General features: G+C 39.9%; 1 protein-coding gene across 1 annotated transcript; it reads left to right on the top strand.

Moving 5' to 3' along the window:
* The first annotated feature begins 42266 nt into the window (after positions 1-42266).
* LOC149197131 (uncharacterized) lies at positions 42267-237270 on the top strand. The gene is made up of 5 exons (XM_089405740.1): positions 42267-42425; positions 108718-108770; positions 159518-159757; positions 236373-236480; positions 236670-237270. Exons 1-5 carry the CDS (start codon positions 42357-42359, stop codon positions 236815-236817), a joined length of 618 nt encoding a protein of 205 aa, XP_089261866.1. The 5' UTR covers positions 42267-42356; the 3' UTR covers positions 236818-237270.
* The last annotated feature ends 32877 nt before the right edge of the window (positions 237271-270147 follow it).

Below are 270147 nucleotides of genomic sequence, written 5' to 3'. Positions count from 1 at the left end.
TTCCTCATTCACAATCAACTGTTGCTATTATAATCAGTAGCAATACAAAAACAACTTCCTCAAATGCTCATTCTCCATCAGCCTCCACATCTTTTGAAACTTCCTCTGCTCCTAGTACTCCTAGGATGGCCCAAATACCATGGAACAATCTAGGAGTAGTACAGATGACTCCACCATTACACCCTCTTCCCAAACATCCAGAGAGATGGCTTCCTAAGTTTAATCCTGATGATGGCCTCCCTACAGAGGAACATCTTCACAATTTCATGTTAGCCATCAATATGAATGGAGTCACAAAAGAAGATTGTGTTGTCAGACCTTTTCCTTACGCATTTGAAGCATCTACGAGATCTCGATATTTCTCTCTTCCTTAAGGGTCAATAATAAATTGGGATATGTTCGAGGAAATTTTTTTGTTAAAATTTGGTGATGACCAAACAACTATCACTTTGATTAATGATTTGTCAAATCTTAGGGCCAACCCAAATGAAAAAATTAAAGATTTAATAAATTGTTGAATAAAATCCCAGACACTTCCAAACCTGGAACTGGTGTACAAGTTGAATGTTATATCTCTGCTCTTTCTTTTAATATTTTCATGTTCATAGATAGAGCTAATAAAACAATATTTCTTGATAACAAGAAGGAATCTCTATTTATGGAAAAAAATAATTATTGCGCTTGAATATAAAATTGCCCTTGAGGAAAGAAAACATACCAAGAAAGTCTCTTTTAAATATGAGACCAAGAAAAAAGCCCCCAAAGATCCTTTTGATTTGGAGGGGTTACAAAAGGTTCTGGAAACAATGTCTAATCAAATGGTAGATATTAAGAAAAAAGTTGTTGAGTCTTAAAAGAAGTTCTTTAGGCCTTTTAAAAGGAATCAACCATCATAGTCGCAACCTCCTCCCATTATATCAAATGTAGAATCCTATAAGGATTACGAAGAAGAAGAAATAGCCTTATCTTTTGAAAAATCACAAGAAGAATAATTAGTGGAAGCCCATGGTTTATGGAATTTCATTCTAACTAATTCATAAAATGAAGAAGAAGAGGAAGCCTTACCAGTGAATACTAAAAGTAAGGGACCTGCTGATACATATGCATCAAATAAAAAACAGAAGTCCCCTTCTACTCCTACTAAAGACAAGGGTATAGTTAAAAATACTTCCACTCCTTCTTCAGATTATGTTCCAACTACTTCTAAATATCCTTCTTCATCTAATACCTTGATAGTCTATGATACCATTGAGTATAACATTGTGGAAGACATGAAAAAGGTCAAAGCCAACATTTCCCTGTATGAGGTCAGCAAGTTAAAACAACAACAAACGTTTTTACTCAAGGAGTTAAATGCAGTCCATGCATCTCCATTACCTATTATTGTCACTGAAAAAGCCTCAAAAGGGAAAGGAAAACCTCCTAATGTCTCTTTAGATAATATTGACCCTTCTGATGCTATTCTAATTGGAGATAAATCAAATTCCCACACTCCTCCCTTTTTATTGACTTTTGAATTTTTTAACAAGAATTTTCACAATTGTTTAGTGGATTTTGGTGCATCATCCAATGTCATGCCTTATGCAGTTTGTCTCAAATTGAATATTTCACCTAAGAAATTTGTTGTTCATATTTTTCAATTAGATCGCACAAAAGTCAAAGTGTTGGGAGAAATGAATTTTGTTTTAATCATACTATCTTCCAATTAGAAAGTTTGTCAAATAATAGATATATTAGTTGTAGACATTCTCGAATTCTATGGTCTCATTTTAAGCAGAGACTGGTCTAAAAAACTACATGGTTATTTTGCAACTAATTAGTCACACATGTGGCTTCCCTACAATGGAAAACCCAACCAACTTCGTTTTGATAGGAAGAAACATATGAAATATTTAGTGACTGCTTTTGATGAGGAAAATGAATCAGCAGTATTTACAAACAACATTCTTGGAAGTTATTCTTTTGAATCTTTCTTTGGCAGTTTTCCAGCACAGAAATCTTCGTTTTCAGTTGATTTTGTTTCATCTCAAATTGAATTTGTTTCTCAAATATATTCATCTAAATATATCAATATTGTATAAAATCTTGTAAATAAGCGTGATAATTTATTTTGGACTCTTTACTTTGATAGATCGAGATCTAATGATGGTGTAGGAGCTGGTTGCATCCTAGTAAAACCTGGTGGAGAAAAACTATTTGCATGCAGATTGGAATTTGATTGTACCAACAATATTGTTGAATATGAAGCATTGGTACAAGGCTTACGAAAATCCATTAGTCTTGATGTCAAATACCTTAAAGTTTTTGGTGACTCAAAGATTGTAATCAAACAAGTTAGAAACAACATTCATTGTGTTTCTATTCACCTCAAACATTACCAATCTTTGATCCAAGGCCAAACTTCACATTTAACTGCATTCAATATAGCTATGCTCCCAAGATTACAGAATGTTAGTGCTGATCTCCTAGCCAGTGTTTCTTCCAAGCTCATTCCACTTGAAGATTTCAGTCCTGATAGATTTTCGATTGAGTTAATTTGTCGCACATCCATTCTAGACAACATAACTAACTGGCATGTGTTTAATGATGACAATGACATCCTGAGCTTTCTGACATCAGAATGTTCTTACTCTGACTAGATTATTGATGAAGATGAGCATGATAAGCAGCTAAATAAATCTTCTAAATAAATTTCTTTGCCTAAACATGTAGTAAAATTTGAAGATAAATATGATCTGAAAGATAGATTTAAAAGGGTAACTTATTGCAAGCTTCAAAACTCTACTATGAGATTTGAATTCGTTAACTTAGGATCTTATCATAAACCTTAGAGCATCAACTTAGGCCTTGGACTCACAGCAGATGAGAGATATGCTTTCATTCTTCTGTTGAAAAGATACAAGGATGTATTTGCTTGGAAGTATGATGATCTTAAAACTTATGAAACATCTACCATTCAACATACCATACCTATGCTGCCAAATATAAAGCCCATTCAATAAAAGATTAGTAAGATTCATCCTGACTTGGAAGCCCAGATTAAGACCAAATTAAAAAATATTCTCAAAGCTAAAATTATATTCCGAGTTAGACATTCCAAGTGGGTTTCAAATCTTGGACCAGTTAGAAAGAAGGATGGAGATATTCATATTTGTATAGATTTTAGAAACTTGAATAAAGCATTTGAAAAGGATAACTTTCCTTTTCCTCCAATGGAACAAATTTTACAATCTATTGCTGGTTCTCAGCTAATGTCTTTCTTAGATAATTTTTCAAGTTACAATCAAATCCTTATACATCCAAAAGATAGACTAAAAACTACATTCATAACCAAGTGGGGAACGTATGCTTATCACAAAATGCCTTTTGGACTGATTAATGTTGGAGAAACTTTCCAAAGAGCCATGGAGATTGATTCAGAGGTTTGATTAATAGACAGTTGTAGCGTAGTTAGATGACATTATGATTTATTCGAAAAAGAGAAGTAATCAACGCCATGATTTGAAACACATCTTTGAAAGATGTAAAAAAATTGGAATCTCCCTGAATCCCAAAAAGTCATTTTTTGCCCCTAATGAAGGTCAGCTTCTAAGTTTTATTGTGTCTAAAAAAGGAATCTATATAGATCCAGAGAGAATTAAGGAAATTTCTAAAATCCCCTTGCCACACAACAAATAATCCATGCAATCCTTTCTTGGACAAATTAATTTTGTCAAATGGTTTGTCCCAGGTTTTTCACAAATTGTCTTACCCTTACAGAATATGATCAAGAATAAATCATTTTTAAAATGGGAATAGATCAAAATAAAAGCATTTGAATCAATAAACCAAGCAATCGTAGATGCTTCTTCATTATCAACTCCTAATTTTTCTAAAGAATTTGTTCTTTACACTTTTTCTTCTCAACAATCCTATGCAACAGTATTGACACAACCCAATGAACAACAAGTTGAGGCTCCTATTTCCTTCTTTAGTTCCAATTTCCAAGGAGCCGAGCTAAACTACTCATAGGATGATAAACAAGCCTTTGCAATTTTTAAGTCCATAAAACATTTTAGGCCTTTCCTCCTAAATGCACATACAAAAGTAATTGTTCCTTTCCCCACGGTCCAACAATTTCTTATCTAGAAGGAATTAGGATAGAAGAGGGAAAATTGGGATATTGTCTTGGAAGAATATGACCTAGAGATAAAACAAGCTAAAATACTAAGGGGTCAAGGTTTTTGCAGATTAATTACTGGAGCTTATGACACTTTGGATCATGAAGATTCAGGTAATAATGTTCAAATTACAGACGTATGCCTTGTTAACACTAAATCTCAATATGTTGATTTAATATTTTATTTAAAAAATGGTTATCATCCACTGGAACTCAATTACTAAATAAAAACATCTCTAAGACTTAAAGCTAATCAATACCAACTTGTTAATGATGTTGTTTTATTAAGATGTCTAGAAAAATCTAAAGCAGAAAAAGTTTTGCAGGAGTTACACGATGGACCAGTTGGAAGACACTATAGTGGGGACACTACTACTCATAAGATCCTGCATGTTGGACACTATTGGATGACTCTATTCAAAGATACCCATGCTTATGTCAGAAAATGCAAAGTTTGCCAAATTGTTTCAGGAAGACAAAAGAAACCAACCTTACCCTTAGCTCTAGATAACATTGAGAAATCCTTTGAGCAATGGGGCCTCAACATCATAGGCGATATTGTTCCTAACTCTTTAAGTAGCATAAATACATCTTGACTACTACAGATTACTTCACCAAATGGATGGAAGCAATACCTCTGAAGGTGGCCAATTCTAAAAAGGCTTGGCCTACATTATGCACTTATGTTTGATAATGCATCTTATTTTTCGGGAAATTCCATAATTGAATTTTCTCTCAAAAGAGGTTTCAAACTCAAATATTCTACAAACTAGTATCCTCAAGGAAATGGTTTAGCATCATCTACTAATAAAACCTCATCAGAATCATCAAGCGAATATTTGACCAAAATCAAAGAAATTGGCATAAAGCTTTAGCTTTTGCTCTATGGGCTAATATAATCACTCAGAAGGTATCTATAAGAACTTCTCCTTTTCAATTAGTGTACGGAAAATAAATTATTCTAACTCCCAATCTAGCTCTTCCATCACTAGCCCTAGTGCAATCTATTGAAGAAAAACCTTCTTATACTTTACACTTTAGGATGTCCCAAATTCTTAAGTTAGAAGAATAAAGAGATAAAGCCAAACAAGTTCATGCCCACCACCATCAATGGGTCAAGTCCTCGTTTGATGCGGGTTCAGTTAATAACAAAAAATTTCATATCGATGACTTAGTTCTAAAATGGGATAAAGCCCATGAAGAGAAAGGAAAACACATAAAATTCCAAAAATTGTGGCTAGGCCCATTTTAGATCATTGAAGAACTAGGCCCATCAACTTTCATCCTTCAATATTTACATAGAAAAGAGGGATGGTATTCCCGTTAATGGGTTAGTTTTGAAAAAATATTTCTCTTAGAAGATACCTTGTCCTGTTGTAAATATGTAAATAATCATATGTACATATCGGTGTCTTTAGCTATAGTAATGTTAGGTAATACTTTTTTGAATTCATATTGGGTTCTCTCATCATTTATATGAAGTTTGACTCATTAAAGGAGAAACCTTAGAAGAAAATTATAAAAATGAAGTTTAGTATTGCATCTATTACAATCTATGAAATATTTATATCCATTATCTTGTAAATATTTCATAACTTGAAACTTTAAAAGATCTTGTTATCACATGATTGGTCATGAAAATTTTTCTTTAAAAAGTGAAGATTGTTTTGAAGTTTTAGCACCTTTTGACTTCAATTGTCATCCATAACTCTTGAGGAATAAATTTACCTCCCCATCCACCAATTTTACATTTTCTAGAGTGTAATTCATAAATATATAGAACTTGAAAGATAAGAGGTCTCATCACGAGTTAGCTTACCATGATCATGGAAAACTAATTATGTTTATATTATCATGACTCGTCACCAAACTGGGATAATGCCTTATGGCTATATAACTATAAGACAAGATCTCTCATCACGAGTCAACTTGTTCAATATCATTATTACTTATGAATGGAAATGTCCTTGTCTGGCCACCAAACCAGGACATTGGCTTTCAAGTAGCTTCAAAAGAAAAATTAAAAGGGAAATTAATACCTCTAAAAGTGTTACTACAAGTTGATGGGAATATGGTACATTTTGGTTAAATGGTAACCTTGTCGAGGCTATGGATGCTTGCTGGAAACAGTGGCTCTACTAGTGACAAATATGTCTACCTAAAACATTGAACTTCTATAGCTCTTAACTTTATCTTTACAACTGACTAAATGACCAACAAAGATAATGAAGATTTTCATCGGTAACAAGTTGTGAGATAATTTACAAAACAATGAGTTCTTTTATTGAGAGGAATCTTTATCAATCTAAACTTCAAATTTTTTTACCTTTCTAATTTTTTTAGAAGTTAAAAATTCATTTATTTTTATAGAGATAATTGTTTCACCCAATATGTCGACAATTGTTGTAGTCTTCAATAACCCCCCCATTTAGTTTTATTTTTAGCTATTTTTATTTTTTGTAAATAAAATACCCCTCACATGAAAGTTTCTATTATCAAGACTTACATATCGGAGATTCAACCTTACAAGTGTTATGACTCATGAAAAGCCAAGAGGCCTTATGTTATTTAAAATAATTTATTATCGGAAGAGTTATATTGGATAACTTTAATATCGTAACATTCCTTATAGGAAAGTTATGATAAAAACATTCCCCGGTCAAGCTTTCCTGATATATAACATAAATTAAATGGGCCTTTTCTTTTTATTGAATACTTTAAAGAAACGTCGGCCCCACAATACTACCACTTGGCATATTGGAACTCACGAATATCATAACGTTTAGCAAGCTCAATCTCAAAGCGCCTGATATCTTATGTCCCTAAATACTTAACACTTCCACTATCTTAAAAACTCTCGATATCATAATGTTTCGATGCCTAACACTCCCGATATTCGATATCTCTGATGCTCCTCCCCTCCGATATCTCAATCCTCTGATATTCCAATCTCTTCCCATATCAGGACTTTTCATATCAGATGACACTTTTTTAAATCCCATATATTCCAAAGCGTCGATATAAAACCTCTGGTATATCTGCCCGCCTACACTTATAGTTGTTATATTTTTAAACAACATATATCAGAAGCCTCACATATCGTAATTTTTAGGATGCAACCATGGGATTTCTCCGATAAAATTCCTATGATATGTTGATGTGTGTGTAGCCCACGTGAATTCATGTTTTTTATTTAATATCCTAGGAGTGGTGAATTTATGGTTTTTGAAGTTATAAACAACTTTATTCATTGCGATTTGATATTTCATGATTTACCCTTTAAGACAAAAATCGTTATGAAAAATTTTATTTGCGTTAAGGACCTTCCGGCGAAAGAATTATCCCTTAGTCTTGTGTTTTCCGTTGCAGGTCAGTCCCAATAAGTGAAATTCTAGAGAGACATCTAGGGTAACTAAAGTAAAGAAGAAACCAATCATTCAACATCAGTCACTAGCCCCACAAGCTGAAAATCTTGATCTACCAGGGTTATTTTCGGATACAATCTGCTCTTTAGACTTCGGGAGTGCTTCCTATAAATCTATCTATCAGCTATTCGAAGATGAAGGACCAAGGGTCACACAAAGAACAATTACAACCGAGGATTTTGCTCCAGTGTCTAACACTACACACAGTGATGTTGCAAAATCATTTTTACATAGAATTGCAACTCGACCCAAGCTCCTTCCCTATACAGATATGAATCGATGGGTCATAGAGCACTTGAACATTGCAGACAAGAAATTCATAATAGAGAATGACACAGTAATGGACTCTTTCACCCACAGTGATTTCAGTGAAATGTACCATTTGTCACCACCTTATTGTAAATATGACAAATAGTTCGTGGATAAATTCATGAGAAGTATTGATCATGAATCGGAACCTATCAAGGAATGGAGGAGGGACCCTAATAAGCATAAGCATGAGGAAAAGGGCATATACTTAGTAAACTCTCTCGTAGCTCCTTATTGCAAAATTGCTACCATGGTATGTAGACTATTTGTTTACCTTAATACTCAGAAATTCCCAGATCAATGGACTTCATTGATTGATGTTGCTTCGGAAGGATATATATTAAAATGGGAAAATATTTTGTCTCATAATTTAGCTACTCACATTTTGAAATATAGGAAAAAGCATATAGTCTCAAAAAATATAATTCCTTCTTTTTATATGAGTGCCTATGTTATGGACGCCCGGTGCTACAATATCGATTTTGCTTCCATGGGATGGAAATGGACCCTAGCAAACCCAAATCTGATTCATATATACCATAATATCCTTTGGGACTCCAAATTCCAACCCCATTTCTATAAAATCTGTCAGGGTGTCATGTTGCCTATTCATTAAATTATTTTTAATAAGAAAGCCCTTAGGATTTCCCCAAGAGTAGAGGCAAAATTGCTCAGGGTTGGGAATTGGTTTGGTGAAGAGTTGTTTACCTACATTCGGGTCTTTGGTAGTCTGGCTAATCCACATGTTTTGCCCCTGTATGTCCCTGATAAATTGTTGGTTCGTGAGATAGCCTACCAAACTGTGGGTAATGGAATTTATAAAATATTGAAAGAATCCAATAAGAAAGTATGGCCTACCTTTCCTTTCCATTGTGGTATGTATACATTAGATAATTTCAAACATGCAGCTATTGAGGTGAACTCTATTTTAGAGTTGAAATTTCCTACTATCCCTAACAGGCAATACGATCCTCGTGGAACTGCTAAAAAGGTTATCGCTCAATCAAGTGTAAGGCAATTCTCTCATGAACCTAATCAGTTTGATGATGTCTTTGAAAAAGATGCCACCTATTCAATAGTTTCCAAACATATTTCAGAGCGAATAACTCCACAGGAAATCAATCAATTTTTGCAATACAGGGAAACGAGGTTATCTCGTTTACCCTTGGATTCATTAAAACTTTCATAGGAAAACACAACTCAAGAGAAGGTTACAGAGATTTCTTCTACAAAGGTTATTGATATCCCTGATCCAAAAGATACATGGGATTCTTCTTCCACTCAAACTAAGGGACAGTTGCCAAGTTCTAAACTTGAAGAGATATTGGAACAATGTAGCCAAGCTTTCAAAGGAAATAAACCTAAGGTTTTAAAGACTACATCACAAGAAAAATCCTTAGACACTTATGAAGATTTTGAGAAGACTCTTATTACAACAAGGACTACTAATCATTTTAAGGGTCAAGGAGATTCCTCCCCTTGACATATTCTATAGTCCTCAGCATAAGGTTATAGTAAAAAGACAAATGAAGATTGACCAATCCTAGGCATTAGTTCTTGGAAATTCCTCTTTTAAAGTACTATGGAAAGGATCACAGTCCACTCCTGTAGAGGAACCTGGAAGACTTAGTTCACTGGAGCTTATGCTTCTGCGACTATGGACAAAGCCACTGAGATACAATAACTTTTGAAAGAAAAGGAGGACAATATTATGCAGTTTGAACAAGGTCTTGAAAATGAAAAGAAAAAATTGCTAATCAATGGTAAGAACAACTTGTTGAGGTTTAGAAAAGTTTTGACACCCTTAAACTTCAACATGACTTTGACTTTAGAAACAGGGATGTTGAAATTCAGGAATTACAACACAAGATTGAATAGCTGAAATTAATCCTGAATCTAAATGTTGTTTGTTGCTTTGCTATATTTGTATTTCATTGAAAACTATAAACCCCCTTCATTTGAATGGAGAAGGGGTTATGAAATTTGGAGAGAAAGATTTTGTTTGCACTACTGTAACTTAAGTTATCTTAATAGAAAGATGAACCACTACTATTTTCTCATGAGCAGAGTTAGTATATCTTAGGTACTGTTAGTGTCAGTCTTTCCAGCCTTCCCCCAGTGATCAAATATGCTCTTAAAAAGTGGTCTCAGAGTTTCCAGGTTCTTGGTATCTCCAAGGAGCTACCATCCCCATTGGAGCCAATGTTAGAGTCGGTCTAGTAGCCCTCCATCAACGATCAAAGCTCTTTGCATTTGCATAAATAGGTGTCTCATCAGTGTCATTCTTTGCATTCCGTTAGGCATGCCATAACCATGATGGAGGAGCTGGTGTCTTTGTCCCCCTCTTGGCACCGTTGGATCAAGTTGTTTCAGTCATTAAATTGTTCAAGGTTACTTGTCTTTGTATTTAGGTCAAAAATTTTAGGTCTAGGGTTGAGGTCAAATTTGTCTTCAAGGTCATGTCTCTGAAGGTCAATAAGTGCCCAGCAAGCCAGAGGGATGATTTTCAAAGTGTTTCTTCGAAAAATTCCATCTTGTACAGTTAATTTTCACCTTGGATTTAAAAACCCTGTTTTTAAAGCCAAGGTCATTTCTCAAAATTTTGTAAAAATTGTAAAAATTAAAAATGATTCAAAGGACAGCATGTAACCCTGGCTCCCTTGTCAAGATCCCTCAGATGCTATCCCTACAAAAATTATCAAAGAAAAGCATCAAATCAATCAATTTTAGGACAAAAGGAAACCAAAAAAGTCAAGTTTATAAAGTGTCATGAAAAAACATTATAAAGTGGGTTATGACATGAAATTAATTCAAACAAGGCTATAAAAGCCCTAATCTCCCTCCATCAAGCCTCATTGTGCATTCAAGTGATAGAGCAATTGTTTCCAAGAGAGTTTGAGCGAATTGTGTGAGTTGGGAAGGCGCGCGACCCGTTGAACCAGGCGCGCGACCCGTTGGAGGCGCGCGACCCGTCAGGCGCCCTGTGCCAGTGTTAAGTTATAACGCGCGCGACCCGTTGAAGGCGCGCGACCCGTTGGGTGAGGCGCGCGACCCATCAGCACTCTCTCTGCCAAAACCGCCAGCAAACTTGCCAAGGAACCACAAATTGCCAAATTTTGCAAGGTAGGCCCTCCATCATAAAAAATTATTGCTTGCTACAGTTCAAGAAGGTCATGATTGTATTTGCAAAAGTCTCCATTAGCAAGTGAAAGTCTCCATTGTGCTTTTGGTTTGAAGTTGTCAAATTGCTAGGGTTTTATATGCTGTTTTGAGGTATCCCATTGTTCTCATTTTTTTTATCTCCCATTTCATATTCCTTATCATTCTATGTAAATTTCCCTTCCAAATATGTGAAGAGCCCTAAACCCTACCCCTCTTCCCAAGAAATCAAAAAATTACACCCTAACCCTACCTCTCATAATATCCTTGTAATTCAAATTGTATAATGATGTATATGCAATAATTCTTCCCCTAAACTCCCTGTTTTATTATTATTCCCGTTTTCCCTTTAAAGTATCCCTCTCCTAACATTTCCCTCGTGCTCCTTGTCCCCTTGAAACAACATTCTAATCAGCAGTTTACAAAGCAGAAACAACAGTATATTTCAGCCACTTTGCTCCTAAAACAATGTCAGAAACCGAAACCAATTATGCGCAAAGTGATGACCATGCGTCAGCTTCAGAGTTTGAGGTACAGAGGAGGCCTCACAAGGGTGGAAAGGGCGGTCATCATAGGAGAGAGGAGCCCACCTCTTTGACAGATTTGCAGGCTTGTCCAATGGCAGTATCATGCTTCCGTTATATGTCTTGCTATGAGTTTTGCGAGAGGATCTCTCGGATTCAGCATCACAGGGAGTTGGCTTGCTTATTTGTTTTGCATTTGCATGATGGACATGTGAACCTTGCCGGGGTGGATTTTACATTGACACCCGAGATGATTGCTCAAGCCACAGGGATACCTAATGTCGGAGAGGTGTGGAATAAGCGCAAGATTTTGGACAATGTTCAGTATGAGCCTTTCATTAGACCCGCATTCATGAGACACTTGACGGGTGTATTTCCCTTCAGATTTCTGAGGAGTGAGTATGCCCCCATGATGAGGCTTATCATGCTCTATTTCACCTGTGAGGGTAGATTTTCACAGGTATATTCGTACCATATTCGCCTGTTGATGCATTTCACATGGGTACGGATGATGAACATCCCTGTTTTCTTGTGCCGGAACATTGAGAGGATGGTGCCCTTGATGCAGAGGAAGAGCCCAGCACAGCAGTATAGGAGCCTCTATCATTATGGTTTGATTCAGCTTGTGGTCATACATCAGTTGGCTCAGCAGGGCATCCCATGGGAGGAGTTTATCTCTCGTGAGCTTTTCACAGCACCACCACCACCACATCCTGAGGTTGTTCACGAGGAGGGAGGACCATCACAGCAGTATGACACCCCCGTGACTAGATATGTCAGCTCTTCTCCATTGGTCACTTATCAGAGAGACCAAAGGGCTTTATTTGCAGTAGCTTGGCGAGTATTTTCTCCACAGCAGGTGGAAGGGGTCTCGCCTTCTTCATCAGCTCAGCGAGTGCTATCTCCACATCAGGTGGAAGGGACCTCGCCTTCTTCAGCAGCACAGGCAGCACAGAGGGGCAAGCAGCCCATGATCGAGGAGGGAATGATCGGTGATCCCGACATTGATATCATTGATCTTGATACCCACTCTCCTACTACAGAGCTTCATGAGGTCATTCAGCAAAAGGAGGCCGAGAACCGCTTGTTGCAGCAGAAGTTAGAGATGGCACAGTGGAGGATCACCTATTTAGAGCAGCGCAACAAGCAGTTGGAGGATGAGCAAACTCTTGATGAGTTATGGAGGATTCGTAGTGACCGCAACTTGAATCGAAGAAGACCCGGTGATTTAGTACCCGTTGAGCGAGAGTCTATGCTTATCCGGCTCAATGCTCATTTGGAGAGGTTGTTGGCCAAGTCCAACCAAGATAAGAAATTGCTTAGAAACATGAAGAATCATTATTGGGCACGGATGCACGTGTGCAAGGCGAAGATGAAAGTGCTCCAAAGGCGGTTGGCCAAAGCACAAAAACGAAGAAAAATGTCCGACCCCCTCCACATCTTGGTCGAGGCTTCCTTGAAGGAGCATGGCACTAAATAGCTCAGCCCCAGCACAAATTCCAAGAAATTTTGAGCATTTTGGGTCATTTTTGGTTTTTTCAGGCAAAAAACAGGTTTTGTCCCCTCAACGGGTCTCACCCCCATCGCGACCCTTTCATTTGGCTACTCCGTTCCGGGAAAACTCAGCATTTCTGGATTTTTCATGAAAATTTACACATGCTCACTCATTTCCAAGAGATTTTATGAAGTTTTGGGCCTCCAGAAAGTCAAAAAAAAAAAAGCAAAAAATGACTTTCTGCCACATTTTTGACACACAGAAAGCAGTCTTGGGAGATTGCAATTTTGGAGGGGTAAATGACCACCACATTCAGAAATTCCACTTGGGTTGGAAAGTAGACATCCAGACCTTTCCAACAAGCCTACTCTTGCCCCATTTGGACACCTAGAAGTACCCCAAAAGTTCTCTCAAAGGCGCACGACCCATCAGGCAAATTGCTCAGGATTTCAGCCTACAGCTCAGCAAAACGCAGTTTTGACTATGTTTGACTTTTTGGAGTTGATTTTTATCCTCCTTGTTATAAATGATGTAATTTTATGACACTTTTACACTTATGTATCTCTTCTAGAAGATTCATTCATGAGATAGGTGAAAATTAAATGAATGAATTGGTTTCCTAGCTTATAGAGGCAAGTTGTTTTGACTGCCTAGTTTTCAGGGCTTAGTTTAGAATTGGTTGAAACAGCTCCTAGGATAGTGAGCTCGACCCCTAGAGACAGGGAAAGATGTTAGATGATCTATATTATGTACTCTCTTGCTCATTTTCATGGTTGGACTCTTGAGGGAGAAGCTCTTATTGTATTATTCAATTTATCTCTGCAATTTTTGGCAAAGGAAGACCAGGGTTTTGCAGTCCTTTTTGGGATTCTTGTGGTCACATGTATTGATGGTGTGTTTCTCTTTGTACTTGTAAGTGTGTTATGTGAATCATTTCCTTACTTATCTTTCTGCAAATTAGGCAAATGAAGTGTTAAAGTATAATTCATGACTGTCATGCTCTGCTTTTAAGTTTGCTTAATATCAATGTTTTCAACTGTTTAAGGGGAATTCAAGGTTATTTCTTGCTCTCCTTAACTCCTCACCAGTCATTCTCATCCATCCATCTCTATCAAAGGCATCAATACTGTTTCCTACCTCGCCCCAAAGAACTCCCTGCGAAAACTATGTCCAATCCCCGCACCCAAAATTGCCATTCCCCAATTTTCCACCAAAACTTTAAAAATCCCAAATTTAAACCTCTTGATCAGTTTACTAGCCTAAAATCAGTGTTTTCCTATTGGTCATCTCTCCCATTGAAGATCTTTACTGAGATAGACCGGAGAGAGCCCTCTCCTGCCTCGTAGGGCTAGCTACGAGGCTAAGTGGTTTGATGTTGCCTTCAAGTTTACCTTTCTCAGCCTGAGGTGAAATTTCAAGCGCTAACAGGTACTACTATATGTTTGTTTTTCTTTGCTTAAGAGTTAAATGGTTATTTGATTGCATTTATCATATATGTGTTGCACGCAGTGATACACCTTTCATTATTGATATGTGTGTTTGGAATAATATATTATATGCATAAACAACGAAATCTTATATGTGTAACGAACTCATAAACTAATTTAATTAAATTAGTTATCATTATTTGCCTTAACCTCATATTGGCTTGATAATCTATATTGTCATGTTATATGTGAGATTATTTTAGATCACATATATAGATAAGCTTTCTTGAGATAGATATATATATATATATATATATATATATATATATATAGATATAGTTAGTTTAAATACTCTTTATTCTCAGTTTAATTACATCATAAGCCTCACATCTATATGAATCATCCATTTTCTTATTTTATATCAAGGGAAATTGGTCCCATAATTTCCAGTTGGACCCACCATCCCAAATGGATAAGGATTTGCTCTAAGGTCTCGACTGGGTGGTTTTCCTCGATGTCGAGGTAGACATTTCGAGCCTTCAACATTTTTGGCACTCGAAGGAAGGCCTTCAGACTATGAATGACAACAAGGTTAAATCACAAATTAAAAGGTTATTCTAAGATTCAGTCTCCCTCAAAATCACCACTAACTTCAAGATCACATTCCAAATCTCCTAATCCTAGATCTGAAGTTTTTCAAACAACCACCAAATCTCCTAGCACACTTCCAAAGTCAGTTCGCCAAACTTCTTCACAAGTACCTACAGAGTCCTTGAAGTCCAGAATTTGATTCAGAGATTACAAGGAATTTCCATTTCTAGAGAAAAATCTGTTGAAACTAATATATCTGAAGGAAGTGCTACATCATCTTTACAATCTTATGGTGTATTAACTAGATCCCAGAGTGAAAAAACTTGGAGTCAAACCTTTTGAGTTTCCATTACCACTCACCGGAAAAAGAAAAGTACTCCAAAAAATATCTCTTCTACTAGTGAGGTTACATCATCCTCTCCACCTAATAACCCTTATGCTCATCCCACTTCTTCCTATGCAATGCTTAAATGGCAAAAATAACACAACCATTGTGTCCAAAACACCCAAAAACCCTTGTGTAGGCTCTTTTGGGCTCAAAAAGGTTGAAAAATGGCCAAGTTAGGCCTCCTTCTTCATTTGTCTGCTAATTATTCTACAAATTTGTTCCTCTTCAAAACTAGCAACGAATTTTATCTTTGGCGGATATGCAGGGTGACAAATTCGCGTGGGTTCGGCGACAATTCCACCAATAAAGGTGCAAGTTGTTGAATAGCTAAGCATGCCAACAGGGTTGCACCCCTATTCATCTAACCCTTGGTCATATGACAATTAATGTGACTAGGGGATGGGCGTGGGCGAGGTGCTACATGCTCGCCCCCTCCGAATCTCCCGCCAATGATTATATGGTTACAATGGTACCCTGGTCTAGGGCCACGTACCCCACCCCTCACGCCTTTGTCAATGGTTACGATAATAACATAGGACCTTGAGCAAGGGCATGGGCCAGGTGCTTTGCACCCTACCTGTTGGGTGTGGAGCCTGATTATCTTCTATATTCAAAGGTATTGCCACATAGGACCGTAAAATATTTGCTGCAAGGGGGGTCCAGGGGGGGGCGGCTGTGACCTTTGGGAGCCCCCCCCCCCCCCCCCGGCGGGGGGTTGGGCAGCGCCCCCGAAGCTAAAAACAGCTGTAAAATTGCCTTGTAAAAGTATAGTAATTTCTAGTCAATCTGGGCCGTTCATTAGGCGGATGATCTGACGTAGAACTTATGTTTAGTTTAGGGTTTTTTGCCCTAGAAGGCAACCCCTCTCTTTGTATGAGGGTATTGTATTTGAGGCTGTGTGATAGATGTGTATTCTGTGAGCGAGAAACAGAGAGGTGAGACTGTGAGAGAAAACAGAGGATATTACAGCGGATTTGTTGTAGGTTGTGTCTCTTCATTTTGCTGGATAATAGAAAGGAAGGACTGGCTGTTCGGGGTGGACGTAGCCCAAACTGGGTGAACCACGTATATCTGTGTCTCTCTTGTATTGTGCGTTTTTTGTGTTTATATTTCTGCAATATTTTATGTGTTCCATTGCTCCATAATATATAATTTTCTAACACTACCCTCTCCGCTTAACACTTGGTCAAGCGATAATCAATGTGACTCAGGGTTGGGCCAGTCGGGTAAGCTAGCCAGCCTAACCCTATCCCCCCAATGCACCAACTGAACATCTATAAATAAAAACATGCCATAATGTATTAATAAGAATTGTTATGGTGTGATAGTAGGGTGGTCGATTGTGTTTCTAGAGGTCAAAGTAATGAACCACGGGGAGGCCAATCTATTGGTCCATAACAAAAAATTTAACCAACAAACAAGAGCCATGTGGCAGCCTCCCATAAGGCCAGGTGGCAGCCTTTCAGTGGGCCATGTGGTGGCCTGTGGTTGACCCAACCACAATCACCACAAAAAATAGAAACTCTCTAGTTTTCATATTTTGATTGACTCATATGATGACCATACCACCTAGTCATCTTGTTGACATTAGCACAACATCATCATACAATCTGCCCAATCAACCCTGCAAGTTGACTTTTTAATTGTTTGCCAAAAAATTTAGAACGTGATAACTTTCTCATACGGTGTGGGATTAAGGAAATTCAAGCATCGTTGGAATCAGAATGATGAGAACTATGATTTGGAATTGGTTTTGGGATAATTTAAGCACTTTGATTTTTTAGCATATTTTTGATCTCCTGGATTATTCCTCCCCATTTGAAGCTTTTGGACCACTAAACGTCTATTTTACTCAACAAGTAAGTGAGCATACAACTCCCTCACTTTCTTGATCTCAATCCACCTTGATTTGCTTTGATTGGTATCTTTGAACCCCACTAGAAGATACTCCACATTGCCTCTTCATGAAGTCCTGATCCTCTTGTCAAGAATTGAGTCTTCCTGCAACTCATTTCAATATTCAGGAGAATTTTTTTTTTAGATGGACTTTAAACATTATCTTCATGATCATCAATCATTGGAGGCTCATACTATCTCAAGTTTTCCGCACTCACAACAAAATAAATTTTCATATAAGGTGGCAAATCTAATTGGAAAGCATTGTTACTAATCTTCCCCAAGATTTTGAAAGGACCATATATGATTAGATTGAGATGTTTACCTTCACCTTTAAGTCTTTCCTTTCTTATATACAACCAAACTTGATCTCCCACTAGCTGAATTTGTTCATAAAAAAGTTTGGCTTTGCCCACATCAGCATGTCCATCTACTGCAATATCTTTACAAAGATGAAATCCAAAGGAGACTTTGTCAAATAACCCAAGCAAGCTTCAAATGGAGATTTTTGTGTAGATGAATGCTTGGCATGATTGCAGGCATGTTGGATGTAATGTATATGTTCATCCCAAAGTTTAGAATGCTTACCATAATATCCTCGAAGGAGATGCACTATTGTTTTGTTCACTACTTATCGATTTGTGGATGAAATGTGGTGCTCTTCTTCAACTTGGTGTCGATGAGTTCCCATAAACTTGACCAAAACTTCCCGAAAAATCGAGAATATCAATCAAGAACAATAGAAGTGGGTAACCCAAAGTGAACCCATACATTTTGGAAGAACATATTTTTGGTCTGTTCAGTTGTAACCTGTTTCTTACATGGCATCAACACACACATTTTACTGAAATGATCATTAACAATATATAGACAATCATGAACTTTCCTAGACAATGGTAGCCCCCCTACAAAGTCCATAGAAATAATTTCCAAAAGATGAGAAGGAATAGGAAGTGGAGTATACAAACCCAATTTCCTATTGCTTGGCTTGCTAGTAGCACAAATGGAAAATCCTTTTACATATCTTGAAATAGTTTCATTCATGCAAGGCCAATAACAATACCTCTGAATTTGGACAATTGTTTTGCCTACACCAAAGTGACCAGCAATAAGAGAAGTGTGGGCCTACCTTATGACATTGACTCTTTCACCCTCTGGAATACACAACTTGCCAAGATGATACAACAACTTGCTATGAACATGATAATCCAACTCTTCAACATGATTTCCTTGACTCAAAGTTGCATAAACATCTTTAACATATTCATCTTGAGCATATTGTTCAATATAGCTTTCGGGCATGATTGATTTACGCTTAATAATGACATATGCATTAACAATAGGCCTTGATAACATATATGCAACATTGTTGTATATACCTTTTCGTTGACAATGCTGGACCCGCAAACATGTCAAGGGGATCTCCTTGGTAAGAAGTCCCAATTAGACCTCAGACCATTTGGTGTAGGAGTTCCAACAGTGAGTCGTAAAGCAATGCCTTGACCGCGATGTCGCACAGAGGCAAATAAGATAACTCTGTTAGTAGCAAGGGTGCGACCACTACAGTGAGTCAAGGAAGGTGAGGTTCTAACACATGGGGGTTGAGATGAGTGTGCCCCTTGGCAACCTGTAACAATACTCAACTGGGAAAGTAACACACGATCGAAGATGCATCACAAGCTGGAAAGCAGGTCAGCCGGCAATCCAAAGTGATGCTTAAACCAACAACACATCTGCAACAAGATTCATATAATTGAATACAAATCAGTTCATACACAACTACGTAAGTTAAACAACATGCATTGCTAAGCAATCAGAACATTCCAACTACAATAACAACATATGCATGAAAATGTGTTGTCTCTAATTATATAAAGAAGTGTAAGTCCCAATCATACAATACATCCACGTAAACCTGCTAGCCCCAACAATGGAACGTTACAGCCACATCCGCCTGCTCCTCTAAAGAGATGAACTAGCTCCATGCATTGGAGAAGGCAAGGCACGTTACAATACTATCCAAGCTTTCTCCAAGATAGTCATATCATAAGCTTGGCTGAACAAAAGCCTATACAATGAGTTATGAGGGACTATTTATAGCAAAGGGTGGGGTGGCCCTTGACATTCCCCTTTGTGACTGTTCAACTACCCTCGTGACTCTTCACCTACTCTATGGCTGTTACATCCACTATTGTCACTTGACTTACACTTGACATGACTCAACATTACAATGTATATGTACCCATGTGAACACAATGGCTTAAGCAAGCCAAGCTAGACATCACTCTGACTTAAACAACTATATAAGTCTAACTGCTCGACATCCTCATGCTGATCAACAGTAACATATTGATGCCAAGCTTGGTAGTCTCTGATAGCGTCCATGTGTTCCGTGGTGGCATCCGTCTGAAACTTTCCCTTTGCCTCCACAGCATCCGGGTACACTGCTCGAGCTCCTCTATCCAACTCATCTGAAAGCATGTGCATCATTGTCTTCAATGTGGCCAGACAAACAACATACTTGTGCATGATGTCTACACTGATAGGAAAGTCTGGGCTGGTGGTGATGCGTATCAACTCGTCGAAGTATGAGTCAAGCTCTGGTCAGACCTACTTCTTTGTCTTCACCTGGGTAAGAGTCCCGATTAATGAGATCACATGCATGTGCACCACAACATCCATACTCTTGAATACTTGTGCATGGGAGGCCTGTATGCTAGTGATGAACTGTGGAATCTCTTCATAATTCTGGATCTGACTCTAAATACATGCCTACAACTCTACCGCATTGACCCTCATCATCTTAGGAAAGTGAAGTGGGGCTCCCTTGTACTTCATCGTCCATGTTTTCATGTCATCAACAACAACATGCACGTTCGTCAAGATGTGTGCTCTTCTAGCACATTGTTGCTGCCATCCATTGAGATGGATGAATGCCTTGTGCACGATACTAAACTTGGAGTACAATGCTCGCATAATTGTATCAAGGGACAATACTTCATCTAGTATTTCCTTCGTCAGTTCAACTCAGGCGGACATTGTCACCAAGTCTCCTCCTTGCTTGGCCGTTTGTAGTTCCTTTGCCATTCGCTCATTCTCAGCTATTAGGAAGCGAACACTTGAGCTAGTGGATTCGGCATACACTCTGGTTGCATCGCCTGCTGCCATCCATTGAGATGGATGAATGCCTTGTGCACGATACGAAACTTGGAGTACAATGCTCGCATAACTGTATCAAGGGGCAATACTTCATCTAGTATTTCCTTCGTCAGTTCAACTCAGGCGGACATTGTCACCAAGTCTCCTCCTTGCTTGGCCGTTTGTAGTTCCTTTGCCATTCGCTCATTCTCAGCTATTAGGAAGCGAACACTTGAGCTAGTGCCTTCGGCATACACTCTGGTTGCATCGCCCAAGGTAGCTGGATGTTTGTGCACATCAGTCACGATCACTTGTTCTTCAACTTGTGCAGGAGATGTTGTATCCTCCGGAGTTGACACTCTGCGAGATTACACAACTCTATGTTGGGATTCATCAAACGAGATGTTGTGCATCTATTCTTCTGGCTGATCACCAAGGATCTCAGTGCCTCCTTGGTCATCTGAGACTTGCTCCTCTTCTGGATGCATTGAAGCGGGTGAGTCGACCTCTTTGTGGTGAGGCATGAGGTCGGTGTCCTATTGCAACTCCTGTTGTGCCATGTCTTCATCCGGTTATTGAAGTGCCTGTTCTATCTCATGAGAAAAGTCTTTCCCCTGCGATGGTTCACCTTGTTCGCCTGATGCCATATGTTTAGATGAATCAACTACTTGTACGGGCGTTGCTTCATCTGTTTGCACATGTTGCGCCCTCTTCTGTATTTGTTGTTGCTACACTTCCCTCTCTTGTTTACGCATATCTTGTTCCTTTCGGAGTTTCTCTCTCAGCTCATGCAACTGCTTCTCTACTTTTTCCATTCTCTTCTTATCCTTCTGCCTTCGCATGATTCCCATGTCGCGTTGCTACCTCTTTGCCTCTATAGATATAGCTACTTTCTCTACAAGTGGATCTGCTCGAAACTTGCAACTTTGCTCCTCCTCCATGCAATCGACAATCTTCCTCTTCCCTTTGTCGCACACTTGTATGCTTGGCTCTGCTGCCACTACTGCTACTACTGGTGCTCTTCGTGATGCTGCTTCGCTAACCACTCCACATTGAAGCCAACCGGTTCATTGGTCTGGAGAAACTATAGCAATATCTCCATGTGTCCTCCTCTGCCCAGTGGAAAGCCCCGTAGATCCAGCTGAATTGAACTCTCGTGCAGTGATTCTTCACAATGCAATGTGGGTCATACAGATTGTAGCTTCAGAGGTTGAATGGGTACTTCTTCATCAATTTTGCTTCAACATTTGCTTGCTTGATACTCTGAATCTCATATAACCCAATCCACAACGGAAGAGTGGGCCAAGGTGCCTTCTTCTTTCGATGCAGTCTAGCTGTCAATCCTGCCGAGATGTGATAGGCTACTTCCTGCATGACAAGTACGTCCAAGGAAAACTTTGGCAGAACATGCAGAGGCTTCTCCACACTGAACATTCGGATGAAAGTGTCGGACAGTGAGGCATACCAATCTGCAATGCCTATCAATGCCTCCATTACTTCCTTTGACATGCAAGGTGGATCCTGTTCGAATATCATCTTGTACATAGGGGCAACAAAATGATCGAACAACCGTGTGATTACTCCTTTGAAGCTGCATTCAGACAACAACTTGAAATATATGTTCACAACAGTCTCCGCTGATGACTGGTGGCCTGGGTGTAGGCAATATGGATAATCTTGCAAATCTGGTTTGAAGTTCTTCAATTTCTAGTTGAATCTCCCTTTCTTCACCTCTGCTTATCGGTGTATCAGTCATTTACAATGAAATTAACATCCTCATGGTTTTCCTTCAGAGTAGGAATTCTTTATATTGTTTACAACAATTAATAAACAAAGCCTCCACTCCTTTCTGAGATTGTAATTCCAGAAGAAAAGAAAAAAAACTGTCGTGGGCTTTTTGGATGGAACAAAAGTAATTAACTATCAGAAGTATAAATATTTCGCTTTCCTTTTACTAAACCCCTGGGAACACTAAATATTTAAATACACATAATACGGGAATTACAAAGAAAACCCCGTCGGAATCCTTGGTCGGATCTCAAATACACTAGCCGCCTTTATAACTATTGCAGATCGCAATCGCGACCCCTCAGTCCTCAAAGGTCCTCCGCTCCACTTGATACTTTGCGATGCGATAAGGTGTTATTGCAAATCACAATTGCAACTCCGAGAGATCACACAATAACCTCCTCCCGCTCCAACTTTGCGATGCGAGAATCTTCGCGGACCCGATAGTCCTTTCTATCCTGTTCTATAGTGATTCAGGGACGAGCTTATCGACGTTTCGGACTTGCGGTTCCAAGGGCTTTCCACTCCACTTGTGATATGGGTTCAGACCCGATATGGGTATGAGCCAAACCAAACAAACTTTCAAGTCCGAAACTATGTTCTGCTCAATGAAATATCACAATTACTTTGGATAAATAGGACTTTGCCGCGGAAACTCTGTTAAGAAAATAAAGAAGCCAAACTCACCAATATGAAGGGAAATAGGTTAAAGGCTTCAAGTGTTGCGTTAATTGGAAATTTTAGGCCAAATTACTGATATAAAACTCAGAAGGAAAAGAATCGAACTGATATACGCATGAAAATAACAGTTTAATAAAGAACCATCCACAGATACATAGAGAGAGGTTTTTTTTCCGATGATAACGCTTTCGGGCTCCACTAACTTCTAAGAGTCTCATTGTTTCTTATTTATAAATAATAGATAAGCCTTCTCAGCCTTATCTTGTACAAAAGCATGGCTTTTACATAAGTGATTCAAAGCAATAAAGCTAGTACAACTTATCACAAGCGACTTATTGCAACTTGATCTCTATTCTTAATTCTATCATTATCCTACGCTAGAAAAGCATGGAAATTACTGGCTAAAGGACCCCACTCCCTTGCCTATAGGTTTTTTTGGATTTTTGGAATAAGTTGGAAGATTTTCCCTCCAAGTCTCATGGTCCTGCATCAGACTCCTGAGGACAAAATTCTTCATGGGCTCCTGTCCACAAGTTCATCTACAGAACTGCCCAGTTTCTATAGCATGTCTTCTGTGACCCAAGTAGCTTCGACAGTCAGCTGATCCTTCCACTTTACCAAATACTTAAAGTACTCTCATCCCCTTGTCTTCTTAAACACCTTCTTGTCCAAAATTCTTTCTGGCTGCAAATTCTTTGTTGTGGGTAACTGTTTTACCCAGTCAATCTCTTGTGTCTCTTGATCTTGTATTGTATCATCTACAGGTTCATCTTCATATTTGTACAGGTTTGCAACATTAAAAATTGGTGATATTCCAATATTAGGGGGTAATTCAATCTCATAGGCATTTTCAGAAAACTTCCTCAACACTCTGCATGGTCCAATTTTTTCGAACTTCAGTTTATTATACTCCCTCTTTGGAAACCTCTCTTTTCTGAGATGTGTTAAAACCATATCTCCAACTTCAAAGTTCAGTTCTCTTCTTCTCATGTCTGCTATGGTCTTGTACTTGATGTTGCTATCCTACAACTGTTGTTTCACTTGTTCATGTATTGCTTGCATTTCTGAAGCAAAATCTTCACCCTCTGCACTTCTCATCTCTTCTTTTCCCAAGTTTCTTAACTCAACTACTCCTCTTGGATGCATTCCATAAACAATATGGAATGGACTCTGTCCTGTACTCCTATTAGGTGAGTCATTATATGCATATTCAGCTTGTGCTAACACTTGATCCCATTGCTTTGGATGTTCTGCAGTAAGACTTCTTAAAAGATTGCCTAAACTCTTGTTCACCACTTCAGTCTGTCCATCAGTTTGTGGATGATAGGCAGAACTGAAACTTAATTTAGTTCCCAGCTTTCTCCATAATGTCCTCCAGAAATGTCCAACAAATTTGGAATCTCTGTTTGATACAATACTTTTGGGCAACCCATGCAATCTTACCACCTCCTTAAAAAACAAATTAGCAATGTGAGAAGCATCACTAGTCTTATAACATGGAATAAAGTGTGCCATTTTTTAAAATCTGTCCACTACAACAAAAATTGAACCATTACCTCTTTGAGTCTTTGGTAAGCCCAAAACAAAATCCATACTTACCATATCCCAGGGCCTATCTGGAATTGGTAATGGAATACACAAACCTGTGTTTTGGCTCCTTTCCCTTTGCATATTAACAAATTTTGCAAGTTTTCACATACTTCTCCACATCATATTTCATCTTCAACCATAAATAAAATCTGTTTAGCTGTTCACAAGCCTTATCTATGCCAAAATTTCCTGCAAGTCCTCCACTATGTTTTTCTTTGATTAAATTATCCCTCATTGAACAATTTGGTATGCACAACTGATTTTTCTTAAACAACAGTCCATCTTGTAAGAGGTAATCCATCCATTTTCTCCTATCCATCAAAATAGGATTTTTACAAGCCTCAAATGCCTCTTTAAAATCTGGATCTATTTCATACATTTCCTTAAGAAAATCAAAACCCAACACTTGGATTTGACTCTCTTGAAGCAATACATTTCTCCTACTTAAGGCATCTTCAACTTTGTTTGATTGGACATTTATATGCTTCAAAACAAAATGGAAACCTTGGAGATACTCTACCCATTTAGCATGTTTTTAGCTAAGCTTTGGCTGCTGCATTATAAACTGTAGTGCATGGTTATCTGAATAAAGGATGAACTCCTATGACATTAGATAATGCCTCCATTTCTTCAATGACTGCACAACTGCATATAACTCCTTGTCATAAGAAATATACTTCTTTCTTGAATCATCCAATTTTTCACTAAAATAAGCTATTGGTCTATCTTCCTGGCTTAAAACACCTCCAATTGCTTCTTCGCTAGCATCACACTTTACTTGAAAAGGCTTACTAAAATCAGGTAAAACCAAAATAGGCTTTTCAGTGATTTTTTTCTTTAACAGCTGAAAATTCTTCTCTGCATAGAACTCCTTGTCATAAGAAATATACTTCTTTCTTGAATCATTCAATTTTTCACTAAAATAAGCTATTGGTCTATCTTCCTGGCTTAAAACACCTCCAATTGCTTCTCCGCTAGCATCACACTTTACTTGAAAAGGCTTACTAAAATCAGGTAAAACCAAAATAGGCTTTTCAGTGATTTTTTTCTTTAACAGCTGAAAATTTTTCTCTGCTTCAACAATCCATCTAAATGGTTGTTTTTCCTTCTTTATGGTCTCAATAATAGGTGCATTGATCTTACTAAAATTCTTCATGAATTTTTTACAAAAGCTAGCAAGACCATGAAAACTTCTTACCTCAAAAACACTCTTGGGTGAAGGCCACTCCATAATTGCCTTGATCTTCTCTGGATCCATCTTCAGCCCTTCAGCAGAAATAACAAAACCCAAGTACACTAGCTCTTCTTTCATGAATGAACACTTCTTCAAATTCAGCAATAATTTCTCTTGCTGCAGCCTTTGTAAGAAATAATTCAAGTGTCTCACGTGTTCCTCCTTAGACTTGTTGCAAACTAATATATTGTCCAGATATACTATTACAAACTTGCCAATGAACTCTTTAAGAACTCCATTCACGAGTCTCATAAATGTACTTGGTGCATTTGACAATCCAAAAGACATTACTCTCCACTCATACAATCCCTCATTTGTCTTAAAAGCGGTTTTCCATTCATCTCCTTCTCTTATCCTTATTTGATGATACCCACTTTTAAGATCTAGTTTTGAAAAATACTTAGCTCCACTCAAGCAATCCATTAAATCTTCAATTCTAGGTAATGGAATCTGTACCTGAATGTGATTTTATTGATGGCTCTTGAGTCTGTACACATTCTCCAGCCTCCATCTTTCGTTGGACTTAGCACTGTCAGCACTGCACAAGGACTCAAACTTTCTCTGATCAGCCCTTTGTCAAGCAACTCTTGCACCTGCTTCCTAACCTCTTCATTTTCTGTAGGAGTCATTCTATAAACTGCTTTGTTAGGTAGACTTGCTCCCAGAATCAAATCTATATGATGACTGATTCTTCTAATGGGTGGTAATTCATTAGGTATCATCAACAATAATATCACAATATTTCTCCAATATTTCTTGAATTTCAATGGGTAAATCAAAAACTTTAGTAGAAGTCACTATTACCTGCGCTTGCAAATTACAACAAAATTTACCTCATTTTCTTCAATCTGCTTCAAGTATTCCTTTCCTCCTAGTAACAAAGCTTTTGGATCAGTCTTCTTTCCTAGTACATCTTCTTCTTGCAGAGGCAACAATGTATGATTGACACCATCCTTTCCAAACTTGTAGGTGTTTCTTTTCCCATCATGCATGGCTCCTCTGTCATATTGCCAAGATCTTCCAAGCAATATGTGACGCACATCCATTGGCATCACATCACATACAATTTTATCTTTATACTTGCCCACCTGAAATTCCACTTCACACTGTTCATTCACTAATAGTTGATGTCCCTTTTTCAACCATGACACCTTGTAAGGTGTTGGATGCTTCATTGTCTTCAGCTTCAATTTCTCCACAACTTCTATAGAGACCAAATTATCAGTGCTACCACTATCAATGATCATCTGGCAACATTTCCCTTGGACTTTACACATTGTCCTGAATAAAGTCTTTCTTTGTGATGGTTCAACCACTTCCTTTGCTGGCTTGAGCAAAACTTTATTAATTACCAAATATTCTCCTCTCTCTGGTATATTTTCTTCTTCTACTACTATTGCTACTGGAACTTCTCCCTCAACTAGAGCAACAATTGCATTCCTCTGGCTTGTTCCTGCATTCTCTAGGCATTCAACAGCTCTGTGTCCCATCTTGTTACATCTGTAACATCTTATTTCTCTGCCTCTTCCTCTAGAAAAACTCCCTCTGCCTCTTGTATCACCTCCTGTGGGTGCATGCTGGGTTGAGCTACTGCTAGCTCCATCTTTAGGTGCTGTAGATCTTCCTCTACCACCTTGACTTCCCCTTCCTCGGAAAGTACCTCTCCCTCTGGCAGACTACTTCCTCATGAGTTTTTCTTTAGCTTTCAATGCTATCTAATAAGCTTCCTCTGTTGTTTTAGGAGACAATAGACTTATCTCATCTTGAATGTCCATTCTAAGACCATTCATATATCTAGCCACCTTCTCATTTGTATCTTGGGCTTCTCCAGCTCTTATGCTTACCTTATAGAATTCCTCTTTGTATTCTTTCATAGTCAAAGATCTCTGTCTAAGATTCTGCATTTGTCTAAACAAGGTTTGTTAATAATTACTTGGTAAAAACTTACCTCTTAGCTTTGCTACCATCTTGCTCCAATTCTTTATTGGTTGCTTGCCAAGTCTCTTCCTTTCTGCCTGCACACCATCCTACCAAAGTGTTGCATGGCCTTTTAGCTTGGTGAAAACAAACTTCACTTCCTTCTCATCTTCTGTTTCTTCATAATCAAAGAATTTCTCCATGCTAATCTAGTCTATCAGTTCTTCTGGATTCAGTCCTCCTTCATATATTGGAACCTCGGTCTTTGGCCTAGCTGTGGATCTCAACACTGACTAAAAGAACCTCATCTCAGGAGTAACTGCTATAGCTTCAATCTCAAGTTCACTAACATCTCCATCATCTATGTTCCTGTCTGTTGTTAATTCATCCAATCTAGCTTGCATCTATTGCACAGTTTCCATTAGTTCAGCATTTGCAACGGGCCATCCTCTACCACGTCCTCGTCCTCTTCTAAATCTGAAAGCCATAGTAACTTTCCTTCTCCTACTTCTGAGATTCAATTCAATGTCAGATGGCTGCTTTGATACCACTAATGGTGGCCTGGGTGCAGGAGATATGGATAATCCTGCAAATCTGGTTTGAAGTTCTTCAATTTCTGGTTGAATCTCCCTTTCTTCACCTTTGCTTATCAGCGTATCAGTCATTTACAATGAAACTAACATCCTCATGGTGTCCCTTCAGAGTAGAAATTATTTATATTGTTTACAACAATTAATAAATAGAGCCTCTACTCCTTTCTGAGACCTTAATTCCAAACAAAAAAGAACCATTGCGGTCTTTTTGGATGGAACGGAAGTAATTAACTATCTGAAGTATAAATCTTCCGCTTTCCTTTTACTTAACCCCTGGGAACACTAAATATTGAAATACACAGAATACGGGAATGACAAAGAAAACACCGCCAGAATCCTTGGCTGGATCTCAAATACACTAGCCACCTTTATAACTATCGTAGATCGCAATTGCGACCCCTCGATCCTCAAAGGTCCTTCGCTCCACTTGATACTTTGCGATGCGATAAGGTTTTATCACAAATCACAATTGCAACTCCAAGAGATCACACAATAACCTCCTCCCACTCCAACTTTGCAATGTGAGAATCTTCACGGACCCAATAGTCCTTTCTATCTTGTTCTATAGTGATTCAGGTCTGGGCTTATCGGGGTTTCGGACTTGCGGTTCCAAGGGCTTTCCACTCCACTTGCGATATTGTGATATGGGTTTGGACCCGATATGGTTATGAGCCAAATCAAACAAACTTTCAAGTCTGGAACTATGTTCCGCTTAATGAAATATCGCAATTACTCTGTATAAACAGGACTTTGCCGCGGAAACTCTGTTAAGCAAATAAAGAAGCCAAACTCACCAATACGAAGGGAAACAGGTTAAAGGCTTCAACTGCTGCGTTAATTGGAAATTTTAGGCCAAATTACTGATATAAAACTCATAAGGAAAAGAATTGAACTAATATACGCATGAAAATAACAGTTTAACAGAGAACCATCCACAGATACACAGAGAGAGGTTTTTTCCAATGATAATGCTTCCGGGCTCCACTAACTTCTGAGAGTCCCATTGTTTCTTATTTATAAATAATAGATAAGCCTTCTCGGCCTTATCTTGTACAAAAGCATGGCTTTTACTTAAGTGATTTAAAGCAATAAAGCTATTACAACTTATCACAAGTGACTTATTACAACTTGATCTTTATTCTTAATTCTATCATTATCCTAAGCTAGAAAAGCATGGAAATTGCTGGCTAAAGGACCCCACTCCCTTGCCTGTAGATTTTTTTGGATTTTTGGAATAAGTTGGAAGAATTTCCCTCCAAGTCTCATGCTCCTGCATCAATGACCATGGCCACTCCAAGCCCGGGAACTCCTGTCAGGCATAGACTGCATCTAAGATGTAGGCAGACATGCAAATCTTTGCATGAATACCTCCGGGTGACTGTCAAGCCTTTTTTATTTGCTCCTTCAGCTGATGAGCCAGTATGTCGGACTAGTTACATGGTTTTCCTTCTCTAGCAAATTGGTCCAGTGCAACTACCCAACTATGTGGGAAGGTTTTCGTGCTTGTTTGGTCGTACAGTAGACAAGCAAATATGATCAAGTATTAGTACGCCTTCCTCAGTATCTTTGTCTTGTAGACCTGGTTGGGTGTCAACCTAAATCAAGTTGGCTCCTTTACCCAATTCTTTAGAATGTCTTTGGAGTTAGCACTGTTATTGGGTAAGCTGAATGGAGTCTCCATGATAGTCACGGGATCTGACATCTGATACATCTCATCATAATCTCGTTCCCAGAAGGTTGCAAGCTTCATCCCACTGACACTGCTCAAGGTCATCGTCTTAGCATCAGTGTGAGAGATGATCCAATGTATCATGTCTGCACATGGGAACACGGGATATCTGCATTCAATCCAGTATAAGCCGGACTTGTGAATGTTGACGTACACCTAACAATCTTCAAGGTGTTCCCCAAAGTGCCTGCAATTGTTTCATTGACCTCTTGCCACTTCAGTTTGATGTCCTTGTCTAGATACAACATTTTATCTTCGTACATCGACAAACTAGAGGAAACTTGCTCAACTGCTGCTCATGTCTCTTAGAAGCCATTGAGACAAATGAACACCTGAAAGATCTGGAGATAAGCAACATGCATGCAAAGAAATATGTCAGTGAAAACAAAGCAACTTTGGGGAATGACACAACACATACCTAGGGAACTGATGGGCATGATTGTGCAATTTCTTCTAGGAGGCTAGGTGACTCATTGCCAAAACTGCACAAAATGCAGTCTGGGTTGTCTGGGATGCAGGACTGGCTACTGGATCTGCCCAATCCAGACTGTCTACTGGTTGCTGGGATTGCGCAATTCCATCTGGGAGTGATTGTAGACTTAGGGACTACATTGCACAATTTTCTGGGCCAGTAGTCACTACCCCACAAAAATGCGCAAAATAGTCCTGGAGGGCACTGCTAGGAAGAAATGCACATTTCTGGAGAGGAAGGCAGAGCCTTTCTTCTCCAGATTGCGCAATGCAGTCTGAGTGAAGGTAGAGTCTGGGCCAAGGTTGGCTCGACTCGCCAACGGAAAACTGAAAGCAAATAAGACAGTGAATGCATGGTGACACTAAGTGAAAGTAGAAGTGATTGACAATGCACGCAAAACATGAATGAAAGATTCAACAAACATATCAACATGCATGTGGGTGAAGTGGTTCGCTGGTTTGTCGAACGTTCTTGTAAAACAGTTTCATGCATGCGACAACAGTGAGATAGCAACGAAAATTGAAACAGAGTGAGGAAAATCTAGAATACATGTAAACGACAGCAAGCGCTCAAAGAAATCAAGCAAACAACTTTCACACAAGTGAATACACAAAAAGCGACAAAAATGTCGAAAAAGACATGTTGGGACCACTTACTAGTGAATAGCTGAGCCGGATGTGTCGAAGAGTCCTAGATGTGTTGTGGGATGTCAGAGCTACAAGATTGATGTGAAAGAATGAGCTCTGGTGCATTGAATAAATAAGTTTGGGCTCATGACGTGCATGCCACAAATATAGGAAAAAGTGACACTTGGAGGGAAGTTTCTAAAACAACTTTGCATGTAACCCCTGACTGCTAAAAATAGCTCCCTGAATCATGGGATGCCTTTTGCATGTCTCCTTTTGCTATTCCAGGAAAAACAAGTCATGCATGCATGCAAGTCAAGTTTTCTTGGTCCTGGGTGGAACTGGTCAACCGGACTACTCATGCATACAACTGCTCAACTACTTGAGAAAAATGCACATTTTTGGATGGGAGCTGGGCTAACTTCCCAGGAGGTTTGCACAATTTCTGGGCAGAGCAGCTGATTGCTGCCCATATTTGTGAAAATTCTGGGTTGAGCAGTCCTGCTGGGGAAATTTACGCAATTTCTGCTCGGTGTGTTGGCTAGCAAAATTGCACAATTATGGAGCCCAATAGGTTGCCAGGTAGAATTGCGCAATTTTTGGAGGGAAGGCTGGTTGCCCTCTAGAAATGCACAATTTTCTTAGGGAAGTTACTCAGCCTGCAACTGGACCAAGTCCGGGTGATTAACTTGTGAAGGGAATGCATCAAGTTGTGCTTGACAAGCTGACTTTGTGCATGAAAAACATTGAAGCTTGTGTACTTGACAAAGCAAGACAAGTTGTTGTGAAAGGTTGGTAGGGAGGCTCCAAAACGGGCTAAGGCAAAATTTTGGAGGGTGGTTGTTGCCACTACAACACTTTCTTATACCTGATTACCAAATGAAATTGTTATAGGAATCCCATCCACCTGAAATGTTTAGCTTGTTGTAGCTTGGTTTGTGATTGTAAATATTGCAAAGGTTGATTTCCAGTATGAATAATCTTTTCTTTACCCATCAAATAATGCTTCCATTTCTTCACGCTTTGTACTAAAGCATACAACTCTTTATCATAAGTTGGATAATTAATTACTACATTGGTAAAGGTTTCAGAATGATAATTGGCTTACCATGTTGCATCAAAACTACTCCCATAGCATAATCACTTGCATCGTTTTGAATCTCAAATGGCTACTTAAGATCTGGAAGTGCTATAACTAGTGTTGTATTGATTTTCTCTTTCAATTCTTCTTTTCTCCCCATTGAAATACCTATTTCACACTATCAAAGCATGTAATGGTGTTGCAATGAGTGAGAAGTTAGCGATAAATTTTCTCCAATATTAGGTTGCTCCCCAAAAGCTCCTAACTGTTGTTACATTGTTGGGTTTAGGCCAATTCACAATAACATCAACTTTTGAGGGATAAATATTTAATTCACCCCCTCCTACAATATGACCCAAATAAACCAAAGAGGTTTTCCCAAATTCACACTTAGACATCTTCAAATACAATTTTTCCTTTTTCAAGACATCTAAAACTTGTTTTACATGCTTGACATGCTCTTCATGAGTCTTACTGAAAATCATGATATCATGTAAGTAGACAAAATCATTAAGGAATGGTCTTAACACGTCATTCATAACTCTCATGAATGTTGCAGGTGCATTGCAAAGCCCAAGCGACATAACTAACCATTCAAATAAACATTGTTTTGTCTTGAATGTAGTTTTCCAAATATCATCTTCAACAATCCTTATATGATGATAACCACTTCTCAAATCTAGCTTAGTCAAGTAAACAACTTCCTTTAACTAATCTAGCAAATCATCAACACGAGGAAGAGGATATTGATTCTTTACTATGATCTTATTGAAAGCTTAAAAATCCACACACATGTGGCATGTAGCATCTTTGGAACCAAGAAAATAGGAGACCCACAAGGAGATGTGCAAGGCCTGATGAACCCTTTGTCAAGCAACTCTTGAATTTTCTTCTTGATCTGTGCATTCTCCAAAAATAACATTATATACATGCCAATATTTGGAAGTGGTGCATCCTGCTACAAATGAATCTCATGTTGGATTCATATTTTAGGAGGCGACCCTTTAGGTTCTTGAAACGTCTTGTCATAAGTATTAACAACTTCAACCAATTCATGATTGAGTTTTGAATCACATCCTATGAAAGCTTTAGATTCAACAATATTTTTAGCTTTAATCATCAACAACACAAAATTCTTACTAGCATTTACAAGCCTTTTCATCTGACCAACACTTACAAGAGATGAGTTCATCTTCTTGGGATGTGCTCTAACAAGATACTCAACCCCATATTTAAAAATATGATATTTGTTCTCATGATGATAGAATATGGCTTTTGTTTCATACGAGTATGGAATCCCTAAATCAATCCCACACATATCAAGTGGTACAACATCAAGATCTACCTTATCTATAAAGTTAGCAGTGATGGCGAATTTGAGTTTACGTTTTTGTGTCACTTCTAATTTTTCATCATCACATACCCAACCCAAAGGGTAAGATTTAATATGAGGTGTAGTTTCTAGATTAAGTTTCTTGACAATTGCTTCCATGATAAGATTGACTTGGGATCCATTATCAAACAATGTATCAAATTTGGTATGTTTTGTAATGACCCTGATATGAAAAATCTCACTTCTTTCTTTATCATTTTGAGATTCTATAGGCTTGCTAGAAGAACTAGTACTTGCATTAGAAGTTATACCTTACATTCCCATGGTTGTGATTTTGGTTTCATCACCTAAATCAGATCCTAGATCTTGTCGAGTTGTAGCGACAATCTTTGTTTCCCCTTGTTATTGAACTTCTTTGGACTCATTTATTGATGTAATTTCCAACATTGGTCTTCATCATGGCCTTCTTTTGAACAATGTTTAGAGGTAAGTTTCTCTCTCTCTTTCTTGACAATAACATTCTTTTTGCCTTTGCCTTTAAACTTCCCCTTTCATTTGTCTCCATATTTGGACATTTTCTTGCTAGTCTCTTGATGAACATTCTTGCTTCTTGATTCCAAATAACTTACCTGAACACATACTGCATCTTGATTGGTGGGATTAAACATAAGTATAATATGTCTCAAATAACTATGTAATCCACCTATGTATTTAAGGAGAGTATCTTGTGAAGACAAATCAACACCTAAGATTAAAGCTCTTCTTCTAAATTCTTGTGTAACTTTGGACACTCAAACCTTTAGCTTGTCTAAAATTTTGCCAATCCATAATAGTTTTTTGCATGTAAGATAATGGATAAAACTGTATTATTAATTCAACTATAAAATCATTCCAATAAGAGATAATTATACCTCTTTTATTCAAATCTTCTTGAGTTATGGCCTCCCACCAGAAGAGGGTTTCACTTTCCAAATGAAGAGAAGCAAGCTGGATATTTGTAACATAATCATCAATCTTTTGAATCCTACAATATAATTAGATTTGACGAACCCAACTTTTTAGCATTTACTTCCCCATTGTATATAAGCATTTCAAACTTAACATCGAGCTTAATCAAAGGAGACTTAACATGTCCTTTTGGAGATGGAGGAGGAGTAGGTCTATGAGATGAAGGAGGTGAAGAAGGAGGTGAGGATGGAGGTGTAGATGAAGGTGAAGGAGCAGGTGGAGGTGGATGCTTGCTCCCATCACCACCATTACCTTTTGGATGGTTAGAACTTTCTCCTTGCAGCCTTATTGTCCTCTCATTATACAACACTATCACCATCTCGGACATATCATAGAAAGCCTTTCTAAAATCTTTCTCATCCTCAAACATCAACTCTTATCCTTCTTCATGTGCCATGAGTGGTGGAGTTTGTGACCTCCTTGAGTGAATTTGAGGGTTTGGTTCTTTAAGCACTCCTTCTCCTCTTCTCAACTTAGACCTTGTTATCATTCAAGAAAACACTTGAAAAAACTATCAAACCTTCAAAACAACCATGCTATGATACCAAACTGATTTGAAATTAAAATTGAAGGTTTATTGTAAAATTTTGCAAGCTAGTTTATGTCTTATGGGCAATGGATCAAATTTTGAAAAACACATAAACTTAGTTAAGTTTTGCATATTTAAGCAGTGAAAAATAGACAATATGTAGCATCACAAAACAACGATTTGATGATGAAGTTCACCCTTCATGGGCTACGTCTCTGGGTCCAACATCCAATGTTGGCCCTTTATATTATATGCTCAAATTTGGAATTACATCAATATATAATGCTCAAATTGCAAAAATAACACTGCCATTGTGTCCAAAACACCCAAAAACCCTTATGTAGGCTCTTCTTGGGCTCAAAAAGGCTGAAAAATGACCAAGTTAGGCTTCCTTCTTCATTTCTCTACTAATTGTTATGCAAATTCGTCCCTCTGTCAAAACTGGCAAGAAATTCTGTCTTTGGCGGATATGCAACGTGACAAATTCGCGAGGGTCCAACGACAATTCCATTGATAATGGTGCAACTTGTTAGAGGGTTAAGCGCGCCAATAGGGCCGGACCCCTATACCTCAGTCCCCATGTCATATGAAAATTAATGTGACTGGGGGTTGGGCGAGGGCATGTGCCACGCGGCTGACCCTCCCTCCAACAATTATATGGTTGCGATGGGACCCCAGGCTAGGGCCACGTGCCCCACCCCTCACGCCTTTATTGGTGGTTATATCAATAACGTATGACCTTGCCCTAGGTGCCTTGTGCCCCCGCCCTCTCCGCTTAACATTTGGTCATGCAATAATCAATGTGAATTGGGGCTGGGACAGTCAGGAAAGCTCACCAGCCCGACCCACCCACCCCAAATGCGCCATCAAACCACAATAAATGCAAATATGCCACAATGTATTAATAAGAACTCTTGTGGCACGATGGTAGGGCGTTGAATTGTGTTGCCAGAGGTCACGGGGTTGAACCTAGGGGAGGTGAGTCAGTCGGTCCATAACAAAAAAATTAACCAACATAATAGAACCACGTGGAGACCTTCCATAGGGCCACGTGGAAGCCTTTCGGTGGGCCATGTGGTGGGTTGTGGTTGGACCAACCACAATCACCAAAACAAATAGAAACTCGCCACTTGTCCTATTATGATTGGTTAGTCTAATGACTGTATCGCCCAGTCAACTTGCTGACGTCAACACCATGTCATCGTACGGTCTGCCCAGTCAACCCTATAAGTTGAGTTTTTATTTGTTTGCCAAAAAATTCAAAACACGATAAATTTCTCATACTGTATCATATTGAGGTGATTCAAGCGTCGTTGGAATTAGAACGACAAGATCTACAATTTGGTGTTAGTTTCAGGAGAATTTGAGGACTTATTTTTTAGCATACTTTTTTATCCTCCGGATCATTTTGTTTAGCACAACTCTTCAAAATACCTTCAATCTCATCTAGGGAAACCTATTGACCAACAAAATACGCCTCTTCTTCAGAGAAAAAATGAGGGAACAAATTAATTACCTATAATTGCTCCATTAAGTTATTGACAGGGAAGTTGCTTAAAAAGAGAGGAGAAATGAGAGACCACAACTTTCTTTAAATAATATTTATTAGAAATATTCAATCCATCAGGCCCCTTTAATTCCCAAATAGAGTTATTACTTTTCTATAAGAAGCATACTTATGAAAGAATTTAGTGTTACCGTCGCCCTTGGATATCCAGTTGGCCCCTCCTTTAATTCTCCATTCTTCTTCGATTAGCTTTAAAATCTATAGTTTTTTCAATAGAAGGTTGCACATGTGTGCTTTGATTTATGAAGGGAACATATCATTGTAAAAAGAGTGTTTGAAAATATCTATTTACTGCTCATTCGATCCAAGCTCAACATTTAGCTCTCTCTTCTTATTCTTCTCCCATATGACAACCAATTTCTTCAACAAGCTTAACTTGAAAGAGAAAGAATCCATGTCTGAAGCAAGAAAGACACCGCTAGAGAAGGCTAACAATCCCTAACAAGCTTATTAAAAGACTGATCTTCGAACCAAACATGATTAAATTTAAATGGAGGGGGAGAGAAAGATTTCTAAACCTCAATGTCTATAAAAATAGACATTGATCCGAGATATCGTTTGAGACAATCCAAGATCTATATTTACTAAAGCAAGGAATAATATTTTTCGCCAATAGAAAGTGATCCAATCTTTTCACGATCCCATCACTATCCACTTTTCCATTTTTCCAAGTGGGATCCATCAAAGATGAACATATATCAATAAGCCCTGCATTATGGAACAAAGAAATAAAATACAGAGCAAGAGGATCATTCTTGGCTTTACTACCCCAGATCTCATTGGCAGACAAATTTAGACTTATATCACAAGTGAGAATCATCTTATTGCATCCAAGAAGGCCACTACTCTAAAAATCATCCCAAAAATCCATCCTTTCATTATAAGGCCCGTAGCAATTGACAATAGTCACCGACCTAGAAAAACCTCTTAAATTACCTTCAAGAATTAATCCCACTTTAGATTGGAAAATAGAGAAAGAGGCCAGAGCAAGGTCCCAAACAACAACTAGGCCACTAGACTGACCATCTGCATCCAATGCATAGTCACACCAACAAGGGCATATTTTAGAGAAGAACTCCAAAGCTTTGGTCCCTGATACCATAGTTTCCTGAAATAACATAACAAAAGGGTGATGAGACTCAATCAACCTCCTAAGGGAGAGGAATTTGGAGTTTCCCCCAATTCCCCTAATGTTCAACGATAAGATTATCATTCCTGACTTCCTTCAACGGGAAGCGACGCTCTAAATGGGGAGGAGGCGTTACAGACATAGGAACTAAAGGAGGGAAAGAAAATAAATCTAGAGAGCTCGAGGAATTAGGTTGACCCCCAAAATGAGAGTTATGAACAAAATTGACAGATTTAGAACAAGGGGACACAACTTGAAGAGGAGGGCCTGCCAACAAAAGGGGGCAGCAGAGGGGGGAAGGGAGGGTTGAAGGGGGCAAGGGACCACGACATTTGGCAAACAATTCAGAAGCATTAATTAGAGAGCCACTGTTAACAGGATTGAGACCAAGAACAATAAGGAAATTCTTAAGCAAGCTTACCTCTGAATTAGGATTGATACAATTATTAACAAAGTTGTTTATATTCATCCAACATGAATAAATCTTCAAGAGAAAGGACAAAAATTAAGGAGTCTTACATAAGAGCTACCTGGGATGAGAATGCATCCGGAGACAACGGTTCCTGCAAAGGATGACTTGTAATGAAATTCACATCTGACAACAACTCCGTGGAATTATAATGGAGGGAATTAGACACCAGATGCCTCGAACTGAAGCCACAAGACTTAGAATTGTTCACAACAACATGACCTGAGGTAGTAGACTCAAAAGGCATGAGAGGGGCCTCAACGTTATTGAGCGAGCCCGAAAGCCCTTTTTGGGTAGGGAGAAACTCCACCATATCTTGAAAAGACCTATGTTACTGAGCAGAAACCATCCCACGATGAGGCCAATGACAATCCTTAAGCAGATGACTAGTTTGGTGAAGTCGAGACACCTTAATGGAATTTTCCAACAGTTCAAAGTTTGCACATATTGTCTGTCACCATTTGATATAATCAGTTTCTCAGGAAGGTTAACCTATGAATCCAACTCCACTAATACCCAGGCAACCTGCTTTTCAAACTCCACCAAATATTTGTTATATAAGTAAATAAACTTCCCCAACACATTAACCACACCGATGAAAACATTTCTCATCCAAAGCTCAAGAGGAAACCCAACAATTTGACCCACAAATACTTGAGGCGTAGTTTCTCAATAGCAAGATTGAAACTCACATGCCACCTTTGAGTCCAGAGAAATCCCTTACCAAAAACCCAAGGTTTGGACGAGACCCTAATTAAGTCTTCCTCCTGTAGGAAATGAAAGGCAAGCTAGTCATTAGCCAAACGGTTAATCTTAAGGGTATATCCAAGAAGGGTCTCCAAGCATTCTAAACCCACGATTGAATACTTTCTCGGGAGAAAGAGACGTAAAACATTTTTCCATCCAACACCCTCTCAACTAAACTTGAAACCTTATTCAAATTAACATCAAAACCAAGCGCTAGAGAGGGCTTTGACTCATTGAATTTCAAAGCTTTCTACCGCTGACGATCCCTAGCGGCCTTGCCGCGCAACCCCAGACAAACAATATTCTTTCTTTGCTTGCAGCTTTGGTGGGTTGTCTTGGGCCAGCCCGCCTTGGCTTTGTCCTTTGTTATGTGGTTTGGGGGCACCTTTCCCTTGCTTCGGATTCGCAGATCCAAAGTCTCGCTTCTTCTGTTTAAACTTTTGCTCGATCTTGACGGCATATCGGTATGTCGTGCCAAGTGAGGAGATGTTCAAGAATTCTGTTTCTTCTTATATGTACATGTGCAGGCAACCACGATATTTGAGTACCAAATGCTGCTCCGAATCCTTGACACCCAACTTTGTGCGAAGGGTATGGAAAATATTGGTAAACTCCAGCACGTCTTAGTCCCTTCCCTGCCGCAGCGTGGTCCACTTTATGTATTGATCCTCATAGCTTCCAACAGGGTAGTACTGTTCCTTGACGACAGTCTGGAATGAATTCCAAGTTGGTGCGGCTGAAAACAGTGAGGCCATACTTTCATCCTTTTGCTCGCAGTAGGTTTTCCACCAGTCCTTAACGTGGGGGTCGGCTTTGAGAAGAGTGAAAGTAATCTTTTCCTGGCCGGAAAAATCATGAACAAAAAAATACCCTTCTAGTAGATTTAACCATTTATCTACGACGTTTGCATCTATCTGACCCCCAAATATGGGAATGTCAAAGTTAGCTTGTACTTTAAAGGGTGTGGCGCTTTCAAAGTAGCTGCTGGAAGTAGATGTGTTGCCCATGGGTAGCCGCTAAAGGATCTGGGTAAAGTTGTCCATCATCGCGTTCCTTTATTGCTCGAGGGCCTCTTCGAGCAAGATTTTGATAGGATCTCCTGCCCATCATCTTTCTTTTCATTTGCCATGGGAGGTCGTCGGGATTTGCGAGGCTGGTCTTGCAAAGGTTCGACTAGTTCAAGCCCTAACTCCTTATACCTGACCTCATTGGGGACATGCATAGAAAGACAGAGAAAGAGCAGACCGCTCTGATACCACTGATCCAGATTTAAACAGGAACGCAACAAATTACAGATAGAACCATACATATAGAGATGTAACATAAATAATACTTCATTTAATTACTGTAAAATACTGAAATATGCTTACAAACATAAATGGAAATAAACTAGCTAGGGCAATGGTAGCTTATCTTTGAGAAGGGATGTGGCGGCTACATGCCTCTGAACTGTGTTACAATGAGGCTCGAAGGCCTATTTATTGTTGAGAAACAATGGAAAACCCTAAACATCCAAAAACCTAACCCTAGAAGATGAAACGCCAAAATGTGGGCCCCGTTTGGGTAAATTTGTACATCAACTTCCCGAGGTTGTAACTTTGGCATACGATCTCCATTTGACGCGCACAATATCTCGTTAGAAAGATCTATCCAAGAACTACAACTTTGGGAAGAGCAACATCGATCCATGGATGTATGTTGCTCCTAGTTTTCCCAAAAAACATTGTTTAGGGCCTCAAAACAGCTCCTGAAGTTCAGGACCTGAAAAACTGCTAAAAATAGTAAATTGTGCTACAAATAAGGCAACTGAAAAGCTGAAAGAAACAATGGTGGGGATCCAAGTGGACTTGGCGGGTGGCCACCAATATCCACTTGGATCACTCAAACGAGAAGGAGAAGCCACTTGCAACTGCGCCAGACTTGAAGCCTCCGGGGAAACCACTAAGGGGGGATCTATCTCCAAAGAAGAAGGGTGCAAGTCTCAAAACCTAGGGACGTCGTTGAATTTTTCAATCCCTCGAGAGCTGGTTCCTCCGAAAAAATCCCCCCCACCTCAAAAGAGCACCTCTAAATACCAATGAAGACGGTAATATTAATGTTGCTATCCATAATCCCCGCAGAAACACAGGGTGGCAAATCCTCATAAATCAGAGGAGCGGGATGAGAGAAGGGAGAACCGGATGGCCCAAGAGGAAAGGATGACTGAGAGGTCGGGGAAGGAACATAGACAATAAGAGGGAGGGTTTAGAATGATGTTCGATGGAGGAGCAAAATATAGGGGGGCATCATCAAGCTCCCCCCAAACTCTAAAATCAACGACGTCAAGAGTGCCTGACATCACTACCCACACAAAGGACAGACCGATAAACGGACAAACCCCATACCACCACCAGGAAGAAACAAGTTCTTCAGCAAGACCAAACTGCAACAAAAACCACCAACACAACAACAAGCACCGGAAAATGGAATAAAGAAAAAACCCACTAACAATTATACATAAGAGACCTCGTCACCATGAAAACGACCCACCAAAGAATACATACACCACGGGGAGTAGGCAAAAGATGACATACTCGACAACTACCACAAGAATCGGGGAAACCCGCAAACCAATGACCATGAGAAAACATATACCTACCTTCAAGGAGAAACCAACGACACTGAAAAGGAACCACTAGAAAACTGTAACTGCATTGAAAAAGATCCACCATTACTATAGAATAACCTTTGCCACAAAATCACCACTACTAAGGTTTCCTCAAATAAATACACTTACGGTGGTGGTGACACCACCCATTCTATTAGTAACATTGTCACCACCAATAGTAAATAATAACAACACGATACTCAACAAGTTGTTGTCATATATTTATAGAAAATATTTATCTTTAAAAAAACATAAACATATATGATTATAATTATAATTATTTTAATAATTTTTTTCATTTAATATTAAGTTTAGGTTGAGACTATGCTATATCCAACAATGATGTATCTAATTGTGAGAAAATCACTTAAATCTAGAGGCCTCTTGAAAGTCAGTGGGCGACTCCTCTCATTCCCCTCTTCATAAGATTTAAGCTTAAAACTTTTTAAAAACTAAACGATATACAAACTAACCAAAATTTAATAAAATAAATGTACCAATGAAAATATGGGAAATTTTAATTTCAATTAAAAAAAACCAAAATCAACATTATTCATTATCAATATTCCAAAATTCAAAATTTAGATGGAAATAAATATTTAATAATAAACCCTTCCCAGAGCAACCTGCAAACTATAAACGTCGCAAACATAATCTCGTGTCTAGCTTAAAGCTGGTTCTTGGGTCGAGATCAAAGATACCTGCATGCTATCAGCGAAAACATTAACAATGGAGGAAGATATGGATGCACCGGAGGAAGTAACCCTGTCTAAGGTATATTTTAACCTCTTTTTCTCTTTTTAAATCTCTAATATAATAGTTCGGTCCACAAGATTAACCCCCTGAAGCCTTAGTGGTTTCCAAAAACATATTTCCCGCAGTTCTTGTAGGCAGTTGCAGCGAACTTTTCACTCGTTCACGGCTCCAAAACGAAAAACAAAATTAAGAGATCCTATACTAACCTCAAAACTGTATACGAGCCCTATAAAGCAGAACCCGTTTGCAATGGGTGTAAGAAAAAAAATACTTTTTTGAACTTTCGATTATTCAAAACAGAGTAGCGGACCAGCAAAACAAAGAACAATTGTTCCCGTTTTTGAAAACTGTTTTCCAGTTTTACCCATTTAGTGCGGTTTCCTATGGAGACTACCCCAAAGTTTTTGATACTTTTGGACCCTTGCTTTACCCGTCTCGGAAAACGTATTTCTGTCGTTTCTGTTTTCCATTTCCGATACTTGGGGATATACGGCTTTTATTGAGGAAATTTACAGCCAATCAATGGGTGTTTTTTAATTTGAAAATAGGTGCATATACGCTCATCAAACGGGGTTACATCAAATGAAATGGTGAGGAATTATGAGTTTTTCAGCATTGAGCAAGGTTCAATTACTATAAGGGCTTCTCAAGAGGAATTATGAGTTTTTCAGCATTGACCAAGGTTCTTGGTCAATTACCATTCAAGAGGAATTATGAGTTTTTCAGCATTGACCAAGGTTCTTGGTCAATTACCATAAGGGATTTTCAAGAGGAATTACGAGTTTTTCAGCATTGACCAAGGTTATTGGTCAATTACCATAAGGGCTTTTCAGCATTGACCAAGGTTCAATTAACATAAAGGTTGTTCCAGGTTGGTCAATTAACATAAAGGTTGTTCCAGTCTCTAAGATTGCTATGAGGCACCTTGAAGCAGTGGTCAAGTATTGCAATACCCATGCACACATACATAGATGCAAGGCTGCTCTCGAGTCCTCCTCAAGGTCAGCTATTGTTGGCTCTTTGTTGTAGTAATATAGCTGCAATCTTGTGGCTACCTAGCTGCCCTTGATGTAAATTTTAAAAGCGTGCTCACATATAACGATAACTTCTGCTCAATAATAAACGTAGAGGAGAGCGCTTTTCAGCATTGACCAAGGTTCAATTAACATAAAGGTTGTTCCAGGTTGGTCAATTAACATAAAGGTTGTTCCAGTCTCTAAGATTGCTATGAGGCACCTTGAGGCAGTGGTCAAGTGTTGCAATACCCAAGCACACATACATAGATGCAAGGCTGCTCTTGAGTCCTCTTCAAGGTCAGCTATTGTTGGCTCTTTGTTGTAGTAATGTAGCTGCAATCTGGTGGTTGCTGAGTTGCCCTTGATGTAAATTTTAAAAGCGTGCTCACATATAACGACAACTTCTGCTTAGTAATAAACGTAGAGGAGAGTTTTCATCGCTTCCAGACATATATAGTTGAACCTTTTTATTAATCAGAAAGGTTGTAAACTAGATATAAGATGTGCTTTACCATCATGCAATCGTTTGCCAAGAGATGTGATGGAGGGGTATATATTCTGTCAAAGTCACATAAGACTTGCACCTAGCCTCATCTTCTTAGGAAACTATGTTAGCACAAGCAGCAAACTCAACAGGTTTTCAACTTTGGCCATTATCATTGCAAGCACTTTAACTCACTACTACACCACAACTTGATGAACAAACAATGTGTTATTGTTGGGAATGGGTGATTTTTCTTTTTCTGCCTTTCTCATTCATTTCGATTTTACCTTTCAAGGCTGCTTCCTATAAGGTTCCTGATCTGTTCTTCAAGGTGTTGGAATTTCCTAAACTGTGGTCTTCTGACTTTGCATTAAAAGAATTCCTAAACTAATAGATAGCTGAAACCTGAAAGCAACTCAAAGTTAGTGTTCTAATACTGCTAAAGTCTATAAACACATTTTGCAGAAAGCTTATGATGGAAACTCACATGACTGTCTTAAATCACATAACTGTTATTAAGCTGGAAAAACAGCAGAATTACAGCTTACCTGCTAATCACTGTTAAGTAAACAAACAGAAACTCAGTTTATGGACTGTCAAAACCTGTCACTGCTTGCTCATTAATTCTGAAATGAAATTTGCTACAGGGAAACAACATCAAGGTAATTCACTGTTTGCTGTTAGAAAACTGAATGGATAAACCTATATTCCTGCCTTGGCTTTTATAGACTTAGACAAACTTTTATTGACTTTTATCTTGGCATTTTCTCTATAACTTCTTTTTTAGGAATCTTCAAACAATGAAATTTTGTGGAGATTGTAGAACAATATCAAAGTACCTATGTTAAAAGTTGCAAGTTTGTATTCACTATACTTTTGGAGATATACCCAATGGAAATTAGGGTTTGTGACTGTTTTTGAATTCAGTTTCAAAAGAGTCATTTTGGATTTTTTACTGGAATATTTTTTCTATAAAGATTTAAATTTTAAACAGCGAAATATTGAGGCACCTGAAGAGAAACATCAAAGTATCTGTGGTAAAAAATTTAATTTTTTGTTTGCTATAATTTCAGAGATATATACCCTATGGATGTTAGGGTTTGTCACTATTCCTGAATTTAGTTTCAAAGAAGTCATCTTGGAATTTTCGTTATTACTTTGTTGCTATGAAGTAACAAGTTACATGTGTTCAAAATTTCAGATTTTGGTTTGCTAAAATTTTGGATATATGCCCTTAATTCAAGGTTTTATTTTAAATAATTTCAGAGATACCCTATGGAAGTTAGGGTTTGTGACTGTTCCTGAATTTAGTTTCAAACAGGTCATCTTGGAAGTTCAGTGTTTCACTATAAGTTTGTTTATGTGATTCAAAATTTTAGATTTTGGTTTGCTAAAATTTTGGAGATATATCCTGTGGGAGTTAGGGTTTGTGACTAGTTTTGATTCTTGAAATCCACTTCTAAACCAATCATCTTGGTAAGTTTGTTGTAACTTTGTTCCAGAGTAGTTTCAAACTGAAATTTTCAAGGATCTGAGAAGGCACAACGAAGTACCTCAGTTAGAAATTTTAGAATCATATTTGACAAATTGGATACTTGATATGCTGTACAAGTTCACTCTTGGGAAGGGGTGAAAAAATCATGTTATTATAACTTTCATTTGACATATTAAATTTTAACTAGACTTGTAGAATTGTAGAGAAGACATACCAAATTACTACAGGCTGGAAGTTTAGATTCAGAAGGGCTGAAATTATAGAGAATACATTAAAATAAAGGTCCGTTAGAAGGACATACTCTAGAGCAGGGTTTTAAAAGATGCGCGGACTTCAAACTATCATAACTTCTGATTGGAATGTTTGATTGGGGTGATTCAAAAGTTGTTGGAAAGAGAAAACATAGGATAATATATTGGAAAAATAATCATTACTATTTGAGACTATTATTTATAAATATATTAGGTCGAGGGTTTGGGTTAGACCTCAATTAAGAAATAATGGAGATACCTAAATTTAGTGGAGATGAAGATAAAGATAAAATCAATCCTAAAGAATGGTTGATGATGGCAAAGGAATCTTGTATGAGTCCCTTTGTGGCAAGTTTGTATTTTTCTTATAGAGCTTCCAAGTGGTGTAAAGGCGTTGATCGAGATATTAGAGTATACTTGCATGAGAAAAATTGAAGAATTGTTCTCAAAGAAATGGATCAAGGACTAAAAAATGGAGGTCCTGCATAACCTTGAAGATGATTTAAAACGGGCTATAAAGGAGATCAATAAGAAGGGTGATAAGCTATCTAAACTACAAAACCTTAATGTAGCACTCATTAAGGAGATTGAACAATTAAAACATGGAAAGGGTAGTAAGGGGATTGGAAAAGGGATGATTCAAGGGAAGAATTGAAAAAACAAAGATGAAGAATTGTGTAGATTATGAAACCATAATAGAAAACTGTTACCCACCACTTGTTGGTAGTATGCATAGGAGAATTTGTTTCTCCTAGATGGTCCTTAGCCGGCAGCTAGCTGCCCCTTGCAGCCACTAGATAGCTTGATGTGCCATTATTTTCACCACCTGAGCCGACCATGTGTTCCCTTGCCCATTTGTTATGATAGTATGTTTGAAGGTGGGCCTCCTAACCCAGAAGGTATGACTTTTCATTGGTATAATTAAGTAATTTTCCTTACTTATCATGGACACTTTTGGGCATGGATTGGTGGGAGGATTCGACGAAAATAGTGGGCTAGGTTTGTGCTCTTGTTTCCTCTGCTCAATTTGGTGGTTAGCCTTGTATCCTAGTCCCATGGGATCTCCGTAATTGGCCATTAGCTCTAGGAATGGCACTAGATGGGAAATCTCGATTTTGGTTGTGTGGTCCCGCTTCTCGACACCATATACATCACTCCCCTCCACTCATTTTAGCCCCATTCATGTCTTTTCCCATCCGGGTCCACATGTGTCCAATGGGTCCACATAGGGTTAGCCTCCCCCTCCCCTTGTTCGCACCTTGGGTTGAGCTTGGAACTATGCCCCAGAGGTTGATGCAACTAAAAAGAAAAAGAAAAACATAATTTGGCCACTTTCAACAAGAAATGCATCACAAAATGCAAAGGATGGTCGAGACATACAAATTTAGCACGTGGGCAAAAGTCAAACATGAGCTCTATACCCCTTATTTGTGGCCTTCACCCTGGTTCCCATGGGCCCTAGATGAGCCCCCTCCACATTAAGGAACCCATGATTGTCCCAACCCCTGGTACGCAATGAAAGGGGGTATCCACTGCTATATCCTATTCATCATGCTCTCATCCCCTGGAGCTCTGAGTAGTTATGAAGAAAAATCAATCAAAGGCAAAAGGCATATGAAGATTCAAGAAGGGTCGAAAAACAAATGCCAAGGGTAATTCATGTACCACGATTTGCTCTCTCCTACACTAATATACCCAAATTTGGGCTTCCCTCATCATAGTTACCCTTGTACCATGACATGTGGCCTAGAGCATTTCCCTGATCCCTACTTCGTTCCATCACTATATCACATGCGACCTACCACTTGATGGATGTACCATGGACATGTCATCCCCTTTAAAGGCTGAAACCACTTAATAGGGCCCTTGGTTAACCCCCTTAATGAGCTTGGAGACACTTGTACATGCCAAAGCCCACTATGGAAGGGCATGCTACCATGAAGTGCCCCATTGATTCTGCGATTTGTAAGCTCTTTTACTTGATTATTCTAATGATTTGTTGTATTGGAGGGCAAGGGGACACATTAGATCTTATGCAAGATTGCAGGTGGGTCTCCATTTGGGGTTTGGTCTCCCTATACGGGGTCCAAGCACTCTAGAGGGCCATCTTGGCACTTATAGGGTGAGTGTTGAGAGCCATAGACCTCTATAATAGCAGAAAGTACTTTATGGATCGCCAACACCACTCAATGATTGCTCGTGTTCCACCTTTTGGATGAGGATGATGCACCTGGTTCACCATGTCCAACCGGCTCCACACTTGCACCATACACTTGGCAGATGTTCTAGAGTCCTGATGAGGATATGTCTCACTATAGGAGACAAAGGGAGGGCTTATGTCATCATCTTAGCCTTTACAGATGGTTCACATGCATTATCGATCCACTTGGAGACCCATAAGGATGTCCTTGTGCCCCCACACCCACTTGAAAGCACCACATGTGACTTACTTGGGAAACAAGGGGCCAATCCCTCATCCACTATGTTTGAAGTCCATTCTCTCACCATGGATTTGAACTTCATTAGGCCTTCTCAATGGACCAACAACTCATTATATTGATTATTCTGCCCTCTTGAGAGGCTTATTTTTATGTTATTGAGCTATCTTGGTGGGCTTGTCACCAAGGGATGTTATTATTGCACATTATTTTATTATTTGGGGTTTAATTAGGCCTAATTAGGCAAATCGAACTCTTTAGAGATCATATAAATTGATGAGAGGTGATTCATTTCTCTCATCATCACTTGGATTTGGAATTAGTAGCTACTTGGAGAATTTTGCATTCCCTTTTGGAGGACGAGTTTGGTTTCATGGATGAATTTTGATGTTTGGATACTATTCTCTTGGTCTTGGAGCTTCATTCTTGTCATGATTTGATGATTGGATATACTCATTGTACATGTAAGTGATTTCTTTTTCATGTTTATTCTTGTATTTATCATATCACATGAATGTTGCTGGGATTTTTGCTATCTAGGTCTGAAATTTACTGCTACTCTATGCGAAATGGTGGAATTTTTGATCTATTGAAGCGTTGCATACATTGCATGTGTCATGTATGAATGGGTGAATGTTCCTAGAGGTTATTTTTATTGAATATACCTTGATAAGTCATCAAACATTGCACATCGAAGTATAAAGTCCTTGGGTAGTTGCTCTCATGCCCTAATTTCCATGTGAAGTTGCCTAGAGGCCTCCTTGATTGGGTTAATTCTCTCCAAATCACAAATTCACCTTGACTCCATCTCTCCCAAAGGCAAGGCACTATTGATCCATCCACTAGTGGTTCCTTATACGATTATTTTTCTTGTCTTTTCCTTCTCTTTCTAGGTCTACCCCTAATAGGTCACCTAGGGCATCAATCAAATTCCTTTCTAGCCTTCCAATCACCTTGATTTTTGGTCCACTATTGCATTGCTTTTTGTTTAGAGGTCCTCCAAGTTTTAAGCAAATTTGATGGTAGAATCCCGAGATAGAGCAAGACTTAGCCACAAGACCAATTCTTGCCCTAGATTGATTTGGGTTATTGTCGTCATTAGGATCATTGCATTCGAATCTCAAAGAAAATTAGTCCTTTGACCCTATTCCCTACCATAATTAGGTCAAGCCCCTCATTGGTTGATCAACTCCATACCCTTGACTTAGTTTTGGGTCCACTTGGCTTTGTGTGGTCCCACAACATTGTAACTCCAATTCCACAAGGATTACATAGAAGCCTCTTATCCATAAGGATCATTAGGTCTAGGAAGCCCCTTTTTCATAGCACAACCTCCAAACCTAGGCTCAAGAATCCTCTTAGCCCGTCCTAGAGAGCCCATTACACTACTTTTGAAGCAAGCAAGCTATCTAAATGAGCCTCTCTTGTGAATAGGCCTTAGGAATCACTCTCTATCCATTCATAGATCCATCCTTCCTAGTGATTCCCCCTATACCGGGTCTCCTCCCATCGGTGAAAGTCTGTAAAGAGTAGGGAGCCTTAGCTGAGGTGATAGTGGGCTATCACTCCATTGTTGCCCCTTCACCTAGTAGTTGCTCCATAGGATCCCCACTTAGGACCCATGCTAGTTTGAGCGGTAAGAAAAACTACTAGATGATATCAAGATATTAAAAGAAGAAAAGAAGCATTGTTAAAGTCAAGAAGAAACAAGGATCTTAAAGGAAGATACTATAAAAAAATTTGAAGAGGAAATTTGCAAGAAGATTGAAGAAGTTCTAGACATGGATGAGAGATAAAATCAGAAATGTATTCTAGAATTGAAGAAGGACGTCAAAATTTGATAGATGGGGTCACATTGCAGCTTTCAAAGGAGAATGAAGACAAGATTCAAGAAGGTCACTAGAATATACTTGAAGAAGTTGAACTCCATCTAGAGGATGTGCATGTCAAATATGATGGTATTATCTCTAAGGTTAGAGTAATCAAAGACCAAGTAGAGAGAATAGAGGGGGCTATTGCCTCTAAAAAGAAGACAAATGAAATAAGTATGGAAAGCGAAGGAAACCCATCAAATGTGAAACCACATTGACATGCTCATTACCAAGAGAGTTTTGATGGAAGACAAGAAGATCAGTGTCAACATTATCAAGGAAGAAGTTGGAATATTCATCAATATTCATGGAACAAGGCATCACAAAATTATTATTCAACAGAATTTTATCAAAGACCAACAACTACTACAAATTGGAGAAGTCACAACAACACTACATGGAATCAAAGGAAAAAAAATTATGCAATAACCAACCATGAAGGATTAATATCGAAAAGAATTGAGTTTGGATGGATAGATAATCATCAACGACAAGAAGAATGTTGGAATTTAATGAAGGGACTAGATGTGCAATGTGTGAATAGGTATATATAGGGATCATGTATTCATTATTGAACACGTGATTTGGATATATGAATGTATTGGGTATTTAGAGGAGTTTCTCCTATTATTTAAGGAGTTATTGTGTAACTTATCTCTCTTATCTATGATGGAGTTGTGCTTCATGGTCACATTATTGTACATGGTGTGTACTTCTGGTTTTTTTTTTATGTATTTGGATCATAAAAATGCAACACTTAACAATGCCCTTATGAAAATCAATTCTATTTAGAATGGTTGAATCACTTCAATGAAAAATATTGAGGCATGGTTGTATAAATACCCCACTCAAAGGTAGGGTGTTGTTCTTAATGGGATTTGAGCCTACATGTACTAGGCTGGCGGTAACCGTCCTGACAAATATAGTAATTATATAATGTAGGGATCACCATGGCCGAAAGTGAAGATTACACTTCCATTTTCAACATTTTCTCCTTAATCTAAACAAGGGGCCATGAAAAGGACCCTCCCCCCCTCCCCTTGTTGATAAATCTAGGGCATCAATAAGTTAGGAGATTTCTCTTCTTGATAATTGCTTGTGATATACTTTTACTTCCTAGATTATGATATTCCCTTCATTATGTTATTATTGTGTTCTTGTCTTCAAGACAATTACCAAATAAACAATATACGACAAGAGACACAGTATGTAGGCTTGTCAGCCAGGGCCAAAACCTCTCATTCTTTGAGAGGAAAACCCAATCAGAAATTCTTCTTATAGATCTTCAATTGACGAATACCAAGACCATGACATAGACCATCTCTAGAGTCCTCGCAAGACCTAGTCACTAGCCTTTTCTTTGCTACTGCACCTCATCTTCTTGTTCTCGTCTTCCTTGCTCTTCTATCCCTCGGCTTCTTCCCTTCTTGATCTCGGCTTTCTGGTCCTTGACTTCTTCCTTCTTGATCTCATCTTCCTTGATTCTTGGTCTCCTCTTGTAGGCTTATAGCCCTACCACAGAAACCCTAGAATAGTCTCCTCGACTCCTTCTAGTGAGGCTTTATACCCACACAATAGTCACCTCAGAGTGATAGCAGCTACTTCGACTTCTTCTGGATACCTTCAGTTTTGCTTCCTTCGCATGTGGGAGGACAAACTAACCCAAAACAAGACTTGAATATCTTCGTTCTTCTTCCTATTTGCTTCACTGATATGGAGGCTTCATGTGGAGGCTATCTCGCACTTCTTACTCGATTTGCTGCACTGAAATCGTTGTATCCAAATGAGGCTGAGTATGGCTATATATACAAGTTTGTTCATGACCTCTAGGTCGACATGATCTCTTGTAGGGAAGCCGACTTCATCTTCTAGATATATCTCTTTGTTGTAGGTCAACATGATGAGGGCTAGTGACAAGGTCTTGGAGGATGACTTTACATAGACAAGTATGACTCTTTACAAGGTGTAACATGTCTTCATTACATGACAATGACTCTTTTATACTTTTATGAATAGAGGACAAAATTCCTAAAGGCTCTCAATGGGAGCTTTGATAAAAAATAAAATCTCTTGCTCATGAAACCCATGATGCAAGTATTACAATAGTTTTATTTTTCTTCTTTACATCTCTTACATAAAAATCACAATTACATGTCATTATGAAGACCGAATCTAGTTACAATTTACAACACTCCCCCTTAATTAGGGAGGTATTCATAATGGTACTTGGTCATTCTCAATCTGAAGAATTTCTCATAAGAAGAATCAAATTGGTAACCCATTTGTTTAGCATCATATCAACCAACATTGTCACATAGTAAGGCCTTGACTAACAACTCTATCTCTCCACAAGATCCGAGCTCAATGCTGGTGAGACCAATGATTTATAGACACTCCCATCATTGTCTCTCTCGGAGCATACCCCACCCAGGTTCTTAGGGTGTGTTCCATTAGGAATATTTTTATCTTGGATTCCCAATCCTCATAGAATATCGATCCTCCACGACTTCTCTTATCTTGGATGCCCTATCTCATCCTCGAAGAGTATCAGATGCCAAATGATTAGCCAATCCTCTAATTTTGTCTCCCAAGTGAAGACTAGAATGATGTGTCTATCTCTCCCTCTCAAGTGGGGAGGACATATCTATTCCAATAAAGGAATTTACTCATTCCTACACAAGGAATGTACCTAATCTCCCTCTTAGCTTAGTAATTTTCAAGTTTCTTCCAAGTAAGAAACTTCTTTCCAGGCTCCCTCTTAAATAGGGACCTACAGTAGCTCCTCAGGTGGAGATGAGGGGACAACTAGCTGCTTGAAGAACTCCTTCCTTCGATGTCATTAATTTTCTTTGTTGCAGAGTCTTCATCTTGTGGGACTTCTTCATAGGGCTCAGACCATCCATCACTTTCATCCATGAGTCAGTCATGTCATCATTTTTATTTGAAGGCGATCCATCAGTCTTCATTTGGCATTGCTTCATGTTATGCTACCTTCATCATGCTTTCTTCTTCGGAAGGTTCTTGCATCCTTCTTCATGGTTTTGTTATGGAAGACATCCATAGTTCTTCCCTTTTGTAGCCTTGCATAAGCCCATCCAGATAGTTCATAAATAATGAACACTTAAATTATAATTACCTTGGTGATGGTATTTCATCATAACATCTTCCTGTAGGCATTAGCATCCTGCATACATGTTGACACATCTCCTAAAGATATGTATTGTCAAGGGTCTCCATCTTTCTTCGGACTTCCATCAGAGCCTTCATATCTTTTGGGGAGATATCATAGTCAAATCTTGTTGGTCTTTCGTATGTTGACTGCCCTTTACCATTTTTGCATGTTTCACGATCTCTTTCTTCTTTTCTTCACACATTTCATTCCCAGGAGTTTCAGAGTTCCTCGGTTGAAGTTAACCACCTCATATTCCATATAAGGACATGTTATGTTCGTTTCATCTAATATATATGTGACTCATGCATTCTTGCATTCCTTTGAGGGAGGAGATTCTTCCTTTGATCATGCCTCTTAAGATAGAGCAGTGATCCCTGTTGTCTGCAACCATATGACATGACTTCCATGATATCAAGTGTGAGCATACATACCTCATTTTCTTCCTTTTGAGTCATCTAGACTTCCTGCAACAACTTTCGATGAGTGAAGGGATTTCACCCTCTTGATCTGCTTCACTGTTATGTTATCAAAGTTTCAAACCATCATCCTATGAATTCCACAAGATTGGAATTTCTTGAAGAAACACTTGCTTTTCCTCTTGATTGGTGAATCTTACTGTGAAGATTCCATCAGAGAATCTTGAGGATCTTGCATCTCCTATCCTGCAGATGTTTCCTTTTGACAGATCCATGATAACCCTTTTCCTAGATGACTTATTCCTTTTTCATAAGTATTACTTGAGCTTTCAATGATGTTTCCAAGAGCTACATCCTACATAGTTGACTTCCATAGGTTTTATTCCAGACATCCATCATATTATATATGTCACGAGCTCTTTTACTTCTAATGCTTCTACCATGATGCCATTCTCTAATATGATGCATCCTATCTTATTACCAATGCTTCCTATCTATAATTTACACAACAGAAGAGTACCTTTCAGTGAATGAGATTCTCTTAGTCATAGTAGAGATCTTTCAATTTCTCCTTAGGCTTTTTTGTCTCAGGTTCTTCCACTTCTTTGGTAATATGGGCTTCTTCCTTATTCCTTTTGTTGTTGTCCTTTTCAAGCTTAGGTCAATCTCTTCTATAGTGCCCATATTCTTGACATCCATAACACTATACCTTAGCCATGTTCTTCTTCTTCTTTTGAGGACCAATTTTTCCAAACTTTCCTTTTCTTCTTGTCATAGCAGCATATGCTTGATTCTGCTCATTTGATCCTACATCAGTCTTTGCTTTCAGTCTAGTTTCTTCGATCTTACATAGAGACCATAGATCTTGGAATGGAGTAGCTTCTTTCTTCCCATAAATACTTGAAGTAAAGTTACCCCATTCTTCTAGTAGTGCATTTAATACCATTGTTGTCATTTCTCTATTAGACATGACTTCTCCCACATCTTGTAGTTGATCCTGAATTTTAGATATCCTCATAAAGTATGAGGCTATTCCATTTTCTCTTGACATCTTTAACTTGTAGAGTTATTTCCTTAATGAGATTACTTCCCCTACAGTGCTTACGGAAAACAACTCTACCGATTTGTCATATATAGTTTTTGCAGTGTCTAATTTTGATACATATGGGATAAGAGAGTCTTTGATGGATTCTATGAGAATCCTCTGGGGCCCTCACTTCTCCCTTCATGAATCTAACATGTGGTTGAGTATCTTCTTTGGGAGGTTGGGTTATTGACCCCTTGATGTGATCTATGACGTTATTCTCAATGAGATTTAGGTTTGCTCTTTTCTTCCATGCAAGGAAATTTGTAGCTCCAACCAATTTTGTTGCTCTCCTTGCAAAAAGACATTTGATAGTATCAGATGAAGTCATAAACTTACTTGAGTAGTTGCTGCTTGCTTCCTCCTTAATCTTGATGTTGATAGAAGATTAATCCTTGAAAGATTAATGAGAGAGTGCTTGCTTCACGATCCTTCTTGAATGTTCTAGTCTTAGTCCTAGAAGAGCTTCTTCAAATGATGATCTCAGAAATGTTTCTAGGGTTTTGGCCTTTCTTCTCGCTTCCTCTCGAAGATGGTTCCAAGACTTTTGCGAGATTAGATTTCTTCAATCTAGGTATAATGAAGATCTTGATCTTTTGCTTGGTAACCTTTGTCTTGCTTTGATCCTTCTTTGAAACTCGATCCTTTTGTGTCTTCTTGATTGTATGCCCCTTATTGACTTCAACACCTAAGCTTTGATACCATGTTGGTAAATCTAGGGCATCAATAAGTTAGGAGATTTCTCTTCTTGATAATTGCTTGTGATATAATTTTACTTCTTGGATTATGATCTTCTCTTCGTTATGTTATTATTATGTTCTTTTCATGAAGACAATTACCAAATAAACAATAGACGACAAGAGACACAGTATGTAGGCTTGTCAGCCAGGGCCAAAACCTCTCACTCTTTGGGAGGAAAACCCAGTCATAAATTCTTCTTATAGATCTTCAATTGATGAATACCAAGACCATGACATAGATCCTTTCTAGAGTCCTCCCACGACCGAGTCACTAGCCTCTTCTTTGCTGCTACACTTCCTCTTCTTGTTCTCGGCTTCCTTCCTCTTCTATCCCTTGACTTCTTCCCTTCTTGATCTCGATTTCTTCCTTCTTGATATCGGCTTCCTTGATTCTTGTTCTCCTCTTGTAGGCTTATAGCCCTACCACAGAAACCCTAGAATAGTCTCCTCAACTCCTTCTAGCGAGGCTCTATACCCACACAATCGTCACCTTAGAGTGATAGCAACTACTTCGACTTCTTCTGGATACCTTCGGTTCCGCTTCCTTAGCATGTGGGAGGACAAACTAACCCAAAACAAGATTTGAATATCTTCGTTCTTCTTCCTCTTTGCTTCGCTGATATGGAAGCTTCTTCTGGAGGTTATCTCGCACTTCTTTCTCAACTTGCTGCACAGAAATCGTTGTATCCAAATGAGGCTGTATATATACAAGTTTGTTCATGACCTCTAGGCCGACGTGATCTCTTGTAGGGAAGCTGCTAATTTTAGGCAACAATGGTATGTTCTCTGCTTTAGAGCAATTTTACTTCAATTTCTTTATTAGCACATTATCGATATTCAGAATAGCAATCACATCAACATGATAGTAAAATGCAGATAGAACATAAACATAAACAATAGAAGACAAACCAAGACAAGAGGACACAAGATGTGGCACCAGCCAGGGACAAACCCCAATTTGGGGAAACCCTTGATCAAATCTTCTTTTAGTCCTCTATAGTTCAGCAGAGAGAGATAGTTCAATTTACAAATCTCATAATTTATAACAGCAGCAAAAGAGCCATAACCATAAAAGTCAATGCTTGTCAACAGGGCAGATTTGACCCTCAACAAATCGGTCAACTCTAGTCAACTTCAGCCTCCAAGCAACAAGACAAAACAACCCTCAAAACAATCAAATTCAACCTAGTCAAAGTCTGGTAAAAAAACCCACCTGTGGTCAACCCTAACTGCAGTCAACGCTGGTCAACAGTCAATGTTTAGCCTTGATTTCTGTGCCTAGAAATGCGGCCTGCCCAAACAGAGATAGCCCTCACAAAAACGTAGTCAAAGGAGGTCAATGCTTGTTTAAACTGTCCAGAAATTCGGTCCCCTGAAATTTCGGCCTCCTTAAATTTCGCTCTCCTGAAATTTCGGCCTCTTGAAATTTCGCTTTTCTGAAATTTCGGACCTGTGGAGAGAGGGAGGCCCAGAAATCCGTACCTAATCAATGAGGAGAGAGGCCCAGAAATCTGTACCTAATCAATGAGGAGAGAGAGAGAAGTGTGAAGATGAGTGTGTCCAAATGAGGCTAAGTCACCTTCTCTTTATATGCAACGTTGAAGATGAATATACGTGAATGTTGGGCTTCTAAGCCTACATAAGTTTGCTCGCTGACCTTGACAATTCAACCATAATCAAAATAAATTCATAACTCCATTTGTACATGTCAGAATTAGATGATCTTTAGATCAATCCTACACCTCTCGAAGAGAGGAATCCAAGAAAAATATCAGCTGTCATAAATAAGATGACCCATGTGGAGTTTGGCCCTAGTTGCTAATTTTAACACTCCCTCTCAACTAGGGAAAACTCCCTCTCAATTAGGGAGAACTCCATCTGCCAATCTGTACTATCTCTACCATCAATGCATTGCTCTGCTGAACTATGAAGAAGAAGAAGTGATCGAGAATGTATCATACCATGCTCTATTGACCCGAATTCCGTCCTAATCAAAGGAGAGTGTGTCATACCACTCTTACTGACCCGTGTTGAAGGAAATTTAACTAGGTTTGGTCATCATAAATGTACTTTTGATATTTGTATTTATTCAGGAAAAGAAATATTATTTATCAAAGTGCTATAGTTGAGTCAAAGAGTCAAAATAATTACGCTGAAGACCTTAAGGGTATGTACATCATGCATACTTATTTATAAAAGTAAAAGAAAACTGTTAGGATATTCCGACACATAGGATATAGTTAAGTTCAACTTGGTCTAGCATAGAGTTAGGTTAGAGTTAGGTAAAGTGTGTTTCTTTACCGTTGTACATTTTGTAACTTACAATCCGACGGTCACGATATGTAGTGATCCGACGGTTCACTCTCACCTCGGTATTACCGACACTTGATCCGTGGCTTGACACCCGATTGGTCCATGAGTTCTATTTAAAGCGCATGGAGGGTCATTGTTCCGGTAATCCGTGCATGAGAGAAGCTTATGTAAATTTTCATTCTTTGATTAATAAATTGCCTGTAGTACCCACGTTGGGACAGGCCGTGGACTGTTTCCCTCCTTGCACTCTGAGGGTTTTAACCACGTCAAAAATACTGGTGTATTGATTTGAGATCTGGTTGTGAGCGGTGTCCTTTTGGTATTCTTTCTGTGGAACTTACCCTGTAAATTCCTACATGGTATCAGAGCTATTTGAGGGCCGCGTCCGTTGGTGATCCAAATCTGAAGCCGGTAGAACTGCATGCGGCTGTCGTTTCCTAGATCTGTTGTTTCTGACTGCTTTCGGGCCGAGAGGACTGCTCTGTTGCGTTCGGAGCATCTGTTCCAGTGAGGAACCCCTTTCGTTTCATGCGAAAAGGTTTCCGGTAGCCCTAGCTGCGTCATTTTTCAGATCGGGAGGTATACAGTTTTTTTTTGCAGTTTACTGTTATTTTCTCTCTGCTTATTTCGGTCTCAGTTTATTTAGCCTTTTTTTTTAACCGGATCTATACCTTTCATTTCTGCGTATGCTCTTTGCCCTGCGACTCTGTGCGATCTGGGCAAATCAGAAACAGAAAGGAAGGATTTTTCTCATGCGTATGCTCTTTTCCCTGCACCTTAGTGTGATCTCGGAAAATCAGAAACATTGAGAAAAATATTTAGTTTTTCGGCTAAAGCTAACTTTGAGATTTTTTTTTAAAATTTCTAGTTTTTTGGCTAAAGCTAACTTCGAGCCGCAAGGTTCGTTTTTCTTTGCATATTCGTGTTGGGTTTTGTGTTTTGTGTTTTGTAGGGAAAAAGAGCTTTCTCAAGGCAAGCACGCAAACCGAGGCCCCCCCCCCTCTCTCTCTCTCTCTCTCAAATTTTTTGTATAGATCAATTGGTTCAAAGCTATTTTTAGAGAGTAGAGGTCTTGGGTTCAAGTCTCCATTTTGTGGGGGCGGATTTTTTCATTCCCGCACATTCGCGCACTTTGCCGGCAACGTCAACAATTTTTTTTTCAAAAAGCCATAACTTCTTCATCCGGAAGCCTTTTTCAGAGCCGTTTTTTTTAAAACCGCCTATTTTTTCGAGATCTATCCATTGGAACACTTACTTTCAGCATCTTCAGCTTCAGTTTTAAAAAAAAAATGGAAAGTCATTCTTGACAGCACTAACTACTTCCAATGGGTAGAATACATGGAAGATTTACTTAGAAGTAAAGGTCTCTTCAGAATAGCCACAAACCAAGAGAAGAAACCAAAAGATGAAGACAAGGCGGCAAAATGGGAAAATAGACAAGATCAAGCACGTGGTTTGATAGGGATGTCTATTTCTCCTGATCTTAGATTCCACATTGCAGAACTTGAGACTCCTCATGAAGCATTAGAAAAACTTGCTAAAGTTTTTGGGATTAAAAATGAAATTAGAGCCCATCAACTTGAAAATGAGCTGCTTACTTTGGATCCTAATAATTTTTCTTGCATTGAAGATTTCTTGTCCAAATTCAAGACCCTTAGATATCTCTTGGAAGGTGTTAAAGTTAAGAAAGATGATGGTAACCTTATTTATTCCATCCTTACTAAGTTGGGACCAGCCTACTCTGTATTTGTTTCCACTTTCCATTCTACAAGGGAAGCTTTCATTTGTCAAGGACAAGACTACAAGGCCCCTTCCTTTGACTCCTTTTGTGATTCCTTAATAAGAGAACAAGAAAAACTCTTACACCTTGGTCTTCTTAATCTTGGAAACTCTTCCACGAAAGCGTTAGCCGCCCAGCAGCAACCAAATTCAAAGAATCCTAAGAAGTCATATCCTCAAAAGAATGGTCCTAAACCATCTCAGCCTCAAAATGAAAGATCATTTCAGCAAAATGATAAGACCAATAAAAACAAATGGAAGAAGACTGATAGACATTGTAACTTTTGTAATCGAGATGGCCACTTAGAATCTAAATGCTTTAAGAAGATGGAAGCCTTGGAAGCCGCAATGAAGAAACATAACATCCATGTGGAGCCTACTTCAACTTCAACTTCCGGAACGGCACTTTCTGCATGTCATCGTCAATCATCTCAGTCTGGTTATGCATTAAATGTATCTTCTTCTTCTTCTCATTCTCATGAGTGGCTCATTGATTCTGGAGCCTCTTGTCACATGGCCAAAAACCAAGCCATGTTTTCTTCTTTAAATGATTGTAACACCAAAAATATATATATTGGTGATGATAGATCTCTTAATGTTGTAGGGACTGGAACTGTTCATCTAGACAATGGTCAGTTCAATGATGTATTATGTGTTCCAAACTTATCCTGCAACCTTCTATCTGTCTATCAGATAACTCATTCAGGTGAAGGTAAAATTGTTGAATTTTCACCTCATGATGTTGTAATCAAGGATCTAAAAGATCCTAAACAGATTCTAGCTACTGGTCTTGCTGATGATTCCAAAAGGTTGTATAAGTTTCACAACTTTGGGTCATCCCATCTTCCCTCAGTATTTGTTGCTCATAATGATGAAGTGAGCAAACTTTGGCATGAGCGGTTTGGTCACTTAAACTATCGCTCCCTTCAGCATCTATGTAAAGAAAATATGGTGACAGGTCTTCCTATGGTATCTTGCAGAGATGGTGTTTGTTCCGGATGTGTACTCGGAAAACATCATCGGGACAGTTTTGACAAACGTGCCTCTTGGCACGCCTCAGCCCCTTTACAGCTTGTGCACAGTGATTTATGTGGTCCTCTTCCTGTTGCTTCATTCTCTGGCTGCAAGTACTTCTTAACTTTCATTGATGATTTCTCCAGACGCACTTGGGTATACTTCTTAAAACTCAAGAGCGAAGTATTTACCACTTTTTTGGCCTTCAAAGCATTTGTTGAAAAACAATCTGGACATCAAATTCTTAAGCTAAGAACTGATAATGGTGGAGAATATGTTAAAAACACATTCATCAACTTTTGCACCGAAAATGGAATTCAAATGCAACATACTGTTCCATACACTCCACAACAAAATGGTGTAGCTGAAAGGAAAAATCGCACCTTAAAGGAAATGGCTAATTGTATGCTGCAATCTAAAGGACTCAGTCTTAGTTTTTGGGCCGAAGCAATTAATTGTGCAAATTATATAATCAATCGCACTCCTACTAAGGTTCTAGAGAATATCACTCCAGAAGAAGCTTGGAGTTCCATTAAACCAGATGTAAGTCACTTTCGTGTGTTTGGAAGTGAAGCATGGGCCCATATTCCAGATGAAAAGCATAAAGCTTTAGAACCTAAGAGTGAGAAATGTACTTTTGTTGGATATTCTGAAGATGTAAAAGGTTATAGACTTATTCCATTTAAGTCCAAAAATGTTATCATTAGAAGAGATGTAAAATTTGATGAAAATAAATCGGCCTGCGAGCCTAGTCCGGCGGATGTGCCACCTCTTCCTATCTCTTCTATCTTTGAAAACATTTCTTCTTCTGATGATGAAAGCGAGGATGATAATCCTCCCCCACCTTCTCAGGATCCTCAACTTCCAAGATGGGTCCGTGCTACTCGGGATGCAGCAGGTGATCTTGCCGGTGATCCTACAGATCAGCGACGTACACGTTCTCAGTTTGAAAGAGCCTCTTCTTTACTGGCTCAAGCTCCAGTAAATCATGATCCTGACACTTTTGCAGAAGCTTCAGGCCATCCACATTGGGAAGCAGCTATGAATGAAGAATATCATTCATTGATGACAAATGATACATGGGATCTTGTTCCTCTACCAAAGGGACGCAAACTTGTTAGATGCAAATGGGTTTACAGAACCAAGTATGGACCAGATGGGAAAGTTGATAAACATAAAGCTCGTCTAGTTGCTAAGGGCTTTTCACAGGTTGAAGGCATTGACTACACTGAAACCTTCTCTCCAGTTGCCAAAATGAACTCTATCCGCCTTGTTCTTTCCCTTGCTGCCTCTTTAAAATGGGAAGTCCATCAAATGGATGTTAAATCTGCCTTCTTGCATGGGGACTTGCAGGAAGAAATCTATATGGAACAACCCATTGGCTTCATACAAACAGACTCCAGCCTCGTTTGTCGACTTAAGAAATCCCTTTATGGCCTCAAGCAAGCTCCTCGGGCTTGGTATGCCAAAATGGATAGCTTTCTTTTAGAATCTGGCTTTTCTAGGTGTCATTCTGACAATACTGTCTACACCAAGAAAGTGGGCAACTCTCTTATCATCCTTGTTCTTTATGTTGATGATCTTATTCTTACTGGTAGTGATCCCAACCTTATAAACCATGTGAAGTCCAGCCTTAAAAAGAAATTTGAAATGACAGACTTAGGACACTTACACTATTTTCTCGGTCTTCAAGTCTTGCAATCCCAAGAGGGTATTTTCCTTTCCCAGTCCAAGTATGCTTGTGATATTCTTCGTCATTTTCACATGGAAGACTGTAAGCCAGCCCCTTCTCCCTTTCAGTCTGGAGTCAAACTTTCAGTCTCTTGTACTTCTCCTGAAGTTGATGCTACCTTATACCGTCAACTTGTCGGAAAACTCTTGTATTTAACCCATACTCGTCCTGATCTTTCCTTTGCTGTTGGCCTTGTTGCTCGTTTTATGCAAAACCCCCGTGAAAGTCATTGGAAAGCAGCTAAAAGAATACTTCGTTATGTTCGAGGTACAGTACAGTTTGGGATTCATTACAGTGCCAAAGCAGCTCCTCTGTTAGTTGGTTTCACTGATTCTGATTGGGCTGGTGACCTTGATGATCGGAAGTCTACTGCCGGTTATGTCTTCACTCTTGGTTCAGGACCTATTACATGGGCTTGTAAGAAACAGGCTGCCATTTCTCTTTCGTCAGCAGAAGCAGAGTATCGTGGTGCCGTGGAAGCTAGTAAGGAAGCCTTGTGGCTTCGTCAGATCCTATCAGAGTTTGGCTTTGAGCAGCAGCATCCAACCACACTTTGGTGTGATAATCAAAGTGCCATTCAGCTATGCAAAGATCCAGTCCAGCATCAGCGCAGCAAACACATTGAACTACACATGCACTTCATCAGAAAGCTCATTCATGACCATGTTCTTGAAGTGCAATATTGTCCAACAGATGATCAGGTTGCAGACATCTTCACAAAGGCTCTCACAGAGGCGAAGTTCACTAAACTTCGATATATGCTTGGAGTTCAGGAAGTTGTCACTAAGGGGGGATAGGCTCTAGTGCCTCCTTCCTTCTCCTATTGTGTCATATTTGTAAATCCTTCAATCCTATCCCAAGTTGTTCTTAAGGGGGGATGTTAGGATATTCCGACACATAGGATATAGTTAAGTTCAACTTGGTCTAGCATAGAGTTAGGTTAGAGTTAGGTAAAGTGTGTTTCTTTACCGTTGTACATTTTGTAACTTACAATCCGACGGTCACGATATGTAGTGATCCGACGGTTCACTCTCACCTCGGTATTACCGACACTTGATCCGTGGCTTGACACCCGATTGGTCCATGAGTTCTATTTAAAGCGCATGGAGGGTCATTGTTCGGGTAATCCGTGCATGAGAGAAGCTTATGTAAATTTTCATTCTTTGATTAATAAATTGCCTGTAGTACCCACGTTGGGACAGGCCGTGGACTGTTTCCCTCCTTGCACTCTGAGGGTTTTAACCACGTCAAAAATACTGGTGTATTGATTTGAGATCTGGTTGTGAGCGGTGTCCTTTTGGTATTCTTTCTGTGGAACTTACCCTGTAAATTCCTACAAAAACACCTCTAAGCAAAGTCAAGTATCCTCCAAGCAAAGGCACCATCAAAAGAAGCAATGGCACCATTAAAAGAACCTATTGCAGCAAAGAAAATCAAGTCGGCCTCAAAGCTACAAGTCGGCCTACAAGTCGGGTCAAACCTCTATATATAGAGGCTGTTCGCTCCCTCAAAAGACGACGTATTCCTCTCTGAAATTTGCGAAGGTACAAGGCAAGGAAAAGGGTAACAAGAGAACAAGAAGAGGGTCTCTAGGCAGCGAAGAAAGGAAGAAGAATACTAAGGTGTTAAAGGGCCAGTTACAACCACACATGCGCAGAAGGAGAGGGTCTCTTTGAAGTCATAGCAACCCTCTATCACAATCACACAAACTGCATTGTTTGGGTTAAGATCATGGGCCTAAACAACCTCCCACTCAAGCGAGGAAGAATTGCGAAGTAAATAGGGCTGATATGAAGCTTATTACAGTCACACGTGCGAGTAAAGGAGGGCTAACTGCGGTCATTACAACAACACTATCACAGTCACATATCTCTCATTGTTTGGGCTATCAAAATAGGCCTATAAGGCCACTCTTTCAAGCGAGAAAGAAAGGGAGAGTCTATCATAAGAATCTTGAAGGAATCCTCCCACACGTACGAGAAACTAGGGCTGCACTACAGTCATAACAAGTCTGCAACTACACATCAAGAAGGAGCTCGGTTGGACAAGAGAAGGAAGGTATCCTTATAGATGAAAGACTTCACTAAGTATCAAAGATATGTATCTCTTCTAGAGCTAGCATAACAAGGACTATCACCAGTTGCCGGAAGAATGAAGTGCCGAAAGAAGGAGGACGAAGTGCCAGAAGAAGGAAGGACTTGACTTGTGCTTGGAGGATATTCTTGTCAAGGGTCTAGGGTTTGGCATTGATCAATAGAAGCTTCAATAAGAGAAATTCACGAAAGGGTTTTCCTCTCAAGAGAAGAGAGGTTTTGGCCTTGGCAAAGAGCCAACATCTTGTGTTCTTGTTCTTATGTTTTGGTAGTAGTTTGATGAAGTACACACACATGCATTAATAATAATAAGAAGAAGATTAAGCTAACAAGAAAAAGTAAAAAGACTCCACAAATTGTTATCAAGTAACGAAGAATCACACTACACCTAATTTGCCCTAGATTCTTCAACATGGTATCAGAGCTAAGGTGACACATCAAGGAAAGGGAAACTCAAGAACACACACTCATCAAGGAGAAGCGTCTACAAGGTTGAAGCATCAAGCCTAGAAGTCTCAATCACTTCAAGGACAAGAAGGTCCACAATCTATCATTCATCAAGAAAGTCTACATGGCAAGAAGAAGAGCCTTACATAAAAGCACCTAAAAAGAAGAACAGATCAAAGTAGGACTGTAGGAATTTACAGGGTAAGTTCCTCAGACAGAACACCAAAGGACACCGCTCACAAACAGATCACAGATCAATACACTAGTATTCTTGACGTGGTTAAAACTGTCAAAGAGGCAAATAGTCCATGGCCTGAGCCAACGCGACCACTTCATGCAAATTTTTAATAAAAGAATGAAAATTTACATAAGCTTCTCTCATGAACGGTTACCCTACAAATGACCCTCCATGCTCTTTAAATAGATATCATGGACCAATCGGGTGTTAAGCCACAGATCAAGTGTTGGTAATACCGATGAGAGAATGAATCGTCGGATCACTACATATCGTGACCGTTGGATTGTAAATTACAAAAGTACATAGTAAAGAAACATACTTTACCTAAATCTACACTAGACCAAGTTATACTTAACTATTTCCTATGTGTCGGAATACCCTAACACCCCCCCTTAAGAACAACTTGGGATAGGATTGAAGGATGTACAAATATGACACAATAGGAGAAGGAAGCAGGCATTAAAGCCTATCCCCCCTTAGTGACAACTTCCTGAACTCCAACCATAAATCGAAGTTTAGTAAACTTTGCCTCTGTGAGAGCCTTTGTAAAGATGTCTGCAACTTAATCATCTGTTGAACAATATTGCACTTCAAGAATATGGCAATGAATGAACTTTCTAATGAAGTGCATGTGCAGTTCAATGTGTTTGCTGCGCTGATGTTGGATTGGATCTTTGCATAGTTGAATGGCGCTTTGATTATCACACCAAAGTGTAGTCGGATGTTGTTGCTGAAAGCCAAACTCTGACAGGATCTGACGAAGCCATAGGGCTTCCTTACTAGCTTCTACGACACCACGATACTCTGCTTCTGCTGAAGAAAGAGAAATGGCACTTTGTTTTTTGCAAGCCCATGTAATAGGTCCTAAACCAAGAGTGAACACATAACTTGCAGTAGACTTCCGATCATCAGGGTCACCAGCCCAATCGGAATCAGTGAAACCAACCAATAGAGGAGATGCTTCTGCACTGTAATGAATCCCAAATTGAACTGTACCTCAAACATAACAAAGTATTCTTTTAGCTGCTTTCCAATGACTTTCATCTGGGTTTTGCATAAACCAAGCAATAAGGCCAATAACAAAGGAAAGGTCATGACGAGTATCGGTCAGATACAAAAGTTTTCCTACAAGTTGACGATATAAGGTAGCATCAACTTCAGGGGAAGTACAAGTGACTGAAAGTTTTTCTCCAGACTGAAAGGGAGAAGGGGTTGGCTTACAGTCTTCCATGTGAAAATGGCGTAGAAGATCACATGCATACTTGGACTGGGAAAGGGAAATACCTTCCTTAGATTGCAAGACTTGAAGACCAAGAAAATAATGTAAGTGTCCTAAGTCTATCATTTTAAACTTCTTTTTAAGGCTAGACTTCACATGGTTTGTAAGGTTGGGATTACTACTAGTAAGGATAAGATCATCAACATAAAGAACAAGAATGATAAGAGACTTGCCCGCTTTCTTGGTGTAGATAGTATTGTCAGAATGACACCTATAAAAGCCAGTTTCTAAAAGAAAGCTATCCATTTTGGCATACCAAGCCCTAGGGGCTTGCTTGAGACCATAAAGGGATTTCTTAAGCCGACATACAAGGTTGGAGTCTGTTTGTATAAAGCCAGTAGGTTGTTCCATATAGATTTCTTCATGCAAGTCCCCATGCAAGAAGGCAGATTTAACATCCATCTGATGGACTTCCCATTTGAAAGAGGTAGCAAGGGAAAGAACAAGGTAGATAGAGTTCATTTTGGCAACAAGGGAGAAGGTTTCAGTATAGTCAATGCCTCCAACCTGTGAAAAACCCTTAGCAACAAGACGAGCTTTATGTTTATCAACTTTTCCATCTGGTCCATACTTGGTTTTGTAAACCCATTTGCATCTAACAAGTTTTTGTCCCTTTGGAAGAGGAACAAGATCCCATGTATCATTTGCCAATAATGAATAATATTCTTCATTAATAGCTGCGTCCCAATCTGGATGGCCTGAAGCTTCTGCAAAGGTGTCAGGATCATAATTCGTTGAAGCTTGAGGCAGTAAAGAAGAGGCTTTATCGAACTGAGTATGTGTACGTCGTTGATCTGTAGGATCACCAGCAAGAGCACCTGTTGCATCCCGAGTAGTACGAACCCATTTTGGAAGCTGGGGAGTTGAAGGAGGATCCTGAGAAGGTGGGGGAGGATTGTCATCCTCGTTGTCATCATCTTAAGAAGAAATATTTTCAGAAGTAGAAGGGATGGTGAGAGGTGGCGCATCCGCCAAACTAGGCTTGTAGGTCGATATATTTTCAGCAAACCTTACATTTCTTCTAATGATAACATTTTTGGACTTAAGTGGAATAAGTCTATATCCTTTGACATCTTTAGAATATCCAACAAAAATACATTTTTCACTCTTAGGTTCTAAAGCTTTATGTTTCTCATCTGGAATATGGGCCCATGCTTCACTTCCAAAAACACGAAAGTGACTTATATCTGGTTTAATTGAGCTCCATGCTTCTTCTGGAGTGATATTATTTAACACCTTAGTAGTAGTGTGTTTTACTATGTAATTTGCACAGTTAATTGCTTCTGCCCAAAAATTAAGACTAAGTCCTTTAGATTAAAGCATACAATTAGGCATTTCCTTTAATGTGCGATTCTTCCTTTCAGCTACACCATTTTGTTGTGGAGTATATGGAACAATATGTTGCATTTGAATTCCATTCTTAGTGCAAAAGTTGATGAATTTGTTGTTAACATATTCTCCGCCATTATCAGATCTTAGCTTAAGAATTTGATGTCTAGATTGTTTTTCAACAAAGGCCTTAAAGGCCAAGAACATGTTAAATACTTCACTCTTGAGTTTTAAGAAGTATACCCAAGTGCGTCTGGAGAAATCATCAATGAAAGTTAAGAAATACTTGTAGCCAGAGAATGAAACAACTAGAAGTGGATCACATAAATCACTATGCACAAGCTGTAAAGGGGCTGAGGTGTGCCAAGAGGCACGTTTTCAAAACTATTCCGATTATGTTTTCCGAGTATACATTCAAAACAAACACCATCTCTGCAAGATACCATTGGAAGACCTGTCACCATATTTTCTTTACATAGATTCTGAAGGGAGCGATAGTTTAAGTGACCAAATCGCTCATGCCAAAGTTTGCTCACTTCATCATTATGAACAACAAATACCGAGGGAATATTTGATGACCCAAAGTTGTTAAACTTATACAACCTTATAGAATCATCAGCAATGCCAGTAGCTAAAATCTGTATGGGATCTCTTAGGTCCTTAATTACAACTTCGTGAGGTGAAAACTCAACGATTTTACCTTCACCTGAATGAGTTATCTGATATACAGATAGAAGGTTGCAGGATAAGGTTGGAACACATAATACACCATTAAATTGACCATTGTCTAGATGAACAGTTCCAGTGCCTACAACACTAAGAGATCTGTCATCACCAACATATATATTTTTGGTGTTACAATCATTTAAAGAAGAAAACATGGCTTTGTTTTTGGCCATGTGATAAGAAGCTCCAGAATCAATGAGCCACTCATGAGGATGAGAAGAAGAAGATACATTTAGTGCATAACCAGACCGAGATGCTTGACAACCACACACAGAAAGTGTTGTTCCTTAAGATGAAGTGAAGTTGAAGAGTGCTCCAAATGGATGTTATGCTTCTTCATTGCTGCTTCCAAGGCTTCCATCTTTTTAAAGCATTTGGATTTTAAGTGCCCATCTCAATTACAAAAGTGGCAATGTCTATCAGTCTTCTTCCCTTTGTTTTTATTTGCCTTATCATTTTGTTGAAATGTTTTTTCATTTTGAGACTGAAATTGCTTAGCACCCTTGTTTGGTTTAGGACCATTCTTTTTAGGATATTGCTTCTTAGGATTCTTTGAATTTGGTTGCTGCTGAGCGGCTAAGGCTTTCTTAGAAGAGTTTCCAAGATTAAGAAGACCAAGATATAAGAGCTTTTCTTGTTCTTTTATTAAAGGATCACAAAAGGCATCAAAAGAGGGGGACTTGTAGTCTTGTCCTTGAGAAATAAAGGCTTCTCTAGTAGAATGGAAGGTGGAAACAAACACAGAGTAGGCTGGTCCCAACTTAGTAAGAATGGAATAGATAAGGCTACCATATTCTTTCTTAACTTTAACAGCTTCCAAGAGAAGTCTTAGGGTCTTGAACTTGGACAAAAAATCTTCAATGGAAGAAAAATTATTGGGGTCCAATGTAAGCAACTCATTTTCGAGTTGATAGGCTCTAATTTCATTTTTAATTCCAAAAACTTTAGTGAGCTGTTTCATTGCCTAATTAGGAGTATCAAGTTCTGCGATATGGAATCTAAGGTCTGGAGAAATAGACATCCTTATCAACCCACGTGCTTGATTTTGCCTAGTTTTCCATTTGGCTAGCTTATCTTCATCTTGAGGTTTGGTTTCTTGGCCTGAGGCTATTCTGTAAATACTTTTACTTATAAGTAAATCCACAATGTAGGACCACCATTGGAAGTAGTTGGTGCTGTCAAGAATAACTTGGCATGGACCTTCCATTTTAACAGAAACTGACGCTGTAGATGCTGAAACTAAGTGTTCTAATGGAAAGATCTCAAAAAATTACGCTGATTAAAAGAAACGGCTCTGAAAACGGCTTCCAGATGAAGAAGTTATGGCTTTTTGAAAAAAAGTTGTTGAAGATGCCGACGAAGTGCGTGAATGTGCGAAAATGAATGATAATATTATATTTAAAAAAAATCCCCCCCCCCCCTTCCAAACTTAATCTAATTCGCTCACTTTAAAAAAAGATTTTATGTGACTCACTTCTATAAATAAGTGAAAGTCGCTTTTACAATGGTACTTTATGAGCTACTCACTAAATTGTAACTAAAATAAAAGATAAAGTGACTTTAGAATTATAAGTGGCTCACTTTTAATAATGGGTGAGAACACTTTTACATAAAGTAAATTTAAAACATAAGTTACATGTGCTTTTTGAAAAAGTAACTCAACAAAAGAAAGACTTGAACTCAAGATCTCTATTCTCATAAAATAACTTTGGACCAAGTGAGCTAGTTTAAAAGGTTAGTAATTTTTGGAAAAGAGGAAGGGTTTTTTTTTAGTCACTGAAGCTTTGGGGTGAGTGCTTACGTGAAAAAGCTTTTTTCTGCCTACAAAACAAAAACCACAAAACCCAACATGGACATACAAAAGTAACTTTAAAACATAAGTTACATGTGCTTTTTGAAAAAGTAACTCAACAAAAAAAAAGACTTGAACTCAAGATCTCTATTCTCATAAAGTAACTTTGGACCAAATGAGCTAGTTTAAAAGGTTAGTAATTCTTGGAAAAGAGGAAAGGTTTTTTTTTTTAGTCACTGAAGCTTTGGGGTGCGTGTTTACCTGAAAAAGTTTTTTTTTGGCTACAAAACAAAAACCACAAAACCCAACACAGATGATTCAAGACTTCGATGTCATTGATTTCTTTACATGTAGGGTCAGCCATCCATTATTTTCCTCTGTCATGCCATTCCTTCTTTTTTGGAAAGTATCCTCCTTGGCTTCATATCTGGGGTTTCCTTCATAAGCTCATCCGTCTTCACTCTTCTTCAACATTGATTGCTCTGGATCACAAGGTACATAGTTGTGACATCCTTCACAACTCTTCTTTCCTTGATCCTGCACACATACCCTGTTAAAATTGGCAACTAGGGCCAAACTCCATGTGGGTCATCTTATTCATGGCTGATAATATTTTTATTAGATTCCTCTCATTGAGTTTATGGAGATATGAATTTATTTTGATTATGGAATTATTATCAAGCCGACCAGCAGCTCATGTAGGCTCAGAAGCCCAACAGTCGCATCTATTCATCATCTACATTTGTATATAAATACAGGAGGTCTTTTCCTCATTTTCACTCATGCATCTCATCACATCTCTCTCTCTCTCTCCTGTGCGGAAAAGAGGTTCTTCTCCTACTGTGCAAAAAGAGACTCTCAACCCTTGGAGGATTACCATCCGAATGGTATGTGTTTAGGACTACTCTTCTCAACAATAACGTAATTCCTGGTTTCGAGGAATTAATGGCAAGATGCATTCAAGAAGAAACAAGGGTAGAAGAGCAAGAAATGCCCATGCCTAAAGGTCCTCCTGCTGCCTTTTCTTCTCATGCTAAGAAAATAAATAATTCTGGGACTAAATCAAAAAGAAAGGCTGGACCTAAGGGTGGAAGAAAAGGACGATGTTACATTTGCGATAAAACAGGTCACTATGCAAGGGAATGCCCTGATAGAAGGAACTCTCATCAGGACGACGATCAAAATCACTCTCATGGCAATCAAAGGAATGGCAAATCTAATAGCAAAGGTAAAAGGAGTGTTGGGAATCAAGGAAGAGGACAACCATTCAAGAAGGCAAGAAATTCCAGGTATGAATCTAACATTGTTGACAATAAGCAGGATGAATATTATCTACCAGCTGCTCTATCTACCTCTACTCCTCTGGACCCGTTGGGAAATTGGCTTATTGATAGTGGTGCCTCAAGGTACTTCACTGGTTACAAAGAAGTTCTCCATAATCTGATAGAGAAAGAAACAAACCTGGAAATTGTCCTTGGAGATAATATGAAATATCCCATGAAAGGTGTAGGCAATGTCTCTCTTATATGTACCTGATCTCAAAAAGAACGTGGTGTCCATTTCGGCTATGGAAGACAAAGGCTACAAGGTGGCTTTCAGCGATGGCAAGGTACGTGCATGGAAAAACAATGTTAAAGATGCTTTCACTCTTGGGTATGAGTTGATTCATTATATCAGGTCGGAGGAAGTCTGCTAGGTGTCATGTCTTGTGACACATCTCTTTAGTGTGAACTATGGCATCGGAGGTTTGCTCACCTTCACTATAAAGCTCTACCTGATGTAAGAAAAATGGTGACTGGGATGCCGAGTTCAGATTAGAGCAAGAAGGTGTATGTCTCGGATGTGCTGAAGGAAAGCTGAAAAGGGGACCATTCCCCTCAAGCCAAAGCAAGACCTCCGATATATTGCAGTTAGTTCACTCAGACATATCTGGTATGATGCCTGTGAACTCCTTGGGAGGATATTTATATTACCTCACTTTTACAGATGATTATTCTTGCAAGACTTGGATATACTTCTTGAAGAAGAAGGATGAAGTGTTCTCTTGGTTTTGACACTTCAAAGCCTTGATCGAGAATCAAACTGAAAAGAAGATCAAGATCTTAAGGACTGATAATGGGACTGAATATGAATCTAATGATTTCATGATTTTTGTAAAGAGGCTGGCATTAAGAGGGAAACTACTACACCATACACTCTTGAGCAGAATGGTGTGGCGAAAAGGAAGAATCGTACGATCGTGGAAACTGTTCGTGCTATGCTTCAAGATCAAAGACTTCTGAAGTTTTTATGGGCCGAAGCTGCTAACACTGCCGTAGATGAAACAATGTCTGATGTGGAAGAACCCATGGATACGATTGATCCTCCTCCACATGAGCCTTCCTCTTCTAGGAAGAGGCCTTCATGGCTTAGGGGGACACTTGATGATGTTGAAGGACATGCTGCACCCCGAGGAACCTTCCGTGAAAGTGAGAAACCTAACAGGTATCAGGGATACCTGACCATCATGAGCACGATCATACAAAATGAGCCTTCATCATTCTCAGATGCCGTCAAGCATCAAATATGGAAGGAGGCTATGACCAAAGAATATTAGTCTATTATGAAGAATGATGTCTGGGAAGTAGTTCCCAGACCCCAGGACAAGACAGTTGTGACTTCTAAATGGCTTTACAAGATAAAGCATGCAGCAGATGGAAGTACGAAAAAGTATAAGGCTCGTTTTGTTGCTCATGGTTTCACCTAGAAGGAAGGTATAGACTATGACGAGATATTTGCACCTGTTGCTAGATATACCACCATCCGCTCGATCATAGCCCTTGCGGCTTCACAAGGATGGAACCTACATCAGATGGATGTCAAGACCATGTTCTTGCATGGTTCGATCAAAGAAGAGGTATATGTGGAGCAACCCGAAGGATTTGAGATTTATGATCGAAAATCTCATGTATGCAGGTTGAAGAAAGCTCTCTATGGACTGAAGCAAGCACCCCGAGCATGGCATGAGAGGATCGATAGCTACTTGATGAAGCTGGGATTCACTAGGAATGAAGCTGATCCTAACCTTTACTTTAAGGTTGAAGATGACAAACCTCTCATACTGGTGTTGTATGTGGATGACCTCTTCCTAACAGGTGCAGACCCTCTCATTCACAGATGTAAGAGGGAGTTGGCTTCCGAATTTGAAATGAAGGACCTAGGACTGATGCACTATTTCCTAGGACTTGAAGTTTGGTAGAAGCCAGGGGAAATTTTCCTATCTCAAGGAAAATATGTGGTGAAGATTCTGGAAAGATTTGGTATGGTGGACTGCAAGCCCATAACTACCCCGATGGAGCTTGACTTCAAAAAGTTAAGCGGTAGTGCTGCTGAACCTATTTTGCGAAATGCCATCGAGTATCGGCGACTCGTCAGAGCATTAATGTTCTTAGTGAATTCCCGTCGAGACATATGCTTTGCAGTCAACACATTGAGTCAACATATGGTTGAACCTCACCACATACATTGGATTGGTGCCAAGAATCCGTTGAGATATCTTCGTGGTACAATCACTTATGGGTTAAGATACGCTACCGAAGATGTGAGACTACTTGGATATACTGATGCTGATTGGGCAGGCAGTGTGGTGGACCATAATGTTGGAAATAATACTGAGAGGGGGGGGGTGAATCAGTATTATCAAATCAATAAAACTTTTTCATTTCCATACTTAGATACATATACGCTACTTCAATTAAGGGAACACACGTGTATACGCACCTGTGTCTAATGCAACTAGCGTATATCCAGAATACTTATGATTCAGTTAATCCATTAAATGTTGATCTTAGTTAGTGCATCATAACTTCATTAACCATATGTGCAGTAAGCAGGTGCAGTAAAACAGAACATATCATCACACACAAGAAGCACACATGAACGCCATGATATAAGGTGGAAACCCAATGTGGGTGAAAACCACCTGCTGCAAGTCGTCTCTATCTTCTTTTAATAAGAGAAACTTCATTTTACAATAGTTCTGTACTGGTGCAGTCTTATACCAGTACGCAGGCTTCTACCTGCAGAGGGCTACAACCCTCTCACGTTTTCCAGACTCTCCTGGATGGGAGCTACAACCCCCTTAGCTCTTGTACTAGCTGATCCATTTACTAGTACGTAGGTGCCTGCCTACTGAATGCTCCAATCTTCACTCGTTCTCTAGCTGCTACTGGAAGGGAGCTACCACCCCCTTTGCTCTTGTACTAGCTGATGTACTAGTATGTAGGCACCGACCTACAATCTCCTTTCATCCTCCAGGGACCACATTTCATACATTTTCAGACTGGATACTCCTGAAGCACAACATTATAATCTGAAGGCCACGTTTCATCCAATTTTCATACTGGACCCATCAATATCATTGAAGCACAAAAACAATCAATACTAGCATCATCAATTTCTGAATCACTGAAACACTGAAACCCTATCAACAACACAGTCACCAGAACACAGAGCAGACAACAGAACTCTGCAATAACAATCAGACCCAACTGCAACTTCAAATATCATACTTCATAATGTATACGCTACTACGATGAACCAAACCCGCGTACATACGCGCTTTCACCAAAGCCAACCCGCGTACAGATCTATAAATATTCAATCATGACTTGCAACTATTTCAAACTTAAGTTATACCCAGGTCAGAACATTACAAGCGTCAGTATACAGATCTAGAATAAGCATAATCAACCATATAGAGATAGTTCATTTCAAACCATTTGATCCCGATCTATCCTTAGATCTTGTTCTCCATCAACCGGTGAGATTCCTCCTTAGCTCAGATCAAGCAATGCATCATGAACCCATAACCTGCATACTGAATCTCATCCTTCATCAGATATTCAAGACTTTCTGAATGCCTTTGCCTAATGATCTTCTTCTCCTTTTATAGTCTTAGGCCTTACTCAATACCATGGTCCAAAACCATTGAGAACCAATACTAGGGACCCAATACCTGGGTTCAACACTTCGGATGCAATACTAAGGACCAAAACCATAGGTCTAAATACCACGGACCCAAAAATAAGCTTTCCCACATGTACGCGCTTTTCCGTGCATGAAAGTGCGTGCATACGCATACGCGACTTTTGATCGGCAATCCCGCGTGTATACGCGCCTTTGTATTAGTGAAGCTGTGTGTATAACCTGCATGTATACCCTACTTGGTATATAGCGAACCTGCGTATATACGCGACTTGGTACATAGTGAACCTGCGTATAACCTGCTTGTATACCCTACTTGGTATATAGTGAACCTGCGTATGTACTCTGAACCTGCATATATACTCTTCTTTCATCATTCTTTGTAGTCTGATCATCAAATCTTTGCTACTGATCTGCTGCAATATGATCTGTCATCTGTGTGATTTGCCATCAAGGACAACACTTGTCTCATAATGCCAACACATAAGAGCACTTCTGGGTGTTGTTTCACCTTGGGATCTGCTTCGATATCTTGGATGAGCAGGAAGCAGAAGTCGGTGGCTTTGAGCACCGCCGAAGCAGAGTATATTGCTGCTAGCATGGCCTCCTGTGAGGCAGTCTGGTTGCGAAAGCTCTTCAGTGAGCTGTTTGGATTTACATTGGATACCACCGTGATCCTATGTGACAACCAGAGTGGGATTCATTTGTCAGAGAATCCCGTATTTCATGATCGCTCCAAGCATATCGATATCAGGTACCACTATATTCGAGATATGGTGCAACGGGGAGCAATAAGGCTCCAACATATCGGTACAGATGAACAGGTCGCCGACATTATGACAAAGCCCCTAGGGAAAGTCAAATTCCTAACTTTTCGAGAACAACTTGGTGTTGTTTAAAGACCCTCTGATAAGGGTCCTGTATGATGTATTGAGCTTTGGGAGCTCCGTGGGGGTCGGGGTACTTCTTGGAGCGACATATGACCACAGGGTGATTCACTATCCCATGGTGGTGTACATGTACACCCCGTGGCGACTATGTAGCAGGATGATTAGTTCTCCTGTGAGGTCTGGATGATATATTCTCCATGATGATTATGTAGCAGGATGATTACTTCTCCTGTGAGGTCTGGATGACTTGGAGCGACATATGACCACAAGGTGATTCACTATCCCCTGGTGGTGTACATGTACACCCCGTGGCGACTATGTAGCAGGATGATTAGTTCTCCTGTGAGGTCTGGATGATGTGTTCTCCATGACGATTATGTAGCAGGATGATTAGTTCTTCTGTGAGGTCTGGATGATGTGTTCTCCATGACGATTATGTAGCAGGATGATTAGTTCTCCTGTGAGGTCTGGGTGATGTGTTCTCCATGACGATTATGTAATAGGATGATTAGTTCTCCTGTGAGGTTTGGATGATGTGTTCTCCATGATGATTATGTAGTAGTATGATTAGTTCTCATGTGAGGCCTGGATGATGTGTTCTCCATGACGATTGTGTAGCAGGATGATTAGTTCTCCTGTGAGGACAGGATTGATTAAGTTCTCCTGTCGAGGCATCCTACCCGTGCAGTCTGGGACTCGTGGGAAGTACCTCTCATCTGATCAATGAGCAAGGAAATGAGGATAGGGACCATGGTAGTACTGATGGATGCATTGTTGTATCTATCGTTACTCCCTATGCTAGGATGACCTTCATTGATCTGGGATCAATGATACTGGTTTGGGACTAGTGGTAGGAGTTGTATCCACTATGACACTGACTTCGGGTTAGTTTTGTCTTGTTCTAGGACCAGTGGTACACACTCTAAGACTGACTTTGAGTCAGTGGAGGATGGTATGATACATCCTGGTGACCTTCATTGATCTGGGATCAATGATATTGGTCTGGGACCAGTGGTAGGAGTTGTACCCACTATGACACTGACTTCGGGTCGGTTGAGGATTGGTCTGGGACCAGTGGTACACACTCTGAGACTGACTTTGAGTCAGTGGAGGATGGTATGATACATCCTCGATCATTTCTTCTTCTTCATAATTTGGACAAAGCAGAGCAAAGCAGATCAGAACAGGGTAGAACAAAACAGAGCAGGGCAGGCAGAATAGAGTAGGGGTCAAGCTGTACAGGGCAGTGCATTTGATGGATGAATAGTAGTGATCGACAGATGAATTACAGATGGAGTTCTCCCTAGTTGAGAGGGAGTGTTAAAATTGGCAACTAGGGCCAAACTCCATGTGGGTCTTCTTATTCATGGCTGATAATATTTTTATTAGATTCCTCTCGTCGAGAGGTGTAGGATTGATCTTAAGATCATCCGACTCCGATAAGTATTTATGGAGATATGAATTTATTTTGATTATGGAATTATTATCAAGCTGACCAACAACTCATGTAGGCTCAGAAGCCCAACAGTCGCATCTACTCATCATCTACATTTGTAAATAAATACAGGAGGTTTTTTTCCTCATTTTCACTCACTTATCTCATCACATCTCTCTCTCTCTCTTGCGCAGAAAAGAGGCTCTTCTCCTACTGCGCAGAAAGAGACTCTTCTCTCACACGTGGAAGGAAGGACGCAGAATTAGGGCTGCAACTGCAGATCGGAAGTTTGACCAGCGTTGATCATCAGTCTCCCTCTCAGACCTACACTGTAGGTGAACCTGACTCTCTGTGGAAGGCCGCATTTTTTTGGTGAAGGAATCAAGCCGCTGTCGGTTTGCAAGTTATTGTTTGCCCTATTTGAGGGCTGATCTAGGGTTTGCTGCTTCTGATGTAAATCAGATTTATGTACTATTTCTCTTTGCTGAATTATTGAAGATAAAAGAAGATTTGATCAAAGGGTTTCCCCATATTGGGGCTTGTCCCTGGCTAGCCGCCACATCTTGTGTCTCTTGTCTTGGCTTGTTTTTTGTTGATCGTTTAATGTTCTATCTGCACTTTACTTTATGTACATGTGATTGTTAATCTGTGGATAATAATAAGAAAGATAAGTAAACTGCTCTAAGCATAGAACATACCATAACTTAACATACCCATATATATATATATATATTTTTTTTTTTTTCCAAGAGGTCAGACACCAAAAACAAATCACATATTACCTTTTGGTGATGGCCTTCTTCCAGTGACATCTTCTTGTAGGTATCAATCATCCTGCATTCATGTTGACACATCTCCCAATGATATTTGTTGTCAAGGGTCCTCATCTTTTCAGACTTCCATCAAAGTCTTCACATCATTCTGGGAGGTTTCCTGGTCAAGTCTTCTTGATCCTTTGGATGTTGACTACCTTCGTCATGGTTGCATGTTTCACGATCTCTTTCATCCTCATGTCTTTCATTCCCAGGAGCTCTCAGAGTTCTTCAATTGTAGTCAACTATCTCATACTTCATATGAGGACATATTATGTTGATTTCATCTAGTTAAACTTATGTCTTTCCGCATCCTTTTAGATGAGGAGATCTATTCCCTTTTGATCGTGCTTGATCTATTTCACTTGCAACCATACATCACGACCTTACAATATTAAATATAAACATAAGCATACACCTTGTTTTACCTTTGCTGCTTCCAACAACTTCCTTGATTGAAAAGATCTTCAATCCCTTGGTCTGCGTCATTTCTCATGTCATTGGACCATTGTCTCATGAATTCCAAAGGTTGGATTTCCTGATGAAACACTTGCTGCCTTTCTTGACTCGGGGATCCTCCACTGAGGTTTTCATTAGAGAATCTTCAAGATCTTGTAGATCCTCATTTGGCAAATGTTTCCTTTGACTTATTGTCCTTTCCTTTAATGTCCAATGAGATTCCCAAGAGCTATGTCCTTCATGATTATGAGCTCTTGTTTTCATGATGCCATGATGCATCTTATCATCATGAACATATTTGCAGGAGATTTGGAGCTTGTGATAAGACCTTTTTGTAAGGGACACCATCTCACTTATAGTAGAGGTCTATTACTTCCTCTTTCCTTGGCCCTTTTCTGCAACTTCCTTCATCCTTTCGATGATATGAGCTCCTTTCCATAATCTTCCCATAGCATTGAAAACTGTCTGGTTTGAGGACCAAACTTCCTTCTCATGCTTGTCTTTTAACCTTCCAACACTTTTTGTCCACAACTTATCCATCTTTCTCAGATCTCCCAATTGAGATCTCGTGAAGATGACCTTCTTTACTGCATTCAGAGAGTACGTTTTCTAGCATTTCAATCAGGTCACCGTTGCACCATGACTGCAATCATCCTTGTTGCTCCTTCACCCAGATCATCATTGCTGTACCTTTATTGCACCGAGATCTTTACTGCTGCTTCTTCATTATGTCAACGAGGTCTGTTGATATTTTCACTGTGACAATCATCATGATGACTGATTCATCATGTTTCCATAAGCACTAGGATCATCACTGTACCTTAAGATCGTATGCCAAGAGAATATGTCGAGACTGTAAGCATAACTGAGAGATCACTGTGATCCTCCTTATGCTGAGACAGTGAGTCTTTTATCATCATATAAATACATCCATTGAGACAGTGATAATGTTCTAGATCCTTACCCTTTTATTGATGTCGAGACAGTAATGGATACTGTGCATCGAGACTATTGTGATTAGGACTGAGTCTTTGTTTTTCACCGATACTGTAACCAAGTATAACGTTGCACTGGGATCTACTGAGGGTATGCACAGATACACTTATGAATATGCCGAGACTATTAGCCCAAACTTCATGCCAATACTGTGTCCTCATTCGCAGTCCTCTCTGCTTCATCCATCCGAGATTTACTAGGTATGCCGAGAATGAGATCTCTACTCCATCCATTCGAGATCTGCACCTTTAGATCATGGATATGCCGAGAATCACCGAGATTCATTTTATGGTAATGCCGAGAGTATATTTCTAGACTGTGAGATCTCATTCCGAGATAGTGAGACTATATAAATACAGTGAGGGTTCCGAGCCCTTCTTCATCATAGGTATACATTGACTGTTATGAAACAAGTCCACCGAGATTGAGATACTTACCTTCCAGTGAGACTATAGTAGTTATTGTTGCTTCTAATACTGTTATAATTCTAAGATTGATCATCTTTGTCACTAGTTGTTTCTATGTCTTTTCATCAAGATTGAGATTATATTCAATGATACAGTGATCATCAAGTATGCGACAGAGATATCATATGCTGCGTTTCTTATGAATGATCAACCGAGGTGCTAGAAACGAGTCTTCCCACTGTGGTATACTTCGAAGTCTTTACTTGTCATAATCATGTCGAGTTAGCACTGCTGTAGGATCTCATAGATCCTCTTTGCCACAGGAATACACTGACTCTGACCCCTTTCACGGAAATGAGTACCACCGAGGAGGAGAGAATTATCACTGTGATAATTACCGCATTTGTTAAGGCCTTCTGAGATTTGTGTCCAACCGAGATCTTCCTTCTGCCTTTTTGCGCTGACCCATACTTGCTAATTGCTGCATGAGGGAGTTGATCTTCTTTACGCCCTTTGTTGAACCTTCCCTCTGATACCATGTTGAGAAATTAAGGGCAATACAATTGTTCTATTTCTCTTTACTATGATAACTGCTTGATATATTATTTTCTTCAGATTTGATTGATATTATTAACATGTAGTGTTATCATCAACCAACTATCAAAACAAGAAAATCAATCATGCACAAGTACACAAGATATTGGCACCATGCCAGGGCAAAAACCTCTCCAAAACTTGAGAGGAAAAACCCTTGAACTCTTTCTTATAGAATCTTTATTGAGAAGTTACATGACCCAAACTTGACTCCGAAATGCCTTCAACATCAAATGACAATACCTCAAAATGTGTACCCAATCACACTGTTCAGTTCTGCAGTTGAATGATTATGACAGTTTGCACCAAAACAGTTCGGATAGGCTCTCCTAGCCTCGATCTATCCTCGCTCCACATGTAGATGTCTTATAAGTTGTCACAGTTATGAATAGAGTTGGTTTACAAAGCTTCCACAAGGTAATAAGGTTGACTGTCACCACAGCGAAGGGAGAAGCCCTAGATTTCAGAGCGTATGCATATATGTGGATGGAGTTAGGGCTCTTCTAGCCCTACGATACCCTCGCACTATCCAACCGCAGTCTTCTCCTTTCGTTTGAGGTCAAGACTGCCCTTCAAACCCTTCACGCAATCATGAAATGCAATACCCTAACCTTGATCCGGATGCCGAGATGAAGAGCAGGCTCAATGGTAACTTGCATGAGGGGACAAACTTCCTCATGTGCTGCGACTATCTTCTTTCTTCGACCTTAACGTTACTTCACTTCTTCATGAGAGACATGAATCAAATTGCTATTTGGAGGAGCCACACGTAGCCTATATATAGGCTTTCCCTCTCATCCATTGGGCCGACGTGAACTTAGATTAGGCCGACATAACCTTTGATCAATTAGCTGAGCCGACGTGGTTTCATAGCCTTCCTTTGAGCGGTTTCTTGAGTAAAACTGTGGGTACACATTTGAGTATTTCTTTGATGATCTAGAAGGACTTACATTCATTACATTTACATAAATAATACATGACTGTCTTCATTTTTACATGACTTGTCTTGAGCTCTTAATTAGAGCAAAAATAATTCTTTTTAATACAAAAATACATTGATGCAAAATATTGACATAATGAAGACCAAACCTAGTTACACTATTTTCAACAGGGCTACTAGGTCGAAGCATGTAAACAAGTAAGTACAACGAAACATCCATGAGAAGAGTATTTCGAAGCATGGACAAGATGACAAAGGAGTAGCTAGATGACAAGAAAACCTGATGTATGACAAGAAAGCCACTTTCCACGAAGGAAGCAATGACATGACAAATCAGGAAGGAAAGTGATTGATGGATGGTGCCCTACCTAGAAGAAGTTCGAACAAACATTTCATGACATCAAAGAAAGGAAGGAGATCAAGCAGCTGAAGGACCCATGAAGAAGAAGTTGATGATGAATGAAAGAGTCCCTAGTTAAGAGGGAGCTCTGACAAGTCCTTGATCAAGAGGGAGTTTTGGATCACCCCTGATTACAAAGGAGTGACAATTGTGTTTTTCCATTTCATGGGTCATGCATTAGACCAGTACTAACAACCGTAAGTCTAGATGAAAGCCATGAATGGAAATGTAGACACAAGATAGGCACAACATTTTTGTCTTCACTTGGGAAGAAAGAATGGGAGGATTAGGTAATCATCTGGCATCTGATACTCTTTGAGGATGTGTAGGGCATCGAAGACAAGAATAGGCAAGAGGAACGATATTCTTTGAGGGCTGGGAACCCAAGACAAGAATAGTCCTAGAAGGTCATACTCAGTGAACACCCGGGTGGGTATGTACCTTGAGAGACAATGATGAAGGTGTCTAGAAATCTTTGGTCTTCCCAGCATTGTAGCTCATGATCTCATGAAGAGATGGAGTTGTTAGTCAAGGCCTTGCACTATGACAATGCTGATGGATATGATGCTATAATAGATGGATTGCAAATCTGGTTTCTCTTATGTGAATTCTTCAAGATTGAAACAATAGCCAAACACCTTGTAATGTTGTATGAATACCTCCCTAGTTAAGAGGGAGTGTTGAAGGAAATGTAACTAGGTTTGGTCTTCATAAATGTACTTTTGATATTTGTATTTATTCAAGAAAAGAAATATTATTTTTATAATATATGTCAATGAGTTTCTTGCTCATTGAAGTAGGTCTAGCACATGTCAAAGTGCTATAGGTGAGTCAAAGAGTCAAAAGAATTATGTTGAAGACCTTAAGGGTATGTTACATTATGTATATTCATGTATAAAAGTCAAAGAAGACACCTCCAAGCAAAGTCAAGTATCCTCCAAGCAAAGACACCATCAAAAGAAGCAATGGCACCATTAAAAGCACCTATTGCAGCAAGAAAATCAAGTCGGCCTCAAAGCTACAAGTCGGCCTAAAAGGAGGGACAAACCTCTATATATAGAGGCTGTCCACTCCCTCAAAATACAACGCATTCCTCTCTAAAATCTGCAAAGGTACAAGGCAAGAAAAAGGATAACAAGAGGACAAGAAGAGGGTCTCCAAGGCCGCGAAGAAAGGAAGAAGAAAACTGAAGTGTAAAAGGGCCAGTTACAACCACATGTGCGAAGAAGGAGAGGGTCTTTCTGCTGTCATAGCAACCCTTTATCACAGTCACACAAACTACATTGTTTGAGTTAAGATCATAGGCCTAAACAACCTCCCACTCAAGTGAGGAAGCGAGGAAGAATAACAAAGTAAATAGGGCTGATCTGAAGCTTATTACAGTCACATGTGCGAGTAAAGGAGGGCTAACTGCGGTCATTACAACAACACTATCACAGTCACATATCTCTCATTGTTTGGGCTATCAAAGTAGGCCTATAAGGCCACTCTCTCAAGCGAAGAAGAGGCTCACTGAAGCGAGAAAGAAAGGAAGACTCTATCATAAGAATCTTGAAGGAATCCTACCACACGTGCGAGAAACTAAGGCTGCACCATAGTCATAACAAGTCTACAACTACACATTAAGAAGGAGCTTGGTTGGACAAGAGAAGGAGGGTCTCCTTATAGGTAAAAGACTTCACTAAGTATCAAAGATATGTATCTCTTCTAGAGCTAGCATAACAAGGACTATCACTAGTTGCCGGAAGAAAGAAGTGCCGAAAGGAGAACGAAGTGCTGGGGAACGAAGTGCCGGAAGAAAGAAGGACTTGACTTGTGCTTGGAGGATGTTCTTGTCAAGGGTCTAGGGTTTGGCATTGATCAATAGAAGCTTCAATAAGAGAAATTCATGAAAGGGTTTTCCTTTCAAGAGAAGAGAGGTTTTGGCCATGGCAGAGAGCCAACATCTTGTGTTCTTGTTCTTATGTTTTGGTAGCAGTTTGATGAAGTACACACACACACGCATTAATAAGAAGAATAGGAAGAAGATTAAGCTAATAAGAAAAAGTAAAAACTCCACAAATTGTTATCAAGTAACGAAGAATCACACTACACCTGATTTGCCCTAGATTCTTCAACGACCCGAAGTCAGTTCCAATAACAAGAGAGTGTCTCGTACCACTCTTACAGGCCCGAATTCAGTTCCAATTGATCCCAGATCAATATCAGTCATCCTAGCATAGGGAGTACGGTAGTACGCGATGCGTCCATCCGTAGTACTATGGTCCCTATCCTCATTTACCTACTCATTGGCCAGATGAGAGGTACTTCCCATGAGTCCCAGACTACATGGGTAGGATGTCTCAGCAGGAGAAGGATGAACCACTCATCTTGCCTACATGTCAACAAGGGGTATCGTAGGGGAAGGCTGAACCACTCACCTTGTACATAGGAAACCACTAGGGGAAGGCTGAACCACTCACCTGTGGTTGCTCATCGCTCCAAGTAGTACTTGAAGCCCCCCGGAGCTCTGAGAGCTCAATGTCCATCACATGCAGGACCCTCATAAGAGGGTCTCTCCACGACTCTAAGGCGTTCTCGGAAGGCCAAGAACTTGACCTTCCCCAGGGGATTTGTCAGAATATCGACGACCTGCTCATCAGTCCCAATGTGATGGAGCCTTATTGCTCCTTGTTGTACCATATCCCGGATAAAGTGGTACTTGATATCTATATGCTTGGAGCGATCATGAAACACAAGATTCTCTGATATTTGGATCCCACTCTGTTTGTCGCAGAGGATCACGGTGATATCCAACACATGTCCAAACAACTCACTAAAGAGCTTCCTCAACTAGACAACTTCATAGGAGGCCATACTAGCATCTATATGTTCGGCCTCGGCGGTGCTCAAGGCAACTAATTTTTGCTTCCTACTCATCTACGATATTGAAGCAGAACCCAAAGAAAAACAACATCCAGAAGTGCTCTTGCGATCCACCACACTGCCAGCCCATTTAGCATCAGAATAACCATGCAACCTCACATCTTTGGCGGCGTATCTCAGCCCATGAGTGATTGTGCCCCAAAGATATCTCAAAAGATTCTTGGCACCAATCCAATGTATATGATGAGGCTCAACCATATATTGGCTCAATGTGTTAATTGCAAAACATATGTTCGGACTAGAGTTCACCAAGAACATCAATGCTCTTATGAGTTGACGATACTCAGAAGCATTTCCCAATTCATATCCAACAACACTACCACATAAGTTCTTAAAGTTAAGTTCCATCAAAGTAGTCACAGGCTTGCAGTCCACCATCCCAAATCTTTCCAATATCTTCACAACATATTTTCCTTGAGAGGAAAATTTCACCTGGCTTTTGCTAGACCTCCAACCCTTGCAAATAGTGCCTTGTTCCTAGGTCCTTCATCTCAAATTCAGAAGCCAACTCCCTCTTACATTTCTGAATGAGAGGGTTTGCACCTGTCAGAAAGAGGTCGTCCACATAAAGTACCAGAATGAGAGGTTTATTATTTTCAACCTTAAAGTAAAGGTTTGGATCGACTTCACTTCTAGTGAATCCCAACTTCATCAGATAGCTATCGATCCTCTCATACCAAGCCCGAGGTGCTTGTTTCAATCCATAGAAAACTTTCTTCAACCTGCATACATGAGGTTCCCGATCATGAACCTCAAACCCCTTGGGTTGTTCCACATAGACTTCCTCTTTGTTTGAACCATGCAAGAAAGCAGTCTTAACATCCATCTGATGTAGGTTCCATCCTTGCGAGGTAGCAAGGGCTATGATTGAGTGGATAGTGGTGTATCGGGCAACAGGTGCAAATATCTCATCGTAATCTATGCCTTCCTTTTGAGAGAAGCCTTGAGCAACAAAGCGAGCCTTGAACTTTTTTGCACCCTTCCATACTTGATGCTTCACGACTTCTTCGAATGATGAAGGCTCATTTTGAATGATAGTGCTCATGGCGGTCAAATATCCTTGATACCTATTCGGCTTCTTGCTTACCCGGAAAGTCCCCCTTGGTGCAGTGTGTCTCTCGGCATCTTCGAGAGTCTCCCTAAGCCATGAGGGTCTCCTTTTGGAGGAGGAGGGTTCATGAGGAGGAGGATCAATAGGATCCATAGGTTCATCAACATCAGGGATCGTTTCGTCTTTTTTTGCAACCTGATTTCCGGTGTCAGCTTCTTTGTCCTTCCTTAGGATAGGAAGGTTGTTGATCTTCCTGAGGGCCATATCTTCATCGAAGGTGACATCATGACTTATCTCAACTTCCTTTTGACCAACCACATAAATTCTATATCCCTTAGAATTTTCACTATAGCCCACAAAGATTCCTTTCTTCCCAGATGCACCCAATTTGCTTCTTTCCTCTTTTGGCTCATGAAAATATATGAGACTTCCAAAAATTCTAAAACGAGAGACATTAGAGTTCTTACCAGTGAACATTTTTTTGGGAGTCTTGGAGTCCAATGCTTGATGAGGGCATCAGTTTTGAATATATAAGACGGTATATGCAGCTTCAACCCATAGAAACTTCAGAAGCGTTTGACCATGAAGCATGGCACAAACTGCTTCTACAATAGAGTGATTCTTCCTTTCAACCACACCATTATGCTCAGGAGTGTATGGTGTTGTAGTCTCCTTCTTAATGCCAACTTCTCTGCAATAATCTTGGAATTCATTGGATTCATACTCAGTCGCATTATCAATCCTCAATATCTTGATTTTCTTCTCGGATTGGTTTTCCATCAAGGCTTTGAAGTGTTGGAACCAAGTGAACACTTCATCCTTCTTCTTCAAGTAGTAGATCTAGGTCTTGCGAGAATAATCATTCGTAGAGGTGAGATAATATAAGTATCCTCCCAAAGAGTTTACGAGCATCATACCAGATATGTCGGAGTGGATCAATTGCAATATATCTGTGGTCTTGTTATTACTTGAGGGGAATGGTTCCCTTGTAAGTTTTCCTTTGGCACATCCCAAACATACACCTTCATGCTCTACTTTGAACTCAGGCATACCTGTCACCATTTGTCTCACATCGGGTAGGTCCTTATAATGAAGATGGGCAAACCTCCGGTGCCATAGTTTAGATTGTGGAGATGTGTCGCAAGACATGGCTCCCAATGGACTTCCTTGTAGATGCATGTTATATAAAAAATTAGTTAGTTATAGTTTATTAGGCAAAGGGCATGATCAAAGATCATGCGTGTTCACCAAGAGGCACCCAAGGCAGTATATAGCTGGGGCCTCTCACAAAATGTAAGCATCATCTATTCAATTATTAATAAAATATTTATCAATGGCTTTCAATTATTAAGTTCGTGTGTTTCATCTGGTATCAGAGGCGTTTCAATCCTCGGCATCGACATTCACAGTATTACTGCCCGTCGTCCGTTTTCCCTGCGTTGTCCACTGTCTCGGCATTGTGCTTCTGCCCCTTTCATCTGTCCGCAGTCGCACCCGTTCGCCGTCCTCTGCTCACCTCGTTTCCCTGTTCGCCATTCCGTTGTCCACCATCCGCTGTCTTCTTTTCCGCCCAAGCCACACCACCCCAAACGCTCCGCATGAACCTGTCTTTTTTCCACGGCATATTAATTTAAATAACCCATAGAGGTTAATAAATAATAACATATATATATATATATATATATATATATATTATAGTTTAAAAACTATATGTTATATAATTAAGAAAAAAAACTATATGTTATATAATTAAATTAAATTAATTTAATTATTAAAAAAAATCAAATTAAAAGCTGGCAGACAAATATACACCCCCACAAACTCGTTCAATGTCATCGATGTCAATGGCCGATTTCAACAAAAAATTGATTGACTTAAGAGAATAGGATTGCTAGCCACTCCGATGATTTCAACAAAAAATTAATCGATCTCGAGAGTAAGCTTATCGGGCATTCCGACGATATCAAGAAGCTTTATGATACGACAAATCGGATAGAAATACAGCTTGGGCAGAACCAGATCCAATCAGAAATGAATCATAATCAGACATTAGCATTTCTGAACACCTTGTGTGGAAGGCTGAAGGCTACACCCAACAACTACTCCAAGATGATGGAGGTAATCAACCGCACAATTCATCAGATTCAACAAATTCATCATATTCTCACGAAAAAGCGGAATCTCCAAAAAAATCAGCCACGCCCCATCAAGGAAGTAACAACTTTTTCAAATAAGCAACTCTGGGATACATTCACCAATCAACACCCTCTTTTCGCTCCACCGTTAGCAACATATCAACAAAAGGCAAAAATCGAGATGCCCAATTTCGATGGGAACGAAAAATGTAGCGTTGCGTGGTTGAATAAAGCAGAAGAATACTTTGAGATTTACGACATCGACAATGATGACGAAAAGATTAGGCACACTTCCATGAAATTGGAAGGAGAAGCATATCACTGGTATATGTGGTGGAAGAAGACGACAATCGCTATCAGTTGGAGAAAATATAAGGACGCATCCTTTAAAAGATTCCAAGGTGTAAAGGAAGAAGAGTTCTTTTCAACACTCATCAGATTACGACAAAAAGGAAGTGTGGATGAGTACACTCGAGAATGGGAGACCTTAGCAACACGAGTACCTGGGTTATCAGAATCTCGTCTAATTCAATCATACATCTCCGGACTTAAAACTCATCTACAAGTAGAACTTGAGCTTCATGATATCACGTCGATAGAAGTAGCAAGACAAAAAGCAAAAACTATTGAAAAGAAATTTGAACAGATACTGTGGTCAAAACCGAAAAAAGTATATTCGAGACGAAGAATGCCCCAGTTTGTGGATACGAATAATACAAGATATGTTCCACCACATCGTCGTGAAGGCGAAAAATCTAACGTGGAAATACAAAGGATAAAAGAAGGCAAATGCAAACGCTGTGGCGAGAAGTGGGACCCTAAACATAGGTGTGCTAAAGGAAAAGAATCAAAGAACCTATATAACTGTGAAGCAACTAATGATTCAAACAGTGATGATTCCGACATAGAAGAAACAAAAGATGCCCCAGAATTCTCTCTAGAATTAGATGACAAAAGTATTCCGCAAGTGTCACTATCAGCTATGACAGGTATATCACAACCTCAGACTCTAAAATTGAAAGGACATATAAAGAAGAACAATGTAGTGGTTCTCATTGACTCTGGTAGCACCCACAATTTTTTAGATGCAACCGTGGCAAAGAGACTCAACATTTTCTCATTTCCCTTGTCGAACATGAAGGTGATGGTAGCTTACTATAAGAAGATTGAAAAGGTAGGGAAATGCCATAAGGTTAAATTGCAGATACAAGACTTTAATATAGAATTCTTGTTCTTCACTATACCATTAGGAGGAGTAGATGTGGTCTTAGGGATCCAATGGCTCAAAACTCTAGGCACTTACGCTGCCAACCATCAAGTATAGTTCATAAGATTTAATTGGGGAGGGCAGAGGTACAAATTATACAGATTCCAAGCACCAGAGAATCAAATCGTATCGTCATCTCAGATGATGAAGATGATTCGAAAAGGAGCACCAACTTATGTAGTAAAATGTCACCAATTAGATATGTTATCTACAAATATGATCATCGAAGATTCACCAAAAGTACAAGATCTAATTAAGAAGCATGAAAAGGTATTTCAAGACCTGGCTATGAAAATGCCTCCTAACAGAGAAATTGAGCATACAATAGAAGTCAAAGCAGGGTCAGACCCTGTCAACTTCAAGCTGTATCGATATCCACATCACCAAAAGACAGAAATTGACTATTGGTAAGGAAGAAGGATGGTTCATTCAAGCTATGCATTGACTATAGAGGATTAACCAAAATAACAATTAAAAACAAATTCCCAATCCCCTTTATCGATGAAATGTTGGATGAGCTACATGGTGCAAAATACTTCTCAAAATTGGACTTAAGGTCAAGCTATTACCAAATCAGAATCAGGTTGGAAGACATACCAAAAACGACATTCTAAACACGCGATGGTCACTATGAATTTAAAGTAATGCCATTTGGGTTAACCAATGCGCCAACAACGTTCCAAGCCACTATGAACGAATTATTTCGTCCATATCTTAGGAAGTTTGTATTAGTATTCTTTGACGATATTTTAATTTACAGTAAAACTTGGAAGGAGTACTTACAACATCTGGATAAAGTTCTTACACTACTGAAAGAGCATCAGTTCTATGCAAAAAAATCCAAATGCACCTTTGGAAAGGAAGAAGTAGAATACCTCAGACACATTATATCCCATGAAGGCGTAAAAGTGGACCCTAATAAAATCAAAGCTATAAATGAATGGACCAAACAGGTTAATGTATCCAAGCTTAGAGGGTTCTTAGGATTGACTGGATATTACCGAAGATTTATGAAAAACTATGCACATATAAATGCACCTCTGACCAACCTTTTAAAGAAGAATTCATTTCAATGGGATGAGGAAGCAGGAAGGTGTTTTGAAGAACTGAAGGAAGTTATGTCTAATGCCCAGTATTGGCAACTCCAGATTTCTCTAAACCATTTATCATTGGGTGTGATGCTTCTGGATTTGGTATAGCCGCAGTATTAATGCAAGAAGGGCATCCAATAGCTTTTGAAAGCAAGAAGCTCAATAAAAGAGAACGTCACAAGTCCACTTACAACAAGGAAATGCTCGCTATTATGCATGCACTGGCTAAGTGGAGACAATATCTTTTAGGAAGTAAGTTCTCCATTCGAAAACCATAACAGTCTCCAGCACCTCCTTCAACAAAAAACACTTTCCGAAGAACAACAAAAATGGATTGAAAAAATTGCCGCCTTTGACATGGAGATACTACATAAAAGGGGAAAAGACAATGTAGTAGCAGATGCCTTGTCTAGGAAAGACGAAGAACCAACACTACTTGCAGTCTTGGTTGTTGTTCCTGAATGGCTTAATGAGATTCGAAGTGAGTATGCCAAGGATCCAAAAATAACTGCGATAATCAATAACCTTCCAGACAACTCAAAATTTGAATGGAAGAATGATATTCTATGGTACAAAGGAAGAATCTATTTGAATGCAAACTCCAAGTTTAAATCCAAGATACTCAAGGAGTCACATGATTCACTGTCAATCGAACATGTAGGATTCTTTAAAACTTACTACAATGCACGTCAATCATTCTTTTGGAAGGGGATGAGTCGCGATATTCAAAAGTATGTAGCAGAATGTGACACATGTCAAAGAAATAAAAGTGAAAATATTATGACACTTGGATTACTTCACCATTTAAAAATTCCGAATCAGAAATGGGAAGAAATATCAATGGACTTTATTGAGAGATTACCCGTATCTAAAGGCAAGGACAAGATTTTCGTAGTGGTAGACAGACTCACCAAATATGCTCACTTTATGGCAATAAAGAAATCAGACTCAGCTAAACAAATCACTGAAATATTTTGCAAAAATATATATAGTTTACACGGTTTTCCGAAAGTCATTGTGAGTGATAGAGATGCCAAATTCAAGGGTAATTTCTGGAAGGAATTGTTCACCACATAGGAACCTACCTGAATATGAGTTCCACTTATCACCCTCAAAAAGATGGACAAACATGGAGATCAATGATTGAGATTATTTCTAAGTCACTTAAATAATTAAATTATTTATCCTTAGAAAATAACTCAATAGTCCACAATAATTAATTTACTTTAATTATTGTACTTTTCCCAAGTTAGACTTAGGAAAGAAGACATAAATCACTAGAAGAGGCGAATATTGTCTTCCACATGCTAAGACGCCAAACCGACGTAGAAGACCTTTTGAAACTACTCATATCAACACTCCCTCATAGTAAGGAAGGGATTCTCAGCTACCCCCAACTTATCTAGGTACTTCACAAACTTTCCCTTCACTAGAGGCTTTGTGAGAACATCTGCCACCTGCTCCTTTGTAGAAATGTACTGCAATCTCACAACACCCCTCTGGACCCTGTCTCTGATGAAGTGATATATGATCTTGATATGCTTGGACTGATCATGAAACACAAGATTCTCAGAGAGCTTAATGTAACTCTGATTATCACAATGTATCACTATTGGCCCCATTTGTAGATCAAATAATTCCGCAAGCATCTTGTGAAGCCAGATTGCCTCACAACTCGCCATACTCGCTGCAATGTACTCTGCCTCTATTGAATTAAGTGCCACTGGTTACTGCTTCTTGGTGAACCATGAGACCATAGTTGATCCCAAGATGAAACAACATCCAAATGTGGACTTTCTGTCCACCACACTCCCTGCCTAATCAAAATCTATGTATCCCTGTAGCTCCACTACATCTATGACATATCTCAGTCCAAAAGTTTACTGTCTTACGCAGGTATCTCAGCACATGCTTCGTTGCCACCAAATGGACCTGTCTTAGCTCCAGCATGAACTGGCTGAGTATGTTCACAACAAAACATATATTCAGCCTAGAGAACCTATCAGCTATCTATGCAGTATGGGATCCACTAATTCACCTTTAGAAGCACTCAACTTCTTTAGGTTAGTGATCATAGGTGTAGACATAGACCTACAATCCTCCATCATAAATTTCCTCAAGATCTCCATTGCATACTTGCCCTGCCCAAGGAAAATCTCTCTTGGGTGTTGCCACATGTCAATCCCAAAAAGTAATGCATCAAGGCAACGTCCTTCATGTCAAATTCCAAAGCAAGATCCTTGCACATCCCTATGAGCTTCTCTGATCCTATCAAAGAGAGATCATCCACATATAATACCAAGATGAGTGGTTCTCCTTCAATGAGTACAAATTATAAGTTATGATCCGCCTCACTCTTGGTGAAGCACGAACCAAGACGATATCCATCAATCCTGGTATACCATGCGCGCGGAGCCTTCTTCAGCCCATAAAGGGCCTTCTTCAACTTGCATACATGGGAATTTCTCCCATGTACCTAAAAACCCTGAGGCTGCTCAATATTAGTGCCGGTGTGTGTACTTCATCAAACTGCTACCAAAACATAAGAACAAGAACACAAGATGTTGGCTCTTTGCCAGGGCCAAAATCTCTCTTTTCTTGAGAGGAAAACCCTTTCGTAAATTTCTCTTATTGAAGCTTCTATTGATCAATGTCAAACCCTAGACCCTTGATAAGAGTGTCCTCCAAGAAAAAGTTAAGTCGTCTCCTCTTTCCTGCACTTTGTTCCCCGACATGTAGGCTTCCTCCTTCCAGCACTTTTCTCCAGCCCTTTGTCTTCCTTCCTTGTTTCTTGTCTAGAGATAGACCTTCCTTGAGTGAGCCTTCTAGATGAGGTGTTCCTCTTCTATCCCTTGCTCAAGTAGACTTATTCTTTGACCAAATGAGATCCTTCTTGAGATATGAATGCATGATTGTATTGCTATTTTGCTGCCTTAGTTTCTCGCACGTGTGGGAGGTTCACTTGATGTTGTATGCCCTTCTCTCCTTTGTTTGAGTATATTTCTTCTATGCTTGAGTAGGAGGCCTTGTAGGCCTAGATTTAGCCCCAAACAAAGATAGATGGATAACTGTGAATTGTTGTTGTCCTAGCCGTAGGGACAATCCTTTGTTTCCTCGCACATGTGGCTGTAGTAGGCTTCAGAACAACCCTAGTAACTTCGCTATGGAGGCCCTTTCGGCCTATGTTCTTAGCCCAATTAATGAAGTTTGTGGGACTGTGGTAGAGGGTTGCTATGACAGTAGGGAGACCCTCTCCTTCTTCGCATGTGTGACTTTCTTTTAGCCCTAGAACAAACCTTCAAAGCTTTGGTATTTCTTCCTCCTCCTTCGCTACACTTGGAGACCTCTTCCCTTGACTTTTCTGTACCCTTTACTCGTCCTCTTTCTCACTGATTTCAGAGATGATGTTGTTGTTCTTTGAGGAGGTCGAATGGCTCCTTATATAGAAGTCTGTCTTCTTCTTTTAGGCCGACTAGAAGCCGACATGAAGACTTGAGGCCGACTTGCTTGACATAATTCAGATTGCTTCTTTTGATGGTGCCATTGCTTGGAGGAGGCTTATGACTTTGCTTGGAGGTCTTCTTATGACCCTAATACATATTATTGCATGGTGTAACAAGCCCTTAAGGTCTTCAATCTTTTATTTTGACTATTTGACTCACATATAGCACTTTAACTAGTGCTAGACCTATTTCAATGAGCAAGAAACTCATTGACATATATTATAAAAATAATATTTCTTTTTTTGAATAAGTACAAATATCAAAAGTACATTTATGAAGACCGAACCTAGTTATATTTCCTTCAAGATATTGGAGGTATACTCGCCCCTATTATCTAATCTCAGTACCTTAATCTTCCTCCCTGTTTGGTTCTCCACAAAAGCTTTGAACTCCTGAAACCGATCGATGACCTCATTCTTGGTCTTCGGGAATTAGGTGCACGTCTTCTTGGAATAATCGTTTATGAACGTCGCAAAATATAAAGACCCCGTGATCGATGTCACATGCATAGGACCACAAATATCAAAATGCACCAAGTCTAACACACCTTTTGACCTCGTCTCACTGTGAGGATACACAATCTTGGCTTGCTTGCTAACCACACACCCTTTGCACACTCCGTCTTGCTCCACCCAGATCTTTGGAAAACTAGTAACCATCCTCTGCACCATCAAAAGAGCTCTATAGTGTAGGTGCCCCATCCTCTTATGCCAAATCTTGCTCTGTCTGTCACTCTATTGAATGAGAGCCTTCACTAGTTTCCCTCGCAACAGATAGAGATCCCTTTTCCTCTTACTGATCACTCGCTTCTTATTGAAATCGGTCCCCTTCGACCCGATAACCACTTCGCCACCCGTAATGCTGATCTCCAATCATCTGTCTTCCATGGCCAAAACTGAAAGAAGATTCTTCTCCAATCCTTGTACATATAATACCTTGTTCACCTCCATGATGCCACTTGAGTCCATCTGGAACTCGATACTCCCGTTGCCCTCGATTGCATACTTGGCCTTTTCACCAAGCTTCACATTTACATCTTTGGCCCCCTTGGTCATGCTGGTGAAGAAATCTCGAGATCCTTCATATGACAAGATGCTCCACTGTCCACAAATGAAACACCTCTCGTGACGGTTCCAGAAAGGCAAGATACTACAAGAATGTTTTTCTCAAACTTCTTGGCCATCTACTGCATCTGTGCAGTAGCTGCTATAACAATATTGCCCTTGCCCTTATTTTTGTTAGGACATTGACTGACATAATGCCCGGACTTATGACAAGCAAAACGTTTAACTTTGCTCATGTCCTTTTCCTTCTTGCTTGTGAAGATGCTCCTCCACCCTGGTTCTTCTTCCACCCTGACTTGCTCCCGCTCCTTATGAACTTGTTCCTAGAAGCCTCTTGCTGTTGAACATCCTGCAAGGTCATCTCATACCTTCTTGATATATTAAAAGGAATTTGCTAAATGCTTCTCCCCACTTGAACCTAGAGGTTGAGACCCTCTGAATTGCTCAACCTTTGGAGCTACCTGCTCCATGTTCTTTGTCATTTCTCTGCTTCGTGCCTTTGCTTGAATAGGTTGGCCCTTTATCCTATACATGTTGCTCTCTTTATCTCCCAAGACATGTCCCTCATTAGAGCTAATCAGCTGGGTTTGATCAGTACTTTCCCATCTTGGGAAGCTACACAGGACCTCTTCTTCTTAATCATTGAGATTGAGAGCAAACTCCACTTGAGTTTCGACACCCACAACATGCCTTTCACTTCCATCTTTCTTACTGAATCAAGTTGGAATATTACTGTTCCAATCCCCTTAACTGCATGTTTGGCATTAACACCAAACTCCACATGCACTTTTGATTCCCATTTCATCCAACTGTTGAATTGATTTAGTGCTCATGTCATATGCCTTCTGGCTCCGCTATCTAGCAACCGCACACTTGAAGTAAGGTAGGAAACAAGTTCGAATTCCATCTCGAAATCTTGGCAAACTCCTCTCAAGCTTTTGCAGCGTTGTTGACGCAATTATAGCCGGTTGTGTGGCCTTTCCCCCTTTCTTCCTCTCTGGACATTGTGAAGCATAGTGTCATGTCTTATGACAAGAGAAACACTTGACCTTAGTCAAGTCCTTCTTCTTCGACTATGAGGTTGACTCCTCTCTCCAGCTTGATCTCTTTCCTTTACCTTTTGCAATTAGAGCCATGTTCTCATCATCTACATGCTTGTTGACCCTGTTCTTTCACTGTAACCTAATTTCTTGTTTGTAGTCATCCCTTAGCCTATCAAAAGTGGGTAGTGTATCTCGAGCACAAATTTTGTTGATTAACAAATTGCATGCCTCTATAATCTGCTCAATACTAAATTTACTAGTTCTTTGTCTTCCACATGTTCTCCTACTACTGCAAGCTGATCACAAATTTGCACAACCTTCAACACATAACTCACTACTGAGTCAGACTTGGTCATTTTGTGTGGTTTGGAGCATATCCTTCAATATTGTCTTCTTGTTTATTGTTTTGCTCTGGTATAATCCTACCGAGGCATCGAACGTCGCCTTGGCTGTCTTCTTCTCGAACAAGTGAGGAATCAAATGATCCTTTACAGTGTCCAAGAGTACCCAGAGGATTTGACGGCCCCAAGATTTCTGTCTCAACAATCTCTTAAAGATCGCTTTCTTTGAGAACCAAAGTAATCCTAACGTTACAAATTTGTCTTTGTACCAAAGACTCATTGCAACTGTTTTGAACCAAATCTCGTCGAAGAATTTTTGCCTAGTCCTTGAGGCATCCTTGTGTCTTGTCTTAGCAACAGTTCCTTGATCGTGCAACTATTGTAGCATGTACGCCTATACTTGCCATGTTCTAGATTATGCACATACTACTCGACCTTTGCAAGTGTGCTCTCGACTGGTCGGTGTAGTCCCCGTGGACTATTTAGTGGCCACTAGTTGTGCCTGCGGCTCTACTTATCGCCGATGACTAATTTTCCTTAGTACGAGTCCCTTCCTCACATGGCCATCCTTGCTTCGTGTTGCTCGTTTGGTTGGCAGATGGACCTTTGATGGCTATTGTTGGCTGTTGCCTTGCATTGTGGCCCCGCTTCTCTCTGCCTTACCTTCCTGCACCTATTCTCATTCCCCCTGACATCTAACACCTTGAATGACAACCAATCAACTGTGGTGGCTTGTTTGCCCTGTCACCTGCACTCGTTGGTGGCCACCACTTGTTGTGTTGGCTGACACCGTTCTGTCAATGTTGGACATTGGATAAACCAACGCTCCCCGTATGTTTCGTGACATGAACCAACCACCTCTCATGGATCTTTATCTCTGGTGATCGATCATTGACAAACACCTGCGGGTTTTGTTCTAACGACAATTGTGATTCCCAACAAGTGGTATCAGAGCATAGGTCACGAGTTCGATACACATCCGGCTCACGTTGGGGGGAGATTGTTGGACATTGGATACACCAACGCTCCCCGTGTGTTTCACGACATGGACTAACCGCCTCTCGTGGATCCTTATCTCTGGTGATGCGATTTTTGACTAACACTTGCGGGTTTTGGTCTAACGACAATCGTGATTCCCAACATACTCAAGCCAGAACTATGCCAGAGAAAAAAGTTACACAAGTATGGAGAAAGAACCAGATTCAATCCGAACATCTCTTGAACTCTCTAGCCAACAACACATGTTGTTGAATTGAGCCTTGATAATCTAAGTATTTGATGGGGAGACTCTGTCAGAAAGAAGACCATGCATGCAGTTAGGGGGAGCTTATGATGATTAAGCATTCTTGCAGAAGCTAGTCATGGATGGATCCTATGAGAACCTTGATGAGTCACACTTGAACAATCATCCGTTGATAGATCATCTCTCGGGAATAGCTCCATTGAAGAACATGATCTCTTATCTATCTGATGGATTGTTGTTAAGATGTCTTCCACTTGATCACTAAGCAGGTAATCTTTCATGAGCTAAAGGAGGTCGTGTAGACAAGGGGAGTTAGTTCATCACATGAAGAAATACATCTATCATGGACCATATTGCCAAAAATAAAGAGCACCATGACAGGGGGAGTTCTTGGACACCCCGTTTGCCATTGATGTCAAAGGGGGAGAGAATGGTTGAAAGGACAAGAATATTGCCATCAATGACAAAGGGGGAGATTGTTAATCTAGGTTGTCATTGATGTCAATATGGCATTGACTGGGATGGCAAGTATTCTTGAGATGCTAATGAAGAAGTGCCAAGTGCCATTCATTTATCTTGATGATCTAGGAGCTCTTGATGACCTATGTGATGAATGTCCTTACCTTTGATGGTTTGATGATCTTATGAAGCCATAACCTTAGATGTCCTTACCTTCAATGATCTTGATAATGGAAGACTATAGATATACGATAATGATGAAAGACTACATGCTGCATATGCTTGATGACACATCACTATCTTGGGGACATAGATTTTACTATATTTTTTCCATGCATGTAAACGTAAATCAAGCATAAAAGCAGAGAAGCCTTGATGAAGAAACCAAACAAAATAAAGCTCATCCACGAGAAGCCCATCCATGAAAAAAAATGTTGTTGTCCTACATTTTTGCACTAATAAATAATTAGTCACATTAAAAAATATTTTTGCTACCTTAGAGGCAGAATTCTTCCACGAGACCTACACCATCTTTTATAGCATAATTTTGCCTTTGCAATGAGCTATTACACAGCCCGAAACTCCAAGCGGTTTGAAAGTTATGAATTTTTGAAGTTAATTTATTAATTCTGGATAGTAAGCCGACCTATACATGCCTACTCATGTCGGCCAACATCAGAGACATGTCCCTTCATGTTTAGTAAAAAATCACTATAAATATAAGTCTAAACCTTCATTTTTCACTATAAATTCGGTGAAGAATTCAGAAAGAAGAGAACAGAAGGTAAGGAGGGTAGGAGAAGTTAAAGACTTAACTGTATGGTCAAAATTTGTGTTTGGAATATTTTAAAGACCTCAGACTTGTTGCTTTAAAGACCTGTGCTACAAAATTCGGTGCTGTGATTTATTTTCATGACTTGAACATCCTTGACAGTTGGTTGTATGAAAATGTGGAGACTTAATCCCTACAACAGGACCGACTTAATCCCTACAACAGGACCAAAAATTCTTCACTAGATCGGACTATATATATAAACTGTGGACTCAGAGGTGTAAACAAGACAGTGCTATAGGCTTGGACCTTTGCGACTGTAATCAGATTAGTAGACAGTGGCTCAGACAGAGGTGTGCACAGGCTCAGATAGTCGGACAAACAGTGGTTCGGATGAAGGGTTAGACAGTGACTCAAACAAGAAGACTATGGTGGCTAGCACAGTGGCATAGGCACCTCGACTATGTTGAAGCAGCGATAATTCTTTGGATGATGCGGCAGTGACCTATTTTTGATGGCTCAGTAATTAAACTCTGTGCTAAATACCTTTCACCTCAGGCTTCATAACAGTGACAGAACCTTGAACCAGCTGTGGAAGAATAGTGCTTTTGGTACCTCGGACAAAGGACTGTTGTGGCATCAGGCCATCCTTTATCTCGGTTGTGCTACCGGACTGTGATTCTGATTACACTCTTGATAGTGGCTCGAAGTTGGTAATCTCCCTGTATACCATTGCCAAACTATGGTGTCATGTTAGCTGTGAACCAAAGTATAATCTGAAGACTGAGTTACTTTGGGGCAGATTGAAAAAGAACACTCAAGTAACTACGTTACTCAATGTTATTAAAGAAGACCTTGTGGAGTGGCTTGTTGAAGTGAAATTGAAGACTCTTGAAGATGTTATTTGAAGATCTTTGGTTGGGTACCATGAAGACACTTTGAAGAATTTGTGGAGACCTTGTTTGAAGTCTTTGTGGAGTGGTCTTGAAGAAGATCCCAGATTGGAGCCCTCTTGATGAGTAGCCTTGACTGACCTTGGAGACACTGTTGAATACAGTTTGGTGGGATATCTTGAAGATAACATTGAAGACCATGATGCATCGCTGATGTCATCATGAGGTAACTTGGAGAAATTGCTTGGGTATGATGAAGAGCAGTGGTGAGACCTTCTAAGAGATCAAGGTTGTCATTGATGATATTGCGTGGAGACTACAGTGAAGCTGAAGATTGACAGGGCTCGTTGAAGAAGACCTTGGGAGCCGTGAAGAACAACCTAACATATTTTGACAAAGAAAAGCTAAAGGGTTGGCATCCTTGGAGTTGGTGCTCCTAAACTCAAGGTTGGTGCCTTGGATAAGATAGGGTTGAAGCCCTAGAGGTCGGAGCCTCACAAAAGTCCAAGTAGGTGCTTGGCACATCCTAGTTTGGAGTCTGGGTGTCTTCATCAAGGGTTGGAGCACAAAGGATCGATGCAGTGGATCAGTGTAATATTGCTAGAGCACATTCCTCACTAAGAGGGGCTAGAACACGAGATCTCCAAGACCCAGAAATCGTTTGGAGAAATTCCACCCGGATCATGAGTTATTAAAATAACTAATATTTTTAATGGGGTTCCTAAGTCTAAACTTGGGAAAATAAAAATATTAATGGGTATTAATAAAAATATGGGTGAAAAGCTTCTAAGTGACGAGGATCAAGATTGTTTTTATCTTAGCCGTTGATTAGGGACTTAATCTCGGTCGTTGATTCATCAACAGGAAAAGTATAAGAGGAGGGTTGAGGGTCAGTTGGAGATACACCATATTGATAAGTCAATTCGATTTTTCTGGGGCGAGGTTTGTTGAGAAAGTCGAACAGGTGATCTGAGTTGCAGCGAAGGGGCAGGGATAGTTGGGGTGGAGGATCTTCTTCGGAATCCCGAATACTCAGCAGAGAGAGGCAGAGATACACTAGAGGGGGCAATGCAGACCAAGGAGGACTAACTCTGGGCTAGGAGGGCCCACGCAGTGCTTGACGCAAAGGATCAACTGACCTCCTGCAGAAGTCCAAATTCAGTCGGGGAGTAGCAAGATCAGCCGGGAAGGTTGATGTCAGAGCTCCAGGAGGCAGTGAGACTAGCGCAGAGCCTCAAAAAGCTCCACGCAGGCCCACACAGCTACTGCGAAGGGGCAGCGCAGTTGTAGCCGGGATAGTCAGTTCAGTTACCGGATCGGAGGGATTTGTCGGGTGAAGTGAGGTAATCTCACTTAGCTTTCTGCCAGTGTATTTTTCTTTGTAACTGGATTGCCAAGAGGGCATCCAGAGTTGTATTCAGAACTACTGCTTAATAATAGAAAATCCTTAGAGCTGTTGCACCGGTTTTAGTGCATTGGGTTTTTCCGGGGACGTGTTGTCCAAAAATAACAGTGTCCCTTGTGTGTTTGTCTCATATCTATTTAAGTTTATGGTTTGTATGTTAGTGTAGTCTGCAGTAGTGTTTTTCATCGTTGTTTAAATAATTAAATAACTTGTTGAATGTAAAAACAAGTAGGAGATGATAAACCAATATCAGAGCATTGTAGGTCACAGGACACTGAAGCCATCAGCCGAGAGATCTAGCGAATTTGCTGCAGAGAAGCAGCTATCCCAAGTGACATCGTTGTTTCAAAGCCAGAGGAGCAACTGAAGTAGTGACGCAGAGCCAAAGGAGTACCACAGAGGCTCACGCAGTTCATGCGTCGGCATTCCGAGCCAGTGGAGGCTGACGCAGTACTCGAGAGGAGCTCACACAGTGATTGCGTCAACTCTCTGGGCCAGCGCAAAGCTTGAGGGGCTTAGATCAGTTAGTTGTCGGGGCAGGAGAAGCAGTGCAGATTCGATCTGTGGTGCTGGTGGGACACTGTTGTTATTGGTGTAGAATAGTGTCTGAGGAGACAAAGCCAAGGTAGAGGGAGTCACTACCTTAGCAGATTTCTTACCAAAGAAATCTAGATCCGAGTTACTGAGCAGCAACAAAGGAGGATTGGAGGGGCGATTCAACATTTGGCGAGAGGATTTCCGTGAAGGAAATTAGGACTAAGAGGGAGTCTAGGAGGAGCTTGTTCCTTAGAGGATTTCTAGCGTCAAAGAAATCTAGATCCAAGTCTTGCTAGGAAGCAGCAGGAGAGGGAGAAGAGAACCAATCCTATATTTATTTGAGCAGAGATGGCAGTCAATGGACTGAGGGATTAGGACAGATTGGATGGAGCCATCCAATTTTGTCATCTGGAAGGCCAGGATCCTGACAGTCCTGGACAAAAATCGCATCAAGGACTATGCCTTGAAGACAGTTGCTGTTCCGGTTGATGTTGATTTGCTGAAAAAGTACAAGGAAGCCCAGGCGAAGGCTAAGTGCATGATTATAGACTGGGTCAAAGATCATGTGGTTCCACACATTGCTGAAAAGGAAACAACAAGGGAGATGTGGGAGGTTTTGACCACCTTGTACGAGGGGACTTCCGTGCAATAGAAGATGCTATTAGAGAATTAGCTGAGATAGTACCAGATGCAGAAGGGCGAAGAAATCGATCCCTTCCTCCTCAGGTTGCAAGGGATTCGAGATTAATTGACTTCTGTGGGGTCTACACCAAATCCTGAGTTCATGGTCAGGCCTGCCCTGAATGCAGTCATTGACGACTGGGAGACCTTTGTCTAGAGTATCTTGGGCAGGGCTTCTCTCTCCAGTTGGGAGGAGATGTGGGCAACTTGTCGACAATAAGAGATTAGGAGGTTGACCAAGACAGGAAGTAGTGACAGAGGAGCCCGAGTCAAGGAGGAGGAGGAGGAGGAGGAGGATGGAGCTCATGCATCATCGGGACAACAATGGCAACAGAAAAGGAAGAAAGAGGATATATCCAAGGTTAGATGCTTCAGGTGTGGGGAACTGGGACATGTCGCCACTCAGTGCCCTCAGAAGAAGGGCAAAGAAGAGGCTTTTGACTTGAAGGTTGCTCCAGCAAAAGCTAATAGGGAAGGCGAGGATGACGATAAGAGGTGGGGCGACATGGAGTTGTAGTCGAGAGGACTACATAAGGGGAAGGATCATTGAGGTGCCCAAACTCTTGGATCACATACGGCTATGAGAGTCCTTAATGACAGTAGTAGAATGACAGGTGTCATTTGGTGCGAGGGATGATGGAGCAACAGTGGCAGAGCTAGAGTGTTAAAGTCTAAAGCAGCGCAGTGGAATGTTGTAGCAGTGCGGGAGGCACAGAGCAGATTGCAGTAGCAGAGTGTTAGCACAGATTAGCAACAGAGGTAGCTTCAACATCACGAGGCATCTAGACTGACCAACATGTCAATTTTTGGGTGAGGCAACATATTGAGAGGGAGCTGTAGTACAGATGCAACAGTTAGCAGTGGTAGTGCTATGGGCAACATGATGCAACATATTGAGAGGGAGCTGTAGTACAGATGCAACAGTGGCAGTGGCAGTGTCATGGGCAACAATACAGGTTGTAGCAGTGTAGTGGATGAAGGGCAGTAGGCCTAACATCAACAACACAGAGGACCGATGCAGTGGATCAGTGTAATGCTTATGTTGGGAAGTATTGCTAGAGCACATTCCTCGTTAAGGGGGGGTGTTGATTTTGGTAGCATCAGATGTGCTCTAGTTTCGAAATTTTGTGGAGGGGCTAGAACACATGAGATCTCCAAGACCCAGAAATCGTTTGGAGAAATTCCACTCGGATAATGAGTTATTAAAATAATCTATATCTTTAATGGGGTCCCTAAGTCTAAACTTGGGAAAATAAAAATATTAATGGGTATTAATAAAAATATGGCTGAGAAGTTGTTAAGTGACGAGGATCAAGTCTATTTTAATCTTAGCCGTTGATTAGGCCCTTAATCTCGACAGTTGATTCATCAACATGAAAGGTATACGAGGAGGCTTGAGGGTCAGTTGGAGATACAGCATATTGATCAGTCAATTCGATTTTTCTAGGGCAAAGTTTGCTGAGAAAATCAAACAGGTGATCTGAGTTGCAGCAGAGGGGCATGGATAGTTGGGGTGGAGGATCTTCTTTGGAACCCCGAATACTCAATAGAGAGAGGCAGAGATACACTAGAGGAGGCAATGCAGACCAAGGATAGTTGGGGTGGAGGATCTTCTTCGGAACACCGAATACTCAACAGAGAGAGGCAGAGATACACTAGAGGAGGCAACGCAGACCAAGGAGGGCTGACGCTGGGCCAGGAGGGCCCACGCAGTGCTTGACACAGTGCCAACGCAGAGGATCAACTGACCTCTTGCAGAAGTCTGAATTCAACGGGGGAGCAGCAAGATCAGCCGGGAAGGTTGACGTCAGAGCTCCAGGAGGCAGTGAGACCAGCACAAAGCTAACGCAGAGCCTCATAAAGCTCCACATAGGCCCACATAGCTACTGCGAAGGGGCAAGACAATTGTAGCCGGTGATAGTTAGTTCAGTTGCCGTATTAGAGGGATTTTTCCGGGTGAAGTGAGATAATCTCACTTAGGTTTCTGCCAATGTATTTTTCTCTGTAACTGGATTGCTGAGAGGGCATCCAGAGTTGTATTCAAAACTACTGCTTAATAATAGAAAACCCTCAGAGCTGTTGCACCGGTTTTCTCGCATTAGGTTTTTCTTGGGACGTGTTGTCCAAAAATAACGATGTCCCTTGTGTGTTTGTCTCATATCTATTTCAGTTTATGATTTGTATGTCAGTGGAGTCTTCAATAGTGTTTTTCATCATTGTTTAAATAATTAAATATCTTGTTGAATGTAAAAACAAGTAGGAGATGATAAACTAGTGATTGCAGTAGGATTTCTGATGTGTAGATTCAGAAATTTTCACACTACCTATGTGTTGCAGTTAGCATTGCATCTGTTTGTACTGATCTACTCAAAACCTGAAGATCAAGCATTAATAGGGAGGCTCCCTCTGAAGCTAGACTCTCTATGTGTCTCAAACTCTCTCTAATCTACTGCGTCACTGTAACTGTTTCTGCACCTGTCTTGAGTCTCTGACTGCAACTAGCTCTGTACTGAGTACCGAGCACCTGACTACGCCCAACTAGCTCTACAACTACCTCTCGAGTATCTAACTAAAACTAGCTTTGCATTATCCCTCAAAAATCTGACTGCGCATTACTGACACTTCGATCCTCCCGCTACTCTAATACTTTGGGCCCCTGTAGCAAAGGTGTTGATCCATGTGAACAGTAACTGGATTTGATCTAGACTTCCTGTTGCTCCTCATGGATCCTACCCATACTGGTAATCTGAAGCATCATGTTCCTCCTCCATCTAGAGGTATCATTGCTATCAATGTGAATTCGTCTAATCTAGAATTTAACTCATTGATCTTCGCTGAAGCTGTTGTTTGCTGCCCCTTCTTATACTTCTTCCTCTTTGGACACTAGGTGACATAGTGACCAAACTCACTACATTCGAAGCACTTGACCTTCAACAGGTCTTTCTTCTTCTTCTCTCCTCCTTTTCAGTCATGTCCCTGACTGGGACCGTTGTTCACCTTTCCCTTTCCTGCAAGGGCTACGATTTATTCTTCCTTCTCCACCTTCGGTCCCTTGCCACTACTTCTGGTAGCACCATTTGCGAGACTAAGCGTTAGCTCTTCTTGAGTGAAATCACTCCACACGCATTTCCAATCTGGTAGCTTATCTCGTCTAGTGATCCCTTGAACAAAAGTTTGCTATTCCTTTGGTAAACCCGTTTGGAGTTGTCTGCACCAGTTCGATATTTGCTAGCATATCTCCTGCAATTGCAAGTTCATCTCAGACTCTTGAATTTTGGTGAGGTAGGAAGTTACGCTCTCACCCTTATGCATCTTTGTTGTCCTCAAATTTTCCTTGAGAATCATTTTTCGATTATCAGATGGATCCTAGTATAACTTTGCAACGACCTCCCACATTTCCCTTACTATATTCTTATCTGCAATATGCCGAACAATTTGATCTCAAACCTCGTCTGGGACCATCCTCTTTGCTTTGGTCATATCCTTCTTGTAATCAAGATATTGGATAGGATCTATCAGTTCAACAACTAACGTTGTCATGAACTCGTTTAGAGTCTTAGACTGTGCTCATCTAGTAGGAATTACATCATAGCCTTCCAAACGCCAAAGGTTGAGGCTTTGTCAAGTCTGTCCTGTTCTCTGAGTCTTGCTGTGGCCATCTCTGGGAAACTCAAATCAATTGGAGAATTATACGTTGGAAATCTCCTTCTCCTTCTGACAACTCGACCTTCTCTCTACTACACGCACTCCCCCTTGAATGCACAAATGTACTTCTGCACTTGCCTCCGGTGTCCTTGGAATTTGCACTCCCTGCCGCTCCTTTTAGGTAACTCGCTCTACCTCCTGGAAGTCCTTCGAAATTTGGCACATGTACTGCTAACCTTGAAACTCGTACTAGTTACACCCTATTGCTGCGGGAAATCATAGTCTCCTTTCCTACAACTGGAAACCTTCGGAGAAATAAACTAGAAATTCCCTCTATGTGCTTTTCTCTTCCTACGATGCACTGATCTGCAACTGCAAAACCCTTGCTGCAAATCTATTGTGCTAGATATGCTCTGTGACTCTACTGATCAGCTCATTGGAAAGCCTCTTTGGCAAGTCCATTGCCTGTTGCTATAGATTTGAGGCAATTCGAGCTTTTCCTTCACCCTGAATTGGAAATCGATTTCTGCCTCTCTGCTACTTGCACTGCTTGGCTGCCCTGCGTTGATCTGGAGGTAGTGCTTTAGATCTCCCTATGAAAGTACACGATCTCTCTTCCTTTCACTTTTGAGCCTATGATCTGATCTTCAATGCTTTGATTCCATGTGAAATTTCCATGAATGCACCAACTAGAGTTTAATCTTGTAACTATTAGTAGTTTATTTGTTTACGACAAATAACTATTTAATGACTGATGCATTCTTCACAACAAAAATGCCGTGGAATTATAAAATAGGAACTAAGAAACAGATGCGCACAACCAATAAAAATGACACCATTATTTTTGGACAATTGTCCCAAGAAAAACCCTGAAGGGAAAACCGATGGAACAGATGAGGGTTTTATTATTATTATGCAACAATTTGAGAATTATTACAACTGAATACCCAATTGGCTATCCTCCGAAATCAACTGGCAAAATATCTGGAGATAAATTATCTCCCTTTGCAATCAACTCAACGTCTCTCCAACCACTCGCATTTCCCAACAATTCGCACCACTGGACTGGAAATGCGCACGACCTGGCTGGAGAAAATTGTACAACCTCAGAACTAACTCTGGACGAGTTGTACTACCTCGGGAAGTGACTTGCTCTGCCTCCTGCATGCTGATCTAGCCTTTGGCAATTGAATCAACCCTCTTCACGCAACTCACACTAGGGTTTCTGGCTATTCGCACTAGCTGTAGTGACCCTCTGTCTAGGTAATTCGGCCTTCGTTCTCCTATCTCTCTAGCATTGGAAAATCACTGGGAAACTCTCCTGAATTTTGCTCTTCCCAAATCTCTGTTGCCTCCTCTCTTTGATGCTCTTTCCCTAGCTCTAACTATGCCCTCACTGAAAACTGTGATCTGGGTAGCTTGATCTGCCTTCTCACAGTGATCACACTGATGCTATCCCCAAGTCCTTCGACCTTCTCTTACATTTTTTGCTAGAGTCTCAACAAACATGATTTAATTTGCATCGATGGCTAAGATCAATTAGACTTCATCAATAGATGCCTCTAGAGCAATCTCAAATATTCTTAATTAATTAAGTTTAATTTACCATTTTTCCTAAGTTAGACTTATGAAATATCTTAATTACGGCAAATTGATTTAATTCCCAAGCTCATCTTATGAAACCTTTTATGGGTTTTGGAGATTAGTGTTCCTTAGCCTCTTAGCGTCATCTGAGACTATAACACTTATCCGATGCTACCGTATCCATCAAAAACTAACATGTACAGATAAATCCATATGGATTTGTACACTCGTATAGATAGGTCGGCACAAGTTCTCCCATAGGTTGCACAACAAGTTTTTGCTATTTTTGGTTTTCTTAGTAAGCCAGACAAGCTTAGTTTAGGGTGTTTTTGGTAACAATGTAATGCTATTTTTTGGGCAACGTGTAGAGGTTTCCTTGTGTTTTTTCAAAGGAACGAAAAGCTGATTTGAATGAATAATTCCTGTTCATATGAAAATATAATTTTTATGCTTCCACGGTTTAATTTCTTGCTATTGTGTGATTAATGCAATGGTTTGAAATTTAATTTCAGCATTAATTAAATTCAACAATCTACATGTTTGACTGAGATAATAAGGATATTAGTCACTTAAGGCTTGAAATTCTCACATGGTATCAGAGCTTGATCTTTGATTGAGATTGCCAAGGATTTGCTACAATAAATCTATTGCAGGGAAGAAGTACTAGTAGTAAGGGAATTTTGAAGTTTTATTTTCTGATTTGGTAGTTTGGGTAATAGATATAACTATAAGAGATGGTAGTAGCAGGCCTTCAGTTTGAGAATAGATTGGATTATGCCTGGCACTTTGTAGCAATGGCTATGACTATGCAGATTGAAAGTTAATATATTCTTATTTGATGCAAGAATAATTGTTGTATATCTAATTCACATAATATTATAAAGAGAATATAAAAAATATACTTGTAAATATGTCTTGTAATAGGGTAGTAGGGAGTCCCTTGTTGGACATTTTATGTTATTTTTGTGGTTTGGATAAGATTTTAATATTTATAATGTGTGATGAAAATGTTCAAAATGTTTGTTTTTAGATGTTGTGTATGACTGTTTGCCTTGATGTTGCAGGGTAAACAAGAGGTACACAAGTTGAGAAAGACTGAAAGAGAGAATAAAAAAAGGTATTTTCAAATTCCCAGTTCATTGTGAAAAATCCCTCAATGTTTTTGGATCATTCTCTCATTATTGCAAAAGTCAACTAAAGCAATTATTCATGAAATGAAATTTCTTGGAATCAATTTGATACAAATATGTTGGCATAGAGACTTTATCAAGCCTACATTTCTAATTGCAATCGAATGGCAATAAAAAAGCAGTAGTTTGTGTTTGTGATTGACACAATTCAGCCCTATAAAAGAGTCTTAGACTTCAACCACAAGGCTTGTATATTGGCTTTGCAATGGCCATTGCAATTGATGCATATGCTTTGAGCAAGAAGCTCATTAGGTTTTGCATCGGAGCAATATCATTTAGGTTTGAGATGAATTGCTAGAGCTTCCTTTACATTTAAATTTGTAATCTTTGCCTTAGTTGGAAGGTTCTATTTGCAAGGTTGGCAATGCTTCCTACCCATAAGAAGGGTTGGAAATTGAGAGTGCTTGAGTTTCAATAAAAAGGATTAATACATAATTTCATTGGCTAGAAAATAATGGTTACTAGGCAATTTTTGTTGTATAGAGAAAACTAGTGCTCTACAGGGATGTGTCCCCCAGGGTGGGTTGCGGCACCCCACACTTCCCACGCAGTTGCGATGGGGGAACGCCTAGGGAAACATTTGCCCATTGACCCCTTTTGGGAAGACACAAGGGAAACAATTCCCTTGTGTGGGGGACGCGTTTCCCCAAAACGGGGGCTTTTGGGCATCCCCTCAAAAGGGGGACGCCTAGAAGCACCACTTTTGAGGGGGGACGCCTAGAAGCATTCCTTTTGATGGGTATGCCTAGAAGCACCTTTTTTGAGTTTGAATTATATCAATTTACTATTCTAATCTTCAAACTTCAATATCTACTATAGTCTGTTTTTCTTAGTACGAATTAGATTATAGAATGATGAATGATGAATTTAAATTTTACATCAATTTGCATTCTAGAATGAGGAATGACAAATTTAATTTTTAAATCAATGTAGATTCTAGAATGATGAATATGGATCAATGTATTTCATTATTGAATTTGATTACTGAATCTTGTGGTGTATGGATAAATGATTGTTGAGAAATCTAGGGCAGCTACGTTAGGGAAATTCAATTTGATTTCTCTTAACTTTGATAGTTTCTTGTGACATTATTTTAGTTTCCTTTTCTCGTTATTATTATGTTATTTTATCATCAAACAACTACCAAAAAATGAAGATCATCAATGACAAATGGACACCAGATGTAGGCACTCAGCCAAGGCAAAACCCCTATGAAGGGGAAAACTCATTCAAACTCTTTCCTTAGTAGAATCAGATCAAGTTGAGACAATCCTAGACACTCGACCTAGACCTCTCTCCATCCATCATGTCGACCTTTCACAAGATAAAAACATCTCTTGGTTCATTTCTTTGACCTCATAAAGACTTCAATCCTGTAATAAGCTTCTATCTTGCAGTTATACAAGATTTCGGTCCCTGCAATTATACTTTGGTTCCTGCAATCATATTAGACTTTGGTCTCTGCAATTATTCTAGACCTAGATCCCTGCAATCCATCTAGACTTTGGTCCTTGCAATTATTCTAGACTTCGGTCCCTGCAGTCATTCTAGATTTCAGTTCCTGCATCCCTACTGCAACTCTACCAGATTTCGTCCTCTTCATTAACTGCTCCTATTACAAACTTTGATGACCTTCTTTCTCTGTGTAATTACAGATTCGAATTTATCATGCCATGCCCCAAACTAAGTCAAGTTTACTTGCTATAAATAGTTGTTGGAACCTCCACTAATAAGCTGACATGAACAGTTGAAGAGGCTGACTTCATATAAGGCTAGGCTGACTTGGTGGATGAGAAGCAAGGCCTAATTTTAACATAAAAATATTTTCTTTCTTTGACACAATGAGCCCAAGAAGGGCCTCTTACATAATGACTATGACTTTGACTTAATATAAACAAATCTAGAGCACAAAATGGGTGCAATGACCTATGGACCAATGACCCAAGCATGAAGCCCATGCTTTAATAGGTCACATTTCTTTTACAATAAAAAATTTCTTTTTCTTTCTTAAATACAATTATGAAGACCGACACTAGTTACATTATTCAACAATGATGAGTATGAATGATGTATGTATCAATATGAATAATGAATATGGATCAATGTATATTATTATTTAATCCAATTATTAAATAATAATATACATTGGTGGAACATAGGAAAATGTTGGAAACACTGAGAAGGGGGGTGAATCAATATTTCACTCAATTTAGTTAAATTTTAATATTCAGAGCAATAAATAACATTAGCATCAGATCAATCATAAATCAACATTGCAACACCATTCAAAATGCACAACATCAAAGACAAATACAATACACAAGAGATTTTAAGGTGGAAACCCTTTTGAGAGAAAAACCACCGAATGTTTCATAATATAGGTCTGTAAAGATTACATTAATAGGAAGCTTCAACTTCGAAGATTCTCCAGCTACAATTGGAAGCAGGCTCCAACCCTCTGATTTATCAGCTCCAACTCAAAAGATGCTCCAACACCCTGGTTATCAATTCCAACTGGAAGGGTGCTCCAACGCCTTGATTTACCAGCTCCAACTGGAAGTACACTCCAACGCTCTGGTTTATCAGCTCCGACTGAAAGGATTTTCCAACACCCTGCACCGGCGCACCCTGCCACCCTCAAGTATTTTCAGGCCCCAAGCTTCAATTCACCACAGCGGACCACAGTTTCATCTCATTTTCAAACTGGATCTGCCAGTGCTTAATATCAATAAAATAAAATCAAAACAATCTGCTGGCTTGCTGATTTGCTATACTGGTACAAGGTCGTCAGCAGCAATAACAACTCTCTCTGCTTAATGTTCCAACTGCACACTGCAAGCCCTAATGTTGATATGCTCTTAAGGCACATATACTGACATAACAGACTTCATCAAACCATACATGCAAATCCTTGCAGCTCTGCTCAACAAATGTCACTGCCCAACCCCTGTCATCTGCAAGACATTGTCCTCAACTCACATAGCCATACACTTACCATCCTTAGCAGTAACAATGCAATACACTCAGACATCAGTAAACTCTGTTATCAAGAACCTATCTGCTGATCTGATCTCTGAACCAGCAAGCAATTCAAGCTCTAGCAATCAAGTCAAAAACTTTTATACCATCAATGAACCAACATATAATACTGATAATGACCTGTAGCACTAGATTCCAGATACTGGTTATCAGCAGCAGTGATCTTTCTGTCAAATGCTTGCCCAGCAAGGTTACAACTTCCCTGGCATGCTTGTCTCAGTCATCATATAAACTCTCTGTCAAATGCTTGCCCAGCAAGGTTACAACTTCCCTGGCATGCTTGTCTCAGTCATCATATAAACAAGAGTACTCAATCATGCCATTTCACATAGGTAGCTCCAGATCTGAACTCTGAATCTTTATCAATAACAACACATTCGTATCACTGATCATAAAAACATTCATTAGCACATCCTTGCCATCGGTATTAGCTATGGTAAAGGACCAATAACATATTTCAGCTAAAAGGACAGATTTGCAGGAAGAACTAATAATCAGCATTTAGGACACACACACACTTCAATGTTCTGGGCATCATAATGTTTTCAACTCTGTCACATCGCTGTTACATACTGCAATGTGTTCTTAACAATGGTAAGCAGAATATGAATAAAAACCTAACAGCTGATGTAAGCTTCAGATGATTAATAAGCCAAAGTATGTCAAGTCAGGTCTGCTGATGTAGGATGTGCCACTGAAGATGTCCTGAGGTGTCTCTGATCTTAATGTCTGAAAATGTGACAAGTGCTTTCAACCAACTACACCGCAACCTCTATCCTTGTGGAAACATCTTGAAATAGTGTTACATAAAGGGGCCTTGATCAACTACAGGAAGATCCAGAAACAGACCTTTGATGCCAACTCGAACAAGCTTCAAATATGATCTAACAATTTATCTTTCTAAGCAATAGTCTTGGATCTAGCACGGTACAAAATTGGTCATAAAGAGTTTGATCGACTCAGAATAGCTTCACGAATAATGCAGAAGGCCTGTCACTGAAAAAACCATTAAACCAGCATTTGACTCAGCCACAGAACTGATCCACTCAGCCACCACAGATTGCTCCAGATCTCTGTCTCAAAAAAAGTGCCAGATTAGGTCTTCAATGCTGATCTCTGATCTGCCTCTGTTCAGTGAAGGAAAACACCATATCAACCAAACTTTAATGCTCAGATCTGCCCTTGAATAGCCACAGAGGAAATGCCGAGATGCGACCTCTGATTTGCCCTGGAGAGAGTGAAATTTATCATCAAAACTACCTGAACCAGTGCTTTAGAGACCACAGATTCGAGGCACACAGAAATATAAGTCTGAAATGATGAAACACCTCAGAAAAGATAAGGCACAAAACTGATCTGCAATGCCCACAGGTTCATTAATTTAGGCTCAGACTTCCCTTACCACAGAGGGCCAAAAACTTCAGATTTTACTTCTGACATAGGGCCAAAAATGTGCCACAGGACGTGCACCTTTATCTTAGAAACATGCCTTCAAATAAGATTCAGATTAGGGCTCAATGAAATCTCAGAGCTTGCTTCAGATAAGGTCGGGTTAGGCCTCGGAAAGACAAGCCAAGTTGCCTTATATAGATGCCTCAGCTTGCCACTGTGTTGCTTCTGTTCTAGGGCCAAAATTTAGGCCTCAGGACCTACATCTAATTCAGAGAAATATACCATCAGAGGGGGCTGAAAATCAGCCTCTGAGGTGGCCAAAAAACCACAGAAAAACCTCAGATGTGTGACCCTGTGAAAGAGTGAAAAAACTTAAGGAAAGAGGGCCAAGACTTTGCCCAGAATTCGCTCTAAGGATGCTCAATGTGCCTCAGAAATCCGAGTTGTGGGGGGCAATTTAAACCTCAGATATTTTGCAACAGAGGTCAAAAAAATGCCAAAGGGTGTGCAAAACTCTGTTCATAATCCCAGTGAAAAAGCCTTGCTCAGACCCAGTGAAAACCATCCATCAAAAGAATAAAATTTAACCCCAAACCCTTTCTAGAATTCGGCCTGCTTCTTCAGATGAGCTTGACTCCACAAGGCCACAGACGATGGCAGAGATGTATCAGATTGAGTGCGCAGGAGATGATCCAAATGCAGGGGAAATGAGCCCTATTTATATAGGTCTAAGGGACACCAAGAGGGGGGAGGCTGAGCTTATCAGGAGGGAGTTGACCCTCCAAAATTCAAATTTGAAATTCAAATTTTGGAGCCAAAACAATCTACTTCTGGATGCCGACTTAATTTCCGAAAAATTAATTAATTTCCCTTTGTCAAGGTACTATTTTGCGAGTGAATTTAACTAGGATAGGCCCATCAAAAAAATAATTTAGTTTTCTTGAAAATAAACCCCCCCTAATAAACCAAATAATAAGCAGCTTGTAGCATTTCCTTTGGGGCTTTTGATCACAAAATTGTTGAAGTTTCTAAGTCTACCAGTTAGAAACCCTCCATGCACTTTACTGATTTATTCCTACCTACTTGTTCCATTACTTAACAAGTTATTTACAATGTAAATACTGAAAATAAACACTAGTGCATGCTCAACATATTACAAATCATCAACTGAAGGAAACAGAAACAAGCACACAAAATGACACCGTTATTTTTGGACCAATGTCCCCGGAAAAACCCAATGCGGGAAAACTGGTGCAGCTATCTGAGGGTTTTCTTATTAAGCAATTTCAGAGTACAATCTGGTTGCCAAATCTTGCTAATGCAACAGAGAATTTCCTTGGTAGTAGTACCTCTCAGTGTGAGACAAATGTCCTCGCTGAAACCCCGGATAAACCTTCCGGCAACTCCTCAGCTCCAATCTGCCCAGAAACCCCAGCGTCTGCCTTTCTAGACCGCGTCAGCCTCTCTCTGCTCAACATTGGTCCTGTGTTAGCCTCATGAGGCCCTGTGTCAGCAATGCTGGTCTCTCTGAAGCATTGCACAGCTCCTGGCTGCCTCTGCGTGGCCCTGGTTGCTATTGCATCACTCTCTCTGGCTCATGTGCTGATCTCCCAACACTATTTCTGCTTCTCTGTCTCTCTGTACTCAATGCCCCTCAGCTGCAACTCCGATCACTGATTCTATCTCTCTTAGCAAACCCCACTGTAGAGAATAGAATGACTGATCATCTGGTGTGCTCTCCAAGTGACCCTCAAGCCTCCTCTTATACTTTTCTCGTTGACATATCAACGACTGTGATTAAGTCCCTAATCAACGGTTAAGATTAGGTCTACCTTGATTCATGTCTTTTGGACCATTCTAACACAATTTTATATATATTAATATTTTAATTTCCCTAAGTTTAGACTTAAGGACTCCATTAAAAATATTAATTATTTTAATATCTCCCTAACTGTTTAGAATCTGCCCAAACCCTTTCTAGGTATTGAAGATCTCATGTGCCCTAACCTCCCCACCAAATTTTGTGGCTAGAGCACATTCGATGCTACCCCAAATCAACAAAAATGGGGCTCCAACTTTGAGGAGGCATATCTCCTCAACCATGAGGAGTTGTGGAGCGTGCCACCTACTGTTGGAATCGGCATGGTGAGAAGAATCAAATTAAGATGGTCTTGCCTGCCAATTTTCTTATCTTCACATCCAAATTCCTCATCAAATGCGGGGCGCATGACCACAGTATAGGAGCTCCTCATCCTTCCAGGGATTCTCGACCAATAGAGCTTCCCATGCAATCCAATCCATATACGAATATTAAGAGCATTCAAAGATGATGTTGGCATTAATGACAACACCATTCAATAGATAAAAGCCAAGTGATTCTTTACCATTCTCAAATTATCAACTTTAAACATTTTGGAATATTTTTTTTAGCCTTTTATCAATTTATAATAAACTTATTTATTTTATAGATAAGTTTGGCTATTTTTCACAATAAAGAATTTTATCCAATAGAAATTTGGGTGAACATTCATTTTGAATGGGTGAATCCATTTTGACAAAAAATGGAAAATATGAGCCCCTAAGATTTGCTTTTCTATTGTAGCACCCTAGTCTATGGGATCTTCTCTCTTGCTCCTAAATTTAGTTCCCTATTTTTGTGGATTGGCTTGAGGATGCACTTTATTGAGTATGCTTGTTATAGTGTTATCACTAACAATTCCATGCCCAACAACGTCTATAGCTTACATTTAAAAGTGGGACATGTAGTGTTCCATAGCGATTTGTCCCCTGGGGGGGGGCATGTGTGACATTCCTTTAAAACCCTAAACTCATTTTTATTTGATTGTAAGTTAGGGCTAAATTATAGTAAAATCTCGTTTTTAAAATTTTTAATGACTTGTTGATGTATGCCATAGGGTTAGATTTTGTTTAAAAGTGCATTAGAGAAGCTAATTCAAAGTTTTTCATACATTTTTCAGCCATTTTATAGGGCTGACGTCATATTTTATTTGTTATTATATGCTTTATTAACCATCAAAATTGTTGAAAATTGACAGCTTAGGGATGAATTTTAAAAATAGAAAGTCTAATGATAGAATTACTGAAGATAGGAAGTCTAAATTCTCAAGTATGACTTTCCAAAAATAGTAAATCACCTTGCATCAATTGGTAATCAAGTATTGTTGATGGAAAATCTCTTTTGATCGTCAATCAATCCTAATAGTTCAATTTTGACTTAATCATCAATATTATTATTATTATTATTATATTATATTATTATTAAAAAGAAATTCAAGTCTGTTATATAAAAAATTAGTTATTTGTAATTACTAGTTTATTAGGTAAAGGGCATGACAAAATTTTTGATCATGCCCATTCACCAAGAGGCACCCAAGGTTGTATTTAAGCCAGGGCCTCTCATTCTGTAAATCATCTTTCAATCATTATATATATATATATATATATATATATATATATATATATATATATATTCTGTTTAATATTGAGTTTCTCTGTTCCATTTGGTATGAGAGCAATCGATCTTCTGCCTACAACCGCTCAGTCACGAACTGCTGTTCTCATCCACCGTCACCTATTGTTGTGTACTCATTCGTTCAAGGCACCATCGCTGTCTTCTCTAGCCGCATATTCCTTCAGCCGTTCACCCCAACCGCTCTGCTAGTCGCATGCCCAAAAGCGCTGCCATCTCCAGTGTTCTCGTCACCGCATTTCTCCGCTGCTTCAGTCCCCCGCGTATCCATGCACCGCCATCAGATTCTTGTATATACCCGCTGTCATTCATCGCTCACCGTTCACATTTGTTTGTTGTTCACCCTGCGTCCGTCCTTCTACAAAATAGTTTGCCGTACGTCACTCGTTCGTCCCTCTCCGTTGTGCCCTCGCCCTTGACGTTTGCCGCTATCATCCTCGTCGTCCATCTGACACCGCTGTCAATCCTTGTCCTTGTCAACGCCGTTGTCCCGGTGGCCACGTCGTGCATCTAGTGTCATTCCATCGCCAATTTCCCTATTGACCATTGTTGCTATTTCCCCATTGTCTCCGCAGCCTCCGTTACCATGCATACCCTTCGCTGACCATTCCGCCTTGTCCACACCTCTGATCCGTCCCTTCTTTATGCCGCTCAACCATAACTCACCATAATCATAAGTCATTTATAATTAATAGTGGTGGTATAAAGGTTTCTATAATTAATTATATAACTTATAATTATTATATAATTATATAACCATAGTTTTATAATCATTTACTTTTTTTTTAAAAGAAAATTAGGTCAATTTAAAAAAAATTAATTAATTAATTACACTGGATAAATATACACCACCTCACACACGCTCAATGGCTTCATCAATGTCGATGGCTGATTTCAATAAAAGGCTAGTAGACCTTGAGACTAAGGTGACTGGACAAGGCGATAAAATCAAAGAGTTGCAGGACACAACAAAGGAAATAAAGAGTCAGCTCGAGGAAAACAAGAATGAATTTAAAAAGGATCAGGCAGACCTTTCAGTTAAGGTGGATCAAGCTATGGTGATGTTGGGTTGTATTTGTACCAGCTTGAAGATTACACCTGATCAAATACCCCAGAATAATGAAGCAGCTCAACATCTCAATTCTCCATATTTGTTAAAATCATCAGACGCACATGAGAAACTCGAGTCTCTGAAGACATCTTCCACGCTTGATCAAGAAAATAGTAACACGAACTTTCAAAATAAGCAACTCTGGAATCCATTCACCAATATGTCGTTTTCAAATCAATACCTCTTTTTCGCTCCACTGTTAGCAACATATCAATGAAGAGCAAAAATCGAGCTACCCAAATTCGACGGTAAGGAAAAATGCAACGTTGCTTGGCTCAATAAAGATTAGGCATGCTTCCATGAAAATGATGACGAAAAGATTAGGCATGCTTCCTTGAAAATGGAAGGCGAAGCATATAATTGGTATATGTGGTGGAAGAAGACTACACTTGCTATTAGTTGGAGAAAATTTAAGGATGCGTTCTTTAAAAGGTTTCAAGGTGTCAAGGAAGAAGAGTTCTTTTCAACACTCACCAGATTGTGACAAAAAGGAGATGTGGATGAATACGCTCAAGAATGGGAGACTTTAGCAACACAAGTACTTGGATTATCAGAAAATTGTCTAATCCAATCGCACACCTCCGAACTTAAAACCCATCTATGAGTAGAACTTGAGCTTCATGACATTATGTCAATAGAAATAGCAAGACAAAAAGCAAAAGCCGCTGAAAAGAAATTTGAAAAGATGTTGTGGTCAAAGGCTGAAAAAGTATATTTGAGACGAAGATTTCCCCAGTTTGCGAATACGGATAACACAAAATATGTTCCACCACATCTTCGTGAAGGAGAAAAATCTAACGTGGAAATGCAAAGGATGAAAGAGGGCAAGTGCAAACGCTGTGGCGAAAAGTGGGACCCTAAACATAGGTGTGCTAAAAGAAAAGAGACCAAGAATCTGTATAACTGTGAAGCAACTAATGATTCAGACAATGATGAATCAAACGTAGAAGAAATCGAAGATGCCCTAGAATTCTCTCCAGAACTAGACGACGAAAGCATTCCGCAAGTGTCACTATCGGCTATGACAGGTATATCACAACCCCAGACATTAAAATTAAAAGGACATATCAAGAAGAACAATGTAATGGTTCTCATCGACACCGGTAGCACCCACAATTTTTTGGACTCAACCATGGCGAAGAGACTCAACATTTTCACATTTCCCATGCCCAACATGAAGGTGATGGTAGTCGATGGTAAGAAGATTGAAAAGGTAGGGAAATGCCATAAAGTCAAATTGTAGATTCAAGACTTTAATTTAGAATCTCCGTTCTACACTGTACCATTAGGAGGAGTAGATGTGGTCTTAGGTATCCAATGGTTACAAACCCTCGGTACTTACTCTGCCAACCATCAAAAGCAGTTTATAAAATTTAAATGGGAAGGGCAGAAATACAAGTTATATGGATTCCAAGCACCTGAGAATCAAATCATATCATCATCCCAAATGATGAAAATGATTCAAAGAGGAGAACCAACTTATGTAGTACAATGTCACCAATTAGAAATGTTAACTTCCAAATTGATCAGCGAAGAAGCACTAGAAGTACAAGAGCTAATTCAGAAGCACGAAAAAGTATTCCAAGACCTGCCCATGAAAATGCCTCCTAATAGAGAAATCAAGCATACAATAGAAGTCAAAGCAGGATCAAACCCCGTCAACATCAAACCGTATCGATATCCACATCATCAAAAAATGGAAATTGAGAGATTAATCCAAGATTTTTTAAAGTGTGGAATCATCTCAAAAAGTAAAAGTCCGTATGCTGCTCCAGTTGTATTGGTGTGGAAGAAAGATGGATCGTTCAGGTTATGCATCGATTATCGAGGACTAAACAAAATAACAATTAAAAACAAGTTCCCAATTCCCTTCATCGATGAAATGATGGATGAACTACATGGTACTAAATACTTCTCAAAATTGGACTTAAGGTCAGAGTATTATCAATGAATAAGGTTGGAAGACATACCAAAAACTGTGTTCCGAACACGTGAAGGTCACTACCAATTTAAAGTAATGTTTTTTGGGTTAACCAATGCACCAACAACATTCCAAGCTACTATGTACAAGTTATTCTGGCCATATCTATGGAAGTTCGTGTTAGTGTTTTTTGATGACATTTTAATTTATAGTAAAACTTGGAAGGAGCACATACAACATTTGGAGAAAGTTCTTACATTATTGGAAGAGCATCAGTCCTATGCCAAGAAGTCCAAATGTACCTTTGGGAAGGAAGAAGTAGAATATCTCCGACATATAATATCCAAGGAAGGACTTAAAGTAGATCCTAACAAGATCAAGGCTATAAGGCTATAAAGGAGTCGTCCAAACTAGCTAATATCTCCAAGCTAAGAGGATTCTTAGGGTTGACCGGATATTATCGAAGATTTATTAAAAACTACGCCCATATAACTGCAACCCTATCAAACATTTCTAAAGAAGAACTCATTTCGATGGAATGATGAAGTAGGAAAGTGTTTTTGTAACGACCCATCTATAAATATAAAGAACGCAAGCATAATAGCAGGTATACGGTACATGCATATGATAGCTACATATGCATGTGTCGTATACACCGCACTAGTATTATATACTAGATTAATTATAAGTGCTAAATACCATGACACTTCTTTGAAAAGAGGTTCTACTCATCCGTCAATATTGCTTAATGTATGGGTAAATATTAAAAGAGGCCTATATAAATTATACATTTCAGATTATTGATAAAAATTATATTAATAAATTAATAAAATAAATTTTAAAATATATATAAGTAATTAATTAAAATGGGATCTAAGTATAAAGTTATGATGTTATATTATATATATATATATATATATATATAATAAAACGATGTTATATATTAAAACATAATGTTTATAACGTAATGAGATATATTAAATTATAATGTGACATATATACGATATAGTGTTACGTTAAAGGAATATTTTAATAAAAGTATAGTATGATTTCAAAAAACATAAATCATGTACATCCTCGACCTTAAAAGAGATAAGGGAGGAATACGTAAGAAAGGGCGTGTCATCAACAGGTTGAGCGGTGGGCTGCAGATGGAAGAGCGACCACCGCCAAACAAGAGAATAAAACCATGGGACATGGATTTGGGAAAAGGGGGACAAAATCCAGAGGGAAGAATTATGAAGGAGAAGGAAATCATCCACAGGAAGAGCTCGAGTGTTCTGAGGTTTTGGGCATGGGGGATCAGTCGGCTTCTGTTAAGAAGCTTACTGGATTGAGCAGCTAGGTCCTGCTCAGTTTGGCTAGGCGGATTCGGTCTTTTGGAAACTGTAGTAGCGTAGCCGGAGGCATCTTGAACCGTAGGGGCACATCATATTGAACCGCAGCGACACAGGTAGGTACCTCAGCAGTGCTGTTTAATTTATTTTGTAAGATCTCAGGAAATATGTTTACAGGTTCATGATATAAATTAGGAAATTGTTTTCGGTCTTTACATCTGGTATCAGAGCCTTTAATCCTTCGACCTCAACTTATTAAAACCCACCTGCTAGATTTGTGATCCTTTCCTCCAACTTTGAAACTGCTTTATCAATATCATCCTGTCCGGTCATAAACAAGATTATGTCACCCGGAGGTTGTCGAGTATGTATATCTATAGCTGTCTGTAATGAAGATTCAAGGTAACTGACAGGTCGATCTGTACTGTATAATATCTCAACAGGGAATAACTTCCCTGGAATATTTAGAACATGACACTTGAAGAAAAAATTTGAAAACTTTTCACCATCCAATGTTGCTGATGTGATCACAATCTTTAAATCTTGAGATTGCCTCATAACCAGTTTTTTTTCAAACCTAACAATATGTCCGTATTCAAACTCCTTTCATGAGCTTCATCCAATATAATAACTGCATATTGTCTTAGCTCTGGATTTTATGTGGGTCCTCCCTGATGGGCGGTCCTCAAAACGGATAGAATAACCAACTTCTTCTCCAATCTTAACACCCAACGCACTGGCTACTCCCCAGGATACTGAAACTGCAGCCACGCGCCTCGACTGAGTGATGCCTACGATCCCAGCCTTCGTGAAGCCTTCCCTGTGAATTATCTGTGGAAGCTGTGTGGTCTTCCCTGAGCCTATTTCTCCAATTGTTACCACCACGGGATTCTTTTTGACAAACTCTACTATTTCATCTTCGTGGCGGTTGATAGGCAGCAACTGGGATTTCTCCATTTTCTTTAAAGCTACTTCTGATGAATGGTCACAGAACCACCCTCAAAGTCGCCGAGCAAGAAAGATTTCGATGAGAACGTCTCTTTGCAGCGAGAGCTCAGGCCAAGAAAGCCGCTTGCGATAGACGGGTCGCCCTTGACCGACGATTCGCAAGGCTTGTTTGAAAATTCATCATATAGAATTTCCTCCCGCTCTTAACACCGCTATTCTTATGTTCCATTAACCACGAAGAAATAACGCATTTCCCGTTTCCAATGCTCCTAGGCCTCGCATTCCAATTCAATTCGGAATATTTGCAAATGAGCTTGAGGGTGGGTTGTTTTCTAAACTGATTCCAATTTGCCTCTGCTGATTTCAAATTGATTCTATCCGAAATTTGATACCATTTATTTGCCTTTGCATTTCCTTGGCTTCAAATGCATTCCTTCTCTCCCAGTCGTTCCTCCAACCTTCCTACTGTTGGTATACCGAGAAAAGAAATCCTATAGCTGTTAACAATTTATACATTTAAATCTGCATTTGAAAATCAGAAATTTGCCAGATCTTCATACATAATAATGCTATAAGACCAGTAAAGATGTTGTGTTCAAAAACAATATCGTACCAAGAAATACATGATAAGGAATGAATAAGTCATCTGCTTTGATGGCGTCAGCGTTTCTGTAAATCCACGACAACTACGACAATATTGTCTTGGCTACCTCGAGCAAATGACAACTTGTCAGCAACGACGTATGGTGCTACCATCGTTTGAAATGTGTAACATGATAAGATGCTACGTGTAGCATCGAAACTGCCACCACACCGTGAAATTCAAACAACTGCTCCTATGCTCCGCACGTTTCACCTACTACGATTGTATTCGGGTATGGGAAATGAATTTAATGTCTTAATAGTCTATGAAATTAGAACCCGACCTCGTTGCGAACTTGTATCACACATAGGCAAGTGGTTTCACTTCCGCGTAGCATCCACCTTAGTCTCACCTCACCACTCCACGTTGGACTCCATGTTGGTAGATTCACACATTTGGAGTTAACCAAAGTAATGGCATGTACACACTCCACTATACTGAAGGAGTAATCGCGCGGTTGGAACTAGTGGTATTATTCCCCACTTATATCGCTTTTGTGAAGGCGTAGCATCCACACTATACGTTGCACTATATTACCTCATGCTCGTAACAATATTTGTGTTATATATTTCTATATATATGTGGGGGTGAATGTATTATGAGCTTGCCAGGTCATGCCGACAAACCCCAATGTCAACCATGCGTTACATACTGAACGATGGGATATATAACAAACTGTAAATTTTTAAAGATTGCTCATATGACTGCATATTTAAGTTGATTGCATCTTGCACGGTCTGTCGTATTCCTCCTTCCGTGCCCCTCGGGCCTTGTACGTCGATGTATTGTAAGTATGGGGCAGTTTAGGAGATTGTTTATTTCAAATATGGTAACGAAAGTGGGTTAAGGCACTTTAGGATTTACTCTTTGAGGTTTACATGCCGAAAATTTAATACATAGAAGTTAAGGCAGCTTAGGGTTTACTCTTTGACGAATATATAATACAAATCTTACGTAATAATGAAAGGAGAATTTTGATTGATATATTCTCCGGGGAATAGGATGTTATATGTTCTGTGAAATTTTTTGATAAGAAGAATAAAATAATATAAATATTATGTTAGATAAATAAATAGGATATTTAATTGTTTAATTGGTATCATTTAAGTTACTTGGTTCTATTAAAGTTTGACCCATATATTTATCTATTTAAAAAAAAAATTGCTATAATTGATATTCCGGTAGTATGCATCTAAGTAACATATTCCACATTTTAACTGTTTGTGTCTCTCTGTGAAGGTAATAATTTGAAGCGTGATGGGTGTGTTGATGATGTTCATTATAACGAGATATTTAATATTTAAATATTTAATTTTGTGAATGTTACTTAGTAATTAATTTTGGATGATCTACCTTAAGCATTAATAACCATACCCTTCTGCATTATTTCATATTAGGATAGAATACCCTGCATTAGGACAAGGAGGTCGCGAGACCACCCTCTTTGACCTCGGTACCAGTAAGATCTGCCTAGCAGATAAAAATAGCAAAAACTATACCCGTTTATAAATTTGAAATTGCAAAAAGAAAACTATATGTTAAATTCAAATGTCTACCTCAAATTTTTATAGAATTTTATTATGTACACAGGAAACATTTCAATGGTAAAGACATATGAGCGACGACGACGTGATTGGGCAGCATCACCGTCATTAATGCCACCACCGTCGCCATCATCATCCCCATCGCCACCACTATCATCCTCGTCTCCACCAAGACCACTATCAACACCAATCGCTTCAGCACCAGAATTGACCGTGATAATGAACTCATTGGAAGCCTTATTGGAGACATTAAAAGAATCAACTAAGGCTAAGACCAAAGAAGAACTTCAACCCTTAGCTACCAGTTCAGCGGAACCAAAGAATTTTGAGCACAAAAGATCAAACGAAGATATTTCTAGGGAGCTTCAGAAAATTAAACTCCCATAATTTTCAGGAGGTCGAGTAGGTGAATGCGCTGAGGCATGGTTAGAAGGAATGAACAGATGCTTTAGATTAAGAGAATATTCTTCTTCGACAAAAACAAAAATTGTTGTATTTCAATTAAAGGAAAGTGCTTTGATTTGATGGGGAAATCTGGAAAAGCAATTGCACCTTACATCGGATAATGTCCCTTAGGAACTATTTGAGGAAAGATTCCGCGCAAAGTATTTACCTCCATACTTTCAACAATAGCAAGCCAGGGCCTTCCATACCTTAGTAGAGGGTAATAAAACAGTGGAAGAGTACGAGATAAGGTTTATGGAGCTTGTAAAATACATTCACTACTTAGATTCTGATGAACATCAAGCTGAACGCTTCACATTTGGGCTAAATCCTCGCATCAAAGCCTTGGTAAGCATGTGGAAACTATCATCAGTAGTTGAGGCGGTTGAATGTGGTTGTTATGCAGAAGAGCACCTTGGAATCAAAAAAGATGTAGGGCCAATAGAACCTTTACAATTAGGATTTCCGGGAAAGACTCCCCGAAATTTCTTCAGAGGAGGTAGCTCAAGGCCACCTTACGGTAATAGATTTACCCCAAGAAATGTAGGAACAAGAGCTTCCATGGTAGTAAACACTATAGCCGCAGAATCATCAAACACCAGTGCATGGACATCTCGAGGAACTGCCAGTAGAGGAAGAAATTCGAGAGGAATCAACATGAGAGGACGGAGCTCTTTATCTAGAAATTCACGTCCTAATTCAAGAGGATCAACGCAACTTAATTGTTGGGGATGTGGAGGGCCGCATTTTCAACGTGATTGTCCAGAAACTTCGTCAAATATATTGCATAGGACTGGAAAGGAACCAATATCAAATAATCAAGGTAATCATAGAATTCATGCAGTAGTTAGCAACGACCAAGCAGCACATCAATCCACTGTAGTGGAATCTTCAGGTATTATTAATGGTATAAAACTCAAAATCTTATTTGATACTGGTGCCACAGATAGTTTCATTTCGTCATATGCATTAAACAAATGTGGGTTGGCAGCTCGTAGACAAAATGATTTCAAACAGGTGGAAATGGCCTCAGGAGAACTCCAATCCGTGGGCTTAAGTGTGGATCAATGCAAAATTGACCTAGGGGTCTGTACGACTAAACTGAAAGTTTATGTCACAGCCTTAGGAACTTATGATCTTATCATAGGTATGGATTGGCTAGAAGCTCATCAAGCTTGGGTAGACTGTTATGGGAAAAGAATTCTAGGTATAAATGATGAAGGAGAAGCAATCCAAATTCAAGGAATCAAGAGAAAAGTATCTTTACGCTACATATCAGTAATGAGAATGAAGCGTTGTTTAAGGAAAGGTTGTCAGACATATGTAATTCAAGAAGTAAGCAAAGAAAAAGGACCATTCTTAGAACAATATATGGGGTTAGCCGAATTTCTGGATGTATTTCCAAAAGAACTACCAGGATTATCCCCTTGAACAATATCTGGGGTTAGCTGAATTTCCGGATGTATTTCCAAAAGAACTACCAGGATTACCCCCTTGTAAGAGAGCTGGATCTCACTATTGAATTGAGACCTGGCACTCAACCAATTTCTAAAATGCCTTATAGAATGACAGCTCCAGAACTTCAAGAATTGCAAATTCAATTGAAGGAACTACTGGATATAGGACATATTTGACCCAGCATATCACCTGGGGCGCTCCGGTAATTTTTGTGAAGAAGAAAGATGGATCTTTAAGATTATGCATAGATTATTGAGACTTGAATCGAGCTACAGTAAAGACTCAATATCCTATGCCTGGAATCAATGATCTTTTCAATCAAATGAAAGGAGATGCTGTCTTTTAAAAAATTGATCTTTGATCAGGCTATCATCAGCTAAGGATTTCTGAAAACGATATTTCTAAGATTGCATTCCGGACACTTTTTGGACATTATGAATTTACTGTGGTACCATTTGGATTAACAAATGCACCAACAGTATTCATGAATTTTATGAACAATGTTTTCTGCGAAGACCTTGATCAATTTGTTCAAGTATTTTTAGATGATATTCTCATCTATTCCAAGAATAAGAAAGAGCATGAAGATCATTTACGGATAATATTGTCCTGCCTTAGAAAACATCAGTTGTATGGAAAATTATCCAAGTGTTCATTCTTTCAGGAAAAGATTCATTACTTAGGTCATATCATATAAGGTGAAGGGATTTCACTAGACCCGGAGAAGGTAAAAGCAATCATGGAATGGCCAATACCGAAAAACGCACATGAAATACGAAGCTTTATGGGTTTAGCCGGTTACTACCGAAGATTTGTGGAGGGATTCTCCAAAATTGCAAAGCCGATTACAACCCTTCAACGTAAAGGTGTTAAGTATGAATGGACTGAGGAATGTAATAAAACACTCTCTGAACTCAAAAGACTACTCACTAGTGCACCAATCCTAAGAGTCCTTGATATGGACAAAGATTTTATGGTATGTACTGATGCATCCAAACAAGGGCTGGGTGCAGTATTGATGCAGGATAGAGGAGTGATAGCATATGCTTCCAGAAAGTTAAAACCTCATGAAGAACTCTATGCTACTCACGATTTAGAATTAGCTGCTGTAGTACTAGCTTTAAAGATCTGGAGACATTATCTAGTGGGGCGAAGTTTTACACTTAAAGGCAACCATCAAAGTCTACAATATTTGTTCACCCAAAGAGACTTAAATGCCAGACAAAGGCGATGGAGTGAATTCCTAAGTGAATATGACTTTGGAATATCATACATTAAGGGAAAAGAAAATGTAGTAGCAGATGCTTTAAGCAGAAGACCTCAGATATTTTCTCTCATACCTATTAAAGTAGACTTAAGACAACGAGTACTGGAATATCTCATAAAAGATAGCTGGTATTTAAAGGTGAGATCTATTCTTGAGGGTAGAAAGCCAAAAGAATCTAAATTTGAAGGATATGAACTAGAAAATGATGGAATCTTACGATTCCATGGAAGGATGTATATTCCTGATAATAAGGATCTTTGAGACACTATCCTTAGGGAAGCCCACAGAGCAGTATATTGTGCACATCCTGGAGTAAAGAAAATGTATTCGGATACTAAGAAACTCTTCTTCTGGTCAGGCATGAAACGTGATATCGCCCAATTTGTTGCAAAATGTTTGGAATGTCAACAAGTAAAAGCAGATCATTGTCATCCAGCAGGTCTCTTGCAACCTCACGACATTCCTATGACCAAATGGGAGATTATTTCTATGGATTTTATCACTGGGCTACCTCTTACTTCTCAAAGACACAATGCCATTCTGGTAGTAGTGGATAAGTTAACGAAAAGCGCCCATTCCATCCCCGTAAGAGATACTTATGATGTTGCTGACGTAGCTCGAGTATTCATAAATGAAATTATCAGATTTCATGGAGTACCTAAGAAGATTATATCCGATAGAGATTCACAATTCACTTCAAGATTCTGGACTTGCATGCAGTCCGCTTTAGGAACTCAACTAAATTTAAGCACTGCTTACCATCCTGAGACTGATGGGCAAATAGAAAGGATAAATCAAGTACTTGAAGATATGTTGAGAATGTATGTTATGGATCAGCAATCACACTCGGAAAAGTACTTACCCTTAGTCGAATTCGCATACAATAACAGTTACCACAGTTCGATTGGAATGCATCCATTTGAAGCTTTATACGACAGACCTTGCAGAACCCTGTTAAGTTGGGACAGGTTAGAAGATCGAGTGATAATAGGACCATAATTAATCCAAGAAATGGAAGAGCAGGTAAGACAAATTAGACAACGATTAAAGGAAGCACAAGATAGACAAAAGAGTTACGCTGATGCTCACAGAACTGATAGGAAGTATGAGGTAGGGCATCAGGTTTTCATCTGCATCAAATTGAATAAAGGTACTATTCGATTCGGAAAAGAGACAAAATTGTCACCCCGATTTATTGAACCATTTAAAGTCATTGAAAGAGTTGGACCTGTCGCCTATTGTCTTGCCCTGCCACCTCACCTGCATAAAATTCATAATGCATTTCTTGTATCTGTATTAAGACCTTAGATAGCTGATCAATCTCATAACCTTCAATGGAAGGAATTGCAGGTATCGGACGAGGGAATCATATTGGTCGAACCATTACGTATACTGGAACGTAGGGTTCGACAGCTCAGGAATCGCTTGGTAGACCAAGTTAAGGTCCAATGGGACAAGTATAGTCCTGGATCAGCTACTTGGGAAGATACAGAGGACATATGTCAAAGATACCCAAATCTGTGTCAATTTTGAAGAACTTTAAACTATGTTTAGTATATATTTACTTCACTGCAAATCAGAGACTCAGAACCATTTTGAATGATTATATATAAACGTGAAATTTTGTGACATAATCTATGTTTAAATTCTGTTGGTACATGGATACCAAAACGAAATATGTTATTGATCTTACTAAATTATAGTTGTCAAAGTAAAGTTTAAGACAATTAAATGATTTTACTTCTAAAAGGAATTAAGATATTATAAATCTGTTTTATTTATACATGTCAATATGATCGATCAAATAGAAATCAAGGAATAATTACATTTTAAATGAAAGTCAATGACATGAATAGCATATGGCAAAATATGTTATACTGTAGTTGACATATGTGAATTATACATAAGTTATTTTGAATATTCTAATGCACATTTTATAAATGCATGGATAAGTGTATGATTGCAGATAATAAACAGTTACCAAAATGACCATGTGATAACAGAACCTTAGAACAGTTAAGGCTCGAAGAGATTATATGATAGGGTATTAACCCTAATTCCACTGGGAGGGGTGGAAGTGTTGCCCACCGGTTATCCTCCAAACCTTGGAGTCATGGGAGGACTGTGCGAATCACGCTTCCCTAGACGTGTGATGATGACTGCCGGATGCCTACTGGGAATTAGGTCTGTATAACTGACGCTGTCACCTTAGAGTTTATGAATGGTTAGGTCAGTAAAATTGACGCCATGACATACTCCAGTAGAGGACGGATAGGATGGGAGCGGAAGAGATTAGGAAGGATAGGATGATTTTAGAATAGCTTGGGAATCTGGATAGGGCAAGACATGACCATTAAAATCATAAACCTAAAAATATTCAAAACACCAATTTTATAGTCTCCTTATATTAAATAAGAATTTTAACCTCGGTTTACAAACCTAAGAAGAATGTACTAATTGTTATCATAAGTAATAAGATAAGATAAAAAACTCTAACTTCGGGACGAAGTTTTCTGAAGGGGGAGTGTATGTAATGACCCATCTATAAATATAAAGAACGCAAGCATAATAGCAGGTATACGGTACATGCATATGATAGCTACATATGCATGTGTCGTATACACTACACTAGTATTATATACTAAATTAATTATAAGTGCTAAGTACCATGACACTTCTTTGAATAGAGGTTCTACTCATCCGTCAATATTGCTTAATGTATGGGTAAATACTAAAAGAGGCCTATATAAATTATACATTCTAGATTATTGATAAAAATTATATTAATAAATTAATAAAATAAATTTTAAAATATATATAAGTAATTAATTAAAAAGGGATCTAAGTATAAAGTTATGATGTTATATTAAAATATATATATATATATATATATATATATATATAAATAATAAAACAATGTTATATATTAAAACATAATGTTTATAATGTAATGAGATATATTAAATTATAATGTGATATATATACGATATAGTGTTATGTTAAAGGAATATTTTAATAAAAGTATAGTATGATTTCAAAAAACATAAATCATGTACATCCTCGACCTTAATAGAGATAAGGGAGGAATACGTAAGAAAGGGTGTGTCATCAATAGGTTGAGCGGTGGGCTGCAGATGGAAGAGTGGCCACTGCCAAACAGGAGAATAAAACCATGGGACATGGATTTGGAGAATAAAACCATGGGACATGGATTTGGGAAAAGGGGCACAAAAACTAGAGGGAAGAATTGTGAAGGAGAAGGAAATCATCCACAGGAAGAGCTTGAGTGTTCTGAGGTTCTGGGCACGGGGGAACAGTTGGCTTCTGTTAAGAAGCTTGCTGGATTGAAGCCAAGTCCTGCTTAGTTTGGCTAGGCGGATTTGGTCTTTTGGAAACTGTAGTAGCGTAGCCGGAGGCATCTTGAACCGTAGGGGCACAACATATTGAACCGCAGCGGCACAGGTAGGTACCTCAGCAGTGCTGTTTAATTCATTTTGTAAGATCTCAGGAAATATGTTTACAGGTTCATGATATAAATCAGGAAATTGTTTTCGGTCTTTACAGTTTTGAAGATTTTAAGGAAGTTATGTCTAATGCCCCTGTATTGGCAACTCCAGACTTTTTAAAACCATTTGTAATTGAATGTGATGCTTCGGGTTTTGGCATAGGAGCAATACTAATGTAGGATGGTCATCCAATCACGTTTGAAAGTAGAAAGCTCAATAAGCACGAACGTCTCAAGTCTACATATAACAAGGAAATGCTTGCTATTATGCACACATTAGCCAAATGGAGACAATATCTCTTGGGAAGTAAGTTCTTAATACGAATAGATCATAATAGTCTTCAGCATCTCCTCCAACAAAGAACGCTATCTATAGAACAACAAAAATGGATAGAAAAAATCACTACCTTTGACATGGATATATTGCACAAGAAAGGGAAAGATAACGTAGTAGCTGATGCCTTGTCGAGGAAAGACGAATAACAATCGTTACTCGCAGTCTCAGTGGTTGTCCCCGAATGGCTTAATGAGATTCGAAGTGAATATGCAAAAGATCTAGAAACAAGTGCTATAATCAATAATCTTCCTTAGAATTCAAAATTTGAATGGAAGAACGATATTCTATGGTACAAGGGATGAATTTATCTGAATGCAAATTCAAAATTTAAAACCAAGGTTCTTAAAGAGTCGCATGATTCACTGTCGGCCGGACATGTAGGATACTTTAAAACCTACTACAATGCATGCCAATCATTCTTTTGGAAGGGAATGAGAAATGATATTCAAAAATATGTCACAGAATGCGATAAATGTCAAAGGATTAAAAGTGAAAATATCATGACATCCGGACTACTTCATCCCTTAAGCATTTCGAATCAGAAATGGGAAGAAATATCAATGGACTTTATTGAAGGTCTACCTATATCTGATGGTAAGGATAAGATTCTTGTAGTAGTCGACAGACTCACCAAGTATGCTCACTTTATTGCAATGAAGAAATCAGACTCGCAAAACAAGTCGCTGAGATATTTTACAAAAATATTTACAAATTACATGGATTTCCAAAGATCATAATGAGCAATAGAGATGCCAAATTTAAGGGTAATTTTTGAAAGGAATTATTCAATCATATAGGAACCTACCTCAACATGAGTTCTGCTTACCATCCTCAAACAGATGGCCAAACAGAGGTTGTCAATAAATGTTTGGAAGCTTATCTATGTTGTTACGCTACAGACAAACAAAATAAGTGGGTTCAGTGGTTACATCTCACTGAATGGTGGTACAATTCTACTTACAACACGTCATAAAAGATGACTCATTTTCAAGCTTTGTACGGGTACGAATATCCAAAATGGAAGGACCTGGCTATCATCCAGACAAAACTACCAGCTGTTAAAAACCAACTAGAAGAAACCCAAAAGGTCATTCAAACTCTAAAAGAAAATTTAAATAATGCAAGAAACCGTATGAAGCAGCAAGTTGACCAAAATAGAACCGAGAGAGAATTTGAAGTTGGAGAATGGGTATTTGTCAAGCTCCAGCCATACAAACAACGGTCCTTAAAACAAAAAGGAAAAAATAAATTGGCACCAAAGTTCGATGGACCATACCAGATCGACAAAAAGATCAGCCAAGTTGCATATAGTTTAAGCCTTCCAGATAAAAATCGTGTCCATAACGTCCTCCATGTATCTTGCCTTAAAAGGGCACTTGGTGACCATCAATCAACACAAACAACACTTCCATCCTTAGATGATGAAGGAAGGGTCATTTTAGAGCTAGAACGTATCATATCAACCAGGGAAAAAAAGCTCTGATCTCGTGTAATCAAGGAATACTTGATCAAGTGGAAGGACTTACCAGAAGAAGAAGCTTCTTGGGAGAATGAAGCATTTCGTCAACAGCATCTGTCGTTACGTATGCTTTGAGGACAAGGCATTTTTTGGGAGGAAGGCAATGTTATATAAAAAATTAGTTATATGTAATTAATAGTTTATTATGCAAAGGGCATGATCAAAGATCATGCCCATCTACCAAGAGGCACCCAAGGCTGTATTTAAGCCAGGGCCTCTCATTCTGTAAATCATCCTTCAATCTTTATTAATAAATACACACACACACACACACATATATATATATATTCTATTTAATACTAAGTTTCTTTGTTCCAAAGTCTCTCAATAATGAGACTTGATTATGTCATATGTAACTCCCTTTAATTAATGCTTATGTTACTCTCTCTATCTTAATGAATTCATTCCCCTCTCTCTTTAATGCTCTTACGCACCTCTTACACGCCTTAATGGCTCATCTTAAAAGAGTCCTCTTACTCCTCTTTGATGCATAAGTTACACTTCTTTCCTAAATGGATAAGTTACACTCCTCTCGTTTTATGGCATAAGCTACGCTCCTATTTTGGCATATGTAACTCCCACTCAAGCCTTAGTAGTTATTCCCTCATGAATTCAACCTCCTTGCTCTTCCTATATATTTGTGCCTTTCATCCTCACTTCATACACTTACTTGTGCTTGTGAAAGGAGAATTCAAACTTGAGAAAGAGAGAGTTGGAGAGTCTAGAGATAGAGAGAGAGAGAGAGATAGAGAGAGAGAGAGAGAAAGAGAGAAAGAGAGAGAGAGAGAGTCTTGAAGAGCAAGAGCAGATCTTGGAGAGCGAAAGTGATTCAGTGTTTGCATCAACTACTGCTATCAGAGATATTTTTTAGATTTGGGCGAACTTCTTAATTCTATCATTGTACTTTGTATCTCTGCTGAACAATTGATTTCTAATAGAAGAAGACTCTGGTTGGGGTTTCCAACTTTCCCCTTGTGGGTTTTGCCTTGGTCATTGACCCAACTTCTCTGTGTCTCATTTAGTTCTTGGTTGTCTTCCATTGTGCATATGGTTTATATAGTTTGTGTTCTATCTACAATTACTTAACTTATTTTGCAACATAAATAAGTTTTGGATTTAAGTGATTGTAACAACATAGAACATCATAAACTTATTTTGCAACATAAATAAGTTTCGGATTTAAGTGATTGTAACAACATAGAACATCATAATTTCAACAAAAAATTGGTGTAATCTTGTCCCTAGTTTACTCTTAAATTTAGCCTTCATCTCATATAAATTTTACAATGATTAAATTTCCTGTTATTATAAACTATTGTTTTGCTGAAATTTGTTGGCTTAAAACCCCAATTTAGAACAACCTTGCGTTTTTCTTGATTTGGTGTGTTTTGGTAAAATTGACCCATAGGTCCTTTAAACCAAAGTCTTGAACTTACTTCATCCATTGCAAACCCTAATTTGTCATACCCTTATCCAATAGACTTTTGTTGTAATATCCTTAGGGGGCATTTATCTAAAGGTCCTCGGTCTACTTGACCCTTAAGCCCTACCAATGAAGCCTCTCTTGTATTGGATTGTGTTCTTCACTAAAGAGTGGAGTAGTTGCTAAGGTAACAGTAGTAACACTCCCATGTGTTGAAGATTGTTTAGGTCACCTAGTGATACTTGCACTAGGTGCTAGATATTTCTATAACAATGCTCACAATCCGTTTTGTATTATGGTGCAATGTTTGGGACAACCTAGAAACATCCGAGTCCCAATTTTTATGTTTTGCACCAATTGTGTTGCACATTGTCTAGGTCACCTAGTGAGACTTTGCACTAGGTGCTAGATCTTTCTATAACAATGCTCACAATCCATTTTGTATTATGGTGCAGTGTTTGGGACAACCAAGAACATCCGAGTCTCAATTTTTATGTTTTGCACCAAATGTCCCATTTCAATCCACTGAAACTCGTCTTGCCTTCATCATGTGACCATGAGAAAGCTTCAAGCAACTTGCCAAAACGGAGATGCCTTCATCTTGTGACCATGAAAAACCTTCAAGCAACTTGCCAAAACTGAGATAGGTAGCTGTAGTGTGACTCTACTGAAATTGGCATTACCATCACAACTACAACAAATAATAATAAAGAATATGACAATAGTGAAACTCTCTCATGACTTGATTTGTTAATGCTTGGATAGGCAAGGTCAACATGAGACAAATTGAGGGCAACTAAGAAGAAGAGCCATGGTCACCTAAGCTCCTATTTCCCACGCTTCAGGACGAACCTAATCACAGCTAGGTGGCTTCCCTACACTTGATTTCTCTGTTTGTACCTCAGTATATTATAAAACAATATTCCATCTTAGATAATGGATGGAAGGTACTCAGTATAAGGTAGCTGTGATGTCCTAAAGTATGTCTTTTCACAAGGGAGCAAGCTCAATTCATAAAAAGGGGACTTTTTAATCAAATTAGTGAATTTGTTTCCAATAATGATTAACAACTTGTTACGTAGCTTATTATCTCAAGAAAACATATATATAATTTTTAGAGATGATAAACAGACATTATAAGATCTAGAATTGTTACACTTATGAAGATATGGATTGTGTAATCAAGGTAAATGGAGAGGATTATCGGTTTCGGAAAATAGATTTGTATGTATTTGTGATATTCCCACTTAGCATTTTGCTAAGTGAAATATCAATTTTGGCCAATTTTGCTATAATGCACGATTGTACTTAGGAAATGTGGGATTAGAGGCCCCACATATGATTTTTGACTTAGAAGCACTCCTAACATTAGAGTTGGGGGAAAGTTGCGGCCTTAGTGGGGCATGGGGGCACCTCATGGGAATTTCGACCTAGATGGAGAATACACATGCTTTGGAGGGAAATTCAGTGGGAGGAAATCGAGGAGGGCCCACATGAGAGTGTTGGAGGCATCTTGACAAAAAGGAACAAAAGGCACTCATTTGGTCATTCATTCTTCAATTCAGAAATTGTGTCTTTGACATAACATGTTTGAGCTGAAGCCAAGTCTGCAGTGCTATATAGCACACGAGTGTCTCCGAGTAGAGATTAATGCTTGCTTCAGTGGACTTCGAGTGCTAGCCCAAGGAGGGAGTTCCATTCTTTTCTAGTTGTTCCAGCAGTGGAGTTCGAGTTTTGCATGGAGGAGACTAAGCCAATAGTGCAGGGATTGCACAATGTTTGTAGGAGGCTCACTTGGGAGCTGAGTTGTGAAGGGAGTTTGGGCTTGAGGTTTGAGGTGGAGCTTGCGAGAGCCTTTGCTAGGAGTCTGCAACCATTTTTGGGAGTATTTGTAGCAGGATAGACAGAGTGCTGAATTTCCCAGCAGAAGAGCCATAGAGACAAAAGAGGGCCGATTTTTCGGGGTCAACCATAGCCCAATTCCTTCGTGGGTTATTCTGGGTATATTGAGGAGAGTCCGAGGTCAATTTCCCAGAATTTTTTGAGCACTACAGGAGGCCCTAGCAACAGATCTTATCACCCAACAATGTATTTCTGGGCAGTTCAATGTAGAGCCAGGAGACAGAGTAACAATGTACTTGAGGGGGATTTCCTATTGTTCATTTGGGCTTAGCTAGCTTGCCTTGAGCAAGCCCAAGTGCATTCTTTCCAGCACCTAATTGTACCCTCTTCAAAATTTAATAAAATGGCTCAGCAACGCAGTTTTGGTGCATTTCTGTGATCTGATTTGTGTGTTTTAATTTTGTGGCTTTGTTTATGTTTGCTTTGCATATTTACTGTAAATTTTCCCTAGGAATATTACAATGATATTAGAGCTCATAGACTGACTCAGCCTATGGGAGCAACACGGTGTATGACACCTGAGGACAAGGAAAACGTAACTTATTGGAGGCAGAGGTATAGCAGCAGAGAAAGGCAGTTGCAGATTACCCTAGATCTTGTGACAATTGAACCAGAGGTTGTGGAAACAAACATGGGGGACAATGAGGGAGACAAAAGGAGCAAGGATGAGGAGTTTGCTCATCTTTTGTTGAAGGCAGTGCAGGACTTGTCCAAGAACATTGAAGAAATGGGCCAGTGGAATAACAACGACAACAAGGGTAAGGGAGTCCAAGGGGATTTCCAATTGGGGGAAGGATCTGGCACTTCGTAGCACCACGCATCCCTTAATCCCAACATGCCTCTTATTCCAAACACACCCCTAGGTCCACCATTCCCATGTTCCTAACATCTAGAGCTGGTGGGCAACAGGAGTAGGAGGATATGCCTTATGGGGACTATTTCTTGGAGTATCAGTCCTATGGACCTGATTTTGGGAAAGCCATCACTTTTAGGGATTCTTTTCCAGTTAAAGGTTACAATAGGCCCAAGGGACAAATTTGCAGCGCACTATGGGGAGGCTGTTTCTCCCAACTTTTGATGGCTCTTCCAAGAGCTCAGCCAAAGCGTGGGTCGAAAAGCTGGATGTCTATTTCTAGCTGAATCAAATGATAGAGGGAGAGGCAATCAAGATTGCCATGTTACATTTGGAGGGGGAAGCTCATGATTGTTGGTTCCATTGGCTGACCACGTTGGGATATGCAGGAGTGACGACTTATGATGATTTCACCAGGAGGGTGTTGGAGCAGTTTGAGGGGAAAGATCCCGAGGAGTACTTTGGGGAGTTGACGAGGCTTAAGCAGACCGGGAGTGCCAAGGCATATATTTCAGAGTTTCTGAGGTTGTCTGTGATGGTGCCAGATTTGTTGGGCTAGGAGGATCTACATGTTTATGGGGGATAGCAGAGCCATTACGAGGATTAGTGAGTGGAAGGTTCAATAGGCCCACTACATTGCGGGATGCAGTAGGGAGACCCGAGACCTACAGGATGCCTTACCTAGGGCTTGAGCATCACTACCCCCAGATAGGGTTTCCAACAGAGGGGAAGAGACACCAGGGCCAACTAGTGGCATGGATAGATGGATGAGGAGACCCGAAGAGACCTTTGAAGGAGGAAGTTGTGTTTCACCTGTTAGGAGCTGTGGGCACCAGGCCATAGGTGTGTAGCAGGCAAGGCCTATTAGATCGAGGTATTTTCTGATAGCGATGCAAAGGATGAGACATATTTTAAGATGGGTGGATATGATAGCGCAACACCTCAAGAGGGAGGGCCACAACACCACTACCACCACTGGCAGGGGGAGTTTCCTTTGCACCTTTTGGAGGGGTCCTTTCATCACTGCGTGGGGTACCCAATTTTTTGACCTTGAGGATCAGAGGCACTTTTCGGGGGCAACATGTATCAATTTTGGTGGACAGTGGGGCTACCCTCAATTTCATTGATGCCCAGTTGGTTCAAAGGAGGGGCATCACAACTGAGAAGTTTGAGGGATTCCCAGTTCTTGTGCTTGGGGACAAGAGTATGCGGTGCACACGCTATGTTCCCGCCTTGACAGTGACCATGGGGAACTGCTCCATGATAGATCACTCCTTGGTGGTGGGCAGAGTCAATACCGATTGGAGGAAGTTGGAGATGGAGTTTGTAGGGTCGGATGGCAAGCCAATATTTCTACGGGGAATGCACTCCTACCCACCACAGACTGTTTTGGTCCACGAGATGAAGGCTGATTTGAGACATGAGGCAATTGAGTGGGTTGTGGAGTTGAGGATTTTAGAGGTTGGGGGTAAGCCCAAGTCACTGCACCTAGATATACAGGCCATTTTGGACAGGTATTCGATAGTGTTTGGAGACATACCGCCGAGTCAACCACCTGACCGAGGGTTTGAGCATACCATTGAGTTGGAGTCGAGGGTATAGGCAGTGATCACGACTCCTTACCGACATCCCAAGGCATATTAGGATGAGATAGAGAGGGCTATTCATGAGTTGTTGGCACTTGGGCACATCAGGCCCAACTCTAGCCCTTTTGCTTCATTAGTTGTTCTGCTGAAGAAGAAGCATGGGTCCCTAAGGATGTGCATTGACTACATGGCCCTTAACAAGAAGACCATGAAGAATCGCTACCTTATCCCACGCATAGATGAGTTGATGGACTAGTTGAGGGGGGCGAAATTCTTCTCCAAGATTGATCTACGCTCAGGGTACCACTAGATCAGGATGAGGGACCAGGATGTCCCTAAGACTGCTTTCAGGTGCCACTATGGGCACTTTGAGTTCCTGGTTATGCCCTTTGGCCTAACCAACGCACTAGCCACCTTCTAGTCTTGCATGAACCATGTGTTTCTTGGGCAACTGCAGAAGTTTGTGTTGGTGTTCTTTGATGACATCTTGATCTACAACCGGACATGGGAGGAGCACTTGCAACACTTAGTGATAGTATTGCGCATACTAGAGGAGCAATAGTTCTATGCGAAGTTGTCAAAGTGCGAGTTTGGCTTGACTAAGATGCTCTACCTAGGGCACATCATTGGGGAGGACGAAGTTAGAGTCCATGAGGAGAAGATTAGGGCCATCTGGGATTGGCTAGAGCCTAGGAATGTGACAGAGTTGAGAGGATTTGTGGGCATCTGCACTTACTATAGGAAGTTCGTAAAGGGCTTCTCTCAGTTGGTAGCACCCCTCACCGATTTGACAAAGAAGGGGGCTTTTGAGTGGACAATTACAACACAAGAGGCTTTTGAGTGGACAACTACAACACAAGAGGCTTTTGATCGCCTCAAACAGGTCATGAGCAGTTGTCCCGTATTGGCACTTCTAGATTTCACCTAGCCCTTCGTGTTGGAGTGTGATGCATCCGGGGAGGGTATTGGCGTAGTTTTGATGCAAGGAGGGCACCCCATAGCTTTCGAGAGTCGGAAGCTATTGCCCCATGAGAGGTTGTACTCTATTTATGACAAGGAGATGCTAGCCATCATGCATGTGCTAGCCAAGTTCAGACAGTACTTGGTGGGGAATCGGTTCCGGGTCAAGATCGACCACAACAACCTTAAGTTTCTCTTGGAGCATAAGCAGTTGCAGGAGAGGCAGCAGAAGTGGGTGAGTAAGCTCCAAGCATACGAATTTGACATCAAGTATGTCAAAGGGAAGAAAAACGTGGTGGCAGTTGCATTCTCTAGGAGACCGATTGCCCTTTTGTTGATGATCATGGCCCTAGATTGGATGACACAGTTCCTGATGGAGCGCTCCAAGGACCGGTTTGCATGTGAGGTCCTTGATGGGGTAGTGATAGATCGCCGGTACAGGGTGATGCACGAAGTGATCTACTACAAAGACTAGATTTATTTGGTGCCTGACTCCCAACTAAGGGAGAAGATTTTACAAGCTACCCATGACTCACCACTAGTCGGGCACCAAGTGTTCATGAAGACATACAGAGCCATTAGGGAGTGTTTTGCATGGAGGGGCCTCAAGGAGGATTTCCTGAGGCATATCAAGGAGCGTGACATGCCAGAGGAACAAGGGTGAGCAGTCATACCCTGCAGGCCTGTTGCAACTGCTTCCTAACCCTAGGGGCAAATGGGAAAGCATATCGATGGACTTCATTACTGGGTTGCCCACAGTACATGGCAAGAATTACATTTACGTGGTGGTGGATCGCCTGGCGAAGTTTGCCCATTTCTTCACCATCTCAGCCCGGTACTCGGCCTCACAGGTGGCCAAATTGTTCTTCAGGGAGGTGTTTCGGCTACATGGTCTCCCAAAGACCATTGTCAGTGACCAGGACAACTAATTCATGGGTGGATTCTGGCAGGAGCTATTTTAGTTGGTGGGCATTGAGCTCACTCTGAGTACTAGTTATCATCCTCAGACATACGGACAGACAAAGATAGTTAACAGATAGACAAAGATAGTTAACAAGTGGCTGGAGGGCTACTTGCATAACTATGTAACAGGTCAACAACGAGCATGGATACGGTGGTTGCACTTGGGTGAATACTGCTACAACACCACATACCACATGTCCATAGGTATGTCTCCATTCCGAGCTTTGTATGGTTACGATGCATTGTCTTTTGCTGATGCTATGTTTGGAGACAGTAAGGCCCCAAGGGCCAAGGATTGGATACAGGAGAGCCAAGATATTTTGTGGGCTCTAGAAAACAAACACACGGATGGCCCAAAACCAACAGAAGCTTTATACAGACAAGGGCAAAGTTGAGAGGCAGTTCGAAGTAGGGGTGTTGGTCTTCTTGAGGCTTCAACCATACCGACAATCCTCGCTCAAGCAGAAGGGGGCCAAGAAGCTCAAACCCTGCTTCTATGGATCGTATCGTGTCACTTGGAAGGTTGGGGAGGTAGCATATGAGCTTGAGCTACCCCAGGGAGTCGGGTGCACAACATCTTTCATGTGTCTTGCCTGAAAAGGCATTGGGGCAGCAGGTGACAACAGCTACAAAACTACCCCTATGGATGATGAGGGGCATTTAGTGCTGGAGCCAGAGGCCATTTTGGATACCTGAGAGAGGCACTTGAGAAACTGGGTCATCAAGGAGTTTTTGATCAGATGGAGGAATCTACCAGATGAGGATGCCACCTGGGAGGGGAAGTAGATACTTCAGCATCCTTTGTTGCAGTTGCTTGAGGACAAGCAACGTTTTGGTGGGGAGGACTGTGATATTCCCACTTAGCATTTTGCTAAGTGAAATATCAATTTTGGCCAATTTTGCTATAATGCACGGTTGTACTTAGGAAATGTGGGATTAGAGGCCCCACATATGATTTTTGACTTAGAAGCACTCCAAACATTAGAGCTAGGGGAAAAATTGCGGCCTTAGTGGAGCGTGGGGGCCACCTCATGGGAATTTCGACCCACATGGAGAATACACATGCCTTGGAGGGAAATTTGGTGGGAGGAAATCGAGGAGGGCCCACATGAGGGCGTTGGAGGCATCTTGACAAAAAGGAAGAGAAGGCACTCATTTGGTCATTCATTCATCTATTTAGAAATTGTGTCTTTGACATAGCACGCTTGAGCTGAAGCCAAGTCTGCAGTGTTGTTTAGCACACGAGTGTCTCCGAGCGGAGATCTCAACCCTTGCTTCAGTGGACTTCGAGTGCCAGCCCAAGGAGGGAGTTCCATCCTTTTCCAGTTGTTCCAGCAGTGGAGTGTGAGTTTTGCGTGGAGGAGACTCAGCCAGCAGCATAGGGACTGTGCAGTGTTTGTAGGAGGCTCACTTGGGAGCTGAGTTGTGAAGGGAGTTTGGGCTTGAGGTTTGAGGTGGAGTCCGGGAGAGCCTTTGCTAGGAGTTTGCAACCATTTTTGGGAGTATTTGCAGCAGGATAGACAGAGGGCCGAATTTCCCAGCAGAAGAGCCATAGAGACAAAAGAGGGTCGAATTTCTGGGGTCAACCATAGCCCAATTCCTTCGTGGGTTATTCTAGGTATATTGAGGAGAGTCCGGGGTTAATTTCCCAGAATTTTCTGAGCACTACAGGAGGCCCTAGCAGCAGATCTTATCACCCAACAGCATATTTCTGGGCAGTTCAATGCAGAGCCAGGAGACAGAGCAGCAGCGTACTTGAGGGGGATTTCCTATTGTTCATTTTTGCCTAGCCAGCTTGCCTTGAGCAAGCCCAGGTGCGCTCTTTCCAACACCTAATTGTACCCTCTTCAGAGTTTAATAAAATGGCTCAGCAGCACAGTTTTGGTGCATTTCTGTGATCTGATTTGTTTGTTTTTAGTTTTGTGGCTTTTTTCTATGTTTGCTTTTCATAGTTACTGTAAAATTTCCCTAAGGAATATTACAGTATTATTCAAAGAAGATTCTTGGCAAAGAGAAATCTGGTCACAAGAGACAACAAAATGTTATTTTCTTTAAATAATCTGTTTGTATAAAATTCATGCAACTTGTACCAAACCATCAACTCTGCTTATATAGGCTTCAATTGTGAGGTTCAGAGCTGCTTTGAAAGGCCTACTTATCTTAAGCCCAATATAGATTCAGATTTTCATTGGCATTTAACAGAGGTAGAGATATGGAAACAACATTAAAATTGATTGTCTGAAAAGCATCAAATGACATAGTTATAATGGACGGCTGAGGTCAATGAAGGGTCTGTTTGATACTCATTCTCAGGCTGGCCCAACATCAGTCCAAATTTTAAACCAGATCTTAATTATATATGTCCTACTTGATATATCTTTTGTTTTAGACACAATTTAATACCTTCCAGCCTACGGTCCTATAAATGTCGTACAATGAGTACAAGTAAGTATTCCTGAGCTTTTATAAAGGAGATTGGTATTGCTATTTCGTCAAATAGTTTGGAGCTATGTTGCACGAAACTTCTAGGAACCCAACGTTTCGGGACGTACCCGTACCTGAAACTCCGAAACTCGACCATCATGTAATCATTTATGAGAGTTAATATATACTTGGTTTTCCTTATAAATTGTCATATATGAGTCTTAATCCCTTTTCTCTTGCAAGATAATGTGTTATTCACTTATATATATACATATAAACATATATGATGTTTTGGATGACATTTCGGATGATGTTTCCATTTTTGGGAGGTGACGTTTCTAAACGTACCTGTTTCGGAAACTCCGAAACATTTCGGTGCTTCGTGCAACCTTGGTTTGGAGCCAAACCTCAAACAAGGTGTCCTATAACACCCTCCAATTGTAACTAAGGCAAATAAATACATCATCAAAGGATTCTGGAAATTTGTCAGAAAATTTGTTCAGTCATTTTGTCAAACAGTTTTCATGCATCATCAAAGAAACTACAGATTTACAAGATCTATAGACCATATTTAGATTTTAAGTCTTGTACCAACAAACTGTATTTTCTTGTCACCAAAAAGGCTTGCTAGCTTTCAATCATCGATCTATATCCAATATGCAAGGAATAGGAAAAAAATGTCATGCTGATTCTAGGAAGGTTAGTCATGTAATTTAATACTGGTCAAATAGTTGGTAAGAAAACTGGCAGTCCAACAGTTATATCCCAGCGCCAAGAACATTGCATCACAAAGAATAAATTGATGAGTTTCATCCTGAAATGCAATTGAGATTACCTAAATAGTTATCTGCATTACTCGGATTTGGCATCAATTGGCTCCCGCAGAACAGAGGTAAGAACTACAGCCAAGGCCATGTGAATGGGGCTGTGAAGAATGCAGTGCTGACTGAAAGGGATCATTAGATTTCAGAGTATATCTTTATGAGTCTATGTTCTACTGCTTAGAAAATTTTCAGATTGAGAATAGAAAGGTGGATGCAAGAAAACTATACCAGTCCCTTGAAGTCCATTAGGACAAGTGGGGTTTTTGGCACCAAGGAGGGAGATTGTTCCAATGAAGGAAGAGAGTGCTCCTGTTGGAACACAAAGAACATGCTATCCTATATTGTAACAAGAAACCCAGAAATATTTTGTCATATATGCTAAATAGACAACTAGAAATGGTTATGCAACTTGAACACAATCAAGGAATAGTTCTACTATCTATCACCATGAGCTGAGATAAGATGAGATAATTTTATTTATGTCCACCAAATGACCACAAAAGTAGGTCAATGGGAGTAGAGGTACATCCATTGAGAGTATAATTTGGGAGTGCAAATGCCACTCCTAGAAAAGCTGAATCTAATACAAAAAATATATATGCTAAATGGAGTAATGAAAAATACAAACTGTAGGACATACTCATGAACATGAACATGTATCAAACAATGAAAATCCCATAGGGAGAGAGATGTGAACATGAGGTCCATGATGTCAAGAAAGCTCGAGTCTGATAATTGACGAGTAGGGGGGCGACTAGGGCACTGTCTCACTGTTCGAGTCCTCTAGAGCTCTGTGGAAATGTGGCTGCACAATCCTAGGGGAAAGGAAGGAGTGAGGGATAGTCCTAGCATCAGAGACTGATGGAAAAGAGCTCTGGATAAGTCTCTGGTTGCTCTGTTGTGGCTGAGAAGGATTCTGTCAGGGGTGCCCTGCATTGGATTCACCTAGAATTGCTCTCTTTGTTGCTCTAAACATACGGTAGGCTGATGTGTTGTTCGACACCTCCGCATCGGTCTCAAGGATATCCATCGACCTCCTCTAGTGGGGGGTTGCGGGGATACTCGATGTCTCACTACTCTACTATCTAAAATACTCTAGGACTCAACTCGCTTCTTCTTGCTTCTATCAGTCAGATCAGCTTGAAAGTATGATGTGATCGTCCGGGACATCCCCATGCAATGTGGCATATGTAGGGCTAGAGATCTGTGTCTTAATATCTCCATGATGAAGAGGGCTAAGCATCTTTGATCTGGATATTGGAAGAAGGTAGAGAGGGAGGCCCCCGAATCTCTATAGAGGCAATGGAAACGTCCTCTGATCTCATAGTATAGGGGTACCTAAAAATGATGTGATGCTCTGTCTTTGTAATATTCCAAGCAGGGTTTTTGACTAAATTTTGCAGAAATCTAACTCAATTAAAATTTCTCCATAAAATAACCATTTCATTAACAGAAGATTGCCATGTAAAATAGAACAAGTAGAGTGCAAGCAATTCAATAACACGACAAGAAGAAATAATCTCAACATTTATTATAATAGAAACTGGGGTTTACAAGCTGATACGATAGAATAACTAAGATGGAAAACTGGCCTCAAGAATTTGCTCCAATGTTGTGCTGGCCCTCCAAAATTGAACTGAAATATCATTGCTGAGCTCTCCTGTGAACTTTGGATGAATCCACGAAGGGGAGATGGGTACTCGCCCAATCTCACTGAATCACTCGAGGGTTTCTGTCCTGGGGCTACTAATGGAGTAGATAACCGGGTTCTCAACGTCTCATACAAGAAGAAATATCAAATCCAAGATGTCCTCTAATGGCCTCCTACTCTTTTTATAGATCCTATGGAACCATCTAGAAGCTCCTAGTTTATTATTATTTTAATCATTGAGCACATTTCCCTTAATTAAAATATTCTTTTTAATGTGGGAAAATGGTAAATTGGCCACCATGCCTCCTCAAGCCTCCGAAAATCACTTCTATCCATCTCATCTTGTAGATCTTCTTGTTCCAGCTCCAATGAGCTATTACACTAAGGTGTTCTTCCAAGTATTCCTCTTGAAATGCCACCTTAAGCATAATTAATTGAGTCAGGCCCATTAATAACTCAGTTTTTTTAAAGTTGTCGGAATGCAATGGAACGAAAGGAAAATTGTGTGGATGGTGGAATATACCAAGCGAATGCCATTAGACCTCATAAAAGCTCCTCAAAACCCCATGAAACACCTCTAGAAGTCCCCAGGCCTGCTGATGAAGTGAACCTATGCCTGTGACCTGTCTGCCCCAGCTCTAAAAGTCCATCCTAACCATGTTATGAGGAACACCAGAAAAAGGAACATTACAGCCTTTGGCTCCTGTAGGTGACACAACTGGCAGATCTTATCGGATCGTGGTATGTGATGGTCAATCCCCACTCAGAGTCGAAGAGAGCCAACTCAGAGCTATCCTAAGGGGATCCTCAGTGAGTGCATCCAATGTCTACATGTGTATGGGGGCAGATTATGATAACATCTTGCAACTCCAAGAAGTGCTCAAGGTAGAAGGACGTCGTTTGGACCAGGGTAGAAGGACATCTTTTGGACCAGGCTCATCAAGGGTGAAGTCCAAGTGACTTGAATGTACACTTTGTAAATATCCTCTCTGATGGATTGATTCAATATTTTTCTAGGCGGTAGGAGATGGCTCAGAGCATTAAGGGAGAATCTAAAAGAGGGGAGGCACTCTGTAGAGATGCTCAGTGATTGGAGACACTGAGATACATCTGAGAACCAACTATGTGCTTGACCTACGGGAGCTGAAGCAAGGGCCTTCGAGGAACAAAGTGCAAGGTACGGGTATGGGTCTCTCTCGACCTTTGAATCACTGAAATATATTACTCTGTGAAGGAAGGAAACCAGGCGAAATATGACCTCGAGACAGAAGGGATGGACATCCAAATCTGCTTGAATAATGGGACGCAGGACTGTACGCTTGCATCAGATGATGCACTTGAGAAGTAAGGTTGGGACTTGCAAAAGATAGAAACCATTCCAATTGATTAAACACCCATAAGATTTAAAACTACGAGGTTGCATTTGTTGTACAACCATTGATGAAAGTTTTCCAAAACACAAGGACAAGAGAAGGGTTGAACTTAGTCTTTAGGGCACATGTAGAGACCATCCATAAGCTTCATATTTAGGAAAAAGAAAAAAGAATGCATAGTTTTTGTATTAGCTCCTCCATCCATCACAACAATAGCAAGGTGAGTTGAATAAATAAGCCCAAGTTCTGTACTCCCCTCCTAACCCAATAGTAAATTTCAAACAACTATATGCATGGAAAATAGGGCCCAACATTTTCTAGAAATTGGATGCATTAGAAAATGTGTACTCTAAGGCTGAAAATATTACATTAAACTCATTTGGTGGGCCCCAATGAAATGAGCGCCCTTTCCTTGGTTGGATAATATAATTTTATTGGACCCATTCCTTATGGGACCCATGAGGTGAAACCCACCTCATCTTGCCAATAATAAAGGGTGCTTAGGTGAATGAGTTTGGTGGGGCTTAGTAGGACAACAACCCCCAACCTTTTATCATATTACATTGAAATAGTTGCTGGTGCCTCCCCCCCAACAAGAAAGTGCACCCCACTCTGAGATAAAAATATTGCATCGCAAATCTTGTGGGTCCTAGGATTTGTACACTCTCTCCTTTGGCTGAAATTCACTTTGCAATGTGCATCATGTAAGGTCTAGAAGGAGTGACCCAATGTTTGACTTAGTGAACTAATCACTCACATGAAGAAATACCCGTGTCAGCTCAATGCAAAGCATGTGGTAACGATGGCTCCAAAATGGGGGTGTGTGCTCTTGAAGAGGACATTAGAACCTCAGGATCTTTGCTAATATCTGTACATGCACACATCTCAACCAAAAAATGATTACATAGCCAACATGGAGTGATATTATCACCATAGAGATCATCATCAAAATAGAATCAAATACTACACAAATAAACTATTCTCAACCAAAAAAGGATTAAATAGCCAACATGGGGTGGTACTGTCACCCTAGAGATCCTAAGAAAAATAGAAAGAAAATACAAGACAAATGAACTAGATAGGATGATTGTGCAGGTATAGGTGTCAGCGAAGATCTTGAGTTCTCATGTCATCTTCTAGAGCACATGTCCCCATGTTGGAGTCACTATTATCACATGCTTGGCATTGGGCCCACACAAGGATTTCAATTTTCCTCATATCAATGATTAGTTCGCTAAGTCAAAGACTGGGTCACTCCTCCTAGACCTTGCATGATGCACATTGTTAAGTGAATTATAGCCGAGGAAAGGACGTAAAAGTCGTGGGACCCACAAGATTTGCAGTGCAATATCTTTGTCTAAGAGTGAGGAGTGCACTTTTGGTAGGCCTCACCAATAATTGTTTCAGTGTAATATGACTAAAGGTTGGGGGTTGCTCTCCTCCTAAACCTCATCAAACTCATTCACTTTACCTTACTACACTTTATTATTGCCAAGAATAGGCGGGTCACACCTGATGGGTCCCACAAAGAATGAGTCCAGTAAAATTATATCAGCGAACCAAGGAAAGGGCGCTCATATCATTGGGTTCCACCAAAATGAATTTAATGTAATGTTTTCAGCCTTAGAGTGCACATTTTCTAGTGAGCCCAGTTTTTAGAAAAAGTTGGGCCCCATTTTCTACGCACAGAGCTGTTAGAAATTGAATGTTGGGGGGCTTGAACTTGGGCTTATTTATTCAGTTCTCCCTGTCATTGTATTGGTGGTTGAAGGAGCTAATACCATAACTATGCATTCTTTCCGCTAATTTTTTGATTACTAAGCTTGTGGACGACCTTTGTGTGCGCCCTAAAGGCTGAGTTTACCCCTTCTCTTATGCTCGTCAGTTTTCGAAACCTTTTATCAGTGGCTATACATCAAATTTTCCTTGGTAACACTGTTTTAAATCTTATGGGTCTTTGATCTCTCAGCTCATGGTGATAGACATTAGAGCTATTCCTTGACTGCGTTCAAGTTGTGTAATCATTTCTCCTTTGTCTATTTTAGCATAGAAATATAATGAAATATTTCTGGGTTTCTTGTTAAAATATAGGATGGGGATGTCCTTTGTCTGTATGTTTCAACTGTTGCACCCTCTTCCTTCATTGGAACAATCCCCCCCTTGGTGCCAAAGACCCCATTTGCCTAATGGACTTCAAGGCACTAGCATAATTTTCTTGTAGCCACCTTTTTGTTCTGAAACTGATAAGTTTGAGTAGCAGAATCTAGAATCATAAAGCTATACTCTGAAATCTACTGCTCCCTTTGAGTCAGCGCTCCATTCTTCACAGCCATATTTTCATGGCGCTAGCTGTAGTTCTTACCTCTGATCTGTGGGTGCCAATTGATGCCAAATCCGTTTAGTGCAGATATCTATTTACGTAATCTCAAGTACATTTTGTGATGAAACTCGTCAATTTATTCTTTGTGATGCATCGTTCATGACGTTGGGAGATAAATGTTAGAGTGCTAGTAAAATACGAGTAAACTTCCTTTTGTCCTGCTCAAAAAAACCGTAATTTCTATTAAAGTAAAATAAATATTACACTTTGTAGACACACAATGTGTGTATGCAGAAGAAGCCACAAGGCAATACAACATCACATTAGAAGAGCATAAATAAATCATCATGCCAGAATAAGCCAACATGGCAAGCCTATGCTGAAAAAGAAAAAGAAAAAGAAAATAAATGATTATGGATGACCACTGGTGCTGATTTTTTTTTCCTTTCCTTCAATGCACCTTTTGCCATACTTCAGGATCTGGATCTATCAAAACTAAATCAAGATCTTGGCCCCCATCTGGACAAGGAGACTCTTCGTCCGAGTCTGATGTTTCTGAAACATGTGCTCGTTTGGTGCCTCCTAGGCCAGCCGAAGGCATCTGGGTTTCTATATCCAGACCCGATGGGGAAAGAGAGATAGAAACATCTTTAGCTGTAGCCTCACCTTCCAATTCTTCCTCAGATTGTTCAGGTTGTGACGCTCAATTTTCCTCCTCCTCATCTTTCGAATGTAGAGAGTCATTAAACTGCTATCCTTTTGGTCTGTTTGACTGCTTCTTTTTCTTTTTTTGGAATTTTCTTCGCTTGAGCGTAAGTGTTCGAAAGATGACCTATTTGAAAGCACACACGACATCTAAAGGTCGTGTTCTCATAATCCAAAATTTGAGTCCACTGAAAGTTGTTATGTTTCAAGATGATGTGGTATGGTAATCCTTTGCTAAGATCCATCTCCACACAAATCCTAGCGAAAGTGAATATTCCTTTTTATATTCTCTCCATGTCCATTTTTTAAATTTTCCAAGTTTATTCCCAATGTCTTCAAGAACTTGGTGGTGCCAGAAAGGAAGGGAAAGATTTGGAAGCCTTACCCATACTAGAATTGAAGAAACCACCATGGTTGTTGCATCAAAACCAGGAAACCATGGTGAAATTGATAACCTGACATTGCCCCAAAACCATGGTCCTTCATTTAGAACGAAATCCAATTCTTTTTGAGGGTCAAATCGAACCACAAAAAAATCCTTTGGAACAAAGGTAAACGTCACAATTTGTTGCCCAAGAAGTAAAAATCCACTGATGGAGTGCTTCAGGTTTTGGCCAGAAGCCATTAAATCTGTAGATGATGGCTTTTGTCTCTAGTGTAGTAAATAACTGGGATACCTGTGAGTTTTTTTTACCTCCAATGAAGGAGCTTGTTCCACTTGGTAAAAAATATATGGACCAAAGGGAAAATATTGGTTTGTTATGTGTGAGATATGTCTTTCCCTTTTGTTGCAATGGACCTCCCTTGTACAACATTCTTGGAAGATATTGAGGGGCCATTTGAGGTCCTGGCATTATTTGCACCCCCACAAAGTATGAGATTCAAGATTATTGATGAATTTTTAACGATACTGTAATCCTTCAGAGGCAGGGGATCTATCAAGACTTTCCCTGCAAATTAAAGACAATAAAGATTTGCAGGTAGACCCCATCTGTCTTAAATCAAAATTTTAAGAGATGAGACAATTTGTTTTTCCCACACCCAAAATACCCGTCTTTCCATTGTTATTTTTTATGTGTTGAAGAAAGTGTAACTAGGTTTGGTCTTCATAATGACATGATCTTTGTATTTGATGTAATAAAAGGAAATAATTTATTTTTGTAATCTTGCTACATGGGTTTCATGAGCAAGAAGTGTCTCTAGATAAAAGACTTCTTCTTGATGTCTTTAGGATTTATGTAAATGTCAAAGAGTCATGTCATGTGTATAGAAACTCTTTATGAGTTCATGTAAATATGTACAAGTCTTCCAAGTTGTGTAATAACCTTCCAAGACCAAGATCAATGCCTCAAAACAAGCCTTCCAAAGTCTGCAAACAAAGTGATAAGGAAATAATCATGTCGACTCCAAACAAATGAATTACATATATAATTGTCATGTCAGCTTGCAACAAATTGTCACGTTGGTTCATGAACATATGTTGGATCAATTATATGTGGCTCATTACTATAAATACCCAGGAGGGGTCAGCGAAAATGACACAACAAATTTCGGATGCCTTTGATGAGCCGCAGTAAGGAAGCCGCAGTCATGAAGAGAGGGGAGCCACATTCATGGGTAAGAGGAGCCACAGTAAGCCGCAGTCAATGAGGTAAGGAAGCTGTAATCAAGGGACAAGTAGCCGTAGTCATGGAGCAGGTGTTTGGGTGGAGAAACCGTAGACAAGGGTTTCTGTTTTAGGGCTTGACTGCTCCTCGATTGGGGATTAGGAGCAGTCAAGCAATACCTCGGATGCATGAAGAACCACACATTAACTTAAGGTCAGTGTTATCTCTTATCTCGATCTCAGATGGACAGGACTGCGTATTGATTACAGTCTTGGTTTTGTGGAAATCACACTTGATCCTAAAGATGTTGGACATTCTCGGCATACCTATGATAAATTGATCTCACATGATGGCATTCGTTGGTACTCCTGTAGAAAACTAGACAACAAACAATAGTGATTTCAGTGATAAATAAGATGAGAGACATATGGTCTCACTAGGTATTACAGTATTCGGATCTAACATAATGTAGTCTTGATGAGCTACAAGGAGCAGCAACAAAGATCATAGTCTAGATCTTGACAGAACTGTAATAATAATAGATATGGATCATGATTTTGTATCTTTGTGGTCTCATGATGTCAAGGTACAACAATGATCTCAGATAAAGTGCAGCAGTAGTAAAACTATGATGCAACAGTGATGAAGATCATGGTGTTGCAGCAGTGATGAAGATCACGATGGTGATGACCTCCGTGGTGCAGCGAAGATAGTGATCTCAGCAGTGACACGAAGAGGATTGATGGCTTGGTCTTGGAGAGGCAGATTGAGTCATGGGTCATGGTCTTGGTATCCGTCAATGAAATTTCTATAAGAAGAATTTACCATGGGTTTTCCTCTCCAAGTGGGAGAGGTTTTGGCCCTAGAAGAGAGCCAAACATTTGTGTTCTTGTCTCTTTTTGTTTTGGTAGCAGTTTGATGAAGTAAACACACATTCTAATAATGAATAGAATACTAAGCTAAGATAAATTGTATAAATGCTTCACAAATTGTTATCATGTCAAAGAAGAATCACCTTAATATGCATGCCCTAAGATTCTTCAACATGGTATCAGAGGGATTGGTTCGACAGTTAAGGAAGGGCAGAAAAAGGGACATGCAAGCATAGCAAACTAAAAAGCTATACCTTGATCAAACCCTAGATCAAAGGGTTAATCTACAACAGCAGTATGGAAAACACAAGGATGGCTGATCAAGGAGAATCCAAGAAGCAGTCCACATCTATAGTCATCCACAACAAGGGTTTTGGAGGTTTGAAGTCAAAGTCTGGTCTATAGCAACAGCCTTGGCATGATCTCAACATTGCAGTGATTGATCTTTTCAAAGAACAATCCAGATTCCCATGCAAAGAAGCAGATCATCTACAACATGACTTGTATGGATAGTGCTCAATAAAGAATGAAGGTGTTCGTTGCCACAACCATAATAGCACCTATTGATGGATCTCTACATCATGGCAATCAACCTCAAATCGATGTTGCAAGGATCAGATATTCAGGACAATCATTTTGAAGGTTTGAAGATAAGCTTCAGCAAGGATCCTATCTGGAGGAAGCATCAATATATTTACACCCAACATGATCAAGTTGAAGATCCTGTCTTCACGTATCAAGTAAGTATCTTTTATTCTATAATCAAGTTTTGGTTTATTGACTTCATCAGTGCAAGAAGATCTATTGGTTAGACAATGTTCTTGCAGTAGGATTGAAGGAGTGAAGTCAGTACCTCAAGGTCTCCTTTGAATTCATGTTCTATGAATGGTTGAGTTACAAGTCCTGGAAGCCTTGGTCGGACAAACGCTCTGGAAGCTCTTGGTGGGTTGAGTTACTAGTCCTGGAAGCCCTGGTTGGGCAAATGCTCTGGAAGCTCGACAACAATTTTGGGTTGCATTACTAGTCCTGGAAGCCCTGGTTTGAACAAACGCTCTGGAGCCCTGGACAACTTGGGTAGAGACCAATTTGGTGATGGTTAGTGATGTCTGACCGTGAGGTGGAATCACTAATTGAGGGTTGAGGTGCTTTATCCTTTGGAAGCCCTGGATGGTTTTGATTGATGTGTTTTATGAGATCCCACATTCATGCTTGGAATATGGCACGGGGGTGACTGGCTGAAAGAGAGATTTGGTTGAGTGTAGTCTATAGTTGGGTGGTTCGTGGAAGTCCCATACTTGGTCGGCCTATGCAATCAACAATAAGAGCTCTATTTCTCCCTGGTATTTTTATGGGTAAATATACTTGTTTATATGTGGCTTATATGGCTGTTATATCCCTAATATTTCTATTGTTTATATGATGGTTATGAATGAGTTTTATGGCAGTGAAAATGTATGGCTTTCATCATGTTTTGGTTAATCACTGAATGTATGGCTTAATAGATGGTAATGTAGCTATTGTGATGGGGCTTCAATGCTTGTTAGTGATTCTCAGATAAGTATGAGACCCCTATGCTCAAATTTGTTGTTTAAACTTGTAGAATGCATATTTGTGACATGTTTGACGAAATGCTTTTCATGGCTAGTAGGGGTCCAATTAAGTCCTTGGCTGTTATATCCGTAATATTTCTGTTGGTTATATGCTGGTTATGAATGAGTTTTATGGCAATGAAAATGTATGGCTCTCATCATTTTTTGGTTAATCACTGAATGTACAATGAATGTATGGCTTAATAGATGGTAATGTAGCTATTGTGATGGGGCTTCAATGCTTGTTAGTGATTCTCAAATAAGTATGAGACCCCTATGCTCAAATCTGTGGTTTAAACTTGTAGAATGCATATTTGTGACATGTTTGACGAAATGCTTGTCATGGCTAGTAGGGGTCCAATTAAGTCCTTGTTCAAGTAATTACATTTGTATCATTATTCCAATGCTATCTTTCATTTCTGGAGGTGTCATGGAGTTCTGGGCAGTGGCATGAGCCTTGAGCTGAAATGTGGCACATAATTCAGAGTCGTAGGCACAAAACTGCTTGGGAAAGTCCCCAGTCGCAGGCATACCCATGCTGTGGGTGCGACTGGAGGGTCCCAGTGGCACTCATGCCCATGTCATGGGAGCATCTGGGGGATTAATGCGTAAAAAGTTAGTTTGTCGTAGGGGCTAGTCACCTGGAAGGTTTGGATGGCTCCTAGGGGTTCTGTAGTGGGTTTGGAAGGTATGTGTTGTTGTGTTCTGTCGGTTCCACTTCCTTAACTGACACATAGGGAGTTGAATCATATCATAGTAACTCTTCGTCACAGGTTTACCCAAGTTGGCCGGTTACTTGGGTTGATGTGGGAGGAGGGTGTCACACACTTTGGTACATAAGCTCAATTTAAAAAAAAAAAATGATTTTTTCCTTGATAAAGGCCTTTAAAATTTTGACTTCTTTTGGACTCATGAAATTTCTTCAACTAAATGGACCCAAAAAGTTTAATTTTGTTGAAAAATAATTCTTTTCTGGCCCGAAAGAATTTCATTTGATTTTTTTCCTTGGAATTGGGTTTGTCAATTTAATTCTTCCTTGGGAATGACCACTTTTTTCCAAATTTGTTTTTCCACTTGGAGAAAATTTTGTTTTCTCTATAATTATTTTTTGACTTAAAATTAATTGTCTATCTTAGGATTTTAATTTAATTTAAACAGAAAATTAATTAATTGACATTAGAGGGGATTAATAATGTTTCCACCCTCAAATATTTCAGCCATGGTGTCTAAATATGACGTACCATGCACCAAAATATTTTTACATGAAGATATTACAATACCATGCACCAAAATATATTTACATGAAGATATTACAATTACTTCAACCCTTGAAAGGGAAGCACCTTTAGACATAGACCCTTAATAATGTACCCAATTCTGCAACGGAATATGATCTAGTATAGACCAAGTGTGTTCGTAGTAAAATAATTTAGCCAAATGTGCTTAAATTATTCCCAAACACACTTTTACAAATGACTCGATATAACACTAGGACTCACCTAAGACCTTGTCAACAAATTCCACCCTAGCTTTGGGGTTCAAGCTAGAAGAAAAACTCTGGCAATTATCTATGTTTAGAAACACGCATAATTCAATGGGGTTAAGAAACTTCCTAGGATGAAATCCTTTGCCAAAATCATAGGCTTACCTAGGTGTTGTTACATAATTAAACGTTCATACTAGCATCATTTACAATAAATTTGTAGGATTTGGGTTTACAATGAAAAATTGATGCTGAATGATGACACTAATCTTCAAAAAAAAATTGTCCATTGACTTGTACTCTGCTTCTTCGACTATTGAAAAAGTGTGGGCAACATTGTGCAACCAACCACTTGCAATAGCCTACAACCTAATTGAAGCACCAACCTTGAAGAGGTGAAACCAACCACTTACAATAGCCTACAACTTGATTGAGGCACCAACCTCGAAAAGTGTGCAAGATTCTACTTGTTGTAGCCTTCAACCTGATTGAGGCACCAACCTCAGTGGAGTCACCCACCTCTTTCTTCAACTTCGTGTGGACCACTTTTTACAATATTTTAGACTGTATCGACATGCTCTTCAAAATAGGTCTTCAAATTGATCATACTGCTACTATCATAATGTTGTTATCAACCTATCATATCTTGTTCATACCCTGTTACATCCCTTTCATTAATTAGGTCACTTAAAACTCTTCTTGGAACCTGCTCTGGCCATATACACAACACTCCCCACATCTTGCTCATAAGCCCCAAAACACATAACATTGATTTTGAACATCAAAAATACATCATAAAGGCTTTTTTCATGCCTTCAAAACTATTCACAATTGAATCCTGATCATTATGCTTCTTCCAGAATCCAATTGGCTTTGAAATGAGCCCAATACCCATCCCCAAAACCATATAAAACCAAAAATTAAAGGTAAGTGTTCAACAAAATAACCCTTTTAGGGTGTGTTCTACAAAATAGCCGCTTCTCAACAATGGTCTACAAAATGTACACCTTTGGTCTATTATCTGTTTGACATAATATAAAATGGTAGGCAAAATAAAAATTAAAAAATTCTGACCTCTTAACTGTCAGGGCTCAATCTATGACCTTGACTACTAAACACAAATCCAATATCATTTGCGCTATTTGATGATGCTTATAGTGCTATGTTTTCGAGCCACATTTTTTGTGCTAGAGCTAACTTCAAAGGGAAGATGATGGGATCTGATCCCTTGGCTAATTATCATCCAATCTATGGAATATACATAGCCATACACGAATCAAACCCCCCAGCTCAACAACTAGTCTGATGTGTCAGGTCACACTTGGCAAAACTTAACCTCCACAGCGTGTGCCAAAGGATCCAATTGAGTGGAACCACGTCATGAATAGAAACGAAACTGTCAAACTGTCATGTCATGGAGAAGATAGAAATAAACTACCAAACTGTCATGTCATGGACAAGATAGAACTAAATTGCAGAAATCTTGGAACCATGTCATATTTGAAAAGTGGGAACAATGCCCTTTGTAGGGGTTTGAAACTAAGACTTCTCTTTAGCGACGAATTGGAAACAATTTAGGCAACTGCCGAATTGAGAACCAAATCGTTACGCTTACCACAGAGTCTTTGTTACTCTTTATCGTTCACACTATTCTTTGAGCCATCGGTCATATATATACTAATTTTTGTGGTCCCGGGGCTCATGATGGGCGACCTGGGGCCATTGCTCACGCCAACACCCCCGAAGTTTTGACTCATATGACCTTTCACTTCGCAACTATGTGATTGTGTCATGACCTGAGGATAATATTCCTTAGGCCTTTCACCACATGACCAAGCCATGTGACTTAGTCCTTACGTGTCCATGGGTATATGTTGACGTCATCATGCCACATGGCAACTTGTGAGAGGTGCCACATGTCACCCATTTTCAGCATTTTCACCAATCAAAATGTGCCAATTGTACCTGCCATGTCGTGCTCCCTGGTGGAGCCATGTCACCTTGTTGACATCATCTTGATGACATGTCATGTCATGTCATTGCGACAACATACTTGCTGCCATGTCATCTCCTCTCACTAATCGAACTTTGCCACATCAACAGGATTACCATGTCACAACTGACTATGCAGGAGAGTCCACATGTCATCCGACTGAATGGTCCATGTGTCCTTGAACCACCACATTATCTTTTCTGCCACGTTTGACCTACCAAACTTCGCCACATGTCAAGACTGCCGTGTCGCCATTGACTGTGTAGGAGAATCCATGTGTCATCCGATAGAGGGGTCCACGTGTTGCTACGAGATTGAGATATAATGAGGGCCAACCTTCATTAAAGCTCGGACAAGTTGATATGTCACATGTCGACCAATTCTCCATTCGGTTGTTGGGTCCGTTGGATATAAGTAGAGATGTTCAACTTTTTATTGTTTTAATCTTTGTGCAAGTTTATGTGATATTCCTTGTAGATTTGACCACTGAATCATAGATCTTCCCAAAAAATGCACTTGTGGGTTTTGCCCCTTAGTTTACGTTGTTTACTAATGCTGATCTTCAAATGACCATAACTTCTCATCTTGGAGAAGTTTCTTAGTGTGTGCTATACCATTGGAAAGGTATCGGAGAGGACTATCCAACCATACCATTCTTAGATTCATTAGGACATCCTAACTTGGTAAAAAACTTAATAAAATTTAAATCTCTGTCTTCACTTGATGAGGGTATGCAAGAGATCAAAACTATCATACTGATTCATGAATGACACTGCTGCTTCCTCAGCCATCCCCTTTGACATCAATGACACTTGTTTTCATCAATGAAAACACTGTGCAACAAATAAGACATCTAGAGATTGTTGTGAGGGGCATTTCATGCCATCTCATGTTTGACCTTGAGTGTGGCTATGTAATCTTTGAATTTTTTCATTTTTTTGAAAGTGTTAATGAAAATAAGAATGGCTTGGTATTTGCCTCATGCTAACAACTATGAACTTGATTTTGGATGGAAGCAAAATATATCACGACAGTTACTCTGTTTTGTTTTTTAACTTGAAAAGAGAAAAGCAAGCGGTCTCACCAAGTGCCCATACACTTGCTGTCAATGTTGTTATATGATGTGCGAAAACTTTGAGGCCATATATGACAGCATAATTCCTAGACATTCAAGTGTCTCAACCAGAAATGAAATTTCATTAGGTAAAGACAACTACGTGTTAAGGAAGATATTGAAGAAAACATTGATGACCATGGGGAAAGTCAAGACGAACCTATTATCAAAAAATGTTGAAGCTAAAGTTGAAGTGCAAACAATTACAGTAAAAGAGGAATCAGATCGAGCCACATACATCAACCAATTTTTGGGCTGTCTTTCAAATCCATGATTGTTCACAAAGTATCAAAGCAACATTTCTTGAATATTTTATATTACCAGCTGAATCCTAGGTTCAAGATGCAAGTTGCATCAGTCACTACTTGTTTCTTGGATCCTCATTGGGTGTATGATATTAGTTTGATTGCTTCAGTGATTCATTCATCACTCTTCATCGGGAATTACAATTTTGTTGTAGCAAACAAAGAGTATGATCTATTCTTGATTTGTGGAAGAAGTTGAATTCCGACATCAGTCCTTGATCACACTTCAAGGATGAAGTGTGTGGAGGAGTTGCATGTAATGAACGCAGGTGACATTGTTGTTATTATAAATTATTATTAGCTAGGTCCCATAAAGGTCGTGTCGATTCATTATGACTCATATTTTCAAACATTATAAAAGAGATCCTGTTGTTTTATTATAATCGTCATTCATTTGTATTTTTTAAATATATAATGACTTAACAGACGAATGACTTTGTCCCTTCTCTAAGGGTTTCTTGTCTAATATCCGATTGGTCCATTACATATTCCCATATATGGCTTCATAGGTAGGTTTTGTTTTTCACCTTGGTGCTCACACTCTTAGGAAGCAGATTCATGCTTAGGTCTTAGTTAATTGCTTTGTAGTTTCTTTCTATGATGAAGTACAGTAGTTGCCTTTCTGAGTTTGGATATGATGAACAAGCATTTAATATTTGTATCAATGTTTATGCAGGGTTTTGGCTGAATAAACTGTTCTCGTTCTTTCATTGTCCATTACTCATTACTTTCAGGATTGCTTTCATATCGTGTTGTTTTTTACTTGGTTCAGGGTAGCTACAGAAGCAAAGCAAAGGCGAAAGCAACAAGCAATGAAGAAAGAGTTATCGCAGGAAAAGCTAGAAAAAGAAAAACTGATTGAAACTGCAGAAGATGCAAGCTTGGCCAAAGAACATAAAATTAAACAGAACTCCAATTCCACTTCTGCCGAGGATCAAAAGTTTCATAAAAACCCAAAGAAAGATGGAATGCTTCCGAAGAGTATTCTGAAATTTCTTGAAGACCGCGAGAAGTATGTACTGGTTTCTTTTCTACACTTTTGCCAATTGGTTAGACATTATTTTTACAGGAAGGATTGGGTAATTATGGTGAAATATTGTCACTGATTGCTTGAGTTGCTATTACTATGGTCTAAAATTGCAACCTTCAGTTATTTCGTTTCAGATGATGTACCCCCTATAACCCTTATTCCAGGTTGAGAGCATGTTTATAAGTAGGTCAGATTAATATGGGCAAAATATTCTCTTATTCAAACATGATTTTTTGCATGTTAACAGGTCTTAAGACATTGCTTTTTTCTGTTCCCTAGGAAATGGGCTGAAAAGAGAGCATTATTGTAGTTTATGGTGCTATTGCACAAGGCCCAAAGTACACCTGAATTATCATGTTGTTCGTAAGACTTGAACCCATGTGGAGGCTATATTAACATATCACCTTTACCACTTGAGCAAGCCAGCACTGACAAGTAGATCATACATTTATACCTGCATTCAAAACAGATAACTAGGACAGTGAGACTAATTAGGAGGGAAGATTAGTTGGAAGATTCATGGACAGATTATGAGAGATAGTTATGAAGATGGTTGAACCAAATGTCTAATTTGATACTTTGTTTATGGTCATCTAGCTTTATATATATTATAAAGGGACACATTGTACATTTGGAGATATATGGGGAAAGGAATGATTGCTTTGGTTTCCCCACATGCGGCTTTTTCAGCATAAACAGTAAACACTCAATGCCCCTTGCTTGTAGGTGTTGCTAAATTTGTATTTTGCACAAAGACTATCCCAACGCTTAAAATTAAAGCTTCTAAACTTTCTAAACTTCAATTCAAGTCCTAAGTGACACCAGAAGAAAAGGAAAGAAAATTGGAAACAAACAACCCTTCCTAGTATGGTTACTAAGTTTGTTCATTGGAAGATCACAAGTGATAGAAAAGAAAAGAGTGATATTCCTGCTTGATGTGTGGGTATGTGTGTCTCTTGGATCTAATCAATAATTACATATGGTTTGATAAAATTGCACAAGTGTGGAAAGGAAGATGGAATGGAGATGTTATAAAGAAGTCTTGAATCTCATCGAGGTGAAAACTAGGTAGTCTTACTTCTCTTGGTTTCCTCATCATATCTCTAGCTATAAAAAAAGAACAAATTTGAGTGTGGTTATTCTTTCTCTTTCAAGGGTGTTGATATTATGTCCAATGTTATCAGAATTGAATTGGTCATTGAACTGCTCGACCCTAAAACTGGAACCAAACCAGAACCAGAAAAAAACAGATCGACCAAAAAATACATAAAATATTCGAACTTTAAAGAAAAACATATATCATGAATCCAAATATGGAAAAGTTCTCATTTATATAGCAAGAGTGCAGATAACCAAAATAATGCCAATACATCTCTTGAGTTTGAATCAGAATACATCAAGAAATGCTAGTGGTTGTAGATCAGACAAGTATTTCCATGAGGGTGTCTACTTATGGAAATCATCATTAAAAGTATCCTATGTTTTTTCAGGAGTTCACTTAATTAATTAATAAAGTGAACATTCTTTTATTAAATTGATTTTTAAATTTTAATTAATAAAGTGACTAAAGTGGGTCACTTAATAACAATGTTGCACTAATCGTTATCGGGATAATATCGGCGCGAGGAAAAAATTGGAAAAAATCGTAATATTCGGGAAAAAATCGTTTGGTACAAAAATATTCATTTTTTTTTTTAATATCTAAACCATCTACAACATAAAATAAACAGATTGACACATAAATATGATAAAAGAACTAATATATAAGATGTTTAATATAATTTATAGTGTTAAAATCACACATAACAGTGAATCATGTCTTGAATAGTAAGTCCTGACTCCTGAGTCCCAACTCAGCCTCAAAATATCAACAAAAGATAAAATAATGTATCTCATGAGTCATAATGTCATATACAATAAAATGAACAAAATAACTAAAGTCTAATACTATTGATTTCCTCTGCCCCTCTTGCGAGAAAATGCCACAACTTTCCCTTTCCCTCTAGATGTAGATGCTGGTGTTGGTGGAGTTGGCAGTGGAGTCTGTTGTGCTCTAGAAGCTGAAGAACTAGAAGTAGGAGCTATAGGAGGTAGACCACGTCCTCTACTGGTGGCAGGGGTAGCCCGGGCAAGTGGTGTCACCTCCTCCTCCTGTTGCTCCAACTCCTCCTCCTCCTCCCCCTCCACTACATCTTGCACTAACCAATCATCAGTAGACTCCATGAGAGGCCTCTCGGCCTCAACCCTCCATGCAGCAGTGGTGTCAATCCCATCCAATGAGATGGCCTCCATATCAGGTGTCCTCTCAAGTTGCCTCACCCACAATCGAAGATTGTAGTAGACGTAGACCATGTCATTAAGTCGCTGGGACTCCAACCTGTACAAAGATCATGAAATAATAATTAATAATTATAAAGAAAATATTGTTTAATGAATTCAAAAATTTATTTGGAAATTTGTAATATTTTAAATGTTTAAGTGTTAACCTGTTGCGCTTCTCGTTGTGTATTTTTTCAAATACACTCCAGTTGCACTCACATCTTGAGGAGATACATGTTTCGCTGAGGATTCGAATGGCAAGCTTTTGCAGAAGGGGTACCTTGGCACCATACATTCTCCACCCTGCATCTATAACAAAATGACAAATAAAATTTTAAATAAACATAAGAAAAAAAAGGAATTTGAAGAGACAATGAAATTTGAAACAAAGTTACAAACTAAAAAATACCTGGCATTTTAATCGTCCTATTAGTCACAAGACTCACAACCATGTCAAAGCCAAATGTGCCACCTGCCATCCTATATGTCTCAATTTCTTTAGAGATCTCTGTACATTCTGCTAGAGATCGCATCATCTTCTAGACACAGGATAAGAATCCATCCATGATCTCAACATCAAATACAAACCCACATGCGTAAGAAAATACTGGGTTTAGGAAAATCCTAGCAACATGAATGGGACAATGGAGTGTGTTGTTCCATCGCTCATCAATCACTCCCCATAGGAGGAGTTGTCTCTGAAACCCCTCATCTCTCTTATCATCATAGTAGGCCTGAATGGCTTCTTTGGCCCTATCCATGGCCTCATACAAATAGCCCATTGCGGGCTTCTCACCATCAACTATCCGAAGAACCCTTACCAAAGGTTCAGTAACGGCGCACACCTCCTGCCCTCCCGCCCAGAAGTCTTCCTGGTATGAAACTAATCTGCATATGGTCTCTCCCTCTGGTTTGCGGCTCATTGGCAAAGCACGCCACTCCTCTGAAAGAAACATTCTCTTCACATTCCACATAGAATTCAAGAGGATTGAAGAGATATGAAACTGGTGGCAAACCATGTAATGGCGGGGCGCACTAACTCTTTGTTGTTGGTGAATCTTCTCATCAAGCTAAGCACAGATGTATGGTTATATATAAATTTTGTAATGTTTTTGAATGACTCAACAATATCTTTGACAAAGGGAATTTTCCCTATGTCCTCCAACATCAAATCAATACAGTGTGCAGCACAAGGTATTCAAAATAAAGTAGGATGCCTATCCATAAACATCCTGCTAGCAGCAACATAATTTGCAGCATTGTCCGTTATGACTTGAACAATATTTTCTACACCCACCTCCAAAATAAACACATCTAGCAAATCACATAAAGTTCTTGCATCTTTGATTTGTGCAGATGCATCAACAGATTTGATAAACATAGTCCCCTTGGGACAACTAACCAAGAAGTTTATAAGGGTTCTCCCCTTTTGGTCAGTGCAACCATCTGACATAACAGTGCATCTTGTTTTTGCCCATGATGCCCTAAAATCCTCCAATCTTTTGGTGCAGTGAAGCTTTTCATTTTGAAGAATCCGGCCTCTGAGATCATGATAAGAAGGGATCATGTACCCTGGGCCAATAGTTGCAATAGCATCAATAGTAGGTTGGAAAAATGGATTATTCCTTACAATGCTGAAAGGAATATCACTCCAAAGGAGAAATTTTGCCAGCAACTTGTTAGCTTGTTCTTTCTTAGTTCTTTTTAGCATTGAACTGATAGATGGCTTTGAACCAGGTGTGGTTCGAGGAACAAAAAATTATGAGGCAACTATCGGATTGGTTGATGCTGCAGTAGAACTAGTGCCACTTGCTTGTTCAACTGACTTTTTTAGTTGCCTCTTCACTTCTTCTTTGGTCTCTCTATTATGGTTTAAGATTTCCATTGCTTTCATGGCTCTTTGGATGATTTCAGGATTTGTATTTTTGCAAGGCCCTACATCAAATCTAGGGATTTTTGCAAGGTGATACTTAAATCTGTACACCCCCCCGGACATATGGTGCCCACAAAACTTGCAAGTCAAGTTTAGTCTATCATTCAGAGCAATTAGGTTCACCATATTCCTAGAAAGGGTCCAATTTCCTTGGCATGTTTGATTTTGAGCTTTGAAGTTGAAAACTTGAATGGTGTTTCGGTGAACCTATGGGAAAATAAGGATTACAATTTAGTATTTACAAGTTTTTTTTTTTAACAGGAACGAGTATGGAATTATATTGATCTCTGGCCAAAATGCCTTTCACCGGTTACATTTGGTCGGGCGTAGCCCTTCAAATTTCCTTCCACTAGCTGGTCAGTGATCCCGACTCCTGGATACCCGCGGAATTTGTTCCATCCTATCGAAATTATCTCTGTTATTTTCCCTAACTTAAATAAACATACAAACTGGTTCAGCAATATGCAGAAGAACATGACAAACGTTATGGAATGGAGTCCCAACTCTCAATTTCATCTACCAAGAGACAGCCAGCGGAAAGAGGAACTGCCTTGTTGGCTTCTATATCAGCATCTTTATTATTTTCTCTCAAAACATGGAGGAGAGATGTAGTCCGGAAGGATTTCATCAAGGTTCTGATTCTTGAAATGATTCTTGCCAGGCTGATGTCTACAAGAGAGGAGTTCGCTACTAAGACTTTGATGATGGCTTGAGAATCTCCTATAATGCTGACTTCTGAGAGATCCATAGCCTTTGCTTGCTTAAGGCCTTGCAGAAGTGCCAAGGCTTCAGCTTGCATGCTGGTTGACTGCCCTAACCCCCAGGCGAACTTTGCCACTGTTATGCCCTCTTTGTTTTTTATAATGCCTCCTGCTCCAGCCAGTCCAGGATTGCCTTTCGCTGCTCCATCAAAGAACAAAGCAGATCTGGATTGCCTGAGAAGCAAGTCCGACAGATCGTTCTCCTTTCCCCTGAATTGCCATTCTTTTGTAATCTTGTGGTGCCTAGTTTCGTCAGAAAAATGAAGGCCCATCGAGGCGCCCCAATCTAAGTCCTGCTGATTCAGGTTCAGCTCCGGAAGATAATCCCCGAGACTTTCTTTCCAAAGGCACTTTGTTTTAATGATAATAACCTGTGAATTGAGTCTTTCCTCCCTGAAGACTCTTCTGTTACGCTCGAGCCAGATCTGCCAGCAAGCGAATTTCGGCAGGGAGAGCCAGGCTGCTCTAAATCTTTCGTTTTTTGGGAGAGTTTCAGGATAATAATTCCTCCAATTTGCAAAGAGATCGGTTATAGTCAAGGGCAGTGTAAAATCGGATTCCCAGAAACTCAGGAGACCTTGCCATATTTTTTTTGAGTAATTACAGTCCAGCATGATGTGCTGCGCGCTCTCCTCATTTTCACAACATAAATGACAGCGGGAGGGGCCATGGAAGCCTTTTTTCTGCAGTCTGTCGGTTGTTAAAATCGCGCTGTGGCATAACAGCCAGCAAAAGGCGTCAACCTTGGGAGTGGTTTTAACGTTCCAGATTCCATTCCAAACTGCTGGATTCGGGGGGACATGAGGCCGCATCTGTAGACTTTTGTAACCTTGCGCCACCGTGTACAGGCCTGGGGCGGCTCCCCATCCTCGGGCGTCCTTCTTACCCATGCTCAGTGGCGCCATCCCGTTGAGCGCTGCAAGGAACTGATCACGGGCTTGAGTTAGTTCAGGAGGGACGGGAGGGAGCCTCCAGCGCAGCCATGATCTGCCTTCCCACTGCGAGATGTCCCATAGAGAGTTACAGCCTGCGTTGTTCATCCACAGGCGCAGCGGTTGGAGGGAGCTGAGGGACGATAAGGGAGGATTCATCATGATATTATCTTCCCATATCCTGCAATCTTTACCATTGCCTGGGATCCAGAATGCTCTGTCTCTGATTAACGGAACAACTTTTTGACAGAGCTTGATCAGCTGTGAGCCTGAGGTAGGAAGAGGGGCGTCCAAGCATCTCTTTCTCTTTCCCCTGAAGTATTTCCTCCAGAGAGCTCTTTGCGCCCAACCAGGATGTGATCCAATGACTCTCCAGAAAATCTTGGCACCCATGGCTATGTTCTGGAGGTTGAGATCCTTGAAGTTGAGGCCTCCTTCGCTTTGGGGCTTGCAAATTTTCTCCCAACTGACTAATGGGATTTTCCTGTCATTATGATTTCCTCCTTTCCAGAAGAACTTGCGGATGAAGGCTTCCATTTTTTTTATGATACCTGAAGGGGCTAGAATAACAGAGAATTGAAAGATGGGAAGGCTGCAGAGGACGGATTTGATGAGGACAGTTTTGCCAGCGAGATTTAACCATGAAAACCCCCAGGCTTGTATTCTGGCTTTAAATTTATCCAACAGAGGGACCCAATCTTTGCTGTAAGCCAATTTACGGAAAATGGGGAGGCCCAAATATGTGAAGGAGGACCAGTTAAGGGATGCAGTAAAGCCCAGAATTCTTGAAATGGATGTAAGGGTGGAAGGGGAAATATTCCAACAAAAGATTTTACACTTACCCCTGTTTAATCTGCTGCCTGTAGCTTCACTGTAGTCGTCCAGGACCTCCTTGAAACTTGAAGCAGATCTGGCGGAGGCAGCCCCTAAGAGGAGGGTATCATCCGCGAACAGGGTGTGATTGACATTTTTTACACCTCTAGCTATATTGAGCCCCAGGATCTCTTGATCTACCAGTTTCTGATCCAGGTAGAAGCTCAGGACAGAAACCTGAAGAACAAAGAGGAGAGGAGAGAGGGGGCACCCCTGCCTAAGCCCCCTTGAGGCTTTAAATGTAGAAATTTTGAATAATTTAACACATATTCACAGAGATTATCCTGATCATACAATTTAAGCGGAACATGTATAATACATAATCTCCTCTACGTTGATCAAGAATATAGCAGCATCAATAACAATAAAACATCAAGAGCATTCACACATTAACACAGTATGTATCCCGGGGAAAGCATCTCGCTAAAAACCCCACACTATCTGTATATTAATGATTGAGTCATGTAACATTACACAGCATAATACTTCTCACAAGTATCTCCACCTCTGTTACACACAATACAGCTCAGATCTGATCTCCAAATCTCTTCCACTGCTTGCCTGCCTCCACTGCTCAATACCTGCTCAAGAACTGATGAGAATTGCTTCCCAAACTCGATTTTCACCTGCAAAATAGTCACTCACTCTTTGTGGACGTGAGCAAAGGCTAAAATGCGGGCCAAATACGTGAGAAAACTCATTGGCATACTCAATCCCTTGATTGTGCAAGATCTGATGCACAACTATAGTCACAGACTCACAACTGATAGCAATCTGATTCTCTACCACTTGTCCCTGTTGAACTGAACATGCACTGACATGCAACTGAGTTAACTGATGTATTCTTTAGTTGTATTATGAGTTAATAATTAGTTTAACAACTCATCATTAGTCTATCTGCAGTTAGACTAACTACAACTAGTTTAACTAAGTCAAACTGAACACAACTCCATCAACTGTACCTCCAGTCCACTAAACTCAACTCACTTGAGTTCTAACTGAAGTCATGCATGCAACAACTCAACTGACTCATAAGAAAAACGAATTTCCTTCTGACAGCTGCGTGTGCCACTTCCGTAGCTCAAACTGAAGTGCTCCAAGAGAATAAGATTAAGTTTATAGTCCAAATATTATTGTGAGATAATAATATTTGACTTTTCTATTTTTGACAGCCAGTCTAAAAATAGACTTGATCACTCACACTGTGATCACTCACACTTTCATCAAAAATAGAAGTCCATCTATTTTTCCCAACTTGATCAATCATCCATAAACATAGACATGATCCATATGTCTAAAAATAGACATAGTCTAAAAATAGATTTGCGCCAAAAATAGCCTGCGGGCCCACTTAGTGAAGGCGACTCTTTTCACTAAGCTCCATCATCTTGTTGCAATCTCAACATTAAAGAAACCAATTGCTCTCCCATTCACAAGAGGAGCGATCCAAGGGTCAGCAATACAAGCACGAATCCAATTTAAAAAACCCATACCGAAACCGAATTTTTTCAGGACCTCCCAAAGAAAGCTAAGTCTGACCCGATCAAAGGCATTAGCTAGATCTAATTTAATGACCATACCTTTCTCTTTGCGAAGCTGGCTCGAGTGGATCGCCTCTTGAACCAAGATGAAATTGTCGACAAGCTGTCTCCCTTGAACAAATCCGCCTTGGTTCTCCGGGATGATGACTGGAAGAATGCCTTTTAGTCTATTGGCTATGACCTTTGTGATCAGTTTGTAACCAATGTTGCAAAGAGAGATGGGGCGGAACCGGTTGAATTCTTTAGCACCCTTTTCCTTGGGGATGAGGGCAAGGAAGGCTGAATTGGTGCTGCCTCCGATTTTCTGGCAAGATTGCGATTTCAAAACCATTTTGCAGAGGTCTTTCTCCACAATCTGCCAGCAGGTTTGGAGAAATCTTGCAGTAAAGCCATCCGGGCCCGGGGCTTTGTCCGGTGCCATGTCGAAGAGAGCGTCTTTTATTTCTTGAGTAGAGATCTTCGCCTCAAGCTTATGGTTCATTGTGGGAGTGATCAAAGGAGGGATCGCTTCCAAGAATTTAGAGTTAGGGTCCGTCTCTCCCTCTTCTCTATACAGATTTTGAAAATGGGTGAGAGCTGCTCTCTTTATACTGTCGAAGTCTTTGTGGATTGAGCTGCCATCTTTAATTTCTGCAATAGAGTTGAAGCTCTTTCTAGCTTGAGCCTGTTTGTGAAAGAAGGCAGTATTTCTGTCTCCTGCTTTAAGCCATAAACTCCTTGACTTCTGCCTCCAGTGCTCTTCCTCCGAAAGGCAGGCTTTGTGGAAGATTTGCTGGAGCTCTGCTTCCTTGTCTAGAACGTCTTTAGTGATTTCTGCATCCTCACTTTGGGCATTGTGGTGGGCGAGGTTGTCCTGAGCCTGCTTTCTCTCTTTTGCAGGGGAGGGGAGGGATTTGGCCCAAGATTTGAGGACCGCTTTCAATCTTCTGAGCTTTTCTTCCCATATGAAGAAAGGGGAACCTTTTACAGGCAAACTCCAGCAGTCTTGAACCAGCTTCAGGAACTCTGGTGCCTTAACCCAAAGAGGGTTAAATCTGAAGGGGATGGGACCAAGGTCTTTATGGCCCGACATCTCCAGCAAAATTGGCTTATGGTCAGAAGCACTGCATGGGAGGATATGCAATCTGGATTCTAAGCCTAGCAGAAGAAAGGAACTCTGCACCAAGCATCTGTCAAGTCTAGCAGCAATATGACCCGGACCTATTCTTTTGTTAGACCAAGTATACTTACCATTTTCTGGAGGGATGTCGAGCAGATCCCAGTCCTGCATGAGGTCTTCCACCCATTCCCTTGCGGGGTCCCTTATGATTGATCCTCCACGCTTATCCTCCATGCGCATGGTAAGGTTTAAGTCCCCTGCCACAATGATGTTTTCCAAATTTTCTGACTCCGACAGTTGTCTGATGGAGTCCCAACACTCTCTTTTCTCCCCTATATTTGTTGGAACATAGACATTGAAAAGACTGACTACCTCCCTTGAGTCCAATGGCTGGAGCTTCAAGAATAGCCAGTGGGTGTTGTGCAACTCGGTGATCAGCCTATACTTGAGAGGATTCCAGAGGGAGCCCAGGCCTCCAGAGGCTCCCCGTGCTGAAACTGCATGTCCGCTGCTTCCTTTCCAAAACTTTTTACTGGTCTGGAGAAACTCCTTGTCCTCCATTTTGGTCTCCTGGATCAGAAGAATGTCTGGGGCTTCTCTTCTTATAAGACTTCTTGTAGCTTCTTCTTTCACTTTGCTCCCCATTCCTCTGCAATTCCAGGAGACAATCTTCATCATTTATTTTTATGGTGATGGGCTCCCTTGGAACCCTGCAAGTGGTTTTTGTTCGTCTTCGGATTTTTCCCCAGGAGTTTCTCCAGAGTGGGCTGGCTACCCTGAAGCTTGTCCTTGTAGGTTTCCTGATCTCTCTTTTCTCTAGCTGATTTACGGCCTCTTGCAGATCTTCTGACCGATGTCTGCATGTCTCCTATTTCTCCATCCTCCTCAGACTCCTCCGAGCCATGTTCCTCCTCGGATGCTTCTGGTTGTTTTTCCTTGTTTCTTGCCATGGTTTCGTCAGGACTTGCATCCGCTGGAGACGATTTATCTGATGGAGGATCTTGCTTATCTTCTGCCTGGAGAGTCTCTTCAGCGGAGCTTAAGACCACATACCTGTTTTCCTGACTGTTTGACAGGGGAGCATTCTGGGTGGAGGCAGGATGGGGTGCATGAACCCCAGGTTTCTTTTGGGATGCCTTTGATCTCTTGACCTGGTTCCAGCCTTCTTCCTTTCCCTTCTCTGCCTCCCCTTTGGTCGGGCACCCTCTTGCAAAATGGCCATAGACATGGCATTTACGACATTTGAAAGGAAGTTGCTCATAGTCCAACACTTGGACATGCGTCCAACTGCCTACCTTTAATTTGATGGCCTCCGGAAGCCCCACCTCTAAGTCTACCTCGACACAGATACGGGCGCAATCATACTGGTCATTGTTGTTTGCTCTATCAATGAACTTTCCCAGAGTGTTCCCTATGTGCTTGAGGGACTCCCAATTCCAGCAATGCACCGGGAGATTCGGGAGCCGAACCCAGACAGGGACCGCCGTTGGGACATCCATGGTCGGGTCGAAGTCAGGGGTCCATTTGTTAAGGTAAAGACCCTGAGGCCCCATAAAATATGGCCCATTCCTGAAGATCAGGTCTTTGTCCTCCTTTGTGTTGAACTCGAACAGGAAGAAGCCTCTACCCAGAAAATAAGAGGTGACATTGTTTTCGATCAGGGGAACCCAGTTCTTGATGACCCAGTTTTCCGTCGATTTTGGCGAGGGCCAAAGGCCCGTGAATTGACCCACCAAGGCTCGATCTGCCAAAGACAAGGCAACCTGGATCGGGCCCTCAGGAGGCAGGTTTACTTCCGGAACATCGTCGATCCTTTTGACGAATTTGGAGAGTTCAGGCTTCTTCTTTTTGGGCAGCGAAGCCAGGAGAGAGGAGAAGGCTGCTTCAGCTTCCGGAGGAGAAGCATGCGAACCGGTAGGCGAGCCTTGAGACTCCATGGCAGAGCAAGGATCAGCAAACCCAATCTGCTCCAGGCGGGTACAGGAAACAAGGCATCTCAATCACTGAAAAAAGGAGCCGATCAAGACCTCCAGAGCAGTCCGATCTGGCTGATGCAGGGGGAACGCGGTCAAGGCAGCAGGCCTGGCAGATCCAGGCAGCCCCGCAGCAAAGAGGATCAGGGTCGGGATGGAAGAGCCGAGAGGGCAGCGCCCAGTCAGGCCGCAGGTCGCAGCGAGGGCAGCTCTTCAGCGAGGTATTTACAAGTTACAAACTTACAATTTAGTATTTTACTATTTATATTGTACAAAAACTAAAAAAAATTACATACAATTTAAGAAACCCCATTCCAAACCCAACCAAAAAAACTAAAAAAACAATACATTGGACAAATGTCAAAAACCCCATTCCAAACCCAACCAAAAAAACTAAAAAAATATTACATTGGACAAATGTCAAAAACCCCATTCCAAACCCAACAAAAAACATTGAAAAAAAACAAAAATAAAGTTTCAAAACAATGAAAACAAAAAACATTGGTGCCCATACCGTTTTTATGGAGATGATCGGTCTCCTCCTTAGCACACTCTTTGCTTTTCTCCTCCACGCAGTTGATTTAGCTCCAAAATGGCAAAATCTCCAAGCCTCTCCAACACCCCTAGTCTCCACAGCCCTCCGCGTGCTTTGCTGTCCAAATGAAATAAAACAAAATTGTGTTGTTCCTTTTAAGATCGTGCTGCCCCGACCCCCCGCGATTTTTACCGAAAAAATTGCGATTTTTTTAAAAAAATCGGCTATAAAAAAAATTCGAGTACTAACCGCGATTTTCTCGTTTTGCTGGAAAACTCGTGATTAAATGATAAAAGCATGATAATATCACGATTTTAACAACACTGCTTAATAATTTAATTAAAAGAGAGCCATTGATTCATGGTTAGATCTCAACCGTCGGAGATTAGGTTTTTGGCTCATGTCAAAGTTTTAAAAGAAAGAGAGGGCAGATGACAAAGATACACTGAACAGACATGAGTGAAGGAGAAAATCAAAGATCTGATTTTTAGTTGTTGGCGATAATTTCAGCAAGGAGAAGGCAGCCAGTGTTCAGTAGGACAAGAAACCAGTTAGCAACAAGGACAGGAGCAACCGGACATCCTAGCAGAACAATCTGTACCAGTCGGTACGGATTCTGTACCGCCATACTGATTCCATACCATCATACAGATTTGAGAGCAAATTTCCTGCATTTGTTTACAAACTGTAACTTTTAGGTTTGTTGTTCATTTAATTAATTCTCAGAGCCATTTTTTCCTTGTGAGGGAGCTCTTGTAAGTTCTGAAGAAAATTTTGAATGATGAACTGATTTAGAAGGGCGAAGATATGTGTATTGTGTGTGATTTCTTTTCTTGTTTTCCGCTGCATGCATAAATTAATATTACCAAGAAAGTAAGTTAATCTGTTATGTTTTCTTAGATTGTTGGTTTTAGGATATTTTAACAAGAAATAGGCCCTAGATGGCCTCTAGAGTCTAAAAATAAGCATAACAATACAATACTACAAGTACTAGTATTGTTGTGTGAAAATTATAGATCTAACTCTGATCTAGACTTGTTGCAGTTAATTGGTAACGATATTCACTTATCTTTTTAATGATTATTTTGTCCCAACAAATTAATTTACTGCAAATACTGAATAAAAACACTATTGCAATATTCACCAATCAATAAACTACAGGAACTGAGAAAACCACACATAAAAATAAACACCAAGATTTTTGGACAAATTGTCCTTGGAAAAACCCCAATATGGGGAAAACCAATTCTGCAGATGAGGGTTTTATTATTCTTCAGTAAATCTGTAATTGAAAGATTACATAAACTGCTTGCCTTAAACTGATAAAGCTTTGACAAATTATTTGCTTCACTTTTATTGACCAAATTGAACCTTTGCAAATAATCTCAACGTTCAACTGACAATTTGCATTGGCCAACTAGAAATGCGCAGTGTCCTTTTCGGCGACTCACATTGCTTCATAATTTTGTTCTAGCAAGTTATTCCGCCTCCAACAACTCAAACAAGCCACTCACATTGCCTCTAGCAACTCGCTCTGACAACTGGCAACTAGCAACACGAATTGGTCATTCGGCAACTTGCACTGGTAAATGTTGATTTGGGGTACATTGAATGTGTTCTAGCCATGAAAATTGGTGGAGAGGCTAAAGCGCATGAGATCTCCAAGACCCAGAAATGGTTTGGACAGATTCTACCCGGTTAAGGAGATATTAAAATAATTAATATTTTTAATGGAGTTCCTAGGTCAAAAATTAGGGAAAATAAAATATTAATGGATATTAATATAAAATTGGGTTAGAAGGTTCTAAAGGACATGGATCAAGCCAAATCTAAACTTAGCTGTTGATTAGAGATGTAATATCGACTGTTGAAGACTCGACAGAAAAAGTATAAGAGGAGGCTTGAGGGTTAGTTGGAGAACACACCAGAGTGATCCTTCATTCAATTTTCTAGAGCGCGGTTTGCTAAGAGAAATCGAATCAGTGATCAGAGTTGCAACGAGGGGCAGTGAGTACGAGGCAGAGAGGCAGAGATAGTGCTGGAAGACCAGTGCAGAGGTAGAGAGGCAGATGCAGAAGCCAGGGGAGCCACGCAGAGGCTAGAAGAGCTTGTGTCATCCACACAGAGGCTGCAAGAGTGACGCAAAGAGCCAGAGAGGCTACGGAGCGCCTCAGATGGCTGACGCAAAGGGTTTCAAGCTGATGCAGAGGCCAGGAGGGCTGACACAGTGCTTCCTATTGTGCTAGGGAGGGTTTCGTGGGGCAGACTTTCAGAATATCTGCTTCCGAAGAGAGAGGTATTACCGCTGGATTATTTTCTCTGTTGGGTGAGCCAGTTGGGCACCTAGTTGTACTCAGAAAGACTGCGTAATAATAAACCCTCAGAATTGCTGCACCCGTTTTCCCGCATTGGGTGTTTCCGAGGACGATTGTCCAAAAATAACGGTGTCACTTGTGTGTTTGTCTATTTCTTTCAGCTGTTGATTTGTTGATGGTTGAGACTTTATTGTGTTTATTTCATTGTTTATATGGTTAAATAACTTGCTAGTAATTAAATAAGTAGGCCAAATAAACCAGAGTATACAGATAAAATTTCTAACGGGTAATACTTATAAATTTTAACATGGTATCAGAGCATTGTAGATCACAGGAGAGCTGAAGGCGCCAGTTGAATCAGAGAATTTGTAGCATAAACAACTGTCCCAAGTGACAAAAGCTGTTCCTAGGCAGAAAGCAGTAGAGAAGGGTTGACGCAGAGGGACTGCGTCATCAGTTCGAGCCAGAGAGAGGCCAACGTAGAGGCAGGAGAAGGCAGAAGGGGCTCACGAAGAGCCACGCAGAGACCAGGAGGGTTGACGCTGTTGGCCAAGGGAGCAAATCGGCCTTCCCGGGATTGCGTAGAGCCTAGAGGCTCAGTCATTCAGTTGCTGGAGCATAGGAAGCTATGGGCAGATTGCGGGGAGTGAAGCTGGTGGGGTGCTGTTGCTGCCAAGACAGAACAATACCTAACAGGGCAAAACCAAGGTAGTGGGAGTCGCTACCTAGGCGTATTTCTAGCCAAGAAATCCAGATCAGTGTTGCAGGTGCATAGGAGATCGAAGAGGTGCGAGTCGACGGTTGGTAGGCGGATTTCCATGAGGGAAATCGAGACTTAGAGGGAGTCTAGCAGAGAACTTCCAGGAGGGAAGTAACGACTTAGAGGGAATTGAAGAGAGAACTTCTAGGAGGGAAGTAGAGACTCAGAGGAGTCAAAAAGAAGAGTAGAGAGATGGCCATGAATGGATTGAGGGATCAGGACAAGCTGGACGGGGCATACTGATGCAGGAGCATTAGCTCGAAACTATCATTGTATTTTAGTAGACATAGGGGGTCTTGTGTTTTCAAGGAAGTTGGATTCCTATGTATGTAATTATTAATGTTTTGAGTGGTTAAAGTAGGAATTAATTAGATAAGTGTGAGGATATTTGTAAATGGTCTCAAGTGTGGGAGAACGTGAGTGGTTAATGATCATGGAGAGTTAGAAATCAATTGTAACTCTTATTGGCCTCATGATTTGAGGAACTAGAGAGGACTCTCGGGGATAAGTAGGTGTTAAAAGTGGACATAGAGAATATTGAGGAGTTAGTTCAGCAGATTAAGGATGTGAACTAGAATTAGTTCATCTGAACCTTTTTGTATAAAGGTAAGCCTAAGAGGCGAGAATGAGTTAGTCAGTTAGTAGTTAGAGAAATAGCTAGAAAGTAGCTAGTGAGTCAAAGAGTCGGATTGTAAGCCTATGAGCAGGAGAAGAAAGGCCACTGACCAGAAAATCAGGCCAGAGAGAGACTCTTGTGTAAATACTCGTTTATTAATACAAATAACTCGATTCAGAGTTTATACAATGTGTACTATGTAATTGAATTATAATTTGTGTGGGGCTAGAGTGTTTTTGCGTAACTTATGTTGCAGGTGCAGAACAGAGGCGAAATACAGAGAAGCGTAATAGAACAACTTCCAAGTGGAGTGTTGGGTAGAAGTTGTTGAGGCAGCTCCACAGTTGCGATTGTGGGTAGAGTTGTCTTAGAGACAACAATTCCAACAAGAGAAGTGTTGGGTAGAATTGTTTGTCAACTAGAGGTTCGAGGAGAGAACCATAGAGAAGTGTTATGGCTTTGTATACATGGACAGTATAGAAGAAAGCCTTTAGTGTTACAGAGAAGGTGGAGGAACATAAAGGCATGAATGGAGTTAAATTAAGGAGAGAGTTGTGGCGGAACGGCGAAAGACCGGAACCTTGAAGGAAGAAAAATCATAGAAGAACATTAAAGAATTGGCGTAAAAACCCAAGTGAAAAGAAGAGCGAAGAATGGAAGTGTTGATGCACAGTAGCCATTGGATCTAGAAGATCAATGGACGAGATTTGTTTGTGATGAGCGGCTAGGATTAAGTCATAAGATAGAGCTAAGAAATGAACGGCAGAGATTCAATCTAAGTATTGGCGGAAGGAGAAAGACGGGAATCAACCTAGACCATAGGATTTAAAGGCCTCATCATCCAACGGATATCGGGCCGTAAGTTGATCGGGCGTTAACTGTAAGGGTGAACTTGAACTTTTATAGGTTGAGAGTTTATAATTCCCATCGGGTCCGAAAAGGCGTTAAACCACGCGTAAGTGTCCCACCTGACATCGTTTTGGATTGTCAGATCAAGCAGATCTAGGTCAATGGTCACAAAGTGTTAGCTAGTTTGGTGATCGGGAAAAGACATCAGCCGTCGGATCGAAGACAAGATCGACGGTGGAGAAAGGTTGCTATAAAGGAATTGAAAAGGTGGAACCGAAGAGGTTATAGGCGCGGTTTAATTTTATTTGAAGTCCGGTTGTAATCGCATATCGCATGCGAGAGGCAAAGGAGGCACGTAATGATTTGATGCGATAGTGTGATAGCCGTTGATCTGGGTGAAAGAAATCAACGGTGGGGAAGGTTGTCGCATATCGCAAGTTGAAAGCTCTGAAGGTATACTCTATTGAGTTTAATGAAGAGTTAAGTTATAAAGTTCCGATAAGGAGTCTAATGAAGGGTTAGACTATGGGAAGTGTAATGAAATGTTTCCGCTTGAAGATTAAATGAATGACCTTAACCTTAGCTTATGAAGGGTTTGACGAAGGTGGTCATAGGAATTCTTGGGTCTGAAGAGAATATGCATACTATATGCATACTGTGGGTATAGCGGGGTATTAACCCTGCATCACATACAACTTTGTCAGCTGGAAGGCTAGGATCTTGTCCGTTCTAGATAGATATCGCATCAAGGCCTTCGCCATGAGAACCGTGGCTATCCCATTCGACCCAACTGACAATGAAAAGTATGAGGATGCGATGGCCAAGGCGAAATGCACAATCCTTGATGAGGTCAAGGATCATGTGGTTCAACATATTGCCGAGAAGGAGACGACAAAGAAAATGTGGGATACCTTGAAGACATTGTATCAAGGCACTTTCGTGCAGAGGAAGATGCTACTGGAGAATTAGCTGCAGTGGTACTAGATGCAGAAGGGGGAGCAGGTAGATCACTTCCTCAACAGGTTGCAGGAGATTTGGGACCAACTAATTTCCATATGGGCCACGCCAGATCAGGAGCTGATGGTGAGGACCGTCCTAAACGTAGTTTCCGAGGAGTGGGAGACATTCGTCCAGAGTATTTTGGGCAGAGCGAATCTTCCATATTGGGAAGAATTGTGGGTAGCTCTTCGCCAAGAAGAGATTAGATGGCTAACCAAGATGGGAAGCAGCAACAAAGGAGCTCGGGTCAAGAAAGAGGAGGAAGAGGATGCAATTCTGACATCTGTGGGGAAGCAGGAGAAGAGGAAGAAAAAGGACCTCTCCAAGATAAAGTGCTTCAACTGTGGGGAACTGCGACATTATGCGAACCGGTGTCCGAGGAAGAAGACTAAGGGAGAGGTTTCTGACTCCAAGGCAATGCCAACGAAGGCGGAAAAGGAGGTGCCATGAGTGCTCATGTACCTCTAGAGAAGAGGTGGGGAGAGATCGAGCTATAGTTAGCAGGACTATAAGCGATGAGGGGCAGGATCCTTGAGGTACCCAAACTCTTGGATCATACCTGGCTGCGGGAGCCCCGAAGTGGGAGTAGCAGGATGGCGGATGTCGGTAGAAACAGATGCGGATGAAGCAACAGAGAGTGCTAGAAGTGCAGCAGTCCCTGGCAGCGCAGAGAGGTTGCAGCAGTGCGAGAGGCACCAAGGAGGTTGCAACAGTGCAGGATGGCACATAGAGGTTTGCAGCAGTGTGGGAGGCACATAGTTGTTGCAGCGGTGCAAGAGGCACATAGAGGTTTACAGCGGTGTGGGAGGCACATAGTTGTTGCAGCGGTGCAAGAGGCACATAGTTGTTGCAACAACGCAGAGGCAGCAGAGGGAGCACAGGATAGTGGCAGAGAGAGCTTCAACATCGTGAGGGTTTCTAGCTTGACAAGGATGTCAATAGTTAGGTAGATCAGTTACTTACTTCTCAGTAATTGAGTTGCAGTGCAATAGCATGATGAGAGAGAACTGTAGTGCAGATTGAGTGTTGGGAGAAAGGACCAACAACAAGCAGAGGGAGATGCCGTACGGGTGTAGCAATGGCAGTGGCAGAGCCATGGGAAACAGTACATGATGCAACAGTGCAGAGGATGTTGGGCGGGGAGGCCTAGCATCAGCACAGATACTGATGCCATATAATCAGGGTGATGCTCAGTGATGGAGTATTACTAGAGCACAGTCCTCGCTAAGAGGGAGTGTTGATTTGGGGTATGATCGGATGTGCTCTAGCCATGAAGATTGGTGGAGGCTAAAGCACATGAGATCTCCAAGACCCAGAAATGGTTTGGGCAGATTCTACCCGGTTAAGGAGATATTAAAATAATTAATATTTTTAATGAAGTTCCTAAGTCTAAACTTAGGAAAAATAAAATATTAATGGGTATTAATATAAAACTGGGTTAGAAGGTTCTAAAGAACATGGATCACCAAATCTAATCTTAGCCGTTGATTAGAGATGTAATCTCGACCGTTGAAGACTCAACAGAAAAAGTATAAGAGGAGGCTTAAGGGTCAGTTGGAGAATACACCAGAGTGATCGGTCATTCGATTTTCTAGAACAGGGTTTGCTAAGAGAAATCGAATCAGTGATCAGAGTTGCAGCGAGGGGCAGTGAGTACGAGGTAGAGATAGTGGCGGAAGACCAGCGCAAAGGCAGAGAGGTAGACGCAGAAGCCAGAGGGAGCCATGCAGAGGCTAGTAGGGTCAGCGGAAAGGCTAGAAGGCCCTGCGTCATCCACGTAGTGGCTGCAGGAGTGATGCAGAGAGCCAAAGAGGCTGCACAGAGCCTCAGAGGGCTGACACAGAGGTTTTCAGGCCGATGCAGAAGCCAAGAGGGCTAACACAGTGCTTCAGATTGTGCTGGAGAGGGCTTTGTGGGGTAGACTTTCAGAATATCTACTTCCGAAGAGAGAGGTATTACTGCCGAATTATTTTCTCTGTTGGTTGAGCTAGTTTGGCACCTAGTTGTACTCAAAAAGACTGTATAATAATAAACCCTCAGAATTGCTGCACTGGTTTTCCCGCATTGGGTTTTTTCGAGGACGATTGTCCAAAAATAATGGTGTCACTTGTGTGTTTGTCTATTTCTTTCAGCGGTTGATCTGTAGATGGTTGAGACTGTATTGTGTTTATTTCAATGTTTATATTGTTAAATAACTTGTTAGTAATTAAACAAGTAGGCGAAATAAACCAGAGAGTACAAATAAAATTTCTAATGGGTAATACTTAGAAATTTCAACAGTAAACTGGCAACTCGCACTGGCAAACTCAACCTCCCTCTGTAGACATAATCTGGCCTCCTTTTGTTTCTTAGAAACTGGAAATCATTGTGAAGAAATCTCTCTGACAAATCTCCTCAATCATTGCTGAAACCCTTGTTTGTGTCAAACCCCACGTTATCATTGCACCCTTGCTCATTCGCATGATCTCCAAGATGCCCATCGACTTGCTCTTATAATCTCTTGTTAAGAAATCAACCACCAAGATCTAATTTTGACCTGTGGCTAAGATGATCTTGACTCCATCAAACACTCTTTTTAGACGTCACTAGAGAGAAATCAACTTGTCTCAGTTAATACTGATTAATTAACCTTTTTCACTAAGTTAGACTTAGGAAAATAATAAAAAACTGGTTAATAATCTAATTAAGACATTTTCTCTTAGAAAAATAATCTGGGCTTGGAGATATTTTATCCTCTTGCGTTCTTAGCCTTGTTGACACCTCCTGAGACTAGAATACCTATCCAAGCGACAAAATCTAACATATTGGCTATCATTAGAATCATCAGAATCATGATTTTTCTCATCCTCATCCTCTGCAGTCGGATTTCGGCTTGATTGCCCTAGCCTTGAAGGTTTTGATACCTCTCCCTGTGGAGGTGGGTCCAGTTCTAACCAAGAAAGGTATTCATTGTCAAATGTTGGTGCTTGACCCTCCACAACCCAATTTGATGATGGATCAAAGTCAACCAAAACTATGTTGCTCGACTCAGGGATCTTCAACAAGTGGTTGTGCGTCAACCTAAGGTTGTACTACACATAAACCATGTCATTCAATTGTTTTTGCTCCAAACGATTCCTCTTCTTGGCATATATATAATTAGAAAATCTCCAATTCCTTTCACCCCCTAAAGCACTACATGTCTGGCTGAATATTTGAATTGCAATTTTTTTCAAATCAAGGCATTGTGTACCAAACTATTCTCACCAATAGGTTGCAATAAGAGTTGAAAGCAAAGAAGTATTATAAAATGACTTTGAAACTTGGACTCAACTCTTGTAACTTGTAATATAATTTGAAAACTTTGACATTTCTTACCCAATGGATCCTTTACTTTTGCTTCTTATAGCCATAAACATCCCAAAGGTATTGATACTCTCATTGAAATTCAAGAGCTTTCTAAGTATTTGGTCTTGACTTTGGATCTAGGACCATGCGGTCAAATGCATCTATATAATCTTTGTTTTATCTCCCCATCTGCCTCAAAATATTTTGTGTAATGGCACCTTCAAAGTTAAAAAAAACACAAAATAATCATCAATTGATTTTGAATGTTTAGCGAAGCTTTTATAGTGAATAGTAGAACTTACAAACTTTGAAAATTGAAATTGCATACCTTGGGTTTATGTAGTATCCAGTTGCATTTAAAGGTTTATGGAATTGTTTGTTCCATTGTTATTGGAACTGGTTGAACCGTCTAGTTCGATTGATTTGGGGGACAAACCGGTTTGGTTGAAGGTTTGGAACTAGAAATGGCCGGTTTGGTATGAAACCGTCCTAGTTTCATTGAACCAACCAGTTTTGTATCGAACCAGACGATTTTGTACAATTTGACCAAGGCAATGTTGAAGGCATGTATGGTTATTTTATTATTGTTGGATAAGTTAGCACACTTCTCTTAGGTGCACTAAAGGGTCAACACAGATTAGCAGCAGAGGTAGCTTCAGCATCACAAGGTATTCAGACTGACCACATGTCGGCTTTTGGGTGTCTTTTCAGTTGCTTACTTCTCAGCAACTGAGTTGCAGTGCAACAGTTAGCAGTGGCAGTGCTATGGGCAACATGATGCAACATATTGAGAGGGAGCTGTAGTATAGATAGGCAGCAATACAGGTTGCAGCAGCGCATCAAATTAGGGACAGCAGGCCGAGCATCAGTAGCGCAGAGTACCGATGCTGTGGATCAGTGTGATGCTTCTATTGGGAGGTATTGCTAGAGCACATTCCTCGCTAAGAGGGAGTTTTGATTTTGGGTAGCATCAAATGTGCTCTAGCTCTGAAATTTTGAGGAGAGGCTACAATTCATGAGCACTCCAAGACCTAGAAATCGTTTGGGGAAATTCCACCTTGAGAAGCTAATATTAAAATAATTAATATTTTTAATGGAGACCCTAAGTATAACTTAGGAAATTAAAATATTGATGGAGATTAATATTAATTTGGTTGAGAAGCTTCTAAGAGACGAGGATCAAGCTAAGTTGCACGAAACGGGGAAACGGGTACGAGTTTCCGAAACGGGGAAACGGGTACGAGTTTCCGAAACGGGGAAACGGGTACGAGTTTCCGAAACGGGGAAACGGGTATGAGTTTCCGAAACGGGAAGTGATACGAAACGTGACCTCCCCAAAATTTTGGAAACGGGGAAACGCGAATATATATATATATATATATATAATATTTAAATATATATATGTGTGTGTGTGTGTGTGTGCAATCATAAAGCATAAATGATACATTATAATTTATTACACTTGAACATTAAGATTTAATTTACATCACATTTACTCATGAATGATCACATAATGAAAATAAAAATATCGGAATATCCAAAAGCAACCTTTATTAGATATCCAAATCTCAAAATCAGCCTTTATTTATATTAATATATGAGGCTGCAAGTACAATAAAGACTATAAGGCTGCAAGAGAGAGATCCAAATCAGGATTTTCTGCATCCACATCCCATTCTTTAGAAGGACCACTGTTGTATTGGGAGTCTCCTCCTACATAGTCGAACGACCTTAGTGCTCTTGATTAAATACACGTTTCAAACCCTAGTACCCTACATGATCTTGATTATTGGGAGTTTCCCCTGCATAGAGGGCTTGGTTCTCTTGATTAAATACAAGTTCCATACCCTAGTACATGATAAAATCCAATGGAAACATTGCAATCCCCCCAATCCTGAAATCCTGAAAAACAAATAAGTCTGCTGGATTTTGAGTGAGATCTAAAATTCTACTTTCTCCATATGAAATCCAATGAGGGCGAAACCACTCTCAAACATCCTGAGTCATTTCATGGTAATGTTAAAAATTTAAGTAAAAGGATGAAAATGAAAAATAAAGGAGAATATCACTTTTACTTTAAGAATTTAACATTACCATGAACTGCATATCAACACTAGGGCAAAAATTCACTTTTATAACTTTAGACACATCTAGAAAATTAAAAAACAAATTTGAAAAAAAAAATTAAAAAAAACACAATTCAATTGGGAAACGCGGGCTGTACGGCCGGGAAACGCGTTTCTGGCCGTACTGCCACGTTTCCGTTTCAGGAAACGTGGCAGTACGGCCGGAAACGCGTTTCCTGGCCGTACCAAACGCATTTCCGCGTTTCGTCCCGGTTTCCAGTCGGAAACGGGCCCCCCCCCACGTTTCCTGCAACATAGGGATCAAGTCTAATTTAATCTTAGCCACTGATTAGAGACTTAATCTCGGCCATTGATTCATCAACAAGAAAAGTATAAGAGGAGGCTTGAGGGTCAGTTGGAGACACACCGAGTGAGCATATTGATCAGTCAATTCGATTTTTTGGGGCACAGTTTGCTGAGAGAATCGAACCAGTGATTTGTTGCAGTGAGGGGCAAAAGCAGAGATTTGGATCAGAAAGTAAGTTCCGAGCCAAAGAGTAGGTGGTATAGAGGTAGCTTGAGTGACAAGAAGACAATGCAGAGGCCTACACAACCCAGGAGGGGCTCACGCAGAGCTTACGCAGTCCAGGAGGGGCTCACGCAGTGGTAGTGCAGAGTGTCGTCTATAGTCCGAGATTTTGCTGGGGAAGCGAAGTTTTGACCCAAGAGGGTTGAATGACAATCTTCATGCAGTAGATTGATCCAGAAGTTGGGGTGAAGCAGTGCTTTAGAGGCAAGATGCAGGCCCACGCAGTGATTGTGTAGGGACTGCACATTATTTGCTAGGAGGGTGCTAGATCGCTCATTGGATTAGCCGGGGCTTGGGGATGAGGTAAAACCTCGTATGTATTTCTTGCTGTTGTGATTTCTCTATAAGGTTTGCCGGTGTGAGAGGCAACCTATTGTACTTAGGTTCTGCTTGCTTAATAATATAAAACCCTTTATCTGCTGCAGCGGTTTTCCCAAGTTGGGTTTTTTCAGGGACGTATTGTCCAAAAATAACAGTGTCCCTTGTGTGTGTCTCAATTATTGCTTCAGTTTATGATCTGTATATCAGTATAGATTGCAGTAGTGTTTACATCAATGTTTATGTAATTAAATAACTTGTTGAATGAAATAACAAGTAGGAGATGTTAAACCAGTCATTGCAATAGGATTTTTGTTTCTAGACTCATAAATTTTCACAGGAAGGTCTCCTTTGTGTTCTTCTTTGAAATCTTCCAAAATTTCTTCTTCCCTTCTTATTCTTTGAGTGGGCTGCAAAAGCTTGAGAATCTTCACCTGGATTTGGAATCTTTCCTTTAGACATGAGCCTAGATTCTTCTTGAGTGCAAGCAGCCCATAGTTTTTCAAAGGTAGGTGCATTTTCTCTACCACTGATACTTGATGCAAAAGAATTCCAGGAGTCAGGCAGACCATTGAGTGTTGTAGTTACAAGTTCCTTATCAGGTATAATTTCATCAATAGCCTTGAGTTGATCTCTCAATTGAGAGATCCTTATGAAGCATGATGCCACTGTATCATTCTTTGTCATCTTAACATCACAAAGTTGATTCCTTAAACTCATAGATTGTCCAATGTTGTTGGTGTATAATCCAATGAGAGCATCATACATTTGCTTGGAAGATTCATGATCAACAATATAAGGAATTAGATGATCTCTAACAGATTCCACAATAATTCTCATGGCCATGACGTCATCTTCTTTGAACTTGGCTTTTTTCTTGCTTCATCAACTAGTCCAATAACTTTTCCTTTCACAATATCCAAGACCTTATTCCTTGCAAGAACAAGGGCAATTTTAGTCTTCCATGCTTTGAGGTTTGCAACTCCTTCAAGCTTGTTTTTTGCCTTCATGAAGGAATTCATTATGAAGATGATCAATCAAGACAAAAGATGTAGGATAGGGTCTCTTCAAGGTGATCTCCATGCTCCTTTCTATTGAAATATGTAACTAGGTTCGATCTTCATAATGAAAGATGTAATCACGATTTATGTATTTAGTGAAAAGAAAAAAAAATTATTATTGTAAGTCTCGAGGCATGGGTTTCATGCTCAAGAGAATCTATTTTATAGGTCGAAGCACCCATCGAGTGCTTCTAGGTTTGTTATAAAGTCATCGAGTCATTATCATGTATGAATGACCCATTTGGGCATGTTACATATTGTAAAGAAAAAATTATTGAGTCATAATCAAGTTAAAAGACCCTCCAAGACCTCATCATGGCACAAAGTTCAAGTCGGCCTAAGGAAAATTCTAGTCAGCTTAAAGTAAGCAATTTGAACCTATGTGAAGCCTATATAAAGAAGACCTCAGTCTCATTTGGAGAACACACTCTCACTCAGAAAAGTTCGAACTCAAGGACAAAAAGGAAGTGCGAAGAAGAGGAAGACTAAAGGAGACAAATTCGAAGTTTTGGATTTGGTTTTGGGCAAGTCGAAATTGCAGTTTCTGGGCAAGTCAAAGTTGCAGTCGAAGTTGTAGTTTCTAGGCAAGTCGAAGTTATAATTGTAGTTGCAGTTGCTGAGTAGGTCGACATTGCTGGAAGGAGAAGCTATTCAAAGAGGAAGCTTTGACTTGGTCTTGGAGGGTTTCTTGGTCAAGGGTCGTGGTCTTGGAATTCGTTAATTGAAGATTCTATAAGAAGAAAAATTCTTGTGGGTTCTCCTCTCAGGTTGGAGAGGTTTTGGCCCTGGCTGATCGCCTACATCTTATGTCCTTTGTCCCATTGTTCTTTATGGTTTGGTAGCTGTTTGATGAATACGAACACATAATAATAATCAAGTACAAGAAGAACCTAATTAAGAAAAGTAAAAGTCCTCACAAGCAGTTATCATTAAAAGAGAAATCATCTAATATCTCCGCCCAAGATTTCTCAGCATGGTATCAAAGCTAAGGTGACAAGTCAAGGAAGGGCAGCTCAACAAGGGACACTCAAGTTCTCAAAAATCAAGGTTCTAGAAGAATATCAAGGGCATCAAAGAATCAAGAAGGTTCTCTCATCCCCAAGGTTCTCTTATCCCCAAGGTTACTTTGTTATCTTGAAGGAAATGTCAAAAACCCTAGATCGATCAAAGAAGAAATTTCACAATTAAAGTATTCTTGGGATCCAAGCTCAAATCACCATCTCAAGGAAGGAGATCTCAAATGATCTTGTCTCTACTCAAGAAAGAAAGGACTTCGATCTAAAAGCATCTTGAAGATTACTCATCCAAGGAAAGCCAGATGAAAGGCGTTGTCAGCATCAAGTCATCCTCAGGAATTCATCCTCAATCATCATCAACAAAGGCATCAAGTTGAGGAGTTCATCTTCACTTGACAAGTAAGTATTTATACATCTATATCTTAATCTAGTAAAATGACTTCATTTTGCAAGGAGATCAACAAGTTGGTTGGATCATCGAACTTCCTTGCATGGAAAAGAAGGATAGACCTAGTCCTCAAGGAAAACGAAGTTATTAATCATGTCAAAGGAAAAGTCTCCAAACCCTCAGATATCTAAGTATATGAAAAAGGATCTAAGGGCTCAAATAATTCTCCTAGAATCCATTAAGGATTCTCTCATCCCATATGTAGAAGGATTGGAGGCATCAAAAGAGATATATGATAAGCTAACAGATTTATTCTCTGAAAGCTCAACAGGACAAGTCATATCACTAAGGTCTGAATTATGCAATTTGAAAACATCCCGACCCCACTCACTGTCTACCAATTCAACATTGCAGACCCCACTCCCATAACCTTCCCTTTCGTTTAACCTGTCTCGAGAATCCGTCTCACTCCCAATCAAAGGCGCCATCTGGCACTCCCTTGCCCACGTCAGTAAACCGCTACACCAATTAATTTCTCCTTCTCTCTTTGCAACGGATTCGCTCCCTATAACAGTAAAAGCCAAATAGTAATTTAAAAATGACCTTATTAGGCATAATTAAATTGCAAATTCCTTTCTTTCGCATGTTTTTCACCCCGTACAAGCTTTCATCCTCCACGCTGTCATAGTAACTAGATAATTTCTCAGTGACAGTGATCCAGTCGCTATTAGAGACCCCACTCCAGCATTCTGCAGCCAACTTCCTTTTCAGGTAAGCTCAGTGTCGTCGTCCCCCTGCTTTTACTTTTCAAGATCGACAATGCCTCCTAAGAGTAGAACCCCTAAGGACAAGGGAAAGAAATCAGAGGAAAATCCTATTCTACCCCCTCCTATTGATCTAGATCATCTACCCCTAGTTAATCTACAATATAAAATTGCTGAAACAAACTGTGAATTCGACTTGTTCGAACTTCACAGTTGGTTGAAATAGAAATTCTTAGATCAAAGTGATGAATTGAATCCATGGGAGTCTACCGTCCCTCAATTCATGTTCCCACAGACCCATCACTTCCCTGAACTAGTCTCCTAGTGTTAATTGAGCTATGTACCCTCCCAAAGAGCAATTATGAGTTGAAATGGTGAAATTCTGATCACCATCACAGCTGAAGCCATATCTCAAATGCTCCAAGTGACAATTCCGGAGCCTTCTAAGCCACTTTCAGTAGACTCTCTCACAGAGCTCTACAAGAACTTAACCTTCCCTCAGAGAGCGAAAATATTTGAAATCTTTCTTCCTGAAGATGCCCAATTACCTAAAACAAACCCTCCATACTCATCTTCTATGTTCCCTAAGGTAACCAAACAGATCATCAACATCATCTCATACCTACTTGGTTATCACTCTGATCAGTGGGTTGATGAGGCCATTGTTGGGTTCCTGTCAATTTTTACCACTGGTGAGAAACCTGTTGTTTTTAATTACAGTGAATTTATTGTAGAGGCAATGCATGAGCAATTCATGAAGTTTCCTATAGAGGGAGCTTTCAAATATGCTGTTGTGTTAGTTTATATGTTTATTTATCATCAAGCAGACAGGTTTCCCTTCACTTTGCAGAAGATGGATGAGCAGGGTAGTGCTCAATCAGTTATACATTGGACCTCTCTGGTTAGGAGAAACTCCATAGAGTTCACTTTCACAGACTATGTTGATCAATTTCTGTATACAGTTATTTGTTTGCTACATAGTGATTTGGAGCCTAGGATAGGAGCAAATATTAAGAAGGTTTTGCATCTTAGTGACCAGGTGAAGACAGGTGACTGGTATTTATACCAGAATTACACCGAGATCAGAGTCTATGGGTGTGAATTGCCACCCTATAGGTTGCCAAAATTTGTTCCCATGAGACTGTTCTCATTAGAATACATCAGACAAATGATACATATGGATGACTTGCATTTTGTGGCAGCTAAGAAGAAGGCACAATTTAAAATCAAAGCACAGGTAGGACCTTTTGTATGCAATACCAGAACAACTGGTAAAGAAGCAGATTTGTTGTTGAAGCAACTAAACTTCAAACTGAGCTTCACTTGGTCTTATGACCCTTTTGGTATGATTTCAAAGTCTGAGGGTGGAGCAAAAGACTACTCCCTACACACATACTCCTCGGCCAGAGATCGAGCAATACATGAACCGAGACCAGTGGGAGGAAAACACCTTGCAGGAAGCAGAGGAGCAGATTTTATCTACAACCACCTCACAGACACCCATCCCTCAGGAGAAGCATGATAAAAGGCCCAGAGAAGAAGAGTCTTCTTTAGTAACAGAGATTGAAGCCAAATTTTTTTTAATCTACACTAAGAAGCCTAAAAATAATTCACCACCAGTCTTTATACAGGAGGAGGAAGGGCAGACTACTATATTCGTGTCAAGTAAACATGCTTCAACAATATCAAAAGACCTCTTTGCAGGTGTAAGACAGGAGGACATTTTTCTAGGCTCTCATTCTTCCTCTGTTTCTCAAGATCCTCTAGAAACACCAAAAACAAGGGACTTGGCACAAGATACTACTGAGCCTAATATTTTTGCCAAGTACATGGCAATCAAAAAGATGAGTGAGATGCTGAAAGCCACAACATACACACAATTCTGGAAGCAGACAACTAAATCACAGCACAGGATCCTTTCAGCGTTTGACGCAGAAAAGGGTAAAATGCAAATTGCATTCCTGGAAGCTAAAATGCCAGCCCCAAGGACACCAGTAGATTACAAAGAATCCGTGTTTAGTTTTGATACACAACAAATCCATCCAATAGATCAAATGGATATGCACAAACAAACTAGTGAAATGATGTATTCTACACTAACAAATGCTGCCATGTTCGCTTCTAGATTGCAGGTATCGTTAAATAATACACAGTCACAACTAAAGTTGGAAAGGATTTCATCCTTAGCCAAGGATACCAGGATCAAGTCACTGGAAGACTTGGTGATCAAATTGGGATACAATCCCAAAGATGTAAAGGCAGCAGAAGAGCTGGTGAAAAGAAAGGATGCTGATATAGCAGCATTAAGGAAACAACTAAAATTGCCTACCACAGAAGATCCACAGGCTAAGGAAGTCAGAGAGATGGAAAAGCAGAAAGAAGATATATTCTGAATAGTGATTGAACAGAACAGCCAGATCAGGGACATGGAAGTAGAACTGGAGAAACTGCTCAAAGAAAAGGAGCAGGTAGCATAGTTGGCCATAGTTCCACTTACAATAGTCCCAATTTCAGCGACCACAACCCCAGGAGCATCTACATCAACTTCAGCACCAACACAGACATTAGATTTTGCAAGTGAACTTGTTAAAGCCATGGATGATCTCTCCATTTAGGAACAAGAAATTGTTAAGTTAAAAGCTCAGCTCAAAACACTATCAGAACAAAAATTGAAAATTGATAAATTTTATGTGGCAGAGTTGCAGAAAACCCATCAGCGTAATCTTAAAATTGAGCAGTTGTAGAGTGAATCAATTATGGGTCAAACTTTGGCCCAAGCCAGAGAAAACATATGGACAAAAATCAGTGAAGCCATCATAGAAATATGGCCTTCCATACAGATTAGTTTTGAGCAACAAGAATTGATACAAAGGTCCAAGGAGGTAATAAGACAAATTAAAATAGACTTAGTAAATAAGCCCAAGGATGCAACAACACTTATCAAATTCCTGAATTCCAAAAACAGAGAAGAATTAGAGGAGCTGGGAATTCAAGACAAGACATAGGCTATTTTAGAAGTGACGAGGATGCACACCAAGAGGAACCTTATGCTACAACTTGACAATAAGTGTCAGAGTCTAGAAACCGGCATACAGAGATTTCACAAGAAGATTGCATGTGCTGAATAGGAAAGGTCTACCAAATCTGATTGTTAGGGAAGATAAACTTATGAGCTTGACAAAGTACCAGGAGAAAATATCCACTATTGCCCAAGATAAGTCAAGATTTGCAGGTATAAAGGGGCACATAACAGGGAAAGCATTCATGGAGGCTTTAGATTTCGACTTGTTCATTAGCCATGAGCTTAGTCATTTGTTCATCATCAAATCGACTTTCTAGAAGTACACAAATGTCGATGAGGCCTATAGAAAATTCGTTAAATTTTCTATCCCTACTGAAGACAGATGGGAGAAGCTGTGTGAATTACTTGAGTAATTTTTATCTTCGAAAGCAAGGAAAACAATGCAGCAAAGTTGGAGGCTCAGTCATCAACAGTCATCCTCAGAAATAGGGCCAACAGTTCCAGCAGTTTGAAGATTCCTAAGTTATTGTACTATTTTTGTAATCAATTGTTATATATTTTTAGGATCCTATCTTGATCTTTAGAATCAAGATATTTTGTAATATTTTCTATAAGTACTTCATAATTTGAATTAGGAAGGGTTAGGACTTGTTCGAAGAAAATGACTTGTATTATAAAGCAGCGCACGAGCCACCATTGATCAAATTTTTAGTAATACAGTGCAATCATTACAAGATTCTTGTGTCATTTTTATTGGTGAAGTGCAAGCAGGTCACGAGCCACCATTGATCAAATTTTCAGTAATACGGTGCAATCATTACAAGATTCTTGTGTCATTTTTGTTGGTGAAGTGCATCTCCCTTTGTCAATTTGTTTCCTTTTTATTCTCATATGTGATTCTAAAATATGAATTATTCTAAGAAGATAAAGAACATAATTTGTTTGAATGTACACTCGGTCTCTGGCTTAAGAATAATTATTATGTTTTCTATTGAAGATTAAAATCATAATTCTCAAGTGCTTTGTTTTTAATTGGATCTCTAAATCTTTTCCTCTCCTTCATACCATAGATCTTAAAGGATCCAATGAATTTGCCTACCCTGCCCTATAAGTTTAGCCTGTAAACTTTGTATTTGATCACCCTAAACCTGTGACTCCATTTTCCCACTGGCCTTTCTTCCCAGTTACAACCCAACAACACAAAAAACCCAAATCTGAACTTAATAGCTAGCCTCATACCTTCAGTGAGACAAAGCTAAATCATAAAGAGAGATCCTTCTCTAAAACTGGAAGGGCTAGATTCCCAATTTCCGAAGTGGTTCTGTGGTTACCTTTGTGTTTTTTTCCGCAGCCTAAAAAATTATGGAGTGATAACAGGGTCTTGCTTATATGACAATGACTCTTTTGACTTCTTGACCTAGGACAAACCCTATGTAAAATTGGCAACTAGGGCCAAAATCCATGTGGGTCATCTTATTTATGGTAGCTGATATTTTCATTGGATCCATCTCATCGAGAGGTGTAGGATTGATCTAAAGATCATCCAATTCTGATAAGTATTTATGAAGTTATGAATTTATTTATGTTATAAGACAAATTGTCAAGTCGGCCAACAACTTGAGTAGGCTCAAAAGCCCAATAGACATGTCTATTCATCATCTACGTTTTAGTATAAATAGAAGAGGACTTGAATTCATTTGGATACATCCTCTTCATGTGATCTCCTCCTCTCCACGTCTTTGGGTTTTTGGTGAAGGAGAGACACAAAAGAGCATATGTTGGTCTAGCATGAAGCCCTAATCGCAGATGATGCCCTAGCTGATCCAACGCAGTTCTTGAAGACACTTATACGCAGTTCTTGAAGATACTTATACGATGTTCATGGTGAGACCTTATACGCTGTACATGGAGACCTTATACTCAATACACGGAGACCTTATTCGCTGTTCATATACGCTGTTCTTGAAGACATTTATACGCAGGGTAGAGAGACTCCTTACACGAAGTTCATGAAGACATTCATACGCAGTCATGGTGACATTTTATACGCTGTTCATGTGATACCTTTATACGCTGTTCATATGACACTTTATACGCTGTTCTTAAAGACATTTATACGCAGAGCACAGAGATATTTATACGCAGTCATAACCACAGACTCAACATACCTGTGTTCTAATGGAAGTATCCTCGGATGAAGAAAGCAGAGAAGAATGTATGTGATCTGGGCACATCTATCTCGGATAGACGAGGCATAAATAACTTTGGATAAGGACAGAGTGAATGAATCATCCTCGGCTTGTCAAGACTCAATAAAGATCACGTTGGTAGCATCATTACAGTAATGTAGATCTATGCTAATTCAGTAAGTCTACATGATAATAGAAACCCTTGGCATACTTGCAGCAGTCTTGATGTGCTATGATCACAACAGCTATAAACGTTGATTTTGGTTTCGGTTGGATGAAGAAGATCTTGGTATATAGATCTCGGTGACATACATCTTGTACAACAGTGACTTGAAGTATTAGATGATGTACCTATATGCAGTGATAGTGATCACCTCTGCGAAGAGTGTCAGTCTCATCAAAGGTAAGAGACAAGGATCATAATCTTACAGTACAGTAAGGTGCAGTTATGATCTCAAGGTACAAAGATCATCTCAGCCTCTAGGAACAGTCATGGTGTATAATCCTCTCATCAAAGCAGTGATGAATGATGATGAATGAAGCAACATGATGATGAAAGATGCAGCACAGTGGGCATGATAAGTAAGGAGCAACATGATGATGAATAGGGCTGCATAATGATAGAAGATGCAGCACAGTGGGCATGATAAATAATGAGCAACATGATGATGAGAGCAAATGAGAGCAGCTCTGTCATCAAGGTTCAACACTGTGTCACATGGTTATGTGCAGCAAATGGACGAGAGGCAGCACTATGATAGGTGAAGGAGTCACCTTAGAGAATCAGTTGAAGCAATATGTCTTCAACTGATCTCATGCAGATATCAAAAGTCAAAGTGTTGACTTCTATTGTAAATGTACTATCTCTCTCACTTTCTCTGCTGAACTTTGAAGAACATAAAAGAAGAATTGATCAAGGGTTTCCCCACATTGGGTTTTGTCCCTGGCTAGCGTCACATCTTGTAAGTTGTGTCCTCTTGTCTTGGCTTATCTTCTGCGATTTATATTTATGCTCTATCTGCAGTTTACTTTAATGCTGATGTGATTGCTAATCTGGAAAAAATATGAAGATAACTGTGAAAATTGAAATAAATTGCTCTAAGCATAGAATATACCATAAATTAACACCCTAGAAGCACTCAATGGGTGCTTGACCTCTAAAATAAAAGACATTGAGCATGAAACCCATGGTACAAAAATAACAATATTTTTTTCTTTCTTTAATTTTACAATATACAAGACTCAAAAGTACATTTCATATTTATGAAGACCGAACCTAGTTACATATTTTTCAACACTCCCTCTTAACTAGGGAGGTGTTCATAAATGGTACATGGACATTCTCAATCTGAAGAGATCTCATAAGAAGAGTCAGTTTGGCAAGCCATCTGTTTAGCATCACACTAACCAACATTGTTACATAGCAAGGCCTTGACTAACAACTCTATCTCTCCACAAGATCAGAGCACAATGTTGGTGAGACCAATAACTGATAGACACCATCATCATTGTCTCTTTAGGCACATACCCCACCTAGGTGTTCATAAGGTATGTCCTTCCACGACTATTCTTATCTTGGATTGCCAATCCTCAAATATTATCGGTCCTTTACAACTACTCTTATCTTGGATGCCCTACCTCATCCTTAAAGAGTATCGGATGCCAGATGCTTACCGAATCCTCCATTCTTTCTTCCCAAATTGAAGTCAAGAATGATGTTTCTATCTCTCCCTTTGAACTAGCGAGGATATGTCAAGCAGGAGAAGCTTGTCTCTCAAGTACACAAGCTTTGCATTAGGAAGAGATTTTGTCAATATATTAACTACTTGTTCATTAGTGGAGATATACGGTAGCTGCAACACATCATCATGCACCAACTTTCGATTGTAGTGATACTTGTTATTTATTTGCTTTGTCTTTCCATGAAACACTGGGTCTTCAGACAATCTTATACAACTGGGGTTGTCACAATCTATCACTATAGGGTCTATGGTCCTTCAAACAAGTCGGACAACAACTTCCTTAACCAGACAACTTCTCTGCTTACTTCATAGGCTGCAATATATTCAGCCTCAACACTACTCAAAACAACCGATTCTTGCTTTTTGCTCATCCAGGAGATCATGGAGGATCCCAAACTAAAACATCCTCTAATAATTCTTCTTCCATCCTGCTCACTGCATCCCAAGTCGAAATCTGTATATCCAATCAAGTAGACATCATTCCTCTTATCATACTTCAGGTAGTAGTGGATTGTTCCTTGCAGATGTCTTAATATATGCTTGGCTGCTATCCAATGATCATGCTTAGGTTCTACCTGGAACTGACTATGAATATTAACTGCAAAACATATGTCTGGTTGAGTATTTACCAAGTATATCAGCTAGCCAATCAATTGTCTATACCTAGTTGGATCCACTAGGCTTGATTCAAAACTTCTTAGTCTCCTCAAGTTTGTGATCATGGGAGTTGTCATATGTTTGCAGTCCATCATGTCAAACCTCTTCAACATCTTGATCACATACTTTCCTTGACCTAGATAAATCTCATCAGGTACCTGCCAAACTTCCAGACCCAAATAATAGTGGATCAGCCTGAGATCCTTCATGTCGAATTCTGCTGCTAGTTGCTTCTTGCACTTTTGGATATGATCTTCCACACCTGTCATGAGAAGATCATCCACATACAAAAGAATGATTACAAGCTCATCCTTCACAACCTTGATTAAGAGATTTGGATCAATAGAACTCTTTGAGAAGCCCAATCTTGGTAGGTATGCATCCATCCTTGCATACCATGCCCTTGGTGCTTGCTTAAGGCCATACAATGCCTTCTTTAACCTACAAACATAATTCTTTCTATCTTTGAATTCAAATCTGAAGGGTTGCTCTATATAGACTTCTTGTAATATCCCGTTTCAGGGATATCCCTCAAACCCAATCAATCTCTAACCAGATAACACACATGTGATACAGTAGCCAGAGAGCTCAAGAGATAAAAATAACAGTGATGCAACATACAATAATGTATACACGGAATATAAGCAGATACTCAAGAAATGCAGAGAGAAATGCTGAGCCCTTTTATTATACTGAGTAATGGAAAGAGTACAGGAGGTGATTAGAAAGATAGCACCTCGACTTGCACAAGGCAAGTGAAGAAATACACTCAGAATAGTAAGGAAATGGCCCCTCTCTGAACTGCGTCCAAGCTGTCGAAGAACTGTTGTGCTGCTGCTACTGCTGGAATCAAGTGAGGATTTGGGGCTGTTCCCCTCCTCAGAAAATGCTGAAACTCTGGAATCAGCCTCTGCTCAATAAACCCAGAAAAGCCCAGAAAGATTTTCTAAAATAGCTGACCCCCGAAAATCACCCCCTTGAGGATCTACGTAATCCCTCAAGGCTTTGCGCTGCCACTGAATAGAACCCTCCAAAACTCTACCTGAAACTCTGCCAAAATCCTCCAATATGCAAGGGCTGATCCCTTGCTCAATCTCCCAGTTCAAATCCTCCACATAATCCCAATCTTGAAGTCCTACCAGAAGAGACGGTGTCCTCTCAAGACTGCGCAGTCATCAAAAGGCTTAGCTCCTCCTCAACTCTAAAGATCGATCCTCCTGCAAAAGACAGCTGAAAACTACCTTGCCCAAGCAGGGACTCGAAGTCCCCTGGGGCTAAGGGTGAGATCTCCGAACGGAGACACTCGATGCACTAAACAGTGCTGCATATAGGCCAAATAGCCAGCGTGCTCTAAGTCGAAGTGACTAGCTCAAAATGCTCATAATCGAATGCCAAAATGAGGAGGCTCCTCTCTCCTTTATAGCGTTGGCCTCTCTCAAACCCTAAGGCCCACCTCCTCCAACGTAGTCTCTCTCTCTTGCCATGTGCTCCTCTCCATTTGCGCAGTCCCTCCAAGTGTCTACGTGGGCCCCCTTCTCTACGTGGTCCTTTGGCCCCCTTGGCTCCCCTTTAAGTTACAACGTTGTGCTACTAGGGAGTGACTTTATTCTAAAAGTGAGTTATGTCCCCCTTTCCTCACTTTTTTATTTATAAATAACTATAGAAGGCAAAATTGAGCAAAATCGAATATTCCAATTAACCATGGTTAATTAGGAATATTACAGTCTCCCCCGGCAAAATGTTGCTTGTCCTCAAGCAACTGAAGTGATGGACACTGCAAGATTTTCTCACTTTCCCAAGTGGCATCCTCATCCGGTAGATTCTTCCACCTCACCAAGAATTCCCGGACCGTCCTGCTCCGCAGCTACCTCTCCCTGGTATCAATAATAACCTCTGGCTGAACCGCTAAATGCCCCTCGTCATCTGTGGGTGGTAGCTCATCTGTCACTGTCACATGCTGCCCCAATGCCTTCTTCAGGCATGATACATGAAAAATGTTATGAATCTTGCTGCCTTGGGGCAACTCCAACTCATATGTAACCTGTCCAATCCTGCGTATCACCCTGTATGGCCCATAAAAGCGGGGCTTGAGCTTCTCAGCCCCCTTCTGCTTCAGTGATGACTGTCGGTATGGCTGTAATCGTAGGTAGACCAAGTCCCCTACCTTAAACTGTCTCTCCACCCGACCCCTGTCAGCATATAGCTTTTGTTGGTTCTGCGCTGTAGCCATATTATCCTTGAGAGCTCGGAGAATATCTTGACTCTCTTGGATCCAAATCTTGGCTCTCGGAGCCTTGCGAGCAACAAACATCATGTCAGCAAAAGATAAAGGATGGTATCCATACAATGCATAGAATGGAGACATACCAATGGACAGGTGATGTGTAGTGTTGTAGTAGTACTCTCCCAGATGCAGCCACTTCAGCCATGCTCGCTGCTGCTCACTGACATAGTTATGCAAGCAGCCCTCCAACCACTTGTTAACTATCTCTGTCTGCCCGTCCGTCTATGGATGATAACTGGTACTCGGTGTCAACTCTGTCCCCACCAATCGGAAAAGCTCCTGCCAAAACCCGCCCATGAAATGGCTGTCCTTGTCACTGGTGATGGTCTTAGGAAGACCATGTAGCCTAAAGACCTCTCTGAAGAACAGCTCGGCCACTTGCGCTGCTGTTTAGTGTGCGGATATGGCGAAAAAATGTGCGTACTTTGTCAGTCGATCAACAACGACAAAGATGCAATCCTTGCCATGTACCATGGGCAACCTTGTGATGAAGTCCATCGAAATACACTCCCATTTTCCCTCCAGAATGGGAAAGGCTGTAATAATCTTGCGCGATGGCTCATCTCCCCCTTGTTCCTCTGGCAAATATCGCACTCCTGGACATGCCGGAGTACATCATCCTTGAGGCCCTTCCATGAGAACCTCTCTCTAATGGCCCTGTAGGTTTTGGTAAACCCCTGATGGCTGACCAATGGTGAATCATGTGATGCATGAAGTATCTTCTTCTTGAGCTGAGATCCCTTAGTCAAGAAGATCCGGTCCCTATAGTAGATGATCTCATCGATCACCCTGTTCCTGTCATCTGCCACCTGCCCATCCAGAACCTCACATGCAAATATGTCCTTTGGAGTACTCTACTAAGAGTCGAGCCCTCCAGTCTATGTCCAAGCTCATAAGAGACAACGTAGTTGGTCTACATGAAAGGGCATCTGCTACCACGTTGTTCTTACCCTTGACACAGACATACTCAATGTCAAAGTCATACGCTTGGATCTTACTGATCCACTTCTGTTGCCTCTCCTGTCGCTGTTTCTGCTCCAAAAAGAACTTGAGGCTGTTGTGATCAGTTCTCACCCTGAACCTGTTACCTACTAAATACTGCTGGAACTTGGCCAATGCATGCATAATGGCCAACATCTCCTTGTTGTATATAGAATACAACCTCTCGTGCAGAAGGAGCTTCCGGCTCTCAAAGGTTATAGGGTGACCTCCCTGCATCAACACTGCGTCGATCCCCTCTCCCGACGCATCACACTTCAAAACAAATGGCTACGTAAAATCCGGAAATGCAAGCACTGGGCAGTTGCTCATAACCTCCTTGAGCCTGTCAAAAGCTCGCTGTGCTGTATCCGACCAACTGAATGCCCCCTTCCTCCTCAGATCTGTTTGGGGTGCAGCAAGCTGTGAGAAACTCTTGACGAACTTCCGGTAGTAAGTACAAATGCCAATGAATCCTCAAAGTTCTGTCATGTTCCTCGGCTCCGGTCAATCTCTGATGGCCTTGATCTTCTCCTCGTGGACACTCACTCTGTCCACCCCTATGATGTGTCCCAAGTACAACATCTCCGTCAACCCAAACTCACACTTGGAAAGCTTGGCATATAACTGCTACTCCTCCAAGATGCGCAACACTGTCTCAATGTGCTGGAGATACTCCTCCCAGGTCTTGCTGTAAATGAGGATATCATCAACAAAAACCAACACAAACTTCCTTAAGTGATTGCGGAAGATGTGATTCATGCAGGACTGGAATGTAGCTGGGGCATTGGTTAGCCCGAAGGGCATTACCAAAAACTCAAAGTGCGCATAGTGACACCTGAAGGCGATCTTGGGAATGTTCTGCTTCCTCACGCGAATCTGATGGTACCCAGATCTCAAATCAATCTTTGAGAAGAACCGTGCTACTCTCAACTCATCCATCAACTTATCGATCCTGGGTATGGGGTACCTGTTCTTCAGGGTCTTCTTGTTCAGGGGCCTGTAGTCAATGCACATCCTCAATGTGCTGTCCTTCTTCTTCACCAACACCACGGAAGAAGCAAAAGGACTTGTGCTTGGCCGAGCCAGCAACTCCTGAATGGCCTGCTCAGTCTCATCTCTATAGGCCTTGGGATGCCTATAGGGGGTAGTAATCACTGCCCGTATGCCCTTCTCAAGCTCAATGGTGTGCTCAAACCCTCGGTCTGGTGGCTATCCCGGCGGAATCTCCCCAAACACTGTGGCATATTGGTCAAGGATGGATTGTATCTCTGGGTGCACCGTCTGCCCTGTAGTCCCCGCCTCTGATGCACGCAGCTCCACTGCCCACTCTATGTCTCCTTTCTGGAAGACTGCCTCCATCCGATGAGCCGAAACAGTCTGAGGCGGATATGTGTGCTATCCCCGTATCTTTTCATGCCTCCCTGTCTTCTCATCATCCCACTCCATCTCTAGGGCCTTCCAATTTGTCGTGACCTTCCCTAGAGTGATAAGCCACTGAACACCCAGTACCATGTTGGTGTCTGGAATATTGACCACGAAAAAATGGTCGGTTAGTGTGTAGGTGCCCATCGTCACTGATAACTCCGGGACATAACGAGCACACACCATGGTCTGATCTCCTGGGACCAAAACCGAAAATCCATCGAAGCTCTCTGTCTGTATACCTCTCCGCTCAACCATCTGTGCATCCATGAAGTTGTGGGTTGCCCCACTGTCAACCAAAACCGATACTCGCTGGCCACGTACTGTCCCTCGTACACGTAGCGTCAAATACTTGGGAACTCCTCGCAATGCTGCAAGGGTCCCTCCGGTAGGTGCAAAAGTTGCACCACCTGCTGGTGGTGGTGGAGGTGGCAAAGAATCCTACGTGGCATGATTATCTCCTGCCTCCACATCATCCTCCTCATCCTCTTCCCCGCTGCTCTTGGAGAAGACCTCAATAAAATGTGCTTTGCCAGTAGCACATCTATGTCCCGGTGTCCATGGCTCCTGACAAGTAAAGCATAACCGCTTCTTCTTCAGCTCCCTCTTGGCATCATCATCAATTTGTGCTCATCCTGGATTCCCCTTTGGAGGCGGAATCCTCACATCCCTCCCCTTAGGTTGGAAAGCCTGCCTCTGGGGGTAAGGTATCCGGGTCTTGGGTAAGGCATCCTGTAAGTCCCGGGTCCTGCTAATAGCATCCTGAAGTGTGGCTGGTCTAGTGGATCTAACTAGATCCTGAAGTGGCTTTGCTAACCCCTCAACAAATATGTAGATCGTCCGTGCCGCTGATAGATCTGGCACCATCACTGAAACCCTCAAGAAGTTTGTAGTGTAGGTATCCGGGCTCCCGGTCTGTTTGAGCCTCTTCAGCTCAACAAAGTGCTATTCTGGATCCCTCCGGTCAAACTTGTCCATCAATCTCCTGGTAAACTCGGCATAGGTTGTCACTGTGGAGTGTCCGAGTGTAGCCAACCCATGGAACCACCAGTCCTGGGCCTCACCATCCAAATGTAATGTCGCCACCTTGATGATCTCTGTCTCCGACATCTGGTTAAGCTGGAAATAGATGTCCAGCTTTTCCACCCAAGACCTTGCCAAACTGTTTGATGAGCCATCAAACGTAGGCAAGTGGAATCTACTAGATGTGTGGTGGGTGTCTCCATCATGATAATGCCGGTATCCTCTGTGATGGTCATGGGGTCTACTATCCCGCTGGAGTTGAACAAAGTCTCTGAATGAGAGGGCATCCCTGAACTCCTGCCCATAGGCCTGGTATTCTGCGAAATAATCGCCCATATGACCAGGCTCTGCCTCCTGTTGGGCTCTGGCCCTCGTGTCTGCTCCTAGGAAAGTGGGAATGGTAGAACGTGTAGGGGCATATGAGGCCATCTGCTGAGTAGTATCACGCTGAGTGGCACCATGTTCTGGAAAATGGTGGGATGTACCCGATCCCTCACCAACCTGGAAAACCCGTGGGTTCTCACGCTGTCTAGCCTCTACCGCCGTGAATCTCTGCCCCATCACCTCGATCTACCTCGACAGATCCTGCACTGATTTGAGGAGCATGTCCGCAAATCTCTTCCCGTCCTCATCTGCCATTGGATCCTCCTGCTCTGCGTCCACTGCAGGCTCCTCCTATTCTGCGTCCACCACAGGCTCCTCCTGTTTTGTGTCCACCACCCGAACACAGTCTCCCTCTCCGTAGGTGTTCTCCAACCTATGCTCAATATCTCTGTATTTCCTACCTCTGTAACAGATGTAGGGCTTCTCCCTCGGTGTCATAGACTGCTAGCTCCACAGGCTGAGCCAGATCTATGCTCTGATACCACTGTAATATCCCGTTTCAGGGATATCCCTCAAACCCAATCAATCTCTAACCAGATAATCAAACTCTAACCAGATAACACACATGTGATACAGTAGCCGGAAAGCTCAAGAGATAAAAATAACAGTGATGCAACATACAATAATGTATACACGGAATATAAGCAGATACTCAAGAAATGCAGAGAGAAATGCTAAGCCATTTTATTATACTGAGTAATGGAAAGAGTACAGGAGGTGATCAGAAAGATAGCACCTCGACTTGCACAAGGCAAGTGAAGAAATACACTCAGAATAGTAAGGAAATGGCCCCTCTTTGAACTGCGTCCAAGTTGCTGGAGAACTACTGTGCTGCTGCTACAGCTGGAATCAAGTGAGGATTTGGGGTTGTTCCCCTCTTCAGAAAATGCTGAAACTCTGGAATCAGCCTATGCTCAATAAACTTAGAAAAGCCCAAAAAGCTTTTCTAAAATAGTTGACCCCCAAAAATCACCCCCTTGAGGATCTATACAATCCCTCAAGGCTCTGCGCTGCAACTGAATAGAACCCTCCAAAACTCTACCTGAAACTCTGCCAAAATCCTCCAATATGCAAGGGCTGATCCCTTGCTCAATCTCCCAGCTCAAATCCTCCACATAAACCCAATCCGGAACTCCTACCAGAAGAGACTGCGTCCTCCTCTCTCAAGACTGCGCAGTCATCAAAAGGCTCAACTCCTCCTCAACTCCAAAGATCGATCCTCCTGCAAAAAACTGCTGAAAACTACCTTGCCCGAGCAGGCACTCGAAGTCCCTTGGGGCTAAGGGTGAGATCTCCGAACGGAGACACTCGATGCATTAAACAGTGTTGCAGACAGGCTAAACAACTAGCGTGCTCTAAGTCAAAGTGACTAGCTCAAAATGCTCATAATCGAATGCCAAAATGAGGAGGCTCCTCTCTCCTTTATAGCGTTGGCCTCTCTCAAACCCTAAGGCCCACCTCGTCCAACATAGTCTCTCTCTCTCTTGCCATATGCTCCTCTCCATCTGCGCAGTCCCTCCAAGTGTCTACGTCGGCCCCCTTCTCTATGTGGTCCTTTGGCCCCCTTGGCTCCCCTTTAAGTTACAACGTTGTGCTACTAGGGAGTGACTTTATTCTAAAAGTGAGTTATGTCCCCCTTTTTCTCACCTTTTTATTTATAAATAACTATAGAAGGCAAAATTGAGCAAAATCGAATATTCCAATTAGCCATGGCCTATGTTGCACGGGTACCCGCACCCGGGGGTGGGGTTCTCGAACCCGTCCCGGGTTCCCGCACCCGGGGGTGGGGTTCTCGAACCCGTCCCGGGTTCCCGCACCCAAGTATCGGATTCGGGTACGGGTTCTTCCTAGACGAACCCAGAAGAACCGGGTTCTTCAAAAAAAAATTTGGGTTCTTTTCCTTTAACGGGTTCTTGGGTTCTTTGGGTTCTTCATTAAAAAACTATATTAAAAATTTAATTTTCAAATAATTTTTTTTATTGAAATTTAAAAAATAACTTATAACAAAGGTAAAAAACTTAGAAAACCCTAAATCTTTAAGACTTTAACTCTTTATGAATGCACACAAGCAAATATCTAATACGTGATCACTGATTTCATTTAACTTTTAAGTTTTTTCCATTTGGTTGAGGCTTGAGCCGTCCCCGTTTACCATTTCCGGCGGCAGTGGGCAGCTTCAGCAGCAGTGGGCAGCTTCATCGGCAGTGGATAGAGCAACTTTAGCGGCAGTGGTATTTACAAGTTTTCGTTTTCAATTTTATTATTCCATGAAAAAGTTCCACAAGACCCGCGTGTGAAAAATATAGGTGCATTATATTACACATTTGAACAGTGAACACCCATAGGGGCTCAACTACATTAAACAGAATTGCCGGAATGAATGTCACAATTTCTTGCTGTTTCGGATTGTCTGCAACATGAGCCACAACTGTCAGTCCACTTTTATACACTCAATTTGCCTCCTACAGCTGCGGCATAGTCCCTCCTCCTTGTTGTTGTCAAACGACGAGCTGTAGGGCTTGATTCATGCCACTGTTTACACAAAACAACTCACTGTTCACTAAGGAACAGACCTCGGACTCCCTATGCAGACTCCTGTACCCAACCGAAGCCCTAAACAGAGATGACAATGCCACAAACTTACCTCTACTCAGCCCAGACTTGTTAAATTTTTAATTTTTTATACTATATACTATAATATGAGAAGTATATGTTTCCGTTCTTTTAACCTGAAATAGTTGCAATTAGATTAATAAAGCGCAAAAAATCTTCATCATTTTTTGCATTAATGAATGGCATTACATAATTGCATTCATACACTGAATATAGCTCTGTGCTATTCTTTACAATATAAACCGTTCAGTGAGAATGTATTTCAAATTTTCAACTCAATCATCTACACAACATTCAAGCCAGTTCATTATCTACCCTCTAACAATGGTGTTGCTTGCCCTTGCAATGTAGTTTCACCATGGATCAACAAAATCCAATTAAATGGTTCAGAATTTGTTCAGGAAAAACAGTTCATAGTATATATATTTTAATTTTTGAAAAATTGAATCATTACATTTGTCATTAACATATAAATTCTGTGGTTTTTTTAGGCTTGTGGCTACATTAAAGTATAAATTATGGCTGCTGGCAGCATATATTTCACTGCTGTCCCACCAAACACACAAGGCAGCCCAATAAAATAAAGTTTAAGATGTTGAGTCTTTGAGAACTCAGGATACTTCAGGATTTTTGAGCGTACTCCTGAGTTTGTAGGAAACTTAGCTAGTGTATCTCAGTCAGCTGTGTGTGACAAAATCTGTCCCATTTAAATGATTATCATTAAAGTTTTCTTGTTTAAAGTTGAAAAAATATACAAATTCAAATTTCATATATATTATTAATTGTAAATTTATAATTTATAAAATTTAATTATTAAAATTTAATATTATTATATTACCCGACGAACCCACGCACCCTGTTTCCAAAAATGCCATCCCAGTCCCCGTCCCTGCACCCACGTTCCCTGGCAACATAGGCCATGGCTAATTAGGAATATTACACTTCTTCAGCAATAGTGCCATTCAGGGGTGCAGTCTTGACATCCATTTGATGGATGTTCCATCTCATCGATGCTGCCAAAGAGACCAATGAATGTATAGTTGTATACTTGCTATAGGTGCAAATGTCTCTTCATAATTGTTAATTTTAGTTAACAATGCTATGTTCTATATTTAGCACAATTACTTCAATGTCCTTTTAGCAGCCCAATGACAATTTCCAATTTAGATTTCTAATAGCAATCGCATTAACCATAAATCACATTGATAGTAACTGTAGATAGAACATGAACAATAAAATGCAGAAGACGAGCCAAGATAAGAGAACACCAGATTTGGCGAATGCCAGGGAAAAACCCCAAGATGGCGAAAATCCTTTGTCAATTTTTCTTATTATTATATCAAATGTTTAGCAAAAGGAGAGAGTACAATAAAGTCAAAATTGACTTGCTAAATGATAATCAAAGTAGCCCTGTCAAATCTGAAATTTTCCTGCAGTAGTCAACAACCCTAACCAGAAAGTCAACTTTGGTCAAAACAACACACTGTCCTCAATGCCGCTTGGTCATACCCAGTCAAACTTGGCCTTCTAAGGTAGTCAAATTCAACTCAAAACAATCATGAAAACAACAGTCAATCTTAGTCAAATTTTGCGGTCAGCCCTGTGGTCAACTATGCGGTCAACCTCGGTTAATGTGGCTAGAATACCTTGGGTTTAGTGCCAATAACTGCGACCTCCAAAGATCGAATTGTGGCAGAAAATCGTAGTCAAATGTGGTGAAAACACCCCTAGTCAATGCTTGTCAAACTTGTAGCAAACTCTAAAATTTCAGCCCTGCAATTTGTCCTCCTTGCCACGTGTGAGTGAATTCAACTTGCCAATAATTGTAGGAACCAATAAGAATGTGTGAGATGAGATGATGCTAAATGAGGTTGGAGGTCTCTCTTATTTATACAAATCTTTGAGGGTGAAGTGACATGTCTCTTGGGGTTCATGAGCCTACATGATGATGTGGCCGACCTTGACAATTTGCACAAGTGTGGGCATAAATTCAAAAACACATTTTTTCCTATCCAAATTTGATGATGTCTAGGTCAATTTTGGTCCTATCGAAAAGAGGAATTCAGTGCACTAATCATCTCCATCAAAAGAGTTGTGCAAAGTGAAATTTGGCCCTAGTTACCAATTTTAAACTCCCTCTCAACTAGGGAGAGTTTCACTTGCCATCATTCCATCCTGTCATCATGTACCATCTCTGCATCTCAACTCAACTCTGTTGAACAATGATGTAATAATGAAGAAGAATTGATCGAGAGTGAGTCACAAGACCCGGCCACTCTACACTGACAAAAGTCAATCCAAGGGTATAACCCCAATCGGATTTGATCATGAATGATCAAGTTGTTGAACACTATGCATCGTAGACATAGGGAGTATGGCAGTACATGATGCGTCCATCTGTAGTGCTATGGTACCTATCCACTTTTCCCAACTCATTGGCCAAATGAGAGGTACTTCCCATGAGTTTAGGACTACATGGGTAGGATGTATGCTGAGGCATCTACAGGAGAATGTGAACCACTCATTCTGCTCAAATGCCATAGGAGAAGGTGAACCACTCATTTTGCTCAAATGCCATAGGAGAAGGTGAACCACTCATCTTATGCATATATCATCAGTGATAGTGGAAGGTGCACCACTCACCCTACACACATGTCAACCATTATGGGGTATCACTGGAGAAGGTGAACCACTCACCTTGTACAGAATGCAGCTATAGGGTAAGGTGAACCACTCACCCTATGGTCGCTCATAGCTCCAAGAAGTACCCCAAGCCCCCAGGAGCTCCCAGAACTTAGTGTCCAACTCAAGCAGGATACTCATGGGAGGGTCCTTCCACGCCTCCAAGTCTCTCTCGGAAGGCTAAGAATTTGACCTTCCCCAAGGGCTTCGTGAGAATGTCAACAACCTGCTCATCAATCTTGATGTGATGGATCCTTGTTGCTCCTCGTTGTCGATAAAGTGGTACTTGATGTCAATATGCTTGGAGCGGTCGTGGAACACAAAATTATCTGAAAGGAGAATCCCACTCTGGCTGTCACAATAGAGCACAGTGGTATCCAACACGTGCTCAAATAGCTCACTGAAGAGCTTCCTTAACCAAACAACTTGACAATAGGCCATACTGGTGTTAGAAAATCAGAAAGGCATAAAGATTTTCTTATGATGATAATTACTTGTGAAGTTCTTATTTACTTAACAAACTTTTTGTGTTCTTTTATTTTAGTTCATCAAGAAATTGCCAAAACCACAACACGAAGATCAAGGATACCAGATGTAGGCAGACAACCAGGGAAAAACGCCTATCTTGGGGAAAACCCTGTCAACAACTCTTCCTTCAATAGTTTCACAAGATAATCCAAGACTCCTTGATCGAGACACAGACTTTCTCCAATCACCAAGTTAGCCTTTCCTTCTTTTGCAGATGATAACCTTCCTGTAATAACTTCAATCTAGAACTTTGACCTGACAACAATAACTGGTAGCAACAACTTTGACCTATTAGCAGCAACTAGCAGCAACAACTGAACTTTGACTTAGATGCAACACTTCGATCTTGAAGCAACACTTCGACCTTGAAGCAGTACTTCGACCTAGAAGCAACACTTCGACCTTGAAGCAACATTTTGACCTAGAAGCAACAACAAAATTTCGACCCAGATGCAGTATTTCGATCTTGCAGCAGTAGCTCAAAAAAATTCATACGAGAGAGAGATAGATGCCCTAGAAATTTCGATCTTGTGATCTTTTCCTTCTTGCAACTTCGGAGTTTTCTGCTGCCTCTTCTTGGATATCGAACTTGTGTGTGTGAGTGTCCCTCCAAATGAATTGAATTGCACTGTATATATATACCCTTTTCTGGAATTCGAATTACCTTCATGTAGGCCGACTTGAACAGGTAAGGGCTGACTTGGTGTGGAGGTGACAGATTACTTTGACTCGAAAATAATTCTTTTTACATGATTCAAATGACCAAGAAAGGTCTCATTAATGACTCTAATGACTCAAATATAAATCCTAGAAGTCCTCAATGGGGACTTTGACCTAAACATGATGACCCAAGCATGAAACCCATGCTTTAATAAGTCATAATAATAATAGTAAAGTTTTGTTTTTCATTCTTTTGATAAGTACATTTCATTATGACTCAAATGAAGACCGAACCTAGTTACATTCTTCAACATTCTCTCTTAACTAGGGAGGTATTCATAATGACACATACATATACAAGTACAAGGAAGATATCAAAACAGATGAATCATGAAGAGTTTAGGCATCGCAATGCCATGGACTAGATTCCTGACCAGGGCAATCTATATATGTCCTTGAACAGTTTAGGCACTCACGGTGCCATAAATTAGATTCTTGACCAAGGAAATCTATCCGAGTGGGACTAAGATGGACAAAAGCTTTCATCCACTCTAGGTACCATCAGGCTTACTAGATAACCATCAACCTAGGGATCTAGGTGTGTAATTCAAGGTCAGAGCTCTGTGACCAACACAACCCTCCGTACTTCGAGAATAAGACATCAACGCATAGTGTTGGCCAAATGTCCTTCCAGGCAATGTGTATCACACACAAAGCATCAATACTCCCGATTATTCAAATCGGTAGCAAATCCTTCCCGATCAAACAGATCGGTAACAACAAATCTCTCCCAATCAAACATCTTAGTGACAACAAGCATGTAAAACATGCTACCAAAACTCCGAGAGATTTACCTGCACAAACACAACCCCAATCAGTAATAGTCTTTCAAATACACATAAGTAAAGACAAACCTTTGGGGTCTTCAAACATCTTGATGTTGCTTCACAATTTATCACGGTAGGACTTGGAAGCTTCCAAAACACATCTTGACAAAGGTTTCTTTAACCATATAGCTTCATTTCCTTCTTTGCATGCAACAACATACTCTACAACCAGATCCCGCTTTCCTTCTTTCAGCAGTACCTCAAAATGCATTCTCCAATTTCTTCTTCAAGGTATCCCTCATGACTATAATATGCCCTCCCTCTTAACTTAGGGAGATCAACTTCTTTTCATAACATTAGAGAATCTTCAATAGCTTCATTCCTTGTCAAAGTCATCTTTTTCATCATGCTTATCAATCAAACCAACTTTACTTACGAATATCTTCACCATCTTAAAGATTATGTACCTGCACAACTTAGATAGCAAGTACAACCAAATACATGGAAGCATGAAGTTAACCATATCAGAGTCATACAATAATGGAAGTATTAGAAGCATACTTTTATACTTCAACTTCTTGCTCGGGTTTTGTTACAAACCCTTAATCACATCAATTAATGTAACTTAATCAAGATATCAATTTCATTATATCTAGCGTCTCAATATTACTTTTAGAGATAAGACAAACTCTACTATGACATATTGCAAACTTTAGAAGCAATTCAAACAACTCACCAATGCATCTAACAATCTTTTAGACTTCATAGGTTAGACTTGTACTAGGATTTAATGCACACCCTAGATTCCATGTATGAGACACTAAGCATCAATCAAAACCAGTCACAACATAATCTCATGTTTCAACAATATGATCAACCTTTTGTAAACCCCAGACTTACACATCATTACATTTGAAACAATATTATCATAGATTATCAAACTTATACTAGGGCTTAGTCACAAACCCTAGAATTTACACACTATGATCAACAAATAGGTTAGGACATATACATATCTAGAATTTCATAATGATCCATAAGCACATCACAAAAAAATATATCTGGGAAACCTAAGACACAAATATCAGAACATTAAAGTTAAACATATAACAAACTTGATCAGGCTAGTGTTTCGGTCAGACGTACAAATACACACTTGGGGTTTCATTCCTAGGAGCTAATTCTAGATAATATAAGGGTTTTGCTCATAAACCCTAATTTACCAAAACCTCAAATGTCTAGGATTTCAGACATCATCATTCAACCCTAAAAGATTAGGTTTCCATAACCATACCAAAACCCCAAACATGACATTACCATCAAAACTTCAAACATCAAAAGAATAGCATTTTCTTAGACTTCACCAATAACCCTGAGTAGGTTAGGGTTTCTCACATTGACATGCCCTTAATTTAGGGTTTTACAAAGAACCCTTTTAGGGTTCCACAAGAATGATCAAAGATATGATGAGGGTAGATTTATCCAATGATTAATCACTCGATCAAGAATCTTTATGATTCAAAAGAGCTAGATACAACAATGTTAGTAATAGATTACCAAAAAGAATCATACCTTTATTATGAAGAGAATAAAGCTTAGGGTCTAAGGCATATCTTTGAGATGTTTTTCTAGACAAACCTTGTAGGACATCAATGCTTTGTCTTGGGAGATCTTCTCTATATCCCTTGAGCAAATTAGTAGGCTTTCCTAAACCAAGAAAAATATGAAAGAAATCTAATTAACATCTAGTACAAACACACCTTCATAAGAAAGGAAAAGTAAATATAAAAAGGGTAATACAAGAAATAAGATACTTATCTTTGGAAAATGCTGAGGGCTCCCTCTTAATCCAATCTCGAGGGATACCTATAACTAGAGTTCTTAAGAGTCCCTAGCAAATAGGTTTTTGATTTCGGATTCTTCCATCTTGTTCCTCTTTGGAGATCCTTCTTCGACAACATTTGCTTGATTCTTATTTCTCTTCTTATTCTTCGGATTGTCAGGACAATCACTTTTATAGTGACTTATTTTATGATATTGGTAGCGTTCTATCTTGGATTGGTCTACCTTCCTTCTTGGCCTTTTAGAATTCTTGAAGTTTCCTTTCTTGTGATGAGCGGAGTAGGCATTTGAAACTTTCTCTTCTTCATTCTCTTTGTTGGTTACTAATGAAATTCTCATTTCCTCTTGACTACATGCATTCCATAATTCCTCGAATGAAGGAGTTTCTTTCCAACTGTTGATCCTTGAAGCAAAGGCACTCCAAGAGGGTGGCAATCCCAATAGTGCAACAATCACAAGCTCTTTTTCAGGTACTATCTCATCTATGGCTTGAAGATCATCTCTAATTCTAGCTATCCTTACAAAGAAGGAAGCCACAATGTCATCCTTTGTCATTTTCATGGTCCTTAGTTCATTCTTAAGACTTGCAACTTGACCAAGATTCTTGATGGTGAACAATTTTGATAAGGCTTCATACATTTCTTGAGCAAAGTCTATGTTGGAAATGTATGGGATAAGATTATCCTTTATACCATCTACCATTAGGCTCATAACCAATATTTTCGACTCTTTAAATTTTGTTTTATTTGCATCATTTGATCGTTTTGTAGGTTTCTTCACTTTTCCATTGACTAGATCTAGGACTTTATTCTTTTCGAGGATGAGATCTATCCTCTTCTTCCATGCCTTGTAATTGGATGCTCCTTCTAATTTGTTGTCTCCCTTTATTGTGTTAGATATTGTTCTTGAAGATAGTAAGCTTCTTTCCTTGTATGATTCCCTTTGTTGACCCCTTATTCAACTTCTTGAGATTCCTTCTTCTTCACCTTATCTTCGATACCATGTTTGTGATATTCTTGCTTAGCAATATTGCTAAGAGTATCAATCTTGCCCAATTTTGTCTTATTTCGTGTTTGCACTTAGGAGATGTGGGTTTAGAGCAGGGTTGCGGGGAGCGCCTCGCCCCCTCTTGCTTCGCCTCCCAATTTGTGCTTCGAGCGGGAACCGCTCCGAAGCGCTTTGAGAGCGCGCTCCCGAAAACGCTCCCTGCCTTTTCGGGATCGTTTAGTCTTTTTTGCAAATTTTTTTTGCAGTAATGTTCCAAATGCAATTTTTTTTCAAAGAAACAAATAAGTTTTGGGTGGGGCAACTTAATGATCAAGCCTATGGCCCTAGCATTGATATGTGATTCATGGTAAAAGTGACATTCTCCTTAATCTTCATTTTCATCCTTTTACTTAAATTTTTAACATTACCATGAAATGACTCAGGATGTTTGAGAGTGGTTCCGACCTCATTGGATTTCTTATGGAGAAAGTAGAATTTTAAATTTCATTCAAAATCCAGCAGAATTAACAGTTTTTCACGATTTCAGGGTTGGGGGATTGCAAAGTTTCCATTGAATTTTGTCATGTATTAGGGTATGGAACTTGTATTTAATCAAGAGCACCCATCCCTCTATGTACCTTGATGTTAGTGACATTGGTTGTTGAACTCCTCTATAATGATTCTCTAAAAAATGTATGCATCATTCAAACAAAATCTTGACTTGACATGCTATGCTTTTTCTATCTTTTGTTAATGCTTAGAGGGTGATATTAATGACAAAGATCCCTATACAGATATATAGGTAATGACAAAGATATCTTTGGATATTAATGCTTAGAGGGTAATATTAATGATAGATCTTGATTTTCCAACAAGACTAAAAAATTAGATATTTCTCGTGGTGGCAACAGGCCTAGGCATAAGCAATAGATAATAGATTTACTTGTCTTTTCTAGTTTCTAGTAGTTTTTATAACTATTGAGTCTTTCATATTTATTATGATATTTTTTTAAACAATATATGACAATTTAAGTTTGAAGTTGGCAATTATAACTCATTAGTAATTAATTATGAATATGATGTTTCATGAAAGTTGAAAGTTGTTTCATTTCATTTCATTTTATAACATTTCATTTCATGTTAGATATTATTTGTTGTAATGGTTACACTTAGCTTACAAGTACAACTTTGGTGATTAATGATGATAAATATTATATATTGAATTTTGAAAGCTTGAAACTTTAAGATTGATGAATCATGAGACTCAATATGTTGTATGTTATTATGTTACTAACTTGTGGATGTGGTTGATGAAGATTATAACTTCTAGATGATTGTTATTATATGGTTCAATCTATTTTTTTTTTCTTTGTTTATATCTAATTCATGATTCTACATGTTTTTGTTGACATATATGTATCAAAATATAAAAAATATATATATTATATAAAAACGCTCCGAGATTCGCTCCCAAACTGGGAGCTTCTAAAAATGTCGCTCCCACTTCTGCTTTCGCTCCCGCTCCCCGCTTTCGCTCCCGCTCCCAAGTAATGCTGGTTTATAGGTCCCACATGAATTTTGGGATTAAGTGGGGGCCCAAACATTAGAAAGGAAGGTAAATATTGCAGCTCTAGTGGAGCGTGGGAGCTACCCCATGGAGAATTACGGGCTCACATGTGGAGTACGCTCTCATTGGAGCGAAGTTGGTGGGGGAAAGTTGAGCTAGGCCCACATGGGCATCTTGCCTTTGATAAATAAAGCAAGAGGCACTCATTTTGGTCATTCATCCATCTATTCCGAAAATTGTGCTTTTGACATAGCACGCTTGAGTGGAAGCCAAGTCTACAAGTGTTGTTTAGCACATGAGTGTCTTCGAGCGGAGATCTCAACCCTTACTTTAGTGCACTTTGAGTGCTAGCACAAGGAGGGAGTTCTACTTAGTCCCAAATCGTATCGGCAATAGGGAGGCCGAGTTACAGCAGTAGGGAAAGTAACAGCAGGGAGGCCGAACTACAACAACAGGGAAAGTAGCAGAAGGGAGGCCGAGTTACAACAGCAGGGAGGCTGAGTTCAGCAGCAGGAAAAGCTGTAGCAGCGTAGGGACTGCACTGTGCTTTGAGGAGACACACTTGGGAGTTGAAGAGTGAAGGAGTTTGGGCCTAAAATTTTAGGTGGAGTTCTGGGGAAGTGTTGTGGGGGCTTTTCCAACATTTTGGCAGAGCAACAAACACAACATCTGCTACAGGCTACATCTTTTGCTTATGGAGTGTCAAGCAATTGGGGTCAATTTTGGAGCGTCAAAATTAGGACAAACCCTTTCTGGGTTCTTCTGGGTTTTTGACAAGAACCTCAGAAATAATTTGGCAGAATTTTCTAGGTAGATTTGAGTGGTCAAACAGGGGTCCCAATTAAGCCAGCAGCTAAGAGGAGCTAAGGGAAATAAGGCCAAATTTCCAAAGTCAAGCATTGGCAAATTCCTTTGTGGGTTATTTTGGGTATTTTGTGGAGAGGATGGGATTAATTTCCCAGATTTTTTTGAGCACCAGAGAGGGCCGTATCAGCAGATCCATTTAGTAGATCTGGGCATCTTCAGCGCTGTGCTTGAGCAACATAGCAACATTTTCGTGGAGGGTGTCTTATTTGTCATTTGGGGCTTTGCTAGCTTGCCTTGAGCAAGCCCAAGTGCATTCATTCGAGCACCATATTGTACACGCATCTTTATTAATAAAAATAGCTCAACATCGCAGTTTTTGGTGCAATTTGATGGTCTGAGTGTGTGTTCATTGTTCATGGTGTTTTTGTCTATGCTTGTTCTGCATATTTACTGTTAATTTTCCTTGGGGATATTACAGTGGTATCAGAGCTATAATCTTGGCTCAGCCTGTGGGAAAGATTAGAATCAAACAACATGGCAGTAACCTTGAATGAGGTGATTAGGATGCAACAAATGATGGTTGATGTGGGGGAGAAGTTGATTCATTCCACAATTGGGAATCCATACATGATTGCAATTGATGTGGAGTTATTGGGAGCAAACTGGAGGGCATACCAATCATTGGGTCATGGCATTCAGGCATCCCTCTCTTTTTGGGAGTTCTGTGAACTAAGAGGCATGCACAAACCAATGGAGATTCAATGGAATTTTGTGGGGATGATGAAGAGGATTAAGGAAGAAGACAAGAGAGAAGTTCAAGGAGCCATGGTTGGCAAGGAGACAGTTGAGCATACACTCGTTGGTGAGATTCCATCCGTTGTTGAGGTATCCATTGATGAGGCGCTGGGAGAGATCTCCACTGTCGATGAGGAGCCAGTAAGTATAGGGGCATCCAGATCTATGACAGAGTTGCCAGATGGTAGTCACCTACAATTGACTGGTGAGCATATCGTGCATGTTGGGTTGTTTATGGAGGAGCAGTTGGAGGCTCATGTTGAGCCCGTGATGGAGGAGGATGTGCAACCATCCTTTGGGCTAGCCATTAATGAGGGGCAACATAGAGACCACACGTTGGGATTTCTGCACAATTCGCTTCAGAGGCGCATTGACAAGATCTACCGCGTTATCAGTCCATCCCGAAGCATTGGATTGGGAGAGGCGGAGTTATCTAGGCATACCAGAGGGGATCACCAGGTTAGCACCATCGTTGGGTCACCTTTGCCCATTGGAGAGAGAGACACAAAGTTACCTAGTCAGATCTCATGCGTTGACTTATGTAGTGAGATGAGACGATCGGAGTTGCATAGGGTGCAACATCCGCATGTTGGGGTTATTCTATGTGCAGGAGTTCGTGCATTCAATCCCTCTCTTGGGGTTGGATGGCGAGAGATTTTGAGTTGGTACCCTGTGGAGTGGGCTATGGAGATGATAGTGGACCTGGGTGTAGCTCAGCAGGAGCTTCCAAGCATTGGGGATACCGGAAGCCCAGACTGGCATTGTGATCTGGGTCGGACTACCTATCGTTTCCTAGGTATGCTGGTTGATTACAACCTGGATGGTACAATTGACCTAGTAGCAACACAGAGGACGCAGAGAAGCAGAGCAATGGTGGCATCACTTCTGACACATAGGGAGATTCACTTCTCGGATCCCTTAGGGGGGATTTGGAGAGAAGATCCATTCATCGACAGGTATAGTGATGCGATGGTGGAGGTGATGATACCGATCAGGTGTGGCCCGACACGTAGAGACACAACTATAGGCCATCACATCCAGGGATGTGTGGGAGCATCTAGCGTTGAGCAGTGGACTACCGGTGGACTCAAAGGTGCATGGTGGTATATCGTAGTGTGTTGGATTGCGTTGTGGAGTAGGAGTGTCTTACATCACATTGTGTACCCACGGGGAGTGACTGGTGCCTTGACACAGACAGGGCATGGGACGATACACGGTGGTATAACAACAGCTGGGGATATCTTGTGGTATGCAAAGACAAGTCTTTGCCTGGTTTATCAGTAGATCCGAGACCGAGAGAGGGGCACCCATAGGGTTATTCTTTAGTACTTCAGCAGATTCTTGATCCTACCCTTGGGGACCTACCAACCCATGATTCTCCAGTGGAGATGTGTGGTGGAGGCACAAGTTGATGGATGCAAGCTTAGGGATGACATGGTTTATTGCAAAGGTAGCATAGGTTCCACTCTCAGGGTCACATAGGGAGAGCCAATTGCGAGGGAAATGCATGATGCAATTCGGGCGAGACAATCAGAGGTATCCCAGGAGCCTAAGGGACGATGGATGGTAGACTTTATTTACATGAGGGCACCCATACTTCTAGCAGTATCTAGATGTATCATCAGGAGTTGGGATAGTGGAGTTAATTGTGTGGTTTGGCAGGAGAAAGGCAAATTGGATGGCATGGGGCAGACTCTTGATACTTGGGGTCCACCCATGGGATACGTATAGGGATCAAAGATGAGGGCCCGATGGGTTCTAGCAGGTGGCAACGCTATGCAGCGACACTCCGCAAGGAGTGGGAGTTATGAGATCCTAGTATGGTTGGGGGATCCAGTGATCCGGTTGGCGGGTGGATCACTCCCCTTAGTGATGAGCAGGGTCATGGCAGAGGGTGATCCAGTTCACCTTGGGCTTTACACATGGGGGATCATTGAGATCTCCACTGCATGGCAAGGTAGAGGGGTCGAGGTTGGCAGTAGAGGCGTAGATATCGGCATCATGGAGATGCCTAGACAGGATGAGCTTGGCTCTCACAGATTTTTTGCCACTAGGCCTCAGGAGAGGAGGATACAATCTGCACATAGTGGGCAGTATGAGCATGTTGCACCGCCGATTATGACTAGAGAGCCGCAGTGTCAGCATGGCAGTTTCCTTTCGCGATCAACACAGGATCTCAACCTCTCAAGGCTTGGTAGTTCAGCCACATTCAGGGATGTGCTAGTTTCTACAGGGGAAGATCGTACAGGTCTTCCATTGGGTTTCAGTTGCATAGAGAGTAGTTTTCCCCTTGGAGATTTGTTGATGACTTGGGGCACTGCGCTAGTATGGTAGGATGATTGGCACGTATGGGTTTTGGCGGTCATTGGCACTACTCAATGGTAGGCACTAGGAATTGGGAGCGATGGGCCTCCAATCTGGTTGTGGGATCCATGGATCCATTGGGTGAGAGGACTACATTGTTTTGGGAGGATCATGGGGATGATAGAGATAAGATCGCATCCTTCTTCGGATGGCAGGTTCAAAGACTATCAGGATGATCACTACGGGGTGAGGAAGGCCCTTCTCGCTATTATTTCGACAAGAGTTTGGGCGTGCATCGGTGGATGGTAATCTTGGTGGGGTGCCCTGGTAGGATAGACCTATGCGTAGTGGAGTTTTCCCTTATTGGGTGTGTAGTAGAGGTTTAGCGGAGTGGATGACTTTGTAGGAGAACGAGTGGGACCTGTGAGCTATAGGGATGAGCAGTTTGGGTTACGGATTGGGGAGAGTGGGCCCCCACAAGGTGAGGTCACCTAGATCTGCTATTGCTACTTCTTTATGATTGATCAACATAGGGATCAATAGTGGTTCAATGGGATAATTGGGACCCCAGTATTGCTTGCAAGTGGTAATTGGGTTAGCTTGGAGAGAGCGCTTGTTCGATAGTTGCTTGAGGACAAGCAACGTTTTTGTCGGGAGGACTGTGATATTCCTGCTTAGCAATATTGCTAAGGGAAATATCAATCTTGTCCAATTTTGTCTAATTTCATGTTTGCACTTAGGAGATGTGGGTTTAGAGGTCCCACATGAATTTTGGGATTAAGTGGGGACTGAAGCATTAGAAAGGAAGGGAATATTGTGTCTCTAGTGGAGCGTGGGGGCTACCCCATGGAGGATTACAACCCACATGTGGGGTACGCTCTCATTGGAGTGAAGTTGGTGGGGGAAAGTCGCGCTGGGCCCACATGGTCATCTTGGAGGTTCTTTGATAAATAAAGCAAGAAGCACTCATTTTGGTCATTCATTCATCTATTCTGAAATTGTGTCTTTGACATAGCACGCTTGTGTAGAAGTCAAGTCTGCAAGTGTTGTTTAGCACACGAGTGTCTCCGAGTGGAGATCTCAACCCTTGCTTTGGTGGACATCAAGTGCCAGCCCAAGGAGTCCGAGTTACAACAGTACGGAGGCCGAGTTACAACAACAGGGAAAGTAATAGTAGGGAGGCTGAGTTACAGCACTAGGGAGGCTAAGTTACAACAACAAGGAAAGGAGCAGCAGGGAGGCCGAGTTCAGTAGTAGGTAAAGTTGTAGTAGTGCAGGCACTGCGCAGTGCTTGGAGGAGACACACTTGGGAGTTGGAAGAGTGAAGGAGTTTGGGCCTAAAACTTGAGTTGGAGTTCCGGGGAAGTGTTGTGGGGGATTTTCCAGCATTTTGGCAGAGCAACAAATGCAACATCTGCTACTGGCTACATCTTTTGCTTATGGAGGAGGGCCGAGCAATTGGGGTCAATTTTGGAGCTTCAAAATTATGACAAACCCTTTCTGGGTTTTTCTAGGTTTTTGACAAGGACCTTAGAAATAATTTGGCATAATTTTCTCGGAAGATTTGGCGGGTCAAACTCCCAATTCAGCCAGCAGCGAAGACGAGCTAAGGGAAATAGAGCCGAATTTTCGAAGTCAATTATTGGCCAATTCCTTCGTGGGTTATTCTGGGTATTTGGTGGAGAGGCCAGGATTAGTTTCCCAAAATTTTCTGAGCCCCGGAGAGGGTCCTAGCAACAAATCCATTCAACCAACAACGTATTTCTGGGCATCTTCAATGCAACGCTTGAGAAGCATAGCAACATTTTGGTGGAGGGTGTCTTATTTTTCATTTGGGGCTTTGCTAACTTGCCTTGAGCAAGCCTAGGTGCATTCCTTCCAACACCTTATTGTACACCCATCTTTATTAATAAAAAGAGCTCAGCAGCTCAACTTTTGGTGCCATTTTATGGTCTGAATATGTGTTCACTTTTCATGGTGTTTTTGTCTATGTTTGATTTGCATATTTACTGTTAATTTTCCTTAGGATATTACAATGTTAGAAAATCAGAAAGGCAAAAGGATTTTCTTATGATGATAATTACTTGTGAAATTCTTATTTACTTATTAAACGTTTTGTGTCTTATTTTACTTTAGTTCATCAAGCAATTACCAAAACCATAACGCGAAGGTCAAGGACACCAGATGTATGCAAACAATTAGGGTAAAACCCCTATCTAGGGGAAAACCTAGTCAACAACTCTTCCTTCAATAGTTTCACGAGATAATCCGAGACTCCTTGACCTAGACACAAACTTTCTCCAATCACCAAGTCAGGCCTTCTTTTGTAGATGATAACCTTCCAGTAATAACTTCGATTTAGAACTTCGACCTTAGCAATATATTCGGCCTCGACGGTGCTTAGAGCAACTGATTTCTGCTCCCTGCTTGCAGATCCCAATAAGAGGCAATATCCCGACGTGCTCTTTCTATCCACCACATTGCCAGCCCATTCAACATTAGAATATCCATGTAGCCTCAAATTCCAGACAGTGTATCTCAACCCATAGTTGATTGTGTGTTAAAATTGGCGACTAGGGCCAAACTCCATGTGGGTCATCTTATTCATGGCTGATAATATTTTTACTAGATTCCTCTTGTCGAGAGGTGTAGGATTGATCTAAAGATCATCCGATTTCGATAAGTATTTATGGAGATATGAATTTATTTTGATTATGGACTAATTGTCTAAGTCGGCTAGCAACTTATGTAGGCTCAGAAGTCCAAAAGTCACATCTATTCAACCCCAACGTTTTCATATAAATACAGGAGGTCTCCTCCTCATTTGGACACACATTTTCTCATCACATCTCTCTCTCTCCTGCACAAAAAAAGAGTCTTCTCTCCTGCGCAAAAAGACTCTTCTCTCAGACGTGTGGAAGGAAGGACGCAGATTCTAGGGCTGCAACTGCAGATCGGAAGTTTGACCAGTGTTGACCATCATTCTCTCTCTTTGGATTGCGCAGTAGGTGAACCTGACTCTCTCTGGAAGGCGCATTTTTTGGTGAAGGAATCAAGGCGATCTGACGGTCGGATTGCAAGATATTGACTGCCCTAATTTAGCGCTGATCTAGGGTTTGCTGCTGCTGATGTAAATCAGATTTTTGTACTATTTCTCTCTGCTAAATTATTGACGATAAAAGAAGATTTGATCAAAGGGTTCCCCATATTGGGGTTTGTCCCTGGCTAGCCGCCACATCTTGTGTCTGTTGTCTTGGCTTGTTTTCTGTCGATTGTTTAATGTTCTATCTGCACTTTACTTAATGTACATGTGATTGCTAATCTGTGGATAATAATAAGAAAAATAAGTAAACTGCTCTAAGCATAGAACATACCATAACTTAACATGGTATCGGAGTTGAGGTGAAGACAATGCCCAAGCAAGAGCAAGAGCAATCATTGAAAAGAAGGTTGGCAGGCTATCTAAAAAAGAACTCATGGGGTCCTCAACACACTTCCCTGTTGAAGACAAGCTCTGTGAGAAGTCTGACTACCACGGATGGAAGATGTCTCTCGATCTAACATTAGAAGAACAGGAAGTGTTGGACCATGTGAGAGGCGGAATTGTTGAGCCTCCATCAAATGCATCTGCTGCTGCTAGAAACAAATGGACCAAGGGGGAAATAAAAGCTAAGAAGATCATCTGGGACTCTATCGACAAACGTTTGGTGGCCTACATCTCCGACCTGAACACCTTCGAGGAAATCTACGATAGACTGGACTACTCCTCCTCAACAATAACGTAATTCCTGGATTCAAGGAATTAATGGCAAGATGCATTCAAGAAGAATTGGGGATGGAAGAGCAAGAAATGCCCATACCTAAAGGTCCTCCCGTTGCCTTTTCTTCTCATGCTAAGAAAAGAAATAATTCCGAAGCTAAATCCAAAGGAAAGGCCAGACCTAAGGGTGGAAAGAAAGGACGATGTTATATCTGCAATAAAGCAGGTCACTACGCAAGGGAGTGCCCTGATAGAAGGGACTCACACCGGGACGATGATCAAAATCCCTCTCAAGGCAATCAGAGAAATGGCAGGTCAAATGGCCGAGGTAAAAGGAGTGCTGGAAATCAAGGAAGAGGACAATCATTCAAGAAGGCAAGAAATTCCAGGTATGAATCTAACACTGTTGATAATAAGCAGGATGAATATTATCTACCAGCTACTCTATCTACCTCTGCTCCTTCGAACTCGCTGGGAAATTGGCTTATTGATAGTGGTGCCTCAAGGCACTTCACTGGTTACAAAGAAGTTCTCCATAATCTGATAGAGAAAGAAACCAACCTGGAAATTGTCCTTGGAGATAATATGAAATATCCCGTGAAAGGTGTAGGCAATGTCTCTCTTAAATTGAATCAATGTAATACAATCCACCTACAGGATTTATTATATGAACTTGATCTCAAAAAGAACTTGGTGTCCATTTTGGTAATGGAAGACAAAGGCTATAAGGTGGCTTTCATCGATGTCAAGGTACGTGCCTAGAAAAACAATATTAAAGATGCCTTCACTCTTGGGTTTCGAGTTGATTCATTATATCAGGTAAGAGGAAGTCTGCTAGGTGTCATGTCTTGTGACACATCTCTTCAGTCCGAACTATGGCATTGGAGGTTTGCTCATCTTCATTATAAAGCTCTACCCGATGTAAGACAAGTGGTGACAGGGATGCTCGAATTCCAAGTAGAGAAAGAAGGTGTATGTCTAGGATGTGCTGAAGGAAAGCTAGAAAGGGGACCATTCCCCTCGAGCCAAAGCAAGACCTCAGATATATTGCAGTTAGTTCACTCAGACATATCTGGTATGATGCTTGTGAACTCCTTGGGAGGATACTCATATAACCTCACTTTTATAGATGACTATTTTCACAAGACTTGGATATACTTCTTGAAAAAGAAGGATGAAGTGTTCTCCTGGTTTCAACACTTCAAAGGCTTGATCGAGAATCAAACTGAAAAGAAGATCAAGATCTTAAGGACTGATAATGGGACTGAATATGAATCTAATGAGTTTCATGATTTTTGTAAAGAGGCTGGCATTAAGAGGGAGACTACTACACCATATACTCCTGAGCAGAATGGTGTGGCGGAAAGGAAGAATCGTATGATCGTGGAAGCTGTTCGTGCTATGCTTCATGATCAAAGACTTCTGAAGTTTCTATGGGCCGAAGCTGCAAACACCGCCGTATATGTACAAAACCGATGCCCTCATCAAGCATTGGGTTCCAAGACTCCTGAAGAAATGTTCACTGGTAAGAAACCTGACGTCTCTCATTTTAGAATTTTTGGAAGCCCTGTATATTTTCATGTGCCGAAAGAGAAAATGAATAAATTGGGTGCATCTGGAAAGAAAGGAATCTTTGTGGGTTATAGTGAAAATACTAAGGGCTATAGAATCTATGTAGCCAGTCAAAGGTAATTCGTGATTAGTCATGATGTCACCTTTGATGAAGATATGGCCCTTAACAAGGTGGACAATCTTCCTACTTTGAGGAGCTCTCAAGAAGCTGACACCAGGGAACCAAAAGAAAAAGAAGATGAGACAATGCCCGATGTGGAAGAACCCATGGATCCTATTGATCCTCCTCCGCCTGAGCCTTCCTCTTCTAGGAAGAGGCCTTCATGGCTTAGGGGGACACTTGATGATGCTGAAGGACACACCGCACCCCAAGGAACCTTCCGTGAAAGAAAGAAGCCGAACAGATATTAGGGATACCTGACCATCATGTGCACGATCATTCAAAATGAGCCTTCATCATTCTCAGATGCCGTCAAGCATCAAGTATGGAAGGATGCTTGACCCGAAGAATATGAGTCTATTATGAAGAATGATGTCTCGGAAGTGGTTCCCAGACCCCTAGATAAGACAATTGTCACTTCTAAATGGCTTTACAAGATAAAGCATGTAGCTGATGGAAGTACGGAAAAGTATAAGGCTCATTTTGTCGCTCGTTTTGATGCTTCGTGAAAGACTAAAGTTGTTTCATTTCATTTCATTATTCATGTTTCATTTTATAACTTTTCATTTCATGTTAACAATTAGAAGTTAGAACTTAGAAATATCTAAGATATTATTTCTTGTAATGGTTAAACTTAGCTTACAAGTACAACTTTGGTGATCAATGATGATAAATGCTATATATTGAATTTTCAATTTTGAAAGCTTGAAGTTGAAACTTTAAAATTGAATTTGATGAATCATGATTCACGAGACTCAATATGTTGCAGTTGTAATATGTATGTTACTAACTTGTGGACATGGTTGATGAAGATTATAACTTCTAGATGATTGATGTGATATGGTTCAATGATCAATCTATGTTTTTTTTTTTATGTTTTTTATATCTAATTCATCATTCTACATGTTTTTGTTGACATATATGTATCAAAAATAAAAAAATATAAAAAATATATATATTTTAAAAAAATCACTTCGGGATTCGCTCCCAAACCGGGAGCTTCTGAAAATGTCGCTCCCGCTCCCAATTAACATTGTGCCAGATATATCACCATCCGCTCGATCATAACCCTTGCGGCTTCACAAGGATGGAAACTACATTAGATGGATGTTAAGACCGCATTCTTGCTTGGTTCAATCAAAGAAGAGGTCAACGTGGAGCAACCCGTAGGATTTGAGATTTATGATCGAAAATCTCATGTGTGCAGGTTGAAGAAGGCCTTCTATGGGTTAAAGCAAGCATCCCGAGCATGGTATGAGAGGATCGATAGCTACTTGATGAAGCTGGGATTCACTAGGAGTGAAGCCGATCCCAACCTTTACTTCAAGGTTGAAGATGACAAACCTCTCATACTGGTGCTGTATGTTGACGACCTCTTTCTAACAGGTGCAGACCCTCTCATTCACAAATGTAAGAGGGAGTTGGCTTCTGAATTTGAAATGAAGGATCTAGGACTGATGCACTATTTCCTAGGACTCGAAGTTTGGCAGAAGCCAAGGGAAATTTTCCTATCTCAGGGAAAATATGTGGTGAAGATATTGAAAAGATTCGGTATGGTGGACTGCAAGCTCGTAACTACCCCGATGGAGTTTGACTTCAAAAAGTTAAGCAGTATTGCTGCTGGACCTGTTTTACGAAATGCCACCGAGTATCGTCAACTTGTCGGAGCATTAATGTTCTAAGTGAACTCCTGTACAGACATATGATTTGCAGTCAACATATGGTTGAACCTCACCACATACATTGGATAGGTGCCAAGAATCTGTTGAGATATCTTCGTGGCACAATTACTTATGGGTTAAGATACACTACCGGAGATGTGAGACTACTTGGATATACTGATGCTGATTGGGCAGGCAGTGTGGTGGACCGTAAAAGCACTTCCGGGTGCTGTTACTCCTTGGGATCTGCCTCGATATCTTGGATGAGTAGGAAGCAGAAGTCGCTGGCTTTGAGCACCGCTGAGGCAGAGTATATTGCTGCTAGCATGGCCTCTAGTGAGGCAGTCTGGTTGTGAAAGCTCTTCAGTGAGCTGTTTGGATTTACATTGGATATCACCGTGATCCTATGTGACAACCAGAGTGGGATTCGTTTATCAGAGAATCCCGTATTTCATGATCGCTCCAAGCATATCAATATCAGGTACCACTATATTCGAGATATGGTGTAGCGAGGAGCAATAAGGCTGAAACATATCGGTACAGATGAACAGGTTGCCGACATTTTGACAAAGCCCCTAGGAAAGGTCAAATTCCTGACTTTCCGAGAACGACTTGGTGTCATTCAAAGACCCTTTGATGAGGGTCAAGTATGATGTACTGAGCTCTGGGAGGTCCACGGGGGCGTAGGGTACTTCTTGGAGCTACACATGACCACAGGGTGACTCACCATCCCCTGTTGGTGCACTTGGTACAGGGTAAAAGGTTCAACTTTCCCCTGTGACACCCCGTGGCGACTATGGAACAAGATGATTAGTTCTCTTGTGGGCCTGGATGATGTGTTCTCCATGGCAATTGTGGATAGGATGATTCGCTCTCCTGTGGACAAGATGATTCGCTCTCTTGATAGGATGATTCGCTCTCCTGTGGACAAGATGATTCGCTCTCTTGTGGGACAAGATGATTCACTCTCCTGTGGATAGGGTGATTCGCTCTCTTGTGGACAAGATGATGCGCTCTCTTGTGGGACAGGATGATTTGCTCTCTTGTGGACAAGATGATTAGTTCTCCTGTCAAGGCATCCTACCCATGCAGTCTTTGACTCATGGGAAGTACTTCTCATCTGATCAATGAGCAGGGAAATGAGGATAGGGACCATTGTAGTACTGATGGATGCATCGTTGTATCTACCGTATTCCCTATGGCAGGATGACCTTCATTGATCTGGGATCAATGACATTGGTCCTGAAAGTGGTACCCACTATGACATTGATTTCGGGTCAGTAGAGGATTGGTCTGGGACTAGTGGTACACACTCTGAGACTGACTTCGGGTTAGTGGAGGATGGTATGATACATCCTCGATCACTTCTTCTTCTTCATGATTCGAGCAGAGTAGAACATAGCAGAGCATAGCAGAACAGAGCAGAGCAGGTAGAATAGAGCAGAGCAGAGCAGGGGTCAAGCTGTATAGGGTAGTGCATTTGATGGATGAATAGTAGCGACAGACATACGAATTGTAGATGGAGTTCTCCCTAGTTGAGAGGGAGTGTTAAAATTGGCAACTAGGGCCAAACTCCATGTGGGTCATATTATTCATGGTTGATAATATTTTTACTAGATTCCTCTCGTCGAGAGGTGTAGGATTGATCTAAAGATCATCCGATTCCGATAAGTATTTATGGAGATATGAATTTATTTTGATTATGGACTAATTGTCTAAGTCGGCCAGCAACTTATGTAGGCTCAGAAGCCCAACAGTCACATCTATTCAACCCCAACATTTTCATATAAATACAAGAGGTCTCGTCCTCATTTGGACACACATTTTCTCATCACATCTCTCTCTCTCCTGCGCAGTCAAGACTCTTCTCTCACACGTGTGGAAGGAAGGACGCAGATTTTAGGGCTGCAATTGCAGATCGGAAGTTTGACTAGTATTGACCATCATTCTCTCTCTTTGGATTGCGCAGTAGGTGAACCTGACTCTCTCTAGAAGGCCACTTTTTTTGGTGAAGGAATCAAGGCGATCTGACGGTTGGTTTGCAAGATATTGACTGCCCTAGTTTAGGGCTAATTTAGGGTTTGCTGTTGCTGATGTAAATAAGATTTTTGTACTATTTCTCTTTGCTGAATTATTGAAGATAAAAGAAGATTTGATCAAAGGGTTCCCCATATTGGGGTTTGTCCCTGGCTAGCCGCCACATCTTGTGTCTCTTGTCTTGGCTTGTTTTCTATCAATCGTTTAATGTTCTATCTGCACTTTACTTAATGTACATGTGATTGCTAATCTGTGGATAATAATAAGAAAAATAAGTAAACTGTTTTAAGCATAGAACATACCATAACTTAACATTGTGTCACGGAGATATCTCAAGAGGTTCTTAGCAACAATCCAATGTATGTGATGAGGTTGAACCATAAATTGACTCAAAGTATTCACAGTGAAGCATATGTTTGGTCGAGAGTTTACCAAGTACATCAGGGCCCCCAAAAGTTGTTAATACTTAGAAGGGTTTGCCAATTTGGGCCCAACAACAGTTCCACATAGCTTCTTGAAGTTGAGTTCCATCGGAGTAGAAACAAACTTGCAATCGGCCATCCCACATCTCTCTTGCATCTTCACAATGTATTTTCTTTGTGAAAGGAAAATTTCGCATGGCTTTTTCCAGACCTCTAGGCCTAGGAAGTAATGCATCAGACCTAGGTCCTTCATCTCAAACTCAAAAGTCAACTCCCCTTTGCATTGATAAATGAGAGGGTTCACGCGAGTCATAAAGAGTTAATCAACATAAAGGACCAAAATAAGAGGCATGTCCTTTTCAGCCTTGAAGTATAGGTTTGGATCAACATAGCTCCTCATAAATCCCAACTTCATAAGATAACTGTCAATCCCTTCGTACGAAGTCGTAGGGGCTTGCTTCAACCCATAGAGAGCTTTCTTCAACCTTCACACGTGTGTCCTTCGATCTTGTACTTTGAACCCCTGAGGTTGTTCTAAGTAGACTTCCTCCTTAAGCGAGCCATGCAAGAAAGTAGTTTTGATGTCCATTAGATGTAGGTTCCATCCTTGGTTGGCAGCGAGAGTAATAACAAATCGGATAGTGGTATATTGGGCAACTAGTGCAAATATCTCGTCGTAGTCCACTCCTTCCTTTTGAGAGAAGCCTTGAGTAACGAACCTGATCTTATATTTTTCAACACTCCCATCAACTCCATGTTTGATTTTGTAAAGCCATTTAGAAGTGACCACTGACTTGTCCCTGGGTCTAGGCACCACATCCCATACATCGTTCTTCATGTTTGATTCATACTCCTCGTTCATCCCATCTTTCCAAACCTAGTGTTTTACAACTTCGAACAGGCATGGTTTGGCTTGAACGAGAGTACTCATGGCAGCCAAGTACCCTTCATACTTGTTCGACTTCTTATTTTCGCGAAATGTCCCTCTTGGAGTAGTATGTCTTTCAACATCTCCAAGATTATGCTTGAGCCATAGGGGTCTTGTCCTAGAGTAAGAGGGATCACCAGGATCCATTGGACCATCAACATTAGGCGCAAGCTCATCTATCAGAGGTTCATCTTGTTTTTCGGTAGCATCATCCTCCTTCCTTGGGATAGGGAGATCTCTGACTTTCCCAAGGGCAGTGTCTTCATTAAAGGTGACATCACAACTTACTTCCACATCTCTTTGATCATGCACATGGATTCCATATGCCTTTGAATTTTCACTGTAGCCAACGAATATTCCTTTCTTCCCAAAAGCTTCCAATTTCTTTCTTTTCTCTTTAGGCACATGAAAATATATCGCACAACCAAAGATTCTAAAATGAAAAACATCAGGTTTCTTACTAGTGAAAACTTCCTTGGGTGTCTTGAAATCCAATGCTTGATGCAAGCTCCTATTTTGAACATATACGACAGTGTTGGCCACTTCTCCCCATAAGAACTTCGGTAGACATTGATCATGTAGCATGGCGTAGGTGGCTTCCATGATTGTTCGATTCTTCCTTTCAACAACTCCATTTTGCGCAGGAGTGTGTGGAACAATTGTCTCCCCTTAATGCTAGCCTCTCTGCAAAAGTCATTGAATTCATTTGATTCATATTCGGTTCCATTGTCGGTCCTCAATATCTTGATTTTCTTCCCTGTTTGATTTTCCACCAATGCTTTGAAAGAACAAAACCATTTGAACACGTCATCCTTCTTCTTCAAGAAATGGATCCATGTTTTGTGAGAGCAGTCATCCACAAAGATTGCATAATATGGGTATCCTCCAAACGATGTTACAGGCAACATACTAGACAGGTTAGGATGGACCAATTGAACAATATCGGTTGTCTTGCTTTCACTAGAAGGGAATGGTCCCTTTGTAAGTTTTCCAGTTGCACAACCCTTACTAACACCTTCATGATTCATGTTGAACTCGGGCATACCTGTGACTATCTTCGTTACCTCAGGTAAGGTTTTGTAGTGTAATTTGGAAAATCTACGGTGCCATATCTTGCCAAAGCTCCCAAAGGACTTCCACCAACTTGATAGAGACCATCAACCCTAAATCCAAGAGTAAATGCATCTTTAGGGTTTTTTGTCAAATAGGTACCTTTCCATCAACGAATGCTAACTTGAAGCCTTTATCTTCCATTGCAGAAATAGACACCAGGTTCTTCTTCAAATCGGGTACATACAATACTTCTTGTAGATGAATGGTTCGACCTTGATTCAAGTGAAAAGTGACAATGCCTATCCTTTGCATGGGGTAGGTGGCATTATCTCCAAGTATGATCTTCAAATTAGTCTTTTTTTCAACCAACTTTGTGAGGGCCTCCTTGTACCCAGTGAAGTGTCTTGAGGATCCACTATCAATAAACCAAGGATCCAACGTATCTGGAGGAGAGGCAGTAGATAGAGTGGAAATAGGATAAAGCTCATGTTGTTTTTCTACAATATTACTTTCATCATACTCGACATTTCTTGTCCTCTTGAGAAGTCAACCCATAGTTGTGTGGGAGCGTCCCCCCCCTGATCCCACTCCCAATCCACGCTCCGGGTGGGAGCGGGCTGGGAGCGTGCTCCTGAAATCGCTCCCGAAATGGGAGCGATTTCGGGAGCGCTCTCCCTAAATTTTTTTTCGCTACCTACCTTTTCGGGAGCGATTTCGGGAGCGTTTTGCCTTTTTTGCAAATTTTTTTTTGTAGTAATGTTTGTAATGCAATTTTTTTTTGAAAGAAACAAATAATTTTTGAGTGGGGTAGCTTAATGATCAAGTCTAGGCCCTAGTATTGATATGCTATTCATGGTAATGTTAAGTTCTTAAAGTAAAAGTGACATTCTCCTTAATATTCATTTTCATCCTTTTACTTAAATTTTTAACATTACCATGAAATGACTCAGGATGTTGGAGAGTGGTTCCGGCCTCATTGGATTTCATATGGAGAAAGTAGAATTTTAGATTTCATTCAAAATACAGCAGACTTATCAGTTTTTCAGGATTTCAGGATTGGGGGATTGCAATGTTTCCATTGAATTTTGTCATGTATTAGGGTATGGAACTTGTATTTAATCAAGAGCACCAATCCCTCTATGTACCTTGATGTTAGTGACATTGGTTCTCGAACTCCTCTATCATGACCCTCCTAAAAATGTACGCATCACTCAAACAAAATCTTGACTTGACATGCTATGCTTGTTCTATCTTATGTTAATGCTTAGAGGGTGATATTAATGACAAAGATCCCTATACAGATACATAGGTAATGACAAAGATACCTCTGGATATTAATGCTTAGAGGGTGATATTAATGACAAAGATCCTGATTTTCCAGCAAGACTAAAAAATTAGACATTTCTCGTGGTGGCAAGAGGCCCAAGCATAAGAAATAGATAATAGATTTACTTCTCTTTTCTAGTTTCTAGTAACTTTTATAACTATTGACTCTTTCATATTTATTATGATATTTTTTTAAACAATATATGACAATTTAAGTTTGGAGTTGGCAATTATAACTCATTAGTAATGAATTATGAATATGATGCTTCATGAAAGTTGAAAGTTGTTTCATTTCATTTCATGTTAGATATTATTTGTTGTAATGGTTACACTTAGCTTACAAGTACAACTTTGGTGATCAATGATGATAAATGTTATATATTGAATTTTGAAAGCTTGAAACTTTAAGATTGATGAATCACGAGAGTCAATATGTTGTATGTTACTATGTTACTAACTTGTGGACGTGGTTGATGAAGATTATAACTTCTAGATGATTGTTGTTGTATGGTTCAATCTATGTTTTCTTATGTTTTTTTATATCTAATTCATTATTCTACATGTTTTTGTTGACATGTATGTATCAAAATATAAAAAATATATATATTATATAAAAAACGCTCCAGGATTCGCTCCCAAACCGGGAGCTTCTGAAAATGTTGCTCCCGCTCCCGTTTTCGCTCTTGCTCCCCGCTTTCGCTCCCTCTCCCAAGTAACACTGAGTCAACCATTTCCATTTCGTGTAGTGGGGGCATTCCCCTTTCCTTTATTGTTGAACCTGTTGCTCCTTTGATTTCCATTGCTTTTGAAATCATTTTGGTTGTTGTTGTCGTCATCTCTTGGAGAATTCTTCTTGTGAGGACACTCTCTAGCATAGCGATCGAACCTATTGCAATTGTAGCCCCCTCCTTTTCTTCCTTCCTTAAATCCCTTCTTGAATCCTTGACCCTTTTTTCTTGGACCAACATTATTCTTCCTTTTTGCATGAGCAGAGAAGGAAGTCAGATCATTTTCATTGGAGGGCTTATCTCTCTCCATCATCCTTGTCTCCTCTTGAGTGCATCTAGCCAATTAACTCATCAAAACCAGGTACCCTGCCATTATTGAGAATAGTGGTGACAAATACATCCCAAGGTCTTGAAAGACCTCCAGGTGCAATGAGAGTGAGTTCCCTCTCAACAATAACTTCTTCAATAGATAGCAAGTCATTCTTGATTTGAGTTATTCTCATGAAGTAGGATTGGATAGACTCCCCTTTGTCCATCTTGATGTTCTTCAAGTTGTGTTTGAGAAAGAGGATTTGATTTGCATTGTTCACTTTGAACATACCAACCAACTTATCATACATATCTTTAGATGTTCCCAAATCAGAAATATAGGCAACCAAATGCTTTTGAATGGAGCCAATGATAATTTTCTTAGCTTTGACTTTACCTTTTCTATACTTGTCTTAGCAACAACGTGTGCATTTGAAGGAGGCTCCTCTACTTTTCCCTGCACATAGTCCATTGCATCATGCTCTTCCAATGTCAAGTCCAAAGTCATTTTCCATGCATGATAGTCATATTTGTCATTGAGCTTGTCCTCAGTCCTGTCCAACAGATCTCTCTTGGAGATTGATTTTGTCTCTCTTGCTTGGACTTTGTAATCACATTGATAGTTACTATAGATAGAACATGAACAACAAAATGCATAAGACAAGCCAAGACAAGAGAACCCCTGATTTGGCGAATGTCAGGGAAAAACCCTTTGATCAATTCTTCTTATTATTATATCAAATGTTCAACAGAGAGAGAGAGAGAGAGTACAATAAAGTCAAAATTGACTTTCCAAATGTTAACCAAAGAAACCCTGTCAAATCTGAAATTTTCTGCCAGTAGTCAACAACCCTAACCAAAAAGTCAATGCTAGTCAAAACAACAAACTGTCCTCAATGTAGCTCGACCATACCTAGTCAAACCTGGCCTTCTAAGGTGGTCAAAGTCAACCCAAAATAGTCATGAAATCAATGGTCAAACTTGGTAAAACTCTGCGGTCAACTTTGCAGTTAGCCCTGCGGTCAACCTTATGGTCATTTCTACAGTCAGCCTTAGTCGATGTGCCCAAAATACCTTGATTTTAGTGCTAATAGGTGTGGCATCCAAAGAGCAAAAGTTTGGCAGAAAATCACAGTCAAACGTGGTGAAAACACCCCTGGTCAACGCTGGTCAAACCTGCAATAAACCTTGAAATTACAACCCTGCAATTTGTCCTCCTCTTTGCCACATGTGTGAGAGAATTCGACTACCCAATAGTTGTACGAACCAATTAGATTAGAAAAGAGAAGAATGTGTGAGATGAGATGATGCCAAATGAGGTTGGAGGTCTCTCTTATTTATACAAATCTTTGAGGGTGAAGTGACATGTCTCCTGGGCTTCGTGAGCCATCATGATGATGTGGCTAACATTGATAATTTGCACCTGTGGGCATAAATTCAAAAAACCATTTATGCTTATCCAAATTTAATGATCTTTAGGTCGATTTTGGTCCTCGCAAAAAGAGGAATTCAATGCACTAATCATCTCCATCAAATGAGCTGTCCAAAGGGGAAGGCCCTAGTTGCCAATTTTAACTATAATCAATGCTTTCCTGTTGAGAGAAGCCCCTAGTCACAAATCTTGCCTTATATTTATCAATACTTCCATCTGTTGCATGTTTAATCTTGTAGAGCCACTTGGAAGTTACCTCAAATTTGTCTTCACGCCTAGGTACGATCTTCCAAACTCCATTTCTCATTATCGATTGATATTCTTCATTCATGGCACCTTTCCATTCTTGATGTTTGACAACCTCTTCAAATGTAGATGGTTCTACTACTATTAGTTTTGTCATATAGGCTGCATATGCAGAATATCTTTTGGGCTTCTTACTTTCCCTGAATGTGCTTGTTACCCACCATTTTGTGGGTGATATCCCTAGGATAAAATTCTCTCCAAGATGGTCCTCAACCGATTTTTGGAAAATCAAGGATATTATTTTAGGGTTTGATGCTCCTTTCTTGATAATTACTTATGAGTGTGTTGCTTCCTTTACTTCTTCATTATCTTATCTTTCATCAAGCAATTATACGTATTGAAGATCACAAAACAAGAGAAACAAGATATAGGCACATGCAAGGGAAAAAACCCCCTCGAGGGGAAAACCTAGTCAAGATAATTCTTCTTTTCAATAGTATTCTTTGAGACTCTTTTACCCTAGACCAAGACCAAACTTTCTTTCCACACCATGTCAGCCTTCCAGATCTTCGACCCCTTCCAACAACTTCGACTAGGCAACAACTTCCAGCGACATGCAGCATCCGACAACAACGAAATCTTAGGAGACTTCAATCTCCCAACCTAGACCACGAAACAGAGAGAGAGAGGCACCAAAAGTTTGATTTTCTTCTTCTCTAAAGACTTCCCAAACTCACACTTCTTTCGTCTTTCCCACAACAGACTTCGCACTTCTCTAGCTTTTCTTGAGATACCGAACTTGCTTGAGAGTGAGATGCTCAAATGACTTCGACCTCTTTCAATATATAGGCTTCTAGTGGGTTGAATGGGAGTCCTTAGGCCGACTTGATCTCCCTTAGGCCGACATGATGTGGAGGGTACATAATTCATATTTGACTTGATACAAAACCTTTTTACATGGTCCGAAAGCACAAGAAGGGTCCCTTCGAATATGCAATGACTCTATAAACTCAATATTAGTCCTATATTAATCCTAGGAGTCCACAATGGGTACTTTGACTAATATAATGATGACCCAAGCATGAAACCCATCCTTTAATAAGTCATTGTTACAATAATAAAAATTCTTTTCTTTATTCTTTTAACAAGTACATTATTGAGCACCGAACATAGTTACATTTTCTAACACTCCCTCTTAACTAGGGAGGCATTCATAATGTACATATACAATGGAAGATCTCAAACTATATGAAAGCATGAAGAACGTTTAGGCACCGCAATGCCATGGACTAGATTCCTGACCAGGGCAATCTATCCAAGTGGGACTAAGGTGGACCCAAGCTTTCAACCCGTCTAGGTACCATCAAGCTTACTTGCTAACCACCAACCCAAACATACAAGTGTGTATGCAAAATAGAGCTCAATAAACAACACCACCTTTTCAATTCCGGGATCCAGACATCTACACAAAGTGCTGACCTGATGTCTCCCCTGGCAATGCTTCACTCACAAAGCCTCAACAAATCTCTTCCATTTCCTTATGATCGATGCAATCACCAATATTTACCAAACCCAACAAGTTTCTTAGATATTTGGATTTCTTATTAGGAAGAGTCTTTGTCAGTATGTCTACTATCTGTTCATCTGTTGGAACATACTCTAACTTCATGATCCCATCCTGCACCAAGATCCTAATAAAGTGAACCTTATTGTTGATATGTTTCGTCCTCGAATGAAACATAGGACCCAAAGACTTCTCGAACAAATCTCTTAGAAGCTTCCTTAACCAAACAACCTATTTTCCTACTTAACATGCAGCCACATATTCTGCCTACTCACTACTCAATGAAATGGGATCTTGCTTCCTACTCATCCATGATGTTGAAGAATCTAGGGCAAGTAGGATTGATGTGATTCTTCTTAGCTTGATAACTATTTGTGAGGCATTTTAATTTTCTTCTTAGCACAATCTTCTGTTGGACATTATTAGAGTGTGTGTTTCTTATTTCATCAAATAGCTACCAAAACCAACACAAGATGTTTGGCTTTTTGCCAGGGCCAAAACCTCTCCCTCTTGGGAAGGAAAACCCGCACACAATTTTTCTTATAGAGATTCCATTTGACGAATACCAAGACTGTTATGAATATAATTCATAACAATTAGATAAATAAAATAAATATTATTTAGGTTAAATAATCATTAAATTAAGTGAAAAGGCATGTCTAAAAGACATGCCCATTCACAAAAGGTCACCTTCTGAGGTATAAAAGCAGGGACTCATTGTAACATTCAAATCATCTTATATCATCTTATACAATTTTATATATATTAATAAAATATTATTTAAATACTTAGTGTATTTTTATATCAAAGTCTACAAGCTATCAGTCTTTGTGTTTCAGCGTAGTTTTTATGCTACAATGGTATCAGAGCCATGGCACACGATATAATTATGCGGGCCTTTGAACGTTGTTCTCCGCACAATGTGCCATTACGTTCACGTCCTGAATGCGTTGAGCAGTTTAGTGAAATTCAAGAAGCATTTGAGTGATTAGAAAAATCATATGCAAAAGTTAAAGCATGTCGAAAGGAAAATGATAGTGATGAAAGTGAAACTTTTAGTGGAGATGCTTATGATGACGAAGATGAAAAGTCATTGTTTGAAGATGACAATGAGGCCAATTTGGAGATGCCTCTAACAGATGCAAAGGTTCAAGATCTGATTGATGAGTTTTTACAGGTTGAAAGCAAGGCAGCGGAAGCTCAAGAATCATTAGAGGAAGAATCACTTGCCCGTGTTGAAAGGGATGTTAGGTCTGAGTTATCTGAGTCATTAACTGGGAAAGATTTAGAAGATGCTGTTGAGAACGAAATGGAAACCTTCAAGGAACAGTGGGAAAGTACTCTTGATCGTTTGAAGGATGAGAGTGCAGTTTTGCTAGAGCAACTTGATGATGCTGGATCATTTTCCTTGTCGGGTATAGAAGGAAATTCTTTTCCTTGTGGAAATCATTCTGGTTTTGTTAATTCTAACAATTATTATATTCCAAATTCCCACAGCAATTATAATGTGAACTTTGTGAACAATAGTTGTGTTCTTGGTCCTGCAAACTGTGCCAATTATAATATCAACCAAACGATGAATTATTATTCTCCTGGTGCAAGCGCCATGAGTCCAGAACAAGAGAGAGAACGCAGTGCCAGCCCAGTTGTTGGCCGAGAATTGGATGCTCTCGGCATTCCTAAATTTGATTGCCTCGATCGATATCGATATCCATATCGACATACACCCAAAGGAGAGCCAATTCCATACGTGCCTGATTTACGTAAAAAGTCCAATAAAACCGAGGAAACCGAGGAACATGTTAGGGAGGAGAAATTCAGTGATCCATTCCATTTTTCCCAAGAAGGGAATGAAGGTGCAGTCCAACCTGATCAGAGGAATGAAAATGTTAAAAGATATGGAGGGATAAATGAAGATGCATGTTTTGTCTGTTTTACAGACACACAAACGTGGACAGGAATACACATAAGGACGAGGGAGGATGGATTGATTCAATCTGGATTGTTGCAATGCCTAATTACATAGTAGGAGAGAGCAGTTATGTAATCCCCAACTATTTAATGTTTTAATGACGACATTTATTAACTAAGGATTACATTATTTTATTATAAAGTTTCTAAGCCTAGCATTAATTAAATGTCTACTTATGACTAAGTCCTAATTATGATCACTATACCTAATATTTCCTCCTCATCTTATTTGCACCTTTCCTCTATATTCATACTTCTAGAAAGCACCTTATTTGCACCCTTCCTCTATATTCATACTTCTAGAAAGAGGGAACCATCAAGTATTCTCCCTTTGCCAGTTACAGTACATCCTTGCTTTTGAAGTCTGTAGAAATGTGAAAGTGGTATTATCTCACCTGAGTCAAATCTCTAGTTGAGGTGCTAAGGCAGCAGAGTCATTGAGCATGAAAAGATGACCTTTTCAAAAGCTAAAATTTAAAAAATAAAAGCAAGAATCTACTGTTTAGTGCTTTTCTCCTTGTGCTGCACTAGGTATCCTGTTGTTCAAGGCTATACCATGGGATTTTGTTTGGTCAATTTCTAGTTGCGTTTTCCCATTTAACTTTTTCCTATTTTATTCTTTTTATTTATCAGTTGGACTACTGAAGATAATTATTTTGCTAAATATAATGAAAACTGGTTAGGATAAGGTAAAGGAAATCTGGCCGTTGAATTTGATTCTGGGTAAGTATATTTTCTCAAAAATTTCTCTATGCTTGTGAGCACTACTTTGTGACAGCCATAGTTATAATAAGTGCCATTAAACATTAGTCATAGAGAGACACGAGGAAAATGGCAATAAACTGCATTTCACAAAAGTACCACACGTGCTTTTCATCATCTTCTTCTCTCTATCTCTATAGTAAATTGTAATTGGTCTTTCTGGTCTGCACCATCATCTACTGGAATTATCAAATGCAATGTGGATTTAGTCTGCTGTTATGTTGTCATCTTACTAGAGTATAAGAATAGAATGTTGACTGGTGTAATCTATGGTTAAAACTTGGTTCAAATTTGAAATACTGTATTTTGTGTACAGACAGTCTTTGCTATCTTTAGCAGAGGAAGCTGCTAGTGACCCTTCATCCATGCTAAAAGCTACAAAGAAAAAGATGAAGATAAAACGTGGCAGCAATGAGACGGACAGGTTAGTTGATATATTTCCTTGCACTAACTAGTTGTTTTGCATTAGTATCATTACTAGGGTTTAAGAAGAATATATTAGTTGAACTGTCACAGGCTTGTTTGACTACAATGAAGGAGAGGGCTTGACAAAGAATATACTCAAAGTTAGTAATTTCAAATTCTAATTGTACATTTCCTTCTGTCTTCACAGCTATGCAGTGGCGTTTTTACAAGATCAGTCATCATTAGATCATATTCAGAATGCCAAGCAATTCCGACTTAATAGACAATCACTTGTACAAAGGTCACCTTCTATGCTACAACTTACTTTATTAAAGAAGCAAGGCCGTCTACATTAGGATAGAATTTGTCAGGGAAAATGGACATGGAAGCAACTCCATGTTTCAAGTTCCTTTTGCATAGAAGGTTAAAGGCTTGAATTTTTTTATTGAAAACCATATCAACAGTGTGTTACACTGTTAGCTAAACGGGGTTTTGATTTAATGACAACTTGTTAATCAGCAAAGTGTTTGAAATCACACTTTAGTTTGATTCTCCTCTGGGATGCAGGGTAAGGCCCTTGACTTGTATTCCCTTGTATCTTTATAGTGTTCGTTAGTGTTTATTAGTGGATTAGAAAAAAGAGGGAGGCAAAGATATCCTTAGAGAAGTGGATTGTTTGATTCCAGGAGGTCATTTGGAATTCATTTTGATGCAGGAATTGTGGTAAACGTTTGTTTGTGTTGTTTTCTATCTTCCCCATTTATATGGGAAATTATGCAAGCTTCCACCTACAAGGGAAGAGTTTTCTATTCACAAAGTGCTTGACAGATCACTGCGTGTGGATTCACGTCACAATCCAGATTAAATCCTTTTTGTTCGAGTAAAACATCTAAAAGTATAGAGTAAGATTGTTTTGGGCCTTTTCAAAACGTCTTGCATCCTCTCTTATTGTGATTTGCAATGCAAGTGCTCTTTGTGTAAGCATTTTGTTAAAAGTCCCTTTCAGGTAATAATTGTATTATGTGTTTTCTTTCTTTCCCGTTTATATGGAAATCTATACAAGATTCCACTTCCAAGGATAGATTTTTTCTATTTGTGAGTGCTCAACAGACAGTTACATTACAATCCTGATTCAATCCTTTTGGCAGGAGTAAAACATCTAGAGACGAATGTTTTTTTATCTTAATGACCTCTGCATGTCAGAAAGAAGAGCATAAAAGTACACAGGAAGAATTTTTTGGGGCTTTTCAGAAACTGTTTATGTCAGAAAGCATAGTAGAAGAGGAAGAATGCTTTTGGGCTTTTCAGAACCTCTTGCAAGTTGTTTATTGTGATTTACAGTGTAAGTGTGCTTTTTCCAGTAAACGTTTTATTTAGTCCAATATAAATGGAAGATGTGCTTGTGATAAAGACTTTTACCTAAAGAAACAAGTGTAATATGCAATGTTGTTTGTTTAGTACCTGCCTCTTATGCAAAAAGTAATCGATAGATAAAGAAAATATTTAAGGATGATTAATGATATTTAGATAAGGGGATGATAATAGAAATAAAAAAAATAAACAGACATGATTAAATCATAAATACATAAGAATAAGATATTGGCCCATGATATTGTAACGAAGCTCAAATTTATATTTAAATCTATTTAGAAATTAAATTTGTGATTTTTAAAAAGATTATATATATATTTTTAGTTGTGGTGTACTAATCAATTATAAATTTTAATTATCTATTTTATTGGAGTGAAGATATTCTATTTTATTTAGAAATATCACACGGCTTTGGTAGTAGCAACCTATATGTTTTGTTAGAAAATGAGAAAGGCAGGAATATTTTCTTTCTATTGATAATTACTTGTAATATTCTTATGTTTTTCTTTTATCTTTAGTTCATCAAGCAATTACCAAAACAATAGCACAAAGATCACAGACACCGGATGTAGGCGAACAACTAGGGAAAAACCCCTATTTAGGGGAAAGCCCAGTCAACAACTCTTCCTTAATAATTTTACGAGATGATCCAAGACTCTTGACCTAGACACATACTTCCTCCATACCAAGTCAACCCTTTCCTCCTCCTGTAGATGATAACCCTTTCAACAACAACTTCGACTTAGCAAAAACAACTAACAGTGACAACTTTGACCTAGCAGCAGAAACTTCGACCCAATAGTAGCCTAGCAAATACTTCGACCCAACAGAAAGACTCTGATCCAACACTTCGATCTTCCTGTAGTAGACTAGAAAATCCACACGTGTCAGAGAGATTTGACCCTAAAACTTCGATATTGTCCTTTCCAGCAATTCTCCTTCTTCTCTTATAATAACACACATTTTCTTCCTTCTTTTTTCGGATATCGAACTTGTGTGTTAGGCTCTAAATGAATTCGAATTGCTCCAATATATAAGCTTCTGGTGAGGATGAATTACCGTTTTTGTGGCCAACTTGATTTCCTCGAGGCCGACTTGGTGTGGAGGTGACAAATAACTTATTTGACTCAAAAATAAATATTTTACATGATTCAAAAGCCCAAGAAGGGCCTCTTTAAATGGACAATGACTCTGATGATTCAAGAGAAAACCTAGAAGTCCTCAATGGGGACTTTGACCTAAAATATGATAACCCAAGCATAAAATCCATGCTTTAATAAGTCATATTAATACTAGGATTTTTTTCTTTTCTTTCCTTTGATAACTACATTTCATTATGACTCAAATATAATTTATGAAGACCAAACCTAGTTACATTCTTCAACACTCTTAACTAGGGAGGTATTCATATATACATATATAAGTACATGGAAGATCTCAAAACACATGAACCATGAAGAGTTTAATTACTTACGATGCCACAGACTAGATTATTGACTAGGGAAATCTATCTGGGTGGGACTAAGATATACTCTTTTAGCTTCTCTACGTACCATTAAGCTTACTTGTTAACCATTAACCTAGGGAACTAGGTGCATAATGCAAGGTCAGAGCTTTATGACCAATGCCACCCCCCTACTACTTCGAGAACTAGACATCAACACATATGTCGACCATGTGTCCTTCCGGGCATTTCACACACAATGCCTCAACACATCAAATCTCTCGAACCTCAAGCATGCTTTTCAAAAACTTCGAGATATTTATTTGAACAATCACAATCCCAATCAGTGACAACTTTTCAAATACTCATGAGTAAACACAAACCTTTGGAGTCTTCAGAGATCTTGATGTTGCTTCACAAATTTTCACAATAGGACTTAGAGGCTTCCCAAACAAATGTTGACAATGGTTTCCTCAATCATTCAACTTCCTTTCCTACTTCACATGCAACAATCAAATCCCGCTTTTCCTTCTTTCAACAAAACCTCAATATTCATTCTCTAATTTCTTCAAGGTATCCATCATGACTATAATATGCCTTTCCTTTATACTCTTACTGTTGTTCCCGACTCCCTCTTAGCTGTTGAAATATGGCAACAAGAATATTCCAATTTAATTTGTTCTTGAATTAAGTTGTGAATTAAAATCGAATTTAGTCTTAACAACTACTTGGAAATAATTAATTAATTAATTTTAAATTAATTAGTTGGAGAAATTCAAGTTAGAAGTCTTTTTGAAGTCATGCAAGAGTTATCCCTTAAATTAAGGAGATAAGATTGAGCTATATTTGAGCTGTAATTAGTTAACTCAGTTTACTGATTTAAGTCCAGTTAAATTAGTTCTAAACTGTTTGAGGAACTAATAGTGAGTTAATAGTCAGTTGATGCATTAATGCACTCAACTAGTGCTACTTTAGTTAATTGAAGATTCCCTCATTAGAAACTCATGCATGTCTATTCTGAGAAAGATCCAGTTGAGATAAATGTTCAAGGACAGTGTACTATCTGTTGCATGTGTTTTCCCATGGAGAAAACTCATGCATGCAGTCAAGGATTCATCCTTGAGGATTGCGCAGTTTTGCAGGCTTGGTTTTCCACTTGGTAATAAGCTAATCATCCACAAGGAACAACGCAAGGAAATAGGAGCTTGAAGGGCAGAGAGGAAGGCTGGATAGAAGCCAAGATTTCTTGTGACCATATGTGAGGATTGTACTAAGAGCTGGCTCGCTGTGAGAGTTAAGGCTTTGTATAATTCCTATTTATTTCCACCATGTATGATAATACAATAGTGTGGGGTTTTTAGCTAAGGTTTTCCCCAAAGTATTTTCATGTGTATTGTGCCATTGATTCTTCTTCTTTTGGTTATATTGTTCAACTCGATCTTTAAGCTTCCGCAAATTGATATTTAAAGTAGGTTATATTATTCTACTTTGATTTATATTGCATTATCGGGTTAACCTATCACATATTTTTTACATGGTATCAGAGTTGGATTTGTAGAAATTTTTTACATGGTATTGGAGCTGTGAACAATATACTGAGAAGAGGATTTGAAGTTTGAAGTTCGGGGTTGCAGGTGCAAATTGAATTCATATCATACTTCAAGGTTGGCCAATGGCATTTTATGGCTTGAGACTCGAGTATGCCTTGGAAGGTAGCTCGAATTACATAGCATGGAAAGATAAAATGGAGGCTATATTAAAAGACAATGGCTTGAAGGAATTCATTGATCAAGAAATCTCAAAGCCAACTTCAACTAATGCACAAGAGTTGGCTGAGTAGAAGAAGTATGTGGCGAAGGCGAGACAGATCATCCTTGAGGGAGTTCGAGACCATATTGTCTCGAGTCTCCATGGGAATGATACTCTATTTTCAACGTGGAAGACATTGAAGGACCTCTACTAGAACAATAGCGACCAGAGGAAATTGGCGCTCAAGGATAAGCTTCGAAGAATCAAGATGGAGAAGGGCGATACTATTTCCACATATTTGAACAAGCTCACCACCTGCAGAGATGATCTTGGTAGTGTGGAAATAACTACTGTTGATGATGATATGGTGAACCTCGCTCTCCTTAGCCTTCCAAAGAGTTGGAATATCGCTCTCCTTAGCCTTCCAAAGAGTTGGAATAACTACTAGGACTCTGTGAATGGAAGGGAGAAATTGCTGCATTGCGAACGAATGTGGTCAGATCTTATGCAGGAGGAGATCAAGAGGAGCACACGAGATGGTTTTTCATCCAAGAATGATGATGAAGAAAATCTGGCCTTAGCAAGTAAGGCAAGGAAAGGAAAGGGGAAGGCTTTCCATTTCAAATCGAATTCTTCTCATGGAGGGAAGAAGGGTGACATGTCGAAAGTAAGATGCTTTAATTGTCACAAGATGAGACATTATGCGAATAATTGCCCATCGAAGAAGTCCAAGAAGGGATCATCGGAAGGATTGGAAGGTGAGGCATTAGCCTCTCAGTTCGAAATGGACTTTACCCTCATCGCATGCATGGTGTCATCGATAATGGGTTGTGTATGGTATCTTGACAATGGAGCCTCATTCCACATGACCGGTGATAAAAATTTATTCAGTGCCTTGGCGGAGAAAGACCTCAAGATGCGCATAGAGATGGGTGACAACGAAAGGTATAATGTTTCAGGAGTGGACACGGTTGCTTTTCAGAGGGAGCATGGAGCTCCTCTCACCTTGACAGATGTGATGTATGTGCTTGGACTAAAGAAGAACTTGGTATCGGTTGCGATGTTGGAGGACAAACGCTATGATATTGTCTTCAGTAAAGGAAAGGCGTTCTTAAGACACATAGCCACGAGCAGACTAAGAGGATAGGGATTAGGGTGAAGAATCTCTATAAACTAGAGGTAGATGATTGTGCAGAATTGAGTATGAAAGCAGAATTGGTGCAAAACTAAGACATTGGCGAGTTGTGGCACAGGTGGTTGGGCCATTTGCATTATGGGACTTTGAAGATAATGCATCAGATATCTACAGGGCTTCCCAAAGGTCAACTTGAGCAAGTTGACACATGCAAAGGTTGTACCTTGGGAAAGTACACCAAGTCTTCCTTCGATGATCGAGATAGTCGAGCAGAGGCTATCTTAGAGCGAGTTCATACTGATTTGTATGGATCATTCTCGACGACATCCACACCGAAGCAAAGGTATTATGTGATTTTCATTGATGACTATTCTCGTCAATGCTGGATTTATTTTATGCAGAAGAAGGAACGAACTTTCACAAAGTTTTGTGAGTTCAAAGCTTTGGTCGAGAAAGAGTCAGGGAAGAAAAAGATCAAGGCTTTGAGAAGTGACAACGGTGGAGACTATGTCTCTCAAGGGTTTAAGGACTTCTGTGCAGCAGAAGGAATTAAACGAGAGTTGACATCACCTCATAACCCACAACAGAATGGGGTGGCCAAGAGGAAGAACATAACTATTGTAGGGGCAACACAGGCAATGCTGCATGACCAAGGCCTACCACTTCACTTGTGGGCTGAGGCATGCATCACAACGGTCTATTTGCAGAATAGATGCCTGCATCGCATATTTGGGATGAATACCCCAGAGGAAGCTTTCTCCGGTAAGAGACCAGATGTGGGTCATTTCAGGATCTTTGGATCATCGGTATATTGCCATGTGACAAAGGATGCACGGAAGAAGCTTGAGTTGACAACAGAGTTGGGCATATTTGTGGGGTACACTGATACACCTCACAATTATCGGGTGTACTTGCCTACCAGTCAGATGACAGTGGTTTGCGGAGATCTCAAGTTTGATGAGCAAAAGGCCATGCGAGTTTCCCTTGAGAGGGAGCTCCAACTACAAGCTGTGGAGGAACTGTTGGTTCCTAAGGAGGAGGAGCCTCAGACTGATGCAGAGTAGCCGCATGCAGAGGTTCCAAGAGTGGAGACATCCACTCAAGCATCGCTTCCAGAGATGAACGAAAGCGCACAAGAGAAGCTGACAGATTGTTGGAGGATGCGAGAGAGAATGTGGGAGCACCATCTTCTCAGCGCAGACAGAGGTCACCTGAGAGGTACACTGGATACATGGCCCTCGCTGGGGAATGTGTTGAGACCGAGCCATCTTCCTTTGAGGAAGCAGTGCAACAACCGATTTTGGTTGATGCTATGGTGGAGGAGTGTGACTCCATAGTTCGTAACAGTGTTTGGGATGTGGTTCCAAGACCAGAGAACAAGTCAATTGTGAGTTTCCGTTAGCTTTACAAGGTAAAGCAAGCTGTTGATGGTAGTGTGGAGAAACATAAGACAAGATTTGTTGCCCGTCGCTTTTCACAGGTCGAGAGGATCATGCTGCTGCGATATATTTTGATAGAGGAGCAAGATGCTGACATTTTGACAAAGACATTGTCAACGTGTAAATTCGAGTTCCATAGAGATAGGATCGGGGTGGCCGATAATCCATTTCTTGTTGAGAGGGAGTGTTGAATATGGCAAGAAGAATATTCCACTTAATTTGTCTTTGAATTAAATTGTGAATTAAAATCGAATTTAGTTTTAATAGCTACTTGGAAATAATTAATTAATTAATTTTAAATTAATTAGTTGGAGAAATTCTAGTTAGAAGTCTTTCTAAAGTCACGCAAGAGTTATCCCTTAAATTAAGGAGATAAGATTGAGTTATATTTGAGTTGTAATTAGTTAACTCAGTTTACTAGGTTAAGTCCAGTTAAATTAGTTCCAAACTGTTTGAGGAACTAATAGTGAGTTAACAATCAGTTGATGCATTAATGCATTCAACTAGTGCTACTCCAATTAACTGAAGATTCCCTCATCAGAAACTCATGCATGTCTATTCTGAGAAAGATCCAGTTGAGATAAATGTTCAAGGACATTGTACTATCAGTTGCATGTGCTTTCTCATGGAGAAAACTCATGCATGCAGTCAAAGATTCATCCTTGAGGATTGTGTAGTTTTGAAGGCTTGGTTTTCCACTTGGTAATAGGCTAATCATCCAAAAGGAACAACACAAGGAAATAGGAGTTTGGAGGGTAGAGAGGAAGGCTGGAGAGAAGCCAAGATTGCCTGTGAGCATCTGTGAGGATTGTACCGAAAGCTGGCTAGCTATGAGAGCTAAGGCTTTGTATAATTCCTATGTATTTTCACCATGTATGATAATACAATAGTGTGGGGTTTTTAGTTGAGGCTTTCCCTAAAGTATTTTCATGTGTATTGTGCCATTGATTCTTCTTCTTCTGGTTATATTATTCAGCTCTATCTTTAAGCTTCCAAAAATTGATAGTAGAAGTAGGTTATAGTATTTTGCTTTGATTTATATTGCAATATCGGGTTAACTTATCACAGATTTTCTACTTTAACTTAAGGAGATCAACTTCTTTTCTATGACTTCGGAGAATGTTTCACAACTTCCATCCTTGATTATCGTTCATATAACTTCCCTCATCATGCTTATCAATCAAATCACTTTACTTACGAACATCTTCATCATGTTGAAGATTATGTACTTGCATAACTTAGACAACAAGTATAACCAAATACATACATATAGAAGCATGAAGTTAACCATGTTAGAATCATATAATAATGAAAGCATTAAACTTTAGACATCAAATACCTAAACTTCGCTAGGTTCATAATCAACAAGCGACACATACTTTTATACTTCAACTTCTTGCTTGGTTTAGGTTATAACCCCTATATCACATCAATAAGTCAATCAAGATATCAATCTCATTATATCTAGGGTCTCAATATTTCTTCCAGAGACATGACACACTCTACTATAATATATTGCAAACCCTAGAACAAATTCAAACAAGCACAATTCTACAATGCATCCAACAACTTTAGAATTCGTATGTTAGACTTCTACTAGGATTTAATGCAAACCCTAGATTCCATGTATGAGACACTAAGCCTCAGATGACACCAATCAAAATCAATCACAACACGATCTAAGGTTTCAACTAAATGACCAACTTTTACTAGCGTTTGTTGTAAACCTTAGATTTTATCATTACATTGAAAACAATATCATCTCATCTGTCAGGCCAGGGTAACTCCAGAATGGGCAGAAGAAAACTGATTGATTATTTCATTAGATAACTATCATTTATATACATAAATGGGACGGATCAGTTCATCTTCTTGATGACTGTTCACGTTCCAGTTTACCCAACTGTTGAAGATTAGGTGTGAACATTCCCCCCCTTAATCTGAAGGGATGTTGGTGAGTCCAAGCATCGTTCTGAATCTTTCAAGCTTTTCTCTTCCAAGCGCTTTGGTGAAGATGTTTGCAATTTGCTCATTTGTGGAACAATGACGAAGATGGATTGTTTTGGCCTCAACATGATGTCGGATCAGATGATATTTAGTATTGATGTGCTTAGTACGATCATGGAACTTTGGGTTCTTGGCCAACTTTATTGCAGAGGTGTTATCAATCATGAGTGGAGTTGATTGTACTTGTTTTACCTGCAAATCTTCAAGAATTTTCCTGAGCCACACAATTTCTTTCGTTGCTTTAGCTGCTGCCACGTATTCTGCGTTTGTTGTGGAATCTGCTGGCACTGATTGTTTGCGTGATCTCCAGGAGACAGCTCCTGATCCAAGACTCATAGCATATCCTGAAGTAGATACCCCAGTTTCTTTGTCTCCATCGAAGTCTGAATCAGAGTATCCAATCAAGCTGAAGTCGTCCACCTGTGTATACTTGATTCCAAGGTCTTGAGTTCCCTTCAAGTACCTTAGAACTCTTTTTGCAGCAGACCAATGTCTCTCACAAGGCTTTTGCATAAACCTGGAGAGGATTCCAACAGCAAATTAAATGTCTGGTCTGGTAGTAGTGAGGTAGATGAGACTTCCTACAAGCTGTCTATACTTTGTTGCATCTTCAAATTCCTTTCCTTCAATAGATGTGAGCTTCAAGTTTTGTTCCATTGGAGTAGAAAGAGGATTGCACTCTGTCATGCCAAATCTGTTTAACAAATCTCCAATGTATTTCCTTTGAGAAAGAAATATGGATTTTGGATGTTGGGTTACTTCAATGCCAAGATAGTAATGAACATAGCCCAAATCAGTCATTTCAAAACTTTTTCCTAATTCTTTCTTTATGGATGCACTATAACTTTCATTGTTCCCTGTCATTAAAAGATCATCTACATATACCACAAGATATACAACTGTTTTGCCAACTTTCTTGACAAATAAAGTTGCATCATCAAGATCAAAATGATTGAAGTTGAGTTTCAGAAGATGCTCAGTTAGTTTTTCATACCAGGCTCGTGGTGCTTGTTTGAGGCTATACAAGGACTTCACAAGTTTGCATACTTTGAGTTCATGTCCTTTCACAGCAAATCCTTCAGGTTGGGACATAAAAACATTCTCTTTTAGATCTCCATTCAAGAATGCAGTTTTTACATCCATTTGATGGACTTTCCAACCGTTCTGAGCAGCTAGTGCAAAGAGTGTCCGGATGGTGGCCCATTTTGTTGTGGGGGCAAAAGTTTCCTCATAATCGACCCCTTCCTTTTGTGCAAAACCTTTTGCCACAAGCCTAGCTTTGTGCTTGTCAAGTGAGCCATCAGCTTTGTACTTGTTCTTGTAGACCCACTTGCAGCCAATTGGTTTGGTTCCAAATGGAGGATCAACTAGCTTCCAAGTGCCATTCTTTATGAGGGCATCATACTCCTTCTACATCGCTTCTTTCCATTCATCATGAGAAGCAACTTCTTTGAAGGAAGTTGGTTCAAAATCTGTAGACAAGTTCAATTCACAATCATAAGTAACATCCATATCAACAGGTGAATTAGAGTTATCTACATCACCTCCATCTTGTCGGTTTGTATTTCTGGTTCCTGTTTTTCCAATTTCATCAGGATGAACACTTTCAAGTGTCTTTGTCAGCCACTTTGGGGGACCTTTCTGAGATGGTCCAGGCTGCTCTGTTGATTGAGTTGGGACTGAATCAAGATTAAGTCTCCCAATTCTATCAATTACATCACTTAAAGGATCATCCGATGTTGGAGTTTCATGCAAGGGAGATTGTTCTTCAGAAGAAGATTCCACATGTTGATTTAGTACAGGAATCCCCCCTTCAAGATGTGTAATCTGATTATCAAACTCTTGAAATGATTTCGTTTTTGTGAATCTATCCAAGCGATCAAGTTGCCGCTCAACAACACTGTCAGATTTGGATGATTCAAGAAAAATGACATCTCTAGATACAACAAACTTTTTATTTACTTCATCATAGAGACGGTATGCTTTAGAGGTGTTTGAATACCCCATGAAGATACACTTACGACTTCTAGCACCAAGTTTGTTTCTATGTACCTTTGGTATTAAAGCATAACAGGTGGAACCAAAAATCCTGAGATGTTTTACCGAAGGAACATGTCCATACCACAATTCATAAGGAGTCTGGTTTCTTATAGCTCTAGATGGACATCTATTCTTTACATATGCAGCACATAGAACAGCATCAACCCAAAACATTATCTTTACATTTTTGAAGAAAAGCATGGATCGTACCATATTCAAGATTGTTCTATTCATTCTTTCTGTTACACCATTCTGTTGGGGATTATAAGGTACAGTTGTTTGATGTTTGATCCCATGTTGGCGAAGATAGTTTTCAAATTCATTGGATGTATACTCTTTTCCATTATCAGTGCGAATAGACCCAATATGAGATTGTGCATCATTTTCAATCCACTTATGAAAATTCTCGAATGTTTGAAAAGCATTAGATTTGTTCTTCAATAAATAAACCCAACACATTCTGGTGTAATCATCAATAAATGTCATGATATATTTATTTCCATTTGCAGAAGGAACATGCATTGGACCACATAAATCTGAATGAATGAGTTCAAGCTTCCTATGTGCTCTTGAATGTGAATCATGAAAAGACTGTTTGCTATGCTTTCCTAGAATGCAAGCATCACATTGCTTATGTTTTCTAGGAATTGTAGGCAAACCAGCAACACCATTTTTCTTTAATAAGCGAAGACTGTCATAGTTTAAATGTCCAAATCTAGCATGCCATAATAAACTTGATGGAAGTGTACCTTCTTCATGATGAGAAATATATGAGAAATGTTGTGCATGAGCAGAGGTTCCTTGCAGTTTAAGAAGTCTTTCTTCTTCTATTCCCCTCATGACAAGTGAGTGGTCAGATGCCTTTCTTACCTCAAGCTTTCCATCAAACATATGAATGGAGTGACCTTGCTGGCGGATGTGGACCAAGGACAGCAAGTTTCTCTTGAGTTGTGGGAGATATAGAACATGATCCAGAAGAAAGTCTGGAAGACCAGGCAATTTAAGCCTGATTGTGCCAAGCCCTGATGGCTTGATTTTTGACTGATCTGCAAAGTATACTGCTCCATCAACATTGTCAGTGAAATCTTCAAAAAAATCTTTCCTATGAGTCATATGACAGGTTGCTCCTAAATCAAGCAACCAATCATTTTTCGAAGAAGCAAGTGAAGCATTAAACAAATATTCATTTACTCCAATGTTACATTGTGCCTCAATATAGTGAGCGGATTCAGGTGCTTTACCTTTGTCTGTGTCATCAGTTTTACCTTTCTGCTAGTTTCTTCTCTGCTCAATTTTGTCCCATGGTAGCTTGCATGTAGAAGCATCATGTGATCCATTTCGTTTGCAGAGAATGCAATGCAAATCTGCTTTTTCTCCTTGAAAATGTCTGCCCCCCCTGCCTCTGAAGTATCTTCCTCTTCCTCTTCGTCCACCTCTTTGGCTTGTAGAATCTTGAGCAGGATGCTTTTCTTTATGAGCAAGGCAAACAGTCTCTTCAGAAGATTCAGGGACTGTCTTTTTTCCAAAGGCTTTCTCTCTTTCAACAAACTTTTTCACAAGAGAGTCAAAGGTTATATCTTTAAGATTTCCATTTGCTTGTAATGACTCAAGATAATTGGAGTAGGTAGGATAGAGTGCTTTGAGAAAGGCAATAAGAGGGATATCCAGCGCAACCTTAGTGGATTTAATATCATGCATTATAGACTTTACTTCAGATGCAAGAGCAAGAGGATCATTATTTTTCAGTTCAAGAGTGAAGAGTTTAATCATGAGCTGAACAATTTCAAGTGTAGAATGTGAGTCATAGAGTTCTTTCATCTTTTGTAAAGCTTCAAAGGCAGTGGAATAAGATGAAATATGACGACTTACTTCTTCATTTACAGATGCTGCGATCAATGCATAGGCTTTGCTGTTCTTGTTTTCCCAAATGACAAGTTCTTTATCTGATGTAGGCTGCACAGGGTCTTTGTCTTCTTCTCCGACACACACTCCTTTCCACAACTCATTGTAGATGAGGGTGTGTTTTACCATCCGAGACCATTCAGAATAGTTCTCCTTGCTAGTGAGAACTATTCCTACCATAGAGATGATTGAATGCATTCTGTAAAAAATTACTTCTGCTAAAAAAATCCTTACGTTACAGCCTTCAAATCCCTCTAATATTTGCTAAAAGCATCAGCATTTCATTGTACATATTACTGCAATACTACTATGTTTTGAAAAAATGCGCAAGGGATCACTTCAATATATCACTTCATTGTATTAATATATCACTTCAATATATCAATATATCATGAAATACTACAAATGCTTTGGTATATAAAACATTCTGGAAACACCGCAATATTTTGAATGATATACAAACGCTTTGAATTATTTAAACTGTGTAATATCATGAATTCAACAAACTGCTCAACGCTATACCAAAACTGCTATCATAAATATACACTGAAGAACTGCTCAACACTATACCAAAACTGCTATACACTGAAGTTAAAATCATCTGCGCAACACTATACCAGAACCGCCATACTGAAGTTAAAAACATCTCTCTTGTCATATATCGGCATTCTCAAACTTAAGGGACACGTTATACCTCCTCGCAGAAGACAAATGCAAAGCCTTTTCATGCAGAGTCTCTGCCTTGTCGAGTGCTAAAGTCCAGGCGAAATTGGTATGGCATCGGTCTCACATCTCAGTCTTGGGATACCACAGTTCAGCAACGCACCACAGTCTCACATCTCAGTCGTATGCGGAGTCGCCAGCGTTCTTGGGATACCACGAGTTTAGTTTCAAAGTCTCAAAAACTATACTCAGTTCACAAATCCGAGTGTAAATTCACCTTAACTCCAGAAAATCTATCAAAAAATTTTGCAATTAAAGGTAAGAGCCGATACCAATGTCATTGCTTAGAGAGGATAGCTTGAAAAGGATTATGGATGTCGTCGAGCTCACAGTCGAATACAACGTCAATACTTACGCATCTCTCTTGCAGCTCTGTGCAGATAGAAAAACATTAACGCAAATCCATGCCCATATATTTATTCAGGGGTTGGATCAAAACATTTTCTTAGCAACCAAACTGGTGACCAAGTATGCAATGTGCTGTTGGAAATAATACTGAGAGGGGGGGGTGAATCAGTATTATCAGATCAATAAAACTTTTTCAATGCTCAGAAACATACACGCTACTTTCGTTAAGTGAACCCGCGTGTACACGCGACTGTATCTAATGCAACAAGCGTATACCCAGAGATCTTATAATTCAGTTAGCTTTAATCTTCTGTAAATGCATCAGAACATTATTAAGTATATTAACAGTAAACAGGTGCAGTATAACAGAACAGAACATCACACAAGAGCCACACACATGAACACCATGATATAAGGTGGAAACCCAATGTGGGTGAAAACCACCTGCTGCAATTCGTCTCTTTCTTCTTTAATGAGAAACTTCTTTTACAATGTACTGGTGCAGTCCTTTACCAGTACGCAGGCTACAACCTGCAGAGGGCTACAACTCTCTCTCGTTTTCCAACTACTTCTGGAAGGGAGCTACTACCCCCTCAGCTCTTGTACTAGCTGATCCATTTACTAGTACGTAGGTGCTGACCCTACAACCTTCGGGGACCACGTTTCATCAATTTTCAGACTGGATCCAAGAGTACAAAACAAACATTACTGTAATACAATCATCAACTTATACTTGCATTATAATTCATTAAACAACCCAATACTGAATCACTGAAACCCTGTCATCAAGAACACAGAACCCAAACCAGAGCCCAGAACTCTGCAACAACCACCAGAATCAGCAGCAACCTGAAATATCAAATCTTATTATGCATACGCTACTTCACTGTACCAAAACCGCGTGTATACGCGCTTTCACCAAAGGCAACCCGCGTGCAGATCTAGAAATAGATTCTTATGCCTTCGCTGTCAGATCCGACCCTTGCCAAAACGTCCCGAACAGATAACCAGCAATACCAGATCCTCTCACTGCGTCAGACACACAATTCATGTCTTTGCCTAATGATCTTCTCCTTATATAGCCTTAGGCCTTGTTCAATACCAAGAGCCAAAACCATAGTAACACAATACCATCAACTTCAAAACTAGGGATCGACACGCCCGTCGAGACACAATGGTCCGAAACCATAGGCACAACTTCCAAGGACTAACCGCCATGGACCAAAGGTACGTTTCCACATACACGCGCTTTTGCTGAAGCCAACCTGCGTGTACACGCGACTTGGGCTTAACGAACCTGCGTGTATGAACTTCCTTGCCATGATGTACTAAGATCTGTCCTCTGATTAAGTTGCCATCACCTGTACCAACCTCTGAGTGAGTTGCCATCAAGGACAACACTTGAATCATAATGCCAACAATCTCCCCCTTTGGACTTGATGGCAACCACCACACCAAGTCACTCTCCCCCTTTGACATCAAGGGCAAAGGGCGTACCAAGATATTCTCTTCTTTGGTATACCTTTTACTGTCCATACTGCTGTCCATACTCCCCCTGAGTACATGCTGAAGATTCTGATTTGGCTCCCCCTTTGTATATGCCAAAATGTACCAATCTATCCATGCTCCCCCTGAGCAGATGCAGAATCTAAGACCAGCCATTCATATTTGTACCATAATCATCAACCTGCAATACTATTCCTTTGATCAAACAACAAGATGTATCATTTAGTTTCATCAGCAATCCATAATGCCAACAATGAATTATTTGACGTATATGCTCCCCCTGAGTGTGGGCTAACCATGACTGAACCATTTCCTGAGTCTGTTCTGCTGCCCCCTGAGCCTGAGCCAACCATGACTGAACCTGGGTTTGTTCTGCTGCCCTTTCTCCATATACGCGACTTTGCAGCCTGTAACTCGCGTATATACGCGACTTGTCTTCATTATATCAGCGTATGCAGGATGGAATACTGAATTTCATCACTTTCAGATTCCCCTGTGTCTGTTATGTCAGCTGACTGAGTTATGCCACACCTTTCTGTCTCTGTCTTCTTCAATTCCTGCAACTGTGATGATGTATGGTCCTCTTGTCTTGAATTTTGAAATCTGCTCCTGCATTCCCTTGCTTTATGCCCATAGTTGTTGCATGTATAACACCTTATATTTTTCATGTTCCTTCTATCACAATCAATTGCTTTGTGTCCATATGCATTGTAGGAAAAGCAATACCCTCTGAAATACCTGGGATGCGATGATCTTTCTTGAACCATTCTACTTCTACATCTGGCTGCAACATGTCCAAGATTATGACATACATAACATTCAACATTCTTCAGCGGAGGAAATAATCGTCTATCACGTCCATAGTTAGGAGTAAAGAATCTTCCTTGAGGAATTTCTTTCCTTGGTTGTTCCTTGAGCATTTCAGATTTCTCATTAGAGTTTCTTGCCTCACCTTGTGAACTAGATTCACCTTCAACATATTCATGAAAACCAAGACCAGTCTTGATAGCAGGAGATATTTGACTATTAAGAATATCATCCAAGACTTTAGAACTATCTTGAAATCGTAAAAGCTTATCTTTTTCCTCTAGTTTACCTTTCAAGATATTTACCTCAACTTGATGTTGTTCTTCCTTTTTCAGATACTGCTTCCTTAGGTCTTCTTCAACTTTTCTCCCTTCTTCCACTTGTCGCTTTAGTTTGATCACTTCATGTTCTTGATCTTCAAGATCTTCTTTTAGAGAGAGGATCTTTGATTCAAGTCTCTGAATAGTTGTGCTCTGATCTTTTGCTATATCCTGCAATTTCTCCCTTACCCTGGTTTCTGTCTCCAATTGTTCTTTTAATTTGGCAACTTCTTCAGTTTCTGCATTCTTCTTTTCATGTGCCATGAAACTTTTAATATCTTCGCTATTATTGGATGAAGCATTCTTCTTTTCATGTGCCATGAGACTTCTAATATCTTCACTATCATTGAATGAACTTTTAATATGGGTATAATAGCTTCTACCATCTTCTTCAGATATCTTTCCTTTGTTATGAGGACATCTAGCAGCATAGTGACCAACTCTACCACATAGAAAACATTTGAAAGGTAGCTTACCTTTGAACTGTCCAGTTCCCCGTTCAAGATTCTTGACAAAATTTACCTCATCTTCTTCCTCTGACACTTCGAATGCGGCCTCTGGTGGTACCTCTTGTCGCATTTCAAAAGCAGTTAAGATCCCGTGAAGCTGTGACATGGTAATTTTCTGCACATTCTCCTTTTCTTCTATGGTAGATACTTTAGAATCAAATTTAGTAGACAGAGATCTCAAAACCTTTTCAACTAAGACAACTTCCTCAAATTCTTCACCCAGATCCCTCATACAATTCACAATCTCATCCATACGCAGGAAATAATTAGCTACGCTTTCATTACTTCGCATCTTAAGAGTTTCATACCGGATTCTGAGAGTTTGAAGCTTTGCTCTTTTTACCTGATCATCTCCTTCGTAGCTTGTAACTATTTTGTCCCATATTTCCTTAGCTGATTTGAAATGCATGATCTTCATAAATTCTGATTGAGTCAAAGTACTCAATAGGACAGTAACTGCTTTGGCATTGAGCTCATATTTCTTTTTCTCTGCTGGATCTGTAGGAGTTGCTGATGGGAATTTGTATCCTCCTTCTACGATTCCCCAAACTTCTGCTCCAAGAGACTGTAGATATGCAGTGGTTCTTATCTTCCAGTGAGTAAAATTGTTCCCGTCAAAGACTGGTGGCCTGATGTGTGCCTCTCTTTCTGGATTAGCCATTCTGATGGATATTTTCCTTCAAGCGATCAAGCTTCCTCTGAAGGACCTGCTCGGATACCAATTGTTGGAAATAATACTGAGAGGGGGGGGGGGTGAATCAGTATTATCAGATCAATAAAACTTTTTCAATGCTCAGAAACATACACGCTACTTTCGTTAAGTGAACCCGCGTGTACACGCGACTGTATCTAATGCAACAAGCGTATACCCAGAGATCTTATAATTCAGTTAGCTTTAATCTTCTGTAACTGCATCAGAACATTATTAAGTATATTAACAGTAAACAGGTGCAGTATAACAGAACAGAACATCACACAAGAGCCACACACATGAACACCATGATATAAGGTGGAAACCCAATGTGGGTGAAAACCACCTGCTGCAATTCGTCTCTTTCTTCTTTAATGAGAAACTTCTTTTACAATGTACTGGTGCAGTCCTTTACCAGTACGCAGGCTACAACCTGCAGAGGGCTACAACCCTCTCTCGTTTTCCAACTACTTCTGGAAGGGAGCTACTACCCCCTCAGCTCTTGTACTAGCTGATCCATTTACTAGTACGTAGGTGCTGACCCTACAACCTTCGGGGACCACGTTTCATCAATTTTCAGACTGGATCCAAGAGTACAAAACAAACATTACTGTAATACAATCATCAACTTATACTTGCATTATAATTCATTAAACAACCCAATACTGAATCACTGAAACCCTGTCATCAAGAACACAGAACCCAAACCAGAGCCCAGAACTCTGCAACAACCACCAGAATCAGCAGCAACCTGAAATATCAAATCTTATTATGCATACGCTACTTCACTGTACCAAAACCGCGTGTATACGCGCTTTCACCAAAGGCAACCCGCGTGCAGATCTAGAAATAGATTCTTATGCCTTCGCTGTCAGATCCGACCCTTGCCAAAACGTCCCGAACAGATAACCAGCAATACCAGATCCTCTCACTGCATCAGACACACAATTCATGTCTTTGCCTAATGATCTTCTCCTTATATAGCCTTAGGCCTTGTTCAATACCAAGAGCCAAAACCATAGTAACACAATACCATCAACTTCAAAACTAGGGATCGACACACCCGTCGAGACACAATGGTCCGAAACCATAGGCACAACTTCCAAGGACTAACCGCCATGGACCAAAGGTACTTTTCCACATACACGCGCTTTTGCTGAAGCCAACCTGCGTGTACACGCGACTTGGGCTTAACGAACCTGCGTGTATCAACTTCCTTGCCATGATGTACTAAGATCTGTCCTCTGATTAAGTTGCCATCACCTGTACCAACCTCTGAGCACCTGTACCAACCTCTGAGTGAGTTGCCATCAAGGACAACACTTGAATCATAATGCCAACATGTGCTGCCGTTTGGAGGTGGAGGCGGAGAGGACAACAAAGCCCTCAGTTGCCGGCGCTTCTTCGCCCTTCGTAGACAAAACTCCAAAGAAACAGCAGCTAGCGAACCGTCTACCTCCTCGGACGAAGACTGGTAGGCTATGGCGGAAGACTATTGTGCCTCAATGAGCGTTGGGTCCAACGCATCTCTGGGCAGCGACAGAGGTAGTGCAGTGCACCATCATTTCTGGGCAGGCAAACGTTCAGGCAGAGGCGCCAGGCAAACGTTCAGGCAGAGGCGTTATGGCCAGAGGAGTTACAAGGAATCTGGGACCTGCGCTCTGATACCATGTCAGGCCAGGGTAACTCCAGAATGGGCAGAAGAAAACTGATTGATTATTTCATTAGATAACTATCATTTATATACATAAATGGGACGGATCAGTTCATCTTCTTGATGACTGTTCACGTTCCAGTTTACCCAACCGTTGAAGATTAGGTGTGAACATCATCATATACTAGAATATCAAACTTCTACTAGGACTTAATCCCTAGAACTTTTAAGAACATGAACATTTTTGGTTAGCACATATATCATGCACAAGGATATCACAACAATATCCATTAGGTAAACCCAAGACACAAATATCAATACATTTAAAGTTAGGCATACAATGATCTTGGTTAGGCTAGGGTTTTGACTAGACAAACAAACATACGCCTAGGGTTTCATTCCTAGGACACCATTTTAGCTAACATAAGAGTCTTGCTTATAAATCCTACCAAACCTTAAAGATCTAGGGCTTCAATACATAACAAAACAAACACTAAATTTCCAAAAACTTTGAAGGTTAGGAACACATGACCATCCAAACCTAAAGGACTAGGGCTTTCATAACAATATTAAAACTTCAAACATATCATTCAAAATCAAAAGAATAGTATTAGATTTCATCAATAATCCTATGTAGGTTAGGGTTTTCATATTAGCATACCCTTATGTTAGGTTTTTTTCAGAGGACCTATTAGGGTTCCACAAACATATTGATTTTAATGAGGGTAGATTGAATTTGATGATTAATCTCTTAGACAAGAATCTCTATGATTCAAAGGCCCTAGACATAACACTTGTTAGTAATGTAAATTAGATTCCTTAAAATGAATGAGTATGCCTTTATAACAAAGAGAAACAAAACTTATAGTCTAAGCCATACCTTTGAGTTTAGACAAACCTTATAGGACATCAATTCCAATAGGACTTATATGCTTTGTCTTGTGAAGTCTTCTTCATAGCCCTTGAGCATATTAACAAACTTTCCCTAAACAAGGAAAATATAAAAAGAAATGTTATTAGCATCTAGTGTAAATACATCTAGATAGGAAAAAGGAAAACCAAATATAAAATATAATACAAGGAGTAAGATACTTATCTTTGGAAAATTGGTGAGGGCTCCCTCTTAATACAATCTCGAAGGATACCTATAACTTTAACATAATAATTCAAAAATGTTTTTCCAAAGTATGTTAAACCTACAAGTACTGAAAATCAAAATACAAAACAATTCAAAAAATGAGAGTAGAAGGATAGAGTCCCTAACAAATAAGCCTTTGACTTCGAATTCTTCCTTATTGTTCTTCTTTGGTGGTCCTTCATCAACGACATTTGCATATTCCCTTTCTCTTTTGTTATTTCTCGGATTCTCAAGACAATCGCTTTTATAGTGACCCATTTTGTGAATTGTAACATTGAATTTTGGATAGGTCTATCTTCCTTCTAGGCCCTTTAGACTTCTTGAATGATCCTTTGTTATTGTGATAAGGAGAATAGGCATTTGAAACTTTCTCCTCTTCATTCTCTTTGTTTCTTACTTGAGAAATTCAGACTTCTTCTTCACTGCGTGTATTCCATAGTTGTTAAAATGTAGGAGTTTCCTTTCAACTCTTGGGACTTCTTGAGAAGGCACTCCAAGATGTTGGTAATCCATTGTATTATTTTATGACCCATTGATGCCAGTGTATCATGTATCATGCACTTTGTAGCTTAGTCCCACATTGTTGGGCTCATCATTATTCTTTGTACGCAGTTATCTCAGTGGGTATGGGTATGCCTCCCCTGTGTCATTTGAGATCATGTACTCCTACATAAAAGGAGACTTTAGTAGGTCTCGCCCCCTCCATTTTTGTCCTTCCTTGTATTGCTTAAGTTATCTCTCTCTCTCTCTCTGACTCCCCTTTGGTGTCTCGTCGTAGTGTACCCTACATCGTATTCAGTCGTACAATTTGCTCATAACACTCATACAATGGGGGGCAATCTATTATCACCAAAAAATGATCACCTAACCATTTCTCACTATGTGGATCGAAATACACGATGTAGGATTAATTTTACCATAGTAAAATCACTTTCACTCTAGAAAATAACTTAGTAAACCATTTTTATTAAATTATTTTTTGATTTAAATTAAAAAACCCATGAGAAAAATTAGATAAATCATTATTTATGTAATTTTCTCTAAAAATAATTATTAAATAATTATTCTTTGTCACATCTGACTAAATCCCCTAAGAATAATTAAGTAAATCACCTTTTATTTAATATTCCTTATCTCTATTATTGGAATAATTGTTAAATCATTCTTTAATGATTATTTCAATTTCACATCATTCTTAATTCTCGCAAAATAATTAATAAATCATTTTATCTATTAATTATTTCTAAATAAAGATATTTAACCATTTTAAATATCTTTTTCCCTCTCCCATAAATAATTAAATATTCCAAGCTGTTAGATCTTGGTTTGGTTAATATTATTTTATCATTCTCCATTTTTGAGATTAACTCAATACTTTGTTATAAATAGGAGGGTTTTCCCTTCATTCCTTACTATGATCATAATCATGGTCACCATTATCGTCTTTTTTTCTTTGAACTCCCATTTGAGTTCTCCACATTTTGTTTGGGTTTTTCACATATTGAGAGAGAAGATCGTTTTTTGAAGCATCAAGAACATCAAAAGACCCATCCCACAGAGGGGGACTTACATACCTTTTTTATAGATCTCCTTAACCAAGTGTTTTCAATAATTAATTTATTCAATTAAAGTCTTTCCATTTGGGTTATTACATTGGATATCTTTATTGCTGCTTTCTATTCTGGGTCATCTATATTTTCGTTGTAGGTTTTTCCATTTTTATTGCATATCTGAATCACAAACAACCATCAAATTGTTGTTAGGGTCACTTGTCACCTAATGAGTTAAGTGTTTTTGGTACACCTTCCAATAAATTTCACACTAACAATGGCCTTTAGCCAATGTTGATTTTGACTGACTTGAATAATATCCTTTGGTTCTTCCATGGACAGGAGGGCAACATATGCTTGTGTAGGAGCATTGAGCAACTTCCTTTTTATATGCACTAGATATTTTAATTCACCAACAATTTGATCAACTAGGTCGTGTTTTTGTACATACCTTGGGGGATCTTTGCCTTGAGGACTAGAGGGTTAGAGGGTTCTCCTCGCTTTCTTCGCAACTGCCTTAACATTTTCATCACAAATGCTTATTGGTCCAATCAACACTAGTTTTTTCACTTCTTGATCATCGTGCTCATCCACTTTTACATCAATGCAGTCAATGATTCTCTTGTTGACTTTATTGTAGCATATGTATCCTTTTTTATTCTGTGAATATCCCAGAAAAATGCCTTCATTTGCTCTGACATCTAATTTTTCCAGTTTCTCATCGTTTCTCTTAATGTAGCATCTGCTGCCAAATATTTTGAAGCGTTTGACTGTTGCTGGCATGCCACATCACAACTCATAAGGAGTTTTATCACTATTTGAATTGAAATGAGCTTTGTTAAGAATGACAACTGCTGTATGAATTGCATCTGCCCAAAACCTCTGTTGGACATACTTTTCTTTCATCATTGCTCTAGCTAACTACTCCACTGATTTGTTTTCTCTTTCTGCAAAACCATTTTGTTGGGGAGTCCTTGCTATGGTCAGTTGCCTCTTAATGCCATTCTTTTGCAAAATACATCAAACTCCTTTGAAGTGAACTCACCTCCATTGTCTAACCTTATGCTTTTGATTTTGTAGTTTGTTTCGTTCTCAACTATGACTTTGAAATCTTTGAACTTCTCAAACGCTTTAGACTTCTTTCTAAGGAATTCAACCCACATCATCATATTGAAATCATCAATGATTAGCATAAAATAAAGCTTATCGATGGTTGACTGTGTTATGGATGGTCCACAAAAATCCATGTGTATCAATTGCAATGGTTTTGCTGAATAGTTTTCCTTTGCTTTGAAAGGAACTCGAGCTTGATTTCTGAGATGATGAGACTTGCAAATAATGTTCTCTAGTTTTGAAAGCCTTGGAAGGTCCTTGATTACGTTTTTATCACTAAGCTTCACAATCTGGTCAAAGTTCAAATGTCCAAGCCTTTTGTGACATAGCCAACTTTCATCAATCTTGGTCAAACAACACTTTTCTATCTTTTCTTTCAACACATAAACATTGTTGTTTGTTCTTACAACTTCAACCACTATATCTCTTGTACCTGTGGATTTTATTTGACACTTTTTGGCTTTGAAAACCACATCGTATCCCTAGTCACACATCTAGGACACAACAAATTATTCTTCAACCCATCAATATATAACACATTGTTTTCCTTACCTCTTCCATTTGACAGACAAACTAATCTTTTTGCAATTATCTTGCTTGGGGCATTATTACCAAAAGTCACATTACGTTTGTCCACAGGCTGCCAAGTAAGAAATTTGCTTCTATCTCTTGTCATGTGTCTGGAACAACCACTGTCCACATACCAATGTCTCCCACTATTGTAAGGATGCAAGACAATGTCACACTGCTCTGACTTCTCTTTTTCTTTCCATATTTTTGGATGTTGTACAATTTTCTCAATGAATGGTCCTTTCTTCTTTTCCCTTAGCCTGCAATTTACTGCTATATGCCCAAAATTATAACATTTATAACACTGCACTTGATAATTCAAAGGAACAATTGGATTATCATACTTGAGTTTGGTTCTTCTTTGTTGAAAACTTCTCTTGGGTCTGAACTGTCTATAAGAGAGGTTGACTCTGTAGTTGGCTACCTTGTGGCCATAGTTATTGCATGTAAAATGATATTCAGGGAAAACATCATTATACCTGGGTGGCTTCCTTCTGCATTGAGCAGAAAATCAATTTGCATGGACAATGTACTACTGTTGTTGTTGATTTGTCTTAGGTTGCATAATTGTCTCTTGCTGCTGCGTGGGCCATTCTTTTTCTAGGGGTACAAAATAGATTATCTTTTTACCTTTTAACTCAACTACTGAACTTGACTCAACGTCATAACCCAGACTAGTTCGATTTGAGGATGATCTTTGTGCTTCCAATTTTTCATTCAGATCTCCAGTTCCCTTGCTGAATTTTTTATTTAAGATGAGCTACATTTTTTCTTTCTCCAACTCCACTCTCAAAACTATGGTTTCACCTTCCATCTTCACACATTCTTGGACTTTTTTATTTAACTGTTGGCTCAAGGATTCTTGGATTTTCTTACCTTCTTCTAACTGCATAAGTAATGACTCAACAACTTTAGCCTTTTCTTTCATCAGAGATTCCTTCTGGGTTTTGTTTTTGTTTTTCAACCTCTTTATTTCCTCAAGAACACTTATCAACTCTACTTCAAGATCTACCTCACCTTCTACATTATCAAAGATGATAACCTTGACTTGCATATCTTCAATGGCCATCAACATGAATTCCTCAGGGTTGTAATCATCTTTTTCTTCATCTGAGGATTGGTTGGACTCACTTTTAGAAGAGCTCCCTTATTGGACATAGAAGCCTATCTTTTTAGCCTTCTTTCTAACCTTCTAAACTTTCTTAAACTTTTCTTTAGGATCATAATCCTTTTTCTTCTTTTCAGGACACTTTGATGCATAATGACCAACTTTGCCATAGTTAAAGCATTTAAATGTTAAATTACCTTTCTACTTTCCTGATCCTCACTTGAGTGTCTTCACAAAGTTGGCTTTTTCTTCATCGATTCACAACATGAGTCATTAAGCTCATTCTTCCTCTTCTTTTCTACTTTGAAGGTTGATTCTTTGGCTGTAGACTTTCCTTTAGAACTCCTCATCTCATAGGTAGTGAGTGTTCTAAGAAGTTGATCTAAAATGAGTGTTCAAGTTTGGCATTTCTTCAATGGTAGACACCTTGGGATTAAATCTCTCAGGAAGATATCTTAGCACTTTTTGAACTACCACTTGTTCATCCAGCTTATCATGAAGCCCTCTTATGGTGTTCACAACTTCATCTACTCTTAAGAAATACTTTGCAACATCATCATCATGCATGCTTAGTGATTCAAATTTCATCCTAAAACATTGGAGTTTAGCATTCGTTACCTTGTTGTCTACTTCATAACAGTTGCTAATCTTCTCCCAAATTGCTTTGGTAGATGTGCAATCCATTACTTTGACAAGCTTTGATTCAGGTAGGCCGGCAAGCAGGGTATGCATTACTTTGGCATTGCATGCAAACTCCAACTTCTGATCTTTGGTAATTAATGTTGGAGGTCTTCGACATTATTCCTCCACAACATCCCACACATCAACTCCAAATGATTGAATGTAGGTCCTCATCCTTACTTTCCAAAACATGTAATTTGTTCCATTGAACATGGGTGCATTGTTGGTAACATCCTTCCTGGTGTTTTATGGTCCTTGATCTTACTTCTAGCTATTAGATTGATCATAAGTAATCTGGATGTAATACCAATTGTTGGAAGCTAGGACAATACTAAGAGGGGGGGGGGGGTGAATCAATATTGTAACAGATTTTACCAATTTAATTTTTTTTTTTCACTTTGAACACACTATCAATTACTTAATCACAATAAAATCAAACTCAATGGAGCATACACAAGGAACAATTTAAATTTTAGAACAACTCTTCAATTTTATTAATGGAGCAAGCTACAACTTGCAAATACAATGCTCTGGCTACAACCAACAAGAAGCTGCAACTTCCTGATTCTTCCGCTGTAAATGAATGGAGCCACAACCCCTAACAATTATCCATCACCCACTAGAAGGAGCATCAAACCCTAATCAACAAGCTACAACTTGCTTTGGCGCTCACCAATCCATTTTTCATCCATTTTCATACCAGGAACCATGACTGCTATCCCTGCTTTTCAAAGCAATCTTTATGTATCAAAACACCACCTGATAACACCTACAACAACCTCAACATACCAATAACTCGATGCACAATGATCTTTGTCTCACAAACAATCTCAAAAACCAGCATCTTAATTTTGCTTGACTAGACCTGTTTATATATATCTTCTTTGTGCTATATTTGGCTCTTAATTTATGCATGAAGCCATATTTTTTCCTTTGTCCGGCTCATATTGGTCTTTTGGACTTGTTCTCCAAGTCATATGGCCTTAACAACCTCTTTCTACACATTAAACTAAGATTTTTTGCCAAACCTGTACATTCTGTAATTTACACAAAGTTTAGTAGTTCGCCATCTAACTTTAACTCCAACTATCTTGTCTTTAACTTCCAAAACTGCAAGTTCCAGTATTTTTTCCTTAAGCTCCTTTTCGTTAGGCCCTTTACCTATTTTCCACCATATGATTGGGTCTTTGCGGCCATCGGCTTAGTCTCCAAGCACTTAACCTATTGGAGACCTTCACAGGGTTATTTCCTTTGCAAATGGCTTTGCGCCATTGGTTTTGTTTCTATGTGAAACAACCAAAGGTTTGGTCAACGCGACCATTGGCCAATAATTTGGGTGTTAAGCCCTTTATGCCCTAATTTTATTGGGTGAGTTGTTCCCTATGTAACGACTCCACACTGATTGTCACACCTCTATGCGAGGTGACGAGGTACTAGCCAAAATGCCAATGCTTCACTATGCGAAGAGCCTTTGTGGCTCTTTATACTTTGTGCCCTCAGTTTCTTCTCGAAACATACAAAGGCTAGGGCTTATCCCAGAGTCCTCTATTTTCTAATGCATTGTTTATATGCCTTATTGTATACTTTTCAGGGCCATACCGCCGAGTCGTCATGTCCCATAGGGACCGATCGACCTCTTAATTCATTGGCTACCGCTTTGCCTTCGTGACCTAGTCCATTATGCCCGGAGCCGTTGCAAAACACAACAATTTGAATCCTCCGGGTTTAGGTTCTGCGGGATGAGCTGTCCCATGGGGTCCTCCTGGTACCTTTTTAATTAGTTTCTGCTACATCAACTACCACCGTGGCCTGGCTCCAGTTGCCTGGTAACTTCTTTGTGCACCATGTTAAAACTTTTGGGCTTATCTCGTCAGCATGATGTCATGCTAACATCACTAGGGACACCTGGCATCTCCTGATTAGTGACACGTGTCACCCAGGAATGGGCTGTTTGGATGCCCAAAAATACATGACACATGTCCACCCCTCATTGGTTGGTGTTCATGTCACTATCCTCTGCTGTGTGGGCCAATCATGAGGTGCCACCTCTCCTCTGTCGGAGGAGAGAGGAGGTTTCCGAGGCCTTGTTTTGTGACCGAATCCTTTGTTAAATTTATTTTTGGCTCACCAACCTTTTCCTTTGTTTTTTCGCTAGACTAATGTTCTCCGTTGCATTGCCTTCTCTGTTATACCTCTGGGCTCACCCTCTGCGAGCTACGCTGGCAGAGTGGGCCCCTTCATACTCCCTTTTGATTGGTGCTTCCGTGCATTGTATTGTTGTGGGTTGGCGTTGTTGCTTCCGTGTCCCAACATTGAAATATGGCGCATAGCCTTTGGGCTCTTCAACTTATTTCGTCAGTTTATGGATCGCCCTGGTGGGTTCCACTCGCTCCTATCCTCCTGATTCTTTCACATAATGCATCAAATGCAATCTTCCATGGTATTGCGATCAAGCGAGCTCCACCACTCGATCCCCATTGGGCAACGCGTAGCTTCTTCTCCATGTTGTCCTGACTACTTTCCCCTGATCGTTTAAACTTGGGCACACAAATAAATTTTCGGGATGAACTCCCATTGGACTAGGTGTATGCTGTGGGCTCCGCTTGGTCCAATGAACTTCTTCCCTGCTGCTGCTGTGGCTTCCACGTGAGCCCACAACTCTCGCTTAGAGGCTTCACCATTAATCTCTACTGTGTTTTGCATTTGCCAATTTTGGCTAAGTGACAAAGACTCCACCAAATTTATTTCACTACACTATGAGGGCCTCAGGGTCATAGAGCTTTGACCAACTCTAACTTTCAATCCAGGAAGTAATTTTGGGACTTCCATTTATTGTTGGAAATATCTTTTAGATCTCTATCCAACATGATGACTTACACCTTTACTTGAGCTGAGCTGGTTCTCTAGAATTGGCTCTAAAATCTTTGCACCTTTTTGTTTGCCATTCTGTCATGCTACTCCATCCTTGACACATGTGCCGCCTCTTGGCTGTTATGAGAACTTGTTTGCATCACCCTATTGCCATCAATGACAACATATCTCAACATTTCTTATTTAGGTGCAACGCCGTCAAATGCCAGTTTAGTTTATCCTACGACCTGGTTAAGTGTTGTGCAAACCAATGCATTAGAGGAAATTTCAACTAAGAAATAGTCACCTAAGAAAAAAAATAAGAAATTAATAAAATAATGTCATGTAGACAATTTTTTAATATATCATATTTATTATTTTACTTGTATCAAAATTATCCAAATCAATGTGACATTTATTATCAAAATAGCTATATATATTTTATATTTAAATTAATTTATTAACACAACATTTAATAAAATTTAAATTTAAAAAGTAAATTTAAATTTAACTTTAAATTATCCAAATTTAAATTAAAAGGGTAAATTTAAAATTTAAGTATAAATTACTCAAATAAATATCACTTTTATGAAAATAATCACACATTAATTTTTTAACACAAGATTTAATAAAATTTAAATTTTAAAAAGTGAATTTAAAATTTAATTTAAATTTAAATTACCCAAATAAATGCATTTTTATCAAAATAACACCCCATATATATATATATAGATATTAACACATGATTTAATAAAATTTAAATTAAAAAAATAAATTTAAAATTTAAATCAATTATGTGTCATTACAAGCACACTCAACCCATATTTTACCCTTCATTAAAAATATTTTCGATATTACAACTTTTATAGAATAAGATACTAATTTTATTTTTAATATTTAATGTAGTTTTGGGTTACTTGGGCACCATTCATGCTTAAGGTAGGTAAATTATATTATTAAAAAAATTGTTGGTGCTTAGTCACCCCTGTATCTCTTTTGAATTTTAAAGTATTTTGATTGGCCTACACATTATGACATAGAAATTGAATTTTAACCTTTTAAAATCAAATTTCCTCAAATGAGCAGTGAGAAATGAGCATCAAGGAAATGGTCAAAGTCCTTAATTGTTGATGGGTCCTTCATTTTTTGGAGAAACTATGATCTTCAAGGTCCCAACAATGGAACCATTTTTTTATGAAAAGTGTTGCTATATAGACACATTTTTCAGCCACAAGGTGCGAACAAAGGTGTTCATTGTAGTCTAACACAACACAAGCCTTTTCAATCCTCCACAAGGAAGGAAGGTGTCACCTGAGACGTGTTGAGACTTTAAATGTTAAGTGGGAATCTAGACAATGACAATATTTAGATCAATGCATAAGTTATACATCATGTCCTTAATTATTCATAGATCCTCAAACAACTTTGTGAAAAGTATATAGATGCATGGAAAATAACTTAATAAAGCATTACAAAATTTTAAAGTGGTGCACAACACATCATCATGCAATCACAAACACATAAAGATAAACCCAATGGCATTCTTCTTTAAATTATTTCAAAGGATTAAGCTATTACAATGCAGATCTATAAATACTACATAGGATAATTTCAAAATTTTCTCAAAATCAGAAGGAAATAGGACTAGATTACATCAAATCACACATAAAGACTTCAGATCTCATTCCAACAACATGTCAACCTATTTCTCTCTATATCTCTTCCCTACAACTCGATCATTATATATATATTGTTTTGCTTTTGCCTTGAGCCACGCTCACTTGATTGGTCAAGCATAACCCCTTTAACGAGATCCCATTGTATGGTCCACTTTTTACTTGATTATTTCAAAACTATAATCTTAGCCATTCTTCTTCGACCATGGCAAGTCCCAATGTAACATCATTCTTTCTTCGCTTGTCATTTTCTTCTTTCTACTCCCTCTTTTCGTCTTATTTTACCATTTGTTTTTCTTGCTTTTGTTATTCACCTTTCTAGCGCTTTTATGACAAAATTGATCAAAGTTTCTATAGAAAAGGAAGGACCCAATAGTTGTGGGTATTATATGGTAAAGTTCCTAGGAGTCTATCAGTCTAGCGAAAAGTTAAAGTGTCGAGGGCAACAATGTAGTGAGTGGTCTTTACACTCATGGTCATGTCCTAGGTCACAAGGGACTAATTTTGAACACTTGAGGGATGAATCCCATTATCCGTCAACCATTGGACTATGTCAAATCATTTTAAATGAAAAACAATTGAGTGCCCAATGAGTGCAAGGTTTTAACATCTTTTGGCTAGAGCCTTGGTCACTTCTCTCATTCATATCATATGGTTTCATGCAACTAAATAGAAGCCCCAAAGAGCGAAGGTATCAAGTTTTAATATTATCATCCAAATTGGATTTTCAACGAAGAAAATTAAAATAGTATAAGTTGTTTTTAATCCCATCCATGTTTGATTGATCTGGTAGAGTATACATAAGCTAAGGAGATTACCAATTATGTATGAGCAAAATATTTCGATCATCTATGAAGTCTGTAAAAAGGGTTTCTTGTGGTGTTTTTGTGGCGCAAAGGAACAAATTAAAATATTGGAATGAAGTTTGTGGGAGATGTGTAATTGCAAGAGAGTGTGAGAGGATGTATGTGAAGCCACACAGAGAATTTATAATAATAAGTAAATTACAAAATAGGAAAGCAATACAAAATAAAGTTGTACAAACAAGAACCTTGTGGATTTGAGTTTGAAAATATTAGTACAGAGGGATATGCTAGGTCAAGAAGGTTGCTACCTACATATCAAGTATTTGTGCTTCCTTTAGGTTGAAGTCTATAAATCATTAAGGACTTGGTGCTTCTTTCAGGTTGGAGCCTATAAAACATCAAGGAGTTGGTGCTTCCTTGAGGTTGGAGCCTATAAATATCAGGGAGTTGGGCTTCCTTAAGGTCTACACTTGTAAAGATCAGGGAGTTGGTTCTTCCTTCAAGTAGGTTCTTGTAAATTTTGGGGATGGGTGTCTCCTTTTGGTTGGAGCCAGAGAAAACTATGTAACATCAATATCCATATATAAGGTTTATGATTTTCTTCCTTTATGGATTTCCACATGAATATATGTGTCTCATGTGTGTATGTTGTTTAATTTTGGTGCTTTTTGAATGGTGTTGTCATTGATGCCAACACGATTTCTTGAAAACTCTCAATATTTTTATGCATTGCATTGATTGACGCTGAAATGGTCAAGAAGCCTCGAGAAGCCCTTAATGCCCTGCAATTGATGAAAAAAATGGGTAAGAAGATTATCTTTTTGGTCTTCAGATAATCATCAATTGATTATCCTTGCCATGATGATTCAAACAATATGTGGCATGACATGGGGCTCCTCTTAATTTAAAAGTTATACCTTTCAAAAGATTAGTGCCCCCTTCATATGGTCAAAGTCCCCAAATGAAAAGGTCATGTGGCAACTCATCATTGGCTTGTTTAATAGTGAGGCCTAAAAGTATTTTCATTGGAAAGACTAATTAGTTATTGCTAAAGTCAAATTTGGTTCAAAGGATATTTATAATTGTTGGGGATTTTGGCTTCAAAGGTTTAAATTTTGAAACTGAAAGTCAAATTTAAATTTTCCCTCCAACTGCTTTAATCACTTCCCTCCAAAAATTGTATGATTCAGCTACATTAGAATACCATCCTTCGCCACTATAAATTAAGGCTTATTTTCTCCTCTAAGGAATTCTCACACATATCTCTGAGATGATTTGTGGCTCTAAAGTAGACATGAGAATCTGAAGCAGGAGGTCAAAATTGAAGAAGTCTTTTGGGTTATGGTTATTCGTTGTGGGACTGGGTCAACCGTGGCGTATTTTCGGCTTTGAAAGATCCCACTTCTAAAATAATTTCTAGAATTGTTTAGCTATCACAAAGTCACAGACCTTGAGACCAAGTCTCAATCCTATAGTAGGAGAAGTCACTTGATTCATTGATCCTATCCAGAGGCTTGATTAGAAGCAACTTTATTGTTTTATTTTTATTTTTCTTGGTTTAGGGCTACACTTATTTTCATACATTCAGTAAGGATAACCTAATTCACATACTTTTTGAGGTCTTAGCTGGCTTGCATTCATGATATTTTAAGCCCTAATGCAAGCTCACCTAAGGTAGCATTCATTGTCAATTTTTTTGGTGGCACTGTTAGTTGTTTCTCTAAGATACAATGTTGTTGAGATCAATCATGATTTAAATTTACATTTTTTTTCTTTGATCTATCTTAGAGCTTATGCGAGTAAGGAATTCAAAACATATTTGGTATGAAGTGATCAATTCATGATGTGAATCATAAAAGTGATGAACCTAATGGAGTGGAAAGAAGAATTGCTTTGATCACAAGTGTTCTCAAACCTACTGGTTCAAATAAATTCTTAAGTCTTGGCAAAGTCAATATCTAAATTATTCCATGTGGTTGTATGCCATCAAGTAACGGGAAGTTGCAGTTGGTACATACTTGCGTTAGTCTAAACAAGGAGTTGGATAACATCTCAAATAAACTAGTGTAAAAGTTTTTGGGTCCTTTGTAGTGGAGCGAGAGTTCATGCAACAATTCCCAGCCTAGACCAAGACCTAGTTATAACTTCATTACCATAAGGGAACATATGATGTTCTGAGTCATTTATGTAGCTGGTTACATAGCCTTTTGCACTGACACGATGAACAATGGGACTAGGAACAACTATGAAAAATTGAAACTATAATTTGAAATCTATTATGCCATAAATTATATACTTAAGTGTTGGAATCTGGATGATGAATTCACAAGAAAGGCCTACAAGGTGGGGTGTTTCATCTGTTGTAGAAATCTGGCAGCAAGAAATATTAAATCAAATAACTTAAATACATCGAGCATTCTTTGGTCCATCACATGAATATGTAGGAATAGATTTGGAGAATATTGAAATGCGTAGTTGAGTGGAGTTTATCTTGTCCAAGATCATAGGAGTTTGATTTGATATTATTTAAATATAGTTTAGATGGGCCT

This window comes from Pinus tabuliformis, chromosome 2_2 (genome assembly GCF_031772625.1).
Source record: "Pinus tabuliformis cultivar Carrire ecotype Pingquan chromosome 2_2, CPIR1, whole genome shotgun sequence".
NCBI classification, from domain to species: domain Eukaryota; kingdom Viridiplantae; phylum Streptophyta; class Pinopsida; order Pinales; family Pinaceae; genus Pinus; species Pinus tabuliformis.
The sequence above is the reverse complement of the archived record's forward strand: the minus strand, read 5'-3'. Positions and strand labels throughout refer to the sequence as shown.

Excerpts from the sequence above, each read along its gene's own strand:
- LOC149197131 (XM_089405740.1), top strand. The coding sequence starts at position 42,357 with ATGCTATCAGCGAAAACATTAACAATGGAGGAAGATATGGATGCACCG. Across the intron at positions 159,758-236,372 it reads TTTCTTGAAGACCGCGAGAA|ACAGTCTTTGCTATCTTTAG; the intron begins GTATGTACTGGT and ends TTTTGTGTACAG. Across the intron at positions 236,481-236,669 it reads GGCAGCAATGAGACGGACAG|CTATGCAGTGGCGTTTTTAC; the intron begins GTTAGTTGATAT and ends CTGTCTTCACAG.